This window comes from Macaca nemestrina, chromosome 11 (genome assembly GCF_043159975.1).
Source record: "Macaca nemestrina isolate mMacNem1 chromosome 11, mMacNem.hap1, whole genome shotgun sequence".
In the NCBI taxonomy this organism is placed as follows: Eukaryota; Metazoa; Chordata; class Mammalia; order Primates; family Cercopithecidae; genus Macaca; species Macaca nemestrina.
The window spans coordinates 131,140,469-131,359,012 of record NC_092135.1 but is presented as its reverse complement, the minus strand read 5'-3'; the positions used below and the strand labels follow the sequence as shown (position 1 = coordinate 131,359,012).

The 218,544-nt window shown below is 48.5% G+C and overlaps 2 protein-coding genes and 1 long non-coding RNA gene across 4 annotated transcripts in view; 1 reads left to right on the top strand and 2 right to left on the bottom strand.

Annotated features, from left to right (window-relative positions):
• Window positions 1-10,614: 10,614 nt before the first annotated feature.
• LOC105473897 (uncharacterized) lies at window positions 10,615-36,828 on the top strand. The gene is made up of 5 exons (XR_011610146.1): window positions 10,615-10,744; window positions 19,681-19,829; window positions 22,538-22,784; window positions 31,887-32,002; window positions 36,510-36,828. It is a non-coding gene; the product is annotated as an uncharacterized lncRNA (long non-coding RNA).
• A 2,295-nt stretch (window positions 36,829-39,123) lies between these two features.
• LOC105473898 (inositol polyphosphate-5-phosphatase D) lies at window positions 39,124-191,882 on the bottom strand. 2 transcript variants are annotated; one of them, XM_071073577.1, is made up of 27 exons: window positions 191,625-191,882; window positions 171,289-171,352; window positions 130,083-130,233; window positions 126,373-126,544; window positions 121,676-121,816; window positions 109,649-109,736; window positions 102,400-102,480; window positions 102,204-102,275; window positions 101,022-101,145; window positions 90,170-90,276; window positions 86,745-86,847; window positions 84,765-84,961; window positions 84,242-84,359; window positions 79,476-79,572; window positions 78,713-78,851; window positions 78,278-78,386; window positions 77,742-77,830; window positions 70,635-70,716; window positions 65,489-65,578; window positions 63,143-63,256; window positions 61,747-61,829; window positions 57,769-57,856; window positions 53,707-53,856; window positions 51,814-51,910; window positions 48,927-49,208; window positions 42,608-43,199; window positions 39,124-40,323 (listed from the first exon to the last, which is right to left on the bottom strand). In XM_071073577.1, the coding sequence occupies exons 1-27, from the start codon at window positions 191,765-191,767 to the stop codon at window positions 40,321-40,323; spliced, it is 3,576 nt and encodes a 1,191-aa protein (XP_070929678.1). In that variant the 5' UTR covers window positions 191,768-191,882; the 3' UTR covers window positions 39,124-40,320. The 2 variants fall into 2 exon arrangements, with proteins under 2 accessions (XP_070929678.1, XP_070929679.1); XM_071073578.1 differs by lacking the exons at window positions 130,083-130,233; window positions 171,289-171,352; window positions 191,625-191,882 and adding an exon at window positions 127,204-130,069.
• A 25,252-nt stretch (window positions 191,883-217,134) lies between these two features.
• Window positions 217,135-218,544, bottom strand: part of LOC105473899 (neuraminidase 2) — a 2,375-nt gene continuing 965 nt past the window's right edge. Inside the window, exon 2 of the mRNA XM_011728084.2 lies at window positions 217,135-218,076. Coding sequence (XP_011726386.1) covers window positions 217,135-218,076 — 942 coding nt within the window. The remainder of the gene's footprint in view (window positions 218,077-218,544) is intronic.

The window sequence follows — 218,544 nt, the reverse complement described above, 5'->3', positions numbered from 1 at the left end:
TCCCTCATATAGAAACATTACGAACCTGCAATAAGATCACCGCTTCGTAAACCCTTAAACACCCTTAGTGTGTAAGAGAAAATGCTCCTGACCAAAATCGACAAGGAGCCTCTCTCAGGTTTATTCTCCAAAATAAACCTGTCTTTGACTGTTAAGGTCCTTTTCGTGTTTATTTCTTGTTTCTTAACTCTTACATACCCGAAGTCAGGGTGTTTTGGCAAGAGTGTCCCACTGAACTTGGAAACAGTTTTTGTGGTTTGTTTGGATTTTTTTTTTGTTTGCAATGGAGAAGAGGACTGGAAATAGGAGCTAAGAAAGACGTGAATCATGTGTCAGAGTTTGTCTTCATTGTTAGAATCCTAGAAATTGTGGCCTGACAATAAATGGAGCCTTGGAAGGTGATCTAAGGCTGTAGAAGTTGAAAGGGGGAGATGAAGATCCTCCTGAGAAAGTTGTGTCTGTGAACAAGCTCAGTAGAATGGAAAATCCAGTTCTGTAATAGAGTTGCTGGAGCTCTATCTGCCTTTAACTATTAGTGAATTTACTGCATAAAAATGGAACCAGACAAAGTAGGTGGCCAAAAGAGGGGAAAGGAATATCAGAAACTACCTTCTCTTTCAGTGGTCTCAAGTCCAGAGGAAGGTCCTTAAGAGACAGATAAAAATAGGTGGCCAGGTGCGGTGGCTCACGCCTGTAATCGCAGCACTTTGGGAGGCTGAGGTGGGCGGATCATGAGGTCAGGAGATCGAGACCATCCTAGCTAACATGGTGAAACCCTGTCTCTACTAAAAATACAAAAAAAAAAAAAAAATTAGCCGGGCGTGGTGGTGGGCGCCTGTAGTCCCAGCCACTCAGGAGGCTGAGGCAGGAGAATGGCGTGAACTTGGGAAGTGGAGTTTGCAGTGAGCCAAGATCGCGCCATTGCACTCCAGCCTGGGCGACAGAGCAAAACTCCGTCTCAGAAAAAAAAAAAAAAGAAGAACTTAGGCCGAGGAGAGGAGGACAGTCAGGCTTCTAGCACTGTAGTTAAAGATGTTTCACTGGTAGTCAGTATTGAGTGGACCTGAAGTCTTTGGAAGGATCCATGGGGATCAGAAGTAGAAGTGACTTCCTCACGCACTGAACAAAATGAAAAAGTTCTGAAAGTGACCGAGAATGCCTTCAAATGCAGCAGTGGCACCACCCTTAAAAGACCATTACACTACATCTTGACAGTTAAGCACGTTAATTTTCCACATTTATGATTAAAATATGTTTCCAAGGCTGTGCATGGTGGCTCACACCTGTAATCCCAACACTTTGGGAGGCCAAGGTGAGAGGATCACTTGAGCTCAGGAATTTGAGACTGACCAGACTGGGCAATGTGATTCAACTCTGTCTCTACAAAAATACAAAAAATTAGTTGAGTGTGGTGGCATGTGCCTGTAATCCTAGCTACTGGAATGGTGCTGAGGTGGGAGGATCACTTGAGCCTAGGAGGTCAAGGCTGCAGTGAGCTGAGATCACACCACTGCGTTCCAGCAGCCTGGTCAACAGAGTGAAACCCTGACTCTCTCTTTCTGTGTATAAAAATATGTTTACAAATTTGCAGTTGCCTAACCAGCAATTCCACTTGCAGGAATTTATGCCAAGAAATATTTGGACACATGTCCACATACAAAAATCTTTGTCACAGCATTGTTTTTAGGTTGTTGTAAAAGTAATTGTGGTTTATAATAATGGTGAGAAGTTGGGGAAAAAAATCTAAATTTCCAACAATAAGAGATTGGTTAAATTACCGTATATTTATCGCTGGAAATTGTTGATAGTAACAGCAGTATATGTCATAAATCAATTTATATAAAATTAATGTGTCCCTAGCTCCTCATACACAAATATTTGTTGATCACATGAAGAATAATTTCTAAAGAAAGGATGTGAAGCTCTCCTAGGCCTGCCCTCCTCCTAACTCACCAGTTTTATCTAGCACACAACTGCAGCCATACTGAAGCCTCTTACTTCCTTCTTACCGTGCTCCCTCCCATTGCAGGGCCTTTGGATTTACTGTGTTGGGAACATCTTCCCTTCTGGTTTCTCCAGATTAATTTCTGTGTGTTCATTCTCATTTCAGTAGTCACTTCCTCACAACAGTCGGATAAAAGACCTTCATAACCAGATCTTATCTCCCTGTTACACATGTACCTCTCCTTTATAGCATTGATCCCAGTTACAGCTTCACATATATTTGTATCATTACTTAATTAAGGTCTGTCTCCCCCCAGTAGACTGTAAACTCCATGAGACAAGAGCTGTGTCTGTTTTTGCACATCATTATATCTCCAGCAAGAGCATGAAGCCCTTTATGTGTTAGGTGCTCAGTAAATGTTATTTAATTAATGAATGGAATATGTGAAAATACTAATAGTAGTATTATCTGTAGGCAGTGGTATTGCTGGTGTTTTTTTCTTATATGTGTATTTTATATGCTTTTTCTAATAGGTAGACATTATATATATATACTATGTATTCATGAAAAAGTTGGGCCGGGCGTGGTGGCTCACACCTGTAATCCCAGCACTTTAGGAGGCTGAGGCAGGTGGATCACCTGAGGTCAGGAGTTCAAGATTGGCTTGCTCAACATGGCAAAACCCCATCTCTACTAAAAATACAAAAAATTAGCTAGACGTGGTGTCAGGCACCTGTAATCTCAGGTGCTTGGGAAGCTGAGGCAGGAGAATGGCTTGAACCCGGGAGGTGGAGGTCGCAGTGAGCCGAGATTGTGCCATTGCACTCCAGCCTGGGCGACAGAGTGACACTCTGTCTCAAAAAAAAAGAAAGTTCTGGAAATGAACACATATTTATTGATAAAACCATTTATTTTGACAGCATGGGAGATCATGAATCAGCAGGAACACTTCTACAGTGCTATGGGCTGTGCATTCTTCTGAATAGTATTCCACATATTATAACTCATTTCCTCCTCAAAATAATCCTACTCAGTAGCATCTTCATCCTTATTTACAGACGAGGAATCTGAGGCACAGGGAGGTTAAGTAACTTGCCTGAGGACACCTGGCTAGTAAAGTGGCAAGACCTGGATTTAAATACAGGCAGTTTCATTCTAGCATCTGTGCCTTTAACCACTGCACCCCATCATCCAGTCTGTGTTCTGGCTGTCACTGCAGTCTGGCTAGACTAGAATACAGGAAACACAATAATTTTTAAGTCATATGTAACTCACTCCTAAATTAGCCAATGGGAGGGCAACCTGGTGAAGAGCAAAGTCAGTGATGGGGAGGCTTCAGGTGTGTTCACAGGCCCTGAGGGGAATGACTGGATGGAGGGTGAATAATACAGGGGATGAGTAATAGGAAGGAGGAGGAAATAGGTTGTTTGAATACTCTGGTGACAAATAACAGATCTTGAGAGTTTTTATTTGTTCTGGTAAATAGTGATTGTCTAAAGGATTCAGCATGCTTTGCCGGGAAGCAGCATCTGTGAAATGGAGTCTGACTGCCTATAACGGATGTAAGATAAATGTAAAATATCCCAAGATTCTTGTAGCAATATGTTAATCCTCACGAATTTGCTCACAGGAAGTAGAAAAGGCATCACTTATCAAAGGACTTTTTTTTTGTGGAAAGTCTAGTTTCACTGAAACAAAGTACCACCAGCTTTAACATAACAGCACTTCTGTGGCAGCATTTCCACTGCTAAAAACTTCCAAGAGATTCTCACCTCCATCATTGATGCCTACACACCTCATCTGTGAGATCCTCTAGTTATGCTCCAATTCAGAGGAATTCAAGGGCCAACCTTCAAACTATTGTCCTATTTACTCTTTTCTCTGCCCTTTGGGTCTTCCTGATTTCCTTTACCTTCCACTCAGCAGGTTAAAAAAACAGTGCAATTCCAGTGTGGGTTGGACACAGGGATGGGCGTCCTAACTTCAAAGAGCTCACTCTAGGAAGGGAGATTGGAACATGTATCATTTATGGATGCAAGGAATATAGAGTACAAAGAGCCGGCCTGACGGCAGTACCAAAGGGGTTCAGTTCTCTTCTGTTGGTTTTTCTCTGGCTTCTATTCTTAAAATCTCATTTGCTATTATTCTTTTAAAAAATTATCTTAGTCTTTATTTCCACTCCTTTTCAGCTCTTCCCAAAATTATATTACTCAAAGTGAAAATAAACGAAGTTAACTGTGTTACTGTGTTAACTGTCTGCTGTATAAACCCGATAGCTGCTAGAGTAAACCAAAGGATAGTCAAGAAACCAACTAACACAGGTTTCCGGACACACTGCTGATCCTTCCAAACCTTATTTATTTATTTTTATTTTTATTTTTTGAGACAGGGTCTCACTCTGTTGCCCAGGCTGGAGTGCAGTGGCATCATCTCGGCTCACTGCAACCTTTGTTTCCTGGGTTCAAGCAAGTCTTGTGCCTCAGCCTCCCGAGTAGCCGGGATTATAGGCACCTGCCACCACTCCCAGCTAATTTTTTGTATTTTCAGTAGAGATAGAGTTTCACGCCGGGCGCGGTGGCTCAAGCCTGTAATCCCAGCACTTTGGGAGGCCGAGATGGGTGGATCACGAGGTCAGGAGATCGAGACCATCCTGGCTAATATGGTGAAACCCCGTCTCTACTAAAAAGTACAAAAAACTAGCCGGGCGAGGTGGCGAGCGCCTGTAGTCCCAGCTACTTGGGAGGCTGAGGCAGGAGAATGGCGTAAACCCGGGAGGCAGAGCTTGCAGCGAGCTGAGATCCGGCCACTGCACTCCAGCCTGGGCGACAAAGCGAGACTCCGTCTCAAAAAAAAAAAAAAAAAAAAGAGAGATAGAGTTTCACTATGTTGGCCAAGCTGGTCTCAAACTCCTGACCTCAAGTGACCTGCCCATCTTGGCCTCCATCTGCTGGGATTACAGGTGTGAACCACTGTGCCGGGTCCAAACCTCGTTTCTTAATATGATAATAGCAATGCTTCCTTGGAGGTATATGTTACTTGGCTCTTTTGCCCCTTGTTTTTCTTTTTTTTTTTGGGGGGGGTGGTCATTGCTTTTGTGTATGTATATATATTATATATATATATATATGCACATGGCAGGAAATTTTCATTATAAAGAAACTCTGTGTACATAGATTAAACCACATGCAGATCATGTCCTTCACTCAATATATATGTTGACGCTCAGATTTCATATTATTTTATTTCATTTTTTGGGACAGGGTCTTGATCTATCACCCAGATTGGAGTGCAGTGGCACGATCACAGCTCACTGCAGCCTCAAACTCTCAGGCTCAAGCGACCCTCCCACCTCAGGCTCTCAAATAACTGGCACTAACTTTTGTTCGTTTGTTTTTTGTAGAGACTGGGTCTCACTAAGTTGCTCAGGCTGACCTCAAACTCCTGGGCTCAAGTAATCCCCCTGCCTCAGCTTGCCAAAGTGCTAGGATTATTGGCAGGAGTAACCTTGCCTGGCAGATTTCATATTATTTATTTTTTTATTTTTATTTTTATTTATTTTTTTTGAGATGGAATCTTAGTCTGTTGCCCAGACTGGAGTGCAGTGACTCGATCTCAGCTCACTGCAACCCTCTGCCTCCCAGGTTCAAGCGATTCTCCTACCTCAGCCTCCTGAGTAGCTGGGACTACAGATGCCCGCCACCAGGCCTGGCTAATTTTTGTATTTTTGGTAGCAACAGGATTTTATCATGTTGGCCAGGCTGGTCTAGAACTCCTGTCCTCAAGTGATCCACCCGCCTCAGCTTCCCAAAGTGCTGGGATTACAGGTGTGAGCCACCATGCCTGGCCAGATTTCATACTTTTAAAATGATGTCTGAGGAAGTGTTATTATCCTTATACTACAGTACAAGCATTTTAGTAACATTTCAACTTTCTTGGAGATCTTTATCTCCTCTGCATATTGGCAGCCAGTGTCTGGAATGCCGGCCAGAGGATTCAACATGATACCTCCAACAAGCTGGGAATGTGATCTATGGTGGAGGTAGGGAGGCTATCTTCCTTGGTTTGTTTCTTTGATCTTTAAAGAGATGATAAAATTTCTCGTAGACACTACTGCCTTCTCCCACTACAAATAACAGTTAATGTTATGGAGTGATTTTTACATGTCAGGCACCGTGTTACGTGTATCAACTTATTTAATTCTCACAACACAATAATGTAGGTACTATTAATATTTCCTTTTTGGAGATGAAGAAACAGACAGCAGGTGCCTGTATCTAAGAATCCTTGTGGCAAAGGGGCAGGTCAGTCCAGGAGTCCAGGACAGGAGATCACTTGAGGTCAGGAGTTCAAGACCAGCCTGGCCAACATGGCAAAACCCTGTCTCTACTAAAAATACAAAAATTAGCCCGGCATGGTGGCGGGCGCCTGTAATCCCAGCTACTTGGGAGGCTGAGGGAGGAGAATCGCTTGAACCTGGTGAGAGACAGGATTAGCTGGAATTTCCTAGGTCGACTAAGAATCCCTAAGCCTAGCTGGGAAGGTGACAACATCCACCTTTAAACATGGGGCTTGCAACTTAGCCCACACACGACCAATCAGAGAGCTCACTAAAATGCTAATTAGGCAAAAACAGGAGGTAAAGAAATAGCCAATCATCTATTGCCTGAGAGCACAGCAGGAGAGACAAGGATGAGGATATAAACCCAGGCATTCGAGTCCACAAAGGCAATCCCCTTTGATCCCCTTTGGGTCCCCTCCTCTTATATGGGACCTCTGTTTTCACTCTATTAAATCTTGCAACTGCACTCTTCTGATCTGTGTTTTGTTATCGCTCGAGCTGAGCTTTCACTCGCGTCCACCGCTGCTGTTTGCCACCTATGGCAGACCCGCTGCTGACTTCCATCCCTCGGGATCCAGCAGGGTATCTGCTGTGCTCCTGATCCAGCGAGGCACCCATTGCCACTCCCAATCGGGCTAAAGGCCCGTAATTTTGGTGTTTGTTCCTGCATGGCTAAGTGCCTGGGTTCATCCTAATCTAGCTGAACACCAGTCACTGGGTTCCACTGTTCTCTTCCATGACCCACGGCTTCTAATAGAGCTATAACACTCACTGCATGGCCCAAGATTCCATTCCTTGGAATCTGTGAGGCCAAGAACCCCAGGTCAGAGAACATGAGGCTTGCCACCATCTTGGAAGTGGCCCGCCGCCATCTTGGGAGCACTAGGAGCAAGGACCCCTGGTAACACCGGGAGGCGGAGGTTGCAGTGAGCCGATATTGCACCACTGCACTCCAGCCTGGGCGACAGAGCGAGATTCTGTCTCAAAAAAGAAAAAAAAAAAGAAATATTAGAATAAACCTAGAATATTAGAAAATACGGCTGTTGTCATAGAACTATTTCCTTTTTTCCCCCTAAACGGAAAGTGAAGGGACACCATTTGAAAACGCACTGTTCCAATGATTCACAAGATATGAATAGCTCTGCAGCATATCTAACTGCTACTACATTCTCCTACAGCAGAACCAGAGAGTATGCAGCAGTGGAATCTGATTTTGATTCAATAAATAAATAAATATTGTATGCCATGAGATATGGGTCTTTGCTTTAGTATCAAGTTAACATTTTGTCTTTATAAGGGCCAAAAATGGGAACAGCGATTTGTCTAACTTTCTAACTTGCTCTGCAAATCTGAATGCCCAGGCACTTTGCCTTTGAGAGGTTGGTCCCCAAATCAGGAGGAGCCGCCCAGGGACACAACTTCCTGCAGAGATGGGGCTCCAGGACTGGCCCCTGTGCATGGCATGTGACGTCCCATGCACTCCAACTTTTTGTCTCTGAGCCTCTTCTTTTCCATAAGGAAATATTTCTATCCCAAAGTGCACACTGGACCTCAGTTTCTTATGAAGCTTCCCCACAGCTAAAATTTCCTTAGAAATCCTTGCATATCTCCCTTCATTTTGTCAAAGAGTCTGCATGGATAAATGGCTTCTCTAAACACCAGGGAAACCCCTGCGCATGAGGTTCTCCTCGTTTTCCTGGAAGCGTGTGAGACAGTCCAGTCCAGGGCAGAATGGTCTAGCCTGTGAAGCACAGGAAGGGCCTTGGAAAATGTTCAGTTGTCCTTTGCTTCAGGCTTAGGAGACCTGGCCCAGCCCTTACAGAGTCCACATTGAGGTGGAGATTCGGGAGTGGTTTCCATGGTCTTTTCAACTTACCCCTGAGCTTTCCCTGGGGCCTCGGCCTGCCTAGACCAGGGAGGTGCATTCCTCAATCACACCTTGGTGGGCGGAGTAGGCCACACCCTCTCCCTTACACAGTCTCTCCCTCCCTACATGTTTTATTTTCTTTACTTCTTTTTTTTTTTTTTTTTTTTTTTTTTTTTTTTTGAGATAGTCTCCTTCTGTCACCCAGGCTGGAGTGCAGTGGCATGATCTTGGCTCACTGCAACAACTTCCACTTCCAGGTTCAAGCAATTCTTATGCCTCAGCCTCCTGAGTAGCTGGGATTATAGGCGTGCACCACCACGCCTGGATGATTTTTTTTTTTTTTTTTAATTTGTAGTAGAGACAGTGTTTCTCCATGTTGACCAGGGTGGTCTTGAACTCCTGGTCTCAAGTGATCTACTTGCCTTGGCCTCCCAAAGTGCTGGGATTTACAGGCATGAGCCACCATGCCCAGCCTTCTTTACTTCTTTTTATCTCTCTTCCCTCAAGGCCCCATCTCCTTGGTGTCCAACATGATCCCCACCCCGATTAAGGTTAAGGTTGTCAACCATTCTCTGTTTCATCCATTTTCTCAGTTAAGGGTGTGTGTATTGGAGGCAAGAGGAAGTGACCTTTATGGTTTGGTCAGGAAGTGGGGTACTGGGGAAGTATCTAAAAGACAATAAGCACTTTTGATTCTTGCTAGTGACTCTCCTTTGTCTTATTAAGCTGTGAGAAAATTTTTCTCCTTGCAAGTCTTGACTTCTCTTACAGAAGCCCAGCACCCACCTCACACCCATTACCTTAATCTTAAAAATTACCGTCTTTTAAGGTTAAGGTAAACTCATCCTCTCATTCAAGCAAGAATAAAAGTAAGTTACAATCTGCAGATTTGCGAACCTGAGCATCAGTGGGTAATTATAATGATAATTTACAGTGGGGATTAGAGGGATGAGCAGTCGTAAGTCAGCATTCTTGTGTCAGTAGTATTTACTCCTTGTCATTTTAAACCAGGGATCAGCAAAATATGGCCCACAGGCCAAATTCAGACAGCCATCTATTGTACAGCCCTCTGTGCAAAGGAGAGCTAAGGGGTGGCTGAGGTGGGATCATTTGAGCCCAGGAGCTTGAGGCTGCAGTGAGTTGTGATAACACCACTGCACTCCAACCTAAGCTATATATATATATATCACTCATATATATATATACACACACACACATATATATCACTCATACATATACACACACACATATCACTCATATATACACATATACATTCATATATATGTATGTACCTATGTGTATATATGTGTATATACATACACACACACATACACACACACACACATATATTTATGTAGAGAGATAGAGAGAGAGAGACGCAGTCTCGGTTTATTATTCCAGATAACAGAGAGTCCCAAAGTAGGGTGTACTTCAGTGTTGGCTGTGGATGGGCTACACTGTGCCCTCCAGGGCTCTGGGTCTTTCCACCTGTCTGCTCTGCCCTTCTTAGGGATTGTGTCATCCTCAGGCTGATGGAAAATGCCTGCGGCAGCCTCAGAAAACATATTCAAATCCAATTATGACCTGAGGAAGAAGACTCTCTCTTAGGAATGTGAAAACTTTCTCCAGAAGCCCAGCAGACATCCCCCTTATATCTCATTCACCAAAACAAGGTCACATGCTCCTTCTTGACAAGGAGGAGGCATCACCTTTAGACCCATCTGGTTCACCCTCAGGCTGGAAGGTGAGGCTGGCTGCCCCAGAGGCCTGTGGCTGAGTGGGAAAGGGGTATCCATGGTAGCTCCTCTCCAAAGCTCCCCTCACCCCCAGTCTGCCACACCATGTCTCCTGGTAATCCCTGGACTGAGTCTGGGGTGCTCCTACGTAACTAATAAAATGCGGAGGAAACGTCTTTGCACAAGGTTCAAGGCTGGATGATAAGAAGCCTTGCAGCTCCTTCTCAGTCTCTTGGAATGCTTGCTCTGTGGGAAACCAGCCAGTGTATACAGAGCCTGACTGCAGGGAGACCACCATGCCGTGAGGAAGCCCAAGCTAGTCATGTGGAGAGGCCATGTGGAGAGCCAGCAAGTGAGTGAGAGAAAGAGCAAGAAGAGAAAGACACACACACACAAACACACACACAGAGAGAGAGAGAGAGAGAGAGAGAGAGAGAGAGATACCAAGATACTGAGCTGGTTTCCACTGTTCTGGACTCGTAAATGAAGAGGCCACTTGGGATGTCCAGCTCAGTGGAGGCTTCCAACGACCCCAGCCCCAGCTGCCATCTGACTGCAACCACATGAGAAACCCCAAGCAAGAACCACCCTGCTGAGCCCAGTCAGCCACAGAATTGTGAGACAGGAAAATGAATTGTTGTTTTCAGTATTGGGGATGGTTTGTGATGCAACAATAGATAACCAGAAAAATATCTGAAGGAAACTGGGTCTCTCTGAGGCAGGAAGAAGCAAGAAATGGCTGCTGGGTAGGCTATCAATGGTGTGTCCCATTTACCCTGTTGGGAGAGTGCACAGAACACATTATCCTCAGAAGACATCTGATGAGTGGAGAGCCAAAGCAAGGTGAAGGCCTGCAGGTGGGATCACTTTACATTGTCACCGTGGGATCCACTTTTCCCACCATACAAAGGAAACTAGTTATTGTCAGAAGAGACCATTGGGATGAAAAGTGTGTATCTTCAAAACCACTAAAGAAAAACTCGGCCGGGCACGGTGGCTCAAGCCTGTAATCCCAGCACTTTGGGAAGCCGAGATGGGTGGATCACGAGGTCAGGAGATCGAGACCATCCTGGCTAACAGGGTGAAACCCCGTCTCTACTAAAAAATACAAAAAAAAAAATTAGCCGGGCGTGGTGGCGGGTGCCTGTAGTCCCAGCTACTCGGGAGGCTGAGGCAGGAGAATGGCCTGAACCCGGGAGGCGGAGCTTGCAGTGAGCTGAGATCCGGCCACTGCACTCCAGCCTGGGTGACAGAGCAAGACTCCATCTCAAAAAAAAAAAAAAAAGAAAAACTCAGTCTGTACCTTCTATAATAATAATTAGTAATGCCAGTAACAGAAAGTAATATTTATTGAATGTGTACAATGTGTGAGGCTAAATGCTTTATAATTGTTCTCTTCTCAGTTTTCACAACAGCATAGTCATGTTGGTGCTATTGCTGGCTCTACTTCACAAAGACAATGTAGCCTGGGTTCTGGGTTCAAATTCTGATGCTAGCACTTATCACCTCTGATATCTTAGGCAAGTTGCTTAAACTCTGTGCCCCAGGATTAAATGAATTAATACTGACAACAGTGTCTTGCACACGGTAAGTGCTTTATAGGTATGGCCATTATTATTATTTCAGAGGAAGAAAGTGAGGCTCAGGGAGACAGGTAACTCGCCCAGGGGCACATGATGGGTAAGAGGTAGGCAGATTCCAACCCAGCCTGTGGACTCCATAGCCTGCAAGCTCACCAATCTGTGCCTTCCTTCTCCTGCTTCATGAAAAACAGCCTGTGTTTTGACCTGAACTTGTATCTCTCAGATCTCCTGCTGGGGGAAATGCAATCACCTGACAGCCCTTGATGCTGTGCTCTGAATCCACCACCACATTCAAGCTGTGTCCACATTTCTTACCACTGCTCCCAACCAATGATGAAGCACAGCAGGGCTGCTAAGGCAGAATGACTCCTGTGACACGTGGGACTCCTCTGATGAACTTTCCCTCAAGAATGCTGCTATGGACTGAATGCTTGTGCCCCTGCCCCAAATTCATATCTTGAAGCCATAATCCCCAGTGTGATGGTATTTGGAAGTGGGACCACTGGGAAGTGCTTAGGTCACGAGGGAACAGCCCCCATGAATGCAATCAGCACCCATTCATGAGGTGAGGACCTTATAAAAGAGGTCCCAGAGAGCTGCCTTGCTCCTCCTACCATGTGAGGACACAGTGAGAAGTCTACTGTCTGCAAATCAGGAAGAGGGTTCTCACCAGATACTGGATCTGCCAGCACCTTGACCTTGGAATTCCCAGCCTCCAGAACAGTGAGAAATACATTTCTGTTGTTTATAAGCCACCCAGTATGTGCTATCTTATTATAGTAGACTGAACTGACTTAGACAGATGTCTATCAGGCCTGCCCAAACTTTGTTAGAATGTGCGGCATGCTGACAGTCTTTCTACCTCGCCTTCCTTCCCTCTCTCCTTCACCAGGGTCAGACCTGCATCATGGCCTGACAGCTCTCCCAGCCTCCTCCTGTAATCTCCCCATCTTCCTGCACAGGTACCTCCTTCAGTGAATCTCTCATGTCTAACCCTGCCCTAGAACGTACTTCTGTGAGAACCAGAGAGGTTTCGATGAAACCCAGGTAATAGAAGAAAGTGGGAATGAAAGGAGCTGCCACCAGCACTGCAGTTGACATTTTGGGGGTCCTGACCCTTCCCAACTCCACTTCTCTTTCCCTCTAATCATGTCAGGCTGTGAAAACATGAAAATATGAGTTTTAGAAACATGACTCAACTGTCAAAACACAACGAATCAGCAATTCCAATTATGAAACTAAATGCCAGTATTCTGTTTGTTGGGCCACAGAGTGTATGTGACAAGAGTTATCCTTGTGATAAAAAGTTAAACCGGCCGGGTGCCGTGGCTCACACTTGTAAACCCAGCACTTTGGGAGGCCGAAACGAGTGGATCACATGAGGTCAGGAGTTCGAGACCAGCCTGACCAACATGGTGAAACCCCATCTCTACCAAAAATACAAAAATTAGCTGGGTGTGCTGGTGCATGCCTGTAATCCCAGCTACTTGAGAGGCTGAGGCAGGAGAATCGCTTGAACCTGGGAGGTGGAGGTTGCAGTGAGCCTAGATCGCACCACTGCACTCCAGCCTGGGCAACGAGAGCAAAAAGAGCAAAATTCTGTCTCAAAAAAAAAACAAAAAAACAAAAAAACAAAAAACGTTAAACCAAAGAAAAACTTTGAGAGAATCTGTTGCTAGCTTACCTAAGTAACCTCTCCCTTTCCCTCTTCCTGCCATGTGAGTCCTGCATGAAATCTCTATGGCTGAGTTCAAAGGCTTTTTCCCCTGCATTTCAGATTTTTTGGTAGGATAAGGTCCTAGCAGGGACTGTAGAAGAAAGGTCAAAGATGATGAAGATACCAAAGCCTCTAAGGATCTAGCCGTGTAGCTTTCCGCAAGGGTTTACCACTTCACATTTCCACTCACATTGCAGAATGTGCACATTAACCACAGCTTTACCAGTTTTGTTATTACGACAACAAGAAATTCTTGCTAATTTGATAGATTGTGATAGTATCTGACTGTTGTTTTAATTTGCATTTTATGGGTAAAATTGTGGATTTTCCCACATATTTGTTATTCTTTTTTTTTTTTTTTTTTTTCTCTTGGGGTAATGTCTGTCTAAATGCTTTGCCCATTTTGTCTAGGCAAAGAATAGAAAATTACCTGTGAATTGTTTGGGGGGAAAGCAAGCAAGAGATAATATTTTTGGTAAGAGTTTTCAGGATTTGTCTAAGAGACATTCTTTGTAAGGCAGACAGGAGGTTGGTGTGGACAGGGTCACTCAACTTTTGAGTGTTAGGAAGCCTCTTTTAGGAAGTTTTAAACATTCCTCCCTTAGTGCTTATGAAACATTGTGGTATCTGAGTATTTCCATATGTTGGCATTTCCGTATCTTTGGATGAAAAGTTCTGCTAACTAAGGTATTATCATAGGGGTGGGTGGCCACCACTTGCCCAAGCTGAGACTTCTGTGGGAGAATGAGACAGACATATTTTAAAAGGTTAAGGACAAGCTTAGTAAGTCCTCAAGTAGAGCAACTGTGCAGGGCAGGACGGTTTCTGAACAGCCACACCGAGCACAGTGTAATGACACCCTTGCATTCACTGGTCCAAAAATTACATTATACCTGGAGGCAGTGGTGCCCCTCCTGCAGGCCCCAAGTCATGCCTAATGGCATGCCTAGTAACCTTTTATGTAATCTATTTCTCTGAGCTCTTGACTTACTCTGTTCTTTGAGTCAGGGCCCATTTGCGACTTAATTCAACAAGTATTCATGGTGTGCTTATGATATCCCAGGTACTATTCTGGGCGATAAGCCTATATCAGTATCTCTGCCCTCAGTGAGCTTTCATTCTAAGGCGGAAGAAACAGATGATATTAAAACAAACATACAAACAAACAAAAAAACAGGCTGGGTACAGTGGTTCACGCCCATAATCCCAGCACTTTGGGAGGCCGAGGCGGGCAGATAATGAGGTCAAGAGATTGAGACATTCTGGCCAACATGGTGAAACTCCGTCTCTACTAAAAATACAAAAATTAGCCGGGCATGTTGGCAGTGCCTGTAATCCCAGCTACTCAGGAGGCTGAGGGAAGAGAATCACTTGAACCTGGGAGGTGGAAGTTGCAGTGAGCCGAGATTGAGCCATTGCACCCCAGCCTGGCAATAGAACAAGACTCTGTCTCAAAAAAACAAAAAACAACAACCCTCCCCCCACCCCCCAAAAAAACATACGAAAGAAATAAATTGTCTATGTTAGAAGGTGACGAGTTCTATGGAAAAAAGAAGCAGAGCTGGGTGACGGTAATGGGGAGTGGGTGGGGGTGCAGTTTCTGCATCAACAAGGTGGCCAAGATGGACCCATTGAGAAAGTGCGATTTTAAGGCCAGGTGCAATGGCTCACACCTGTAATCCCAGAACTTTGGGAGGTCAAGGCAGGCAGATCACTTGAGGTCAGGAGTTTGAGACCAGCGTGGCCAACGTGGCGAAACCTCGTCTCTACTAAAAATACAAAACTTAGCCGAGGGTGGTGGCGCACACCTGTAGTCCCAGCTACTCAGGAGGCTGAGGCACCAGGATCACTTGAACCCGGGAGGTGGAGGTTGCAGTGAGTTGAAATCACGCCACTGCATTCCAACCAACCTGAGTTACAGAGTAAGACTCTGTCTAAAAAAAAAGGAAGATGGTGAAATTTTAGCAAAGCTCTGAGGAGGTGAGGGAGTTGGCCATGAGGTGATCTGGGGGAGAGCATCCCAGGCAGAGAGATCAGCTAGAGCAACAGCTCCTCCATAGCAGGTGCAACTGGGCCCGCCCAGCTCCTCTGTAGCAGCGCTGTCCCCTCTCCCTCTGTTGTTGGGGGAGGTGCTGTCTGCTAAAGCCTCACACCAGTCACCCTCTCCAGAGGATAGCCATTGGCTGACCCAGCCTGCTTCCTATCCTGGACATGCCTGGGAGGAGACCAATGCCTGACTGATGGGGGCAGGGACAAGTGTCCAATCCTCTTTCCCCTGAAAGGGACCGTCTATGGGAAGTAATGTATGTTCCAGAGCTCCCCCTGGGTCCAGGCCGAAGCTAGACTTCTCCCAAAAGAATCTTTGCACAAAAACCCCAGGCTCAGGCTCTGCTTCCAGGGAACCCGGTCTAAGTCAGTCCTAAGGCCAAAGCTTGCCTGATATGTCCCCAAAACAGCAGGGAAGCCATCGTGGCTACAGCATGTCTCCCCAGGCGGTGTGCACATACATACAACCTTGTGTACGACTCTGCCTGAGCACTGTGGAACCGGGTTCAGCAGCATGGCGTCTCCTGGGCCCCACCTATGGTTGGTAATCACACATGTTAACTTCCTGATAAAGCATCCGTTTCTCCACAGAACAGAAAAGGGTTGGAAGGGCATCTTCTCAGATAGAACTTTCTGTCTTTAGTTAAGAAAAGCTGGCTATTTGCCTGTGTCCAAAGCTGCTTTCCTGAAATTAAGTGGATCCATCTGCTATGAACTGAATTGTGTGTCCTCACCAAAATAATATTTTGTAGCCCCAGCTCCCATTATGATGGTATTTGGAAACTGGGCTTCTAGGAGGTAATTAAGGGTAAATGAAGCCATAAAGGTGGGTGGCTTTATAAGAAGAGGAAGAAAGATGACTGGGTACAGTGGCTCACGCCTATAATCCTAGCACTTTGGGAGGCCGAGGTGGGTGGATTACCTGAGGTCAGGAGTTCGAGACCAGCCTGGCCAACGTGGCAAAACCCAATCACTACTAGAAATACAAAAATTAGCGGGGTGTGGTGGTGCACACCTGTAATCCCAGCTACTCGGGAAGCTGAGGAAGGAGAATTGCTTGAACCCGGAGGCAGAGGTTATAGTGAGCCAAGATTGTGCCATTGCACTCCAGCCCGGGGGATAGGAACAAGACTCCATTTCAAAAAAAAAAAAAAAAAGAAGAAGAGGAAGAAAGGGAAAGAGAAAGCAGAAATTTCTTTCCTGCTGTCTCTGCCGTGTGAGGACACAGTGAGAAGACAGGCATCTATCAGCCTGGAAGGGAGGCCTTATCAGAAACCGAACTTGCCGGTACCTTGATCTTGGACTTTGGCCTCCAGAAATGTGAGAAATCAATTTATGTTGTGTCAGCCACCCACTCTGTGGCTTTTTGTTGTGGCTGAGGCTGGATAGACTCATACATTACCAAAAGCACAAAAAGCAGTTTCGAAAATTCTAGAGTGGGGTTTGCGAAGATCACTTTTCCAATCCTGTTGGTAAATAGTCCTTGCAACGCCACCAACCAGCTCCAGGGAGGCCAGTGACAGAAGGTGTGAGAACCAGGCCCCAAATTACCTTTCTACTTTCATACCTAACCATAGATAGAAGCATTGTCTGAAGACAGACTGAGGGAGACTTTTCTCAGAATTTTGATCATTGCCTGTGTAGCTGCTGTTCTGCGAACACTGAGATCATCTCCTCTTGTATAGAAAATTAATACCAAGAGGTAATTTCTTGTTTTTTTAAATGTAAAATGCTTAACCCATCTCTGCATATTCTGGCAATACAACCAAACTCTTGACAAGGAGTTGAAAAGAAAAAGCTTAGAGATTGGAGACACGACCTGGAGACTTGGTTCTCTACCTTTCTTTCTTTCTTCTTCTTCTTTTTTTTTTTTTTTGAGACAGAGTCTCTCTCTGTTTCCTAGCAGTTGCACAATCTTGGCTCACTTAGACCTCTGCCTCCTGGGTTCAAGCCATTCTCCTGCCTTAGCCTCCCGACTAGCTGAGACTACAGGTGCACACCACCATGCCTGGCTAATTTTTGTATTTTTAGTGGAGACAGGGTTTCATCATGTTGGCCAGGCTGGTTTTGAACTCCTGACCTCAGGTGATCCACCTGCTTCAGCCTCCCAAAGTGCTGGGATGACAGGTTTGAGCCATCAGGACTGGCCTTTACCTTTCTTATATGACCTTTGCCAGTGCCCTGACCTCCCTGAACCTCAGTTTTTTCCTCTATAAGATACACATAGGCCCCACCTACAGAGCAGTGAGGATCAAGTAGAGAACCCACAAGACAGTGCACTTCATCTTAGCCCAAAGGCATCCATCTCTTCAACCAGTACTAGCAATTCCTGAGATAGGTAACTTGCTGGATTGGAGTGGATTTAGCTTATTCCTGAGTAGATTGTCATGTGGCCTTAGCCCAAGAGAAGTCCAAGAGCTCACCAAAATTTCATAATCTTGGGTGCTCACCTGTGTCTGCTCACAGGTGAGAGAATGGACAGGTACGAGTAAGGAAGAAAGAGCCTCTGTAGGGAGAATGGGCTAGCCAGTCCTCAATTAGCTACATCAGCATGACCTGGGGGGTGTTTAAAATGCATGTTCCTAGGTTTTGCCAACTCCCCTGGCCCCTCCATCCCCCAGCTACTGAATCAGATTCTTTATGAATGGTCCCAAGACATGCACTTTTTAAAGTTTTATTTATAGAGACAGGGTCCCACTATGTTACCCAGGCTGGCCTTGAACTCCTGGGCTCAAGCAATCCTCCCATCTCAACCTCCCAAATGACAGGCATGAACCACTGCACCTGACCAAAGATCTGCATTTTGAAAACAGGCTCCTCACATAATTCTTATGTACACCTAAGTTTGAGATGCAAAGGTCTGGTAACTAGATTAGATTTTGCAGTCACTAACAGGTTAGTACAGATTTTATACCCCTAAGTTATAAGTACATGTTTTGAATAGCCTGCTTGGAACAACTTGCAGTTAAAATTTATTCTCTGTAACAGTCAGTATTTTTTTTTTTTTTTCTGGGATGGAGTCTCGCTCTGGCACCCAGGCTGGAGTGCAGTGGTGCCATCTCGTCTCATTGCAACCTCTGTCTCCTGGATTCAAGCAATTCTCCTTCCTTAGCCTCCTGAGTAGCTGGGACTACAGGCGTGCGCAACCACGCCCGGCTAATTTTTGTATTTTTTGTAGAGATGGGGTTTCACCATGTTGGCCAGGTTGGTCTCAAACTCCTGACCTCAAGTGATCCGTCCACTTCAGCCTCCCAAAGTGCTGGGATTATAGGTGTGAGCCACTGCCTCATTCAGTATTTTTATGCTATTTATTGACCAAAAAAAAAAAAAAAATTGCAAGCTAATTATATGCCACCTATGATTAGTACTTACATTATGTAAAATATTCCTCCAGTCATACATTATCACTCTTATGTTCAATTAGGGTGATTTAAGAGGAACGATTGGAGACAATTTTTACATTTTTTCACTGAAAATCAAGTGAGTAAAAAATTAGGAAAGACATGCAGTGGTCTTTAGCATCTGGGCATAATCAAAACTATTGAATTATGAGGTCTGAGTTTTGTTTTGCTGTGTGGGGCCTGATGCCAAGATGCACAGCAAATTACATGGAAACATGATGTATCTTGCAATGAACAAAGAGCAAAGGTTCCATTAAATTTAGCATTCTGACTTCATTAAAAATTTTTATTCCAGCACATAGAACATGCTGTGAAACAGAAATCACAGAATGACATAAAACAACCTCTCTGTCATTTGGGAGTCTATATTTAGAGTCATTTCTAAGTGTTTCCGCACCACTGGGACTGTGGGAAAGATTTTCCTTTTCATTATGCAACATTATGAACCAGAACCAAAAATTTAAGACAGCTAGTTTTAATAATTTTTGTTAACACTATATTGTTGAATGGTATCATGCCAACGGCAAGAGAGAATGGGTAAAAAACCTGTTGTCCATATGCTGCAGGATGAATAATAATTTCACAAGTGGAAACAAGGAAAGAGTGAGCCTGAAAAACATGAAATCTATGAAATACAGTGTCTCAGGATGGCACTCAGTGACTGCAAGGAAACAATGCTAAGATGGTACCAGACCAGTTGATCTTATAGGTGCCATCCTCATGGGTCTTCGAAGGCAGGACTCTCGGAGCCCAATTACCTTGAGAAATACTCACCCAAGAACTTTCTCGGTACAAATAGTGAAAGCCACTACGTTTTCACCCGAGTTTTATTTTTCATTTGCTACCTCCAATTTTCCCAATGACTCCGAAGTCTACGTATTACCCTTCTTGCAAATGATTATCAGAGAAGGAAGGTAAGCTGCCTCAACTAATTCATGGCAAAGTTGGGATTGGAACCCAGCTCTGGCTCTTAATCATCCCCCCACTTCATCTGTTACAGCACTTTGCCTCTTTTGAGTATGAATCCATGTGTTTAATGCTTTCAGTGATGTTTCTCCAAATGTGATGGCCTGAATACCAGCATGAGAAGGACCTGGAGTGCTTGCTGAAATTCAGATTCCGAGGCATCACCCAGACCAACAGAATCAATCATCCTGGCAGGGCCCAGAAATCTGCATTGTAACAAGTTCTCCAGGTGATTTTTATGCATAGCAAAGTTTGAGTATTATTATCTTTGAGGAATCGAGAGGAAGCGTGAGATACAGTAGCTGCCCTTAGTACTTTTACAAATGAGTTGGAGAGAGCAGCCCCCACACATTAAAAGCAAAAAGTTCCAGATACTTTTGCATCGTCTGCAGCAAATTGTGTAATCCCAGCCTGGCTTCCACCTGGTGCTCAGTGTGCTTCTGAGCCATCCTGCTTTGTGATCAGGTGGTATTTACTTGGGGAGTCAAACCCTCATATTAACATAAGCAAAACATAATTAGAAAAATCTGTTATAAAAACCATTCTGTTTTCCAAGCCAAAAATAAATTACTTTGGGGTAAGTCATGCCAGGAATTCCACTTCATTAGTTCATGCAATTAAGAATGACTGTCATGCCAATTGCTGTCACTATCTATTTTTCTTCATTGTTTGGGCATGTGGCCCCCCACCATCTTTTACTCCCAGTGTATGTACAGTTTGAAAGAGTTGGCTGAGCGCAGGGGTTCACGCCTGTAATCCCAGCACTTTGGGAGGCTGAGGCAGGTGGATCACCTGAGGTCAGGAGTTTGAGACCAGCCTGACCCACATGGTAAAACCTTGTCTCTACTAAAAATACAAAAATTAGCTGGGCGAGGTGGTGGGCACCTGTAATCCCAGCCACTCAGGAGGCTGAGACAGGAGAATCATTTGAACCTGGGAGGTGGAGTTTGCAGTGAGCTGAGATCACACCATTGCACTCCAGCCGGTCCAACGAGAGTGAAACTCCATCTCAAAAAAAAAAAAAAAAAAAAGAGGCCGGGCGCGGTGGCTCAAGCCTGTAATCCCAGCACTTTGGGAGGCCGAGACGGGCGGATCACGAGGTCAGGAGATCGAAACCATCCTGGCTAACACGGTGAAACCCCGTCTCTATTAAGAAATACAAAAAACTAGCTGGGCGAGGTGGCGGGCGCCTGTAGTCCCAGCTACTCGGGAGGCTGAGGCCGGAGAATGGCGTGAACCCAGGAGGCGGAGCTTGCAGTGAGCTGAGATCCGGCCACTGCACTCCAGCCTGGGCGACAGAGCGAGACTCCGTCTCAAAAAAAAAAAAAAAAAAAGAAAGAAAGAATTGCCATCAAAAGATGATCTTGTTCATTTTTAAACAAGTTGTGCTGGGTACTCTCCATTTGCCCCTCTTCCTCCCTGTCCATTGTCTGTTCTTCTCAATGTGCTCTGGGCTGGAGGCTGAGCCCTGGAGGACAATAACACCACCTGCCCTCCGGATTCTGGTTGGGTTTGACCAAAGGGAATAACCAGTAGGGGATAAAAAGGCAGGAGAAAAGAGAGGTCAAAGTAACTTTAATCTACAACTTTTTAACCTCTCAGTTGTTCTTGGTTTCTTTTCTGACTGCAGCTTCTAGCAGGGGTCAGTCTTCCTGGGGTCTGGCTACCACCACCTTGGGTAATGTCATACCCACCCCGCTTCAGATCTAAGAAAGGTGATGGCTTCCTGCTGTTGCTAGTCCCTGGCCGCCTCCACATCCCTGCTACTTCTCTTAACTCTGCCTGCACCTCTGTAAATGGACTTTTCATTAAGGTCTCTCAAGGGTGCCCTGTTTCCTGTACATTTATGCACATCTCTTTATATTCATGGGTTATGTGCATATAAAAACGTATAGTCTACTAAAATTATGGGGTTAATTTGCAAATATAATTACTAAGTTAAAATGACTGGGTTTATTTTCTTTTTTTATTTTTATTTTTATTTTTTTTATTTTTTTTGAGAGGGAGTCTCGCTCTGTCGCCCAGGCTGGAGTGCGGTGGCCTGATCTCAGCTCACTGCAAGCTCCGCCTCCCGGGTTCACGCCATTCTCCTGCCTCAGCCTCCTGAGTAGCTGGGACTACAGGCGCCCGCCACCGCGCCCGGCTAATTTTTTGTATTTTTTTTAGTAGAGACGGGGTTTCACTGTGGTCTCGATCTCCTGACCTTGTGATCCGCCTGCCTCGGCCTCCCAAAGTGCTGGGATTACAGGCGTGAGCCACCGCGCCCGGCCTATTTTCAAATACATAGATGTGTTTATGTGTACACACACACACACACACACACACACACACACACACACACGAAAAACGTTGGCATGGCAACCTACCTTCTCCCACCTTCCTAAGGAGGAAAAGCCTTGTTGGTTCATTTGAGGAAATCAATGGACATGGACCATGGAGAAAGGAAAAAAGGTGTGAGTCTCAATTTCACTTTATAAACCTGGGAGGACGTGAACTAGAACAGAGAGGAATGTGAGGGAGAATGGGTACAGAGAGGAGAGTGGGGTGGCTGGGCTGCCCTGAAGTCCTTTGGGAGAAAAGTGAGTAATGAGGATTTTAGAGAAGCTTTCTGTAGATTGTATAGTATGATTTTCCTCTCATTACTGCCCATCAGGAAAACTTTCCATTATGATCAACATTTCTCTTCAAGGCTGTGGGATTTTAAAACATACCTGCAAGGTCTTCGACATTTCACCCATCAAAAGGTGGAGTCTAATTCCCTCCTCCTTGAATGTGGGCTTGCTTCAAGTAGAAAGCAGCAGAAATGCTTCAGCACGACTTCAGAGGCTAGGTCATAAGAGGCGATATGGCTTCCAGCTGGTGAACTCTTTCATTCTCTCATCTCTCTCATCTCTCTCTCTCATTTCTCTCTCTCTGTCTCTCTCTCCTGGCTCTTAGAACCCAGCCAAAGCTGTTGTGAAGAAGCCAGAGAGTCATCCAGGAAAACCATACATCAGTGTCATTGTCACTGCAGGCACACAGCTCAGCTCAACTGAGGTACCCACTGATGTCAGCATTAACCACCGGACTAGGGAGTGAATGAAACTTCAGATGGTTCCAGCCCCCAACTTTCAAGCACACCCAGTGATGCTGAGTGCAGCTGATACAAGCTGTCCCCAACAAGCCCTGCCCAAGTTACAGATTTGTGAGCAAAATAAGTGTTGTCGTTGTTTTAAGTTTTGGAGCTGTTTGTTACACAGCAATAGATGACTGGCACAAAGCTTTTACAGTCAGCTTGGGTTTCTTTAAGTAACCTTAAAGGGGCCTGGGGTTAATCAGTGACAAGGAGATGATACAAAAATGATATTTTTTGTCCTCTTAGTGGCTTTTAGAAAAATCCATCTTAGTTTAATGTTAAAAAAAAGAAAAAGAAAAACAGCCAGTCGCAGTGGCTAATTCCTATAATCCCAGTACTTTGGGAGGCCAAGACGGGCAGATCACTTGAGGTCAGGAGTTCAAGACAAACCTGGGCAACATAGCAAGACCCTGTCTCTACAAAAACTACAAAAAACTCAGTGAAATGTGTTGGCGTGAGTCTGTAGTCCCAGCTACTTGGGAGGCTAAAGTGGGAGGATCACTTGGGCCCAGAAGATGAGACTGTAGTGAGCCGTGATTACACCACTGCCCTCCAGCCTGAGCAACAGAGTGAGACCCTGTCTCAAAAAAAAAAAAAATCCTTCTTATGGAGAGTTATATATATATAATATTATGATGTTATGACAAGCACTGTGTGCCTAACATGTAGGACGTGCTTAATAAATATATATTTTGGGGGAAGACATAAGCCACTTGAGGTGGGGTGTGGGACTCCAGGCAGCATACTTGCATAACAATAGCTATTGAGGGTGGGTTTGGATGCCTCCAAGGCTCTTGTTTGACTTGGATGAGTGGACAATGCAAGTTTGGATCCGAGCTCACTTGCTCTGTTTAATAGAGAAGGGAGGAGATAGCTTGGTGGTATATCTATGTAGGAAGAAAGAAAAATGGGTTTGAAAGCTGGTAGTGGAATGTTTCAGAGAGAAAACTGTCTTTTTGTAGCAGAACATCTTAAGGGCCATGGCTGTTGTGAAGCAATGGCACCTCCCCACCACTAAAGCATGGCCAGGATGGGCTTTGAGTGGACAGAAAGTCATGTTGCTCAAAAGGACAGGTAAGAAGATTGTGGAAAGTTCTTAAGAGAGGGAGGGCAAATGCACGGGGCAAGGTAGTAGGGGAGCTGAAATAAAGTAGATCAGAGAGAAATTTCTGACGGCCCGGTGACTGAAGACTTCTAAAAACATAGATTTCTTTAGCTGGGTATGGTGTCATGCCTGTATTCCTAGCTACTTGGGAAGCTGAGGGAGAAGAATCATTTGACCCCAGGAGTTTGAGGCTGCAGTGAGCTATGATCGCACCACTGCCCTCCAGCCTGGGTGACAGTGAGACCCTGTCTTTTTTTTTTTTTTGGCTTTGAGACAGGGTCTCACTATCATCTGACTGGGAGCAGTGGTGTGATCATAGCTCACTGCAACCTCGATCTCCCTGGGCTCAGGTGATCTTCCCAGCTCAGCCTCCTGAGTAGCTGGAACTACAAGCATGTGCCACCATGCCCAGCTAATTTTGTGTGTGTGTGTGTGTTTTTTATAGAGACGGGGTTTTGCCATGTTGCCCAGGCTTCTCTTGAACTCCTGGGCTCAATCGATATGTCTGCTTTGGCCTCCCAAAGTGCTGGGATTATAGGTGTGAGCCACGGCACCCAGCTGACTCTGTCTCTTAAAAAAAGAAAAGGAAAAAGAAAAGATTTCTAACAGTTGTTTGTAAGTTGCTGACTGTGTGGTTCGTGATGAATCATCCATCGCCCCCCACTTTCAGTGACGTCTGCCTTACGCATGGCCTTTCGTTGGTGGTATTTTAGGGAGTAAAGGAATCAGGGCAGGGTCCAGCATGGGACAGAAAAGAGTGGGAAGACTAGAAATATGGATGTGAAACTAGAAACTACTGAAAGATGCATAGCTCCCCTCAAAATCCCCTTTGAGTGGTTGCTCTAGAGATTTAAGTATATATATATACACACACATATATATATATATCTCACACAGTCTATTTAGAGTTAATATTGTACCATTTTATGTAAAATGTATAAACGTTGGCTGGGTGTGGTGGCTTACACTTATAATCCCAGCATTTTGGGAGGCTGAAGGGGGAGGATTACTTGAGGTCAGGAGTTTGAGACCAGCCTGGCCAACATGGTGAAACCCCATCTCTACTAAAAAAAACAAAAATTAGCCAGGCATGGTGATGCGCAGCTATAGTCCCAGCTACTCAGGAGGCTGAGGCAGGAGAATCACTTGAACCAGGGAGGTGGAGGTTGCCGTGAGCCAAAATCGTGCCACTGCACTCCAAGAGCCTGGGTGACAGAGCAAGACTCCATCTCAGAAACAAACAAACAAAAAAGTGTAAACCTTGCAATCATATAGCTCCATTTACCATTCTCCCTGCTTCAATTTTCATAGGTATTACATTGGTATCATTCTAAACTCTATAATGAAATGTTATAATCATTTCTTCACACAGTTATATTTTAAAGAAATTAAGAAATTAAGAGAAAAAGTCTTATATTTATCCACGCATTTATGATTTTCAATCCTTTCCATTCCTTCCTGAAGTTCTGAGTTTTCACCTATTATCATATCCTATCAGCCTGAAGAAATTCCTTTAGGATTGCTTGTAGTAGATCTGATAGCAACAAATTCTGTCAGTTTTCTTTAATCTGAAGATGTTTTCACTTCATTCTTAAGGATATCATCACTGGTACTAGAATTCTGGGTTGGCTATTTAAAATGTCTGTTTCTCTCTTGAGATTTATATCATTTTGCTTGTTTCAAGAGTATTTTCTTTTATGCCCCTGACTATAGTTATAATAGCTGCTTTGACATCTTTGCTAATTCCAGCATCTGGAATGGGGTTGATCATGGCTGTTTGTCTTTTCTCTTGAGACGGGTCATGTTTTGGGGATTCTTCTTATATGAAGCAATTTTGGATGGTGTTTGGACATTAGGAAAGATTATGGATTTTCAGAATTCTATTTTATTCTTCTGAACATTATTGACTTTTTAAGGGCAATGTGGGGAAAAGAAAGATCAGACTATTACTGTGTCTATATAGAAAGAAGTAGGCCGGGCGCGGTGGCTCACGCCTGTAATCCCAGCGCTTTGGGAGGCCGAGGCGGGCGGATCACAAGGTCAGATCGAGACCACGGTGAAACCCCGTCTCTACTAAAAATACAAAAAATTAGCCGGGCGCGGTCGTGGGCGCCTGTAGTCCCAGCTACTCGGGAGGCTGAGGCAGGAGAATGGCGTGAACCCGGGAGGCGGAGCTTGCAGTGAGCCGAGATCGCGCCACTGCACTCCAGCCTGGGCGACAGAGCGAGACTCCGTCTCAAAAAAAAAAAAAAAATAGAAAGAAGTAGACATAAGAGACTCCATTTTGTTCTGTATTTGAGATGCTGTTAATCTGTGACCCTACCCCCAACCTTGTCCTTGCAAGAGACATGTGCTGTGGTGACTCAAGGTTTAACGGATTTTGGGCTGTGCAGGGTGTGCTTTGTTAAACAAGTGCCTGCAGGCAGTATGCTGGTTAAAAGTCATCACCATTCTCTTAATCTCAAGTACCCAGGGACACGTACACTGCCAAAGGTCACAGGGACCTCTGCCTAGGAAAGCTAGGTATTGTCCAAGGTTTCTCCCCATGTGATAGTCTGAAATATGGCCTCATGGGAAGGGAAAGACCTGATCTTCCCCTAGCCTGACACGCGTGAAGGGTCTGTGCTGAGGAGGACTAGTGGAAGAGGAAAGAAGGCCTCTTGGCAGTTGAGATAGAAAAAAAATCTGTCTCCTGCCCGTCCCTGGGCAATGGAACATCTCGGTGTAAAACCCGATTGTATGTTCTGTTTACTGAGAAAGGAGAAAACCGCTTTAGGGCGAAACGTGGGACTTGCTAGTGCAATGCTGCTCTTCATGCACTAAAAAGTTTTATGGAGATGTTTACATATGCTTATCAAGGCACAGCACTTTTCCTTAAACTTATGTCACAGAGATCTTTATTCATTTGTCTTACTGCTGACCTTCTCCCTACAATGATCCTATTATCCTGCCACTTCCCTTTTTGTAAGATTGTAAAGATAATGATCAATAAATTCTGAGGGAACTCAGAGACCGGTGCCAGCATGGGTCCTCTGTATGCTGAGCACCCATCCGCTGGGCCCACTTTTTCTTTCTCTATACTTTGTCTCTGTGTCTCATTTCTTTTCTCAGGTCTCTCGGTCCACCTAAGGAGAAACATCCACAGGTGTGGAGGGACAGGCCACCCCTTCAGGGCAATTAATTTGGCTCAACACAAACCACAAAGTCTGTCTTCTCTAAGATGTTAAATAATTTGTCCAAAGTCACACAGCTAATAGATAACTAACTTCAGAAAACTTATAGGTGAGACTTTGGCAGGAATTATTTACTTCTCTAAGTTTTCATCTAGGTTTACAAATTTTATGCTAAAAATGGGCACTGTCTCAGCTTCCACTGGGTTCTCTTTGATGTGAAGTCAGTACTTGCAGCCCTGTCTGCAGGTCTGTGCTGTTTACTGTCACTGCTCCTTGCTTGCCTCAGGCTTGTGTCTTATAGATCCTGAGTGGTTCATTTCAGCTGTGAGTGTCAACTTGATTAGATTGAAGGATGCAAAGTATTGTTCCTGTGTGTGTCTGTGAGGGTGTTGCCAAAGGAGATTAGCATTTGAGTCAGTGGACCGAAGAGGCAGACCCACACTCAATGTGGGTGGGCACCAATTTAATCAACTGCCACTACAGCTAGAATGAAGCAGGCAGAAGGAGATGGGAGAAGGGAACTCGCTGAGTCTTCCAGTCTTCATCTTTCTCCCGTGCTGGATGCTTCCTGCCCTCCAACATCAGACTCCACATTCTTTAGCCTTTGGACTCCTGTCCATACACCAGTGGTTTGCCAGGGGTTTTTGGGCTTTCAGCCACAGACTAATGGCTTCCCTACTTTTGAAATTTTGAGACTTGGATTGGCTTCCTTGTTTCTCCACTTGCAGACGGCTTATCGTGGGACTTCACCTTGTGATCATGTGAGTCAACTCTCCCTAATAAACTCCCCTTCATATATACATCTGTCCTATTAGGTCTTTTCCGCTAGAGAACCCTGACTAATGCAGCAGCCCTCCAACAGGGAATGGAGACTTTTTCTAGATCCTTAGATAGATAGAGCAGGGCTAGGGTTGCCAGATAAAATACAGGAAGTCCAGTCAAATTTGAATTTCAGATACAAACCTTGAATTTTCTTAGTGTATTTTAGATATAATATTTGGGAATATACTTACACTAAAAATTATTGTTTCTCTGAAATTCAAACTTAACGAGGCATCTTATACTTTATTTTTTAAAATTTTGTTTGCTATTCATCTCATCAAGAAGCAAGGCATCTTATATTTCTATTTGCTGAATCGTTGACAGTTGGGCCCTAAAGTATTATTGCTTGTGCTCCTGCTTGTGTCTGGCAAAGTTCATCCCAGAAGCTGTAGCTGTAGCAGCCCCTCTTCCTGGGGCCCTGGGGAAGTGTTTGCCAGGCTCTTGTTCTGTGCCAAGCACCCGGGTACAGAGTGCCTTGCCATGGGCCTCGGTGGTCTCTCCTTTTCTTTTGTTATCCAACATAGCCTCTCACAAATACCCTCCCTCTTCCTTCAGCTATCAAACTGCTGTGCCGCACCCTATTACTTTCAATAGGGATGGCATCAGCTTCAAAGGGCTGAAGAAGAGATGCAGTGCCAGCAAATGGGACATAGGATTTACCGGGAACTTACATACAGGGATGGTCCATTTGCGCTCAAGACAGAGTGGCAGCAGGCAGACAGGAGAACTGCCACCACTTGCGAAAAGCATGCAGTTTACATAGCACCTTCACTTAGCAACTTCTACTTGGCAAACTTCCTTTAACCCAAAACGAAGGGCCTTCATGCTGTCTATAGCCCACATTCCGTAGGATGTGCTGGGGGCTCAGATGTTCCTCAGAGTTAAGGAATGAATCTCCAGACTGGCCATGTTGGAAACTCCGAACACACATTCCGGAGCGTCTACGATGCAGGGTTGTTCTCAGGGTGTGCCTCAGTTTTTGCTCTCAGGTGCAGCCACCATGCGCAAGGGTCGTCATCAAGCAGATCAACTCTGGCTCATGGACTCCTCTTGGGCCCACCTACCACTTCATGGATTGTGTGACTCTCCATCTGGGCTCAAGACAGAGTGTCTGTCCTACCGAGGAGCCTGTGAATGTGTCTGCCCCGTGCCCCCACCCCACCATCCCCAGTCCCCTACGGCTCTAACTTCACCCTACTCACTCTCATTCATGTAACGGTGTACATGTAACTCTATTTTCCTCCTAACCCCCAACCCCTCCTGCTATGCTATCTCTGCACATAGGCCAAGCTAACTATGGGAGAAATTTAGAGTTTAACTTTAAAGCAAGGATGATAACTGCCACTTCCCAAAACTAGCTCCCAAGGAGATAAGGAGGATGTGCACATAAGTAACAATATTATGTTAAAAATTCATAAGAGCATTGTGACCTGATCAGGGATGAAGAAGTTTACCTTTGCTGTCACCCAGTTGTCTGTGGTCATAGATCACCTTTTGATCTCAACACCTCTCTCTCCCCTTTTTCCCTAACATAAAAGGATTCCGAAATTCATTTTAGCTATAGATGTTTCTTTTTTTTTTTTTTTTTTTTTTTTTTGAGACAGAGTCTGGCTCTGCCGCCCAGGCTGGAGTGCAGTGGCCGGATCTCAGCTCACTGCAAGCTCCGCCTCCCGGGTTCACGCCATTCTCCTGCCTCAGCCTCCGGAGTAGCTGGGACTACAGGCGCCCGCCACCTCGCCCGGCTAGTTTTTTTTTTGTATTTTTTAGTAGAGACGGGGTTTCACCGTGTTAGCCAAGATGGTCTCGATCTCCTGACCTCGTGATCCACCCGTCTCGGCCTCCCAAAGTGCTGGGATTACAGGCTTGAGCCACCGCGCCCGGCCTTTCTTTTTTTTTTTTTCTTTGAGACAGAGTTTCCCTCTGTCGCCCAGGCTGGAGGGCAGTTGGCTCACTGCAACTTCCACCTCCCAGGTTCAAGTGATTCTTGTGCCTCAGCCTCCCGTGTAGCTGGGGTTACAGGTGTGTGCCACCATGCCCTGCTAATTTTTGTATTTTTAGAAGAGACAGAGTTTCACCATGTTGACCAGGCTGGTCTTGAATTCCCAACCTCCAGTAATCTGCCAACCTCAGCCTCCCAAATTGCTGGGATTACAGGCGTGAGCCACTATGCCTGGCCCAAGATGGTTCTTTTTTTTTTTTTTTTTTTTTTTTGAGACGGAGTCTCGCTCTGTCGCCCAGGCTGGAGTACAGTGGCCGGATCTCAGCTCACTGCAAGCTCCGCCTCCCGGGTTCACGCCATTCTCCTGGCTCAGCCTCCCGAGTAGCTGGGACTACAGGCGCCCGCCACCTCGCCCGGCTAATTTTTTTGTATTTTTTAGTAGAGACGGGGTTTCACTGTGCTAGCCAGGATGGTCTCGATCTCCTGACCTCGTGATCCGCCCGTCTCGGCCTCCCAAAGTGCTGGGATTACAGGCGTGAGCCACCGCGCCCAGCCAAGATGGTTCTTTAAGGCATTAGTCCGTTAGCTTCTCGGTTTGCTGGCTTTCTAAAATAAAGCCGTCTTCCTTGCCCCCATACCTTGTCTCTTGACTTACTGGCTGTTGTGTGGAGAACAGTACAAGCTTTGGCCTTGACTGCATCCACCACACTCCAGCACACCAGTTCTTTCCTGTTTCTTGAACACACTAAGCTCTTTCTCCAGGCCTGCACATCTCCTCTGTCTGGAATGTTTTCTCCTCATTCTTTGACGCTGGACCATCCCACGTTACAGAACTCTCCCCACGTGAGGTGTCCCTCTTCAGCGATGACTCTCTGAGCACCCAGGAATGTCAACCCAAAGGCACAGAGTAGACATCAGAGAGGCCAGGGGCCTGCAGGATGGCTGGGCAGTAGAACTCTGTCGGGTGTTGTGACCCATGTCACGCATAGCAGTCTGCTCCCACCTGCCTGAAGGCTCTCTGGCCTTGGGAGTTGGCTTTGCTGCACAGGCCAGAAGAACTAAGAAGTTAACACCCCTCCCAGAGGCAGCCCTTCACCATGACTCAGAGTTGGCAAGGCAGCAGCCAACTTGCTCCTCTTTGGGTTTTTTACAGACAGGTCTCCCTTGGTCACCCAGGCTGGAGTGCAGTGGCACAACTCACTGTAAGCTCGAACTCCTGGGCTCAAGAGATCCTCCTTCCTCAGCTTCCCAAGTGGCTGGGATTACAGGCACATGACACCACACCCAGCTGGTTTTTTTGGTTTGTTTTTTTGTAGAGACGGGGTTTCACTATGTTGCCCAGGCTGGTCTTGAACTCTTGGCCTCACAGGATCCTCCTACCTCACCCTCCCAAATTGTTGGGATTACAGGCGTAAGCTACCACGCCTGGTTCCTTCTTGCTCCTCTTTGCTTGGGGTGACACAGGTGTGTGTTCCCATCAGTGCCTGCAGGGTAAGCCCAGGTGGCTACAGCGGCTCCCTGTTCATAGAACATTCTGAAGCAGCTATGTTGTCTGAGGTAAATACCTGCGGTTCGTTGTCTTGCCAGGAAAATTTAGGACATGGACACACATAAGGAGTTTAGGAGCAGAGGTTTAATAGACAAAAAAGAGAAGGAGAAAGAAAAACAGCTCTCTCTCTATTGAGAGAGCGGGGACTTCCAAGAGGAAAAAGATGGGCTGGTAGGGGGATGCGCCAGACTTTATAGTCAGGCTTGAGGAGGCAGTGCCTGATTTACACAGGGCTCACAGATTGGTTCCATCAGGTATGACGTTTACATAGCAAGGGGAAGGCTGGTTGCCCCAACCTAATCTTATTATGCAAATGAACTTTCCCCTTGGCTAGCGGCCAGCTGGTCTGCTCCTCACTGTACATGTGGCTGACAGAGATAAGGGAAGATGGAGCCGCCATCTTGAACATGATTGGCACAGCTGTTGGTATCTATGTCTGCAGCTTGATTTTACAAGCTGCTCTTTGTTAGAAAGGAAAATAATTTGGGGTTGCTCTTCATTAAAAGGACACCCTTACCGGGGACTTCTGTACCCCCACTATCTGCCTAAGTAATCTTTTTTTTTTTTTTTTTTTTTTTTTAAGATGGAGCCTCTCTCTCCCAGGCTAGAGTGCCGTGTGCGAACCTGGCTCACCACAACCTCCGCCTCCCAGGTTCAGGCGATTCTCCTGCCTCAGCCTCTGGAGTAGCTGGGATAAAGGTAAGTGCCACCACACCCAGCTAATTTCTCTTAATTCACCATGTTGGTCAGGCTGGTCTTGAACTCCTGACGTCATGATCCACCCGCCTCGGCCTCCCTAAGTGCTGGGATTACAGGCGTGAGCCACCACGCCCGGCAGTAATCTCTTCTTAACTTCTGTATCAGTTATTTTATTATTATTTTTTTTGAGACGGAGTCTCGCTCTGTCGCCCAGGCTGGAGTGCAGGCGTGAGCCACCGCACCTGGGACTGTATCAATTATTTATGGCTTCTTTCCCTTTCCTGCCTCAAATCCTCACTCCCTTGCTCCTGAGTTATCCCCAGATATCTTCCTTACACTCAGATCTTTGACTCAGAGTCTGTTTCTGGGGAACCTAAACTAATGACAGGTGGAGATTTACAGACCCCCAAACCAGCCTTCCTGGCAGATTTCAATGTAGGACATGCCCAGAGAGGCCCAAATACGCGGAGGGTAAGGAGTGTGGACAAAGCAGTGGGGGAGGAACAGCAGAGCGGCCACTGTGGTGGAATCGATCAAGCGGCAGGAGGAACCTCTGGAGTTCGACAGGACACAGGATGCCAGGGCTCCGGGGCAGTCTCTGGGCTCATCAGGGGCTTCTATGTCCTGACAGTGCAGGCTTCCTGACTTCCATGCACCCTGGTGACAGACCCATCTCCTGAAGTGACCTGCTACATCTTTGCCCCTTGAAACAGAAGGAGCTAATGGGCCCTGTGATATTTCTTTCTTTTTTTTTTTCTGAGACAGTGTGGGGAAAAGAGAGATCAGACTGTTACTGTGTCTATATAGAAAGAAGTAGACATAAGAGACTCCATCTTGTTCTTTATTTGAGATGCTGTTAATCTGTGACCCTACCCCCAACCTTGTCCTTGCAAGAGACATGTGCTGTGGTGACTCAAGATGTAACGGATTTTGGGCTGTGCAGGGTGTGCTTTGTTAAACAAGTGCCTGAAGGCAGTATGCTTGTGAAAAGACATCACCATTCTCTTAATCTCAAGTACCCAGGGACACGTACACTGCCAAAGGTAACAGGGACCTCTGCCTAGGAAAGCTAGGTATTGTCCAAGGTTTCTCCCCATGTGATAGTCTGAAATATGGCCTCGTGGGAAGGGAAAGACCTGATCTTCCCCTAGCCTGACACGCGTGAAGGGTCTGTGCTGAGGAGGACTAGTGGAAGAGGAAAGAAGGCCTCTTGGCAGTTGAGATAGAGAAAAGCATCTGTCTCCTGCCCCTCCCTGGGCAATGGAACATCTCGGTGTAAAACCCGATTGTATGTTCTGTTTACTGAGAAAGGAGAAAACCGCCTTAGGGCGAAAGGTGGGACTTGCTAGCTCAATGCTGCTCTTTATGCACTAAAAAGATTTATGGAGATGTTTACATATGCATATCAAGGCACAGTACTTTTCCTTAAACTTATGTCACAGAGATCTTTATTCATATGTCTTACTGCTGACCTTCTCCCTGCGATGATCCTATTATCCTGCCACTTCCCTTTTTGTAAGATTGTAAAGATAATGATCAATAAATACTGAGGGAACTCAGAGACCTGTGCCGGCGCGGGTCCTCTGTATGCTGAACACTGGTCCCCTGGGCCCACTTTTTCTTTCTCTATACTTTGTCTCTGTGTCTCATTTCTTTCCTCAAGTCTCTCGTTCAACCTAACGAGAAACGCCCACAGGTGTGGAGGGGCAGGCCACCCCTTCAGACAGAGTCTCGCTCTGTCACCCAGGCTGGAGTGCAGTGGTGTGATCTCGGCTCACTGCAACCTCCACCTCCCGGATTCAAGTGATTCTCCTCCCTCAGCCTCCGGAGTAGCTGGGATTACAGGTGCCTGCCACCACGCCAGGCTTTTTTTTTTTTTTTTTTGAGAAGGAGTCTTGCTCTGTCCCCCAGGCTGGAGTGCAGTGGCGCGATCTCGGCTCACTGCAAGCTCCGCCTCCCGGATTCACGCCATTCTCCTGCCTCAGCCTTCCAAGTAGCTGGGACTACAGGCACCCGCCACCACGCCCGGCTAATTTTTTGTATTTTTTAGTGGAGACAGGGTTTCACCACATTGGCCGGGCTGGTCTCAAATTCCTGACCTGGTGGTCCGCCTACCTCAGCCTGCCAAAGTGCTGGAATTACAGGCGTGAGCCGCCACGCCCAGCCGAGCCCCGTGATATTTCTCCAGATTCGTGGGGGGGCACCTCCTTCCTGCATGTGCGCATGCATGCATATTTGTGTGTGTTTGGTGTCAAAATTAGTATATTTACCTTCTTCAGCAATGAGCAACCTTTTCTCAGAAGTGCTCTATGGCAGTTGTCCACTTCTGGGGGTGATTGTGCCATTCTCTCTGCCAGATGGTGACATCTGGGAATGTCTGGGGGTGGGTTCTAGCGTCTAGTGGGCAGAGACCAGGGATGCTGCTACGCAGTGCACCAGCCAGCGCCACACCGAAGAATGACCCAGCCCCACATGTCAGTAGTGTCGTGGTCCAGAACCCCTGCCCTGTGGGGAGCACTTCCGCATGGGTTAGTTCCTCCAGCAGTTAGCCTGCAAGATGGAGGCACACTTGTCCCAGGCCCCCTTTGCTTTGTGCAATGGTCGGACAGGATTCCAGGGCTGGATTGTAGAAGGCATCCGAGGATGGGGAATGAGTGGTGGACCTCACCAGCACATGGGTGCTGGGACTGTGGCTGTGCGTGGTGGCTGTGCTGCTGCAGGTGCCGTGCCCCTCCTGGCAGGCACAGGGCCTTACTTCTTGTGTCACAGGTGTCACAAATGGTGTGGCCTGCAGGAGTGACCTGGCCAAGGCCCTGCTGTTTGTCAGATCTGGGGCCAAGACCAGGCCTTGAGTCCAGAAATGAGTCACCTTGAGAAGGGCTTGTAAATGGCAAAAACTCTGTGGCCTTGTAGCTGCCAAGGCTGCAGTGGGAACATGGAGAATTACGTTGTCTTTGTGACAGCATCATGTTGATAACAGCGACATGTATTGAGTGCTTACCTGCAGCAGGGCTATTTACATTAGCATGCCTTTTAATCCTCACAAGTCCTCTGTGAGGTCGATGTCATTATCATCTCGTTTTTACAGATGGAGAAATCGAAGTTAAGTACTTAGCAATGGTCATATGGCCTGCCAGTCGGTGGCAGGCGGTAGGGCTGGGGGCTGAACCCAAGTGTTCTGACCCCAGAGTCCAAGATCCTCAGCACCAGTCTAGTTATCATTCTAAATACTAACTCTAAATCTGAAACATTTCCCAGCTAACCCTGAAAGGAAACTCATCGCCGGGGGCTTTTGTCTGCATACCCCTTACCACCTGGCACTGTAACTGCTGGACTCTGCGTCGGCCTCTTCTGGAAGCTGGGCATGTTGCCTTCTTCTGTACAATGCTCACAGCCTAGCACATTTTTGACGTGTTTAAGCAGTTTGGCTCCCGAGTCTGTGCTCTCAACTACTACCTAAACAGAGTGCTTTTTAAAAATAACAGAAGCAGGACAAGCCATTTGTGGGGATGTACTCTAAATAAGGCCTGGAAATTCAATTTATAGCCCATGCACTAAAACAGGATTCCACATGATGCAGAGGATGGCCTCTCCCGCCTGCACCTCCAGCCCTTCCTTCTCCTTCCAAGGCCCTGCCAGGGCTGCGGGTCAGAGCGTCGTCACCTTTCAGCCACAGGAATTCGCCTCCTTCTGGAATCAAACTTTCACTTTTCTGCCTGCTCTGCAGGGCTTGGATGAAGGGGAGGCAAGGCAGGGACGGGTGGGGGGATGTTTAAATCTGAGGTGGTACAAGTTCAGGGTAAGAAATGGAGAGTGAGTGTCGGTTACCTTTTGCATTCCCTGAGACTTGCTTGCCTCACCCTATTCTTGACCTTCCTAAGTGCTGAGCAAGCACGCCATTGTGTGCTCTGGGGTCCCCAAGGCTCCCCATTCCCTGCAGAAAGAAGCAGGACTGCAAGTCATTGACATGGTTAGGGAAGGAGGAAGAAAAAGCCAAAGGAGGGAGAGACAAGTGCAGGAGTCTCGCAGGCACAGGCCCATCCAGAACCGCCGTGGGGCGCAAAGCTGCTTTGTGATAACTGGATCTGCCTACATGTCCCTAGTGGCCAGAAACACTGCCCAGCACTGCCCCATGAAGTGTTCCTATGCGTCTGTTGGGTCTGTTCCCACTGGGTCAGGTCATCTGAGCAACTGTGCTCTGTGTAGCTACAGAATCCACCTGCACCTCTGGCTTCAACTAGTGTTCCTGGCCTCAACTAGCCTGGCCTCTCCTTGACCGCAACTAGCCCCTCATTAGCCTCAGATAGCCCACCTGGCCTCGTCTAGTTCCTCCTGGCCTCAGTTATCCACGCCTTAGCCTGCTCTAGCTCCCTGCTCTTTATGGCTTTTCACAGCCCTGACTTGCCCCCTGGATGGCCTGCCTTGTTTATTTATTCATTCTCTTGCCTTTACCTCCGCCTTGGACATTCCTTCATCCCCAAAGCTCTTCTCTTTGCTTCTTTTCCAGTGCACAGTGCCCTCCCTCACTGCCTTGTCTCGCAGGATGAGGGAACAGGATAACACTCAATGAACCCCTACAGCAGGGCCAGGCACCGAGCCAGGGACTTTGCAGAGATGAGCTCAGTGCATCTTCGACAACCACACCAGGCAGGAGGTAGCCTTCCTTCCATTGTACAGATGTGGAGATTGAGACCCAGAAAAGCTAAGAAACCTGTGCAAGATTATAGTTTTAGGAAATAAAAGACATTTCAGCTCCATTCTATCTGTTCCCACAGTCCAGGATCCCTCCCACCCCATGGCCTCCCTCAGTAGAAGCACTGACCCCAAGGCCCAGTGCACACCATCAACATGTGTGGTCAAGTGCATGGAGGAAGAGCCTGAGCTGGGTATGCCTGCTGTGAGATTAGTCACTGGTAAGCCTAGTGGTTGGTCTGCTGTGACCTGAGAGAACTCACCAGTGCAGGCCAGCCACCCCGTCAGAAAATAACAAGAAACTAGATTGCCTGCACCTAGACTCAACCTCCCAGTGCGTTCCCTGGGTGGTTCAGATTTCCCAAAATGGGACCTTTGTGGGAGGGAGTGTCTGTGGGGGTGAGGCCACACATTTGCATTATAAAGGATCTCTGTCGGAGTGAAGGCTGGGAGCTGAGTTTGCTGCCTTGCAGAAAGCTTCTGGGCCTTCCCATAGCTGGGTCTCCATGGAAATTTGTTTGCCAAGAGAAAGGAGCTATTTTAAGGACATGCAAAGATGAGAACCTGGTAGGCTGGAACCAGGGAAGGTAGCTGTGGGAGAGAGCTTTTCTGAATGACTCACTAATTTCTCTCTTATTAGAGCGGGGGAAATGGTGTGGAAAAAGAATGGGAATCCAGGAAGGAGGAGGAGCCCATGGCTGACTCTGTCCCTGCAGGTGGCATGGGCTGCCGGCACTGCCCTCCAGGCTGCAGGCAGGTTGGAAGTGCTGGTAAGAGCACTGCTAGAGACTGTCCATCATGAGGGTAACACCTTCCTGTCAGCACAAGCTCTGCTGCTCTCAACCAGCCTTCACGGCATCATGCAGAGAAGGAAAAAATTACCTCTTAAAAGGAACAGTGGCTGTAGCAGCATCTGCAATCTCAGAGGGTGGTGGAATTCATCCTAGGAATGGAGCACTTTGATGAGGAGAGCTGGTTAATTGACCTGCCTTCTTGGTTAAGGAGCCTGGTGTGGGTGAATTACTTGGAGGTGAATTATGTAGGTGATAAGGAGGTGGGGATGGCTGGGTTCCCCCTCACCCTGCCAGAAGGGGGAAATCGGGTGTTTGGAATGCCTAGAATTGTCAGGAAAGGAGAGACAGGAGAGAGACCTGATCAAGGTGGAACCCAGATGATCATGGCAGCCAAGAGCCTAAGGAGAAAGTGGTCAGGGACTTCTCGGGGTGGGTGCAGGGATGAGAGATGGAAAAGACAAGGATGAAAATCCTTGCATTCCACAGCATTTCCTGTTCTGAGCACCAGGTGGGCCTCAGCTGTCTGACCACGTGCAATCAAAGCCAGGTCCTCACAGCAGCCTTGGGTTTGACTGTGGTGGAGGCACTGCATTTGCTCGAGTGACTAGAACCCAGAGAAGGCGAGGGGGAGCATGAGGCATGCCCCATACAGCTGCTCTCCTACCTGTATCTCCTGGGAACCCACAGAAATGCCGGGGAGCGCCTAGACATCCATCCTAAGCGGGCATGGGGCCTTGGGCTTGACATTTTCCCTGTGGCGGAGCAGATGATGGCACTTGTGTAGCATGCCAGCCCACCCCAGCAGCCAGTGGGTTCCCTAGGGACCAGGGGCACCCATGCCTGGGTCCTCAGCTCTGGTGATGGGGGCTGGGAGGCTAAAGAATGTCGGGTGTCTCCAGCTCTCTCTCCACCATGGTCCTTGGTCTATTGAGTCAGAGGCTGGGGCCTGGGACTTAGGTCAGGTTCTACATGGACACCAGGCAGTGAGCCTGCAGGGTGGGGACACCTGAGCGGGGGTAGGGAGCCGTGGTCCCAGCAGGCACTCAGTCCTGCCCCTGCTGAGCTCCACAAGCCACTGAGGTGCGGGAGTGAACAGTTTGCTTGGAGGCTGCCAAGGCACTGCTCCAGGTCCTGCCTGGAGCCCAGGCCTGGTGTCTGTGAGCAGGAGCAGAGCCCAGGCAGCCCGAGGTGGGGCAGAGGTGCTATGGAAGTGGCCTGCACTGTGCCTCTGGGCCAGGGGCTGCTCCCTGACCTGGGAACCCATGACCTGGGGAGTGCTGACATGTAGTTTTTTTGTCTCTGCAGCTTAAGCACTGAAAACTTATAAGAGCTGGGAGGAGCTTGTGGGCCGCAGGACAGCAGGTATGGAGGGGATGCTTGTGGCCTCTGGGTCGCCGCAGGGCGCTTGGAGTGCCAGGAAGATGTGTGGATGGAAGGAAGGAAGGAGTGCCGTTTACCCCTGTCCCCGGTACAGGACCAGCTTCAGACTGGCTCTATGGTGTCCCATCTGGTCAGGGCAACACCATCCATTACCACCACGAACCCTTAACTGCCTGAGTTGTGCCCTGTGTAGGCCCTGCCGTCTAGAAGGGTATCTATGGCTCCGAATGTCAAGAAAAACGCCACATACACAGCTGAGTGAGAAAGGCACAATTTATTGGTCATGCAGACTTCCACCACGGGAATGTGGGGCACATACCCTTCTGCGTTCACACATACCGCTGCATTTAGCTCCCTACATTAATTCTGCTATGTTGAAAAAGCAACATAAGGAAAGACATCACCCATCTATTCTCCTAATAACCAACGAAGCAGAGCTGAAAGACACAGAGATAGGAAGAAAAGGCTGCACTATTTCAAGAGCCTGGAATCAAGAGGCCCACCCTCCCTGGCAGCCAGGCTGGAGAGCACGGCTTTCGGGAGCAACAGCAAAGACTCTTCTATCTGCATGATGGAATATGTGTTGGGGGGCTTGGCTTAACTGTGGCTGGTGATGGCTGCCCACCTCGAGGAGGGCACAGGGAACCTGGCACAGTCCTTGGCATCTCCAGCCCAGGCTGAGGCCAGATCTCTCCACTGGAGAGTAGGAGCTGATTTCCTGCTCCTTCCAACTAAAGAACTGAGAAGCCAGGTAGATCCCTGCTCTCAGCTCAGCGATGCCGGGACCCCCGGGCTTTAGCTAAAGCAGCTTGTGTCACTGAAGCTGGACAGAACAGGCTTCTTGTACCCTAAACAAGCTACCCAGACTCTTCAGCTCCTTAAGGCTAAGCCCTTGTCTCACTCCAGGAGGGCACTGGGCTTCTTAATGCTTTCACCCCTCTGAACACACACCATTTTGAACTGGTGGGTTTGGGCACGTGGTTTTAAGTGGCTAGAGCCTCAGCTCTCAAGGTCATCCTGATGTGATGAATGTTCGTAAAGCACTTAGCACAGCACTTGGCACATCGTGAGTGTTCGATTCACGTGGTCATTATTATTATTAACATTATTATTATTATTTATATCTCCACCCTCGAATCGGCGCTGCAGTTCCTTTCTTCAGAATGGCGCCCTCAACAAGGCACTGGGGTCCCAAGTACCAAGAGCGAGCTGGAGACCCAGACTATTTGTTGCCTGTCTGGTGTGCGTTTTTCTTCCAGCCTCAGCACTTGGTGCCAAGTCTCACAGGCAGTGAACTCCCTGGGCCACACAGAAGCTAGGCTCTTTCCTGAAAACACAAAGCCTTGCATAGGAAGCTGGGCAGGAGGAGCCAGCAGGAGGTCCTGGCAGAGGGTCCAGTGGCTTCGCGCTGTTCCTCTGGGCTCCCGACTCACTGGCAGCTCACTGAGGGCTTCACTGTGGGACAAGAACAGAAGGGCTGTCAGGGCTCATTCTCACCAGGCCATGTTGAACTAAGTGGCCCGGGTCCCTGCATGCTGTGGGCTAGGCCAGGCTTCCTTTAACATGTAGCTGAGAAGAGCCAGCGCTCACTGTTCTAAGTACTTTACCTAGTTATTTAAAAAAATTGCTTTTTAGAAATGGGGTCTTGGTCTTACTCTGTTGCCTAGGCGAGAGTGCAGTGGCGCAATCATAGCTCACTGCAGCCTTGAATTCTTGGGCTCTAGCTAGCCTCATGCCTCAGCCTTCCCAGTAGCTGGGACTACAGGTGCATAGCACCATGCCCAGGTAAGTACCATATATCTTTATCTATATATATGTAAAAAATATATACACATATGTAATACATATAGCATATATATGAAATGATATGTAATGGATATCAATGTAAATACATAAATATAAATATATAATTTCTTTTTTTTTTTTTTTTTTGAGACGGAGTCTCACTGTGTCTCCCAGGCTGGAGTGCAGTGGCGTGATCTCGGCTCACTGCAAGCTCCGCCTCCCGGGTTCACGCCATTCTCCCGCCTCAGCCTCCCAAGTAGCTGAGACTACAGGCGCCCGCCACCACACCCGGCTAGTTTTTTGTATTTTTAGTAGAGACGGGGTTTCACCATGTTAGCCAGGATAGTCTCGATCTCCTGACCTCGTGATCCACCCGCCTCGGCCTTCCAAAGTGCTGGGATTACAGGCTTGAGCCACCGCGCCCGGCCAATATATAATTTCTATATAGATGATAATACATGGTAATAATACAAAATAGCCTATAATGCAATTCTCCTTCTAAGGCTATGAGGTAGGTACCATTAACAGCCCCTTTTTACAGATGGGTAAACTGAGGTTCAAGGCACAGAGCTAGGAAGTGGGAGGGCTGGGATTCAAATCCAACATAGCCTGGCTCTGCAGTCTGTTCTTTTTTTCTTTTTTTTTTTGAGATGGAGTCTCACTCTGTTGCCCAGGCTGGAGTGCAGTGTCACGATCTCGGTTCACTGCAACCTCCACCTCCTGGGTTCAAGCAATTCTCCTGTCTCAGCCTCCTGAGTAGCTGGGATTACAGGTGCACACCACAATGCCCAGCTAATTTTTGTATTTTTAGTAGAGACGGAGTTTCACCATATTGGTCAGGCTGGTCTTCAACTCCTGACCTCAGGTGACCCACCCGTCTTGGCTTCCCAAAGTGCTGGGATTACAGGCGTGAGCCACTATGCCTGGCCCAGAGTCTGTTCTTAATCACTGTTAGTCTTGCTCAAAAATTTTTTTATTTTACATGAAGGAAAGGGAAAGTGTGCTGAATTCTCCAAAATACTGGGAAATTTTCAAATATGAGTGTGAATAATAAGAATGAGGCTGGGTGTGGTGGCTTACGCATGTAATCCCAGAACTTTGGGAGGCCCAGGTGGGCAGATCACCTGAGGTCAGGAGTTTGAGACCAGCCTGGTCAACATGGTGAAACCCCATTTCTACTAAAAATACAAAAATTAGCCAGGCGTGGTTGCAGGTGCCTGTAATCCCAGCTACTTGGGAGACTGAGACAGGAGAATTGCTTGAACCCAGGAGGCAGAGGTTACTGGACTCTAGCCTGGGCAACAAAGAGTGAAACTCCATTTGGTTTTTGTTTTTTTTTTTAAATTTTTTGAGATGGAGTCTTGCTCTGTCACCAGGCTGGAGTGCAGTGGCATGATCTCGCCTCACGGCAACCTCCGCCTTCCAGGTTCAAGTGGTTCCCCTGCCTCAGCCTCCCGAGTAGCTGGGACCACAGGTGCACACCACCATGCCCGGGTCAATTTTTGTATTTTAGTAGAGATGGGGTTTCATCATGTTGGCCAGGATAGTCTTGATCTCCTGACCTCATGATCCACTGTGCCTGGTGAAACTCCGTTTCAAAAAAAAAATTGTAATAATAACAATGAAATATAAATGATTTAGGCTCCTTTTCTTTATGGAATCTTCTTCCTCTGGGCCTGACACTGGACTAAGAGTTTATCCACAGCCCCACCTTTCTTCCTTTCAACAACTGCTGCAGAGGCAATGCAGGGTCAGGGATGTGTGGGACAGGCAGGCCTGGGTTCAAATCCTGACTCTCCCTTTTCATGGAGCAGTTCCCAAGACCATCACTCGCATGTGAGCACATGCATGCGTGCACACATGCATGCACACACACATGCATAGGCACACACATACGCACTCACGCATGCACACGCGCACACATGCACACGAGCCCATGTGTGGCGCCCCGCACCTGCATGGCAGTCCTGCTTAGAGGCCCCGGTGGCCCCTCCTCCGGCCGGTGCTTGCCATGGTGCGGGAGCTCGCTGTTGTCGCGGTAGTCGCGGCTCTTGGAGTGCTGGAGGTGCAGGACCGCCGGGCTCTTGGCTGGCAGCGGCGGCCGCGGCGTCGGGGTGGGCTGGGTCTGCTGGTTCATTTCCGACCTGGAAGGCTTGATGGGCCTCTTGACTGGCACTGGGGCCTGGGAGCTGATGGCCGTCTTCGGCTTCCCTTGGCTCTTGTCCCCGCCCGCCGCCCTGCCCTCGGCAGAGGACGAGCAGGTGAAGGAGCGCAGCCGGGGCGCGGGCGCCTGCTTGCCGGGCCCCTCGCCGCGATCAGCCTCCTGGGCTTTGGTGAGCACGATGCTGGGCGACAAGATGCCGGGTTCCGGGCAGGGCGGGGGCTCCTTCCGCAGCATTTTCGGGGATTCCTGGTCCTTCCTGGGAGCAGGTTTAGGGAAGGAACTCACGGACCCGTACAGGGGGTTCTCAAACATCTCGGGCTTTGTCAGAGGCAGGTCCTCCTGAGGCAGCGTGTCTCCTGCGTTCTTCCCCAGGTCACTGGGCCTAGAGACAGGGACAGAGCAGGGAAGACACATGTTCAGGGGAGAAGACAGGGGGGCGTGACTGCTTAATGACTCTGGGTCTTTCTTTGGGGTGATAAAAATGTTTCTGAACTAGTTAGAGACGTGTAACATTGTAAATGTACTGAATGCCACCAAATTGTTTTGTCTTGTTTTGTTCTAGAGACAGAGTCTTGCTCTGTCGCCCAGGTGGGAGTGCAGTGGTGTGATCATGGCTCACTGCTGCCTCAACCTCTTGGGCTCAAGCAATCCTTCCCCTCAGCCTCCCAAGTAGCTGGGACTACTTGGGAGTAGCTAGGAGTAGCTGGACGTTGCTGGGAGTAGCAATGCCACCAGCCTGGCTAATTTTTTTGTTTTGTTTTATTTTGAAGAGATGGGGGGGGGTCTCACTATATTGCCCAGGCTGGTCTTGAACTCTTGGCCTCAAGCAATCTTCTCACTTTGGCTTCCCAAAGTGCTGGGATTACAGGCACAAGCCACTGTGCCCAGCCTAGCAAACTGTTCATTTTGAAATGGTTAATTTTTTTTTTATTTTTATTTATTTATTTTTTTTTGAGACGGAGTCTCGCTCTGTTGCCCAGGCTGGAGTGCAGTGGCCGGATCTCAGCTCACTGCAAGCTCCGCCTCCCGGGTTCGGGCCATTCTCCTGCCTCAGCCTCCTGAGTAGCTGGGACTACAGGCGCCCGCCACCTCGCCCGGCTAGTTTTTTGTATTTTTTAGTAGAGACGGGGTTTCACCGTGTTAGCCAGGATGGTCTCGATCTTCTGACCTAGTGATCCACCCGTCTCGGCCTCCCAAAGTACTGGGATTACAGGCTTGAGCCACCACGCCCGGCCTGAAATGGTTAATTTTATGTTCAGTGAATTTCACCTCAAGTAAAAAAAAGGAGGAGGAAACAGTACTGTGTTTATCATACGTTGTCCTCAAAGAGAGCCTCAGTTCTGGTCTAGGACCTTTTCCACCATAAAACCTGTTCACATCAGAGCATCTTTGAGCAAGGGGCACAGGACTGGAGGATTTGTAGGAGAAATGAAGCAAGCACTTATATGGCACCTCAGTATCAACCCCTCATCCTCAGATGAGCCTGCTCTCCACAGCCCCTCCCCACCTCCCCAGTCAACAGGCCTCCTTTCCTGGCTCCTCCCATCCCCACCCCCAGCCTCTCCTCTGACTCTAGCAATTCTGCTCCGACCCAGCATTTGCATGACTGCCCAGGAAGGCAATCACACCTCCTCCTCAGAAACCACTTGTGCTACTTGAGGGTGAAAGCTCAAGAGGCTCCATCTACCAAATTTGTGTGTGAGACACTTCCCCATGCACAGCAACACAGCCACAAACAAGGACAGAATCTGAGCTCAGGGGGCCAACATCCCAGTTAACACAGCGTCCTTCCCAGCCACATGAAGTCCTCTCCTTGGAAGGCTCTACTAACTCATAGTGGAAGGAACACGTGGTGGTTGTGGTGCAAGTCAGAGGGAACTCGGACACTTGTGAGTACTGGGGAAACCAAGGCCAGTAGCTAGAAGAAAGGCCCGACCAACTCATGGGCAGGGGAAGCTTCTGTGTTGTGACCCAAAGTAGGTAAGCGCTGCCTTTGCTTGTTTGTGTTCTGATTTATCACTGCTCTGACTGGAGGTGATTTTCTGCTGAGCAAACTATGAGAATGAGGAATGGGAATGCATTTTACTTCCTGACCAGCAGCAGAATCTCCCAGGAGAGTGTTCTGGGATCTGCTTTCTACAAAAAAGGAAGCTACTGTGAAGAAACTGTGGATCACTGGGAACCCACTGAGGCTGTCACGCCTGTTGCTGATGGAATGTGCACTGAGAAGCTGCTCAGAGGCACTCAACAGTGACTCTTTGGGGAGCAGATGTGGGCTCAGGGGACAGAGGCAGGATGTCGTCCTCACACAGGTGCCAGTGAGATGCCACGGAGCTCCAAGGAGGCTAGCCTTAGGGACACACCAAAGGGAGCCTGACTATGCACTTGGGGGTGTTGCCCATTATTTTTTGGAAACACCTTAGAGCAGATGCATATAGAAATGCTGGGGCCTCAAACAAAGACTTTGGAAAGGTGCCCCTCCACGTGCAGCCCTCTTCTGACCCTGTGTGGACCCGCAAAGGCCGTTGCTGTGAGTTAGCCAAGGGAAGAGGGCACAGGAGGGAGTAACTGGCATGGTCACAAGTTTTCAGATGAAGGAGAAAGAAGTCCTGACCTCTGACCACCCTCTCTCAGTGGCTGAGATGGGAGGAGGGGGCTCACTTCAGAGAACTGGGGGCAGGACCAGGAAGAGAGCCCTGGGTGCAAGCCCTTTTGTGATTCCAAAGCTCACTCCTCTGGGAAAAGAGCAGCGAGATAGAGACCAGGGAAGCCTTCCCTCTAAGAGGAGGCTTCTGCTGCACGTAGAGAGGGAAGGCTTGGTGGGGGCGGACGGGGAAGACTGGGGAAAACCACAAAAAACTCAAAAGTAAGTCTTATTCTCCTGACCAAAGGTAACAAGAAATCGACTCCTATAGCAGGCCACAGTTGTTGAATAAAGGAACTGATATCCAGGGGACAGAGTTGATTCCTGCAGCAAATGACTGTACTTCTCAGATTCAGGAGACCAGAGTCTCATCTCTAAAGCAGCTAAGCACTTTCCAGGAGCTGAGAAGAGTCCCCTTCCTAACTGCACCGCTTCTGTCTGGGGTCACCAGCTGTCCTTGCTTGCGCAAGACTGAAGGGTTTCCTGAGATGTGGGGCTTTTAGTGCTAAAACTGGGACAGTACTTGGCAAACCAGAAGGTCAGTCCCTGCACTTGGGTCTGGGTGATGGTGGGGAAACACTGATGGTGCTTGTAACACCTGCTTCCACAGCCTTTGCTCTGGCTGAGCCCGGGACCTGGAGCAGCGGAAAGGGATGAGGCAGGTGTGTGAGCTGCAGGGCTCCAGGCTCCAAGCGCCTCCTTGGCGAGCAATAAGTTAGAAGCGCACCCTGGGGGCCCCTTGCCCGTGGATGGCAGCCTGTCTGCAGCTGTCGCCATGGGGCTGTGGGGAACATGCTCCCACCAAGCTGTGTGCTCATTGTTATGCACCAAGATCCATTCACTTTGGAAACTGAAAATCATTCACTTACACAAATAATCATGCTCCTTGTTCTTTCGGGTTGCTTAGAGCTCCCTTTCCTGGGGTCTCCAAAGAGGTGGCCACACAGGCACCTTGATACCCACTGAATAGTGCGTTTTGTCCTCATATTTCCAGGGCAGGAAACTGAGGTTGTTTCTCCTCCCCCCAAGTTTCTTAGGGAATGACCGGGGTCTGACATCCTATCAACACATTCTGTACAGAGGGAAAGAGAGAGACAGCTGAGCTGAACTCCAGGGCTCTCCTGTCCTGTCATTTTCTCTCTCTCTTCCTGACTTCCTCCCATCTATCTTTTTTTTGAGACGGAGTCTTGCTCTGTCACCCAGGCTAACGTGCAGTGGCGTGACCTCAGCTCACTGCAACCTCTGCCTCCCTAGTTCAAGCGATTCTCGTGTCTCAGCCTCCTGAGTAGCTGGGATTACGGGTGTGGGCCACCACGCCTGACTGATTTTTGTATTTTCAGTAGAGATGGGGTTTCACCATGTTGGCCAGGCTGGTCTGAAACTCCTGACCTCAAGTGATCTGCCCATCTTGGCTTCCCAAAGTGCTGGGATTACAGGCGTGAGCCACCGCGCCCAGCCTATCCGTTTTTTAGAGCATATCTCGCACATCTTGGGAAATGAGACTGTCAATAGCTCCTCCATCCAGAGGAAGGCCCCGCTGGGCCAGGCCTGGGAAGGGTGGAGCTGGAGGGAGCTGGAGGACAGTGTGATGGAGAACAGCCCCCCTGCTGGCTCTGCCCCATGTGGTGGACAGCACCCAAGTCCTCGTGGAGAAAAGATGAAGAAAAAAACCAGTGGTAGGGGAAGAGAGGCTGAGAGTGAACCCCTTAGGTTATGATAAACCAGCAAAGAGCCTCAAGGGAGACAGTGCTCACGCTATTTTGCCCATCTTAAATCGTTGGTACTTGGGGCTGCACTTTCATGCCTGTCTGTCATCCTGCGGCTACAAGAAACATGTAGAGCTCCCCACTTGTGTATCCATGAGGGGCCCATGGTTGGCTCTGCTCTGTTCCAGCAATACTGGAGAGCAGCTGTGCCTTTGGGAAGTGCTGACTCCGTTCTTTGGCTGCCTGGCCCGGTCTCCTATCTAGCTTCCATTCTTCTGCCTGGCCCAGTTCTAGACTCAGATCAGTTTTCTCCACCGTCCGGGGCTTCCCCAGAGTTTCAGGGCCAGGCCCCATCTCTCTGCGGGCCAGCTACTCTGCCTTTTACATCCCTAGTCCAGTTTCTAACTAAGTGTCCCCCACAGGAGAGACTAGGAAGCTGCTTATAGAACAGGGAACCTCGTGGTCGAGAAAAAAGAGGGGAACTGGAGGGTGGGAGCAGGCTCTACATGGAAACTCCCACCCTGTCCCATGGGGCCCTCTAGGGAGCGGGAGATGCCCGAAGTCTCACTAGCTCTAGAAACATTTTTTCTTTTCTTTTGAGACGGAGTCTTGCTCCGTTGCCCAGGCTGGAGTGCAGTGGCGTGATCTCAGCTCACTGCAACCTCTGCCTCCCAGGTACAAGCGATTCTCCTGCCTCAGCCTCCCGAGTAACTGAGACTACAGGTGCCCGCCACCACGCCCAGCTAATTTTTTGTATTTTTAGTAGAGACGGGGTTTCACCGTGTTAGCCAGGATGGTCTTGATCTCCTGACCTCATGATCTGTCTGCCTCGGCCTCCCAAAGTGTTGGGATTACAGGCGTGAGCCACCGCACCCAGCCTTTTTTTCTTTTTTTTTTTTTTTGAGATGAAGTCTCATTCTGTCACCTAGGCTGGAGTGCAGTAGTGCAATCTTGTCTCACTGCAACCTCTGCCTTCTGGGTTCAAGCAATTCTCCTGCCTCAGCTAGGATTACAGATGTGACCCACTGCATCTGGCTAATTTTTATATTTTTAGTAGAGACGGGGTTTCACCATGTTGGCCAGTCTGGACTCGAACTCTTAACCTCAAGTGATCCGTCCACCTCAGCCTCCCAAAGTGCTGGGATTATAGACGTGAGCCACCGTGACCGGCCAAAACTTGTTTTTTTTTTGAGACGGAGTTTCGCTCTTGTTGCCCAGGGTGGAGTACAATGGTGTGATCTCGGCTCACCACAACCTCCGCCTCCCGGGTTCAAGCGATTCTCCTGCCTCAGCCTCCGGAGTAGCTGGGATTACAGGCATGCACCACCACCCCAGGCTAGTTTTATATTTTTAGTAGAAACGTGGTTTCTCTATGTTGGTCAGGCTGGTCTTGAACTCCCGATCTCAGGTGATCCACCTGCCTTGGCCTCCCAAAGTGCTGGGATTATAGGCGTGAGCCACCACATCCGGCCCAAAACCTGTTTTTTGATATGTATATAGTTTTTATAGGAGGTTCCTTTACTTGGCAATATCTTTACAAATTTTTACCCTTTAAAAAGAAATCGAGTTGCACCAATAGGTTAGGACATGGAAGACTCCACATACATGTCTTAGGAGCCTGCTGTGTTCAGGCCCCAGGCATAAGTCATGAGCCAAGCGGACACAAATTGTGGCCCTTCTGAGGCTTCCATTCTAGGGTGAAAGCCCAGGGCGCTTTCATAAGTAGGGAGGGAGCCGTCTTAATGAAGAGGATACTCACCTTGACTCCTGCGTCCTTGGGGGGAGACCCCGGTTTGCTGTCGAGGGTAAAAACTTCTTGGGTGATATGGGTGGCTGGCAGGGAGGTGTCGTAGGACTTTCTCCCCTGCAGGGCCCCAGCGGGGAGTCCTTGGGTGGCTGGTCATAGCTCCAGACTGTGGGCTGCTGGTCAGGGGACAAGGTCTGCTTCACGTGCAGGGGCACTGGTGGCCCAAAGGGCCCCACTCCCATGTAGTTGGGGTTGAGGATTTCGGTGATGCTGGAGCCACTGCATGGAGGGGCCCTGCAGGGAAGACATGGAGTCACATCTCAGGGGTCCCTTCCCTTCTCAGGGTCAGCACCAGCCCAAGGAAAGTGTCCTCTGACAACCCTGGGGCTCCCTCGGGCTCTCCTCAACTCCTTCACCTCTTGGGCAGTGATTCATTCATTCATTCATCTATCCACACAACACTGTGGTTACTGAGGGCCTTGAACGCACCCGGCCCCAGGCCAGGAGGAGGGAATATGGCTGTGAGTGAGGCAGCCGTGGTCTCTATTCTTATGGAACTCACTTTTGATGGGAGAGAAAAACAAGCTCAGTGGCACAGAGACACAATATTGATGTAGTGCTGAAGTCTGAGAGTAACAAGGGGAAGAGATGGAGGCTAGTGAAGCATTGGGACCAAATGGGCATTGGGTGGCCCCAGGAGGCCCCATCTGAGGGGTGGTCTTTTAGCTGAGATAAGAAGATAAGCAGACAAGAGAGAAAGAAGGGGAGAGTGTTCTCGGCAGTGGTAAGAGTACTTGCAAAGGCCTCCAGGTGAGAGGGGTTTGGCCTGTTCCTGGACAGTCTGAAGGCTGGTGAGCAGGTGCAGAGGATGGAGTGAGAAGCTGCAAGGCTGGTGGGGCAAAGAGATGGTGGGGGGTGGCCTGGGTGGCAGGAAGGAGGGGATTTTCAGGGCAGACTGTGGCAGGGGTTCATCTGGAACACATCAGCCCACACGTTTGTGTGTGCAGCGTCAGCATGGAGGCAGCCACGTGCATATTTAGAAAAATGAGTGTGAGGTCACAGAGATCAAGGCTGGAGCCTGGAATGGGGGGCAATCAGCTTAAAGCTATGGAGGGCATGGCCCAGGCCTGGGTGAGGTGGCCCCAACAGATACATTGCATGCTGTCACTGTGTCAGGCACTCGCCTCCTGAGAACTGAGTTCTGAGTATATAGATTGTCAGGGACACTCCACATCTCCCATGTGCTCCGCCAGCCTGGTTCCGAGTTGTACCTTGCTGCCATCCACCAGTGTCTGCTTCAGAAATAAATGCTTGTTCTCAGGCTAGTCAAAATGGAAAAGAATTTGTTTCCCTACACTGATCCTGATTTTGGAACCCAGTAGACACTTCAGAGCCAGGATGCATTTGCTGATGGGATTATCATAGGAGGGAAAGAGGGAAAGGGGATGCTTGTGTGCCCACAGCTGTGAACGTCGGAAGCTGGAAGTGGATCAGGGAATGTGCTAGAGATGAGAATTCCTGTGTTCAACGGGGGTGGCTGGGGTGAGGGCAAGGGTTGGTGGGGACGAGTGTTGTGGGGAAGGGAGGGAGGAGAGGAACAAGCTATGTCTGCTGCTGGCATGGTTCTGCCTCCTCGGCTGGTGAGCTGGCAAAGAGACCAGAACTTGATTCTGGAACTCGAGACCACATCGGTGAGTTAGGGCAGCCCTGCTACCAAGAATGTCTGTATTCTGGTAATACAGACTTTAACATCTGTACTATTCTCAGTTCAGTCTCTGCCGAGAACAACCGGTGTGCATTTTCCCGCAGTGATTTTTCTTGCTAGTGATAGGGTGGGGTTTGGTGGCCACAGATCCCATGATTGCTGGTGTCGTTTGTCCCAAAGGAGACACAGCCACCATTTGTAGACTTGGAATCTCTCCATCCTCTCTGCAGTCACTTCTTCATGCACTAGGCCGCAAGTTCCTAAGTCAGGGACTGCACTGAATTTGCCTTGATTTCTCTAGAACTGGACACATCATAGGGACTCAAAAATGTTAGCTGAGTCAAACTGAACTTTCCGTCACGTTAGAGTTTCCCAGGCTTTGTCACAGTCACACCAACCTCCCCAGCAGTCAAACGACACCGAGCAGTCAGGAGAGCACCTCTCCTGGGCTGGAGCTTCTTTCTCCTGTGTCCTGGGTCTCTCTGTGCTTCAGTTCACCTTCTCACAGGCCCTGGGTCTGCAGAGCCATGCTAGTGTTTTGTTTTGTTTTGTTTTGAGACAAGGTCTTACTCTGTCGCCTAGGCTGGAGTGCAGTGGCACAATCACAGCTCACTGCAGCCTCAGCCTTTTGGGCTGAAGCAATCCTTCCATCTCAGCCTCCTAAGTAGTTAGGACTACTACACCCAGCTAATTATTATTGTTATTTGAGACAGAGTCTCGCTTTGTCACTGCTGGAGTGCAGTGGCAAAATCTTGGCTCACTGCAATCTCTGCCTCCTGGGTTCAAGCAATTCTTGTGCCTCAGCACCCCCGCCCCCGCCGAGTAGCTGGAATTACAGGCATGTGCCACCATGCCCAGCTAATTTTTGTATTTTTAGTAGAGATGGGTTTTCACCATGTTGGCCAGGCTGGTCTCAAACTCCTGACCTCAAGTGATCCACCCATCTTGGCCTCCCAAAGTACTGGGATTACAGGCATGAACCGCTGCACCTAGCCAAATTTTTTTTTTAGAGACAGGGTCTCGATATGTTGCCCAGGCTGGTCTCAAAACTCCTGCGCTCAAATGATCCTCCAGCCTTGGCCTCCCAAAGTGCCGGAATTACAGGCATGAAGCATCACACCCGGCCAAACCATGCTAATTTGTCATGAGTCCCTGATATCCACCCTCCTCACACCTACCCCACACCCACTTTACCTGCTGGTGGCTTCCCACTGCTTCATGGGGTCATGGCTGGTGAGGCTCTTCAGGGTCTTTGGCCCACTGGACTCATCACGCTCTGTCTTCACAAAGTCTGGAAGGAAAGGGCCGGGAAAGAGCATGTGAGGGCCCAGCTTCCAGAGCTTAGACAAGGGATGGCAAAGGGGTTTCCATTTGCAGGCTAAAGCTGCACAGTGAATAGTGAGTACCTGGGGAGGTGAGTTAAGCAAGATTCTGAGGCCTCATAAGAGTTCAGTGATTGATTAGTTAAGCCTGTTGTGGATCCACGGAGAGTAAGCAAGATTCTGAGGCTTTGTAAGAGTTCAGTGATTGATTAGTTATGCCTGCTGTGGATCCACAGAGAGGAGAGTTGGGATCCAGAGTTATCATTTCATGTGACATTTCCAACTTATTGGTCTCATCAAGGAACAAAGCAGGCAAATATGTTTTGTCAGACCAGGCGCGGTGGCTCATGCCTGTAACCCCAGTACTTTGGGAGGCCAAGGCAGGTGGATCACTTGAGGTCAGGAGTTCCAAACCAGCCTGGCCAAGATGGTGAAACCCTGTCTCTACTAAAAATACAAAAATTAGCTGGTGGCGGGCACCTGTAATCCCAGCTACTTGGGAAGGTGAGGCAGGAGAATTGCTTGAACCGGGGAGGTGGAGGTTGCAGTGATCCGAGATCGTGCCACTGCACGCTAGCCTGAGTGAGACCTTGTTTTAAAAAAAAAAAAAAAAAAAAAAATGGCTGGGTGCAGTGGTCACGCCTGTAATCCCAGCACTTCAGGAGGCGGAGGTGGGTGGATCACTTGAGGTCAGGAGTTCCAGACCAGCCTGATCAACATGGTGAAACCCTGTCTCTACTGAAAATACAAAAATTAGCTGGGTGTGGTGGTGGGTGCCTGTAGTCTCAGCTACTCTGGAGGCTGAGGCAGGAGAATCACTTGAACCCCAGAAGTGAAGATTGCAGTGAGCTGAGATTGTGCCACTGCACTCCAGCCTGGGGCACAGAGTGAGACTCTGTCTCAAGAAAAAAAAAAAAAAGCGGTTTGGAAGGTACAGAAACCTGGGTGGGCACCATGAGGGCGGGGTTTAGGCACGTACAAGGGTCTGTTTGTATATGTAAGTGGGCACCACGTGGCCACGTGGACAAGCAGAGGTCGCCCAAGAAATTGTAAATCTCAACTGCAGCTGTAGCTTTGGTCTTCCCCGGACAGCCTGGAAGGAGCCATTTAACAAGAGGTAGGTTCGCTTGGTACCCTGGGTCCTTCTTTTAGCGGAGATGCTAATGGGGGAATGACAAGGCCTAAGGGCTGATAGGTGAGGTTCGGTGCTGTGAACACTCCGCAGGGTCGGGGAGGGCGATCTGGGGGTGCTGGGTGTGGGTTCTGTTGGGAAATTTTTTTTTTTTTTTTTTTTTTTTTTTTGAGACGGAGTCTCGCTCTGTCGCCCAGGCTGGAGTGCAGTGGCCGGATCTCAGCTCACTGCAAGCTCCGCCTCCCGGGTTCACGCCATTCTCCTGCCTCAGTCTCCCGAGTAGCTGGGACTACAGGCGCCCGCCACCACGCCCGGCTAGTTTTTTGTATTTTTTAGTAGAGATGGGGTTTCACCGTGTTAGCCAGGATGGTCTCGATCTCCTGACCTCGTGATCCGCCCGTCTCGGCCTCCCAAAGTGCTGGGATTACAGGCTTGAGCCACCGCGCCCGGCCTGTTGGGAAATTTTTGAGTCGAGTGAGGGCTGGGTCAGATTGTCTGAGATCTTTTCCAGCGCTGGATTTCTGCTCTGAGGCCGCAGCAGAGAGAATATTCGATAGCTTTGCTGAGAGAAAGCACGTTCCTGTCCCTAAGTGGTGGGCTGAAGAGGGCGCTGGGGAGGGGCTTGCTGCTTACCATAGAGCTTCTCCCTTGTCTTGCCCTGAGAGGTCTGCAGCTTGATCTCCCCCTGGAAGTGGCCTGTCAACTCCCCATGGTGGGTGAGAGGCGTGTAGATGGGCAGCTGCGTTTCTGTGGCCTCTAACCGAAGGGCAATGCAGCCCTCGCCTGCGGGGAAAGCGGGAGACAGCTGGGTGAAGATTCTGCCTTTTCATGGCGGAAACACCAAACTCTTGGCCGGAGAGTTGGCTCTGTCATCCAAAGACGGTGCTTTGAAACTATGGCCCAGGGAAGGGTTATTTAATAAATACGTCAGAACAGCACCGCAGTACTTTGGGGGCAAATGTCTCAAGTCTTAGAACAAAAGGTGGATTAGTTGATGTAAAAAAATTATATTGTAGAAAACGTAGCAGAAAGACAGGATTAAACACTCATCTGATTGCTTTGGGAATGAAAACTTCCCAAGATCTGATGCAGTATAAGACATGACAGAACAACATTGGCGGCAAGAGAATATGCAAGTTTAAAACTTGCACAGAGGAAAAACCTAAAATAAAAAGAAAACAGATTGGGAAGAGTATCTGCAGCCAGCTCCCCAGGCAAGAGGGTACTCCATCTGAATTCCACGAGGAACTCCTCAAAATCAAATCCCCAGCACGTACATGGACAGATAATACAGACAGACATTTCACACGAAAAGAACTGCAGCCGGCTAATTTTAATAAATGGAAAATAGTTCCACTTTCCTAGCCATCAAAAATGCAAACTAAGGAATCACTAAGTTGCTCTTTCACAGACATGAAGTTGGCGTAGATAGGAAGGGAGAAAAATAACACCCAATGCACCGGGCACAGTGGCTCACGCCTGTAATCCCAGCACTTTGGGAGGCTGAGGCGGGCTGATCACTTGAGGTCAGGAGTTCAAGACCAATCTGGCCAACATGGTGAATCCCCGTCTCTATGAAAAATTACAAAAATTAGCCAGGGGTGGTGGTGCTTGCTTGTAGTCCCAGCTACTTGGGATGCTGAGGCAGGAGAATCTCTTGAATCTGGGAAGCAGAGGTTGCAGTGAGTCAAGATCGTGCCACTGCACTCCAGCCTCCAAAAACAAAAAACGAAACCACCCAATGCCAGCAAGGATGTGGGGAAGCCTGTCCATGGTGAGGTCGGCTGAGACAGCCTTTACAGCAATCAGTTTGGTGTCAAGTGCCAAGAAGCACAAACACTGACACCTCTGGCCCAGCAAACGTGGGAACCTGTCCTCAAGAGATTACTCAAAAGAATAAAAAATGTAGCTGAAGAATAATAAAAAATGTCCACAAAGAGATTCATCTCAGCATTACTGATAGCACCAACAAAAACAACTGACAGAAACTCAATAATAGTACTTTTAAAATGAGGAATACTTTTAAAATGAGGATGCAGTAAGTCCATGGAACATAACGCAGCCATCAAAAGGAACAGTCACAAAGATGGGGCAGGAGAAACATGGAAAATGTATTTAATCTAATACCAAGTGAGGGAAGCAGAGTATAAAATAATGTTTCTGTGATGGTAAGTATGAAAATCTAGGTGTGCCTATGCATGAGGCTGGAAATGTGAAACCAAAATAAAAATGATTACTGGAATGAGACTGTTGCTTTTTCTCCTTTTCCTTATGATGATATGCTGTTTGTGAGTATGAATGTGAAGCAGAAGAAACAAAGGAGGATTACAGGATTTTATTTTTAAAGACAGGGTCTTGCTGTGTCACAGAAATACAGGATTTGAATGAGAAAATGAAGCATGTGTTTTGTGTACTGCCTGTTTCCTGCCATCAAAGCTTCAAACATTTCAACAGCTACTCAGATGCTCTTGCATCTATGACGAGGGTACCCCATCAGGGCCATTACACTCCTCAGGCTCTGCCCACCCCTCCTCCAGCTCCGGGACCCTCTTGCCAGCGCTGCACTGGGAACAGGGAAGAGCTGCCTGGGCTCAGGCCCAAGATCCTGTTGTTACCTCCGACAAGCTACTCAGTAGCTGCATGAACTTCAGGTCTCCCAGCCTCCTTTCCTCACCTCCCCAAAGAGGGGAGCCACAGTGCCCACACCCAGGTGTTGGCAGAGCCTGCACAGTGGGCGACTATGCACAGGGCTTTCCTTTGTGTCTGCAGCCTCTTCCTCTTTAGTGACTTCCACCAAGCAGCATTCAAAGCTCTTCCATTTCAAACAAATAAGCACGTGGACAAATGTGCTCCCTTGACCCAGGCGCATTCTCCTCCGCCTCCTCATGCCCTGTTAACTAATAAGTGCCAAGGTCTGATGTCACCCTGGCCCTTCCATGGACACTGCGCTCACCAAGTCTGCTGATGGGCTGAGTCACTTCATCTAAGGGACGCTCGGTCTTTGTGTTGGGCCCCTTGGCCACATTTGCTATTGTAACCACACCCTCTTCTTGACCCAACTTTTCTGATGGTGTCCTCAACACCACAGCATTCTGGTCTTCCTCGTACGCTGTGGCTGTGCCTTGGTCTCCCTTACCCGCGGCACTACACCTAACCCAGTGCAGGAAGTGGAAGCATCATTCATGCAGCCCTGATATGGTTTGGCTGTGTCCCCACCTAAATCTCTTCTTGAATTGTAGTTCCCATAATCCCCATGTGTCGTGGGAGGGACCAGGTGGAGATAATTGAATCATGGGGTGGTTTCCCCATCCTTTGCTCAATAGTGATAGTGATTGATAGTGATCGTGATAGTGATGGTGAGTGAGTTCTCAAGAGATCTGATGGTTTTACAAGGAGCTTCGCCCACCAATGGGCACCCACTTCTCCTTCCTGCCATCATGTGAAGAAGGATGTGTTTGCTTCCCCTTCTGCCATGGTTGTAAGTTTCCTGAGGCCTTCCCAGCCCTGCAGAACTGTGAGTCAATTACACCTCTGTCCTTATAAGTTACCCGTCTTAGGTATGACGACAACATGAGAACAGACTAATACAGACCCTTTCCCCAATCCCAAGCCCAGTTTTCTACTCCATTCCTCTCAACGTTTTTCCTCTTCTCTCCCTTTTTACTGTCACTACTTCTATTCTGGCTCACTCATCTGTCATCTTGATCACTGCAGATGCAGATTTCCAAGATGTGAATCTGATCCTGTTACTTCCTTGCTTGAATCTTCAATGGCTCCCTACTGCCCTCAGGATAAGGTATTTGCTCTTAGCTTGGCTTGTAAAGAGAGGCTTGGTCTGGCTCCTGCCTCCAGCCTCTCTGTCCCCTCCAGGCTCTCTCTGCCTCTCTCACCCCATGCCTAGCCACACATGTGGTCTAGCAAGGGTGATCCTGACTTTGGGCTGGAGCCACAAACAGGCAGAGATGGTACAAAAGCCCCTGGTGTCTCTCTGGCCACAGGCCTCCACAGCCTGCCTGGTCTGGGCACTGGGCATTGCCGAGCAGAAGACCAGAGAGCCCTGGGCTGGTGTTTCCAGCACCCCAAGTGCCACTCAGGGGACCCTGAACCACACCTCAGCCCAAATTGCTCTGGCTGGGGGGAGGGGGTCTTCAGGCAGAGGGTGGCCACTCGGGGGCAGAAGCAGCAGCCCCTTTGTGCCTGAGCAGGTGTTTTAGAGACTGGGTCAGCAGAGGGGGGTCTGTGGCTCCAGATCTGTGAGCTGAGGAGGCTGACTCAGGACACATGAGAAGCAGAGAAGGGCAGGCAGACCTGGGTTCAAATGAGGGCACAGCCACCACTACCTGTGTGACTTGGGCAAATCACTTGATCTTTCTGAGCCTCTGTTTACTTGTCGGAGAACAGTAAGGTCTTGTCAAGATTGCATCACATAATACTGGAAAGTGCCTGGCACAGATCTCACACATAGGGAAGGCTCAATACGTGGAAGGGGTTGCCACTGCTGGCTGTCCTGCCCAGAAGCCTAGTCGGGAGGGAAGGATGACTTAGTGATGACAGTCCCACTAGTAGCCCTGGGATGGGGAAAGGAGAGGCAGGAGCCTATGACCGGAAGTGCCAGGTGGGCTCTCCCTGAAGGTGATGCTACGTCACAGGCCGCCAGCTCACTGGCAGGTGTGGCACCTGTCCACAGACCCTTACCATAGGATTCGTCGCTGTCAGAGGACTTGATGCTGATGAGGATGTGCTGGTCTAGCAGGTACTCAGGGTCAGAGATAATGGGCTTCAGCTGCAGAGAGAAGGGCACAGGACTGGAGTTGACGGGCAAGGGACAGGTGAGGGGACAGGTGGGTGTACAGGTGGATAAGGATGACGAAAGGTGTTCTTAGTCATCAGATCCAAATCTCTGCTGTCCATACCCAACAGAGCAGGTGGGGTATAGCTTTCACATACACCCTGTCCAGCAAGGTGGGGGTTAGCTTCCTTCCCTGTCCCCTTTACCTCCACACTGCACCCCAGGCCTCCTAAACTGAGCTGGCTCCCAGGTCCCAGCAAGAAGGCCTGACCCCAAATGGGCCCCATCCATTGCCCGCGTTCCTTCCCATCCCTAGGCCAGGGTCATGGAGGAGGACGCAGGCTGACGGACAAGTGGGGCCAGGCACCAGGTCTGGAATGACCCCTGCACTCCACCCTGCACCAGGCTCCCCGCACAGAGCACACACCTTCTCCTTGGCCTCTCCAGGACTGTGGCTACATCCCAGCCCTGCCCCTATCTGGCTTGCGCCTATCTGGGGAGGACACAGCCTCTGTGTCCATCATGGCAGAGCCCCCAGCTGGGCCTGGAATGTCCTACAGATTGTTAGGGGTGTGGCTCAGCGAATGACAGACACAGACTCCCACATTCCATCTGTGAGCACGTTTCCAGAACCGGGGACTGCCAGCTCCCCCAGAGGCCCTGCTGGCCTGGCCGGTGGCGGGGGGTGCTGCTAGCAGGCTTTGCACAATGCTGGGGGAGCCTCGGACCTCACCAGTGGGGGCTGTGTCCGGGCGAGCGCAGGGAGAAGCATCACACGCACACTAGCTCCTCATCTGCTACAAGTTATGACTTTTCAGATTTATGACTTTTTCAGATGTGGGGCTGTTCCTCACGATGACTCCCATACAGAAGGGCCAAATAAAAAGGTGATACTTTGTTCTAGGGATTCCCTCCCTTCCTTTCCAGACACCAAAAAGCTCTGGTACAGGGCTCTGGGCACCATGTTGGCCAACAGGGCAGACTCACTACATCTCCATTCAGAAAGTTCCAGGCCGAGCACAGTGGCTCATGCCTATAATCACGGCACTTTGGGAGGCCGAGGCGGGCAGATCACTTGAGGTCAGGAGTTCAAGACCAGCCTGGCCAACATGGTGAAACCCTGTCTCTACTAAAAGATACAAAAATTAGCGAGGCGTGGTGGTGTGTACCTGTAATCTCAGCTACTTGGGAGGCCGAGGCAGGAGAACCACTTGAACCTGGGAGGCGGAGGTTGCAGTGAGCCGATTTGGCACCACTGTACTCCAGCCTGGGCAACAGAGCGAGACTCAGTCTCAAAAAAAAAAAGTTCCAGAACAGATGATTGGAAATTGCAGTGGAGCTCTGGGCACTCCAGGGTTCCACGGCTGCACCAATCATCACTTGGCTCCTGGCACGAGGTGATGCCTGGCTCTAAGTTAGACCCAGGGCCAGAGCTGGGGGCCTCGGATGCAGGAGGAAGACCGGGTCCTCCCTGGGATGCAGTGGGAGTGGGGTGACAGACATCTGAACAACAAATGTCTCTGTGGGACACCACCACCCTGGCAGGGGGTTGCAGGGAGGAGGACTATCTAGGGGGCCATGGCAGAGATTTACAGGGTGAACAGAGGAGGCTGCCAGGCAACAGGGGTGGGACGGGGGTTCAGGGAGCAGGAGACAGTGAAGGCTCCTGCAGTCCTGTGGGAACAGCAGATGAGGCTGCTTAGCCCACTGGGCAACAGGAAGTCGACTGGATAAAGAGGGGGACGCCAGGATCAGATAGGCATTCCAGAAAGATCCATCAGCGTTCAGGATGCCTCAGCAAGAGGCAGGAGACAGGAAAGGTGGACCCCCTGGGAGGGGGCAGGGGGACAGAGGCAAGAGGAACAGCAGGACTTGGTGGCTGTGAGGATGTGGGGAGTGGAGGAAGACAGGGTGCCCTAGGGGGTCCCTGAGCTGGACAGGGGGGTGAACGTGTTGGGGAATGGGGTGCTGCTCTCTTTTCCAGCTTCACCAAAGGAGGAAACTACTGTTCAGGCCTTGCCTGGAAGCAGCCAGGGAGGAAGAGCAGGAGGAGGGGCTTGGGCCGGGTGAGGCAGAAATGTCTCCTTGGAGCCCAGAGCCCCCATGACTAAGGGGCCTGAAGACAGCCCCAGAACAGGGCCTTCTGACAGCTCTTCTGGGGCCTCAGTGGGAGACCCCAGTCAGAGCCACGTGAGCTGGCCGCGGCCTCTGAGTAATTTGGAATTGGGCCACAGTGGGGGGAATCTGGAGTTCAGGTCAGCCGCTGCTCCTCAGATGATGTGGCTTTTTTACATGGCCTGAGAGTTGGTTCCAATCAAAGGTTAATGCCAGTGTGGGTCCAGCCTCCTGAAACCTGCCTACATCCTACCCCAGTCTCAGGAGAGAATGGGTCCCTCCACCTGTCCTTTAAAATTCACCTCCAGTGTCACCTCCGAGGGAACCTCCGAGGGCAGCCCCCAAGATGCCCCACCTCCTGTGATGGATCTGCCTGGCCTGGGACTCCTCTCCATTCCACCCCTCCCTCGCGGCATGAAAAAGAAACTCACTTCCCACCCAGCATGAACAACCACTAAGCTCCTAATAAGCTTGTACTCGATGACACCCGACACCTCCACTGTCAATTTAGCACTACAAAAGCAGATTCAGTAGAAAAGCATTAAAAAAAAAAAAAAAAATAGAGACAGGGTCTCACTGCAGCACCCAGGCTGGAGTACACTGGCATGATCATAGCTTAGTGCAGCCTGGATCTCCTAGGCTCAGGTTATCCTCCCGCCTCAGCCTCCAGAGCAGCTAGGACTACAGGCATGCGCCATCATGTCTGGCTAGTTAAAAAAAAAAAAAATTTTAGGCTGGGTGCGGTGGCTCATACCTCTAATCCCTGCACTTTGGGAGGCCGAGACCAGTGGATCGCTTGAGGTCAGGAGTTTGAAACCAGTGTGGCCAACATGGGGAAACCCCATCTCTACTAAAAATACAAACATTAGCTGGGTGTGGTGGTGCACACCTGTAGTCCAAGCTACTCAGGAGGGTGAGGCAGGAAAATCGCTTGAACCTGGGTGGTCGAGGTTGCAGTGAGCCAAGATCATGCCACTGCACTCCAGCCTGGGCGACAGAGCAAGACTCTGTCTCAAAAAAAAAAAAAAAGAAAAACAAAAAAAAATGATTTTTTTTTTTTGTAGAGATGGGGTGTCACTGTGTTTCCCAGGCTGGTCTTGAACTTCTGGGCTCAAGCAATCCCCCCGCCTTGGCTTCCCAAGTGCTGGGATTACATGTGTGAGCCACACCAGGCCAGAAAACCATTTTTTCTATAGCAAAGACGACTGTGTTCCCACTAAAGTTTGGTTGAGTGTTTTCAATTCCACCCTCTGCTCTTGCAGGGTCACAGACATGTCAAGTACTTCGTGTGTTCACAAGTGTATGATTAGCAGCCAACAGACCCCTCTCTATGCCTCTCTGTACTCAATTCTATGAACCAGCACTGAATAGGAAAACAAGCATCAAAGCGGGTATTGGAGTTTTGGGGTTGCATCCTAGGTGTGTTACCGCAGCCATGAGGCCATGAACAAACAGCGCTTGGCCCTGCACCTGATTTTCCTTCTTTGCAAAATCATGTGGTTAGATGAGCTGACCCTCTAGATCCCTTCTGTGATCCTTTAGGGGAACTGAAACCATTTAGGAATAATGAGGCCACATACCGACTGCTGCAAAGCATGTCATGAACCACCGCGAGCGAGAGCTTGCTCCTAGAGGGGCTTCTTTCTGCATTTGGTCTATGAGATTTCTGCCCCCTCTGGTCAGGCCTGGCCATAGCTCTGCCGCTGGCTGGTGCTCCCGGCCTAGCAAATGCAAATCTTCTCTTGGGGAATGCCTTGCTCTAGAATTACCTTTGGAAGGGTCTCACCAAACTTCACCACCAGCTCCCCCTCACTTCCTTCTTCATTTTCTCCTTCCTGACTCTTGACGAAACCTGTTAGAGGACAAGAAGGCTGGTTTTCAGAAAACAGAGCAAGAACCAGACAGAAAAGACTCCCTGGTCACCCCACCCAGACCGAGGAAGATGTGCTCTCGCCCTTTTTTTTTTTTTTTAAATCTCGGGGCCTCAGCATCATTTAGGAGTCAGGCCTGCCGGGGATTCTGTTTTTGTTCAGGGACTGGTCATTTGCCAACATGGTCTAATTATTTTTAGGAAAATCAAAGAGATTCCCCTCCTTTTTAGTTCCTCTTTGCAACAAACCAGGCAACAAAGAAATCATCACATCACAGGCAAAAAGATTAGGAAACTTGACAGCTCGTCCCACGCCACTCAAGATAGCAGCCTTTTGAAATTCTAATTTAAGCTTCCTAATATGCTGTTTCCATAGAAATGTATGCAAGTGTCTTGATAGTTTATTAAAACCACCCGCACAAAAATCTTCATCATTTTTCGAACCGCTTTGACCCTGCTGGGTGAACTGGGGCTTGGGGACTCAGTGGCAAAGGCCGCTCTAGCACCAGGCCCGGGCCCGGCTGAGGTGGAGAAGGAGGTAGGGACCAGAGGGGCAGAACTGGCAGCACACGCTTCTTCCTGATTTCTGGAAGCATCCCAGCCAGGCCCTCACAAAATGCCCTTTTGTGGAGTTGATGTCCCCTATTTCTCCCCCGACCACTATGCAGACCATCTCAGTGAAGAGGGCTGGATACACGCAGCTCTTCCCTGGCCGTGAAACAGCTTTAGACAACATGCCTAGAAATGTCACCTGGAAAGGGTGTTTCCTAAACACAGTTTGTGCTAAATGCCGCTGGCTCAGGGGAGCCTGTCCATCTCCTGCTTGCTTTCGGACGCTGCAGACCCCCTGAGAAAGATGCCACGATCTCCAAAGAGCAAGAGGGGCCAGGGCGACAACAGGCAGCGACAGCTCCAGCCCTCACACTGGCTCTCTGAGGTCTGGACCTGGACCCAATGCTCTCTGGCTGAGTCAGAGCCCCAGCTTGCAGGGAACCTCGAGCGGGTCACAGTCCACCCTCAGGGGCAGGGATTGGACCCTGCCTGCCACCTACAAGGGACTGAGAGGTCAGTACATTCATGGCCATCCCTGCCCCTAGGGCTGCACAGGCCACAGGGGGACCCTTGGCAGTAACTGAGTGTCCCCTTGAGCCATCCACCTGCAGCCCCACTTCTCTGATCCGCTTTGTGAGTCTTTTCCAGGGAGAGGAGAAATGGGGCAAAGTGCCAAGTACAAAAGACGTTTATAAGAAGGCTCCGGCCAGCTCCGCCCAGAAGGTAGCTCAGCAGCCACTTACTCTCCAAGCAGCTCGAGTGGAACTCCAGGTAGAATTTGGTCTGGGACTTGGTCTTCAATGTGGCGTAGCACCTGAGAAACTCAATCTGTCCTTGGCTGTCGACAGTCCCAGGACCTGGAACAGGGGAGAACGGGGACTCAGTTCCACAATGTGCCTGGAGATGGAGCATTTCCAATTAGTTCTCATGCCACGTACTGAGCTCCTTCTCAGGGTCCCAGGAAGGAGGGAGTTTACTGGGAGGAGAACTAAAGCTACAGCGAAATCCAGCACCCACCCGAGCATCCTCAACCTCTCTGATGTATCATAAGCTGGCCAGGGCAGAGAGCGGGGCAGAAAGACGCAGAGTCCCAGGAGTCCGCACCTCATTTCAGCTCTGTCATTAAAGCTGTGTGACCTCAGGCAATACCCCCACTATTTCAGGCTCCCAGCTAGTTCCGGCAAAAAGACTTTGTAGAATGGCTGGGTTGCTCAATACCCAAATCAATGCTGTTGCTGAGTTCAGATGATGAGGGCTAGCAGCTCTTTCTCCCTCAGGCCCAGTGATCCCCGCTCCTTACTCTGGGCTCCGTAAGCTCATTTGTACAGAGTTAACTTGCCTGCAACTGTATTAATTTAGATGATGCTTTTGCAAGCATCCTTAAGCTGCTTTTAAACAAGTGTTCTGTCCTTTCATATACATTTTGAGCCACAGAACAGAGACTTGTTCTGAGACCATGAACAAATCTTTCCTTCCTCCATCCCTCACATCCTTCCTTCCTTCTTTCCTTTCTCTTTCCAAACCCCACAGTGCCCAGTCCAGGCTCTGCTTAGGTAGATGCCCTGTCAATGCTCAATTCCTGTGATCAGTGTTTTCGAGCATCTGCTGGGTACTGAGCCCCCGTGGAGGGAAGCCCAGCCCGACACTGAGGATGCCCTACCCCGGAATAGAGGAGGAGGTGGCAAGGGCAACCCCTTCAGGGCTGCAGGAGCTCAGAAAAAGGAGAGATGGGTGGAAGTCGGGGAAGAGGTCCAGCCTAAGGACTAGGAAGATTCTAGAAAAGCACAGTGGCCAGACTTAGGAAGGAAACACAATGGTGGGTCAAGGCTTGGGTGGAGAAGGGAGGTCACATTTCCGGGGCTGTGGATGTTAGATACAATAGGATGGAGAAAAGCATCCCAGGAAGACGGTGCTCCGGCCTCATGTGTGTCCCCCAGGGTATGAAGGACACAGAGCAAGATGGTCTTTCCTTGTATTTGGGTCCCCTATGTTCAGTTTTCCTAAAGGAGCCCAGTGACCACTGGACTGACCGTGGAGGCAGTGACTGGGCAGAGACAACATGGCTCCCTGGTCACTTAGGCCAAGGGCTGGATGGACACATTACAGAGAACACTTGGCCCAGCTGGGACGAGGGTAGCCTGGCAACCAGGGCTGGGCTGGATTATTTGAAAAATTACCTGCAAATCTAAATATTATTTACTGTGGTGTTTCCCAAAACTCAGTCATCTGCATGCCATCTTTTTTGTTTGTTTGTTTTTGTTTTTTTTTAATTTGAGATGGAGTCTGGCTCTGTCGCCCAGGCTGGAGTGCAGTGGCCGGATCTGAGCTCACTGCAAGCTCCGCCTCCCGGGTTCACGCCATTCTCCTGCCTCAGCCTCCCGAGTAGCTGGGACTACAGGCGCCCGCCACCTCGCCCAGCTAGTTTTTTGTATTTTTTAGTAAAGACGGGGTTTCACCAGGTTAGACAGGATGGTCTCGATCTCCTGACCTCGTGATCCGCCCGTCTCGGCCTCCCAAAGTGCTGGGATTACAGGCTTGAGCCACCGCGCTCGGCCCTGCATGCCATCTTAACGATTTTTACCATCTCTGCCTACCACGCACCTGTACTACTCTTTACTTAATATTTTCTCTAAATAGACTCACTTTTTAAAATTAAGTGTAGCTGAATAAGGTATATCACAACACTAAATGGAAAAACAATGGTGCTTGCCTTAAACAGAAGACATAAATTTAAAACATGTTAAAATAAAGGCATTACTAACAAATGCTTATTCATGTCCCCTGCCCCCTCCTCCCACCCCACTCCGATAATTGTCTTCAGGCCACACCTTGGTAAACACTGATTTACCCATGTTTTCAGACTAAAACTGAGGCTCAAAAGGCTGACATATTTGCCTAGCAGAGCGAGTAAAGTCTCCGGACTGAAATTGTGCTGTGGCTGGGACATGAAGAAACTGACTGATACTGTGGACTTGACTGGGAAAATGAGCCTTCCTCTAATGCAGACCGCTGACTGTTACCCGAAGACAAGCTCCCAACACTCCTTGTCATTGAGGAAAACAGAGAAACAGACACCGTCCTTTGCTTACCGTTCTTGGAGACAAACTGGGAAGTGACTCCTGCCTCAAACGTGGCAAAGACAGGGCTGTGGTCACTGGTCATGATGTCGCTGGTACTGCCTGCAGGGGAGGGAAGGCATTTTTCAGCAGGGAAGGAGAAGCCCTTCTGGTCAGGCCAAGGACGGCAACCCTAAAGCAGAAACTTTAGTTATGGAGCCCTCCAGAAGTGTGAAGGTTTTACACCTGCTGTCCTGTTGTCCTTCCACTGAAATGCTTAAAGGGTTCAGTGGAAGACAGTGTGGACACTGCCTCCTCCATGGATAAAAGAAGCCTGTGCTCATTTTTCCTAAATACCTATGGCTTTTTGAATTGATTAGGGAGTGTGAACCATGGAGATTTTTCTGGTCTAATCATATTATTTATTTATTTATTTTTGAGACAGAGTCTCGCTCTGTTGCCCAGGCTGGAGTGCAGTGGCGCGATCTCGGCTCACTGCAACCTCCACCTCCCAGGCTCAAGCAATTCTCATGCCTCAGCCACCCGAGTAGCTGGGATTACAGGTGCGTGCCACCACGCCCAGCCAATCTTTGTGTTTTTTATAGAGATGAGGTTTCGACATGTTGGCCAGGCTGGTCTTGAACTCCTGACCTCAGGTGATCCACGCGCCTCAGCCTCCCAAGTGCTGGGATTACAGACACGAGCCACCGCGCCTGGCTCACTTTATTTTATTGATGAGGAGCCCCAAACACGGGGTGGGAAGGGGACTGAAGGCCACTCAGCTCATCAGTGGGAGAGACAGGACACCTTCTCCATCCCACGATGCCTTGTAGAACCAGGAGAGAGCGGATGATGCCAAGTGTAGAAAACTCTGTTAAGGAACTTGGCACTGGGGTGAGAAGGGAGGCAACAGAGCACTTTGGGAGGGGGCAAGAGAAAGAGGACAGTTCTAGAAAGACAGTTCTTTCAAGATAGCCCGTTGGAGATGCCTGGCAGGAAGTGGTCACTCAAGGCTGGAGATATGTCTTTGGATGTGGAGTCTTGGGATTAAGTGGAAGCGGAAGACATTAGTGTGTTTGGGCTTTCACATGAAAGATGAGAAGAGATGAGGACAGAATTCCAAGGCACGCCAACCATGAATGGGCGGGCAAAGGAAAAACTGCCAGCAAAGGAGACCAAGAAGGTGATAAAACAGACTTGGTACCCTTTTCTAGAAAGCGTTTACAAATCAGCAAGAAAAAGATAAACACTCCACCGCTCAACCAACCAAAGGATATGGACAGAAAATTCACCAAAAAATATAAATGGCTAATAAACATGAAAAGAAAAAAGCTCACTTACTAAGGATCATCAGAGAAACACATGGAAACTACAAGACAGAACAGAGAAAGGGACAGGAGAGAAGGAGGGGAGTGGGGGCACTGGTTGGTAGTAGAGGAGGAAAAGATGGAGTCAAGGGTCTAGGGGCAAAGGCTAGGCAGGAAAGAAAGAGGAGGCTACCCCTTCTCTGAGAGAGGAGGGAGGAAGATGCGAGGACATCAGCCTAAAATCTGGACACGAGGCAGAGCGTGGTGGCTCACGCCTGTAATCCCAGCACTTTGGGAGGCCAAGGTGGGCGGATCACTTGAGGCCAGGTATTCAAGACCAGCCTGGCCAACATGGCAAAACACTGTCTCTACTAAAAATACAAAAATTAGCCTAGCGTGGTGGTGCGCACTTGTAATCCCAGCTGCTTGGGAGGCTGAGGTGGAGAATCACTTGAACCTGGGAGGCTGACATTGCAGTGAGCCAAGATGGTGCCACTGCTCTCCAGCCTGGATGACAGAACAAGAGTGTCTCAAAAAAACAAAACCAAACAAAAACAAAAAACTGGACATGAGTGGGAAGAAATCAGTGAGGTCCAGTGCTATGTGAGGCAGGAGGATGGAGGGATGGAGGTGGGGAGTCAGGCTGAGCACTGGGGTACAGGTTTGCAGTGGTAGTGGAGGAGGGGTGTTCCAGGGAGAATTTAATGGGTTGACAAGCAAGATTTTTTTTTAAGTATTCTCAGAATATTTCAGATATGTACTGAACGTAATAGCAATGGTACTACAGTGTGCACTTAAGCTCGGAGGCGGACTATAAGATGGGTGACCCTCAAAAACCCAGTCCTCCTCCCAGTAACCACACTCTCTGTGGTCCCCTCCCACCATGAGTCTGGGCCTAGCCATGTGACTTTCTTTGGCCAATGGGACCTTAGTAAACCTGAGGCCAACGAAGCCTTAAGAAGAATTTCCATTGGTGAGACTAGCAGCTGGGAACCCTGAGACCAGGAAGCAAAGCAGCCTGCACTGGCCTGCTGGATGATGAGTACCACCCATATGCCTGCTGACAGCCAGCCCACCCTAGATCTGATGGGCTCCTCCCTGAGTGTGCCCAGATGACACCAACTAGAGCAGAGGTGAGCAGTCCAAATTCAGCCTAGCCCAGAGACTCGCAAGCAAATAATTGTTTGCTTTAAGTCAGTGAGTTTTAGGACAGTTTGTGGTCTATATATGCATGGGTCTCTCTTGTTCTTATCTTTAATTTTTCCATCCCTGGTTAATGTTACACTGTTTTTAACTACTGTACCTTTGGAGTAAGTCCTGCCATCTTGGAAGGCAAGTGACCTGTTCTGCCTCTTCCTCCTCCTTTGTCAGAAGTTTGATAAGCAGTAGACAGCTGATTACATTGTAATTACATTGTAATGTAATGTAACCCCTGGCTACATTAATTGCCATGAGAAGACTAAGGCTCCCAGGTCACCCGCGTTTACTGAGCTCTGAACATCCACTCACTTTTCTTTTCCAACTTCTTGCCTTTCCTCAACCCCAACTCATTAAACATTTCCACTGAGCCCTCTGGCACTCCATGAAATATCATTAGCAAAATTCCCTGTATCTTTAATCTTCCCATCACCCCCCAAACCCGGCCCTCCCCCGGAAGACACTGCTGCCTCTCTGGTGAGGCTTGTTTTGCTCCCCAGCCCTCATATTCCGGGCCCAGAGGTGGGGACAAAGGGTGTCCTTCCCGCTCCTCATTGCCTCTTCCGGACTGATCTCCCTCTTTCTCTAAAGCCTCCACTGTCGAGCAGTTTTGAATGCCAAGTTTAGGTGCAAAACAGTAAGTGGTAATTCTACAAGTCTCCCCTATCTCCTGACTCGGCAGAGGCTGGCTGAAGCAGGCAGATGGTTGAGATAAGAATTGGCAGGACGCGCGGAGCTGCAGGATGTGGGAAGGACAGCATTGACAGGGGTGACCCTGCGTGTGGCTGGGAAGGAGTGACAGGCCTGGAGAGTCCGAGGGGTGCGGGGGAGGGAATGCACAAGTGAGGAGGCTGCAGGCAGAGGGTAGGACTCGGTCACTTTGAGCTTTGGAAGCTGGAACAATGCCCCGGCCGTCACTGTGAGGGCAGGTTGCCTTCCCACACATCTAAAGGTGTTGTGTGAAGTTCGTCTAGTGACGTCACTTCTGGGAGACAGAGCTCATTCCTTCAGCAAGGAATGCAGGGAGCGTGTCTTAAACTATTTCAGGGTAGCTGCTCTGGGCTCTTCTGGGCAGCCGGAGGAGACATGCACAGGAATGGAAGTCAGTTCAATGTATAGGACCAGAGTTAAATTTGTGAGACCAAATTTGCCAGTCCCCAGAGAAGGTGGGAGCCACGAAGGTGGCCACTGGGCAGCAGCAGGATTCCCCCGCCCCTCTCCTCGCTCCAAGGACCAGGGTGGCCCTCCTTTAGGGACATTGAGAATTTGCAGTGTTTTAAAAATAATACCACTGGGCCTGGTGCAGTGGCTCAGTCCTGTAATCCCAGCACCTGGGGAGGCTGAGGCGGGTGGATCACTTGAAGTCAGGAGTTTGAGACCAGCCTGACCAACATGATGTAACCCCATCTCTACTAAAAATACAAAAATTAGCCAGGCATGATGCTGCATGCCTGATATCCCGGCTACTTGGGAGTCTGAGGCAGGAGAATCACTTGAACCCAGGAGGCAAAGGTTGCAGGGAGCCGAGATTTAGCCACTGCACTCTGGCCTGGGCGACTGAGAGAGACTCCAACTCAATAAATAAATAAAAATAATACCACAATTCTCAGTCAGTGAAGTGTTCAAAGCAACTCTGTTCTGTGGATTTCTAAGGTCTCGCTTTGTAAGTAATGGGAACTAATCAGTAGCTTTTCAGAATAAGCATTCAGGCAATTAAGAACTCCTTCAGTGCACCTTTGAGGGTCAAGAGTTAACAGTCATTTTTTTCTTTCATTTTTTTCAGAGGTAGGGTCTATGTTGCCCAAGCTGGTTTTGAACTACTGGGCTCAAGCGATCCTCCCACCTCAGCCTCTTGAGTAGCTGAGACTATAGGTGCGTGGCACAGTGCCTGGCTAACAGTTATTTCTTAATTGTTTTTATAATTTATTCCATAATTATTTGTTTTAATATTACATATTATGCCTTTTAAAAATCAATTTAACTCAATTTATTGTTAAACTTCCCCAAATATATATATGTATATACTTGTGCCATATGAATTTCCAATAACTGACTATTTCTGACCTACAAAAACACTTTCATATGGTTCAAACTTAATACGTTCTTTTCTAAAGAAATAAAATTGAATTTTTAAAAAAGTGCTCCAGGTCGGCCGCAGTGGCTCACGCCTGTAATCTCTGCACTCTGGGAGGTTGAGGCGGGCTGATCACTTGAGGTCAGGAGTTCGCATCCAGCCTGGCCAACGTGGCAAAATCCGTATCTACTAAAAATACAAAAATTAGCCAGGCATGGTGGTGGGAGCCTGTAATCCCAGCTGCTTGGGGAGGCTGAGGCACGAGAATCGCTTGAACCCAGGAGGCGGAGGTTGTGGTCAGATGAGATCACGCCATTGTACTCCAGCCTGGGTGATAGAACGAGACTCTATCTAAAAAAGAAAAAAAGTGCTCCATAACTCAAACGTTTCCCAAAGCAGGGGACATTGATTAGGTGACAGCCCAAGACAGGCGGGGATGCATCAACATTTCCAGGTTGCCTGATTAGGGTTACAGTGAATTCCTCCCTTTGACACATCAACAGATTGAAGCCCTTAGATTTTAGGGCAGTTGCACCTCCCAGCAACTGCCCTAAACTGCCCTCTCTGATCCTGGTCTGCTTTCCCCAGTGTTTGGACTCACCATAAGACTGACACACCACGTGCACCAGGGGATAAGACTTCCAGAGGACTCGGTCACACCAGGAAGGCAAGTTGTACTTCATCTGCAAATCAAAGTCACAGGCTTTGTAAAATGCCTCTTATTATGTTTCAATCAGTAGAAGAAAAGACTAACTGGTGGCCTCTGTAATCCTCAAATTAATCGGCTGTTGGCTTTTTATTTTATTTATTTATTTTTTTAATTATTATTATTATTTTTTGAGATGGAGTCTCGCTCTGTAGCCCAGGCTGGAGTGCAGTGGCCGGATCTCAGCTCACTGCAAGCTCCGCCTCCCGGGTTCACGCCATTCTCCGGCCTCAGCCTCCCGAGTAGCTGGGACTACAGGCGCCCGCCACCTCGCCCGGCTAGTTTTTTTGTATTTCTTAGTAGAGACGGGGTTTCACCGTGTTAGCCAGGATGGTCTCGATCTCCTGACCTCGTGATCCGCCCATCTCGGCCTCCCAAAATGCTGGGATTACAGGCTTGGGCCACCGCGCCCGGCCGGCTGTTGGCTTTTTATAGAATTTCCCCGTAGGTGGCTTTAAACTATTTTCACATGGCTCAAGTCCAGATTCCACTGCCACGCTCCACACTTTCACATATCCTGGCCTTCTTCTTTAGAATAAGATAACTCACCTCCTGTGTTCCCTCACCTATCCTCCTGACTACTTCAGTACCCCTTGTATCTTCACCTTCTCTTACTTTCTTTCTGATTCAGAGGAACCCCGACCTGTATTTTCTTTTTTTCTTTTTCTTTTTTTTTTTTTTTGAGACGGAGTCTCGCTCTGTCGCCCAGGCTGGAGTGCAGTGGCGTGATCTCAGCTCACTGCAAGCTCCGCCTCCCGGGTTTACACCATTCTCCTGCCTCAGCCTCCCGAGTAGCTGGGGCTACAGGCGCCCGCCACCTCACCCGGCTAGTTTTTTGTATTTTTTAGTAGAGACGGGGTTTCGCCGTGTTGGCCAGGATGGTCTCGATCTCCTGACCTCGTGATCCACCCGTCTCGGCCTCCCAAAGTGCTGGGATTACAGGCTTGAGCCACCGCGCCCGGCCTGTATTTTCAATTCAGTCTCTACTCACTTTCTGCAGCCACTTACTTTAATAACACACTCCAGCTTCCACCCCACTTCCCTACTCATCCACCTATCCACCTCTTCATCTTATCTACCCATCTTTACTCATTTACCCATCCATCCATCCACCTACCCATCTATTAATTCATCCATCCACCCATCCATTCCAACAACCTGTCCATTTATCCATCCACCCCATCCACCTATTCATCCATTCATCTATCCACCCACCCATCCATCCATCCACCAACCTATCCATCCACCCACCCACCCATCTACCTTTCCATCCATTTATCCATCCATTTATCCATCCATCCATCCTTCCACCCACCCACCCACCTACCCATTTGCCTGTTCATCCATCCATCCCATCTATTCATCCATCCATCCATCCATCCATCCATTCATCCACCTATCCATCCATCCACCTATCCATCCATCCACCCACCCACACATCCATCCATCCATCCATCCATCCATCCATCCATCCATCCATCCATCCATCCATCCATTCATCCATCCATCCATTACACCCATCCACTCATCCACTGACCCGTTCACACACCCATCTACCTACTTGTCCAGTCACTCAAACAGTATCTATTAATACTATGTGACAAGCCCTCTCCAGGGCCTCAGGCTGCAATGATGAGCAAGATGTCCATTGGGTGGGATAGACAAGGTAAAATGGCAATAACAACCCTCTTTTATCAATATCCTTATCCCCTCACATTCTAGCTCTTTCTTCTCTGTCTACAAACATAAAGGAACTCATCCTGAAAGCACCTACCTCTGTCACCTCCTTCAATTACTTTTCTCTTTTCTTCCTTTTACCAATTTTCTTTCAAGAATGTTCTATTTTCAGGCCGGGCATGGTGGCTCACACCTGTAATCCCAGCACTTTGGGAGGCCAAGGCAGGTGGATCACCTGAGGTCAGGAGTTCGAGACCAGCCTGACCAACATGGTAAAACCCTGTCTCTACTAAAAATACAAAATTAGCTGGGCGTGGTGGCACATGCCTATAATCCCAGCTACTCAGGAGGCTGGGGCAGGAGAATCATTTGAACCCGGAAGGCAGAGGTTGCAGTGAGCCGAGATTGTGCTACTGCACTCCAACCTGGGCAATAAGAGCAAAACTCTGTCTCAAAAAAAAAAAAAAAAAGAAAAAAAGAAGGTTTTATTTTCACTATCTCTACTTCTGAACCATTTGCTTTTTGAAAAAACTTTAGGTACAACTTACATAAAGTGTACTAACCATAAGTGTACATGCAGTCCCATGAATTTTTATGTTTGCTTATACCCACTTACCAACTACCCAGAGCAAGATATAGAAAACCCTCATCATCCTAAAGGTTCCCTCATATGCCCTCCTTGTCAATACCACAGCCTCCTAAAGGTGAGCATTAGTGCGACTAACATCTCCATTGATTAATTTATATGAACGTACATAAATGGACTCGCTCGGTAAATACTCTTTCATGTTGGACTCCTTCAGCCACTTTGTTGCTTATAAAAGTTCCATTGTCTATAAGTATCACATTTATCTACTCTATTGTTAATGGACATAGGGTTGAAGATTATAAACAAAGCTGCTATAAACACTCTTTTATTTTTTTATTTTTATATTTATTTTTTTGACATGGAGTCTCTCTCTGTTGCTGAGGTTGGAGTGCAGTGGCATGGTCTTGGCTCACTACAATCTCCGCCTCCCGGGTTCCAGTGATTCTCGTGCCTCAGCCTCCTGAGTAGCTGGGATTACAGGCACACACCAGCACTCCCAGCTAATTTTTGTATTTTAGTATAGATGGTTTTCACCATGTTGGCCAGAATGGTCTCGAACTCCTGACCTCAGGTGATTCACCTGCCTTGGCCTCCCAAAGCTCTGGGATTATAAGCACGAGCTACTACGCCTGGCCAAACATTCTTACACCTAGTTTTAGTGAACAAATATACTAATTTCTCTTGAGCACACACCAAAGTGGAATTACTGAAATATAGAATAGGTGCATTTTTACTTTTTATCAATTATCTGCCAAACAGTTACTTTTTTTTTTTTTTTTTCTGACAGGATCTCACTCTGTTGCCCAGGCTGGAGTGCAGTGGGGCTATTTCAGCTCACTGCAACCTCTGTCTGCCGGATTCAAACAATTCTCCTGACTCCGCCTTCTGAGTAGCTGGGATCACAGGATTGTGCCACCACGCCCAGCTAATTTTTGTATTTTCAGTAGAGACGAGGTTTCCCCATATTGGCCAGGCTGGTCTTGAACTCCTGACCTCAAATGATTTACCTGCCTCAGTTCCCAAAGTGTTGGGATTATGGGCGTGAGCCACCATGCCCAGCCTAAACAGTTACTTCTTAACGTTGCAGTTCTCTGCATTGGCTGCCCCTGAGAATTACCCGTGGGGCTCCACAAATAGTCATGTACCACAATAATGGACTGCATATAGGACAGAGGTCCTACGAAAGTATAATGGAGCTGGAAAATCCCCATCACCTAGTGATGCTGTAGCTGTCATCATGTCACAGCGCAACACATTACTCACGAGCTTGTGGGGATGCTGGTGCAAACCAACCCACGGCACTGCCAGTTGTGTAAAAGCACAACAGTACAATTCTGTTCGGTACATAATATTTGATAATAATGATAACTAACTGTCACTCATTTCCGTGTTTACTATATTATTTATAATTAGAGTGTATTCCTACTTACAAGAAAATGTAGAGGCCGGGTGTGGTGGCTCACGCCTGTAATCCCTGCACTTTGGGAGGCTGAGGCAGGCGGATCACGAGGTCAGGAGATCGAGACCATCCTGGACAACATGGTGAAACCACATCTCTACTAAAATACAAAAAATTAGCCGGGCACCGTGGTGGGCGCCTGTAATCCCAGCTACTTGGGAGACTGAGGCAGTAGAATCGCTTGAACCTGGGAGGCAGAGGTTGTAGTGAGCCAAGATTGTGCCACTGCACTCCAGCCTGGCAACAGAGCAGGACCCCATCTCAAAAAAAAAAAAAAAAAGAAAGAAAAAAGAAAAGAAAATGTTACCTATAAAATAGCCTCAGGCAGGTCCTTCAGGAGGTAACCAGAAGAAGGCATTGTCATCATAGGAGATGACAGCTCCATGTTATTGCCCCTGAGGACCTTCCAGTGGGATGAGATGTGGAGGTGGGAGATAATGTCATTGACCATCCTGAGCCTGTGTCAGCCTAGGCTAATGTGTGCATTTACGTTTTTTTTTTTTTTTTGAGACGGAGTCTTGCTCCAGGCTGGAGTGCAGTGGCATGATCTTGGTTCGCTGCAACCTCTGCTTCCTGGGTTCAAGCAATTCTCCTGTCTCAGCCTCCCAAGTAGCTGGGATTACAGGTGCATGCCACCATGCCTGGCTAATTTTTGTATTTTTAGTAGAGACAGAGTTTTGCCATGTTGGCCAGGCTGGTCTCGAACTCTTGACCTCAGGTGACTTGCCTGCCTCGGCCTCTCAAAATGCTGGGATTACAGGCATAAGCCACAGTGCCTGACCTACATCGTAATTTTCAACAAAAAATTCAATGTAAATGAGAGTTTTGAAATTTTAAAACTAGAAAAAAGCTTATAGATTAAGAATATAAAGAAAGAACATATTTCTGTACAGCTGTACAATGTGTTCGCATTTTAAGCTGCATTTTGTTACAAAAGCGTCAAAATTAAATTGTTTATAAATAAAAAGCTTGTAAATAAAAAAGTTACAGTAAGCTAAGGTTAGCTTATTATTGAAAAAAGAAAATTTAAAAAATAAATGTAGGGTAGCCTAAGTGTACAGTGTTTGTAAAGTCGACAGTAGTGCCCAGTCATGTCCTAGGCCTTCACACTCATTCACCACTCACTCGCTGACTCACCCAGAGCAACTTCCAGTCCTGCAAGCTTCATTCATGGTAAGTGCCCTATACAATGTACCATCTGTTTTTTTTGAGACAGAGTCTTGCTCTGACACCCAGGTTGGAGTGCAAGGCGCGATCTTGGCTCACTGCAACTTCCATCTCCCGGGTTCAAGCGATTCTCTTGCCTCAGCCTCCTGAGTAGCTGGGGTTACAGGCGTGTACCACCATGCATGGCTAATTTCTGTATTTTTAGTAGAGACAAGGTTTCACCGTGTTGGCCAGGCTGGCCTTGAACTCCTAACCTCGAGTGATCCACCCACCTTGGCCTCCCAAAGTGCTGGGATTATAGGCATGAGCCACGGCACCCAGCCCATTTTTTTCTTTTTATACCATATTTTTACTGTACCTTTTAAAAGTTTAGATACACAAAAGCTTATCATTGTGTTACAACTCCCACAGTATTCAGTAAAGTAACATGCTATACAGCTTTGTCACCTAGGATCAATAGGCCACACCATCTAACTGAAGTGGGCTTTGTGTATATACACTCCATGAGGTTCCCACAATGACAAAGTCACCTGATGACACGCTTCTCGGAACATATCCCCGTTGTTAAGCAATGTGTCACTATCTCTGGCTGCCTTCTGGATATTTTCTCTGAGTTCTTCCACTAATGTCATACAAATCAATAAGTCTGAAAACAAGTTCTATTTTTTTCCCCTTCAAGCCAGCTCCGCCTTGTGATTTTCCAGTTTTTATCAATGGCAATCAGGTCTCCTAATATATCCTGCTTTCCCCCTTTCTTTCATTTTCACTGTGTCTTCCCTGATTTGGCCCTGGCTGTTGTTCAGCTAAATGTGCACGACGGCCTCCTCACCGGTGCCCCTGCCGCATCCTCATCCTTTACCACAATGCCCACTACAATCCTGCACATGCCAGTCTGATGCACCAGTGCCCGGCAGAGCTTGCAGTGGCCCCCTGTGGCCTGTCATCCTGGCATCTAGGACTGGCCGCTCTCCCATCTCAGGCCCCTATCTTCCTCAACTTAAACTCACGTAAGCCAAATCATCCTTCACCAGCCTGCACAGGGGTCCCCATGAACCTGCTCTGACAGTGCCTTTGGGCCAGGTGACCTTATCCACACAGCAGGCAGTGGACCCTGCGGAAGAGGGTGTCCCATCCTGGGGGTCCCAGTCTCGTGGGTGACAGCAGTCCCGGATCTTCTCCTGTCCTCTCTGTTTTATTCTCTTCCTCTCCTGCTCAGTTCTGAAATTCACCCAGCTCTTGGCCTTCCTCTGCCACGTCCAGTTCTTCACTTGCCCCTGAGCCCAGATGGGGCCCAGAACTCTTTCAGATGACACTTTGAGCTTGTGCTCCATTGCCCTAGGCTTCTAGCAGGCCTGGGTACTTCACTGCCCCAGCCGTTCAACCCTTGAACCCTGCCAGCGGCTGGCTTCCCTGATCCTTCCCTGCCCTGGCATTGTCATATTCTGGCTCTGGCTACAGCTAGTTGCATATTCGTCTTGTTTTTCCTACCGTGAAGTCCCTGGAGCAGACATCTTTGCTCTCCCACCACCTAGGAGAGTGCCTAACCCATAATAGTCCATCAGGAAATATCTTTGAACAAATGAATACATATTTTATGCATCTTTCCCCAAACACTGTTCCTTGGAAAACAAGTGGCCTAATAAGATATTAGTTGGTATTCCATGAATAACTGAGTTTGGCATACAGATTTCCTCATGGAGAACCACAATGCTCTTAGGCCCATAAAGGCTCTGATAAGTCCTGCAGCAAAGAAACCGGCTTAATGTTAATTTACTCAGCAGTTTAGCAAATATATATGATCATGGGACTTTTTAAAAAAAATGATCTTCAGAACCCAGTTAAGGAAATAATACTTTAAAATCCTCTCAGCATCTTAGAGTACCTGGACAGAAGATAAATCACAAGGGTTATTTTCCCAGCTCAAAGCAGTGCACAACTGTGGCTGCCCACTTACTCTGTGACACAAATCAACATGCGCTTTCTAATTTTTTTCTTTCCTTTTTTTTTTTTTTTGCCTAATGGATGAAGATGCTCTCTGTTCGCCTTTTGGGAACAGACACGAGTGGGGACGAGATGGAGGGCAGGGGAGGTGTCTGTGAAGAGGACTCACCCCTGTCGCTTTCTGCTTGGTGTAGGCGTATTTGTCCCGAGTCAGTCTTTCAAAACGGTAGGTCGGGGCAAACGTGATTTCTTCCTCCTCTGAAACAGAGAGACTTCGGGTTCAATTCTGATTCCCCAGGTTTTGCATCTGCCCAATTTTCCCTATTCTCCTGGTAGGAAATCGGGGGAAAGGGGACGAAAGGATGGCTGGAAAGGCTCCAAGAGGAGAGGCTGCTGCTTTTTTTTTTTTTTTTTTTTTGAGACGGAGTCTCGCTTTGTCACCCAGGCTGGTGTGCAGTGGCGCGATCTCAGCTCACTGCAACCTCCACCTCCCAGGTTCACGCCATTCTCCTGCCTCAGCTGGGACTACAGGCGCCCGCCACCTCGCCCGGCTAATTTTTTGTACTTTTTTTAGTAGAGGCGGGTTTTCACCATGTTAGCCAGGATGGTCTCGATCTTCTGACCTCGCGATCCACCCGCCTCGGCCTCCCAAAGTGCTGGGATGACAGGCGTGAGCCACCGCGCCCGAGAGGCCGCTGCTCTTACCGAAGTGCAGGAAGACCTTCTGCTCTCTCCTCTCCGTGAGCAGCTGGTCGTGGGACAGGAGGTCTGCGTACTGCTGCTGCTTGATTTTCTGGATGATGGTTTCTGCCTCCTGGAACAAGAACATGCCCAGGCCTCTGGTGAGAAGCCCTGCTGATCCAGGCCTGGCAAGCTTCGGGGCTGGGGGCGGGCAGCTGGATGACACAGGCTGCAGAGTGATGGTGGCAGGGTGGCCGTGACAGTTATGGGAACCGGGCATGAGCACAGGGGAACCATGAGGAGCAGCTGAGGCTCAGTAACAGAAACAGCGTTGAGCCCCCAAGGGGAGCAGCCGCCTCAGCCCACTTAGCTCACATATCTCCACGACCACCTGCCCCGAGCTGACTCAAGGGATCCTCCATCTCCTGCAGCCCCAGCCCCAGGCGGGCAGCCCCTTACCCAGGTAGGCAGATCCACACGGTAGTTAAGATCCCCAAACCAGAAGAGGTGCGTGAAGCGGTGAGTGATGTTAAAGGGACTCAGCTTCTTGTCGCCCAGGGCCAGGAACCGGAGAATGCTCATATAGTTTTGGTTTCGCCTAATGCAAGGAAAAAGTGGCCATCTAGCACGGGGTCACTGGTTCCCCCTCCACTGTGACAGGAAGTCACTCCTGCCATAGGTGGGGGGCGAGGAGCATAGCAGGTGGGGGGAAGGGAGACTTAGCCCTCCAGCCCTGCTGCAGCAGACCACCTTAGCGTGCAAATACGCTACAGCCAGGATGCAAAGGGCATTTGAGGCCACACTGGATGCACAGAGGGCAGGGGCCCAGGAGTAACAGCATCTGCACAGCAGAGAATCAGAACAGTGAGGATTCTAGATGGCTGTCTTCATTCCTGGGTCCCAGCTAGGCAAGATCAGCTTGGATTTGTAAGAAGGCCCCAGAGGAAACTTTCTGCTTTAGAAACAGTGCTAGTCGGGGGTCCATCAGGCTAATGACACAAGGAAATATCTTTTCTGACCTTCAGACAAAATTCCTCCACACATGAGGTCACTATTGTGCTGCAATTGGCTTTAATGAGACTGTGGTGGGCCCTGAAAGGCCACAGGACACCCACAAGGTCAAAGGCAAGAGCTGAGCAGGTCCTTCTGGTGCTTAGAGGAGTGAGGTGTGTCTGGGCAGATAACCCAAATGCACACTCTTGGGGGGAAGGAGTTCCATTACCTGAGTTTCTTTTCACTTCCTGAAGTCAAGTGGCTGTTGACGAACCCTAAGGAGGTTCCATTGAACATGAACGACACCCCCACGGCTCCCTTGTTCCCTACAATGAAGAGCAGAAAGAAGAATCAAAACATCAAACAGACACACTGCCAAGGGGCCAGAAATCACCCGGAGGCAGGGTGAGAGGGGCAGGTGAGTGAGGAGCTGGCAAGGGGAGGGCGAAACGGGGTCCTGTGGGGTGGGAGCTGCTGGGCAGAGAGCGGGAGATGAGAAAATGCAGGAGCAGCGCAGATGGCGGCAGCCTTGGGCTTCTCAGCGGGGCAGAGGAAGGCTGCTGCTGTGATCCTCCCCCGGCATCTCTCTCTGAAGTGACCAGGGTGCTAAGCGGCAGCCAGAAGCCCTGGGAAGATTCAGAAGGTTCTAGCCCGGGTGGGCTGATCTCCCTCCCAGCGAATTCAAGGTTCCTGGATAGACCAAAAGCCCACACTGAGATCACACCTTTTTCTGATCTGTTCTAGGTCAGTGGTTCCCAAAGGGAAACCTGGACCAGCAGCTGAACACCACCTGGGAACTTGTCAGAATGACAGATTCTCAGCCCCGCCCCAGACATACTGAATCGGAAATCCTGGGATGGGGCCCAGTAATCCGTGTTTGACAAGCCCTCCAGGGTCAGCGGTGGGCAAATGCTGGCTCACTGCCAGCTACAAATGGTTTTACGTTTGTAAATGGTTGGAAACAAATCAAAAGAAAAACAGTCTTTTTGTGATTCATGAAAATATGAAATTCTAATTTCAGTGTTCATAAAGAACATGTTGCTGGAACACAGCCATGCCTATTCACTTCTGGATTGTCTGTAGCTGCTTTCAGACTACGATGGCAGAGCTGAAGCGTTGAGACAGTTGCGTGGTCCACAGAGCCTAGAATATTCACCATCTGGCCTTCTACGGAAAACGTTTGTCAACCCCTGCTCTGGGTGATCCTGACACACGCAGCTGAGAACCTGCTCTGTCCAATACAGGCACAGGCCACGTGTGACTATCAAACACCTGAAATGTGGCTGGTACAAAATGAGACGGGTTGTGAGTGTAAAATACACATCAGAATTGTGGCCTTGGTAAGAAACACAGACTGTAAAATAGCAAATCACTTTTTACATTGAATATCTATTGAAATAATTGTATTTTGGATGTATGAAGTTCAAAAAAATCTATTATTGAAATTAATTCCACTTGTTTCCTTTTTAATGTGGCTACTTGAAAATTTGATCTATTGATTATAATAGATCAAATTGTAATCTATTTTGATCATAAATCTATTTATTTATGATCTATTTGGCTCCCATTTTCTTTTCTTTTTTGTTTTTTTGGAGACGGAGTCTCTGTCCCCAGGCTGGAGTGCAGCAGCACAATTTCTGCTCACTGCAACCTTCGTCTCCCGGGTTCAAGCAATTGTCCTGTCTCATCCTCCCGACAGCTGGGACTACAGGCACCCACCACCACACGCAGCTAATTTTTTGTATTTTAGTAGAGACGGGGTTCCACTGTGTTGCCCAGGTTGGTCTCAAACTCCTGAGCTCCAGCAATCTGCCTGCCTCCACCTCCCAAAGTGCTAAGACTACAGGCGTGAGCCACCGTGCCCAGCCCCATTTTCTTCTGGTTGGACAGCTCTGGATAGGCCATAGGCTGAAGGGACCCCTGGATATCACCTGGCTGAGCATCCTCAGGACCCAGTGGGGGAGCACACAGGCTTTCTGCCCTCCAGCCCTGCCCCTCTGCCCCCAAACTGGGAGGCCTCTTCTTTCCTTCCCAGAGGGTGACCTGGAACTGAGCAACTGGTTCCAGTCCCGACAGCCTGGTTTCAATCCCTGCCCACCACTTTCTTATCCCTGGGCCTTGGGCAAGTTATGGATCATCGCCATAGACTCTGTGTCTTCATCTGCAAATGGGAATAATAACGAGAGTCTCTGCCCGAGTATTTTGTTTGTTTGTTTGTTTTTGTTTTTTAAATTTGAGACAAAGTCTGTGTCACCCAGGCTGGAGTGCAGTGGCAAAATCGTTGCTTACTGTAGCCTTGACCTCCCAGACTTAGGTGATCCTCCCACCTCAGCCTCCTGAGTAGCTGGGCCCACAGGCATGCACTACCATGCCCAGTCTTTTTTTTTTTTTTGGAGAGATGGTATCTTCCTATATTGCTCAGGCTGGTCTCAAACTTCTGGTCTCAGGAGATCCTCCCACCTTGGCCTCCCAAAGTGCTGGGATTACAGGCATGAGCCGTCGTGACTAGCAGGGTATTTATATTAAATGAGATGATACAAAGCATTTAGCACACAGCCTTGCTTAGGGCACACTCTTAGAGAGGCCTTGGTTGTTCTAAGGATTTTTTTTTTTTTTTGGAGATGGTATCTCATTCTGTCACCCAGGCTGGAGTGCAGTTTCACAATCTCAGCTCACTGCAACCTCCGCCTCCCGGGTTCAAGCGATTCTCCTGCCTCAGCCTCCCAGGCAGCTGGGATTACAGGTGCATGCCACCACACCCAGCTAATTTTTGTATTTTTAGTAGAGATGAGATTTCACCATGTTGGCCAGGCTGGTCTCAAACTCCTGACCTCAAGTGATCCACCTGCCTCGGCCTCCCAAGGTGCTGGGATTACAGGCGTGAGCCACTGCACCAGCCAGGACTAATGTTTTATCAGCCAACCAGCATTTGCTCTTCCTGTCCTGTGCTAATTATGGCGGGGAGCCATTTCAGGGGAGTGGAGGAGGGAGGCTGGCCCCAGGGCAGAGAGGAGGGGAAGGAGGGGAAGGTGGGGAAGGTGTGTGTGAGCTCCACAGCCCAGAAGCTGCCCTGCAATGGTCATAAAGCTGGGACTCTGGCCAGGCCTTTCTCCCCACCCCTCAGATGCCAGTCGCACTGCCCTTCTCAGGGAGGTCCCTGACCTCTGCCCTCTGCCCATGCCACACACTCCTTGGCCAGCGCGCTCCCTCCCCGGAACTGGCTTCTTTCCCTCCTATCTGCTCACGCAGTGTGTGTCAGGTCCACATGAGCAGAGCTCCTGCCTGCTCAGAAGCTGACCCAGTGCCCAGCCCCGAGGCCAGCATGACCAGGAACTGGGGCGGGAGTTTCAGGCAAGGTCTGGCTGAGGGGGTGGTTTTATGTGGCCCCAGGAGGTCCCAGCATATTCTGCACAGCGGGGCAGGGGCCGGTGGGAGAGGCTGGAAGCCCAGGGAGCGATGGAATCCACACCCGGGTGGTTCCCGGGCAGCAGGAGGGCGTGGGCGCAGCCAGGACAGCCTCGCCAGCCCCACCCTTCCACTGTGGCAGGAAGGAAGGGGGACGAGCGGGGGTGGACACGGGCAGTTTGCGGTTTGTCAGCAGAAAAGCTGAGAGAGCTTTGCACGTTCGATTGCAGCAATTCTTCCATTTCCTGTTATCTCTAGGACTCTGTCCTATTCCTGACTCCACTGACTCCAACCACCAAAAACCACTGGCCTCACCCCTGATGCCAGCCTGGGGGCCCTGTGTGTGTCCCACCCCACGTGCACACACGCGCACACACACATACACACACACACACAGAGGCTCTAGCACTTATGCACATGCACTCGGACACCCACCCTCACATACCTAGACTCTCATAAACACACTCACAAACACACACGCATGGACTCACACACACATAGACACACACTCATAGATATGGGGTGGTACACTCACACATGGACTCACATACATAGACTCACATAAACACACTCACAAACACACATGCATGAACTCACACACACACTCAGATACGGGGTGGTACACTCACCCATGGACTCACATACATAGACTCACATAAACACACACTCACAAACACATGCATGGACTCACACACACACTCACAGATATGGGTGGTACACTCACACATGGACTCACATACATAGACTATCATAAACACACACTCAAACACATGCATAGACTCACACACATAGACACACACTCATAGATATGGGGTGGTACGCTTACACATGGACTCACATAAACACGCTCACAAACACACATCCATAAACTCTCACATACCTACACAGGCTCACACACTCACATGCACGCTCTCATTCACACAAACTCACAGACACAGACCTACTCACACACACAGGCTTGCACCCCTACACTCATAAAGAGTTCTTGCCCTTGTTACTGCTCTCTGAAGCCAGAGACTCTCCACTGACACCAGCGTTTCCGGATCCAACCTGGTGTACAGGGACCGAGGGCGGGAGCCAGCCACCTCCCACCTGTGCTGGTAAGGAAGGTCTCACCGGAACACAGCCACTCCCATTCGCTTTCTGGGTTGACTATGGCTGCTTTCCCGCCAGAAAGGCAGAGAGTAGTGTTGACTGGCCTGCAGAGTCTGAAATACTTACTATCAGGCCCTTCCCTTTCCTGCAAAAGTTGGCCAATCCCTGTTTTAGGTTCTCGCTACCTAAAATGGGTCCCACGGGCTGACCAGCAGTGCTGAAGTCACCTGGGAACCTGTCAGAAACTTGGAACCCTGGGTTCCACCCGAGATCTACTGAGTCAGAACCTGCATTTTAGCTAGATCCCTAGGAGCGCTGGTGTAGACCCTGAGTGAGTTTCAGCCAGGGAGACCAACCACCCCTATTTGCTGAGGACTGAGGGGGGAGCTGAGAACGTGAGACTCTGGAACTACTGGTGGGATCAGGATGGCATGGTCACGTGAGTTGAGGCAGAGGGTATGGGAGGAGCAGAGGGTCCCCGCCCTGCTCGCTCACCCAGTGTGTTTGCGATGCCTGTCTTCACGTTGTTAGTACAGATGTGGCTGATCCGGTTCTCGTGCTCAGGCTTGGCCAGCACCACGATGCGGATGTTCCAGAGCGTGTGGATGGCGACCTGGTGGGAGAACAACGTTGCAATACTCGGCCCTTAAGTGTAGGGTGTGAACCAGGGCACAGTGATTCACACCCAGCCCCAGTCCCAGCCCCTGGGTGTGGGGTACCCCGTCTGTAATCCCAACCCTTCGGGGGACTCCCAGCGATGTGTGATAGGTGAGACAAAGCATCCTAAAGATGAGAACCGGGGCTGACCAAGGGTGGGAAGATAGAGGACTCAGTGGTTTTCAGCAATACCCCACGGATCCCATTTATTTCTGAATATAGACGCACCTCTCAGTGGGGGCCCCCAGACATCCTTGAAAACTGAGAGCTGATAGGCTGAGCCTGCCCTTGCCTCTGAGACAGCCCAGCTGTGCAAAGCTTCCGTCCCGGAACCCCACCCGGGGCACCACCAGCTGCTCACTGTTTTAAACGTCATGCTGGTGATTTCTTGCAGGGAGTGTTTGAGGATCTCCAGCCACTCCTTCTCACTCAGGGGGTCTTCCTGGGTGCCGATCACGTAAATGTCATGGGGGATGTAGTCGGCAGAGTCGTCCCGTGTCTTTCCCTGCCCCTTGGAGAGAAACCAGGACGTGATCTTCTTGGGAGGGGGGGCGTTACCTTCAACAGCAAAACCCAACACCAAGTGAGTCAAAGGCACATCGAGTCAAAGCATTAGGAGAATTCAAAACAGAGGGTGGGAGTGTGAGGGAGGTCACATCGTCACACAAGACCATCCAGGCAGCCCAAAGAAATGCCTGCGATGGATGCCTGGGCGCCAACCTCACCCAGGGTGTCGGTGAGGGCTAGAGCTCAGTTAAGCCTCTTTTTAAACATAATGTTAAGTTTCAAGGTATAGAAACACCAGAAGATCCCCTGATGTCAGATGCTGTCCTGCATTTTGAGGCTACGATAATTGAGTTCTGTCTCTCAAGGAACTCACATCCTATTCTCAAGACAGCCAAGGGGACTGACAAGTTTTGGATGGTGACTTCTAACCCATTGTTGGGAGACAACAAAGGCTCCCTTGCAAGGCAGATCCCAGCCCAGAGTGGAGAGATGCATGGGTGTGAGCCAGAGAAACTGGAGAGCATAGAAACTCCTCTGCATTCCCATTTCAAAACTGAGTTGAAGCAGCTCAATCAAGAAATTTTGAACGGTTCTCCCTGCAGTGCCCTTGAAGGATGAGCAATGTTTGTTCCTCAAAGAGATGAGTTTCTTGCCTTACAAGTGCAGAGAAGCCACGCATTGGAGTAAATGGACTGTGGCTCAACGCGGGTGCTCAAACTCCCGGGCTGGTGGGTCTCGGCCCTCCTGCAGCATAGCCTCAGCTTGCTCCTTCCACACTCTTGTGTGGGAAGGGCACCCCCTGCCTTTGTGTCAAGGACATCCTGGAGCTCTACTCCAGGGCTGCTGTGGCTCTGGGACACAAGTGACATGCTGCCACTTCACTTCCAAGAGGCCCCTGCCGGCCGCTGATCACCCTCTTCCTCCCAGACTCCTCTTGGGACAAAGGGTAAGGGACACGGGATGCCCAGTGAAATTCCAATTTCGGATAAACCGGTAGTTTCTAGAATAAGTTTATCTAGATGTCTTCTATCTAATTTATTTCTACCTGAACACTTACACTAAAAAATTATTTAGTATTATTTATATTTAGTAGCGTGCATATGTTTAGTATATAAATATACAGTATATATGTTTAATATAAAATATATTTAGCATATATTTAGTATATTATTAACTGTATGCTTAAACTAAATAATATTACTTAGTATAATTTATATTTAATATAATAATTACATTTATTTAGCATATGTTTATATACTATATATTTAGCATATGTATATACACTATATATTCAGCATAATGTCTATTTAGCATATATGTTCAGTATTTGTTTGTAGCTAAACATATACTGAAAAAATTTGTTTCTATGAAATTAAAATATAACGGGGCATCCTTTGTCTACCTACCTACTTATCTCTCTTTCTGTCTCTCTCCTGAGAAATCTGGCAACCCTGCTCAACGGTGGACTTCTTTCTTTCAGGCCTGGGGCCCCTTAGTGAGCTGCCTAGGGCTGGCGGGGTACCCATGAACCTCTTCACCTAGATATTCAGACTCTTTCCCTACAACTTTCCAGTTTGGACACATAGAGTAACCTACCCCAGCTGCTGTTGGGGTACAATAGTCCCAAAGCTCATTTTTCTTACCCATCATCTCAGGAAAAGGGTGGAATTCCTTAGGAAGGAGGCTGTGCTGGTAGGCTGGGGGTTGGGGACAGGGCCCTGGGGCAGGAAGGAAGGGGACATGGATGTTGTCACTCCACCCCACCTTGAGGATGCCTGAGTCAGGGAAGCAGAAGCAGAGGGGGCAACTTCAGGGAGGGGGCACGCGGACCCACCCATGTTCCAGGTGCCGATGAAGATGGTGATCATGTCAGGCTCCGGCTGCTCTGAGTGCTTGTTCTTCATCTGCTGCAGTAGCTGGCAGAAGCCTTCTCTCTTCTAGGGATGGAAGGGCAGACAGACTTAGAAAGGCCTCTGCCTCCCTGCACATGACACTTTGCAAAGGACTTGGTCAGCTTCAAGAAAACTGAGAGGAGCGTAAATCAGTATGAAGTTCCAGGACAGCAACCTGGAAACATGCGTCCAAGTCTTAAGCGAGTGGCTTCTGGCCCAGACATTCCCCTGCAAGGCTGTGACTTTAATAAGGTAATCAGGAGCTGCACAGAGGTCCAACCCTGTCTCGGCTCTGCAGCACATGCCTCAGTACAGAAAAAAATCAGAAACAACCTTACTGTCCAGCCTTAGGAGATTCATTAATAACGTATTAGAGGGCCAGGCACGGTGGCTCACGCCTGCAATCCCAGCACTTTGGGAGGCCGAGGCGGGTCGATCACCTGAGGTCAGGAGTTCGAGACCAGTCTGACCAACATGGTGAAACCCCCATCTCTACTAAAAATACAAAATTAGCCAAGCGTGGTGGTGCACGCCTGTAATCCCAGCTACTCGGGAGGCTGAGGCAGAAGAATTGCTTGAACTCAGGAGGTGGAGGTTGCAGTGAGCCAAGATCGCATCATTGCACCCCAGCCTGGGTGACAGAGCTAGATTCTGTCTCAAAAAAAAAAAAAAAAAAAAAAAAAAGTATTATTGACCATCCATAAACTAGAATATCATAGTGTTTAACAAGTGTGATCCAGAACTATCTTGCCAACAAGGACAGATGGCCACAATATATATTGTTAAGTATGAAAATCTAGTTGACAAATGGTATGAATAGCATCACTGCATTTTTAAGAAAACATTTGGGCCTGGCACAGTGGCTCATGCCTATAATCCCAGCACTTTGGGAGGCTGAGGCAGAAGGAATCGTTTGAGCCCAGGAGTTTGAGACCAGTCTGGCAACATGGGGGAACCCTGCCTCTGCAAAAAATAAAAAAATTAGCCAGGTATGGTGGTGCATGCCTGTAGTCCCTCCCAATTTAGGAGGCTGAGGTGAGAGGATTACTTGAGGCCAGGAAGTTGAGGTTGCAGTGAGCCATGATCTTGCCACTGCACTCTAACCTGGGCAACTGGACAAGACCCTGTCTCAGAAAAGAAAAGAAAGAGAAAAAGAAAGAAAGAAGGGAATGAAGAAAGAAAGAAAGAGAAGATTAAAAAACATCTGGAAGGGGCATAGTCCCAGATTAACTCGTGGTATATGGGTGTTTTTATTTTAAACATTTGCTTGTTTGTGTTTGCCATGTCTTCACCAAGGAGAATAGATTACTTATGTAATGAAAGAAAATTTAAATTAAAGAAACTAATTAAAAAGAAGAGAAGACACGAAGGCTTTCATAGCCTCCTCAATATTTTTTGCCTATTTTTCTGGGGTACCCAGTGGGGTACCAAGCAGCCTCAGTTGGCCCTCTCTTAGCATGCAATCAACAGAGCAGGCTGACTTTAACAAAGCTACACAAAATTTCAGATTGTAACATATGACATGACCAGTGTTTGACTATTTCAACCTGCAAAGACAGAAATTTTACGTGATTCAACCTCATAATTGCAAATCTCAGTAAGTCCTCCCTGAAGACACCAGCTCACAAAGATGTCACAGTGACACCTTTACTGTAACCTGCCTCGAGTTGAGAGTGGCTCACGATTCATTGCCTCCATTTATTCCTGTGCCTCAGTCCTTGTGAGGTCACAGCAATGGGGCAGAGCTGGTGTTTGGACCTATGCCCAGGTGCTCAGAAAGCATTCCAGCCTGGCGGTCTTTCTCTCCATCTCCCACCACCTGTCTGGGCCTCATTCTCTTGTTTCTCCCAGACCCTTCCCTACTACTCCTGATGGCTCTGGACGCCTTAGACCTCCCACCAGCCCACCCCCGATGCTTTGGAGGTGAAAGTAGGAGCGGGGACTGGGCATTCAGTGGGGAGCTATCACTGTGGGCCTGCACCAGAAGCCCTTGTCCCTTGGCCTTGCTGGGGGTCCCTGATGTGAGATGTCAGCCAGCACCTGATGTGATGGACAACCTTATCGCTCTGCAATCTTTCTTTTTTGAGACAGGACTTTGCTCTGTCATTCAGGCTGGAGTGCAGTGGTGTGATCACAGCTCACTGCAGCCTCGAACAAGCAATCTTCCCACTTCAGCTTCCCAAGTAGCTGAAACTACAGGCTCATGCCACCACACCCAACTATTTTTTTTTTCTTCATAGAGATGGGGTCTCACCATGTTGCACTCTAGTCTTGAACTCTTGGTCTCAGGCAACCATCCCGCCTCAGCCTCCCAAAGTGCTGGGATTACGAGCATAAGGCACCCACCGCGCCTGGCCTAATTTTTTTGTTTTGTAGACATGGGGTCTCACTATGTTGTTCAGGCTGGTGCAATCCATTTTTACTGCTTCACATGAGCTGCACGGCAGAGAACAATGAATGAGGCCACGATGATGTGTTTTGGCCCCTGGTTCGAATTTCTGAGATGAGGGGTGAGGTCACAAAGAACCTACTCTGGGGGCACAGAGGCCCAGCCTGGGTTTCCCCAGTGGCCCACAGCACCTCTTGCCCCAGGAACCCGTCCTGGCAGGGGCATCTTTCTTCTGCAGAGTTGGGCAAAGTATTGAAATGAGTCTCTGGGTTGGAGCTCCAGTCGAGACTCAGATTTAAATCCAGGGGTGGCTCACATCTATAATCCCAGCACTTTGGGTGGTGGAGGCTGGAAGATTGCCTGAGCCCAGGAGTTCGAGACCAGCCTGGGAAACACAGCAAGACTCTGTCTCTACAAAATATAAAAAATTAGCTGTTGGTGTGTGTCTGTGGTCTCAGCTACTCAGGAGGCTGAGGTGGGTCAGGGGATCCCTTGAGCCCAGGAGGTGGAGGTTGCCGTTAGCTGTGATCATGCCACTGCAGTAGCCTAGATGATAAAGCAAGACTCTGTCTCAAGTCAGTCAATCAATCAATCAATCAATCAATCAATCCATCCATCCATCCATCCATCCAGGAGTGTCCCAAAAGTTTCCCAAGCCCAGCCCAGGGAAGCTAAAAGCCTTCCCTCCAGGTGTGGGGCTGAGTTAGATGTGGGTGATAAAGGATGTGGCCTCGAGGCTGGGAGGCAGCTGGGCGAAGTGGGAAGCCTCCCTGCTCCTGAGACGGTGACAGCTCAAATCCAGGCCGACCTGGAACATGGTCCTCAACTTCTCTAAGTTCACCTTTCCCAGTTACGAAATGGGTTGTTCTGGGAACTGAGTGAGCTAATGATGCACACTCCCTGGCACACAGCGAGCCTCAAAACGCATGTGTCCCCTCCCTACCTCACAGCCCATTTTAGAAGTTTGCTGTCACTTACTTTGGAGTCAGCAAAAACATATTCCTTCCGCAGGATCTTCTCCTTCTCTGTTTCCACCAAGATCACCAACTTATTCAGAAATTTCTGTGACTTAATGAGCTGCAGGACTTAAGAGAAAAGAAATTCATTAATTCATTCATCCACTCATTCAACCAATATGAACAGTCTCCATTATGTTCCAGGCACCTGACTATCAACTCCCATCCCTCAGCTGAGCCCAAGTTTGTGTCTGGTCTCCTAGCTCCCTCTGCTTCCAGCTGCTCTTCCCAAGAGAGGCTCATGCTTGGGGAGGGTGAGGTCTGGAACAAGCAAGAGTTGGCCTGGCCAGAGCAGAGACAGCATGATCGTCTTTTCATCTTTTTCCCTGCCTCGTTCCTTCCCCTCTCTCTTCTTCCTTCTCCTCTTCTTCTTCCTCTTCTCCCTCCCTCCTTTCTTTCTTACTCTTCCTCCTTTCTTTCTTTTGCTTTGCTTTTAATTTACATCTAAATTTGATTTTACATTTTACTGTCATCAACAATTAAAAGAGTCAAGTTGTTCTATAGGTTTTTGCAAACAATAGTCCCCCGCAACCCAACCTCCCTTCAATGTCCAGCTCCCTGTAGGCAACCAATTTCAACTCTCTTAATGGATTCTTTTGGAATTTTACTGTTTCTTGAAAAAAAAAATGCTTAAATTGCTACTTTCTAATGTTTCAGTTTTCATTATGTCCTAATACATTTTTGACTGTCCACTATGGAAGATGAAGGTTTAACTTTCTTTCACACACACAACCTGCTTCCCAGCCTTGACTCCCTGCCAATGCATAATTTCAGTCCCCACATCATCCTTCTAACAATTATATCATAATTTTGGCCAGATAAGTACTCAGTGTTTGTTATTCTGATTATAGAAATGCTATTGACAGACCAGCCCTGATTGTTTCTCTTTTTCTAGACAACTTTTTGTTATTCCTGGAGTTAGTAATTGCCATACTTTTTTTATGGTTTCTAATTCTTCCCCAGTTTGTAACTCTCTTTTCCATGTGACCAAATACTTTCATCAGTTTCTTTGTCCTGAGGGAGCCTCTCCCAGAGCCTCTGGGTCTTCTCTGGACTGGTGACCTCTAGGCCTGAGGCACAGCCTTTCCCTTGGGGCCTTCATAATCCAGGAATACATTTATTTTTCTCTCTCTCTCTCTCTCTTTCATATTAAATCCCATTTCTTGGACCCCATGTCTTCCTCTTCTTGATTTACACCCTCATTTTGGCAGAGCAACATCTCTAGTAGCTTTCCAAGAAAGGAAGAATGGGTGATACATTTTTAGAGGCCTTGTGTGTCTGAAAATTCGACCCTCACACTTAACTGACAGAACTCCAAATTTGAAATAATTATCCCCCAGACTCTGGAACCTTGTTTCGGGATTGCTGGAGAAACAATGCTGTTCTGATTCTCTTGTTCAGAAAAGAGTTAGGACAGCAGGTCTGAGACTGCTGTCCTTGGAAGGGCTTGCTTGAAAGGTTGGCTTTTTGCTGTCATCTGGGAACTTAAATTTCGGAAGGGCTCCCACCATTCCCACAGCTGATGAGTGGCTTGCTGTGCCTTACATTGTTTGTACAAACAAGATGGTTTATGCTGAGCACCTGTTTTCCTTTGGGGAGTCTGGAATCTGGGTACCTGCCAGGTAGAGGGTGTCTACGTGACCAGTCCCCAGTTAACAACCACATTTCACACATGTTGTCACACCTCACTGGGGGAGGAGGGAAGTGTGTCCTATGTGACTCCACAGAAGAGTTGAGCCACTCCTAATGGTGGCTCACTGTACTTGGAAGGAAGCGTGGGCCGGGCGCGGTGGCTCATGCCTGTAATCCTAGCACTTTGGGAGGCTGAGGCGGATGGATTGCCTGAGCTCAAGAGTTCAAGACCAGCCTGGGCAACATGGTGAAACCCTGTCTCTACTAAAATACAAAACAAAAAATCAGCCAGGCATGGTGGTGGGTGCCTGTAGTCCCAGCTACTCAGGAGGCTGAGGCAGGAGAATTGCTTGAACCTGGGAGGCAGAGGTTGCAGAGATCCAAGATCGTGCCACTGCATTCCAGCCTGGCGACAGAGTGAGACTCCATCTCAAATAAAAAAAGAAGAAGGAAGCGTGAACCTGGCACTCTGGCTCAGCACACCCACACACCTGGCCCCTGCCCAGTCTCGGCCTTGTCTGAGCCCCAGCCGCGTAGCCATCTCACCAGCCACACTGGCTCCTGTCTTGGAACTGTGCCCAATGGCCCCTTTCCCTGGTTTGGGCACAGTCAACATCTTCCTAACACTCAGACTCTTAGAAGCTTGTGCCTGGTTTCTTCCAGACTTCACCCCACGCTTGTGTCTTTTCCCGCGGCTGATTTTGCTCTGTATCCTTTCAATGTAATACGTCAGATCTGTGAAGATGATCGCTGGCTGGGTCCTGCGAATTCTCTGAGGGAATCACAGAACCTGGGGGTGGTCTTGTGGGGCCCCTGACACAGGGTGTAATCTGTCTTTCGCTCTGAACATTTTTAGGCTCTTTTCCTGGAGCCCAGCGCTGTGAGACTTTCCGGGGTTGTGTGGGCCTTCTGTGTTGTGTGAGCACTTGGCCATTTTCAACCTGGAGGCAAGTGTTACTCTGTTCTGAGACTCTTTCCTGAATTCTTTAATAAATTTTCTCACTCTGTTTTCTCTTACTGACACTTATTATTTTGAATTGGGCCTCCTGAACTGGTCTTCTTCTTTTTTTTTTTTTTTTGAGATGGAGTCTTGCTCTGTTGCCCAGGCTGGAGTGCAGTCGTGGATCTTGGCTCAATGCAACCTTTGCCTCCTGGGTTCAAGCAATTCTCCTGCCTCAGCCTCCTGAGTAGCTGGGATCACAGGTGTACGCCACTACACCCGTCTAATTTTGTATTTTTAGTAGAGATTTTACCATGGGGTTTTACCATGTTGGCCAGGCTGGTCTTGAACTCCCAACCTCAAGTGTTCCACCTGCTTCGGCCTCCCAAAGCACTGGGATTACAGGTGTGAGTCATTGCACCCAGCCCTGAACTGGTCTTTTAAACTGTAAAAATCTTGCCTCTCCTATTTGCCATCACTTTTTCCTTTTGTTTTGCCTTTTGGGAACTTTTGTGAACTGTATCTTTCTACCCTTCCATTGGGTTCTTATCTTATTTAATTACTGCTATAATTTTTTTTATTGCCCCAGAGTTGTCCTTCCTTTCACTTTCCCCTTCTTCCCCCTTCTCTCTTCCTCCTCCTCTTTTTTAACTTCCATTTTATTCTCTTACTATTCCTTTCTAGATATAATTCTGTTATTCCACAGGCCCATTTCTTTTTAACTATAGAATTTGATCCCTCTGAGGCTGGGTGCAGTGGCTCACGCCTGCAATCCCGGTGTGGCAGGCCAGGCCTCCCTCACGCAGGCCTCCATAACAACTGTTTCAGTACCGGCTGAGTGGTTAAGTTAAATATTAAAAGCCAGTGCCCTTATGCAAAGGCTGGAACGTACCAAAAGCCCATCAAAAGCTTTGCCTAGGCAAGGAATTCTTAACAGGACCCATTTAGGATTTAACAAGTTTATTGGAGGTCTGAAGGAACTCCACAAACCTCCGTGATGTAGCAGGAGATAAGATAAGGGTAATCACCCCAGCACCTGGACCCATTTAGATGAAGTAAATTTATTGATGCTCCAGAGGAAGGTCTTCAGGACTCAGACCTTAGTTATAAATTAAAAGAAGTTAGTCACTTCTTTTAATTTATATAATGTATAAATTATATGTATACATGTATAAATCTTTCGATGAATATACACTTACATATAGACATACAGCTGAGAAGGTATATAAGCTCTGTAAAACTTTGTAATTTGGAGTCGGTCTGGTGATAATTTCCAGGCCTTCTCCCTGTAACCAGTTACAGAAAATAAAAACTCTCTTCCTCAGTAACAAGATGTTCATCTGCATCTTGTTATTGGGCCACAAGGAATAGCAGCCCGACCCTATTTGGTCCAGGAATACCAGCACTTCGGGAGGCCGAGGCAGGCAGATCATCTGAGCTCAGGAGTTTGAGAGCAGCCTGGCCAACATGGTGAAACCTCATTTCTACTAAAAATACAAAAATTAGCCAGGTGTGGTTGTGCATGCCTATAGTCCCAGCTACCTGGGAGGCTGAGGCACGAGAATCACCTGAACCCGGGAGACGGAGGTTGCTATGAGCTGAGATCGCACCATCGCACTCCAGCCTGGGCCACAAGAGTGAAACTCAGTCTCAAAAAAAAAAAAAAAAAGATTTTGATCCCTCCAAATGTTTTGTCTTTGTGTCCCCTGTCTCCTGTCCCCAGCTTCCCTCCAGTGTCTGGTGATCCTTGGCTGTCTCTGTGTCCAACAGTGAGGTGGGGTGTGTCGAGCAGGGCTTCTCCACAGGGTGGTCTGATGGGCTGAATCCTGGGGAAACTGCGTGATGGCAACACCTTTCTGTATTTGCCCCTGGGCTGATCAAGGTTCCCCGAGAAGACTTCTAACTCCTGCCTGGGGAGGGTGGGGCTGAGCCAGCCGCATCCTGGGAGCTGGGCAGGGAAGAAGGCTGTGGTCTCAGCACTCAGCAAGTGACCGTCCCTTAGTCCTCTGTTTTTGGTAGGTTCTCCTGCCTGCAGCAGGCCTGGCATCTCCCAGCCCTTCACCTTCTCCAAAGAAGAATATCCAATCTTCTGCCAAAGGAATGAGGAGGAGCCACTGGCTACACAGAGTGGAGGGGGATTCTGTTGGGCTGAACTCTCTTTAAACAGACTTCCATCTGATCCTGCTCCGTATAACCCCACCTTCACCCCACTTCTCGGGGTCCCCGAGGCTCTTAGCTCCTGAGCCCTTTGTGGGTTTTGTGTGAGTCAGTGTCTCCGTTTTTCCTTCCACCTGCTTAGGGTTTCGTTTTTTGGTTCCTATAAGTGACTCTTGCTATCCATCTCGTTTCCGGCTTTCAGAACATTGTTGCTTTCCCGTTCTCTCTTTCCCTATGGGTTTTGCCTTCCAGAAGGAAGATGGTGACAGAGCAAGCAAGCATTCAACCATCACTTTGAGCTGGAAGCCTCCCCAAAGGGAAATCACATCAGCCTCGTCTGCACCTCAGTAAGTATCCCACGATCCGATTCCTACCACTGCTAACCAAATGCCCTGAGACTTTTCCAGTCTGCTGTGATCAGGCCATGTCTCCTTCCCCTGAATTTCCTTGCCATCTGTTTGCAAGGACTGTGTGGTTGCCTCCAGGATGTGACATCTTGTTTGATCAGGGTTATTATTCCATCGGGGTCAGTCAGCGCCGCACCTTCCCAGTGAAATAACACTAGAAGTTCCTTTTCCCTTGTCCTGCTACATGGTATCCATCAGTGGGTGCTGGCTGGTCTACCTCTGAAACATTCCCACTCCATTCGCCTTTTCCCATCTCCAGCTGCCACCGCCTCTTGCCTGGCTGCTATCATGGCCTCCTAATTGGTGTCCCTGCCTCCACTCTTCCTCTCTTCCCATAGTTTGTTCTCAGTACAGGAGCCAGAGTTATCTTTTTGAGGTGGGATCACGCCACCCCCCAGCTGGAAACCTCCTAATGGTGGCTTGCTGCATTTGGAAGGAACGTGAGCCCAGGACTCTGGCTCAGCAAACCCACATGCCTGGCCCGTGTCCAGCCTCAGCCTCGTCTGAGTCCTGGCTGTCCAGCCGTCTCACATGCCATACTTGCTCCTGCCTTGGAACTGAGCCCAGTGGCCTCTTTGCCTGGGTTGGGCATAGCCAGCATCTTCCTGACACTCAGGTCTCGGTTTAAATGGCACAGCATGTCCTCAGAAAGGCTTTTCCCTATTATTATCATATTTTTCTATTTAAATCCCCAGCTCTAGAGTTTATCATTCCCTGACACATTCCTGGTTCGTATATTTGTGTGTTTGCTTATTTTCTCCTTTGCCCTGACTTGAATGCAACTTTCCTGAAAGCTAGGACCCCGGCTGGCTGGTTCACCTCCGCATCCCAAAGCCTGGCATGTGCATAGCAGGTACTCAGAGCATGACTATTTTATGATTTCAACATACAGCAACTGGCTGTTCCCTATGTGTAGAAGGCCATGATGCCAAAGCTATTCATGAACATGGTGATCAAAATAGGGTAAGGAAGCTCCAACTCTTGCAACCACAGATTCCCTCCAGGTGAGCGCCACTCTATCATAATAACCATGGCTGGAAACTCACCATGAGCCAGACTCTGCACTAAGGACACACCTTACCCCATTAACTCTCACAGCAACCCCTGTAGGAACCCCTGTCTTGTGGAGGCATCACTGAGGCTTTGAGGAGTTAAGTAGCTTACTTGAGATCATACTATTAGCAAGTCAAGGAACCAACACGTGCATCCAGTTTACCTAGAGCCCCCACTCCTGAACCACACTGCCTTTCAGCACCAACTATAAAGAAGCCACTTAAACATGCATCCATGAGAACTGTATGATCTCACCTGGTTTAGGACACATTCGCTCATTCATACATAGATTCATTCATCCTTGCCTTCATTCTCTCATTCATGCGTGCGTTCATTGATTATTACGTTCATTCTCATTCCTGTGTGTGTTCCTTCATTCTTGCATTCATTCACTGATTCATGCGTGCATTCTCTCAACATCCATTTACTGATTACTTACTCTGTGCTAAGCACTGTTTTGGCTCTGGGATTTAGTGGTTAACAACAACCAAAAAATCCACATCCCAGCCTTTGTGAAGCCCACATTAAAGGGAGGAGACTGAACTGGGATTCACGATGGATGACAGTTGCAAGTGCCTCAGGCAACTGGCAACCCCTGAGCACGCACTTGCTGAGCCCCAGGGCCCAAGCTGGGGCCTGCAAATTCCAGGGTGTATAAAGGAAAGAGCTTTCCCTTTTCAGGGGGAGGGCGTTTGTGAGCAGTCAATTGTGCTCTGATGTGACAGGTGTCACCACAGAGAGGAAGTCAGGCTCCACCATCCTGGATTGGCAGGAGGACTAGAGCCAGGTGGGCACAGTCCCGGAGAGTGGGCTGGCAGTCCGTGGGCATCCACACTCTTCAGGGCTCACGAACCTTCTCTGAAATAGCGCATTATTATTATTATTATTTAATTTTTAGAGATGGGGTCTTGCTATGTTGCTCAGGGTGAACTCAAACTTCTGGCTCCAAGTGATCCTCCCACCTCAGCCTCCCAAGTAGCTGAGAATACAGGTGCTTGCCACTGCACCCACGCATAGCTATTCTTAATTAGAGCTGGGTTTTCTTAGGGCCAGTGATCTCTAGTTTAGCTCTTTCACCCATCCCTGATCTGTTTCCACAAAGGAGAATACCCACCTCTCAGCAGCAACAGCTCCAATCCTTACTCGGGCATTCAAGGCTCTGTTCACACCCAGGACGGCATGCCCAGCTGCTTCTCTCTCCAGAATCACAGAGAGAGATGAGCAACATGTAATGCGTGATTTCACTAATGCCCTGTCCCTTTCCCTGCACACCCCATTCTCTCAGTCCCAGTGCCCTCCCCTGCCTCATGCTTGGCAAAATCCTATTCATCCTTCAAATCCCAGTCAGAGCCACCTCGGTGGTGTGAAGCCTCCTGCCCTTACTCCTCAAAAGAGCTAATCAGTCCTCCCTGGGGACTAACCTCCCCCTGGAGCACATTCTAATACCTGCCCATGTACCAGCATTCCCTTCTCCACAGCAAACCCTTAGAGGAAGTGTTCACAATGAAGGGCTGGCCCATGGAAGATGCTACGCAAATGTCTGTTGCGTTAAACCAACAAAAGTTCACAGCACTTCTCAGACTCTGGGAGGTGTTTCTTTCAATCTTAAGTTTTTTAGTAATCAGGTGCTCTGACAATCTTCACTCTTCTTACGTTTCCATCTCCTCTTATCCAAGTTGGGGCCACCCCTCTCTCCTTAACAGATATATTAGTCTGTTCTCATGCTGCTAATAAAGACATACCCAAGACTGGGTAATTTATAAAGGAAAGAGTTTTAATGACTCACAGTTCCACATGGCTGGGAAGGCCTCACAATCATGGCAGAAGACAAAGGAGAAGCAAAGTCATGTCTTACATGGTGGCAGGCACGAGAGCTTGTGCAGGGGAACTCCCCTTTATAAAACCATCAGATATCGTGAGACTTACTCACTACCATGAGAGCAGCATGGGAAAGACTCGCCCCCGTGATTCAATTACCTCCCCACCCGGTCCTTCCCATCACACATGGGCATTATGGGAGCTACAATTCAAGATGAGATTTGGGTGGGGACACAGCCAAACCATATCAACAGATAAGAGGAAACCACCACTCTAAGCTCACCTTCCACACAGCCTTCCTGCTCAAACCATCAGCGACTCCCCATTTCTCCTGCCCAACTTGCCACTATACACAAGGGCCGCCATGATGCTATGAGCTCCCCTCTGCAGGACTATGACCACTATGATGTCACCCCCAGCAGTTCCCTGAGATCAGTCTCCTTCACCGCTACCCTGGAAGGGTAATAATAACGGTGGTGGTGGTGGTGACAGTCAGTCGTATTGAGCACTCCCTGGAGGCTGGGCACCAGGTGCTTGGATGTTCACCCACATAAGACTCATGAGAGCCCTGCAAGATGCTACTACTATCCCTGCTCTACAGAAGAGTAAACTGAGGACCAGAGAGAAGACACCAGACCCAAGTCACAAGTGGCTGACCTGGGACTCAAGGCTGGGCTACTAGCACCCCACTGTGCTATCAGTGGGATTCAGGATGCATTATTCCAAAATAGGGCATCCTAAGCATATTGAATATTTTAAGCTGAAGTAATTTGAGCAATGGCAGGTGCAGGAAGGACCCTCTGACATTCCTCTAAAGCAGGTTACAGACCCTCATGCGAGAGGAGCCCTCCCTATACCTGGGGGTCAGAACATCCTATCTCCAAGGACATAGAGACAGTGAGAACTCTGAATGCACAGGCCCTGCCAAGGTCCTCCCAGTTCCCCACACTTAGTGCATACTACTTTACTAAGAACAAAGATGGCCGAGCACGGTGGCTCACACCTGTAATCCCAGCACTTTAGGAAGCCGAGGCAGATGGATCACCTGAGGTCAGGAGTTTGAGACTAGGCTGGCCAACATGGTAAAACCCCGTTTTTACTAAAAATAAAAAAATTAGTTGGGCGTGGTGGTGGTCCTGTAGTCCCAGTTACTCGGGAAGCTGAGGCAGGAGAATCACTTGAACCTGGGAGGCGGAGGTTGCAGTGAGCCAAGATTGTGCCACTGCACTCCAGTCTGGGAGATAGCGTGAGGCTTTGTCTCAAAAAAAAAAAAAAAAAAGATGCTGATCATGCCTGAAGAAGCCAGATAAAATACCGGAGACCCAGTTAAATTTGAACTTCAGAAAAACTGTAAATCACTGTTGCATATAAGTATGTCCCAAATATTGCATGGGACATACATATACTATATTGGTTGTTTATCTGAAATTCACATTTAACTGGGCCTCCGGTATTTTTATCTGCTACGTGTGGCAACCTTAACCATGCCCCTCTAAATGAACTTTGAGACACTAAATAAAAAATGTTGTAGCCACAGGGACTTGGGGGGCTTCATAGTGGTCTTAAAACCTGACAAGGGATGCAAACTGTTGTGTGAAGGTTGGGATTTATCTGAGGGAAGGGTCTACGCATTGATCAGTTTTCTCAGGGGAACTCATTGGCCACCCAAATGAAGAAAGATGTCCATTCGCCATCAGCCAGAACCGGAGGCTGCTCAGGAAACTCTCACGCTTTCGTCAACCCCCAGTTCTGTCTGCTGCTGTTCTCCAGCTTCATGTGGCCCCGCACTGGGCACTGCCTACCCCCCTGCCTCCTGACACCCTGCCTGGCCTCCCGAACCTGGGCCCTGGCCTGCTAGCCCCAGTGCCCATCTCCCAGCATTTGCACATGCTGCTCTGCCAGCTGAGATGCTCTTCCCTCAGACCCCTGCCCGACTGGTTGCTTCTCAGCCTTGGGGTCTCCACCAATGTGCCTCTTACTCAGAGGAAACTTCCCTGTCTGCCCCTTCTACACTATCCCCTATTGCCAGTTAACCTCTACCCCATTGCCCTGTTTTGTTTTCTTTGTAGCACTTTTCGTAGCCAGATCATCCACTGTATTGACAGATCATCCATCTGTACTGACAGATGTATTTGAGTCTTTATCGGCTACTCAATGCACCAGAATATAAATCCCACGTGGGCAGGGGCCTCATCTGTCCTGCTGGCACTGGATCCCCTTGTCTTGCCCCACTGCAGCTTCTCTACATGCATTTGCCGTGTGAAGAATTTCCATTTTATGGATGAGTTGATTTGATGGTTCTCAGAACCTGCTAATAACAGGTGACTCTCAAAGTGGCGACTACATGCTGGGCTCTAGTCTAAAGAGCCTTATGCATATTATTCAAGTACTTTTTATCATCCCCATTTTACAGATAAGGAAACTGAGGGCTACATTGGTCATGACATGTCCCAGGTCACACAACTGCTAAGTGGCAGAGCTGGGACGTGAATTTAGGAAGTTTCGTTCCAGAGTCCATGTACTCACAGTTTAGTTTATCCTGTGCTACAGACACTATCCAATTGTCAACAAGACCTCATCTGTGCAAGGCTTTGTGCCTGGCACTGAGAGGTGATAGCATGGATCAGACTGAGTCCTGGTGGGGAAGAGAAGACACACACACACCCACACACACACAGAAGCGCGCGCACACGTGCATGCCTGCGGAAGACAGACCTGCAGGGCAGGCCTTCTGAGAGGTGAGCTGACAGGGCAGGAATTCCACAGGCAGGTGAGAGCCAGTGGTTGATGTGCGCAAGGGGTCTTACTTTTCTTGTGGCTGTAGAACTTGTCCTCAGAACCATCCTTGGACTTCTTAATGATCAGTTTCCCAGACTCAACGTCGACTTTGAGTTGCATTTTCTGAGGAATCCCCAGAGACTCTGCCTTCACCTTAGAAGGGGAAGAGATGTGTGACTCATTGATTTTCTGCCTGGGCTTTTGCAAGGCTCCCCCGGCCCGAGCCCCTTGTCTACATGGCTGGGCAACCTCTGGTGGGCGTTCTTCGTAGGGCCATTGGGCTTCTCTTGCCCCAGCAGTGCACATGCACATTTCCACAGGCATCTCCCAGGAATCACAGAGACTCTCGGGGCACCCCCCTTGTCCACTGTATATAGGGGAGCCGTTCTGCCAACAGGTTTGCTGGTGGAAACAGACAAATTGCTGGAAATGGTTCATTCACTGATGACTTTGAGAACACTCATTAATCTGATGTGTCACCTACTTCCGGAAAGGATTTTAGTAATAGATTTAAACTCCCAGGCCTTGTTACAACCACTGATTGAACATTTACTGATAATGATAGAAAAAAAAAAACCCACAACAGTTGTGTACGCATGCTCAGAAAATGGAAATTTACCTTAATAGAGGATTATCACAGGGTCTAGAAAGGACTTTGGGGTGGGGAAAGTGTGTGGGGGGGAGGGGGTGTGGGTCTCATACTGGATTCCTGAATGTGGGACCAGTGCTGGGCTGAATGTACTAGAATCTCTGGGGATTGTAAAGAAAAACACATTTTGGGTCAAGCCTGGAGGGTCTAATCCAGTCATTCTCAGGGAAATCATAGGAGTTGCACGTTTTTTTGTCTTGTTTTGTTTTGTTTTGTTTTTCTGAATTCCCCACCCACTTGAGGCAGTATTTTGCAGCCCTGTCTGATATCACTCATCTCTGCCATTTGAGAAGGACAAAGTTTACATGGTGCCTGGGCCAATGAGACACTCCTCCCTTGCAGTGCCTCTCTGAAGGCGGTTTCCCAGTCACCTCTGGGTGCCCGTTCTGACGCTGAACCACCGTCACAGTGACACAGGTCCACTGACTGCCATTCTTGGCTGTTGGGCTCCTTGCTCTTCCCCAGCTCAAGCCTCAGTCCCTCTTTCCACAGGAACCAGAACATGTCTCTCTACCCAGCTGTGGAGCCCAAGCCCAGGCTCTGCTGTCCCACGGCCACTTACCTCAAAGGTGACTGGAGGGATAAGGGAACGCCGGTGCGGGGACTCAGGACCCTCGTGCAGCAAGGCCTTGACCTGTGGGCAGCAGCGTTAGATTCAGAGGGTCAAGGGGACATCGAGCCTGTACATCTGGACATTCTCCATGCAAAGAGGGGACCAAAGATGGGACGAAGAGAAGCCACGGGAGCCCCACACGTACCTTGTCTTCAATAGAGGACAACAGGCTTGTCAGTTGGCTGAGCTTGGACACCATGTTGATGGGATTGGCCTCACCAGGAACCTGGGAAAGGAGGGAAAGAAGATCAGGGCAGCATCACTGAACCCGAACCACTGAGAGGCAACGCACTGGGTGCTCTCCGCACCTCACCCCATTTCACTCTCCCCGCAGCCCTACAAGTTCTATTATTATCCCCTCCAGCAGATGAGGACACAGGGATCTCTACAATCTTCTCAGAATTCACATGGCCAAAAAATAGATCTTCATTTCTTCTTCCTTCTAAATCTGTCTCTCCCCCGGTGCTTCTCACCTCACCCACTCCGTTGCTTAAACAAAACTCGAGGACTGTCCTTGCATATTACCTTTCCTCCCTCCTACACCTCCTGCATGGTGTTCCCATCCTACTCCCAAAATAGACCCAGCCTGCTGCTTGAAACCCCAGTACAGTTCTCCATGTAGAGGAGAAAATGATCCTGACCCCTTCCCTACCCTCTGAGGTCCTATATGATGCAGCACTCCACCCCTCCACTGCCCCACCAAGATCCGAGCCACTCTCATCTTCAAGTCAGTTCTGCCTTGAGCTTCCCTTCTGAGGAATCTCCAGAGACTCAATTTCCCCTGGGAGGGGCACCTCCTCATCATTCAGGTCTCAGCCTCACAAGGAGGTCTTCCCTGACCACCCTGTCTAAAATAGCTGCCAGGTCACCTCTATCAAGTTACCTTGTTTTGTTCCATATCAGTCACCACCAGCTAAAGTTATCTCCTTCCAATATGTGTTCACTGTATGTCTTCCCTGCTGAATGGAGGCTCCATGAGAATGGAGATCAAGAGGACTGTATTTAGTACTGCAGCCTTGGGGCTCAGAACAGTGTCTGGCCAACGAAGATGCTCAGTAAAGTTGTTCAGTATATACAGGGCCCAGAGAGATGAACTAACTTGTCTGAGGTTGCACAGCTAGTAAATGGCAGAGCAAAACATGTATCCTGTCTGCCTGATGCCAAGTGCATGGTCTTATGCACTTATTCACAGAAGAAACATTTACAAAGCATCTATTCTATGTTAGACATGCTGCCAGGTGTGGAAATGTAGAGTTAATAAGATACCTTATTAAGTTATTCATACCTTATTAAGTTAATAATAAGAGGTGGAATGAGAAAGTCAGATACATGTATGACTGATGTGAACACAAAGCAGAATGGAACCAGGGTTATCACCAGCCAGGTGATGTCCCTTTACCTCACCCCTTGCTGAATATAGCAGCCAGGCTGCACTTGCTTTTGACCTCAGTTTTTCTACCCGGCTACTTTAATAAACTACTTTTACTATCACCACCTCCATTACCACTGCTGCCTCTGTCACAATGATCAATGGCACTGCCATGATCAACGGGATCCCCTTCAATAGCACCACCAGAGTCATCAGCATGGCTACCACAATCACCACCAACACCACGATCACTACCACCATCTCCACCCCATCACTCCCACCATGATCATGACCACCTCCACCATCATCATCACTACCACCATCTCCACCCCATCATTCCCACCAGGATCATGACCACCTCCACCATCACCATCAGTACCACCATCTCCACCCCATCACTTCCACCATGATCATGACCACCTCCACCATCACCATCAGTACCACCATCTCCACCCCATCACTCCCACCATGATCATGACCACCTCCACCATCACTACTATCATTTCCACCCCTACCACTCTCACCATGATCATGATGACCTCCACCACCACCATCACTACCACCATCTCCACCCCATCACTCCCACCATGATCATGACCACCTGCACCATCACCATCACTACCACCATCTCCCCCCTACCACTCTTACCATAATCATGACACCTCCACCATCACCATCACTACCACCATCTTCAACCCTACCACTTTCACCATGATCATGACCACCTCTACCATCACCATCACCATCACTACCACCATCTCCACCCCATCACTCCCACCATGAACATGAACACCTCCACCATCACCATCACTACCACCATCTCCATCCCATCACTCCCACCATGATCATGACCACCTCCACCCCCACCACTCTCACCATAATCACGACGACTTCCACCATCATGATCACTACCATCATCTCCACCCCCACCACTCCCACCATAATTATGACTACCTCCACCATCATCTCCACCCTCACCACTCCCACCATAATTATGACTACCTCCACCCTCACCATCACCATCACTATCACTACCACCATCTCCACCCCACCAGTCTTATCATGATCATGACCACCTCCACCATCACCATCACCATCTCTACCCCTACCAGACCCACCGTGATCATGACCACCTCCACCATCACTATCACTACCACCATCTCCACACCTATTATTTTCACCATCATCATGGCCACCTTCACCATCACTATCACTACCACTATCTCCACCCCTACCACTCTCACCATAATCATGACCACCTTCACCACCATTATCACTACTATCATCTCCACCACTCCCACTGCCACCATAATCATGACTACCTCCACCATCACCATCACTATCACCATCTCCACCCTTACCACTCCTACCCTGACCAAGACCACCTCCACTATCACCATCACTACCACCATCTCCTCCCCTATCACTCCCATATGATCATGACCACCTCTACCATCACCATCACTACCACCATCTTCAACTGTACCACTCTCACCATGATCATGACCACCTCTACCATCACCATCACCATCATTACCACCACCTCCACTCCTACCAGCCCTCCCATGATCTCTGTCATCACCATCTATATCACCCTTAGACACCACACCATTCCCCGTCCCAATAACCATCACTACCACCATCACAGCAGTTAATAATTGTCAGTGCTTTCTCTAACCACTTTTTGGTCTTTCCCTTGCTTCTTAATAAAACTCACAATTCTTCTATAGTTATTGTCAATGAGGGAAGTGGCTTGAAGGGGTGGCGCTAAGACTCAGGCAAGGGACAACAGAAGGGCTGCCTGTTGGTTGAGAAGAAAAGCTGGTCAGGAGATGGGATAGTGTAGGATTCCCTTGTTTTAGGGTTATTTATCTCATAAATAATTGAAATGGTAACACAGATTCAAGCCTCCTTCTTTCCACAGTAGAGGACATTTGGAATGACCTGCCTTCACCCCCGGTGGTCACCATGCAATTGTAGGTCCCCCGCCCCCCACCAGCTCTCTCTTTGGATTTGTGACTTTTGGGAGGCGAGATCTGACAAGATCTTAGCATAAATGAAGTTACTGACAAACTGGGCGTTTGTGCTTCAAACAAAAAGTATTAGAAAAATGCTGAAGCTTTCCCCATACTTCTGCCTAATGATTATTTGATGAGTTCTTATGATGTGCCAAGCACATCTTCAATATATTAAGTCATCTAATCTTCACATGTCTTGATTTTTCTAATCCTTGTTTTGCTGATGGGGGAATAGAGTCAAAGTGGTGAGTTTACAGCTAGTATAGATCTGATATTTGAATTGGGGGCTAGCCAGTGGTCCTTAGCTGGTGGTGATTTTGCCCTCCAGGGGACATTTGGCAATGTCTGAGACATTTCCAGTTGTCACAGCTGGGGGATGCTAATGGCATCTCATGGGTAAAGGCCAGGATGTGGAGGACTCCTAGAGTGCACAGGAGTCCTCCATGACAGAGAACAATCCAGTCCCAAATGTCACCAGTGTCGAGGTTGAGGATAGAATTCACAGCTTAGCCTGTGAATGGCTAGACTGGCCTGAGGGTTTACATCAGCTGACCCAGTTTTTTCACTTTGCTTTTCAGTTGCACTTTTCAAAACAAAGGAAGTGGGGCTCCAAGGCAGGTTAACCATCCAAGGGAGGTTACTGGCTCTCCTTTCTCACACAGGGCAGACCCAGGTCTCCCCCATCCCCCAGGCCAGCCAGCATTTTGATAACATTGCATTTCCCACTTCCCAGCAGTCCTCAAGTAACCACACAGGGGTTTGGGTGTCCCCAGCTTGTCCTGCCTACTTAAGGGAAAGGGCCTCATGTTGGTGAGAGTCTAGCAGGGTCAGATGTCTCACGCACCCAGTTTCACTCACTCCTTAACCAAACCCTGCAGAGATATTACTGTCCCCATTTCACAGATGGGGAGACTAAAGATCCACAAGGGTGAATCAGATTTTGAACTCGGGTGTTTCTGATCCATGGGCCAATGTTCTTTCCTCTCCTCAAGGCAGCCTCAACTCCCTCCTTTTTTATTTATTTATTTATTTTTTTGTTGTTGTTGTTGAGACAGAGTCTCGCTTTGTCGCCCAGACTGGAGTGCAGTGGCCGGATCTCAGCTCACTGCAAGCTCCGCCTCCCGGGTTTACGCCCTTCTCCTGCCTCAGCCTCCCGAGTAGCTGGGACTACAGACGCCCGCCACCTCGCCCGGCTAGGTTTTTGTATTTTTTAGTAGAGACGGGGTTTCACCGTGTTAGCCAGGATGGTCTCGATCTCCTGACCTTGTGATCCGCCCATCTTGGCCTCCCAAAGTGCTGGGATTACAGGCTTGAGCCACCGCGCCCGGCCCTCCCTCCTTGATTTCTGAATTCCTGAAGACACATCAAGAACAACCTTTTCTGTTTTTCTTCAAGACTCAGTCTCATAAAGGGGAGGGGAGTGTGGCAGCAAGACCCACCCTCCACCCTGTGGCTGCTCTGTCCTGCCACCAAATGCAGAGACTGGCCTCCACCCGGCAGCACCGTAACTGGGACTGCAGCTGGCCTCTCTCGCGAGGCTTTGTCTCTCTTCTAATCTACTTCAAAGACTTGACTGTGTGTTCTTCCACTCAAGTGACTTAAGCTCAAAAGTCGGGCAGAGCCCCTGTTTTGTCCAGATTTGCTTTTACTTCCTTAGAAATTAACCCATCATTCACCTCGGAGAAAGCAAAACTTTTTTTTCTGAATTTCGAAAGTTGCACAAGTAGAACACAAATACATGTTCTCCGTAGAAAACTCAAACAAACAATGTGGGCAAACTCAAAATCCCCTTTGGCCCAGTCCCCTTCTCCCCAGTCTCATCCCTGCATGGTGGTGACCAGCACAGCCCTTTGGGTTTAAATCCTTCCCATCTGATTTCCTCGTGGAGACTTCGTCAGAGTTTCTGTATCATCCCGCCGTTTGCTTTTCCACCTAACAGTAGCCTTGGAGATCTTTCCAGAGCAGTGTTCACATCTTAGAGTAGAATTCTGCACCACTGCAGTTCACCAGCTCCCTATATTTATATGATTTTCTTTTTTTCTTTTTCCTTTTTTTTGTTTTAGATGGAGTCTCACTCTGTCACCCAGGCTAGAGTACAGTGGCACAGTCTCAGCTCACTGCAACCTCCGCCTCCAGGGTTCAAGCGATTCTCCTGTCTCAGCCTCCCTAGTAGCTGGGATTACAGGTGCCTGCCACCATGCCTGGCTAATTTTTGTATTTTTGGTAGAGACAGGGTTTCACCATGTTGGTCAGGTTGGTCTCGAACTCCTGACAGGTGATCCACCCACTTCGGCCTCCCTAAGTGCTGGGATTAGAGGTGTGAACCACCATGCCCGGCCTGTTTATGTGATTTTCAATGTTTTTTCTTTTACTCTTTGTGTACTTATAGTCCCTAAGAAGCTGCCGACATATGGAACTGTGGGCTTGAGGGATGCCTGCAGTTCACATTTTCATACAAACGGCCAAACTGCCTTTCAGAAAACCTATTTCCATTCCCAACAGCAGAGGAGTGAGTCCCTGTGAGCACCTCTTCCACCCCACACCCTAGCCAAGTCCTGACTCACCCATCAACTTTAGCATCAACTCTGCCCATCTAATAGGCAAGAAGAGGCCGCCTAGTGTCAAATGTCATTTCCCGGTTACTAACAAGGTGAGGCTGAACACCTTTTCATATCTATATTGGCTATTCCCTGTCCCTCTTCAGTAAGCCGCCTTGTTTATAGTCTTTCCCTCTTTTAAAAATTGAATTGTTTTTACTTAATTGTTTGTAGGAATTTTTTAAAAACATGGCCAGGCATGGTGGCTCCCACCTGTAATCCCAGCACTTCAGAAGGCTGGGGCAGGAAGATCGCCAGAAGTTTGAGATCAACACGGGCAACATAGTGAGACCTGTCTCTACAAAAAGTTTTAAAAGGAGACTGGCGTGGTGGTGCGCACCTGTAATCCCCAGCTATTAGCTGATGAGTAATTGCGGTTTTAAAACATGGGAGGCTCAGGTGGGGTGGATCTCTTGAGCCCCGATGTTTGACGATGCAGTGAGCTGTGATTGCGCCACTGTACCCCAGCCTGGGTGACAAAGCAAGACCATATCGCAAATAAAAATAATAATAATAAACATATGAATACTTTGTCTGTAATCCTTTTTCCCTAATCTTTGTTGCAGGTATTTTCTTCTGAGATACAGCTTTTACTTTTTTAAAAACTTGTTAAAATTTTTTGATGACACCTTTTGTTACACAGATATTTGCTTAATGGGCAACACGACCTTGGCCTCCTGCCAGGCCACGAGCAGGTGCGGGGGTGGGGGGCACCTTCATCCTGCTCCTCCTGGGATAAGAGGCAGGATCAAGAGTTTAGGTGCCTCCTCTTTTTCTTTCCTTTCAGTTTCTGATGAGAAATGATGGGAACAGGCCCTGCTTGCCCCCTTATTTGGTACAAATAAGTTTTGCTGATCGGTGCATAATTTTTTTTTTTTTTTTTTTTTTTTTTTTGAGACGGAGTCTCACTCCGTCGCCCAGGCTGGAGTGCAGTGCCCGGATCTCAGCTCACTGCAAGCTCCGCCTCCCGGGTTTACGCCATTCTCCTGCCTCAGCCTCCCGAATAGCTGGAACTACAGGCGCCGCCACCTCGCCCGGCTAGTTTTTTGTATTTTTAGTAGAGACAAGGTTTCACCGTGTTAGCCAGGATGGTCTCGATCTCCTGACCTCATGATCCGCCCGCCTCGGCCTCCCAAAGTGCTGGGATTACAGGCGTGAGCCACCGCGCCCGGCCGGGTGCATAATTTGAAATCTTTATTCCTCAAATCAAAATCGGGCAGTGGGAGATGGCTTCCTGGGAAGGGCAGGGGCTGAGGCTCCCACCACCCACCCCAGCGTACCTGCTTGCTGTTGCCCAGTGAACACACGGTGGGCAGTGCTCCCCTCTTCCTCCTGAGCCCTCAGGACTGGCTAACTCAATCCTCCTCCCTGGTGGATTAATCTCACCTTTTCAACCCCAAGACCCTTTACCTGAGGACGCGGACGGAGGCCCGGGGAGAGCTGCTGGTCAAATAACCTCTGCAGAGACTCCAGGGATGGGAGGGTCCGGACGACTTCTCTGGGGGCGGGGGACAAGGTGAACGTCAAGGATTAGTGGGCACTGAAAAGAGTCTTCCATGGCAGCGTGGGCTCCAGCCAGAGACAAGGTCACCCTCAGTCCAGCAGAAGCAAGTAATTCTCTCCAGAAGGACAAGCCCGGGCAAAGATCAAGGCTTGCCAGCACTGGCCCACCCACACTCGACCCGCATCCGTTCCCAACCCACAGCAAACTGGAATTGGTGTGTAATCCTGATTTTACCTGGGTTTTGCTTTAGCCAAACTACACTCCATAGCCTGAAAATTCAAATCTAGAGTCACAAAATGACTTCACTTAGTCATCCATGGTTCCCAACCTTCAGTGTTTATAAACACACACACACACACACACACACACACACACACACACACACACACACACACACACACGTGTTAACAATGCAAATTTCTGGGCTCCGGCCTGATTGAGTCTGGAATCTGCATTTTAAATATCAGGGCTGCCCAGTGCTGGTGATCTGTGGATTCTGATGCAAATCCCCTCCTAGCCGCCCAAATGCAGACTCAGAGGGATTTTCCCATTGTCATATCCATTGACAACTCCAATCCTCAGGCTTTATCCGCTCTTTGTTCCCAGCTCATCTTTCTCTATTGTTTTAACATGGTGGGGCAGACGATTTTGAGTTCTACTTTTCACTTATTGTTTCATCAAAAACTGTTCATGTTTTTACATATTTAACATTCTAATGATTTGAAAATAGTCTATCAAGTAAATGTGCTGAAATTGATTGCTAGATATTTGGGTTACTTTGAGATCTTTGTTACATAAATAAAGGCTGCTCTGGGCCACGCAGTGGCTCATGCCTGTAATCCCAGCACTTTAGGAGGCCAAGGTGGGCAGATCACGAGGTCAGGAAATCAAGACCATCCTGGCTAACATGGTGAAACCGAAACCCCGTCTCTACTAAAAATACAAAAAAAAAAAAAAAAAAAATTAGCCAGGTGTGGTGGCGGGCGCCTGTAGTTCCAGCTACTTGGGAGGCTGAGGCAGGAGAATGGTATGAACCTGGGAGACAGAGCTTGCAGTGAGCCGAGATTGCACCACTGCACTCCAGCCTGGGTGACAGAGCGAGACTCTGTCTCAGAAATAAAAATAAAAATAATACAGCAATAAATAAAGGCTGCTCTGAACAGCTCTGTTCATATAGCTTTTCTAATTTTTAATTACAGAATTAGGATAAACAGGGATTATGGCTCCTGACCATTATTGCCAAACCTGTGAGTACCAGTTATACAGAGTCACCAGCATTGTCCAGACCTGATCACCCAATAGCTCCAATGATTGTACTTCTGTTCTTTCTCTCTTTGAAGGGGCATAATACTGGATTTTAATATAGATGAATAAATTTGCATATCTTTAATTTCTAATGTCATTGTTTTTCTACTGCTGATTTCTAGTTAACGGCTGCTGCATTTCTCCCATTTCTCTTTGTATAAACTTTTTTGTTTTTTCTCCCTTGCCAATTTTCTGTTGGGAATTTTGTTCACATTTTTATATAGTGTCATACACTTTACATATTGCTTTGCTTTTTTTTTGAGAAAGAGTCTTACTCTGTTGCCCAGTCTGGAGTGCAGTGGCGTGATCCTGCCTCAGCCTCCCGAGTAGCTGGGATTACAGGCATACACCACCATGCCCAGCTAATTTTTGTATTTTTAGTAGAGATGGGGTTTCGCCATGTTGGCCAGGCTGGTCTTGAACTCCTGACCTCAGGTGATCTACCCACCTCGGCCTCCCAAAGTGCTGGGATTACAGGCGTGAGCCACCAGGCCTGGACTTGTTTTTATTTAATCTAGGTGCTGTATTTTTTTTTCTTATTACATTATTAATATAATAATATAATCTCATTATATCATAATAATAAATGCTAATATGTGTGTGTGTGTATGTGTGTGTGTGTGTGTGTGTATATATATATATATATTTTTTTTTTTTGAGATGGAATTTCGCTCTTGTTGCCCAGGCTGGAGTGGAGTGGCAGGATCTTGGCTCACTGCAACCTCTGCCTCCTGGGTTCAAGTGATTCTCCTGCCTCGGCCTCCTGAATAGCTGGGATTACAGGCATGCACCATCACACCCAGCTAATTTTGCATTTTCAGTAGAGATGGGGTTTCTCAGTGTTGGTCAGGCTGGTCTCGAACTCCTGACCTCAGGTGATCAGCCTGCCTCGGCCTCCCAAAGTGCTGGGATTACAGGAATGAGTCACCACGCCTGGTCTATAACATATATTATATAATATATAATAATATATTCTCATTATCTTATATTAATCCTAGGTGACCTGGATTCCATTATGAAATGATACACAATTTTTTATTGTTTGAGTTTTCATGTTTTCCTTGGCAATTTTTACTTACCATAGTTAATAATTTATCATTGGTATTTACTAGGGAGCAATTATTTGCTTATTTTAAATTGTTTTCTAACTCTTTTGAAGTAATCATGTTATAGATGAGGGTTTTCGTTGTTGTTCTTTTTTTTTTTTTTTTAGATGGAGTTTCGCTCTTGTTGCCCATGCTGGAATGCAATGGCGCAATCTCGGCTCACTGCAACCTCTGCCTCCCGGGTACAAGTGATTCTACTACCTCAGCCTCCCGAGTAGCTGGAGTTACAGGCATGCACCACCACACCCAGTTAATTTTGTAGTTTTAGTAGAGATGGAGTTTCTTCATGTTGGTCAAGCTGGTCTGGAATTCCTGACCTCAGGTGATCCGCCCGCCTTGGCTTCCCAAAGTGCTGGGATTACAGGCGTGAGCCATTGCGCCCAGCCTATTGTTGTTGTTCTATGTGTTTAATTCCTTACCCCATCTAGAACTTTTTTCTTTTTAACCCATTTATGCCTAAGGTCGCATTTTTTTTGAATTTTTGCAATCAGACCTTGGCGATGACCTTGAGCAGTAGGAAATAAATAACTCCCACATGCTTAGCGTTCCAATAATGGAACGCTAGGCATAATTGGCTAAATATGCCTCTTTCTCTGAATTACTATTCTGTTTCACTCAACATCAGTTTCTTTTTTTTCTGTAGTTCTCTTGGGTTGGAGCTTTGCGTGAATATGGTAGTATTTGTTTCCAGGCTTCATTTCTTTCATTCAACTAAAAATCCAAACCTCACCACATATACTAGGCAAGGAATTACAGCTTCCAGAATAGTGTGCTAGTTTTCTGGTTTGAAATTGTTATCCTTTGAGGATCAAGGATGAGGATGGGAGCTGTGACCAAGAAGCAGGTGCTGGAGGTGTCTGATGGGGAGGGAAAGGGAAGGGAAGCACCGTGCAGGCAGCGGTCCATTCCGGGTTTCACACTCCACTTCCCAAGAGTTGCTCTGTCCATCTGCCAACACGGTGGTATTCTGATTAAATTATCATTTCGGAAAAGCATTCGGGCTAAAACATCTCTCTAAAGCAGTAATTCAGAACGTGTTTTAACATCAAATAGGTCTCCCTCACTCATTGTTCTCCTTTTACAAAACGTTATCCTAAAAACACAAACACACAGGCATACACACAGAAGCTGAATCTTTAGGGTTTTCTAAGAATAACACTGTTTCACCCTGTATTTCTAAGCCTTTTAAAACTTTGAGAAATCTGACTGGCTCCCAGACATATATGGAGGTGTCGGTTAGGGTCAGAATGACCAACCAGGACACACCAGGCCTGTAGCTGGAAGACTTAAGAATCAGCCTTATCCTACAGAAAGGATTTGTCCAGGGATTCCTGGACAACAAGTCCAGCCTTTGGTCCCTAGCTTAAGGGACCGACCCTGAAGAAGGAGCTTCAGCCCTGGGGGAGCAAAGGTGAACAGGGCTGGGTCAGTAGGTCTGGCCCCGGGTATCGCTGGGAGGGTTTAGATCCCTTGCTTGGTCTTTCTGAACCTCCCAGAGAGACTGCCGCTTCCCTCTTTGTTTCCCTTGAGTTAATTGCCTCACGATTCCCATTCAGTTTCTGTCTAGCACATCTAGAGTCTCTGAACCCAGAACTACAGACTCAGAAGGAACATTCTCATGCTTCCTCATGTCCCTTTATTTTTGTTTCCCCAATTTTTTGCCTCTTTTTTGGTATTTTGTAAGTATTTAAAAATCAGATGATAAACAGTATCTCGGGCCGGGCATGGTGGCTCACACCTGTAATCCCAGCACTTTGGGAGGCTGAGGCGGGCAGATCACCTGAGGTCAGGAGTTTGCAACCAGCCTGGCCAACGTGGTGAGACCCCATCTCTTCTAAAAATACAAAAATTAGCTGGGTGCGGTGGTGAGCACCTGTAATCCCAGCTACTGGGGTGGCTGAGGCAGGAGAATCACTTGAACCCAGGAGGCAGAGGTTGCAGTGAGCCGAGATCACGCCATTGTACTCCAGCCTGGGCAACAAGAGCAAAACTCAGTCTAAAAAAAAAAAAAAAAAAAAGAGTATCTCTTTTTCTTTCGTTAAAATGTTTAATGGGGCCATGTGTGGTAGCTCACACCTGTAATTTCAGCACTCTGGGAGGGTAACGTAGGTGGATCACCTGAGGTCAGGAGTTCAAGAACAGCCTGGCCAACATGGTGAAACCTCATCTCTACTAAAAATACAAAAATTAGCCGGGCATGGTGGTGGGCACCTGTAATCCCGGCAACTCAGGAGGCTGAGGCAGGAGAATAGCTTGAACCCAGGAGGTGGAATTTGCAGTGAGCCAAGATCCTGCCACTGTACCCAGCCTGGGGGACGGAGTGAGACTCCACGGTCTCACAAAAAAAAAAAAAAAAAAGTTTAATGGAATGATTTTAATGTTTCCCTATCAATTGTAATTAGTTTTACTTTGATTCATATTGCATTACTAAGGAAGTATCCTTCTATTCCTTTTTTTAAAAAATGATTTTTACAAATTAGAGATGAATTTAAAATGTTATATACGTAAATGGTTTCCTTTTATCTTTTAAACTACTGCACAATTACAGTGTTTTATTTTTGTTGACTCATCTTTGGAGTGACCTCCTAGATAAAGCCTCCATTTTTCATGTCACTGTATTATATTTGCTGGATGTTACTGAAACAAAATACATTTATATTAATAAGTGAAATCGGAGATAGAGAGTTTTATTTCAGGCTATTATCTTGATTAGCTTTTTGGATTTGAATCATATTTTTATTGAAGCGTGAATTAGGTGGCTTTTTTGTCATTCAGGAATAATCTATACCTTATGTTCACTATTTTTTCCTTGAAAGTTTAAAGGACACTCACGGTACTTTTAATGTTTTATATTTTATGTAAACTATGTGTTCCATTTAATTATAACTTGAAGATCTGTAGCTACATAACTGTACACTATTCTTTAGTGATTTGCAAATCTTTAATGCAGATTATTAAATCTCCTTTGACATTTCTCGTGTTTAAAATTTTCTTAATTGACTGTTTTTCCTGATGTATCTCTGTTTTTATTTTTACCATCTTGTCCTCCTCATCTCCTTTCTGGTTGCTGACATTGCTTAGTTGCTCAGCAGAGATTTCTTAAAGGTTCTGTTTTATTCACTGCTGCATTTCCAGCTCCTGGAACAGTGCCTTGCATGTAGTGGGTACACATTGGATCTTTGTTCATGAATATCGAATAAACTAATATTTCAGGTACTTTGCTGGGTCCTGGAAACATCAAGGGGATCAGGACATGACCCATGATGTCTTCAAGAGATTTACAATCTGGACTCAGTTTGCACGTTTGACTCGTTATTCTATTGCCTTTTTTTTTTTTTTTTTTTTTTTTTGAGATGAAGTCTTGCTCTGTTACCTAGCCTGGAATGCAGTGGCAACATCTCGGCTCACTGCAACCTCCATCTCCAGGGTTCAAGCGATTCTCCTATCTCAGCCTCCTGAGCAGCTGGGATTACAGGTGTGTGACACCACATCTGGCTAATTTTTATTTTTAGTATAGATGAAATTTCGCCATGTTGGCCAGGCTAGTCTCAAACTCCTGACCTTGAGTGATCTACCTATCTTCGCCTCCCAAAGTGTTGGGATTACTGGCATAAGCCACCATGCCCGGCCTTCTATTTACTTTTTAATAATAGAACAGAACTTTTAAAGCTATGGTTTTTCCTCTAAGTAGTGCTTTGGCTGCGTGACACAGTGTTCTGATATGCGGTGGTTTGACTACGTCACTCTGCACCTACACACCTACCCCATGTATTATTGTGTCAGTTTCTTTCTTAATTAGCTGTAATTCAGAAGGTGTTTGATAAATGTACAGGTAATTGGGTGGTTGTGGCTAGTTTTGTGACTTATTTCTATTTTCATCACAGTGTGTTATGGGAGTATAGAATGAACACTTTCTGCTTTAAGTATATTCATATTTTGCTGCTCAGTAAGCTGCAGGCTTCTTGTTTTTAAGATCACCAGGACTATAAAATTTCTGGAAAACAATTTTTGGATTCCTTTTGAGTAAGGCATTTGATTGGTACATTTTTAGGAATTTTCTGGAAAAGACTCATTGTGCTCTTGAATGACAGCTAGGCTGAGCTTTTCCAGGTCAGTAGCCTTTTCCTTGGACATACGGCTTCAGAATCGTTATTATACTGTCAAGGAGTTTGAATAATACTAAATATCGACCATTTTAAAGCTATGGTACTGTTTGTAACGATCTATTTGTTGAATTTATCTTTCCTTGTCATTTAGAGACGTTGTAAGAGATTTAGGCTTGGCACAGTGGCTCACAACTGTAATTCCAGAGCTCTGGGAAGCCAAGGCTTAAGCCCAGAAGTTTGAGACCAGCTTGGGCAGTATAGTGAGACCCCATCTCTAAGGAAAAAAAAAAATTGTTTTTATTTAGCTGGGCATGGTGGTGCATGCCTGTAATCCCACATACTTGGGAGTCAAAGGCAGGAGGATTGCTTGAGCCTAGGAGTTCAAGGGTGGATAAGCTATGATCCCACTACTGCACTCCAGCCTGAGTGACAGAGTGAGATGCTGTCTGTTTAAAAGGGGGGGGAAAAAAAAAAAGAAGACGTTCAAGTGTTGCTGTTTGATTGTTGTGTTATTTGGATGATTATGGAGCTTCTCAAACCTAGATTTAGCTCTTCTGTAAGCCTGGAAATGTTTTTTTTTTTTGTATACATTAATTCGCAATCTTTTTCCTACTTCTTCGAGAACCTATCCTACTAGCTACAGGTAGCACCTCTGAGGTCTGTCTCCAAGGACTGTCAATTTTTACCACATATTCCTCATCTCGGCTTGTTTAGTCCTTTCATGCTTTTGATATACATGTTTCTGACACTCTACTCTGTTTTGTGATTTAATTTTTGAAATTTGATTGGAAAACTATGGGCTTATTTTATGGCCTCCAATGAAACAGTTATAATGGTAATGAAGTATTTTTGGTTTTGGTTTATTAAAAATTTTATCCTGCTCTCATGTAATAGATATTGTATTGATATTCAGACCGTTGATCTTTTATTTTAAAATTCCACTTGCAATCCTTTCCGTGTCTGCATTTCAGGAGTTACCAAATATTTCCAGTCTCTGGTTCCTTATTCTCTCTCTCTGGAAAAGTTTCTGTCCGGCTCTAGGAAACCTAACCTGGGGTTATAAATCTTGCCTGATGCTTTGTACTGCAAAGAGATCTTTACACCAGACCCTCGCAGGGACATTATCATGACATTTCTGCAGAGGAGGCTTCGGCACTTCTCCTCACTCCTCAGTGCTCAACGTCCTTCTCATTCATACTTAGGTCTGAGCAAATAGACCTGGACATCATTGATGCCATTCTCAACCCCCTCCCAGCTCCTCCTTCTCCGTCCCTCCTCTAAATCTTGAGCCTGGCCCTATTCTCCTTTGTCCACACTCTCACCTGCAGTGACCTTACCCCCAGCTTTCAGTGATTCCCCAAATGCATCTCCCATGATTCCCCAAAAGGATCCCCCATGATTCCCCAAATGCATCCCCCACATCCTAGCTTCTCAGCACTAGCTCCATGGTTGGTGACTCCACTCGGATGCCTCATGGCCCCTCAAGTCAAATGTAGCCCAGAACTCTCCTCCCACCAACCTCTCCTTCCTCCTCCTTCTTGACTTTCCCCATCCCAGGAACTGGCATCAGCATCCACTCAGCCACTCACACTGGGAACCCAGGGATCACCCTAGATTCATCTTCCCTTCACCCCACATCCAATCAGGCGGCAGGTCTGACACCTCTGCCATGCACACATGTCCCAGGTCATACCAGTTCTCAGCATCTGCACGCCCCTAACCATTGGGTCATTTACCTAATATCTGTTGAGCTACATGTGCTGGAGCCTGTGTATAATGTGAGACTCAGCAGGAAGCAAAACAGACACAGACCCCTGCCCCTGCTAGCCGCCTTCCTCATGGACTGCCATCCCGTCTCACTTGGACAACCACAGCCACTCCCAGTTGGTCCTGCTTTGGGCAGGGCCTCCTAGGATTCATCCTCCACCACTCGAAATCAGATCATGGCATAGCCCTGCACAAACTCTACAGGGCCTCATAAGGCCTTGCGTGATGTGGCTCCTGCCTACAGTGACCAGGTAAAACACAGGACATCCAGTGAAATTTGCATTTCAGATAAACAATGAATAATCTATTAGCATGAGTATATCCCAATATTACATGGTATATACTTATACTAAAGAAGTTGCTGTTCACCTAAAATTCCACCTCTCTGGGCAGCCTGTGCTTTTACTTGATGACTCTGGCCATGTTACACCAGCTTCTCCCCGACCTCTTGTGGTAGGTAAGTTCCTAACACTGACTTGCCACACGGACTTCCTATTCCTTGAGCAGGCTGTCTTCATTCCTGCCTCAGGACCTTTGTACTTTGTACTTAATGTCCCTCTGCCAAATCACTGGGTGGCTAGCTCCCTCCTGCCACCAAGATCCCAGTTCTGTCACCTCCCTCACCTCCAAAGGAAGCTGGCACTCTCCCACCCAATGTCTCTTCCTCACCTCATCCTGTTTTATCTTATCATGACGTTTACTAAAATTATTGTTTTAGTAAATTTGAACTGGGCATGGTGGCTCATGCCTGTAATCGCAGCACTTTGGGAGGCCAAGGAAGGCAGATTGCTTGAGCCTAGGAAATGGAGAGAAGCCTGGGCAACAAGGCAAAACCCCATCTCTACAAAAAACACAACAATTAGTTGGGTATGGTGGCACACACCTGTAGTCCCAGCTTCTCAGTTGGGGTCGGGGGAAGCAAGTGAGTGGGAGGACTCAGGATAGGGGCTGAGAGGTGGGAGGCTCACTTGAGCCCAGGAAGTTGAGGCTGCTGTGAGCTGAGATCTCACCACGGCACTCCAGCCTGGGTGACAGAGCAAGATTCTGTCTCAAAAAAAAAAAAAAAAAAAAAAAAAAAAAAAAAAAATCTTGTTCATATGGATCCTTAATCTACTGTTGTGCTCCTTACTGAGACGCTGAGACGTTAGATCCAAAAAGGCCTACAAGAGCGAGAGCCTTGTGCATTGTGTCTGTTGCTACATCCCAGCACCCAGAACAGGGCTCAGAGGAGGCCTCCAATACATGTTTGTTCAATGAATGGATGAATGAAGACCGATTCCAATCAAAGCGGTTTGAAAATTACAGGTTTACAATTTCAGGGATGAGAATCTGCAGGGATTCTGGGAGGAGAAATGGGAAGTATCATTTTGTTCCTTTCTACGATTTCCTAAAATTCCAAGGCTGATCAAGTCTCCAAGCCTGACAGTCACTTTACCGATGAAAGCAAAGACAAGTGCGCAAGGGAAATTTAGAGCATGACAGTGTCTTTAATTCTGAACAGAGTCATGGAGCGGCTAGAAGATGAAGGAAGTTCTCTCCATCGGCACCACGTACCTGAGAAGAAGGCAAGTTGGGGAAGCTGCCGCCGCCGTAGTGATGAGGTGACTTGGCTCCTGGGAAGTCCAGGGAGCAGTGAGGTGTTAGGGAAACCTAACAACGTGCAGAAGTGTCTGGGGAAGTCTGAGGGAAGCCTCGTGGAGAGACTTAAAATATATCTCTTTCTCCACAAGGAAGCAGGGAAGAACAAAATCTCCATCGAAGCAGAACTAAGAGCCTGTTATCAGCCATCGTGAAATGGTGTTTTACAAAGAGAAAGTGCCGTGTGTGTGTGTTTTCCCCTAGCGATAAAGTGATTCATAACAACAGCATCAAATGGAACAAAATGCCTCCATGGAAATCTATGAAAATGATAGCTGCAGGTCCAATTAGCTACAGCTGCATTAGCTGAAAGCCAATTCATTGAAATGAAGCCCAACTGGCCAATTTGGTGAGTGCTCAATTTGTCAAAGAAATTATTTGTTAAATTTACCAAATGTACTGATTGTGCTTTTAAAAGCCTTTAAAAGGAAAGTTGAATTGGATTACTGATGATAAAAGATTCTTTTCTGCATACTAACTAAGCTAAGATTGATATAGCCCCAGAGAAATCGACAAAGGAATCTTGAAACTTCTGTATGTGTAATGAAACACAAAACAGCACAGACTAAAAAACCGTTGCCAGTATGAAATCCCATTTTTCTAACCAAAATGTTGACCTTTCACTTTTTTGTTTGTTTCTTTGTTTACTTGAGACGGAGTCTTGCTCTGTTACCGAGGCTAGAGTGCAGTGGCTCTTGGCTCACCGCAACCTCAGCCTCCCAGGTTCAAGTGATTCTCCTGCCTCAGCCGCCAGAGTAGCTGGCATCACAGGTGTGCGCTACCACGCCCAGCGAATTTTTTTTTTTTTTTTTTTTTTAATTAGAGACAGGGTTTCACCATGTTGGCCAGGCTGGTCTCAAACTCCTGACCTCAGGTGATCCACCCGCCTCGGCCTCCCAAAGTGTTCGGATTACAGGCATGAGCCACCACACCCAACCTGACCTTTCATTTGTGATAGGATTGTTTTGGCTCCCTGTGACTTTGTTCAGATGCTCTGGAATGTTTTTTTTTTTTCTCTTTCAAGCTTTTGGCATTTAAAATACTCTTTGTCAATTCTTTGGACGGCATATTAGCCTTACTTTTGCACTTTTAACAATTAAAACGTAATTAACTTTCGTCAATTAATTTTTTTTTTTTTTTTCCTGAGAGGGAGTCTTGTTCTGTCGCCCATGCTGGAGTGCAGTGGCACAATCTCGGCTCACTGCAAGCTCTGGTTCCCGAGTTCACACCATTCTTCTGCCTCAGCCTCCCAAGAAGCTGGTACTACAGGCACCTGCCACCATGCCCGTCTAATTTTTTGTATTTTTTAGTAGAGACGGGATTTTACCATGTTAGCCAATCCTAGCCAGGATGGTCTTGATCTCCTGACCTCATGATCCGCCCGCCTCAGCCTCCCAAAGTGCTGGGATTACAGGCATGAGCCACCGCGCCTGGCTTATCAATTAAATTTTAAAATGTAAAACCAAAAGAATCTAAAAGAAATCAGAACCTTTACCAGTTGGTCATTCAATGGATTGGATATCAGAAAATTGAAGTTTTGGTGAATCATCTCGCTCTGAAAAATTGACATCACTGGAAATCTTGGGCTATAACAACCCACGCAGAAAATAGACTGACTTTAATTTATTTCCTTTCAGTGCCTTTCTGTGCTTGTCAGGTGTAACGGCTGCAGCAAATAGCAAGAGCAGCAGCAAAAATCTTAAGAGCCAGATCCTGTGCAAGTGAGAAAGGGCTGGCCATGTCCTCCCACCCCATCCGCTTCCCAGAGCAACTGGCCTCCAATTAACTTTAGTTTCAAAAAGCTGCAGCACACACAAGCTACTATTCAAATTCCGTGATAACAAGACCTCCAAACAACCACAGAGATTTCTAAGCTGTGCTCACCACTCAATTATTGTGAGTGCGGCAGAGGCATTTGTTCAGCCAGGCAGAGGCAGAGGTCGCTCTCATGAGCTGTTTCTCTTGCCTGCTGGCCGCTCCCACCTGCCCGCCCCCGTGGGCCAGCCATTACCCATAGAGCTCCTTGCAGAGCAGTGTGGTCAGTTTCTTCAGGTGAGGAAGACTACTGGACCCCGTCTTCACAAATTCAGAGTCCAGGGCGAGCTGAGTGCTTAAATAATCTTGGATGGCCTTAAGATGCTCTTCTGGAAGCCTAAAAAAAGAAAAAAGAAACAAACCATGCTTGCCTGTTTCTTTTAGCCCCCATCACCAGTGGGAACAGCAACAACAATAACAAATCCTCTTCCTCAGAGCCTCCAAGGGGACACGGTCCTTCAGGAGAACATTTGCAAACCTGGACGAAGGTTCCCATGGTCAGAACAAGAAAAAGTGGCCCAGCAGGAAAGGTGCCTCTCAATGAGCTCCTTTGGGTGCTGCTGGGAGGAAGTGGTTCTGGCTGGGGGTCTGGGAAATGGTTATACCTTAAAAAGGAGACCAAGGCTGGGCCCAGTGGCTCACGCCTGTAATCCTAGCATTTTGGGAGGCCAAGGCAGGCAGATCACCTGAGGTTAGGAGTTCAAGACCAGCCTGGCCAACACGGGGAAACCCTGCCTCTACTAAAATACAAAAATTAGCCGGGTGTGATGGTGGGCACCTGTAATCTCAGCTACTTGGGAGCCTGAGACAGGAGAATCATTTGAACCTGGAAGGCAGAGGTTGCAGTGAGGCAAGATCGCGCCACTGCGCTCCAGCCTGAGTGACAGAGTGAGACACTGTCTCCAAAAAAAAAAAAAAAAAAAACAAAAACAAAAGAGGCCAAAAGCTTTGGAAAGTGTATAGTGGAACTGTTTACCTATCTTACCTACTTCTAAAGATAGGATCTGAGGGCTGGAAGGATGATGGGATCTAGAGATAGCAAATGGCTTTAGCTCACATGCACTCTGCAATCTCACAGCCAAAGGCTACCTAAGGCACTGTGTTTGGAGGGTCTGGAGTCATCCCAGGCTCTGTGGGGGAGTCTGAGTGATTAGTGATGGGGCTGGGGATACGGAATGAGGTAGTGCAAGTGGCCGACTTTGCTGTGTCGAATCTGCTCCAACCCTTCAGTGTACAGAGTGAATGGGGTTGAAGGCAGGGTTTGTTTACTGTGCAGATCAACCCTGGTGGCAGAGGCACAGGCAGAGAGCCCAGGTCAGTCCCACGAGGGGCACCCACTAAAGTCGGATCAGCCCTCTGCATTCTATCTTCCAGCACCTTTTGTTCTGGGTAACGCTTGAGTGTTTGTTCCCATAATGATGGAAATTGTAATCATAGCAAGTATTTCCTGAACACAACATGTCAGACACTACGCTAAGCACTTTACGCTCATTTTCTCCATTAACCCACAAATCAATTTTATGACTCAGATATTATTACTAATTATTCCTGTTTCACAAATCAGAAAACTGAGGCTTAAGCATGTTAATTACCTGTGTGTAAAAAAAAATTATTACAAGCCTTAATTTTTTTTTTTTTTTTTTGAGACAGAGTCTCACCCTGTCACCCAGGCTGGAGTGCAATGGCAAGATCTCAGTTAACGGCAACCTCCACCTCCCGAGTTCAAGCGATTCTCCTGCCTCAGCCTCCTGGGTAGCTGGCAACACAGGCGTGCACCACCAGACCTAGCTAATGTTTGTATTTTTAGTAGATGAGGGGTTTTACCATGTTGGCTAGGCTGACCTCAGGTGATCCACCCACCTTGGCCTCCCAAAGTGCTAGGATTACAGGTGTGAGCCACCCCACCCCGCCGCCTTAAAGATTTTTGTTCCAGGCTTGATATGTAATCAAGTTGAAACTAAAGGACACAAGGATTTTCCTGTGGGATCTGTGAAAGAATGAAAAGCCGTTGCTCTTAAGATTGGACAGGAATTGCCAGGCATGGTGGTTCATGCCTATAATCCCAGCACTTTGGGAGGCAGAGGTGGGCAGACCACCTGAGGTCAGGAGCTCAAGGCCAGCCTGGCCAACATGGTGAAACCCTGTCTCTACTAAAATACAAAAATTAGCTGGGTGTGGTGGCATGCATTTGTAGTCCCAGCTACTCAGGAGGCTGAGGCGGAAGGATTGCTTGAACCCAGGAGGTAGAGGTTGCAGTGAGCCCAGTTCACTGCACTGTGCTCCGGCTTGAGTGACAGAGTGAGACTCTGTCTCAAAAAAAAAAAAAAAAAAAAAATACCGAACAGGACTGGCTTACCCATTTGACTTGTTAGATTGAGAAGAGAACATTTACATTTAAGTTCATCTGTATTTATTCTGGGTCTTGACATCATAGAAATCCAGTGTCTGCCTGAGTCTGTTTACTAAAAGGAACAAACATCTCTTCTATAGTATTAAAACAGTAGTCCCCAACCTTTTTGGCACAAGGGACCGGTTTTGTGGAAGACAATTATTCCACAGACGGATGGTGGGGGGATGGTTTTGGGAGGAAACTGCTCCATCTCAGATCATCAGGCATTAGTTAGATTCTCCTAAGGGTTGTGCAACCTAGATCCCTCACATGCACAGTTCACAGTCGGGTTCACACTCGTATGAGAATCTAATGGCACCGCTGATCTGACAGGAGGCGGAGCTCACCCGCCGCTCACCTCCAGCTGCCACCCAGTTCCTAACAGGCCAGGGTTGGTGACCCCTGTATTAAAATATGTATCTTAACAGCTCTAATGACTATTGCCTTGTAACTTTGATACCATGAGTCTGTATTACAGGCAGTTCTATTTGTTAAAATGTTTGTTGTAGGCCGGGCACAGTGGCTCACGCCTATAATCCCAGCACTTTGGGAGGTCGAGGAGGGCAGATCACCTCAGGCTGGGAGTTCGAGACTAGCCTGACCAGCATGGAGAAACCCCATCTCTACCAAAAATACAAAATTAGCCGGTTGTGGTGGCGCATGGCTGTAATCCCAGCTACTCGGGAGGCTGAAGCAGGAGAATCACTTGATTCCGGGAGCCAGAGTTTGCGGAGAGCTGAGATTGTGCCATTGCAATCCAGCCTGGTGGATAAGAGCAAAACTCCGTCTCAAATAACAAAAGTTTGTTGTAGAAAAGTGTTGACATAAAGATGTAAACTATGTTTATTTGAGAAGGCTAATTTTACTTCGAAACGTGATAATTAACCTATTAACTAAGACCTAACTGATGAGAGCTAATTAACTTGCAGGAAAGACTGTGCAAGTTGTCATTTAAAGAAAAATAATCAAAAGGCAATCCTCTATATGCAAAGCAACTTGACAAGCGAAATAGACTGATTTTAAAACACAGTGTGGAGTCCCAGTTTTCCTTGACCCTGAGAATGGAGGGCGGCTCTGGGTTGCCGCTTTCCTTGGTCTCTGCACATGGCCCCTTCACTCATTCCCATCTCTAGACAGAAGTTTTAGGAAGATTCCACTGCCATGAGAAGCTAAGACAGATAAAGCAGGCCCCTCTGCCCCTGAGCCTCAGCCCACGCCCCGACCCTAACTCCTCCTGGAAGGCTGCCTGGAAGCTCCGCTTCACGCCTCTGCTGGCCCCACTGAGGCAGAAGCTCATAACCAGGGTGGAGGGGCTGATTAGGAGATGGAGTTGGCAGGAGGTGTAGGAGCCTTAGGAGGAGAGGTCAGCAGGTGGAACCATGGGGTGTCCCCGACTCTTCCCCATGCAGTTTACTGCATTCAGCATCCAAACCTGGGAAGAAATGGAAACCCTGGGGAATTAAACAATGGGCTCTATGTGGATTTTTTTTTTTTTTTTTTTTTTTTGACGCAGTTTTTCTCTTGTTGCCCAGGCTGGAGTGCAGTGGTGCTATCTCGGTTCACTGCAACCTCCGCCTCCCAGGTTCAAGCTATTCTCCTGCCTCAGCCCCCCGAATAGCTGGGACTATAGGTGCCCGCCACCATGCCGAGCTAATTTTTGTATTTTTAGTGGAGAAGGGGTTTTGCCATGTTGGTCAGTCTGGTCTTGAGCTCCTGGACTCAGGTGATCCGTCCACCTTGGCCTCCCAAAGTGCTGGGATTATAGGAATGAGCCACCGTGCCCAGCCTATGTGGAATACTTTTAAACATCTGTTATTTAGACACATATATTGAGATAATCAACATAGTGGCAACACTGGATATTTGGCTATTTGATAAACAGCACAAATAATTCAAGGAGTGTGCACAGAACTCAGCCTGGAGACCTCAGGGAAGAACCAATGGGTATGTCCAGGTGGAAATAGGAACACGCCAAGTATCTTAGCAACCCGGTGGCATATGTGTCCCATCGGCATCTACTTCATATTTTGCCAAGTGAGAGAGTAGGAGGGCAGCCCTGGCAGCCTCAGATGGATCCTTCAAGTTGGAAATGCGGCTTCAGCCCTGTCATTAGGATTTCTTTGGAGGGCAGGGGAGCGCTTCTCACAAAGAAACAAAACAAAGTTACATTTAGTAAGGCATGGAGATTACCGGGTGCTAACTTATTAATTAATGTAGCACATATCCAGTGAGTACCTGTACTATGCCGGGCTGTGCCTGGAGATACAATGCTCCCCCACCCCCATGGAGCGCTTTTCCGGTTAAGGCCCACGCCCCTGGCCTTCTTGAAGCCGATGGTGCAAAGGCCTCTGAGGTGCAAGCTGACAAGCACCCCTCTCCGGAGACTTTCCCACCTCCCTCTGGTCACCAGGCCCATAACTAGGATCCAAACCCAAGCCATCCAGCCCGGCCCTGGCTGGGCTCACTGCAGATGAAGCCCCGGCTGGACTTGAGTGGGGACTCACCCACTGGTGTCCATGCTTTGCAGTCGCTGGAACAACGTTTCGGAGAGGCTCGGCCGGCTGGTCTCGGTCGCTCGGGGATTCTCGTTTGAAAGAGGAACCTCCTTGGCCTCACAGGAGCCAGCAGACGGAGGGATGTTTCTCGGGGGCAGCTCGGGGGGAGACACGATACTTTCTACCGGAGAGAACAGCAGGAAGGCCATTGGTGAGGACACTGTGCATGCAACCTGGCCTTCACCGCAGCCCCACGGGGTCCAGGCCGCGACACCCAGGTTATCGATCTCCTTCTGCGTCCCCACGTCCCTCACTGACTCCCTCCTGGAGGGAGAGCCTCTTGCCACAGGGCCCTGGCTAGCACAGTGTCTGCCCCACCTTGGCCATCAGCAAACACCTGCTGGGGCCAGAAGGCCCTGCTCCATTGGAGGGCCTGAAAGGCCTGCAGCGCTGCTGACCTTGGGCGGACTAAGCCAGCAGTGGCAGGCAGGTGAGCAGGATGGGTCTGGCTCTCAGGCTTTCAGGGGCTGAGACAGGTGCCTCATGATGGCTGAGTCCTGGACTGGGCAGAGGCCTAGTTCCCAGAATAGGCCAAAACCACAGGAGGGAACCAGGGGTAAGGAGGCAGGCAGGCCTAGCCACACTGCCCCTCTCCCTCTCTCCCTGGTCCCCTCTCTACAGCCTCTGCCCTTCCTTCTCTCCTCCCCCAGACCCTCAGAAACACACAAAAGAAAGCAAGGGGGTGCCCTTCACTCAGAGACATTCAACAAATGACTTGAACTTGGCCTGGTAGTGGGAGCCCACCCATCCCCTTTAGGAGAAGGTTCATCCTGTACATACCACGAATGGATAAAGGTCGCTGAGTCCCTCAGGTCCAGAGCTCTGTCTGAACCTCTTCCCACACATGGCAGCTGCCCCTGGCCCAACCACAGTGGCCCCGGGGGCCTCCTCTTTAGAGAACGGGCCCTTCACTTCCTCTCTCTGGGGTTCTGAAGAGAACTAGGAGTCTGCTTTGAGCTCCACGGTCTGACAGTGCCCTGGGCCCAAGCAGACCTCTTGGACTGCGGGTGCCTCATGTAGCATTGCTCTGGTTCAAGCCGACAACTGGGCGACCTCGTTTGGGGAAGTGAAGCCAGCAGTCATGAGACTGAGGTTCTTTTTTCGGCCCTCACAGAAACTTGTCGGGATCTTCCTCCAGACAGCCATGCCCAGAGGGGCCCAACTAGCTGGGGTGGGTGGCCCGAAGGGAGTGAGGGTGGTTGGCGTGGAGGACGTTTCTGCAGGACAGCTTCTCAGCATGGCCCTGGGCGCCTGGGGGCAGCTGGGGCAGGTGCGGCCAGGGCGCGGTGCTGGTGAGTGACCTTGGGCTCACAATGGGACAGGTCAGCCCTAGCTCTTCCACAGCCTGACCTTCCTGATTCCAGAGGGCAGCGCTCACTCAGACCAGGGAGGCCAGAAGGGACAGGGCCTGCCTAGGACCCCTTCAGCCTCCGTGGAGCTGCGGTCCTTTTGGAAATGAAGAGCTGCACAACCATGAAAAGGGCGTTTCCATGAGGGTGGGAGGAAGCAGGGGGCCCTGGTGGCCCACAAGCCAGCCCACAGGTGAGGGAGAGAAAGGATGCCTGCAGCAAGCCCCCAGAACAGGCAGGAGCCAGGCAAGGGTCTCAGTACATCTGGACAAATCTTTCCTCTCTTGGGGGAGAGCCTGGGGGACCTGGCAGTCTCCACCTGCTGGAATTCAGGAAGAGCCCTGGGCAACTGAGGGCCCCGGTTAGGTATCTCATGCTTTTCTTTTAGGAAATAAGCCTTTTTTTTTGGTTTTGTTTCTTTTTTTTTAACTTGTATTTTAAGTTCAGGGGTACCTGTGCAGGTTTATTACATAGGTAAACTTACATCATGGGGTTTGTTGTACAGATTATTTCATCATCCTGGTATTAAGCCTAGTACCCAATAGTTATTTCTGATCCTGTCCTTCCTCCCACCCCACCACCTTCAGGAAGGCTCCAGTGTGCGCTGTTCCCTTCTTTGTGTCCATGTGTTTTCATCATTTATCTCCTACTTAAGTGAGAACATGTGGTGTCTGGTTTTCTGTTCTTGTGTTTGTTTGCTAAGGATAACGACCTCCAGTTCCATCCATGTTCCTGCAAAGGACATGATCTCGTTCTTTTTGCTGGCTGCATAGTATTCCTTGGTGTACATGTACCCCATTTTCTTTATCCAGTCTACCACTGATGGGCATTTAGGCTGATTCCATGTCTTTGTTATTACAAATAGTGCTGCAGTGAACATACGCAGATGTGTCTTTGTAACAAAGTGATTTCTATTCCCTTAGGTATATTCTCAGTAAATCTTTGAGGGGAAAAGTGGGACATCCCCAGGTAAGCTCCTTCTCTGCAAGACTTTCTCCATCTGACTCTTGCTCTATTGGTCTTTGTCCCTATGGTGTAAAGGGCACCCTAAGTCTCACATACTTTTTAGGGACTGTATAATTTTTTTCTTTTTTTTTTTTGAGACGGAGTCCCCCTGTTGCCAGGCTGGAGTGCAGTGCTGCAATCTTGGCTCACTACAACCTCCACCTCCTGGGTTCAAGCGATTTTCCTGCCTCAACCTCCCAAGCTGCTGGAACTACAGGCATGTACCACCACACCTGGCTAATTTTTGTATTTTTAGTAGACACAGGGTTTCACCATGTTGACCAGGATAGTCTCGATCTACTGACCTCGTGATCCACCCGCCTCAGTCTCCCAAAGTGTTGGGATTACAAGCATGAGCAACCGCACCCAGCTGGGACTGTACATTTTTTTCAACATATTTTTAGGGGTTATATTTCCCCCACCCCCTTTTAATGATGACATGAAGACACACCTTCCTCATCCTCCCAGTTAGGTGCAAGGGTCTTCTCCTTCACTCTCCTCGCATTGAAATTCAGCGGATTGTAATGATACTAATGACCATAGCTGCATTTATTGAGTGCTTACTATTAATATGTGCCAGGCTCTGTGTGCTACATTTCTCAACTCATTTGATCCTTGGGATACCGTGAGAGGCAGGTACTATTGCTATTCTCTCTCTCTCTGTCTTTTTAAAGACCAGTCAAGTGAAGCAGAGGAAGTGGAGCCTTTTTACTCTCTCTCTTTCTCTCTCTCTCTCTCTCTCTTTTTTTTTTTTCTTAGACACGGTCTCTTTCTGTCACCCAGGCTAGAGTGCAGTGGTGCAATCACGGCTCACTGCAACCTTGAACTGCTAGACTCAAGGAATCCTCCTGCCTCCGCCTCCTGAGTAGCTAGGACTACAGACCTGAGCCACCATGCCTGAATAAATTTTTTAAAACGCTTTTTGCAGAGACAGGGTTGCCTTTGTTGCCCAGGAGGGTCTCAAACTCCTGGCCTCAAGCGATCTTCCCACCTTGGCCTCCCAAAGTTCTGGGGTTACAGGCATGAGCCAGCAAGCCCAGCCTTATTTTTACTGTCTCTTTAAAGAGAAGTCTGTGATTCAGAGAGGTCAGGTAATTTCCCCAAGGTCACACAGCTAATAAGCTGGGGAGGAGAAATTTTAACCCGTGTCTGCCTGACCCCAGAGCCTGTGTTCCTAACTTGTCCTTAACCCCATGCCAACAATCTCCCTCTGATAATAGGACTCACCTAATCTACAAGCACTCAAGGTGGGTGCAGGGCAAGTTCCCAAAAGTACCTCCTGCCGTCCTGTCCCTCCCTCCCTACCTGTGTCCTCCTCAGGGTCATCGCCTGTGTCCTCTTCCTCCAGCGGCACAGGGTATTGCAGATGGGTCACCAGCCCCATGTTTTCCTTCTTGTAAAACTCGATGAGCTGGTCCAGTTTGGTAAAGAACTTCATGGGGACGCCTTCGGATGCCTGAGGACAGAACACCCAAACAAACGCACATGTTAACCAACTAGAATGTCACCCAACCACAAAGGCCACCTGCAGCGGAGACCAGTGAGGCAGAGGGAGTGACTGTGATCCAGGAAAAGCCCTAGGCTCCTACACAGGGTGTGTGGCCCTCACGCCCACAACCTCACATCCTGCAACCAGCAGCTGCCAAGGGTCCTTCTGCAAAAGGCACACAGAGGATCGTTCCTAAGATCTGTTTTTCTTTCCATTTAAAAATAAAAACTGGCCGGGCGCGGTGGCTCAAGCCTGTAATCCCAGCACTTTGGGAGGCCGAGACGGGTGGATCACGAGGTCAGGAGATCGAGACCATCCTGGCTAACACAGTGAAACCCCGTCTCTACTAAAAAATACAAAAAAACTAGCCGGGCGAGGTGGCGGGCGCCTGTAGTCCCAGCTACTCGGGAGGCTGAGGCAGGAGAATGGCCTGAACCCGGGAGGCGGAGCTTGCAGTGAGCTGAGATCCGGCCACTGCACTCCAGCAAGGGGGACAGAGTGAGACTCCGTCTCAAAAAAAAAAAAAACTTTTATTTTTAAAAGTATTTTTGGGCCAGGCACGGTGGCTCACACCTGTAATCCTAGCACTTTGGGAGGCCAAGGCAGGTGGATCACCTGAGGTCAGGAGTTTGAGACCGGCCTGGCCAACATGATGAAACCCCATCTCTACTAAAAAAAAAAAAAAGAATACAAAAATTAGACGGGTGTGGTGGCGGGTGCCTGTAATCCCTGCTACTCGGGAGGCTGAGATAGGAAAATCACTTGAACCTGGGAGGTGGAGGTTGCAGTGAGCTGAGATCGCGCCACTGCACTCCAGCCTGGGCAACTCAGTCTCAAAATAAATAAAATCAAATAAAAGTATTTTTTTTTTTTTTTTTTTTTTTTGAGATGGAGTCTCGCTCTGTAGCCCAGGCTGGAGTGCAGTGGCCGGATCTTAGCTCACTGCAAGCTCCGCCTCCCGGGTTCACGCCATTCTCCAGCCTCAGCCTCCCGAGTAGCTGGGACTACAGGCGCTGCCACCTCGCCCGGCTATTTTTTGTATTTCTTAGTAGAGACGGGGTTTCACCGTGTTAGCCAGAATGGTCTCGATCTCCTGACCTCGTGATCCGCCCATCTCGGCCTCCCAAAGTGCTGGGATTACAGGCTTGAGCCACCACGCCCGGCCAAATAAAAGTATTTTTATACAAATAGTGTATTTATAGTATGGCAAAATTAGAAATATGATTTTTTTTAAATCAGAAATTTGTCTGGGTGCAATGGCTCATGCCAATAATCCCAGCACTTTGGGAGGGCTGAGGTGGGCAGATCACTTGAAGTCAGGAGTTTGAGACCAGTCTGGCCAACATGGTGAAGGCCCATCTCTACTAAAAATACAAAAATTAGCTGGGCTTGGTGGTGTGCACCTAAAATTTCAGCTACTAGGGAGGGGTGGGGCAGAAGAATCGCTTGAACCTGGGAGGCGGAGGTTGCAGTGAGCTAAGATCGCACCACTGCACTCCAGCCTGGGCGACAGAGTGGGACCCTATCTCAAAAAAAAAAAAAAAAAAGAAAAAGAAAGAAGAAAGAAAGAAAGAAAGAAAGAAAGAAAGAAAGAAAGAAAGAAAGAAATAAATCACCTGTAATCCCACAACCCCAAGATAGCTATTTTCCACAGTTTAGAATGTGTTTTTCTAGACTTTGTGTGTGTGTTTGGTGGGAAAGTTATTTTTATTTTTTCCTTCACGAATAACTTTTTTTGAAAAAACACAGGAAAAAATAAATTCCAGCAATTGCTTTGCTTTTATTTTTATTTTTTTCATTTGTTATAGTTTTTTTTTTTTTTTTTTTTTTTTTTATCAAAACTCAGTAAATGATCTACCTGGTTCGTATCTGTTGCTGATAGCAGAGGACCTTGGGGATAATTGTGCTCGGCTATTCAAATGTCCTGGGGCAGATCCCTTTTCTGTAAGCCCTGTGGCTCTAGCCCGTAGTTCCAGGTGGTCCCAGAGCAGCCAGCCTGACCCCTACCTCACCCTTTACCCTCTTGCCAGGCCCTGCCCTCAGGGGCAGCTAAACAGGAGCAAGGGATCAGGCTGTGGGTAGGCACAGGAATGAGCCCCAAAGAGGCACCCCCTCTGGGTGAGGCCTCCCTGGTCTGGAGGAACATAGTGCCCCTGGCAACTGCTAAGTGCCTGTGATTCACCATGTCCTCCTAACAGCCACCATGTCAGTGACTTTCAGATTATTTTATTTTATTTTATTTGAGATGGAGTCTCACTCTGTCACCCAGGCTGGAGTGCAGTGGCACGGTCATGGTTTACTGCAGCCTCCACCACCTGAGTTCAAGAGATTCTCTGGCCTCAGCCTCCCAAGTAGCTGGGATTACAGTTGTCTGCCACCACACCCAGCTAATTTTTGTAATTTTAGTAGAGACGGGATTTCACCATGTTGGCCAGGCTGGTCTCAAACTCCTGATCTCAAGTGATCTGCTCGCCTCAGCCTTCCAAAGTGCTGGGATTACAGGTGTGAAACACCCACACCCGGCAACTTTCAGGTCATTTAAAAATTAGTTGAAAAGTCGCCATCCGGCCGGGCGCGGTGGCTCAAGCCTGTAATCCCAGCACTTTGGGAGGCCGAGACGGGTGGATCGCGAGGTCAGGAGATCGAGACCATCCTGGCTAACACAGTGAAACCCCGTCTCTACTAAAAAATACAAAAAAACTAGCCGGGCGAGGTGGCGGGCGCCTGTAGTCCCAGCTACTCGGGAGGCTGAGGCAGGAGAATGGCGTGAACCCGGGAGGCAGAGCTTGCAGTGAGCCGAGATCGCGCCACTGCACTCCAGCCTGGGCGACAGAGCGAGACTCCGTCTCAAAAAAAAAAAAAAAGAAAAGAAAAGTCGCCATCCTTGGAGTTGGAAGTCAAGGACCTCACCGCTCCTCTGGGGGCTGCCAGCTGCCTTCTTTCTGGAGGGAATGGGACCCATCGCCTGTGGGAAATGAGACCCATAGGCAAGTAGGATGGAGGTTGAAAATCCCACCCTGGTTGGTGAGCGGGCAGCATCTGGCCTGAGCGTGGCTGGGCCAAGCGGTGGCCTTCCTGCCTCCAAGTCAGATAGCTACTGGGATTGGGAGTGATTTGGTCGGGTGGGAGGGTGCCTAAAGGTCTTCAGATTACAGGTAAGTGGAATCGGGAGAGCAGATGAGGCAGGATGTCCCAGACTGGGACAGATTCAGACATCAGGGAGCAGGGTTAGGATTCAGACCTGTTCCCGAGCGCTTGTGCCTAGGTGGCTAACTCCAAGTCCTAGTGAGGACGCATACACCTCTTTCACTGATCTGTGATTCAGGGCTGTCCATTTGGGCTCTCTCTCTCTCTCTCTCTCTTTCCAAGTGTGTTTTTTGTGTGTATATGCATTGTACACATGTATAAGCCTGTGCCTGGGGGTATATGTGTGTGTTTGTATGTGTATCTTAAGTTAGTTAGTAAATTTATAGAGAGTTTAGCAAAACGGTGTCCTAAATTCTTTTCGATAAATTTCCTTGTTTCTACAAAGCCCCATGTTAAGCAATCTCTTTCAAACATTGTTGAACCAGAACTATCTGAGCAGCAGCAGCCGGGCCTTCTATAAAGTAACATGAGTAGGTTCAAAAACCAAAGTGAACAGAATAGCAAAAATAATTTGACACGATACAAGATCTATGAACTCGATTCAGTTAAACCAGTCGTGAAAAGTGTCAGACTGTCAAAAAATGTACAGCTAATAGATGACAAGCCATTAAAAGTGTGGAAAAGGAATATGAAAATACCAAAGAAAGTCAAAGTCGAATGCCTCATGTGTGATTCCAGAAAAGGATTCTCGGCTGGAGGGTATCTGAAGAATGCGTGTTTGAGTGAGCATGTGAGATTTGGGAATTTAAGACGCATCAATGCTAAAACCAAGTAAGACATGTTATTTTATGCACCGCTAAGAAGCTGAACCACAGACTATGTTACATCATTGATTATAGACATATGTGGCTCCAGAGATGTGAAATCTGAAAGGTGAACATCTTAGACTTGATGACATACGCCGTGTACTAGGAACAGAGCAATTTAAAGCAGTCCCTGTGGACCCGGCGAGGCCACCGCGTGTGCCTGGCCTGCTCCCAGAGGCCAGGGAGCCAGGGTCTGGCAAACCAAGGCTGCTGGCTGCCTGGGTTCCCAGGAAGGGAGAGAATGCAGGGTAGAAGCCAAGCCTCATGGATGGTGGACTGGTAGCAAGCCGAAAATGGCCGCTGATAAGTGTGCTGGGGAGGGAGCCTTCCTCCACCTCTCCTCCTCCGAGGGGAAAGCACCCAGGGAGAGCACAGCAGCTCTACAGGAAGCAGATCCACAGGGGCAGACCCCACCTGAGGGAAAACCTGCTGTGTGCAGTGGGCCCACAGGAAGCACCCTGTGCCCACAGGCAGCGCATACAGGAGACGGCGAAGGTGGGGCACCAACCAGGCAAAGGCAGGTGTCCCTGGAGAAAATGTCCGGGAAGGTGTCCTCATAAGACTTTGCTCTTGGCCCTAAGCTTTGACAGGGATAACAGAGAACTTACGTTCAAAGCACATTCTAGAACAGGAAGAGAAAGGGTCAGAGCCCAAGACAGGGATGAGAGAAGCTACAGAGCCGGCCCAGACAGGGGAGGGGCGGGGAGCTTGGTCTAGACATGTGGGTGGTGAGGAGCATGGTCTAGCCTCAGTGTGTCCAGTGCAGAGAGGAGCAGCCCACCCATGGTTTTGCATTCTGAGCCTGGGCCCAGAAAGGTCCTGCATCAGGGTGCGATGGCCAAGGGGACAGGGCAGAGTGGCCGATGGGGGGATGGGTCCGTTTGAAGGGCGACCATGCCTGGGTGTGACCTAACAATCCCCACACAGTCAAAGCCAGGAGGGGCTTCCAGGTGGACAGTGTATTGACATCCACAGGCCAGCAGGAGCAGGGGGGTCCTGCAGGGACAGGCCTGGGGGTTCCCACCCACAGCAGGTCAAGTCCATACCCGCCCAGCGGTGCGCCCATAGTCAGGACAAGTCTGCTCACAGCTGTGCCATCCCCAGACTGTGCAGGGCCTGGCAATTGGAGCAGCAATTAGTGGTTCGATGGATTTGCTGCCTTGGGTCAGGATGACAGACAAGAATTGGAGCCAGGAGGAGGGATGGTCAGGGAGGGCCTTCCATGGGTCTGCGACTGGGGATGCAGAGAAACGGTGGCAAGCAGGGGAGCTGCCCTCACTCACACCCCCCAGCACATCGCCAAAAGTGGTGGTGCCTTTTCAGCAATTGTAAAAGGCAAAACGTGAACAAGGTGTCATGTGTGTTTTTCATGTGCATGGTCCAAAGTCCCGGCAGGAGGCAGATGTCTCATTAAATGGGGGAACTTAGGGAGAATGCAGGGACAGGGCATCGGGATACCAATAAGACGCAGTACAGCCCCCGGAACTCGCAGCAGTTACCACTCTAGGAAGATCACAGGCAAGAAGCAGGTGCTGGAACCCAGAGGGGGCTGCCCAGCAGGCGCTGTGGCCTCGCGTGGAGCTGACCATGGAGACCTTACAGGATGGGTGCAGGGCAATAATTCCCCACCCCCACCCCCCACAACCTTCCTGTCATCTGGCTGCGGCTCCCACTGGCCAAACCCAGTGAGAAAGCAGGGGGCAGGGAAGCGAATGAATTGGGGAGCAAATGGAAGATGCTCGGCACGTGAAGGCCACGGTGAAAAGGTGCCCAAGGAGACAGAGGGAAAGCAAGTGCCTGCGTCCCCCCATGAGGTGTGCAGCCTCGGATCGGGAGGTTAGCACCAGCCACACTTCTGACCAAGAAGGGGGCTGCCCTTGGTTCCTAACGGCCCAGGCTGCCAGACTTTGTTCCTCATTCCACAGCGGCTGCCTTCCTGAAAAGAGTTGTTAAGTCATTTTGAAACAGAGAAGGAAACCGTGAAGGCCCAAGTCAGCTGGGACACGATCCCCGCAAGGGTTACCGGCGGCCCCCCAGTGATGCCCTCAGACATGTGGATTTCTGCCGTGGCAACTCTCCCTTTTTCCTGGAGTGAATGTCTCCACCCTTTAGCAGGCAACTAGAGCACAACACAGGAAGCCTGATTTTGAACAAAACCAAGAGCAGCATTGCCTTATTTAAGAAGGCTTGTTAAATTATGACATCTCGGCCGGGCACGGTGGCTCATGCCTGTAATCCCAGCACTTTGGGAGGCCAAGGCGAGTGGATCACGAGGTCAGGAGTTCAAGACCAGCCTGGCCAACATGGTAAAACCCCGTCTCTACTAAAAATACAAAAATTAGCCAGGCGCAGTGGCAGGCGCCTGTAATCCCAGCTACTCGGGAGGCTGAGGCAGGAGAATTGCTTGAACCCGAGCAGCAGTGGTTTCAGTGAGCCAAGATTGAGCCACTGCATTCCAGCCTGGGCGACAGAGTGAGACTCTGTCTCAAAGAAAAAAAAAAAATTATGGGGTCTCGGTCAGACACAGTGGCTCACACCTGTAATCCCAGCATTTTCAGAGGCCAAGGTGAACGGATTGCTTGAGCCCAGGAGATGGAGACCAGCTTGGGCAATGTGATGAAACCCTGTCTCTACAAAAAATACAAATATTAGCCAGACGTAGTGGTGCACACCTGTAGTCCCAGCTACTCGGGAGGCTGAAGTGGGAGGATTGCTTGAACCCAGGAGGCAGAGGTTGCAGTGAGCCACAATTGCACCACTGCACTCCAGCCTGGGTGACAGAGCAAGACCCTGTCTCAAAAAAAAAAAAAAAAAAAAAAAATATATATATATATATATATATATATATATGACATCTCAGGCTCAGAGTAGCCTTCCCTTCAGGGCTTTTTGGATCAGCAGAATGGACATGAATTTGTGCTCATAGCCAAGAGTCAAACAGAAAAAACAAACAAAAAAAACATGGTAGGGGTTAGCTCAGATTGTGAAACAAAATACTCTTCTCCTGCCTCCCATTATAATTTCTAGGTCTGTGGAAAGTTCTGGGTGACTTCCAGCAGGATCATTTTTACAGAGTCTCTGCAGAGAGCTCCCCACCAAGCCCAGCTTAGAATCAGCAGCTCACTCTGCATCACATCATGGTTGCTGTGCCTGCCTTCCCCACAAGCTCATAAGTGGTTGAAGGAAAGGAACCCTGCTCGGCTCAGCCTCATAGTCCCCCAAGTCTCCTTGCAGAGGAGGTTGGTCGGAAACATAATGACATAATGAGAGCCCCCACCACTGTGTTGAGGGGTGTGTGCATTGCAGAAAATGGACCTCTCCATTGAAGAAAGGTGTTGAGGGAACCAGAGATGTGCATTGCCAAGCTGGGCCTTGCAGGGAGAGGAACCTTTGTCCGACTGCTTGGCACTTGAGCTCACACGGGCAGCAATACTCCTGGGGAAGGTACAGGGCAAGGGGAGAGGGGCTGCCTCTGACCCTCAGGTTCAGGATAAGAAGGGCACCGGGGTCTTTAAAACAAAGAACAGCTAGTGTCCAGACTGCTGGAGGCTCAGGGCTGCACATGCTGAGAAGTGCTGCATTTCCAGAAACAGTTCCTGGGCTGTGACTTTGCAACACCATCCAGGAAAGTCACACCTTCCAGGAAAGTCATTGCACAGGCTAAAATTTCCCAGGGGGTAATTTTAACTTTAGCACTGTTTGCTGTCTCTAAATGAGGCGTAAGAGAGGGCTAGGCACAGAGGAAGGCCATGCAGGCAGAGCAGGAGCCCTGGGGCGCTGGGAACCCCCCGCAAGGCTCTTCTAGGCTTCGTTTTAAATGGAAGAGCATATAGAAGGATTATGGAGATTTTTACCAATGGTGGGACAGTATTAAGAACTGGGAAACAGGCCAGGCGCGGTGGCTCACGCCTGTAACCCCAGCACTTTGAGAGGCTGAGGTGGGTGGATCACCTGAGGTCAGGAGTTCGAAACCAGCCAACATGGTGAAACCTCATCTCTACTAACAATACAAAATTAGACAGGCGTGGTGGCACATGCCTGTAATCCCAGATACTTGGGAGGCTGAGGCAGGAGAATCACTTGAACCTGGGAGGCGGAGTTGTGGTGAGCTGAGATTGCACCATTGCACTCCAGCCTGGGCAACCAGAATGAAACACCATCTAAAAAAAAGAAAAGTGGGAAACAAACTGAACCAAACACCCTGCTCAGTGGCTCCCTGCACCAAGGCATTTGTTTCAAGTTAGATGAGAAAGCCACTAGGGAGGACGGTGAAAACACACTCGACTGTAGGGGAGAGAATGGTGTGGGTTTGCAGGGTGGCTGCTGTTTTTGTTACTTCCATTTGCCAGTGGGGAGACTCCCTGCCTGTTGAGGCTGGGAAGTTTCTGAAGGCCACAGAGGCAGAGCTGGATTCAGTCCAGGTCTCAGAGCCCACTGACCCAGGCACCCACACGTCCCAAGGCTGAATGAGGGTCAGTGTGGAGTCTGACTGTTCAGGCCGAGCCTTTGGGTTCTGGAAGGCGACCTCCTGCTGCGTTTGCCCTGCTCTGAGTCAGCTCATCCGAGGGAAAGGCTGGACAAAGCCTCCTGTCCAGCTCTCACTAGGGGTGGGGGCCACCTCCTCCCAGCCTGGCCTCTCCCCTGTCTGCAACCCCTGAAATGCTTTCCTGTACTTCTCTCCTGCCCTCAGGATGGTCTCAAACTTTAACCACCTCCTCTCCCCCAAACCTAAGAATCATAGAGCCCCACGTGGGTGAAGAAGTGGGAGAGAAAGAAAGGCCAGAGCATGGGTCTCTTGGGCTCTTGGGGCCTGGCAGAGTTTGAGTTTTGTCTTAAGAGTGGTTTGGAGACACTAAAGGCAATTAAAAGTTGGTGTGTGTGTGATGTGATCAGATTTACATTTTAGAACTATCACCTTGACGGTGTGGATGCTGGCGGTCCAAGCAACCCCACTCCAGTACTTGAATTAGGGAGATGCAGCAGCAGGAGAGAGGCAAGGATGGAGCTGGAACCAGATTAGCCCATCAAACAGGGCACGGTCGGCGAGCGAGAGCCAGGGAGGGTGGCCCTAGATCTCTGGCTGCAGTAACTTGGTTGATGTTGGTGATATTTAATGAGATAGGAAAGGTGGGCAGTGTGGGGGAGGGGGAGGACAGATTTGGGAAGAGCTTTCGAGGCCTCCTTCAGACCCAGGAATCCCTCTTCAGCCACATGGCTTTGAAGGGACTCCAAAATGTGCATTCTTAAAAAACAATAATTGAATGTGGCTTTTGTTAAGAGAAAAAAAAATGCAAACAAAACCAAAACAAAACAATCAGCTCTTCCTCTTCCCTCCCTTCTCTTTTTTGAAAAAACATTTTATTGGTTCCTTTCCTTTCCCTTCCTTTGAAGTGTCCAGGGCCAGCAGGCCTCAGACTTGGGGTCAAGGAGGTGGTCAGGATGCAGGAGGCTGCAGAGCCAGTGGGGATGAGGTTGCAGCTGGGATAAAGACGTGACCAGGGCCTTAGAAGTCTGCACAGCCAGAACCAAGGAGGTGGTGGCGTCAGGGGAGCAGCAGAGCCAGAAGCGGGGTATACACAGGGGAATACGCAGGTAATCCAAGAAAGGGATTGCCCTTCTTGGGGGTAATACACGGGGAAGAAGCAGGGGCCAGGCTTCTCACTCTCAGAGAAAGGAACTACAAACACAGAAAGGAGATAGGTCCCATGGCTGTGGAGCATTGAATTGGAATGGGAAGTGTCTGCACGAACTCGGGCTTTTAAGATACACAGGTAAATACCGGTCGGGTGCAGTGGCTCACACCTGTAATCCCAGCACTTTGGGAAACCGAGGTGAGTGGATCACCTGAGGTCCCAAGTTCGAGACCAGCCTGGCCAACATGGCGAAACCCTGTCTCTACTAAAAATACAAAAATGAGCCAGGCATGGTGGCGGATGCCTGTAATTTCAGCTACTTGGGAGGCTGAAGCAGGAGAATTGCTGGAACCCAGGAGGCAGAGGTTGCAGTGAGCTGAGATCACACCACTGCACTCCAGCCTAGGCAACAGAGTGAGATTCTGTATTTACAAAAAAAAAAAAAAAGATATATAGATAAATACAGGTGTATGAATGAGTGTGTGCACACACGTATTTCCTCACTCTGTCTGCTGAGAGGGCCCACAAGACTCCAACAGCAATGAGCGCACCTGCTGCTCAGATCTTGGCTGCTAAATGTCATTCTCCATGAAAGACAGCCAGCGCTCCTTGAGAAACGGCTGATTCTATCAGCCTTTGAATCGAGGCCAAGAAGATCTAATGAGTACCTGCAACATCTGTTGCCCCAGAAAGCAAGAAGATGCTAAAATAATGATGGGGATTTGTCAAAAAGATACAGGAACCAGGAGCCAACTGAAGGAACAGTTGCAAGGTGCATCTAGCACAAGTCAAACATCAAAATGAATATTAAAAGTAATTATAATCTATCAAATAAAATAGGGATTCGTGAGTCTATACTGTAAGGCAGAAGGGAAGGCTCCTCCCCACAGTGGAATGCCAATCAATAACTGTCGAAGCAACAACAAAAACAGTCCCTGTTAGGCAATCATCATAGTAATGACTGATTCAGGCGAGAAGCATCAACACATGCTAAACAAGGTGGGTGAGAGTTTGAGGAAAAATGTTATTACATTGTTCCTTTTTTTTTTTTTTCAAGACAGGGTCTCATTCTGTTGTCCAGGCTGGAGTGCGGTGGAGTGATCACGGCTCACGACAGCCTCGACCTCACAGGCTCTAGCGATGCTCCCACCTCAGCCCCCCAGGTACCTGGGACTATAGGCACGCATCACCACGTTTCGCTAATATTTTTGTGTTTTTTGTAGAGACGGAATTTGGCCACGTTGCCCAGGCTGGTATGAAACTCCTGGACTCAGATGATTTGCCCGTCTCGGTCTCCCAAAGTGCTAGGATTACAGGCGTGAGCCACTGCGCCTGGCCTTAAATTGTCATTAAAAGCAAAAACTAGTAACTTTACAATCCTTATTGTAACCTGGCAGACACCAGCTTAACCAAGTGTCCAGTGTTAAGTTCTGCAGTAACAGCAGAGCGCCATTGTGCCCCCTGAGATGGGTACACAGAGGACACAGCACTGCTGCTATGCACTCCAGCAGAAGACACAGAACCTGGGCCACGTCATGTGGAGTGCCCAAGTAAAGGACATCAAGGGATATGACAATTACATGCAACACATCGTCCTGGACTAAGCCTCAGCCCAGAAGGGGGAGATTGTGTGTGTGTGTGTGTGTGTAAAAGTTATATATAACTTCCATAAATATGTAAATAATGATGTATACATTGTTATTGAGACTATTAAAAACATTTGAACAAGGGGTCTAAGAATTAGATGGTGGTATTTTATGGATGCTAATTTCCTGATTTTGAGCTGAATGTGGTTACAAAGGAGAGTCCTCATCACTTAGGAAAACCACATTGATATATTTAGGGACAATGGGGCATTGTCAGCAACTTGTCAATAATTCAGAAAAATGATAACGGTAATATGAATGAAATGATGATAAACGGTATGCTAAAACATTAATTGGGGAAAGCAGAGGGTATACAGGAATTCTTTGTACCATTCTTGAAAATGTTCTGTAAGTCAAATTTTTTTTTTTTTAAATAACCACTTTTTTCTTTTTCTTTTCTTTTCTTTCTTTCTTTTTTTTTTTTTGAGAGATGGAGTCCCGCTGTGTCACCCAGGCAGGAGTGCAGTGGTGCGATCTCGGCTCACTGCTCCGCCTCCCAAGTTCAAGCGATTCTCCTGCCTCAGCTTCCCAAGTAGCGGGGACTAAAGGCAAGTGCCACCACGCCCAGCTAAATTCTGTATTTTCTAGTAGAGATGTGGTTTCACTATATGTTGGCTGGGCTGGTCTTGAACTCCTGACTTCAGGTGATCCACCTGCCTCAGCTTCCCAAAGTGATGGGATTACAGGAGTCAGCCATTGTGCCCAGCCTAAATAACCACTTTTTGAGCTAAACACTGTAATAGTTTGTTGAAAATCAGCCTATGTAACCTAGCTCATGTAATTGGTACGAGCGTGTATACATGCACGCACACACACACAAAGCAGAGTGAGGCTGGAGAGCATCTTGTCGCTGGGCGCAGTGGCTCATGCCTACAATCCCAGCCCTTTGGGACACTGAGGTGGGAGGATCGCTCAAGCCCAGGAGTTGGAGACCAGCCTGGGCAACATAATAAGAACTTGTCTCTATTAAAAACTAATAATAATAATAATAATAATTAAACCAGGCATGGTGGCTCACACCTGCAATCCCAGCACTTTGGGAGGCCGAGGCCAGTGAATCATTTGAGGTCAGGAGCTCAAGACCAGCCCGGTCAACATGCTGAAACCCTGTCTCTACTACAAATACAAAAAAAATTAGTCAGGCATGGTGGTGTGTACCTGTAATACCGGCTACTCAGGAGGCTGAGGCATGACAATTGCTTGAACTTGGGAGGCGGAGGCTGCAGTGAGCAGAGACCATGCCACTGCACTCCAGTCTGGGTGACAGTGACACTCTGTCTCAAAAAAAAAAAAAAAAAAATAGCTGAGCATGGTGGCACACGCCTATAGTCTCAGTTACTTGGGAGGCTGAGATGGGAGAATCCCTTGAGCCAGAGAAATGCGGATTGCAGTAAACCAAGTAAACCAAGATTGTGCTACTACATTCCAGCTTGGGCAACAGAATGAGACCCTGTCTCAAAAAAAAAAAGACTGGTGGGCACGGTGGCTCATGCCTGTAGTCCCAGCACTTTGGGAGGCCGAGGCAGGTGGATCACGAGGTCAGGAGTTCAAGACCAGCCTGGCCAACATGGTGAAACCCCATCTCTACTAAAGATACAAAAAAAATTAGCTGGGTGTGGTGGCAGGCACCTGTAATTCCAGCTGCTCGGGAGACTGAAGCAGGAGAATTGCTTGAACCTGGGAGGTAGAGGTTGCAGTGAGCCGAGATTGCGCCATTGTACTCCAGCCTGGGCAACAGGGCGATATTCCATCTCAACAACAACAACAACAAAAAAGAAGAAATCATCTTGCCTAAAAGTGTCTGTTTTTATCATACAAAAACATTCCTGGTCTATATACTTCTAAAGCTACAAATACAATGTGCAATTTGTACAAAAGCTACAAATGTACAATTTGTACAAAAGCTACAAATACAATGGAAACACCTACCATGCCCAAATAGTTGCAACAATGCTCACACCGATAATAAAAAGGTCAATTACGAGAACCAGAGTCACACAGCAGCGTGCATAGATGAGGGTGAGGTGACCGCCACAGCCCATGACAGGCATTGTGGTGAGTGCAGGCAGTCCCCTTGCTCTTCTTAGCTCTCTCAGCTGATGCGTATGTTATGGGACTGGCCAGAGGGGAGGGGCTGCAGTCTCCAGCAGCACAAACGTGTCTTGGCTGGGGCTGTAGGATGGAGGTGGATGGGCCGTGTGCATTGGCATGGCAAAGCTAGGCTCCTGCAAGTTTCCATCCACAGATGAGCAAGGCAGGTCTCATTTTGTGACCAGGAGAGGGAGGTAGTCTGGCTGGGAGAGGGAGGGCAGAGGAATGGGAGTAGATAGGATATAGCTTCTGTTCTCTCCCACAACCCATGGCTTGATTTAGCTTCTGGAATGACTGACCAACAGACAGAGACTGATGGTGTGCCCTCCTGGGGCAAGGTTTTATGGGTCTCTAGGTACAAACCAAAGCCTAGCACTGGGCAGGGGGCTGTCCCTCTCTGCCATGCAGAAGCTGGAAGACTGTGGATGGGTAGCTTTAGCGCCTGGCACAGAGCCCTAGGCTGGGACAGTGTTCTCGTGGTACTGGGGGCAGTGCTTGTCAGAGACCTGCACATTAGGACCTGGCAAAGGAGGAAGGAACGGCGCCCCGTGCTGCCCTGGGAGAGAGCAGAGAGGGGCTCCTTGAGGGCATCTCAGAAATACTTGTGGAAACTTTCAAGGGGGCAAATTTCTGGTAGTCAGGCTGCAGGGCATTTGAGCTGGCTCATCTCACAAAGATGGCCCGATTTTGTGGGTTCTTGGTGCTTGGAAGGCTGTGAGCTGTGACTGGCACTTGGAGGGAGAGAAAGGAGGCAATATCGCAAGACCTCATCTCGATTAAAAAAAAAAAAGAATGGATGTTGATTGATCATCGGATGTGGAAGGAAGTGGGCCAGATGCACTCACATATGTGATCTAATTTATATTTTATCTAATAGTGCAGGTGGGTTTGATATCTCCAGCTTACAGATGGGGAAACTGAGCCTCAGAGAGGTTGAGCAGCTTGCCTGAGCGGTCAGAGATGTTGTCAGAAGAGCAGCATCCCAGGGGACATCTCAAGATGAGAGAAATGAGAGAGGGGGTGGAGGTGGTGGATGGGGGACCACCGGACTCTCTGGCTAGATGATAGTGAGATCCAGGAGGAGGACAGGCACAGAGCCAGGGGCTGCCATCCCAGGGCAGAGAAGGCAGTCAGGGATGCTGCGGCAGACGCAAGCCACTCAGGCTCAGCGGGTGGGTAGGGTGGTGTGAAACTTGGCATTTGGGGAGTCCACCTCCTGGAGGACAGCAGGTTGGCCTGCCGGGGCTATGATGGACTGAGAGGTGGGAGGGGGGAAGCTGGCACTTGCTATCTTTGGGCACAGTCCAGCCTCCACTGGCCTCTCCCAGGCATGGTCCCAAACCACATGTCTGGAGACTTGAAAAGGGTAAAAGCCAAGCCAGTCTCAGTCAGAATCTCAGTGTGCAGAAGGGAGTGACATGGCGGCACTGGGGAAGAGGCCTAAGCTTAAGGGAAGGAAAGTGAAGACAGAGCCCAAGCACTCACCCTGCCTCCACCCACTCACCAGCTGGGGCCAGCGGGGACATCATGACTCCCACCCCAGACATCCGGCTCTTCCCAGCTCCCAGCGAGCACCAGGTTGCAACTCCTCCCCCAGGCCCTTGCTGTCCAGGGCTGGGGGGCCCTGGCACTGATGGAGCTGGGTTCTGTCTTCACCCAACTACTTTATTCCAACTAGCCCCAGCTTCCTGAAGCTAAGTTCTTCGATATTCGTCTTGCCTTGTTTTGGGCAGACTTCCCAGAACAACCTGGCATGGGCTTTGCCCCACTCCCCAGCAGTCTCTGCACTCACTTCTAAATCACCCCTTTCCCTGAATTCAGAGCCAACACCCTCTTCGCTGAGAAAGACCTGAGCCTGTTGCCTCAGATAACTGCCCTTGGGCACTGGAGCCACCTTGCCCGTGGGGAGATCTAGGAGAAACCTGGGAGGTCTACATTCCCTGTGCCCACCCAAGATAGCCAACGGGGGCCTGGAGTACATATGCAAAAGCCCAGTTTCTTGCCTCCCTGCAGGACAAACTTGGAGGTGTAATTTACACTCCACAGCTCCTTGTGTGATCAGGCCGTTCTCCCCAGTCTGGGTCCCCGCCTACCCCATGCCTACCTACCAGCAGCCCTGCCTACCACACCCTCTGTGGGGGAAACCCTCATGCCAGGTCAACTCTCAGATGGGGGCATTCACTTAGGCCTTATCCCTCATGAGCCGGGATTCCCATTGGGATGTTGAGATCATCAGATCCCCAAATCTCTGCCATTCACTCCCCAGTATCTGTGCCATGGGAGTCAGGCCCATGCTTTCCTTGAAAACTAAAGCAGCTTAGAAAGTGCTTTGTACCCCTCACATCAAAGGAGCTCAGGATGGAGGTCTGGAAAATTGCCAGATTTGGCTGATACTGAAACGACAGCTCTGAAGTCTCTGTTAATGTCACCAGGATCAGAGCAAGGGGACGAGGATGACAATGCTGTCTATCAGCAGGTGCTCTGGGTATTTGGATGGTGGAACCCTCATCTGGGAACCTCAGGCCCACAGTTAAGACTCCAGGATAAGACGTGTCCTTGGTCACTGGAGTCACAGCTGACAGCTAGAAACTGTGCCTCATACCTGGCATCACAGTGAGCTTCTCAGTTCACTATGGGAAAGGTTTCTGCACTTTCTCCAAGAGCTCAGTGCAGTGGAGAAGCCCAGAGGAGGAGGAGTGGTGCTATGGCAGAGGGGCCCTTCCCTGCTGCAGGACTTTGCAGCCACGTCCTTCATCACGGGGCCTCGTAGCATCTTGCACTAGAGTGTGATGAATCTATGTCTCTGCCCCACTGATGTTGGGCTTGGTCACATGACTTTGACCAAAGCAACGTGGGCAAAAGCACCCGTCCTGAACTGAGGGCTTCAAGGGCGCATTGGGTTTCTACTCGCCCTCCTGGGCCCCTGCAATCTGCCATAAGAAAGGACGGCCAGGAAAACTCCAGCCCTTCAACCTGGCCCAGGAATGAGGATGTTAGGCACAGACCTGGACATGATTAGAAACCTGGAGTCCAGTCTGGTCCAGCTGAGTCCAAGAGAACCCAGCTAGATTAGCCAACCACAGCAGACCTGCAGACCCAGGAGTGGAAAATCAGTGTTTGCTGTCATTAAGTATTGAGATTGAGGCTGTTTGTTATGCAGCAAACACTGGCAGATACAAGTGTGGTGGGAAAAATAAACTTTCCCCCAGGGTTTTCCTCTTATTGAACCTTCATGCCATACTTATCTTCATTAACCCATGGGGAAACTGAGGCTGTGAGAGATAAGGCAACTTGTCCAATGTCACACAACTTGTTTTATCATCAGTATCTGCCAATAGGGACAAATCATCAAGTTTCACATGCTCATTCCCATAGCGACTGCTCTCTGACCTCCCAGAGGCCACCATCCCTTCATCTCATCCACTGTGCAGGCCTTCAGGCCCCTTTGGACCCCACCATCTCTCCAGCAAGCCAGAACCTCACTGTGGCCCCCAGAGCCACTCTCTCCATGGCACCCTCCACTCCCTGGCAGCCTGTCCTCCTGTGGCCCCTGTCCTCAAAGCTATGCGTCAAGATCAGCTCCACGATCACCTGCTGCGCTGGGCAGGGCTGGAGGAAAGCAGAGCTGGTGGTGCAGCAGCAGGCAGGCGGCCCGCACATGGTCACTACCCTCTTACCCTTCCCCTCCCCCCTGGCTCCAGAAGGGCCAAGTGACTTGCCCTGGAAGTGGCAGAGGCAGGACTTGAACCCAGATCTCAGGTTCCATCCTCTAAGTTCTATGCTCCTAGACTCTGAAAGATTGCTGTTCTCCTATCTCTCTGTCTGTGTGTTCTGGTGCCTTTGGCATGAGGCAAGCCTGTCTTGAACTCCATCCCAAGGGCCTAGTTACTGATGGATATTGTGTATTGCAAAGCCCTCCCTTCCTCCCTGAGCATCTGTGCTGGATAGAGAAACCCAGGAACATAGACCAGGACTGCCATTGTGGAGAATAATCAGGTACAATTTAGGCAAATTAAATACGAGCGTATCCTATGACCCAGCAACTTCACTCCTGGGCATATACCCCAGGGCTCACTTTGACAGCCCACCTATATGTGTTGTCATTCTTTGTGCAGCAGAGATTTGCAGGGAACCTGGATGCCCATCACCGGGAGAGTGGATAAGTAGTGTGGTCAAGGCATCCATGGGGTGTCTTGCAGCAGCCAGAAGCAGGAGCTTGCTGTGCACACAGCAGCATGGAAGAATCTTACAAAGATCCTTTGGTGAAAAAGGGGAACACAGAATGAAAGCTATGATATCTCATCAGTCAGTTTAAAATGCATGCGCCCAAAACAACGATACATGTTTTGTAAGAACATATTCAAATAAAAAGACACCCACTCAAATGGTTTCCTAGGAAGGGGAGAGTTATACAAGTACAACATGGGGACAGAAGGGATTAAAACAGTTTGTGAAGACACGGCTTTGTAGTGAGAAGGTGCTGTGGTTTTCATCACAGAGCCTGACTGTGAGGGACTGGTTCTTAGCTCTGCTGTGGCCTCTCTGATTTGAGCTGAATTAATTGCCAAAACATTCTGTGCCTCAGTTTCTTCCTCTCATTCCGGCCCATGGGGAAAATCACGAAATCTGAAGCTTGGTGTGAGTGAAGCAGGCAAAGTGTGAGACACTAGGGAGAGGCGGGGACTGGGGCACATGGGGGAAATACCCCTTCAAAGGCAGCAGCTTCCAGTTAGCTCCAGTTATAACCTCATGGGGTAACACAGGCCTTGGGTGCTAGAATTTTAAATTTTTCAGAAGGTGAAAGTCCAGATTCTTAGATGAAATCTGATTTTTTAATGTTTGTAACTAAGTTTTAAAACACCATGTCAGCTACAAATGTAAATCTTAGCTCCACCACCAACTAGTTGTGCGATCTAGAGTACAGTATTTAATTCTCTAAGACCAAACCAGTTTCCTTGCCCGTGAATGAGGATTCCAAGACCTACTTGCCGAAGTGGTTTAACGAACTAACAGAGCCCAGGGCATGGCTCCCAGTCAGTGAGAGCCACGGTCATCACGGTCATCATGCAGCACCTGCTCTGCTAACTGTGCTAATGCACTAGCAACTCCCATTTCTCAGATAAATAAAATGAAACTCAGAAGAATGGACAGTTTGACCCTGATTACACAGTCAAGAAACTAGACGAGGCAGGTAGAAAAAACATCCTTCCCAAATGTGATCACAAGGAAGAGGGAAAACTGAATTAACTTATAAATAGGTTAATATAATATGAATATAATATATAATATAATATAAAATTATAAATATAATATAAATAAATATAACATAATTTATAATAAATATATTTATATTATATAATAATATATTTTATATAATATGCAATTAATTATATATTATATATCTATTATATAATATAAATATATAATATAAATATATATAAATATCTATTATATAATATAAATATATCTATTATATAATATATAATTAATAATAATATGATATATAATTTTGTATTATAATTAATAATTAATTGATTTTAATGATGGTATATATGACATATAATATGTCATTATTAATTATAATATAATATAATATGATATATATCATATATATGATATATTATATATCACATATATGATATATGATATATAATATATATGATAAATGATATATTATCACATATCATTATTAATTATAAAATAACATAAATAAGAGTTTGGGGATTAAAATACCTGTAAGTAAAGAGAAGTGATTATTAATCTGTCTGACGCTAACAGGAGTGACAGGAGTCTCTAATAAAGACGTCTACAGTCCTAGAGGCAGGCAGACCTCGCCAGGGGGTGGCAGATGTCAGCTGATAACACACATGCCCGTGGGGTGCTGGCACTGGCTCCTACAGGCTCAAATCCCAGTTTTCCAAGAGCCCCAAGAGCTGGTTGTGAATGCAGCCACTCTGGCGGGAGCTGTGGTTAGAGTGTCTCCACGGTAGAAATTGGCAAACACTACAAATCATGGGTTTGTTTTCTTCCCTGGAGAACCGGTTGTCCAAGGTTTCATGGCACGTGGTCCAGGGACATCGACCATTTCGGCAAAATCACCCCTTCAGTCCCCAGAGACCAGACCTCCTGATACACCTGCCTTCCCTTCTGCATGGCCCCCATCTCCAGAAAGCAAGTTTGGATCAGGAAGAAATGCAGTTAGCACAAGACAGTGAATGATTCGTTGGCGGCACGCGGAGGGGATTACTGCTCAGTGAGGAAAAGCATGTTCCACTTAAAGATGGCGAAGGGTCAGACCACAACAGGGAGCTTCCGCCTGCTTTGAGGGGCAGGTGAGATTGTCTGAAACCAAGAAACGCCAGAAAGGGACAGTAGCAGTGTTCTGGGTGGCAAGTGCAGTGATAACGGGGAGCCCTCCGGCTCCCCAGTGGGGCCCACCCAGCCCTCTGGGGAAAGGAGGCTCTAACAGGAGCAGACAGGTCACACCTGCAGAGGAACTGAAAGTCACTGCTCTGAGGAACTGGGACCAAAGCCCAAGGCAGAAAACGGGCTGCGACGACCCCAGCTTCCATAGAACCAGCCTCATCCCAGAGAAGGGAGAGAGCTCTGGGTGAGCGAGCTCAACCAGGGGTGCCCACAAGTCCATGGGGCATGCTGAGAGGAGAGAGCCAGGACACCTGAGGGCAGGTCAGGGGGGATTCCGATTGTCACCGGGAGTAACAAGGGCTGTTCTGGAGTTTACAGTGTAGTGAGCTTGACGTCCATCGCAGGCAAGAGGCTAGACGAGATTACTAACAGCATGATCTGTGAGGAGAGGGAAGCAGGTGCTGGGCCTGGGAACGCACCAAATCAGCGAAACCTGTTTACCAGTGTATGGTTGCTGGCCTCACAAGTTAGGTAACTGGTTGCGTCTGATGAAAATCGTAGCTCAACGGCCTACAGCAGTCAGGCGGGTGATGTAAATGAGTGGAACAGGCTGGGAGTGAGGTGACAGGGCGAGGTGGGGATAGTGACACATCAAAGAGAAATGCCCCATTGAAAGGAGATGCTTCCACTCTGATAGGGTTTGACTGTGTCCCCACCCAAATCTCATCCTGAATTGTAACTCCCACAATTCCCACGTGTCGTGGGCGGAACCTGGTGGGAGGTGATTGAATTATGGGGGCGCTGTTCTCGTGATAGTGAATGAGTCTCACGAGATCTGATGGCTTTAAAAATGGGAGTTTGCCTGCACAAGCTCATTCTTCTCTTATCTGCCACCACGTGAGGCGTGCCTGTCACCTTCCGCCATGATTGTAAGGCCTCCCCAGCCACGTGGAACTGTTAAACCTCTTTCTTTTGTAAATTGCCCAGTCTTAGGTATGTCTTTATCAGCTGCATGAAAACAGACTAATACACACTCCATTCCAGCTACATCACCATGGAATAATCAAGGGTATCAGATGTTCAGATTTTTCAAGGAAAGCTGAAAATCCAGATTATTATGTAGAAATCTCTGATTTTTTAAAAATGCTTGCAACTGGTTCATAAGTTTTAAAAATATGGGTTGGGTGCACAGAACACTAAATCCAACATAAGGGCCACCAGATTGTGATCTTTCATCTGATATCTATAGGTTTCCATAAAGCATTTTATGGGGTTCATTTGTGATTTGGCTGTTGTTGAAGAGCACATGGAGAGAGGCGGGCCTGGCTGAGACCACACCAGTGTCAGTCCAGACATAGGCGTCTGTGCTGTTGGTTCCTCCTTTCGTTCACATCAGTAATGCAGATGAGGATCCAGGAGGCAGGCCTTCCAATGCGGGGCTGCCACCCTGCTAGGAGGATGGCACACATGCCAGGTGCCACAGCCAGGATGAAGCTGACCTCAATGGTCTGGAGTAAGGGGCTGGTGTAGCCATGGGAAGTTTAGGACAAAACAATCTAAAGTTCCAAGTCTAGGCTGGGCACAGTGGCTCACACCTGTAATCCCAGCACTTTGGGAGGCCAAGGTGGGTGGATCAACTGAGGTCAGGAGTTTGAGACCAGCCTGGCCAACACAGCAAAACCTTGTCTCTACTATAAATACAAAAATTAGCCAGACGTGGTGGTACACACTTGTAATCCCAGTTACTCCGGAGGCTGAGGCAGGAGAATTGCTTGAACCTGGAGGTGGAGGCTGCAGTGAGCCAAGATCGTGCCACTGCCCTCCGGTCTGGGCAACAGAGTGAGACTCTGTCTCAAAAAAATTAAAAAATAAATAAATAAAAATAAAGTTCCAAGTCTAGCTTTGCAGGAGCACATGTGAAAAAGACGATGGCATTTTAGTCGACGGCAAATACATTGTGAAGCTGGATTGCTATGTGGCCCCCCCCCGGTGCCACTGTCTGTGAGACCACACTCATGGAGGAGAGCCTGGTGGGAGGGTCAGTCCACGCTGCAGGGCTTGGGTTCTGAGATTCCCTTTAGGAAGGACAGACACCAGGTTGAGTGTGTCATGGGAGGGGAATCTGGGATGGCCTGAGGTTAGGAGGGGCGTGCGGAATGGCTGAAGTAACCCAGACGGTTTGGCCTGAAGAAACCTCAAGGGAGATCTGCTTGGGTTTTCAAACAGTTGAGGCTTCCATGTGACTCCCGAGGGGAGAACTGGGATCCAGGAGTGGATGTCATAGCAGGCCGATTTCTGCCCTATTTAAGGAACACACTAAAGATGACCAGAACTATCTAGAGATACACAGGTTATGGCCTGAGAGTTTCCTGGTGTCTGGCCCTGACCACACACCCAGCACCACGTCTCACCAAAGAGGAGCCTCGCAGTGGGTTGAGCTGGTTCAGAAGACCCTGTGGCTGACCACCGGCTAAGCTTGCCAGCTCCCATCCACGGTGCTGGTCCCATTTGGGCACCATTCGGTGGGTGCCCGTCTCCCAGCACTCCTGTCGCACTCCTTGTCTTTGACATGCATCCTCCTCCTGGAGCAGAATCATCCTTGGAAATCAGAAGTGAGACAACCAAGGCCGGGCGTGGTGGCTCATCCCTGAGATCCCAGCACTTTGGGAGGACGAGGCAGGTGAATCACTTGAGGTCAGGAGTTCAAAATCAGCCTGGCCAACATGATAAAACCCTGTATTTTAAATCTACTTAAAATACAAAATTTAGCCAGGCATGGTGGTACACACCTGCCATCCCAGCTACTCAGGAGTCTGAGGTGGGAGAATCACTTGAACCTGGGAGGTGCAGGTTGCAGTGACTGAGATCGCGCCATTGCACACCAGCCTGGGTGACAGAGTGAGACTCTGTCTCAAAAAAGAAGAAGAAGAAATGAGACAACCAAAAGCACCATGCCACTGATATGCAGCATTGCACGGCAGGTCGCAGCCAGTACAAAACAGATCAGAACAACTCCCCAGGTCCCAGCCAGTACAAAACAGATCAGAACGACTCCCCAGGTCCCAGCCAGTACAAAACAGATCAGAACAACTCCCCAGGTCCCAGCCAGTACAAAACAGATCAGAACAACTCCCCCGTCCCTAAATAAGTTGCATTGGAAGGAACAGACAGTCTGCCATTATTTGCACACAACAAGATCATGTACCTAGGGAAGCCAAAAGAATAAATTCAGAAACTATTAAAACGAATAAGAGAATTCAGACAGATAGTTAAGAGTATCCTACAGAAACTATCACTTTCCTACACACCCACAAAACCTAATCAGAAAATGTCATGATAGAAAAGGAAGATTCTGTTTGCAAAGGTAATTAAAGCTACATCACACTCAGTAACAGGGCAGGTTTAAGAACTATATGGAGAAAGCAGAAAAAAGATATAAAAGAAAAGCTGAATAAATGGAGAGAGAAACCATGATCTCAAATGGAAGGACTTGATGTTATAAGAACATAAGTTATCTACAAATTATCCTATTAATTACATGTAATTGCACAAAATTCCAGCTGGGATTTTTAGGGAACTTGACAAGCTGATTTTAAAATTCACCTGGAAAAGGAAATGCATGGCAAGCAAGGACTAATAAGAATAATAAATAGGAACTTAGTCTGCCAGATAAGGAAACACACAAGAAAGCCACAGTGATTAAACCTATGCAGCTGGGGCAAGAGTAGATTAATCTATCAATGGAACAGGAGGAGGTGTTTCAAATCAGATGAGGACTATGGAGGAAATTAGCACATGATATAATGGCATTGTGAATCAATGGGAAAAGGATGAGCTATTTAATACGGTGTTGGTTATCCATTTGGAGGGTGAAGTTATAGTCCCTATTTTATACCAAACATAAAAATAAATAAAGAGCTAAACATAAAAAAACATTAAAAATTGTTAGAAGAAAATAGTATTTTCCCTAAATAAGTAATATTGGGATGGGTGATTCATGAAACTCAGAATCCGTAAATGAAAACATTTGACTACCTAACGGTTTTAAACTTCCACATGACAAAGCGCACCATAAACCATGTTTAAAAACATTGTAGGCTGGAGAAAATACTTTCAGTATAGCTTACCCCCAAAATTAATATACAAAACATATCAAGGGTTTTTAAAATCATAAATATTTTTAAAAAGGAAAAAATGGAAAAAGAATATAAACAGGCAATTGACAGGAAAATAAACACAAATGGTGAATGCATATATGAAAACAGGCTCAGTGTCATTTCTTTTGAGACAGGATCTCACTCTGTCACCCAGGCTGATTGCAGTGGTGTGATCCTGGCTCACTGCAGCCTCAACCTCCTGGGTTCAAGTGATTCTCCTGTTTCAGTCTCCCAAGTAGCTAGGACTATAGGCATGCACCAACATCACTGGCTAATTTAAAAAAAAAAAAAAAAGTTTTAAAAAAATTTTTTGTAGAAATAGGGTCTTACTATGTTGCCCAGGCTGGTCCTGAACTCCTGAGGTCAAGTGATCCTCCTGCCTTGGCCTCCCAAAGTGCTGGGATTACAGGCATGTGGCACCATGTCCAGTCATTAGTGTCTTTTCTCTTTTTCTCTTCTTTTCTTTCTTTCTTTCTTTTTTTTTTTGAGACAGAGTCTTGCTCTGTGCCCAGGCTGGAGTGCAGTGGTGCAATCTCTGCTCACTGCAACCTCCGCCTCCTGGGTTCAAGTGATTCTCCTGCCTCATCCTCCTGAGTAGCTGGCATTACAGGCATGCGCCACCACACCTGGCTAATTTTTGTATTTTTAGTAGAGTTGGGGTTTCACCATGTTGGCCAGGCTGGTCTTGAACTCCTGACCTCTGGTGATCCGCCACCTCTGCCTCCCAAAGTGCTGGGATTATAGGCATGAACCACCACACCCAGGTCATTAGTGTCATTTCTAATGAGAGAAATGCAAAATAAAATGTTGTGATCACATATTTCACTCATTGTCTGATGAAAATTACACGCACTGGTAATGTCCAGAATTGAGATGCGTGGGCATCATGAGGGCCAAGAGACATTGAGTGAGAAGGTCACTCGGAAGAGCCCTGGGCAAAGCAATTTGGCAGTATTTACAATCATATATGCATTCCTTCAACCCAGTAATAGTTTTTCTTGGATAAAGCTTGTATGCACAGTCACACGCGAGCCTTGCTTATTGTAGCATCTGTCTTTTGTAGTAAGAACAACAAAAAAGAAAATCATCTATCTATGTATCCATCCATTATTGTTCAACCATTAAAAAGCAAAAAGATGTGTGAATGAACTTGGATTCATCTCAGGGACAGATTGCTAAGGGAAGAAAGCAAATCGCAGAACAGTGTATACGGTATTATCCCATTTACAAAAACAAATATAAATATACAAAACATATGAAAACAGTATCTGAGAAACTGTCAACGGTGGGACTAGGGTGGGGATTTGCAGGCCATTAGGGTTACCAATGAGAAAAGGGGGCCTCTAGTTCTGATGTATTTCCTTTGGTACTGTTTTAATTTCTTTTGACCAAGCTGAGGTATAACTTTTAAATGTAAAACAAAAAACAATATTTTAACAATTCTGTCTCCATTTTGGGAGGCCGAGGTGGGAGGATTGCTTGAGCCCAGGAGTTGATTCTTTTTTTTTCTTTCTTTTTTTTTTTTTTGAGATACAGTTTCAATCTTGTTGCCCAGGCTGGAGTCTAATGGTGCGATCTCAGCTCACTGCAACCTCTGCCTCCCAGGTTCAAGCGATGATCCTGCCTCAGCAGGATCAGCTACTCCCAAGTAGCTGGGATTACAGGTGCCCACCACCACCCCCAGCTAATTTTTGTATTTTTAGTAGAGATGGGGTTTCACCATGTTGGCCAGGCTGGTGTCAAACTCCTGACCTCAGGTGATCCACCTGCCTCAGTCTCCCAAAGTGCTGGGATTACAGGTGTGAGCCACCATGCCTGGCCAGGCCCAGAAGCTTAAGAACAGCCTGGGCATCACAGTGAGACCCCATCTCTAAAATACAAGTTCTATCTCAACACTCTTATGTATGTGCAGTCTTGTGTATATAATCTATCCCTTAACAAACAAAAACCAAAAACCCTCCTATAACAATATCACCTGCAACTTTTCTATGTTTAATGTTTGAGATCTTTCCAACTCACTACACACAGCTCTGCTTTAATTTTTTAAGCAGCCGCATAGTCTTCCACTGGCTGAACCACAGTGTATTTAAGTTCTCTCTTCATCACGGTTAGGTTGAATGCGAACCTAGGCAACATGAGGTTGTTTGTTAGGGCTCTTCTTTGACCCCTATTTGAAATAATGCTGCAGTGGGTGTCCTTGTATACATATCTTTGTCCACGTGACTTGTTGGACACATTAGGGGTGGGAGAACATTCCTCACTGGACACAGACATTACAGATGTTGATAGACATTGGCAATTTGCCCTCCAGAACATTTTCCGGGATTTGCATTCCCTCCCACGGTGAGTGAGACTGCCTGCCATTCCCCTCCCCCGCCCATGCATGGTCTTCAAACCCTAATGTGCACCAGGATCACCCGGGGATCTTGTTCAAACGCTGATTCTGAATTCCCAGGTCTGGGGTCTTGATCGTCCGCATTTCTAACAAGCTCCTAGGTGATGCTGATCTGCTGGCCTGTGGACCAGACTCTGAGCAGCAAGGCTCTAGAGCAATGATGCCCAGTGAAAATGTAATGTGAGCCTTACATACAGTTTTAAATTTTCTAGCAGCCAGATTTTGGAATTTTTTTTTTTTTTTTTTAAGATGGAGTCTCGCTCACTGCAACCTCCACCTGCCTGGTTCAAGCAATCTCAGCTCACTGCAACCTCCACCTGCCTGGTTCAAGCATTTCTCCAGCCTCAGCCTCCAGAGTAGCTGGGACTACAGGCACGCACCACCAGGCCCGGCTAATTTTTGTAATTTTAGTAGAGACAGGGTTTTACCATGTTGGCCGGGCTGGTCTCGAACTCCTGACCTCAAGTGATCTGCCTGCCTTGGCCTCCCAAAGTGCTGGGATTACCGGTGTGAGCCACCGTGCCCAGCCTTGGAGTTTTTAAAGATCGGGGTAAAATCAATTTGATTAATATATTTAACGCAATATGTCCAAAATATTAAGATTTCAGTGTGCAATAAAATTATCATGAGATATAGAACCTTCTTTTTGGGGGGAGGGGGCATATTCCAAGTGCTCTGTGGCCCCACGTGGCCTGTGGTTGCAGCACTGGCCAGTGCAGATGTAGAGAATCTCTCAGGCTCTACCAGGGAGGGGACACAGGCAACATTTGTTTCTCAGACTCTGGGGAGCAGCACAGGGAAAACGGGCCAGGAGGCAGAAGTAGGGTGCTCCAGAGGCATTCATAGCGTGTTCTTCTGCCAGGGGAGTGTGGCCTGAAGCCACCTCTGGGCAGGTGGCAGGAGAGAGCCAGTGGTGGGACCAGCTTTGGACATCATGACATTATTATTGACAAATTTTTGCAAATCTTTTCACCCCAAAATTGAGGACTGTCCATCTCTAACAAATGCCTCATTGAACACTTGATGTGCGTAACATAAAGTCTTTTTTTTTTTTTTTTTTGAGACAGAGTCTCACTCTGTCGCCCAGACTGGAGTGTGCAGTGGTACGATCTCAGCTCACAGCAACCTCAGCCTCCCGAGTTTAAGTTTAAGCGATTCTCATGCCTCAGCCTCCTGAGTAGCTGGGATTACAGGCACTCGCCACCATGCCAGGCTAATTTTTGAATTAGACAGAGACACAGTTTCACTGTGTTGGCCAGGCTGGTCTCGAACTCCTGACCTCAAATGAGCCGCCTGCCTCAGCCTCCCAAAGTGCTGAAATTACAGGCATGAGCCACCGCACCTGGCCTTACCATAAAGTCTTAAAGACCATTTTTAAGATGTCAAATATATTGCAGACTCTAAAGTTACATTTTAGAGAAACATATTTACATTGATAGTTTCCCAAGAAGGAAGGCTTATTTCCACGTCAGGGGATTTTACTTCTGTTTTGTATTTTCGATTTGAACTTCCTCACCCTCACTACTTTCCTAAGAGAAAAAGCAGAAATTATCAATATTTATCTGCAGTAATCCTTCTCCGTCCAAAAAAAGAAAAGAAAGATTAGACAAGAGAGGAATGCAGTGTCCCGTGAAGCCGTGTGAAGGAGAACCTGACTTCAGAAAGCCCTCAGATTGAAGTCTGCTTATTGTTCCATTTCTCTCAAGACACATTCTTTCATTTCTCTTTCTGTTTCTTCCTGGGTAACCATTTTTATCTTAGAGTCAAGATTATTTCACCCATGCCTTTTTCCATCCAGCAGGAATCTATGGAGCCCTGTCAGGGGCAACATGTCATGTGGGGCTGAGAATGAAGATGGGTGGGGGGGTTGCTGGGGGCTGGGCTGGGAGCGCCCCTAGCTACCTGGGAGCCACAGACAGTGGTGGACCTGGGGCTCCTTGGCCTATCTCAAGACGGAAGAAGGGACCGGAGATCGAGGGCTAAAGGGATGCTGTTGGGAGCATCCAAGGCCTCCTCCACCTCCCACGTTCAATGTTTGCCTTTGAAATAGCTGTTTCCTTCTGCCACATGTAATTGAGGAAGCTCGACCCCTCGCTGTTTCCATTTCCCCTTTCCTTCTCACCCGAAGCAAAGGTCCTGTATTTACATGCAGCTCCGTTTAAACGCCTCCCCTTCGAGAATTTAAACACACATCTTTTGGCACTGCACACCCATATAGATGGCTTTCATCATTACACACGCTTATCAATGCTAAAAACCTGTGCTAATCATTATGTTTCAAAAGCCCTCGTGGTTCTACTGGGCCCAGGAACGCAAGCAATCTCCAATTTCCCCATTGCCCAGAGCCTGTGAGGGATATTTTTATCCTTAATTACATATCCCTAAAATGCTCTTCTTTCCAGCTTGCTTCTTTTCTTTTTATAAAACTCTTGAGGTACTCTGGGGAAGACAGAAGTGACAGCTGGCAGGCAAGCCCAGAGTCCCCAGCCCTGGAAGCAGCCTGGAGAGAAGCTGCGTGGCGGGGCAGGGCCTGGGGCAGCTCCCCGATGAGCCTGGCATTCTTCTGGTGCTACAGAGACAGTGCAGAGCAAGATAGACAAGGTCTGGGCTCTCATGAGACTTACAGCCTCGTGGTAGAGACAGATAATACATGAGTGAGTCAATACATAATCAAGATAGTTGCTGTGGTAGAAAGAAGAACGGCCTCCGCCTCCCAACCCCTCCTTATCCCTGGAACCTATGGCTGTTATGTACCACAGCCTGGGGGAGATAAGGTGCTCATGTGCTGGCCTTGAGGTTGGGAGAGGATCCCGAATTATTCAGCTTTCCCAATCTATGTTCAAGAGTCCTCATAAGGGGAAGAGGGAGGCAGAGAGTCAGAGCCCTAAAAACATCATCATGAGAAAGACCTGACAGGCCATTACTAGTTCTGAAGACAGAGGAATGGGCCACGAGCCAAGGAATGAAAGTGACCCCTAGAAACCAGAAAAGGCGAGAACAGGGATTTCCCCCTGAAGCCTCTGGAAGGAGTGCAGCTCTGCCAACACCTTGATCCGAGCCCAGTGAGAGCTTCTGGACTTCTGGCCTGCACAACTGCAAGATAATACATTTGTGTTGTTTTAAACCCCTCTGTTTGCTGAAATTTGTTATAGTGGCAATGGAGATGAATCCCCTTGCAGACAGCGATAAGGGCTATGAAGAAAAAACAGGAGTGCAATAAGGAGCGGCCATGGGACAGGGCATGATATTAGATGGGAAGACCTGGGAAAAGGCCTTGGAGGAATCCTGTTGGCCAGTCAGCCATGTGGTGACCTGGGGGACAGAGTCCCAGGCACAAGGCAGGGCAGGTACCAAGACCCTGGGGGCAGGAAGGTGTTTAGTGTTGTAAGAGTAAGTATCTCCCCAGAGCCTTTGTCACGGGAGAAAGCAGTTCTATCATCTGGTTTCCCAAGCAGCCAGTGGTATCTTTCATGTAGACTTCCGAGTTACTTTTCTTTGAGACGGAGTTTTGCTCTTGTCACCCAGGCTGGAGTGCTGTGGCATGATCTCGGCTCACTGCAGCCTCCGCCTCCCAGGTTACAGTGATTCTCCTTGCCTCAGCCTCCTGGGTAACTGGGATTACAGGTGTGCACCACCACACCTGGCTATTTTTGTATTTTTAGTAGAGACAGGGTTTCACCATGTTGGCCAGGCTGGTCTCGAACTCCTGACCTCACGTGATCCACCTGCCTTGGCCTCCCAAAGTGCTGGAATTACAGGCATGAGCCACCAAGCCCAACCCCGAGTGACTTTTAATCTGCTTGTTGGAATGTCTGTTTTCTGTCTTTAAAGGCTGGGACTATGTTCTCATGTTCTGTCCTTGTGTCTGTGTGAGGCGCTGAGAACTCTTTTTAGAGTCTTGTAGCATATATTTGTGAGAGATGTTTGGATTTTGGAAAACACATTTCTCCATTTCAAGATTTCAGACCCTTTTTCCTGCCAGTCATGAAGGGCATAAATATGGTGGAGAGATGGGTTGAGCACCCTGATGGCCACCAGCCTGGCAGGGTCTCTTAACTCAGACAGCCAAGAAGAGCAGTAATGAAGGAACTACTCTTCCATGGCAAATCTCTTTATAAAAATCACTAACTGCTCATGTATGGATTAATTCAATATTTGGGAGAGAAATTTGGATTTCTCTCTCCTGGGGTTATTCAAAATGAAGTACAATCTGCTAAGAACAGGGCAGATTAAGTTTAACCTCAGAGGTTTTGTGGGCATTGAGTGGTCAACAGAAGCCTCTTCTCAAGCCGGTCCAGCTGGGCCTTTCATTCAGGGGATGGCGACGCATCCTCTGTCCTGTGCCCAAGGGAGACCCTCACCCTTGTTCTCAAGGCCCCCACAGCTCACTGGGGGAGACAGACATTGGGCCGCCTACCACCCCACAATGTGAGGATGTGGACACTGAGTGGGGGGATTGTTTGGAAGCACAGAAGAGGGGGTGGGCACCTCTCAGATGGTTCTTTGGAAGGCATGGCTGGGCCGTTCATTTCCTCCTACTTGAGGGGAGCTCCTTTCACTGTAGAAGTTTCCTGAGACCCTTCCACCTCAAGATGTAAAAATCTGGGCTTCGGAGTCTAATCGTGAAAATTGCTTGTCATTGGTCTCTAGATTGAACATCCTGTGAAGGACGGACTGTCTCTGAGGCTGGCTGTTGTATTACTATGTTCAGTTCCCAATTAATATTTACGGAGTAAATGAATGAGCTGTCGGGAATCTCTAAGCTGTCATTCTGACCCTTAAGGAATATAGTCAGAACACATGGCTGTAACACTCACTGGACTTGGCTTAAAAGTAGAGTCATCTTGGGTCTCATTCAGGAAGGATCATGGCTCAAATAACTGCAAAGCCCTTAGCTGGTTGCATAGCTGGGGAACCTCGGGTGGTTGGAGAAACAAAGACCAGTAGCGTTTGTGTGAAGCTCACCCTCCAGCCTGCAGGGCACAGAGCCACAGCATGGCTCCAATGACATCCCTCTTCTGTCACAAGTTTTATGAAACAAGCAAACAGTGTTATCGCATCTGAGCCTTTGTTTCCTTGAATTTAAAAATGGGAATAGTAATCATAGCAACAATAGTAGTAAACCGTCCCCCAGGATTAAAGAACACAGATGAAGTGCCTAGCTCCTGACAGGGGCTCAACAAAAGGGAACCAGGCCAGAAAGGTATGATAAGATAGGTCCCAGGTGGGAGTTGTGGGACCTCCCTCCGGTCCCTCCTGTGTCCTCAAGGCTCTCTCTTGTCACCTGGTGGGACTCCAGGCACCCACCCTCGCCCTCACCCCGACTCTGTCTTCCTCAGTTATCCAAAGCAGCAGTGACGTTCGCCCAGTGAGCAGGCACAGGACAACCCCAGTTCTCAGAGGGTCCCAAGGCAGACAGAGTCTCAGGGCCCTACTTGGTGCCTCCGTCCCCCATGACCTTTGCTCCTGGGCCCTGATCCAGGTACTCGTCCTCCTCTCCAAGGCCCCTTTGGATGGCCTTGCTGCCAATCCCAGGACTCCTGAGTTTTTTGTGTCCCGAAGTCTCAGCCCTTTCTCCCTCCCCTGTGCCTGGTATCCCTAGCTCTTGGCCAGTCATGGGCCGGGGCCTCTGCCCAGTGACCCCGCGTTGGTGCCGGTGAGCTGACTGGCCTCTGTGCATCCTCGCCATTTTGAAACAGTCATCCATGGAGTCACGTGTCAGACATAAGCTGAATGTTTACATAAACCATCTCTTTTAGTCCTCACAATCTCCACAGGAGAGAAGTACTGCTGGCCTCCCAGTGTTTCTGAGGAGGAAACAAGCTTGAGAGAAGAAACTGCTTCCCCGAGGGAACCAGGACATTACACCACCCTGAAGACCCGAGGAAGAGCCTTCTCTGGAAATGTAGCTGCTGGAACTTGTCTCGGGACATCTTGGGAAGCATCGGCAGCCTCACGTGGACATCAAAAGGCAAGGCCTTTAGGACCCAAGAGTGAAAATCTCAGGAAGAGGAGAAAGATGAACAGATGACAGGGCCAGTGAAGCCCGAAGACCAGCCAGGCAAGGCAGGCTTGCAACAAAATGAGAACCTCGGCCGGGCGCGGTGGCTCACGCCTGTAATCCCAGCACTTTGGGAGGCCAAGGTAGGCAGATCACAAGGTCAGAAGTTTGAGACCAGCCTGGCCAACATGGTGAAACCCTGTCTCTACTAAAAATACAAAAAATTAGTGGGGGATGGTGGTGCGCGGCTGTAATCCCAGCTTCTTGGGAGGCTGAGGCAGGAGAATCGCTTGAACCCAGGAGGCAGAGGTTGCAGCGAGCCGAGATCTCGCCACTGCGCTCCAGCCTGGGTGACAGAGCGAGACTCCATCTTGAGGGAAAAAAAAAAAAAAATGAGGAGCTCAATTCAATGCTGAAATGAGAATCCACTTTGGAGGGAGCTACAGCAGAACTGAGTCCAGAAAAGAGAACCCTTCCCGAAAGCAGAGGAAGTTGACCAAGGCATGAAAAGCAAGTCAACAGATAATGGCCGATCCTGTGAAGGACAAATTTAAGATTGATAACCGCAGCAAGGGTGAGATAAATCATAATTTAAACGAAACCTGTAGCACTTCCTATCTTTTTAAAAGTGGCAGAAGAGTTAATTCAATAAATATTTATCAAGCATTCACTATATGCTAGGAATAGTTCTAGTATAGACAATAAATAAGTCAATAAAAAATGTATATTTTAAAATATAAAATCAGGGCTGGACACGGTGGCTCACACCTGTAATCCCAGCAGTTTGGGAGGCCGAGGCTAGCAGATCACAAGTTCAATAGATCGAGACCATCCTGGCCAGCATGGTGAAACCCTGTCTTTACTAAAAATGCAAAAATTAGCTGGGTGTGGTGGCACGCACCTGTAGTTCCAGCTACTTGGGAGGCTGAAGCAGGAGAATCACTTCAACCCAGGAGGCAGGGGTTGCAGTGAGCCGAGATTGTGCCACTGCACTCCAGCCTGATGATAGAGAAAAATAAAAATAAATGAATAAATATAAAATCAGATAGTCACAAGTGCCACAAAGAAAAGAAAGGAGGGTAAGGGGTTAAAGAGCAACAAGTGAAGGGTGGGGTGACTGTTTTTCTGGGGTGATCAAGTGAGACCTCTCAGAAAGACTTTCATCTATTTGATAAACCCTACGTGGCCTCTTGCAAATCTGGCAGACACAATTAGACCCGGAACCTGATCTCGGGGCAAAGTCAAGATGAGAAACGAAACCATTCTGCAATAAGCAAGAAATCGAGATGCCTCCTCAGTGCACAGACATTGTTAAAACACTGACTGATTTTTGTGCTTTTTCTGGTTAGGGTTGGAGAAAGAGATGTTGAGCCTGAGGATGTCTGACAGGAACATAAGTCATTAGGAATGTCTGGGACAGGGCTGGAGCAGGTCCCAGAAACACAACACAGGCTAAGGAGAGGGAAGACCCAGGGACTGCGTTGTCAGAGCATGGCTCATGGGCATTTGGTGCAGTGAAACTCGATATTCAATTTGAAATTTTCACTTTTCTGCTCTGAAATTCCCCTAGGATAGTTTACACTTTTGTATATTAGGACACTTTTAGCTGTTAGAAGACCCTAACTCAACTAACTTGAGCAAAACGGAATTAATTACCTCACAAAACGGAAAATCTAGAGGCAGGGCAAATCCCAGGTTACTTCATTCTGTTCAGCGAATTCAAGGGCATCATCCAGGACCCAGGTTCACTTCTCCTTTCCGTGTGTTGGCCTCACTCACCGGCTACATCTCCTCATGGTTACAAGGTAGCAGCAGAGACCCAGCTGTCACATCCTATGGCAGCTTCCAAAGGTAGGAAAGAGGCTATCTTGGCTGGCGTGGTGGCTCATGCCTGTAGTCCCAACACTTTGGGAGGCCAAGCCAAGCAGATGACCTGAGGTCAGGAGTTCAAGACCAGCCTGGCCAACATAGTGAAGCCCCATCTGTTCTAAAAATACAAAAATTAGCCAGGCATGGTGCAGGTGCCTATAATCTCAGCTACTTGGGAGGCTGAGACAGGAGAATCACCTGAACCCAGGAGGTAGAGGTTGCGGTGAGCTGAGATCATGCCATTGCATTCCAGCCTGGGCAACTGGAGCAAAACTCTGTCCCAAAATGAAAGAAAGAAAGAGGCTATCTTATCCCTATGTCTGTTTTTAAGACAAATAGACCTTTATTAGAAGCCCACAGAGCCCTTCTCTTCACACCTCATTGGTTATACTTGCATCCTATTCCCCAATCTAAACTTGTCAGCTACATGGTGCACATTGATATCAGTTCTAGACCACTTTGGGTAACAAGGACAGGAAACAGGCCCATGATCTGGGACAAGGTGAACCAGAAGGCTCTGGAACATGGAGAAGCAAGGGCAAAATGGCCAGTGGGGATGGGGAGAAAATAAAGACAGTCATTTGGAGGTAGAGATGACAAATGGCATGGACACTCTTTCCAGAATTCTCTGACAAACTTGGGAAGGGATTAGGGATCTTGCAGCCACACAAGAGGGAAGGGCTTCTCGGTCACAAGGGCATGTGTACCTCAGGAGGCTAGAAAATGAGGGGGAGGCTTGGCTTTCTCAGGGGATTAGGAGAAAGATGCCAGAAGAGCTGGAATAAAAACTTACTCAAAGACCTAACAGAAGAAAGGTCTTTTGTGTCAAAGAACAGAGTTTGCAAAGTGAACAAGTTGAACACACTGCAGGCACTATCAATGAAAGGAAAATGACAAAGCTGGAAAAGAATTCCCACCAGCTTCAAAGTAGAAAAAAACAAAAACATGGGTCCCCTCTATAGGAACCAGCACAAGTTTGGCCTTGGATTTTGTACTCAGAACTATTCATAACGCTACACACTTTTTTTTCTTCTTTTCTTTGAGACAGTCTTGCTCTGTCACCCAGGCTGCAGTGCAGTGGTGAGATCTCGGCTCACTGCAGCCTCTGCCTGTCAGGTTCAAGCAATCCTCCTGCCTCAGCCTCCCGAGTAGCTGGGACTACAGGCATGCGCCATCACGCCCAGCTAATTTTTGCATTTTTAGTAGAGACGGGGTTTCACCATGTTGCCCAGGCTAGTCCCGAACTCCTGACCTCAGGTGATCCACCTGCCTCGGCCTCCCAAAGTGCTGGGATTACAGTGTTGAGCCACTGTGCCTGGTCCGTAACACTACCTTCTTGAAGGCAGTGCTGAACCTCGTATAGGATTTTGAGTGAACAGTTGGTTCCAAGAATTTTATATCTATCAAATTACTCTTGAATGTGTAGACTAAGATGTTTTGAGATGTTCAGAGGCTTGGAAAATAGATCTGTCCATATTCTGCAGTAGATAGAAAAACCAATTCAAAATGCAGGCTTCTAGAAGGTGAGTGTCATAGCATAAAGGAACCCCTCCACCAGCACGGACCCCCACAGGGCCCACTGTCCTTGGCATGGCTGCAGAGCCCACACACGCAGCCCTGGTAGGCTTCTGTGCCCTAAGCCTTTTCTGCGCCCCTTGTTGTGCAACTTCAGGAAGTGTGTTAGAGCCACATCCTTTGCCCGGCGGCTCAGACGGAATCTTTACTTCACTCGGTGACCACTCAGAACAATAACAGCTGCCACTTGCTTCCTGAGCTTAATAACAATGGCTCAACCGTTCACCTCCCGGATGCTTGTGACGGAACAGCTTTGAGAAAGTTGTTTTGTTTTCCCTCTCCAAAAGCCATGCCGCCCAGAGATACGTGACAGCCACCGTCAGGGACCAGGGACTTGAGTCACGAGTGTCTCTTCTTTAGAACTCACCAGAATGGCTCAGGTCACTGGAGTTTTTCTTCCAAATCCAGAAAGAATAATGAAAGGTTCTACGAGATAGATATTTTCTAACTCTTCATCTAAACTTGCATTAAAACCCGGGCTCTACAGAAAAAGACAAAATTTAGCTGGGCATAGTGGTGCACACCTGTCATCCCAGCTACTCAGGAGGCTGAGGTGGGAGAATTGCTTGAGCCCGGGGGCAGAGGTTGCAGTGGGCCAAGATCGTGCCACTGCATTCAAGCCTGGGCTACAGAGCGAGACCCTGTCTCAAAAACAAAACAAACAGAAACACCTGGGGGTGCTCCCATCTTGACTCAAACAATCAATATCCTAGATACAATCTCAACCTCAAGAAAAGACAGGAAGTTCACAGAGAACATTGATGTGATAGGGGATTATGGGTAGTTTTAATTTTCTGCTTTATTCCTCCTGGTGGGAAGGATGTCAGAAAGGACACAAGGGCCAAAAGGTTGTAGGATGGAGCCGAAGGGCCCCTTTTGCTTCGACTGTGGCCCTGGGTTTGAGACAACCATTTATGCGACACGTCTGAGGCTACTCCAGGCCTCCCTAGCCACCCTGCAGCTGGCCCATGAGGGCGGCTTGCAGGGCTTCAGACTCTTCCTCACTCTCCCAGAGAGGGGCCATTTCAAAGGCAGCAGCAGTCTCCCAGCTCAGCCTGCAGCGAGCAGCTCAAGATGGGCACCGCTTCTCTTACAGGAGAGTCACTTCCCTTTCCAAGTCAAGAAAGGAGTTTGGGCTTTACAAGAAACCTGCTCTCTTGGTGTGGGAGAGTCAGGCCTGTGGGGCTGAGCCATCCTGCCTTCCTCTGGCTTCGTGCAGGGCTCAGAGCACTGCCCCGACCCTCCCCCAACCAGGACAAGCAGTGCAAGCCAAGTCCAGAAGGTTCTCAGAGTTTGAGTGGCACAGCAGCTGTTGAACAACTGCTTAACGGTTCCAGAGCCTACTTAGGTCCCTGAAGACACGAAGCCCACAGCCCAGAGAGCAGAGCTGAGGGAGATGGAGTTCCAAAATTTACACCTCCTTCCCCACCACTCCCAGCACTGCCTAGAATCCTCTAAAGCACCTCCAGTTCCCCACTGTCTCCACCGTCCTCCTCGGCAGCTTCCTTGTGCTGGGAGGTATGTGTGTGATCTCTACTTTCCAGCAGTTTCTTGGTGGTCCTTGTCCAAGGCCACATGGCTGGCCAAATTGGACTTGAACCCAGATCCCAGCCGGGAGTGGAGTCTGCTTTCATTCTAGGGGCGCCTTGCTGATTTACCACAAGGGACAGATGCCACCTGGGATCAAATATTATCTACAACCGTGGGAAGGACAAGAAGCCAAGCTCTCTGAGAGGCCACATTGCCTTGTCTCCCTGCCCTCTGGGCAGAGTCCTGGGCTCATCCTTCCCCAGGAGACTCCAGCCAGGCCTGGAAACACCTTCTAGGCTGGAAGGAAGAAAGCTTAGCTGGGGAGGCCGGGAGGCCTGGCTGTGAGTTCCAACTTCCGCAGTTCTCAGCAACACTCATATTTAGAACGAGGGGGTTGGATGAAGTTACAGTTTGCATCCTGCCCTCCCATCTCAGATTTTTTTTTTTTTTAAGTCTGTGAAAGATGGAGTAAGGGAAAAGAGTCCCCCAGGTGAGGTGGCTCCTCTCCCTGATTGATACGGGGTTGTCATGGGCTATGACATGTGGGCCAACTCCATGAAGCTGGTCTGCAAAGAACAAAGATGAGATCTTTGGTGTTGACAAGAGAACCAGGAAAAGAGCTAAAGTTACTAAACTAAGAAACAATGAAAGCCTTTCAGAGCTTCACTTGGCAAAGTTTCAGTCCAGATTCTTATTTTGGGGAGCCTCGTGTTCTGGTGGCACTGAACAGGCTCAGGTGTCAGGAATGAGTTATTTAGAAACTGTGGCTAAGCTTAGAAAAGACTGTGAGGTTTTGCCTCAACATGAAAAGAGGAACTCGAGTTAAAATAGGCAGAGATCAATAACTGCTAAAGCTTCCCCGAAGGGCTCTGAGTCTGCTTAATTGGGCATGAGTGTGCACTTGGTCCTCAGTAGACATCTGCTGTCATTTACTCTTGGAGGTAGATTCTCATAGGTGAGTCCACCTAGGAGGATCCTATGAGAATTCTCCTTTAATTCACCTTGAAGGGAAACCTCTTCAGACCACCTGAGCCCACGGTTCCCTGTACCACGTTGGCTACTGAGGAGGTCACGGGCCTAGTGCCAGGGTCAGGAGCAGATATGTCCAGCAGGGCTGCCCTTCTTCTATGAAAGCTGCCCACCCACTGCCCTGGCTGAGCAGAGACCTTAAGGAGCCAACTCATGGCTGCCCCATGACTCTGTCCGCATCTCCGAGAGGTAGAGGGGTGCATCTGCTTGAAGACAGCCAATTCATACATAGACTGGCAGCCCCTGAGTGGCCCACACAGAGAAAGCCATGGAGGCTGAGCCATCAGACTCCTTCTTAGGACTGGGGTCTGAGAAGGAAGGCTGCTGGCGGGGAAGAGCGGCCCCACAGAGAAGAGCTGAGCCATGGGAGAAGCCGCGTGCAGACCCTATGCTCTTCTGGTCCCAAGGCCCTAGGGCGGCCTTCTGCTTCCTGGCTCTGCACATCTCCACAAAGGCGGCCCACCCCTTAACCCTTACACAGTCAGCCAAGGTGAGTTTCTGTTCCCTGCACCGCCCCCACCCCCCCATAGTCCAATGAGGCCCCGGATTTCATCAGCAGTTCCCAGGGTCACAAGACGTCACAGTAGCAAGAGCGTGATGGTGACAGAGAGGGGCAAACCGGAAACGCAGTCTACACATTTACAGGCCGCGGGTGCCAACTCTACTAGAAGCCACAGTCATGTCTTTTCCAGTCATACTTAAAGTTTTCTTCACTTTGAAGGAAGAGAAGAAACCACAAAGGGGAAAAAGATCAAAAGCATCGACCAACTTTTAAATTAAGAGAGTTTGCCGACTCCTCTCAGCAAACCACCTGTCACAGATGCCAACTCTGCCAGAATAGCTCATGCCCTCCTAGACTTGGAAAAAATGGTAGAGGTCATTGAAGCCAACAGCCTGCCCCAGACAGGGCTCCTCTCCGCCAGTCACATCCCACACATGGTGAAGAGTCCATGTCAGAGACAGACATTCTCATGGCAAATAGCTGCCAAGCGCTGGAAAGGGCGTTCTTGTACTGGGTGTGCCAACATCTGCTCCTGGCGACTACTAAGAACCGGGCCAAACCTGCGGGCGCCCTAGGCCAGTGGAAAGCCTTCCAGCAGATGTGCCTTAGAGGCTGCAGCGGATGCAGGGGCAGGAGGATAAGGCAGCTGGCAGCAAGGCCAGCCTGACTACACGGGGAGTGGTTCTGTTTGAGCCCAGACTCACATCTCCCAAGGAGGCCTTGCAGGAAACAGCCCCTGGACCAGGCCGCATCACACACGCCCCTTGGGTTTCTCGCAGCCACATTGCTCCTCGGACCAATTCCTTCCATCTTCATAAACCGTCTTCCTGAGGGGCGTTCTCCTCACCACGCTCTCCCTCTTGACAATTCCTGGGGGATGTTTGCCCCCAGGGACTTGCCTGTGGTTTGCTCCCACCTTGAGTCCAGCTCCCTGTCTACTACTGCATCCTAGTTCTGCAAAAAATGATTCATTCCTTTCAAGCTTTGAAACCGGAGTGTATCCCGCCTCTCCCCTCCCACTTCCACTTTCTTTTCAACCAAACTTCTCCAATGCCGTCATTGCTCTTCCGTGACATGATGTCCAAACCTCTGTCTACCCTGGCTACTCTGCTTGGGACGTGGATGCACTGCAGTGTCTCTTACTCTAGTCCCTGAGAACTGAGTATCTCTCTCTCTCTCTCTCTCTCTCTCTCTCTCACACACACACACACACACACACACACACACACACACACACACACATATCCCCCCGCCCCCCACTGGGGATGTGGAAACTTTGTCTCCTTCCTTCTTGCCACCCCCATGTGCTCTTCATGCAGCCGGATAAGAATAGCTCTCCTGGCTTCCACACACTCAGTTGTCACATTTTGTGGCAAAACAAAGCCTTTAGTAAACCGTGCTTAGGGTGGCCTTCCCCGGCTTGGATGGGTGCAGCTGATTTTTCTTTTTAAATTTAACTGCAACCAGGTGGGGTGGCTCACGCCTGTAATCCCAGAACTTTGGGAGGCCGAGGTGGGCAGATCATTTGAGGTCAGGAGTTTAAGACCAGCCTGGCCAACATGGAGAAACCCCATCTCTACCAAAAATACAAAAATCAGCTGGGCATGGTGGCAGACGCCTGTAATCCCGGCTACTCGGGAGGCTGAGGCAGGGGAATCACTTGAACCCAGGAAGTGGAGGTTGCAGTGAGCCGAGATCTCACCACTGCACTCCAGCCTGGGTGATAAGCGTGAAACTCCGTCTCAAAAATAAAATATTTTTAAAAAGTGAACTGCAAGTTTTGCACATTTTGACTTTGCATGGTGAAATGCCGTGAGTATCAGCCTCGGACAGAACAGAGTTCTACAAATGGAAAGGCTCTGTTTTGTGCTAGTCTCGCAGCCCCTCAGAAAACATGGTCTGTTCTCCTGTAAGTTCACCTCTCTTCTCTCCCTCCTGAGCCACTTCCTCTCTCTCCTTTGAGAGATGAAGACAACAGTTGGCCAAGCCACAGCCCTTCCTTTCCCTTCATCTCTGGGCAGTCTGCTTCACCTTTGTTTCCTCTTCATACCCATGGACCACAAATAGCCCGTGGCATGCAACTCCGTCCTGTCACAGAGCAGGGTCACTTAGAGGGCCACAGTTTACCAGCTAAGCCACCCCACAAACTCCAGGCTCAGCCAGGCCTTCATGTCCGGCTACCTGTGCACGCGCTTTCTTCCTCATCGTTTCCACCCCTTCTCTGCCAGTATCGACTGAAGTCAGGTTCAGATTTCTAGGTTTATAAAGGACTCACCTGAACAGTGAATTTATCATCTTCATTGGGCAGAATTCTGTAAGTGTAAACGCAATTCTGATACCTGAAATAGATCAAAGACTTTATTAGAACCATGCAGAAAAACCCGGTTTCCTCTTAACTGAAAAGACAAGACTTCCAGACACAGCTTGAGGAATCTGAACACAAGTCTCTGAATTTTGGAGCTGATCGTTCTCTAAGATGGAGGTGAGCCCTGACGTCCAGCAATCCTGGGCTGAGGCACTCTTGTTCCCCCACTGCTTCTGCACTCAGAGCACGAGGAAAAGGTGGGGTGGGGGGTCATTTAGGTGGGGACCCGGCAGCTACAGGGTCTGATCCAAAGGAGTCTGCCACATGGAGGGGATTTCTTAACCTCTCAGCTGCCAAGAATATAAAGTAAGAGGGGGTGTTTGCGAGTCAGCCACGGTGGCTCACGCCGGTAATCCCAGCATTTTGGGAGGCCAAGGAGGGAGGATCACAAGGTCAAGAGATTGAGACTATCCTGACCAACATGGGGTGAAACCCCATCTCTACCAAAAATACAAAAATTAGCTGGGCATGGTGCCGTGTGCCTGTAGTCCCAGCTACTCGGGAGGCTGAGGCAAGAGAATCGCTTGAACCCAGGAGGCGGAGGTTGTAGTGAGCTGAGAACGTGCTACTGCACTCCAGCCTGGCGACGGAGCGAGACTCCGTCTCAAAAAAAAAAAAGGAGGGGGTGTTTGAAGAAGAAACACGATTCCAGTGGGCCCGGGCATAGCGGCCTGTGGTGAATGGGAGCCAGGCACAGCCACAGAGGGTCCACCTGGCCGGGGCAGGGATCACTCGTTCCCGCTGAGCTCCCCGCCGCTCCCAAATGGCTTCCTCCCCTTGGACACTGTGCCCCGTGGATTATCCTCCAGGGACTGGCCACCAGCCCTACCGAGACCTGGATTTGCCCCAGCAGCTGGAGAGCAAGTCTTGGGATTGTTTCTAACAAGAAAGTCCTAGGAATCCCAGACTCTCTTCTCTTTCTAGAAGCTCTACCTTCCTTTGGCACAGTCATCCCTAACGTGAGGAGGAGACGGTAGTTTTTACTTTCCTAAAACCTCTGAGAGGAAAAGGGAGCTGTCAAGTGCTAGCACCTTGTGAGAGGGGCACACTGGGGTGGTCCTCAGCCTGCTGAAACCCTGGCAGCAGCTAACACCCATGGAATCCATCGGCTGCTGAGGCCAGCAGGCTGTCAGGAGATCGGGGGAAAGCTATTTGGATTTTAGGCCCTTACTTAAAGCTGCTGGTCTGTTCCCACCCACCATAATCTTGCCCTGTTTTGCTACTTCAGATTCTCATGAGCCTGGAAGGCTTGCCCGGCCCATAAAGCCCTGTAGACAGGACCAGCCTCTGTAATTAAGCCAGTGCTTCAGTGTAGAAGCTACACACACTCACCCCGTCCCAGGTACAGGCACTCCACTGAGCATCTACATATGTTACTGATATGTTATTGTTTAACTAGATTTTTTTTTTTTTTTTTTTGAGACGGAGTCACTCAGGCTGGAAGGCTGTGGCATGATCAAGGCTCACTGAAACCTCTGCCTCCCAGGTTCAAGCAATTCTCCTGCCTCAGCCTCCCAAGTAGCTGGGATTACAAGCTCCTGCCATCATACTTGGCTAATTTTTGTATTTTTAGTAGAGATGGGGTTCTTTCTCTTTTTTCTTTTCTTTTTTTTTTTTTTTTTTTGAGATGGAATTTTGCTCTTGTTGCCCAGGCTGGAGTGCAGTGGTGCGCAATCTTGGCTCACCTCAAGCTCTGCCTCCTGGGTTCAAGTGATTCTCCTGCCTCAGCCTCCCAAGTAGATGGGATTACAGGCATGTGCCACCACACCTGGCTAATTTTGTATTTTTAGTAGAGATGGGGTTTCTCCATGTTGGTCAGGCTGGTCTCGACTCCTGACCTCAGGTGATCCACCCACTTCAGCCTCCCAAAGTTCTGGGATTACAGGCATGAGCCACTGCACCTGATCCTGTTTAACTAGATCTTTAAAAATATATACTAACTTTAAAAAATGAAAACCATACAGAAAGATATAAAATGAAAAATAAACATCTCCTTCCCCACTCCCATGAGCCCCTCTTCTTAGATTTCCTATTCCTGTTTGTAACTAAGTTCAGAAATTTTAAACATATCCACAAGATTATATATGCATATCTTTTTAGATGCCAATAATATCATACTATATATACCGTTTTCTGAAATTTGTTTTTTTCACCGGAAAAGATCATAGAGATCTTCTCAAGCCAACTGAGAGATGGTTTATTACCATTTGCGTTATGTTTCACCATGTGCTGTACATGTGTTGACGTTTATTAGTGATTGTAGATAAATCACTAGAAGGTGACAGCCGGCTAAATGACCTGGAGATTTGCTGTTTTGATAGAGATTACCAACTGTCTTCCAATGAAATTGTGGCCTTTTTTTTCTCCTACTAACCGGATATGAATGTGTCTATTTCCTCACGCCCTGCCAACTGGCTGTTATCAGACTTTTTAATCTTTGCAAATCTGAGAAGTGAGAATGGTAACTTGCTTTAATTTGCCTTTCTTTATGAGGAAGGTCCTTCAGCATGTTCTCATGTTTAGTTATCTGTATTTCTTTTTCTGTGAATTCACTTTTGTGTCTTTGGCTTGCTTATTTTTGTATCATTTTTTGCTTAGTTATGAATAAGACTCTGATATATGCTACAGTATATTTTGGAGTTATTTTTAACAGGTTTTTTTTTAAAGCTGTGTAAATGTTTTACAATTTTATGTGGCTAATTTTACAATATTTTATTTTATGGCTTTTGCATCATGGGTACTTAAAAATAATTTTGAGTAATTTCACTTCCACATGTCTCTTCACTTCACATAGAAAAGGTGATTTTTCTCTCTTTCTCCCATGGTTTTAGTCCCCATCCTTCTGCTCCCTGTCCTGTCTCCAGAGCCTGAATTGATACAATCGTCTTGCATCAGAGACAGCAAGGATGAATCTCTAGTCCAGTGACACTACATCTCCCAGGGACACCTCTGGGACACAGAGAACCACTGGCCTCAATCCCCTTTGCAGAGCCTGCCAAACAAATGTGGACACAGCTCAACTCTGCTGTGCTCTTATTTTTCAATAAGAGCTCTTATTTGGCTGAGGGAGCTGACTTGTGGAAGAGCTCCAGCCGGCCCAAACATCAGCTTGTAGACAGAGAGGAAGAACATCAGCCTGTAGACAGAAAGGAAGAATATCAGCCTGTAGACAGAGAGAAAGAACATCAGCCTGTAGACAGAGAGGAAGAACATCAGCCTGTAGACAGAAAGGAAGAACATCAGCCTGTAGACAGAGAGGAAGAACATCAGCCTGTGGACAGAAAGAGAGAACATCAGCCTGTAGACAGAGAGGAAGAACATCAGCCTGTAGACAGAGAGAAAGAACATCAGCCTGTAGACAGAGAGGAAGAACATCAGCCTGTAGACAGAAAGAGAGAACATCAGCCTGTAGACAGAGAGGAAGAACATCAGCCTGTAGACAGAAAGGAAGAATATCAGCCTGTAGACAGAGAGAAAGAACATCAGCCTGTAGACAGAGAGGAAGAACATCAGCCTGTAGACAGAAAGGAAGAACATCAGCCTGTAGACAGAGAGGAAGAACATCAGCCTGTGGACAGAAAGAGAGAACATCAGCCTGTAGACAGAGAGGAAGAACATCAGCCTGTAGACAGAGAGAAAGAACATCAGCCTGTAGACAGAGAGGAAGAACATCAGCCTGTAGACAGAAAGGAGGAACATCAGCCTGTAGACAGAGAGAGAGAACATCAGCCTGTAGACAGAGAGAAAGAACATCAGCCTGTAGACAGAGAGGAAGAACATCAGCCTGTAGACAGAGAGAAAGAACATCAGCCTGTAGACAGAGAGGAAGAACATCAGCCTGTAGACAGAGAGAGAGAACATCAGCCTGTAGACAGAGAGGAAGAACATCAGCCTGTAGACAGAGGAAGAACATCAGCCTGTAGACAGAGAGAGAGAACATCAGCCTGTAGACAGAGAGGAAGAACATCAGCCTGTAGACAGAAAGAGAGAACATCAGCCTGTAGACAGAGAGGAAGAACATCAGCCTGTAGACAGAGAGGAAGAACATCAGCCTGTAGACAGAGAGAGAGAACATCAGCCTGTAGACAGAGAGGAAGAACATCAGCCTGTAGACAGAGAGAGAGAACATCAGCCTGTAGACAGAGAGGAAGAACATCAGCCTGTAGACAGAGAGAGAGAACATCAGCCTGTAGACAGAGAGGAAGAACATCAGCCTATAGACAGAGAGGAAGAACATCAGCCTGTAGACAGAGAGAAAGAACATCAGCCTGTAGACAGAGAGAGAGAACATCAGCCTGTAGACAGAGAGGAAAAACATCAGCCTGTAGACAGAGAGGAAAAACATCAGCCTGTAGACAGAGAGGAAGAACATCAGCCTGTAGACAGAGAGAGAGAACATCAGCCTGTAGACAGAGAGGAAGAACATCAGCCTGTAGACAGAGAGGAAGAACATCAGCCTGTAGACAGAAAGAGAGAACATCAGCCTGTAGACAGAGAGGAAGAACATCAGCCTGTAGACAGAGAGGAAGAACATCAGCCTGTAGACAGAGAGGGAGAACATCAGCCTGTAGACAGAGAGAGAGAACATCAGCCTGTAGACAGAGAGGAAGAACATCAGCCTGTAGACAGAAAGGAAGAACATCAGCCTGTAGACAGAGAGGAAGAACATAGTCACGAAGAGTCAGAGGCAGTCGCACAGAACAGGAAAGCCTTTCTGGTTCAATCAAGTGCGGCAGAAAAACCTTTATGGCTTTTTCAAAGATGTTCTAGAAACATTGAAACAAAGAAACAGCTCCATGTTACCAAAACAGAGTTCAAAAGCTAGTATAATAGGAAGAAGATACTTCCCCGCTAGACAATAACATCTCAGCAGATGTTAATGACCCTGCACAGCCAATGCACAGGGCTGGACATTCTGACTCCCGTGGCTGAATCAGTTTCAACCTTAAAGGGAAAACATACAGCACCACCCAACACACACCCCACCAACCCTGCCACACACAGTCATCGGGCGAGCAGTAGTACCAAACTGTATTGCATGGGTGTAGGGGCTCTGCCAGGTGGTGGAAGGGGGTGCTCACTTGGCCTACCCCCACTCACCAGCAGTTTGTACTTCACTCTGGTCCTATATACATACACACACACACACACGTACATGTGCACACACAACATATGCATACATGTGTATACATGAAACATGCATGCATGTATACGTGTATATACACATGCACATACACACACAATATCTTACATGCAAAATGTTTAAAGCAAAGATTCCATCACTAAATAGTGTTTGGCAATTGCTGCCCTGGAACATGACCTGGAAAACATGCTCACTGCTCTTTGGGGACAGTGGGTCCCGCCCAGCCCTTGCCCAGCTCTTTGTGGTGATTTGGTAACACCTTGTTATGCTAACACTGGCTCTGAGTTGAGACTCCTCCCAGTGACTGGGTGGCCTCTCAGAGTAATCGGATCAGGATTATTCCCATTGGAGATCTGGGTTAGGATAGCACTGGGCCCAACATTACTTCCTTCTGCTAACAAATGAGATCGTTCCATTCCCAAATGAAGGGGGGCTACCAGCAAGCTTACCATGTGACTCCCACAGGTGCTGGGTGATGACAAGTGCCCACCCTGTGCTGAGCGTGGAGGCAAAGAAGAGGCAGGAAGGTGCCTCTCAGCAGAAGGGCATTCCTAGACCAGGTCAACCCTGATGTGGTACGAGAAGTTCTACTCTAATACGGGAGGACAAGCCTGTTGAAGTAGGAAGAAACATCATCGTGTTTGATCCTTTCAGATAAATCTTAGCATCTCTGTATGGCCATTCCTAGCCAAATAAACACTGACAGCCAGGCCCAGGAACATCTTCACCATGGAGGGACCCACAGAGAGACAGAGAATCAAACTATAAAATTCAAGAACCTCTTTGTGTTCCTATCTCACTTTGCTGATCTGCTCCTGTAATTGCTTTTAAATCCTTTTGTGACTCTTGTTACATATCATTTCTAATTTCTAATGCTTTCGTCTGTGTTTTTGCATTTTCTTAAGACGTGTTTTTGCAGATTTCTGGACAAGATGGGGTGGGAGAACAGGGGCTGGAAAACCCTGCATTAAAAAAACACACAAACACACACACACAAAAAAAACCATTTGCACCAATGTAGAAGGACAAGAAAATGTGTGGCAACCTTGGGAAACAAGGTGTTCACCATTCGCAACTCCAAACCTTGAAGAATTGCAGCCAGAGAGAAAGCAAAAGTTGATGAATTAAAAGAGGCCATTTCTTGCTAACCTGGGCCCCTCCAGGAGGGAGAAAGCATTAGCAGGTGGCTCAGCTGGCCAGGAGGTGAGAGATGGAGGTGACGGTGGCCAAGGATTATTGGGAGCCGGCTGAGCACCCCCACAACAGCTTGGGGGTCCAGCGGGCTATTCCTTGTCCGACAGCTACTCAAAGCCAAGACCTAGGTATGAGGCACCTCCTCCTTGCCCCCGGAGGGAGCCCATCCTCTGTGTGTCTCACCACACCCTCATCTCTGACCCCACCACCGGCTGGATCTTGAATTGGCATCTCCCACCACCATCCGTGGCAGTCGTTTTAACCCACTCTGAACAAATCTGATCCAATTGTTCTTGACAGTTCTTTGTCAGAAAACAAAAATCACCTGACCTATGAATACATGTCACCACTCAGAAAAGGGCATTTTCCTAAGGACTCCAAGGAGTTACTTCCATCTTAAATATAATCACTGATAAAAATACATTCTGGACAAGTCTGATTCATGAACTCAGGAAGACTAGAGAGACCACTGCATATCAGAAATTGGAGGCATCGATCGTGAAAATCAAGCAAACTGAGATAAAGAAAACTGACTGTTAGGGAACAGCCGGGACATTTAGAGTCAGAATTTAACACACGACAGAGGCAGGAAGTAGCAGCTATGGATTGGAGAAAGTGAACGAGGAAAAAGACACACTCAAGAAAGTGGTACTAGAGGAAAAGACAGAGATTTTAAAAAGAGAGGGAAGAAGAGAAATACAGAAACGGATCTGAGTCCTGCAGATGCAACAGGGCTTCCTGAAAAGACAGAGGTTTTTTTTTTTTTCCTTTTTTTTTTTTTTTGAGATCGAGTTTCACTCTTGTTGCCCAGGTTGGAGTGCAATGGCGCGATCTCGGCTCACTGCAACCTCTGCCTCCCGGGTTCAAGCTATTCTCCTGCCTCAGCCTCTTGAGTAGCTGGGATTAAAGTACCCACCACCATGCTTGGCTAATTTTTGTACTTTTAGTCGAGACAGGGTTTCACCATGTTGGCCAGGCTGGTCTTGAACTCCTGACCTCAGGTGATCCGCTTCAGCTTCCCAAAGTGCTGGGATTACAGGCGTGAGCCACTGTGTCCGGTCCAGAGATCATTTTTTAGAATATGAAAACAAAAAGCAGAAGAGATACACCAACCTAAGAGCCTGTCACTTGAAAAGTAGGAGATTAAATGGACAAACCTGTGACAAACAGAATAGAGGAAAGAAACAAATGCAAGTGAGCTGGGCAGCCTCCCCCTGCCTCCCCTCCCCCAGTGAGACCCACTCCCTACCCTTTTCCACCTGCCCTGTGCAGCCAGCAAATCTCCGGGGGCTGCTTCACCCAGGTTTGGCTGAAGGGAGGCACTGGCAGGGTGAGTGGGGTTGGGGGGATGGGTGGATTTGTTCCACTGACCCCACCCTGCCTGCTGCAGGGGACAGAGCTCCACTTTTGGAGTCTCCTAGCTGCAGCCCTGCCAGGTTCTGGTGACACAGCTCTGGCCCCTGCCTCTTCAGCTCAGGGGTGGGAATGGATCCTGAGGGTGCCAGCCACTGGCTGCCTTGCCATTCCTGTCTTTATCACCCCTGTTGAACATGCCATCTATTTCTTGCCAGGACCCTGGGCACCACCAACAGTTAGAAATGAGAAAATGAAGATGGCCACAGTAAAAGAGAAACCTTACAGTTATACAAAACTATGCATGATTGTTTGCCAGAAATTTTGAAAATCTCAACGAATAGATTGTTCTCTGAAAATTACATGTAACTTAACAGAAGTGACATGGGAGGAAATAGAAAACAAGACCAATTCAATACTAAAGAATAAATTGAAGTAAATATTAAAGAATTATAAATGGCCTTGAGAAGAAGTGGTTTTACCAACATTTTTTTAAGTATTTCAAAAATCAGATAATAATTATGCTACATAAATGCCTCCAGAATATTTTGTAAAATATACATGACTCTTAAAACCATAACATAACCAAAATCAGATAAATCAACCTCAAGTATGAATACATATATAAAAATCCTAAATAAGTTTCAGAGTACCATAAAAAAGTATTGTATCAAGAATAGTTAGTTGTAATCATGCAAAATTGTTTAATATATATACCAAAATATAAATATATAAAATTAAGCTATTTTACCAGTAAATGAAATAAGGGATATAATATAATCATCACAATAGATATTAAAAAGGCATTTGATAAAAATTAAATACTCAGTCCTTCAGAACTCTTTGTAAAACTAGAAGAAGATTACTTCTTCTTGGACATGATGAGCAGCAACAATTACCTTTTATCAAGTGGTAACTAGGTGACAGAGGCTATCCCATGCCCTTCCCAGGTGGTCCATGGTAATTCTCACAGTATGTCTCCTTGAGGTGGATGTTTTCTTTTTCTAATATTCCCCACTGTAGTGTTTTAGAAATACTGGCCCATGCAATAAGTTATGAAATCTGAATAAGTGTCATAAGTATTTGGAAAGTACACCACAAAACGATGGTAATTTATAGATGAAATGAGAGTCAAACAAGAAAATCCCGGAGAAGCAACCAAAAAAACAATTTGAAATGATGAGGAGTGAGTAAAGTGACAGAATAAAAGATGAATTTATAAAATCCATAACTTCCCTGTATGTTATCAGTTATAATGAAATGTAGGGGAAAATGTATTCACAACAGTAATAAGAGTATAAAATAATCAGAAGAAATTATAACAATAAATATGCAGGATCTATATGAAGAAAATTACAAAATTTAAAATGATAAGGACAACTATATTTGTTAAGACTGAATATTACTAAAATGTCAATTTACACAAGCTATATTATGGATTTTGTGCAATTCCAATCAAAGTCCCAATAGTAGTTGTCTCCAAATTGGCAATATTATTAGCTGGTTCACCTGGAAGAATAGATATGAAAATCACCTATAATAAAGTATTTTATAAAATTAGGTGGTATACTTGTTATGATATTGGTGAAAGAAAAGCAGATATACACGGAACAGAGTATAAACACAAAGAAAGATATATGACTTAAAATATGATAAAAGAGGAACCCCAAAAGGCAAAGGAATGTTATTCAGTAAGAGGTTTTGGGAAAGATGATTAGTTGAGAAAAATACACATAAATCTTTTTTTTTTTTTTTTTTTTTTTCCTATTTTTGAGGCAGAGTCTCACTCTGTGGCCCAGGCTGGAGTGCAGTGGCACAATCTTGGCTCACTGCAACCTCTGCTTCCTGGGTTCAAGCAATTCTCCCACCTCAGCCTCCCAGGTAGCTGGAACTACAGGTGCACACCACCATGCCCAGCTATTTATTTTTTTTAATTTTTAGTAGAGACAGGATTTCGCTATCTTGGCCAGGATGGTCTCGATTTCCTGACCTCTGGTGATTCAGTGGCCTCGGCCTCCCAATGTGCTGCAATTACAGGTGTGAGCCACTGTGCCCAGCCTAAATCTGTATCTTACATCATTTATTAAATTAATTCCAGAGAGATTAAATGGTTCAGTGCAAAACATACAAACAAACAAAACCAAAAGTGAAAAACCCATAGGACTGCTTCATTTGTTTTTACCAAGTGCTGTGCTAAAAATGTGATACATATTTTCCATCCAATCCGCCCCACAACATTGCCACATAGGTATTCTTAGCCCTGGTTTTCAAATGAGGAACCAAGGCCCAGTGGAATTAAATAAACTGCTGGATCCTGGCCAGGCGTGGTGGCTCATGCCTGTAATTCCAGCACTTTGGGAGGCTGAGGCAGGCAGATCACAAGGTCAGGAGTTTGAGACCAGCCTGGCCAATATGGTGAAACCCCATCTCTACTAAAAAATACAAAAATTAGCTAGGCATGGTGGTGGGCGCCTGTAATCCCAGCTACTTGGGAGACTGAGGCAGAAGAATTGCTTGAACCTGGGAGGCAGAGGTTTGCAGTGAGCCAAGATCACGCCATTGCACTCCAGCCTGGGCAACAGACTGAGACTTCATCTGGAAAACAAAACAAAACAAAAAACAAAACCAAAAAAAACTGCTGAATCCTTAGCCCAAGTCTCTTAGCTCCAAAGGCTCTGTCCTAACCCACCTGCCTTGCACAAGTGAATTTCTGTGTGCAGAGGGATTCTCTGCATTGAAAAGCAAAGGGAGAAAAAAGGAAAAGACTGATAGACTTCACTATATAAAAATTTACAATCCCTGAATGTCAAAAAATCATAAAACTTAAAGGAAAATCACAATAAAAATATTTGCAACAAGTGTGATATAAACTTGTGCAAGTAGATAACAGAAAAATGATAGCTTCAATAGAAAAATGGCAAAGAGAATTGAACAGACCATTCACGAAAGAGGGATTGTGAACGTCAATCACTCTATCAAATAAGTTCAACATGACCACAATCAAATGCAAATCAAAACGAACATTCACCACCTTCACCTTGCAACGTAATATGTTTTGAAATGAAAATATTCAGAATAGGAAGGTTAGAATAAGGTAGACACTCTATTGTACACCTTACTGGTGCATACATGGAACAACATTTCTGGAAAGCAATGTATCATTCTGTATCAAGAGCCTTAGAAATATTCCTGTCCCTTGACCTAGTAATTCCACTCCTGGGAATCTATAACCAGACATGTTTATAATATTTCTTCACAAAGACCTTCATCAGTCATATTTATAACAACAAAATGCTGTTGATAACTTAAATAACTGACAATAGAAGAATCATTTCATAAAGTATGGCACATCACATAATAGAATCTTATACATCCATTAAATATGATCATTAGGAAGAAAATCTAACTAAATGGGAAAATGCTAATGCTGCCAGCAATCTCAGACTAAAATTATACGTATACATGTAATACATGTATACACAAAATGGAAATTACATACACACGGGGAGGCAGAGAGAAGAAGCAGCTACACCAGCGAACGAACAATGTTTATGCTAGTGTCTCAGTGATGGGCTGGTTACTTTTCTGCTTTTTGCTGTGTACTTTCTGTGCTTTGTATAAATACCATTTTTTAAAGTTACTCTAAAGAACAGGACGTCGTTGTTTATCAGATTTGTTTCTCCATTGCCACTGACAGCTGTGTGGCCCAGCAAGCCTCTCTGCTCTGGGGAGCTCCCAGCTGATCTCTCGGGGCCAGCCCTCCATGGGGTTGTTTACGATAAGTATTGACCCCAAACTGTTAGGGGCCTGCACTTGTTAATATGGTGTTTTTCTAATGAAAGGGGACACTGGGAGCGTGAAGTGAGCAGGGGAGAGAATCTGGTCCTCACGTGCTGCCACAGCTGTCAACCCTGAGTCCTCCCGTCATGGAACACGCTGTGCTCCTTCCATCGTCCTCAGCCCCAGGACTTCAGTTCCCTCTGCACTGACCCCCACAGTTGGAGCCTAGTGGTCTTCAGATGCCTGCCTTTCTTCCTGATGTCATGTTCATTGCCCCTGGTTTCACTCCGCGTTCCTCTGTGTCCCCATCTCTTCCTCCTGCCAGCTTCCAGGCTCCCAGCCTGGCCCCAGCAGCCGCAGTCACAGGGGCGTCACTCAGTCCTCTTCCTGCTTCCATCTCTCCGAGTGCTTCCTCTGAGGAGGCCTCAAGTGACAGCTTAGCATCCCCCGGAGGCCTCCAGGAAGTTTCCAAAGCGATCCTCTGCCCCCATTCTCCTCTCTCCTCTGTGTGGAATGTTCTTCACAGAATGGCCCTGTACTCCTCTGCTTCTGAGATGTCACTAGTCACTTTTAGCTCATAAAGACTAATTGCCAGCATGTTTTTTTTGTTTTTTGTTTTTTGTTTTTTTTAGACAGAGTCTATCTCTGTCGCCCAGGCTGGAGTGCAGGGGCACGATCTCGGCTCACCACAAGCTCCACCTCCTGGGTTCAGGCAATTCTCCTGCCACAGTCTCCCAAGTAGCTGGGATTACAGACACCCGCCACCATGCCCAGCTAATTTTTTTGTATTTTTAGTAGAGACAGGGTTTCACTGTGTTGGCCAGGCTGGTCTCAAACTCCTGACCTCGTCATCCACCTGCCTCGGCCTCCCAAAGTACTGGGATTACAGGTGTGAACCACCACGCCTGATCACCAGCATGATTTTTTTTTCTTTTTGAGACGGAGTTTCGCTCTTGTCGCCCAGGCTGGAGTGCAAGGGCACCATCTCAGTTCACCGCAACCTCCGTCTCCCAGGTTCAAGCAATTCTCCTGCCTCAGCCTCCTGAGTAGCTGGAATTACAGGCACGCGCCACCATCCCCAGCTAAGTTTTGTATTTGTAGTAGAGATAGGATTTCTCCATGTTGGTCAGGCTGGTCTCGAACTCCCGACCTCAGGTGATCCACCCACCTTGGCCTCCCAAAGTGCTGGGATTACAGGCATGAGCCACCTTGCCCAGCACCAGCATGATTTTTATGTGTTCGAAGCATTCGGTGGGTGCTTACCACATGCCTGGCCTTGGACTATAAATGTCATTCACATCTTTCCATTTTATCCTCTCAATAACCCAATGAAACAAGGAAAAGACAAACAACCCTGTTTTCTAAATGTGCAAAGGATCTGAATTGACGTTTCTCCAAATACGAATGGCCATTAAGCATGAGAAAACAGGTTTGGCATCATTAACCATTAGAGAAATGCAAATTAAAACCACAATAAGATGTCCCTTCACACCCACTAGGATGGCTATAATAAAAAAGACAATAACAAGTGCTGATAAGAAAGTGGAGACGTGGGAACCCTCAGACATTGCTGGTAGGAAGGCAAAATGGCAGATCCACCAAGGAAAGCAGTTTAGCAGTTCCTCAAAATGTTAGACTTAAATGACCCAGCAATTCTGCTCCTAGATATGTACCCAAGAATGTTGAAAATATATGTTTGCACAAAACCTTGTATGTGAATGTTCGTCACAGCATTATTCATTATAGCCCAAAAGTGGAAACAACCCAAATGCCTGTCAATTGATGAATGGATAAACAGAATGTGGTTCTTTCAATACAGTGGCTCATTAGTCAGCCCTGGAGAGGAATGATTCACGCTGCAACACAGATGAAGCCTGAGAGCATTGTGCTCAGTGAAAGAAGCTGACCCCAAAATCCACATGTCGTATGCTTCCAGTTATGAAACATCCGGAAAAGAAATAAATCCGTAGACAAAAAGTCATTTAGTTGTTGCCAGGGGTTGGGTGGAGACGGAATAGGGAGTGACTGCAACGGGTACAGGGTTTCTTTCTGAGGTATTGAGAATGTCCTTGAATGAGACAGTGGTGTTGGTTTCATAACATTGTGAATGCACTAAAAACACGATAAAGAATTGTACACCAGGGCTGAGCATGGTGGCTGATGCCTGTGATCCCAGCATTTTGGGAGGCCGACGTGGACAGATTACCTGAGGTCAGGAGTTCGAGACCAGTCTGGCCAACATGGTGAAACCTCATCTCTACTAAAAATACAAAAATTAGCTGGGTGTGGTGGTAGGCACCTGTAATCCCAGCTATTTCGGAAGCTGAGGCAGAGGACTGCTTGAACTCAGGAGGCAGAGGTTACAGTGAACCGAGACCACACCACTGCATTCCAGCCTAGGCAACAACGGTGAGATTCTGTCTCAAAAAGAAAAAAAAAAAAAAATTAGCCGGGCATGGTGGTGTGTGCCTGTGATACCAGCTACTTGGGAGGCTGAGGCAGGAGAATTGCTTGAACCCGGGAGGCAGAGGCTGCAGTGCACTGAGATCGCGCCACTCTGCACTCCAGCCTGGGCAACAGAGCAAGACTCTGTCTCGGAAAAAAAAAAAAAAATTAAGAATTGTACACCATAGAAAGGGTGATTGTATAGAATATGGATTATACTTCAATTTGTAAAAATAACCCAATGAGTGGGCTTTGGCCTTGTCATTGTCACTCCACCCGTGAAGAGGCGGGGTTGGCACATTAGCATTTGCAAATGCAGCACACCACAGCCAGCCGACCACAGAGCCGCGCTCCTCAGGAGTACACAACATGGTACGAATTATAGAGGGAAGAGCAGAGCTTCTCTCACTCTACGTCTGGGGTGGGGAGAAAGGCCTGTCTGCAAGGACCACATGTCGTCATGACGCAAGGGTTCATGTGCAGGGAGATGGCACCAATTGAGAAATGCTGATGTGAAGCTGCATGCAGTGGCTCACACTTGTAATGCCAGCACTTCGGGGGGCCAAGGTGGGAGACTGACTTGACTCCAGGAGTTAGGGACCAGCGTGGGCAACATAGCAAAACCCTGTCTCTACATAAAAAAGGTTAGCCAGGCTTGGTGACTTGCACCTGGAATCCCAGCTACTCAGGAAGCTGAGGCAGGAGGATCGCTTGATCAAGCGAGGCTGCAGTGAGCCGTGACTGTGCCACTGCACTCCAACCTGGGCAACAGCGTGAGATCCTGTCTCAAATAAATAAATAAATAAATAAATAAATAAATAAATAAATAAGGCCAGGTGCGGTGGCTCACACCTGTAATCCCAGCACTTTCGGAGGCCAAGGCAGGTGGATCACGAGGTCAGGAGTTCGAGACCAGCCTGGCCAGCATGGTAAAACTCTATCTCTACTAAAAAATACAAAAATTAGCCGGATGTGGTGGCGGGTTCCTGTAATCCCAGCTACTTGGGAAGCTGAGGCAGAAGAATTGCTTGAATCTTGGAGGTGGAGGTTGCAGTGAGCCAAGATCACGCCACTGCACTTCAGCCTGTGTGGACAGAGCAAGACTCTGTCTCAAAAAAGAAAGAAAGAAAGAGAGAGAGAGAAAGAAAGAAAAGAAGGGAAGGAAGGAAGGAAGGAAGGAAGGAAGGAAGGAAGGAAGGAAGGAAGGAAGGAAGGAAGGAAGGAAGGAAGAAAAAGGCTGGGTAAAGTGGCTCATGCCTGTAATCTCAGCACTTTGGGAGGCCGAAGAGGCCAGATCACCTGAGGTTAAGATAAAAAGAAAAAAATTAGCCCCGCGTGGTGGCAGGCACCTGTAATCCCAGCTGCTTGGGAGGCTGAGGTAGGAGAATCGCTTGAACCTGGGAGGCAGAGGTTGCAGTGAGCCAAGATTGCACCACTGCACTCCAGCCTGGGCGACAGAGCAAGACTCTGTCAAAAAAAAAAAAAAAAAAAGAAAAGAAAAGAAAAGAAAACCCACAATAAGTGCTGATTGTGTTCATGAATTTATGAATTTGACCTACCAGGTAGACAAACATGCAAAGCACCAAAGCTGGAGCCTATTTCTGGACCCGAAAGGACTTTTCTGGGGGCTGAGTATAGGCACAGAAACCCTGGAGAGACTCCGTTTTAACATGCTTGCTCTGCATCACTTCACATGGAAGGTACAGTTAGTGAGTGAAATACATAGGCCTTCCAGGGCACATCACCCCTTCCTGGTCTTGCATACAAAGAGAGAACTCGGCACAGTCAGCCTTGGACAAAGCCCCTTGGCCTGCTTTCTGGTGTGAACCAGATGTCAGTAGTTCTGGCTACTGCCTGAGCCAGCATTTTTTCCCACTGACTGTCAATATCAGGTATGAAAAATAGTGCCTTGTTGCATTTGCACAAAAATAATTAACAGTGTCTATTTTACTGAAGCTTCAAAAGGGGGACTTAGCCACCGCTCATACCACAGCTTTCCACCTCTGTTGGACTCTTTGAGGTTAGGAGTTCTGCCCTCCCAAGCCCCTTCTTTGTGACTCCATCACCAGGAGTTCCCTCTCCAGGTTTTTCCCCGCCCCACACAGGACACCTTATGGTCTCTGTTCTCGCTTCCAGGAAGAGCATACGTGCAAGTCCTGGCTCTGTTATTTGTTAGTCCTGTAAACTAGGCCTGTTCCATAAACCACTCTGTGCCTCAGTTTCCCCATCTGTAGACTGGGGATAATAGGACTTCCTTTGAAGGTCTTCGTGGACATCAAATGAGTCAATATAAGCCTCGAATGGTGCCTGGCACATAGCTTTTTGGAAGTTGCCTGCTGTTGTTAGGCAGAGCAGGTTGGTAACAACCTTCTGTTAGCGGAGCAAGGTTTAGGGTGTGCTCTGTTCGACAAAATTCCCCTCGGAGAAGGCACTCAACATGTGCAGAAGAAACAGTGTAACAAGCCCCTAGAGGCCAACAGACATCCCTCTCGGGCTTTCCCCTCTTTCTTGTGGTGTAGGTGAAGCCACTGGGTCCAGGACTGTCTGGTGCACTGTCTACACTGCCCCCGGAAAGGGGTGAGCCGGACCCTGCCATGGTGCCTGGGTGGCATGTGGACGGCCACGTGTGGAGGGAAACCAAAACCACAGTCAGCTGTGGCCAGACCAGGTATTGGTTTCTGAGCCAAAGGCAGCCACGTGCCTTCGCCTCCCCCATGAGAGAAGCCCCTCTCTCTGGAGTGGCTGGGTGGGAATGCCGCCCTCCTGGGCTGCTCCAGGCTGGATGGCAGCCAGCTGAGCTGGCCACCTAGGCCCAGTCCTGGGCCCCGGCTGCTCCTGCAGAGAGGGCAGCGTGTATCTTGATGTTGGGCCTTTGATCAGCTTTGCCTGTGCAGATTGCGTAAGGGGATGCTGGCTCAGCCGGCCCATGGACCTTACATTGACTGACCCCATTCCCAAGGCATCTCTTCTTTGCAGCATGAGGCCCTGCCAGGTGTGCTGGCCCTTGCATGGCAGGAGAGGGCATGAGCCTGACAGCTGTTAATGTCTCCCATCCACAATGCACCCAACGTCCCCCTCAAGGCACCCACAGACTCTCCCCAGAGCAGGGCCAACTCTGTGGGGGATTTGAGTGGGGACCAGGTGGGGATGACATAGGCCCTGCTTAGAAGAGCCCCTGGCTGCAAGACGGCGGAGTTGGACTCAAACCAAGCAGCCAACTGCATCTTCCCGCCGCAACTCTCTGTGCCCCGAGATGGAGCCCCAGACGCCCCGTCAAGCAGGGCTTTCCGAGCTGCTGAGGTGAGATCAAAGCTTTCCTGCCCAGTGGTAGGTGACGGGGCTGACCTCTCTCGAGGAAATGCAGGGTTTGCTGGGTGTGGGCAGAATGTGCACTCCTAAGTCACGTGGTGGCACTGAATTGCAGCCCTGTCTTTTGATGTCCAACCCCCGCTCAAGTCCATTTACATAGTCAAATCCTGTCCTCTTTCCTGAGGGCAAAGGCCCCTCCCTGGTGAGGTTGCTCTGCTTCCGACACCCAAGGCACACTTGCCCAGACCATCAGGTGGAGACTCCGGCCATCGTCCCCTTGCCCACCAGGGGAGGCCTGGGAGGGAACGCCACTGGGGCCCAGGCAGGATGAGGTCGGGGCACCTGGGGGATCTGAGGGGCCATGGGGCATGTATACTTTTCCCATGGACTTTGCTAGGGCAGGAGGGTGCGCGTGTGGCTTCCTTCTGCAGTCACTTCTAGAGCAGGGTGGCTCCAGGTTTCCAGGGCTGGGGAGCAAATGCTGCTACTTCTGCAGCTGCAGATAAACCCAGCTGCCCTGCACACCCCTCAGCCTGGGGCTGCCTGCCTTTGCCATGTCCAGCAGGCTGCGGCCACTCCGCAGGGAACAGAGAAAACTAGGGGGTGGTGGGGTTTGTTTTTCAAGAAGTTCAATCTCTTTGCTTTAAATGACTGGTCTTTTTTTTTTTTTTTTTTTTGTATGCCCTTCCTGCCTTTTTTGGTGTCAAAGGCTGCTTTCTTTCAAGAAATGAGATGTTGGAGGATGACAGTTTGTTATCATTCATTTAATTACTTTTTAGTTTTAAAAGCTCCGTAATTGGCAAAATCCAGGGTAGCAGCCACATGAAGCCTGCAGATGTGTGGAAAGTCTGCAGGTCCATCGCGTCCCACAGCCTACAGTGGAGCCTGACCCTGCAGGAACGGAAGCTTCCTACGCTGAGCAGAGGAGAAAGGGGAACCCTGAGCCCAGGGTTTGTCTGGCCAAGGGGTGGGGCTCCTGGTGTTTGCAACCCAGCAGCCTCAGGATAGGAGGCTGATGAGGCTTTGGCTAAGAGGATAGTGGACATCTGTGGGCACCACACGTCCCTTTCTAAGGAGCAGACACTGCACACCTGTCATGACTCTGAGAGTAACTCAGTGCAGACAAGGGTTCTGAGAGAAGAGGTGGAGGAAGGAATACGGGAACTGGCCTGGAAGCCAGCAGTTTTGCCCCCAGCCAGCATGGTGGACAAAGGCCTCAGGCTCTCTGCACTCTGTCTACCCCCTGAAAAGCCAGGGCTGTTGCACCAGAGCTTTTCCAAGACCTTTCCAGCTCTGACTCTGGCTCAGGCTGATCCTAGACATTAAGATGCTCACAGCTTGGAGTCAGAGAGACCCACATCCCATGTCTGTAACTTGAGCAACCACAAAGCCCTGGTCAAAGAGCTGCATTGAAGGTTAATGAGATGGGGCCCTGGAAGCCCTCGGCTCAGCCAACACCAAGCAGCCAGGACAAGATCCCACTGGGCCAGGAGAGAAATCCAAATAATCCACATGGGCCGGGTGGAGTCAGACTGGGCTTGTGAGATGCCTAAGAGAATCTTCCTGCCCCTTCTAAGGCCCCGGCAGCAGCAGGTCCCCACTGGGGAAGTCCAGGCAGCCTGGGCCTGCGTTCCTTCCCCTGAGGCATGAGAGAGGGGGCACAGGAAGCCAGTCTTGGAGGTGGGGCTGCAGACTGTCAGCACAGGCCAGCGACCAGCTGTGAGCCTGGGTTGGCTTCCAGTGCCCCAGCCGACCCTGTAAACACTCCGGCTGCCCTTGCTTCTGCCTCCAGCCCCACAAGGCTACATGCATGCCCCGCTAGACTGGGAGCAGGAGAGGTCGGGCCACAGGCTGCTGGTCTCAGCTGCAGCCTCTGGGGGCAGATGGCCATGGCTTTGACTGTTGTCACTCACTTAACTGCCAGGGCCTCAGATTTCTCATCTGCAAAGTGGGGCTTTTGACAGGACCTTCACTTCAGGTTGTGGTGAGGATGAAATGGGCTAACAAATGCTTAGCACAGCAGGCCCCAGCTGTGAGTCAGTATTCAAAACAGGTCTGGGTTCATCACCCACTTCCCCTCCTGCCTGAAGAAGGGCAAGGCCCTCTCCGCTTGGGGGAACATTTCTGCTAGCCCGGGGATGCTACTGGAGATGTTCGGGTGGACATACCCTTCCCTGACTACACCCTGGCACTGCCCGAGGCCTCGGCAAAATGATTAGACCAAGAGCTGCAGGGCAAGGGCCTCCTTCAGACACTGGACAGGAAGGGGGTTTTAGAAAGGAACCTTCAGCAAGTGGCTGGTTCCTCCATTGCTAGCACAGCTGGCACATTCAGTAACATCCCCAACCGGGCAGTGGGAGGAGTTGATGGTGACAGAGACCCAAATTGAGGGGTGGGGGTGGGCAGCGGTCACAGCCAAGTGCTCAGGAGACAGAGAAGAGGCTGCTCGCTCGTGGTAATGGTGACTTCCTCTGCTCTCAGGCCTCTGAAAGCAGCTTCTGAGCGAACGGAAAGTCCTTTCTTGATTAAACTCAGCCCATATTCTTGGCTCGCCAAACAACAGCTGCCTCCAGGGTCCCAAAGCCTGGGTGCTCCAGGAAGGGTCCCCCTTGCCACCTTTGCTCTTCTCAGGGTTTCTGAGCTGGGCATCTTTGAACTGATCTCTAACACACCCACCTCCAAGGAGCCCTGAGCTTCCTCCTGGTTCAAAAAGCCCAAACTCGTTTTCTCGTTCCCCAGACTTCAAGGAAGCCCCGGGCACCACACAGCTCATGGGAAGCTGGGGTGTAAGATCCGGCCTCGGAGTGGTTCTGACAGCTCCAAGGCTGCAAAATCTGCCATGAGACCAGCTCTCTGAACTCCAAGGCCAAGGTCCAAGGACAAGGTCCATGACAGGGTGGCGGGGAAGTGTGCATGGCAGATCACTTTGTCCTGTGACATAAGAACAACCCATCCCAGTGCTGGGCCCCCTCTAAGCCTCTCTGTCATCTCTGTGCCCGGGGACGGAGCAGGTTGTACTCACAGCACGCAGAGCGCGTATGCCCGGGAGATGGACTCGCTGGCACGCACGAGGAAGCTCCCATCCTTGCCCGTCCTGGAGAGCAGCTCCTCCGCCTTGGAGCGGGTGATATTGCCGTGGTTCCAGCAGGGGACCATGGTGGGCATGGGCCTCCTCGGCCGGGCCAGCGGGCACCCCCAGGACCCACACGCCACCGAGGGCAGCGGAGGCCCCTCTGCTGTAACCTGCCGCCTGTTGCCTCTTGGTGGCCTCGGCTGCTGCCACCAGCTTAACTGACTGACTTCCTGTTTCAGGCGCTCAGCGAGGGAAAGGAAACTGAGCGGCGGAGAACTTCCTCATTACAGAAACCAAGCGAGAGAGGGCGGGGGGAGCCCTGGCCATCCACCGTCCCCCACACCCCGCCACGGCTACTGCGGCTCCTTCACCGGCCCTCTCCTTCCTGGCAACAGGTCGCAGCCTACAAGTGAAGTGTCCAGGGACAGCTGAAGTCCCACTGGGCAGAATGACCGGCTCTGGAGATGTCAGGAGAGTCGTGGCCACTTCTGAAGAAGCATGGCCTAGCAGGCATGGGTGGGCCCGAAGAGTGGTTCTTCTGCGGCCATGCTGACGCCCACATGGGATGCCACACCCTAGACAGGTCCCTGAGCCTTCTGCTCTCCCCCAGGGCTTTTCAACGCCCATCCTGAACCCCTAAAACACCCAAGGGGGCACAGCTTCTCAACTGGGACTACAGCCTGCCCAGGACAGAGCAAACTTGAGGGGGAGAGGACAGTCAAGCCCCACCACTCCCCTTTAGAGACTCCCAGTGGCCTGGGTGCTGGGAGACCTTGGCCACCACCAGCCGAGGGCGCCGAGGTCCAAGTGACGGCTCTGTGACTGCATTCCCCTCATTCCCAGGGGCCGGTGGATGCTGCACGGGCAGCACAGCTCTGATCCCTGCAGTCCAGCTTGGAGACACACAAAGGGAGCTTGGAGGGGATGTGGACCATTTACAGTGGGAACACAGGCTGACTTTTTCTCTGGGCTTCTCCAGGATGCTGGGGAAACAAGCTCGGAGAGGAGAACCCCAAAGCCCCACAGGGCAGGCTGGCCGCCTGGCCAAGGATAACACGGGGTCCTGAGTCCTGCATCTCAGCAGTCGGGGTGGCCGGTCAGACTGTACCTCCTCCAAGGCTGGGCATGGCCACATTTGCCCACCTCTCCAAGGGGAGCTGCCTCTCCAGGGACTGCCATCCAGGACCAGTCATTTCTGAGGGCTCTGCAGTGGACACCCATCCCTCAGCCCCCAGACCTGGGTACCCAGCCCTCAGACCTGGGTACCCACCAAGGCTGAAGGGGCAGGTGTTGACCCGCTGCACAAGGAGTGTCCCCTCATCCCACATCCAGGCCTTGGGCTCCAGGACATGACAACAGACCCCCTGCAGGAAGGGGCACCAGCCAGGCAGTGGCACCAGCCAGGCAGCGCCACCACATTCAAGCTGTGGGAACCTGGTCAAGTTTCTTCTCTCTCTCGGCCTTGGTTTCTTCTTGTCTAATTTGAAGGACGTAGCTCGTAAAGGAGCTCACATGTGCCCAGGGGCTCAACGTGCGTCACGCTGATGGTTGTCCCAAGACAGGGCCCCCAGCACCTCCCTGCTGTAGCAACACGCACAGCAGGTGAGTCTGTAGGGCAGACAAAGCACTCGCAGTCCAGGACCTCTGGCCAGGCGTGGGGATACAGTGGTGATGGGAACTGGCCTCCACACTCCGGCCCTCCCGGAACACGCCACCTCTGCAGCAGCCCAGTGTGGAGGCCTCTCATTCCCCACCCACACCTCCACTCAGCGCCTGTCCACCCCCTCCTTATGGGGTCATCTCCTGTGCTGCCATTGTGCATCTTCGCACCCTTCTCGCTTCCCTGCTGGCCACCAACATCCATGAAGCCCCAGACCACGCCACCAGGAGGATCCATTTGCAATACTGGTGCCTTTACATCTCCACCCACTCATCTCTACCATGCCAAGACTGCTGTACTTAGAGAACTTCCCCCAGGCCCCCAGGCCCCCATCTCTCACACCTCTATTCCCATAGTCCTTGCCATTCCACAGAGTGAGATCCCCTGGCACACCCGCCACACAGGTACACGTCCCTCATTTTTAAGGCCCATCCCATCTTTGCTTCCTTTTCCACCCAATTGCCTGATCTATCCAGCATGGTCAGCTGGCTTGTCCCCCACCCTTGTGCCCTCCACATTCAGGAAATCCCAGTATCTAGATCAGGGCTGCCCTTTTGGTGGGTGGATTTTTTTTTTTTTTTTGTAGGTCTCCAGTCAATATAAATAATTTAAACATGTTACAAACTTCACGAACTCATGTGAGGGATAGTGATCTACCAATGAAGACTTCAAATAATGGCTAGAGAGTGGCCAGGCACAGTGGCTCACACCTGTAATCTCAGCACTTTGGGAGGCTGAGGGGGGTGGATCACCTGGTCAGGAGTTTGAGACCCACCTGGCCAACATGGTGAAACCCTGTCTCTACTAAAAACAAAACAAAACAAAAACAAACAAACAAACAAATCAGCTGGGTGTGGTACATGCCTGTAATTGCAGCTACTCTGGAGGCTGAGGCAGGAGAATTGCTTGAACCCAGGAGGCGGAGGTTGCAGTGAGCTCACGCCATTGCACTCCAGCCTGGGCGATAGAACGAGACTAGAACGAGACTCCATCTCAAAAAAAAAAAAAATTTACTGTTCCAAATTTTATAGCATAAAGGTAGAACCACACATCTTCCAGCCATATTCTCTTGAATGTGTTAGGCCATAATCACTGCATTCCTACTTTGACATCCCATTTGATGATGACTGCACCCCAGCCCTCCACATATAAGAGCAGTCCCACTCTTCAGGGATGCCCACCTGCATCTGGCTTGGCAGGATCAATATGGAGAGCTCAGCATCACCACGTGGGTGGGAGGTGGGAGACAATGCTGATGGGAAGAGCCCATGGGTGTATGGGTGCTGTAGAGCAATGTCCTTGAAACCATTGGAGGAAGTGGCTGCCTGATAGCTGGACAGGAGCCTCCAGAAGGGACAAGGGACTGCCAGCTGCTGCTGGCAGGGGTAAGGAGGGCCTAGACCACCTGCCACTATCCCTGCTGTCCTCAATGCTCAGGGTCAGTCAAAGGAGGAACCTGCTCCCCAGGCTGTGCCCAGGAGCCACACTCAGCCATAGGGCCCCAGAGTGATTGCATGGTGTGAGTCTACGCATTCTTTAGAGCATCTGGTCAACCTCACCCGTGGGGCAGAGGCTTGGAAAGCAGCTGAGGGGAAGAAGTGGGGTCAGATTCACACGTGTGATTCTAGGTCCAGACTGGGGCACCTGCCCAAGGGCACTGTCAGCCCTGGCAAGCCCCAGGCCCCATCAGGGGACTTGAACAATTTCTGGGAAAGCTGGGCAGTGAGAAGCATCAGGGTGGTCTGGCAGGCACCTGGTACTCAGCCAACTCTAGAAGCTCCAGGAAGAACAGACAGGCCTCAGTGTTGAAGAGGAGGGCTGAAGTGGCAAGGCCAAGGCATAGGAGCGATTCTGCTTTGGTAAACCTTGAGAGAGGGCAGATCACAGGAAGGTTTGAGTCTCAGGACAGGGTCAGGGCAGGTTGGGAGAGAGGCACGACGGAAATACCACCAAGCTTCTTGTCCAGGGGTCCTTCCACCGTGGACAAGAAACAGAAGGAATTTCAGGGTCTGAGAAGGGATTGAACCAAGAAAGGGGAGGCAGAGGTCAATATATGCTATATATACATATATATACACACACACACACGCATTGCATTATATATCTATTGTGTGTATATGTATATTCACACACATTATACATATACAATATATATATCTACAATGTAATGTTAGTAGATATACAATATATCTAAGCGTTTGTCACTGTACTTCCCTTCCCCTCCTGCGTTCGTCGAAGCCCTTTACTATGCCCCAGGGCTCCCAATGTCCCCCAGCCTGGGTGGATAGATAGATATCACTCATAGCTTGGGGTGCAGGGGGTGAAAGTGTTCGCTCACTGAGGGCTAAAAGCAAAGGGAGCAGTGATAGTTAATTTTATGTCAACTTGGCTGGGCCACAGGACCCAGATATTTGGTCAACATTATTCTAGATGTCTCTCTGAAGGTATTATTTAGATGACATGAACATTTAAATCAGTAGACTTTGAGTAAAGCAATTCCTGTTTGTAGGCCTCATCCAATAAGCTGAAGGTCTTAATAGAAAAGGACTGACTTCCTCCAAAGAGTGAATTTGCCAGTAGATTTCCTATGAACTCGAGCCGCAGCATCAACTCTTCCCTGGGTCTCCAGCCTGCCAACCCACTCCACAGACTTTGAACTTGCTAACCTTGACCATCCCATGAGCCAATTCCATATCTATCTATCTATCTATCTATCTATCTATCTATCTATCTATCCACCCATCCGTATATCTCTCTATCTAGCCATCCATCTCTAGCCATCTATGTATCTAGCCATCTATCTATCTAGTCATCCACCTATCTATCCACCTGTCTAGCCATCTATCTATCCATCTATTTATCTATCTAGCCATCTATTTATCTATCCATCTAGCCACTATCTATCTAGTCATCTATGTATCTAGCCATCCATCTATCTAGCCATTTATCTAGCTATGTAGCTAATCATCCATCTAGCCATCTATCTATCCATCTATCTAGCCACTCTCTATCTAGCCATCTGTCTATCCATCCCTCTATCTAGCCATCTATCTATCTAGCCATCTATCTATTATCTATCTATTGATCTATAAATCTATCAATCTGCCTATCTATTTAGTCATCTATCTATCCATCTATCTATCTAGCCATCTGTCTAGGTATCTAGCCATCTATCTATCTATATATCTAGCCATCTATCTATCTATTTGGCCATCTATCTATCTATCTAGCCATCTATGTAGCCATCCATCTATCTAACTAGCCATCTATTTATCTATCCATCCATCCATGTAGCCATCCATCTATCTATCTAGACATCTATCTATCTATCTGTCTGTCTGTCTGTCTATCTATCTATCTATCTAGTCTATCTACCTATCTATCTGCTTCTCTGAAGAACCCTGATTAACGGAAGGGCAAATACTTGACTGTGGAGTTAGAAAGTTGCTCACTGGCTGGAGTAATCAGTAGTGAACTTCCCTCATCTTCAGACCTGATAATAAGACATCCTTGGCTGGAGAAGGGAGCAGTCACCCACAAGGAGCCTCCTGGGATCAAACACCACTGTTCCCCTCCCAAGGAGCCCAGGGCAGGTGGGTCAGCCCCCAGGCTCCTGCTTCCTGGCACTGGGGAAGACCAGCTGGGAAAACCAGTCAAAAGCAGGAGCCAGCACCTTATTCACAGCTTGTTAAGAAGGATGGATGCTCTCCTCTGTCCTGAGAATTTACCCTGCCCACATCGACCCCTCTCAAATCAAAGGCCAAGGTCGCTTACTGAGATGGTGGAAGAGGAAGGCAAGTCCCAGCCCCTGACTAGGATGAAGGGAGACCGTCCCACTGGAGACGTCCGATAGAGCTGGAACACTCCCAAACCTAGCAGATCATGCTCCCTTATCATCTGCCAGGAAAAGATTTTTCCCTCCCAGCTCTCTCCTCCACCACCCCCGCTCCTCAGCCTTCTCTCTCTCTCTCTCTCTCTCTCTTTGTCCATCCCTCTCTCTCCACAGTTGTTTTTGGAGCTCTGTCAAGATACCAGGCTCCACCAGCCTGCCTTTCCATTTTCCATTTCCAGTTCCATTTCTGCTACCGATATCTTGACCTTTCCAGATCCACCCACACCCCTGCAGGCACAAATTTTATTCAAATTTGCAGAGCTAGTGACCACAGTCCTCTGAATTCCTGACGGACCTTGCCAGAGACCATCCATCTATGTGGCTGCACGGCTTCCTGGGGCTTGGTGCATCCCCAACAATGGGAAGGCGAGGTCTCAAATCACGGCACCCTCCACCCACTCCCTGTTCTGCGCCTCTGATAAGCTCCATTTTAGTGCTGTAAATGAGACTCTGAATTAGACACACAGGAGCAGGGCTGGGGTCCAAATCTCAGCTGTACCATGACGATTTAGCATCTCAGGATTGGTTTGCATCTCTGTAAAGGGATAGTGACACCTGCTCAAGAATGTCTGTGGAGTTATGTAATGTGTCTGGCACCACGTAGGTGCTCACGATGAGGCGGGTCTCCCAGGCGGCACCCTGACCAGCTCCTGAAGGGCAGAGCTCCGGTGGGCTCCTGGGGACTCCACTGGGCAGCTGGCATCAGTGACGTTCGCCACTGGTTTAACAACTCAATTCTGGAAGAAAACTCCACCTGCCACTACAAAGAACCAGAACGCGTCCTGGTCTGCGCCTTGTGACTCCCGGCCACCAGGTGGCGCTGCATTCTGGCCTCCCCCTGGGACCAGAGCCAGGAACATCGCTGACAGGCACAGGGGCGATTCCCAAGGAGTCCAGGGGCCCATTGAGTCCATAATTGTGCTCAAGGACATCCGTGAATACCGAAGGCCTGGCAGCGAGCATCTCCTGTTTCACTGAAGATGGCGGAAAATCAAATAGGCTTGAACGAAAACAAGGAGAATTAGTATTGACTTTGGGAAGAATTGGGTAAAAGGAAACCATGTCCAAAAAGCCAACATATGTCTCTTGTCAAGATTCTTAAGGGCAGAGGAAAATATTCGTAATGCAATGTTAAGTGAAAAACGAAATCAAGGCCGGGCGCAGTGGCTCACACCTGTAATCCCAGCACTTTGGGAGGCCGAGGTGAACAGATCAGGAGTTCGAGAACAGCCTGGCCAACGTAGCAAAACCCTACTAAAAATCAAATTAGCCAGGTATGGTGATGGGCATCCGAAGTCCCAGGTACTTGGGAGGCGGAGGTTGCAGTGAGCCGAGATCACACCACTGCACTCCAGCCTGTGCGACAGAACAAGACTTCATCTCAAAAAAAACAAACAAACAAATCAAGAAACCAAATGGGAATACATTACGATTCCAACTATGGAAAACCTCCATCCTGGAAAGACACTGGAAGTGAACACAGTTGAGTTAGGCGGTATATCCATGAGCAATTTTTTTTCTTCCATCTACTTTTCCAGCTTTCCTTTACTGCCCACATACTACTTTTGTCATAATAGAAAATAAAAAGAGAACTCCGGCTCAAGGTCATGTGTGTAAAATCCTACTTGAAGCATTTTGTTTTGTGGGGATGGCTGGTTGTATCCTGGGAGAGTCTTCCCCCATCATTCCTCTAGGATTCCTAAGAAAGAGAACAACTTTGCTCTCCTCAACCTTTTTTTTTTTTTAAATTGGAAAGTAACATGTGCACATAGTAACATGTTATTTAACATGCTCAAAGGGGTTTGCAATAAAAAGTAAGTTTTTCTGCCAGCCCAGACCCCAGATCCATTTCTTTTTTTTTTTTTTTTTTTTTTTTTTTGAGACGGAGTCTCGCTCTGTCGCCCAGGCTGGAGTGCAGTGGCCGGATCTCAGCTCACTGCAAGCTCCGCCTCCCAGGTTCACGCCATTCTCCTGCCTCAGCCTCCCGAGTAGCTGGGACTACAGGCGCCTGCCACCTCACCCGGCTAGTTTTTCGTATTTTTTAGTAGAGATGGGGTTTCACTGTGCTAGCCAAGATGGTCTCGATCTCCTGACCTCACGATCCGCCCGTCTCGGCCTCCCAAAGTGCTGGGATTACAGGCTTGAGCCACCGCACCCGGCCTCCCAGATCCATTTCTTCAGGGCCAGTGTCTTGTGTAGTCTTTCAATGTTTTCTACGCATATACAACCCGATTTTTGCAAAGCCCCATTTTTTAAATACTCTGTTATATGCCTTTCCGTTTTCACTTCGGATTTCAGGATGTTTCGTGGAGCTTGTGTCTACCGTATTCTTTTAAAGATACCTACTATTCTATATCACAACATGGTGCATTTTAACAGTCTCCTCTCCCTGGACATGTAGATTCCAGGGGTTTTTTGTTTTTGTTTTTGAGATGGGATCTGGCTCTGTTGCCCAGGCTGGAGTGCAATGGCGAGATCTCAGCTTGCTGTAACCTCCGCTTCCCAGGCTCAAGCGATTCTCGTACCTCAGCCTCCTGAGTAGCTGGGACTACAGGCATGTGCTACCATGCCCAGCTATTTTTTGCATTTTTAGTAGAGATGGGGTTTCATCATGTTGGTCAGGCTGGTCTCAAACTCCTGACCTCGTGATCTGCCCGCCTCAGCCTCCTGAAGATCCCAGTTTTTAGTTAGTCTGTCTGCAAGAAAAAATCCCTAGAGAGGAATGAATGTTCAACGGTTGTGTGCATTTTTAGTTTTGATTAGTTATGCCATATTGTCTTCCAAAGTGGTTGCACCAATTTACATACCTACTGTTGATGATAACTGAGGCTTAATATTTTCTGAAACTCAGAGGGGCAATTCTGGAGTGTCCTACTTTAAGAAAGTAACATGGATGAAGATCCTACTTATGAAACAGGCTTTTAAAAAACAAGCCCTGGGGACTTTTATTTCAAAGGAATTCTTGACCTTCATTACAGTATTGATTTAAGAATGAGCTCTCTCCTTGCATTTGAACTTTTAGGAAAATGTATACATACATTTCCTTTCTAGAAAGCTGTCTGGATCTGTTTCTTGCACTGAACATGAAGGGGTCAAGCCCATGGCCTCTTGGTAACTTCGTTGCCATTAAGCCCGCACCTGGGATGTGAAGCAAGGCAGGCCTGTGATCCCCACCCCGCCACTGCGATTGCCCCACCTTACCTCTGTGGAGTGCCCTTGTTGCCACAGCAACCACCCCTCTCCTGGTTCTCCACCCCCAGAGTCAGATTTTTCAAATTCTAGGAACAGCAACTCTCAGCAAGACTCCCCTGAGCCAGACTCTGAACCCAGCCATCGCCAGCACTGGCAGGTCTACCACGGCCACCACGCCTCAGGCCCCTGCGCCTCCTCCAACCTCCGTTCTGGCCTTGAGCACTTCCCAGGCATGAATCATGACCGCCTCCCTTGGCAGGGCCCACTACTGTGCTTCCTAAATGCAGTTCCTGCCAACAGCCACTCTTTCCGTGGCAATTACATGGCAGCTTCTTCCCAGCTCCACGTTCTGTTCCTCTTCCTCTCTGCTTCTTCAGCCAGCAGTTGTCTGAACTAATGTGCCAAAACAAACAAACAAACAAAAACCCCACCTGGTTGGTCCTAGCTTAATTCCTATCAGAAGGTGCTTCCCAGCATGGTCTTCCTCCCGCTCCCTCCTCCTACTTGGCCGGACTGAGTCTTAGGAAGCCCCAGGTTTTCTTGACTGCATCCTGGCCAGCTCCTAAGACTATGGGGAAACATCTCAGAAATGCCTCCCCCCTCTTGCCCTTCCAGCCACTATCCCTGCCACCACCCCCACCTGGAAGCATCACCTCTTCCTTGGAGCATTCCAGCCTTGCAGGCTACCCGAAGCATGCATCTTTCTCTGACACTCTGCGGCGTATCAGCACTCCTCTGTCCTCCCACCCAGCCCTGCCCTCTGCCCTAGCCTGCACAACTTGCTTGCTCTTCTCTTAGAGCCTTTTCCTACCACGACTTGCACTGTTTTGTGTGCACCTCTCTTCTCCCCTCATTAGATTCTCACCTCCGTGAGAATGCAGATCTGTCTTGTTCATTGCACACTGCAGCAGCATCCGGCTCATGCTGCCAGACAGTACGCACCTGTCTTTGTCAGCACAGGCTGCCATAGCTAAATACCATAGACTGGATGGCTTCAGCAACAGGCATTTATTTTTCACAAGTCTGGAGGCTAGAAGCCCAAGATCAAAGTACCAGCATGGTCACACTCTGAGGAGGGCTCTTGCCCTGCCTTGCAGTTGGCCACCTTCTCACCATGTCCTCCTGTGACCTTCCCTCCTCTCCTCCTCTTTTTATATGGCCACCAACCCTGTTAGGTTAGGACTCCATCCTTATGACCTCATTTAACTTTAATTACCTCCTAAAATCCCAGTCTCCAAATACAGTCACATTGGGGGTCAGGGTTTCAGTATGTGAATTTCAGGGGGCGGGACATAACTCCCCTGAAGTACCCAGTACCAGTCCCTAGCAGTACCCAATAAACATGTTGAATTAATAAAAATGGCCAATATCTATCTACCGTCTAACCATGTGGGAAGCACTGCTATGCTCTCTGCACGAGTTGCTTCGCTCAATCCTCCTGGACAACCCACAAAGGGAAATCCTATTATGTCTATTTCACTGGCAGGGAAATTGAGAACAGAGAGGTTAAATAATTTGCCTGCAAGTTAGTGGCAGACCTGAGAGTCTAGCTTACATCTGCTTGATCCCAAAACCACTGTATATGCTACACACCTTGAGTTAAATGAGCTGGAACTTCTGTGCTGGGCTCTGCAATGCACTGGGCCGAGAGCCTCTGGCCTGCTCACCTATACTCTCCCCTGCATCCTCTCCTGTCTGGAAGCCTCTTGGGCTCCCACTGTTACTTTTACACAGACCATTATTGGAATTAGCACAGATAAAAAAATTACTGGGTCTAGGCCCAAGGGGCTGGTCTGCAGCATACGGGAGTTTCAGATGACCATTTTCAGAGTCCTTGGAGATGCACGTGCCATGGAGATTTAGAGGAAGTTCCCTCTGGAACAGAAGCATGGGTCTCACCCTACCTTCTGGGTTTTTATTGTGAACTCAAAGATGGCTTGATGAGGCTGGGCACAGTGGCTCATGCCTGTAATCCCAACACTTTGGAAGGCTGAGGTGGGTGATCACTTGAGGTCAGGAGTTTCAGACCAGTTTGGCCAACATGGAGAAACCCCGTCTTTACTAAAAATACAAAAATTAGCCGGACATCGTAGCAGTTGCCTGCAATCCCAGCTACTCAGGAGGCTGAGGCAGAAGGATTGCTTGAACCCAGGAGGCAGAAGTTGCAGTGGGCCAAGATCATGTCACTGCACTCTAGCCTGTGCGACAGAGCGAGACTCCATCTCAACAAAACAAAAACAAAACAGAACAAAAAGATGGCTTGAAGCACACTTGCTGGAGGTATGGGAGAGGGAACCAGCTCCGGGGTTGTGGTTAAACCTGTCAAACTGCACATCCCACCCCACCCAGAGGTCATTGGCCTCATTGCAATTGTGAGCTGGTTAATCTCCCAGATCTTCAGTTCCAGATCTTCAGTTTGCAATCCAGACTGCAAAGAACTTTGCAGGTTCACCCTAAAGCCTCCCGTTCATCCCGTGACTCTCCCGTGAGTGACTCCAATAGCAGCTTACTGCCTGTAGGACAAAGTGAGAAATCTTGACAGTACTTACAAGACTGGAATCTGACCATTTCCTGACTCTCTTATTTCCATCCCACTCTTGAGAACTTGGCAGGAGTCCTCCTTACTCCATACCTGGATCCAGCACCTTCTGCCAACTCTGCCCATTATAGCTGCAGCCCAGGGAGCGCCAGCATCTCAAACCTTAGCCTCCCAATCACACTCCAGCCCTCGTGCTGTGATCGCTTCCCCTTTCATCTCTGGCCAGCCCCAAGCCCTGCCCTGACCACCTCCTGTTCCCTCCTCTCCATCACACACACCGTCCACAACCTTTGTCCTCCCCATGCCCCTCAACTCCCTCACAGTTCCTTCTTCTCCCGCCGCACCCAGCCAGAAGGGGCTGCTGATGTGGCCAGAGAAATGCCCCTGCCAGGCAGCACAGCCCAGGCAGGACAAAACCCACGGCTTCCCACTAGCATGGAGACCAGAGTCTTCCAGCCTCTCCCCTGCCTTCTTTGCTGGCTGAGGCACCAAAGCCTGCATTTTTCCAGTGGACCCCACTTCCCTACCTCACCTCCCCACGCTCCTCAGGCTAGCTCGCTTCCAGAAGCCATCAAACATTAACGCCCTCACTATTCTGCCCACAGATGCTAGCTGGGTCTCCCAGGCGGCTTTCCAATGCGTCCACACCTGCCTTCTATCGCGTCCACACCCGCCTCCATCCCATCATTCCCAGGGCTCCTCCATTTTCTCCCCTCCTGTGGCTGGGACCAGCTCCCACAGCCACCCCCACACCTCTGGATTTTCTCCCTCTCCTCCCCACCCACTCCTTCCCCTCATCCTATAAGCAAGCTTAAGATTTTTCCATGTTACAAAATAAAAATTTTAAAAATCCTCCCTGACAAAGGTTCTCAGTCTTGGCTGAAAGTGAAAGGCCCCACCCCAGACCAATTCAATAAAAATCTCTTAAGGTGGGGCCAGGACCTCCCCAGAAGATTGCCTTGGGTGGCCAAGACTGACAGCCACAGCTCCCTGCTCTTTCTTCTTGTCTGGGTGTCACCTGGGTGATTTTGGAATAAATTGGGGAGCTTTTGGAATAAATTGTCCTCACTCAGCCTCCTACAGCAGCCTTTTCCCCACTCCCAATCCTCCCACCAAAACCTTTTGCAATAGCTCCTTTCTCCCAGCACCTCATCATCATCATGACCCCTCTACAGTGAGCGACCCTGCAGGCCTCTCTCTCCCTCTCAAAATCCTTCTTGCTGCTCCCCCAAGTTCTGTGCCTTCCTCCCTGAGCCCCCTCCCTCCCAGGCTTTTGTCCTTGGTCATCCCTTTTGTCTCCTCCATACTCCCCCAGAGCGTCTTCCTCACTTGTGGCTTCCAAATCTGTATTTCCGGTCCTGACCTCCCTCAGATCCTCACTTCCTGCTGCCTGTGAGGACACCCTATGGGCACTTAAAAGCTATCTTATTTGAAATTTCTATCTTTACACCGAAAACCTGTTCTTCCACACACATAGCCTATCTAGATTGCTGTCACCAAACCGGCTTCTCCCAAGCCAGAAACCACCAACATCTTCATCCCCGCCCCCTCTCTCACCACCCACATCTGATGGATCATCGAGTTCTGGAGCTCTTTGGAATCCATTCCCTTGGCGGCAGCCCCATGGTCCCAGCCTTCTTTGTTGCCTGAACTATTTCGAGAGGGCCTTTGTTAGCCCGTCCTCCTCCCGCCTCCTCCTCCAGGACACCCCACTCGCATCTCTGACTCTGTCCCTGCAAGCCTACCAGGTCTCTCGCAAATCTGAGCCTGCCACTTCTCCAGGTCACATCGCCTGTGGTGTCCCCCTCCCCAGGATGAAATGCAAGCTCCGTGGCAGGTCACACCAAGTTCTTCGAGCCCCATACCTCATTTGCCTTTCCTCCTCTCCTCCTCCCTCTGCCACACTCACTCTGGGCTGCCGTATGACTGAATTGGCACCTTGCATATGTCTACTCTTTCACTGATTCAGCAGATATTGACTACAAATCTCCCATGAATCCAGACCCTGTCCTAGACCCCAGAGATGCAGCAGGGAACAAAACCCCCTGCCCTCCTGGAGCTTATACTCTATGTTGGGCCTTCTCACCCTGCACTGAGACTCTTGTCCATGGTCTAACTCCTCCCCAGCCAGAGCTCACTTCAGTTCTCTGTGGCCACATGGGGAAAAGGGCAGACTCTAGAGCCTAATCTCCTGGCCTGGTCAGTTACCAGCTTGTAAGATCATGGACAAGTGGCTTAATCTTTCTCTGCCTCAACCTCTTTCTTTGTGAAATAGGGGTGATAATAGTAACCTGACTTAACAGGTTGTTGTAAGGATTCAATAATAAGGATTCAACACTTGTAAATGGCTTAGACCAAAGCCTGGCACACAGGTAGCTCTCAGTAAACATTCTTTTTTTTTTTTTTTTTTTTTTGAGACAGGGTCTCACTCTGTCACCCAGTGGCATGATCACAGCTTAATGCAGCCTTGCTATGGGGATCAAGTGATCTTCCCAGTTCAGCCTCCCAAGTAGCTAGGACTACAGGCACATGCCACCATGCCTGGCTAATTTTTAAATTTTTTGTAGAGATGGTACCTCACTATGTTGCTTAAGCTGGCCTCAAACTCCGGGTTCAAGCGATCCTCCTGCCTTAGCCTCCCAAAGTGTTGCAATTACAGGCAAGAACCACTATGCCCACCCAACGTTCTCTTTTGGCTTGTTCCCTTAGCACAGTACGTAACACATAACCGATACTTAATACATGTTTTCTGATAGGAATAATGAAGAAAAAAAGCATAAGTAGTTAGTGCATTAGAAGTTAGGTCCTCATTGAAAACCAAATGGCCCTGATGTTATAAGACTGCACTTGCAATGTCATTGAAAGATCTAGAAAAAAAAAAAAAAATGCTCCACATGTGGAAGAAACCTGGCTCAGACAACAACCACTATCTGGGCATCTCCTGACCTAGAGCCTCCTTGGGCAGAACAGAGGGCCTGGCTGTTCAACCAGTGCCTTTTGGGTGTGAAGGAAAAGGAAAGGAAGTGACAGTCATCGGGATCTTTCACCAGGAGTTAGTGGGGAAGGCCCTGTAGAGGCTGATACCATCCTGGCCAGGACTGTAAGACTTTGAGCAAGTCACCCAGCCTCCCCAGTCCTCTGCTTCAGTGCTTGTCAAATGAACAAACTAGGCCAGGTAATACCCAGGACCCTCTGACCTCTGTGATTCTAGAACTTTGTGTGTGTGTGTGTCCACCTCTGGTCTTACATCTAGATTATAAACAACATCAGGGAGAAAGCAGGGACCATAACTTGTGAATTAAAGAACAAATGCATTATTTATTTGTATATATCTGGATTATAAACGACATCGGGGGAAAGCAGGGACCATAACTTGTGAATTAAAAAACAAATGCATTATTTAGTCAATTTTTCTCAATTGTTTAAAAGAAAGGAAGAGGAAAGCCATTTCAGGGCATTTCGAATCATAATCGAGCATTTTTCTTTACACTGGCAAGCAGCCCATTTCAAGAGATATAAATATTCATCTTTGACGTGATCATTCCTTTTAGAGGATTCAATTCACAGAAATAATCACAGACAAGGGCCAAGATTTACTCACAAAGATGTTCATCTCAGTGTTATTTATAACAAAGAACATGGAAGTAACTTCTGTTTCTAATACTAAAGGAATGCATAAGTAATTCACAGCATGTCTCTTTGATGTATTATCTTTTGCTAGAGAACAACCTGGAGGAAATGTTTGTGATATAAGGTCAAGTTGGGGGATCGAAAGCATGATCCTAGATCAGTTTTGCAGCATGTTCAACTGCAAAGTTCATCTGCAAAGAAAAATGTGCAGCATGATCTCAGTTTTGAAGAATAAAGAAAATTCACAGATAAGACCAGAAGAAAATGTGCCTCTGGTTGGTAAAATTATGGGTGATTTTTTCCCCCTAGTTCTTTGTACTTCCAAATGTTTGGCATCTATTACTTTGAAGCCCTCTTCCAGAAACGGTACAAAAATGGAACTTGAAAAAGCAATACCTTGCCAAAAGTACAGTCAGCTTTCTCACCTCTTCTCCAAGCAGCACATTTAAATACTGGATTCCTTCCTTTCTTCTTCACTTGCTGGGCATGAGATGTGGATGGCAGTGTGGCCCCGGCACTGAATTCTCATGATGCAGACACAGGGGCCTTTGAGGCTGAGCTCTCCAACAATTCCTGGCTTGGTGCAAATTGCTCCCTCCTAGGCTGTCAACAAGGGAGGATGAAGTCTGTGTTTCAGCTCTTGACATCATTTCGGTTCAGACATCTCAGGCTGGCAAGTCCACAGGCCAGAGCTGGCAGCCTGAGCTCCCTTCTCCCCCTCGAATCTGATGAGGAGATGAGGGAAGGGCAGGGAAGACGGCACAGTGCCCAGTGGTTCAGGCCACAGGCTCCAGAGACAGGTGGAGCAGGATTCCACATCCCAGGACCTGAAAGGAAGCCCTTTGTACTTCTTGGATGTTCAGACAGAGAACAAAGGAGGTGCCCAGAACAGATGTGGGAACGTTCCTCTGAGATCAGAAAAGCAGTTGCCTCCTGGGCCTGCCTCTAGTCAGCTGTGTGGTTTGGAGGACATCACTGTATCAGACCCCTTTCCGTTCCTGCCAAATGAGTAGGTCAGACCTAACAGACTTCAAGGTCACGTCCATCTCTGTAGGGCTAATATTCCATGTCTGTCTTGCTACTACCACCTGCGGCCTTAACTCTAAGAATCGAAAAGGTTGTTAGTCTTCGTGCAGCCATGTTGAAGCCAGTTAATCTCAGCCGTGCAGAGAGAGGGTCTCTCTTGAGAAGGGCAGATTCTTCCCATCAGCGCCGCTGGGTTTCATAGACCACCTTGCCTGCTCTCCCCACAGGGCAGTCTCGGAGGCTTCCATGGTAACCACCCTGGAGATGCTCCAAGGCCCCTCCTTCCTTTCCCAAGCCCCTCATCCTTTTAGCGGGGGACTTCTGGACTTCAGACTCCCTCCCACCATCACCTCCCACCCCAGGTATCCAATGCAGAGGAGGGTCTCTCCTGGTGGGAATTGCAGACCATTTCTGGGAGGTGACAGGTACCAGGGTCAGGCCAGGAGAATCTGTTCAGGAGAGGGGGCCTTTCACGGAATGATTTGACAAGAAGGGCTGGTCCCTCTGGGAGGAGAAGACAGGAGCAGAAACTCGGCATGTGTGTGCTGTATTTGTGATGTGTGTCTACATATGTGTGGGTGTGTATATGTGTGTGGCTTTGGCATGATTAAAAATTTTGAAGGAGGAGGCAGAATTTGACATGGTTGTGTGGGCCTCACCAACACACGACTCTTACAGCTTTTAAATTTACTGTCTTGACAAATTTCAGGCAGTTTTCACTGTCAGGAGACAGTTGGCCCAGTGGCTGACTTCATGTCCTTCGGTCTCCATGCACCTGGCACACATGCTTGTTATAGGAACGAACCAGGTAGTGGGCTGGCCAAGAGCAGAGCATGTGGCCCTGAGATGGGAGGCCCAGAAGGCTGCCGAAGTTCATCGTGTAGCTTCGTGACTTTAGAATCATGTCAAAATCCATTGTCAGTCTTTCTATTAGGTTATGCTCATTAGAAATGTCTTTTTACGCTGAGGCAAGAGAATTGCTTGAACCTAGGGGGTGGAGGTTGCAGTGAGCCGAGATCACACCACTGCACTCTAGCCTGGGTGACAGAGCAAGACTCCATTTCAAAAAAAAAGAAAGAAAAAAGAAATGTCTTTTTACATTACAGAATGACCAAAGGGGAACAAGACTTACCTTCTCAGAGCCCACTGATGGCATAGTTCATTGCAAGGATGTGTAACAGAGAGCGCTGGCCAAGCTGGGGCCTGGGATAGTCCACAGCTAATTAGTCCATGGGGACAGGGAGACAGGGCAGAGAAGAAGAGACCCACAGCAATGAGTGGGCTACAAACTCACTGGCACCAAGGGAAGGTTCATGGAGACCCATGGACCGGTTTTCCAGGCCCAAAGAACGTTTTCTTTGAATCGTTTAGTCCGAGTTAGAAGGGCATGCCTAGCCTCTCATTCTCTCTGCTCCATCAACGGGAGCTGTGGGCAGAGAGAAAAGCCTGTGTGAGAAGGAGCTCTGCCAACCTCACTCCCAGCCAAGATCATCCACCACCCTCATCCCGGGTCCCAGTTTCCAAGGCTGAAATCCCATCAGCAGCTACTGGTATATGCAAGATCACCAGAGTATTCAAGGTGGTCTTGCGGAACTGGGAGAAACTTCCTGCATCTTGAACGAAGTAGTGGGCAGGTTGAGCTCTACTCCAGGGTTTCTCCATGTCTTCAAACTTTTGCAGGCATCAGAATCATCTAGGGGCTTGTTAAAACACAGATTGCTGGGTCCCCAGCCTCAGGGCTTCAGATTCGGTAGGTCTGTAGAATTTGATAGGACTCAAAAATTTGCATTTTTTGAAAGGCACAATAGCATGAGCCTGTTGTCCCAACTACTTGGGAGGCTGAGGTGGGAGGATTGCTTGAGTCCAAGTGTTCAAGGCTAGCCTGGGCAACATAGCAAAATGATGTCTGTAAAAATAATAATAATAATAATAATAATAAAAAGAATTCGCATTTCTCACAACTTCCCAGTAGCTGAAGGCAGAAACCCATGAAGCGGGCTCCAAGTTCAACACCAGTGAAAAGCAGGAGGCTGAAGTCCCTGGGTTGGGCAGCTGGTTGGACCTGGTCAGGTCCCAGTGTCCCTGACTATGGCTCCTTGACGGGAACAATCAGGTTGTGTTATCTCTCTTTGCCAATGCCTCTGCTAAATGTCACCTCCTCGGGAGGTTGTCCTCGAGCACCCCGTACAGCAGCCCCACTCACTCCTGACCACGTCGCTCCCTGGACATCCTCTTTATCACTCATCGGTACAGACGTTGCATTTCCTACTTCGTTGTTTATTGTCCACCCTATCCCGTAACATGAATTTCTTGAGGGCCGTGGCTCTGTCCTGTCACCATTGAATCCCAGCTCCCAGAATGCCATCCGGCCCGTTGCTGATGCTCAGTCTGCATGTGTTGTATAACGGGAATTTCCCGTCCTGGGGAGGCAAACTGAACTCTTGGTGCTCCTAGCGGGTAATACGAGTGATACAGAAAAGGTGGCTATGTCACTGACCCCGGTCAGTTCCCCAGGGCCTCAGTGGACTCATTTTGCAAAGTCTCAGCAATAGGTGTGGCAACCGGCAAGAACACAGCCTGTCGCTCCCAGCACCTCACAGTCATTTCCCATGAGCCATCAGATGCCTGGAACCAACAAAAAGAGGAAATGAATGGAGACGTGGTGGAAATGATGACGCGTGTCCTGGGGGTCCCTAATGGTGACAAGAGCTCAGTTTCTCAGCACTGATAGTGCTCTGACCTCTGGTGTCTGGAGAGCAGGCATCTGGCTCCCAATGTCCCTCTCTTTGGGGATGTCCCCGGTCCTCAGGAAGCCCACTCCTACTGGGGACTCTGAGACTCTAGAGACGTCCACAGGGTGCAGGCAGGGCTCCACGGGTGCTTCTATAGGGCCAGTTATTGGAAGGCTGGCCACCACTTGACCATGAGTAGAAGGACCCAGATGGCACTGAGGAATTTTTTTTTTTTTTTTTTTTTTTTTTTTAAATTTTGAGATGGAGCTTCACTCTTGTTGCCCAGGCTGGAGTGTAATGGTGTGATCTCGGCTCACTGCAACCTCCACCTCCCGGGTTCAAGTGATTCTCCTGCCTCAGCCTCCCAGGTAGCTGGGATTACAGGTGCCCCCCACCACGCCTGGCTAATTTTTCGTATTTTTGGTAGAGATGGGGTTTCACCATGTTGGCCAGGCTGGTCTCGAACCCTTGACCTCAGGTGATCCACCCACCTTGGCCTCCCAAAGTCCTGGGATTATAGGAGTGAGCCACCGCTCCTGGCCAGCACTAAGGATTCTTAGGACACCAGGGAGCTCAGCCTTGTGTTCAGTAGACCATGAAGGGCCTGGGTGTTTACCCTCCTGTCTGCAGTAGTAATTCTTGGGAAATGGCCCATGTGCCTGTGGGGCAGCTAGTGGGACTGTAAGGTCGTCATGGTAACACAGCCTTTCCATCCTCTCTAGAGAGCAGGTCTGTCCTTCCCCTGGGGATTTGGACAGATGCAATCCTTTTGGACGTGGAACGTCTGGATTCCCTGGGTGGGATGCAGGATTCAGAAATCTGAGGAAAGGCCGTGACAACAGGGGTGGCCCAGCTTATGGACGCCAGTATTCCTCTGTCATTTTCCTTGAGCCATCAGATATTGGGATTGACCAAAGAGAGGACTTAAAGGAGGATATGACAAATGTGACCTCTTTTCCATCTTCCTTTTCCTTCAGGTATTCCCCTAGTCTGTCCAGAAGGATCTGTGGTACTTTGGGCCACTGTGACCCTCAGGAATCCTGGGATGTATTGGCAGTCCCAGAGCTGGCCACAGAAGCACTCCCTGCTTCACTCACCTCCTCAGCACGCACTTCTCAGGTGTGCATGCAAGAACAGCAAGAATAGCCAGGCTGTATTCGTTTTCTGCTGCCACTATAACAAATGGCCACAAATTTGGTGACTTAAAACTACATACATTTTTTCTCTACAGTCCTAAAGGGCAGTCCTGAGTCTGTTTCACCAGACTGAAGTCAAGGTGTCTGCAGGGCTGTGTCCTCGCAGAGGCACTAAGGGAAACTTCCTTGCCTTCTCCGGCTCTAGAGCTGCATTCCCTGGCTGTGGCCCCTCCTTCCATCTGCAAAGCCCGAAGCCAAGAATCTGGCTTCAGTGGTCACAAGGCCTTCTTCTGTATCAAATCCCTCTCTGCTTCCTTCTTACAAAGACCCTTTGATTACATTTATGTCCCACCTGGAGAATCCAGACTACTCTTACCATCTCAAGAGTGAGTGAATCGCATCTGCAAAATTCCTTTTGCTTTATGAAGTAACATTAAGCGTTTCCAGGGATTAGGATGTGAACATCTTTGTGGGTGGCAGGGGCCATTATTCAGCCAGCCTCACAGGCCTTGTCAGGGCCTTGGTGCTCTTCCCCATTGACAGGTGTGCCAACTGCCATACCCCTTCCCCAGACTCAAAATCCCTTCCGCAGTGGCTTCCCAGGGCTGGTCTCTCAGGCACCAGAAGTCCAGGTCCCTCCCACTGTCCCAGCTGGGCCACAAAACAAACCTGGAGAGGCACCTGTGACCCGCCCAGTCAGGAAGGCCATAGGGCCACAGAAGAGGAGAGTAAAGATGGAGTCGAAAGGGGATGGCTGCACCAGGGTAGCTGCTCAGAGGTGAGGTGGACAGTGGCAGCCCTGCCTCAGATATCTACAAGATCCAGGGCTATGCAGGCTCCCCACACCTGGGGCTCCAGTTCTCCCTGGTCTGTGTTGAGGGGAGTGTGTGGATGAGGCCCGGGCTCCACTAATAACCCCTGCTGTGTCTGTGCCCCGGTTGTGGGGTTGCCAGGTGGAACGTTGAATGAGGCTGGTCCACCAACCCCAAAGTTGGACTGGATGATGGACATCCAGTGTACACGCACGTGTCTACACACACACACACACACACACACACACATCCCTACAACCCAACTCCCAGATGTCCCAGGCAGTGGCGTTGGGCTCAAAGTTGGCCAAAGTAGCCCCCGACAAGGTGCCACAGCCTAGACAAGGAGCTCTGTGTAACAGATTTGAAGGGCACCTTCTGGGGCTCCAGAGACTGAACGACTTCTTCCGTCATGTACACATCGGCAGTCTGAGCCTGAAGCGCACATTCTTTGTGGTTGCTTATTTATTTGTTTAGAGGTGGTTTTTTTTTTTTTTTTTTTTTTTTTGAGACGGAGTCTCGCTCTGTCGCCCAGGCTGGAGTGCAGTGGCGCGATCTCGGCTCACTGCAAGCTCCGCCTCCCGGGTTCATGCCATTCTCCTGCCTCAGCCTCCTGAGTAGCTGGGACTACAGGCGCCCGCCACCGCGCCCGGCTAATTTTTTGTATTTTTAGTAGAGACGGGGTTTCACCGTGGTCTCGATCTCCTGACCTTGTGATCCGCCCGCCTCGGCCTCCCAAAGTGCTGGGATTACAGGCGTGAGCCACCGCGCCCGGCCTAGAGGTGGTTTTTAAGGGAAGGTCCCGGGAAGGGAAGACTTTGTGGAACTGTGTGTATCCATCTGTTTATGTGTGTGTCCCTAAGGATACAAATTTATGACAGTAAAAATTCTGTTTTACTAAATGTATCCTGGACTGGATCCTAGAACAGGGGGAAAAAAAGGACATTAGTGGAAAAACTGGTGAAATCAGAATAAAGTCTAGAGTTTAGTAAATAACCATGTACCAATGTTAATCTTTTTGTTTTGACAAATGTACCACAGTTATGTAAGATGTCAACATCAGGGGAAACTGGGTGTGGAGTATACGGAACGTTCTGTGCTATCTTTGCAACTTCTATGTAAATCTAAAATTATTCTGAAATAAAGGGTTTATGTAAAAATTCAGTTTCAGCTGGGCATGGTGCCTCCTACCTGTAATTACAGCACTTTGGGAGGCTGAGGGAGAAGGATGACTTGAGCTCAGGAGTTTGAGGCTAGCCTGGGCAACATAGTAAGACCCCATCTCTACAATTTTTTTTTTTTTTTAATTAGCAAGGAGTGGTGGTACGTGCTTGTAGTCCCAGCTGCTTGGGAGGCTGAGGCGAGATTGTTTGAGCCCAGCAGGGGGAGGCTTCAGTGAGCTGTGACTGTGCCACTGCACTCTAGTCTAGGCAACAGAGCAAGACCTGGTCTCCAAAAAAAATAAATAAGGTCAGGTGTGGTGGCTCATGCCTATAATCCCAGCACTTCGGGAGGTTGAGGCAGGTGGGTCACCTGAGGTCAGGAGTTTGAGACCAACCTGGCCAACATGGTGAAACCCCATCTCCACTAAAAATACAAAAATTAGCCGGGTGTGGTGGTGCACACCTGTAGTCCCAGCTACTCGGGTGACTGAGGTAGCAGAATTGTTTGAACTGCCTCCAGGAGGTGGAGGTTACAGTGAGACGAGATCATGTCAGAGTCAGACTCCATCTCAAAAAAAAAAAAAAAAATCAGTTTTAAACCCAATATTGAAATTCAGTTGAAACCCATTTCAGTTTTAAAACCCAATATACAATATTGCTTTGGGAGGTAAATTAGCAAATCTGCTCTTTTGTTCCATTTTTATTTTTTATTGAGGTGTAACATATATGCAGTAAGGCACACACACACCTTTTTCTTTTTTTAGATGGAGTCTCACTCTGTTGCCCAGGCTAGAGTGCAACGGCACAATCTTGGCTCACTGCAACCTCTGCCTGCTGGGTTCTAGCAATTCTCCTGCTTCAGCCTCCTGTCTAGCTGGGATTATAGGCACCTGCCACTAGGCCTGGCCAATTTTTGTATTTTTAGTTGAGACAGGGTTTCACCATGTTGGTCAGGCTGTTCTCAAACTCCTAACCTTGTGATCCACCTGTCTCGGCCTCCCAAAGTGCGGGGATTACAGGTGTGAGCCACCGAGCCCGGCAGCACACAAATCTTATGTGTACAGCACATCAAACGTTTACACACGAAATCATCCACATAACCAGCCCCAGATCGAGCAATAGAACGTCTCTAGCACCCAGCAGCCTCCCTGTCGCTGTGTCCCAGTCAACAGTTCCCCTCCACTAGGAGCAGTCACTGGCTGACTGGTAGACCATAGGTTAGTTTTGCCTGTCCTTGAACTTCATGTAAATAGAATAATAAGGTGTGTACTCATTCGAGTCTGGCATCCTTCACTCGACATGACGTCTGAAAACCAGCCATGCTAGTGTGGAGAGCAGTAGTTCACTCTTTCATTGTTGTGTATTGTAATATTCCGCTGAATGAATATACCCAAATTTACCTTTTTTTTTTTTTTGAGATGGAATTTCATTCTTGTTGCCCAGGCTAGAGTGCAATGGTGCAATCTCAGCTCACTGCAAACTCCACCTCCTGGGTTCAAGCAATTCTCCTGCCTCAGCCTCCCTAGTGGCCAGCATTACAGGTGCCTGCCACCACGCCCAGCCAATTTTTTGTATTTTTAGTAGAGGCAGGGTTTCACCATGTTGGCCAGGCTGGTCTCGAACTCCTGGCCTCAGGTGATCCATCCGCCTTGGTGAGATTACAGGCGTGAGCTACCGCACCCGGCCCCTAATTTATTTATCTATTTTACTTTCTATTGACATTTGGGTTGTTTCCAGTTTAGTACTGTTGTGAATGAAGCTGCTATAAACAATCTTGTATGTGTCTTCGGCAGCTACGAACATTCATGTCTCTTGGATATGTGCTCCAGAGTAGAACTGCTGGGCCATGGAGTGTTTACACGTTTTGTTTTGGTAGATTCCACCAAATACGCTTGCCAAAGTGGTCGTGTCAGTTACTTTCTGCCAGAAATGTACGAGAGTTCCAGTGGCTCCACATCCTTGCTGATACTTGCTGTTGTTAATCTTTTAAATGTAGGCATTCTAGTAGATAAGTCTCTCACGGTTTTATTTTGCATTCCCCTGATGACTAATGATGTTGAGCAATTTAGTAGCCTTTAGGATATTCTCCTTTGTGAAGTGCAAGAGGATATATCCACATCCCAGAATCTGTGAACGGGACTTTATTTGGAAAAAGGGTCTTTGCAAATGTAATTAAGTTCAGGATCTTGGGAAATAAGATCATCCTGGGCCGGGCACGGTGGCTGACGCTTGTAATCCCTGCACTTTGGGAGGCCAAGGCCAGTGGATCACCTAAAGCCAGAAGTTCGACACCAGCCTGGCCAACATGGTGAAACCCTGTCTCTACTAAAAACACAAAAATTAGCTAGGCATGGTGGTGCATGCCTGTAATCCCAGCTACATGGGAGGCTGAAGCAGGAAAATCACCTGAACCCGAGAGGCGGAGGTTGCATTAGCTGATATTGTGAGTGGGCCCTAAATCCAGTCAGTGACAAGTGTCCTTATAAACATAGAAGAGAAGACACAGGAGGCAGAGGAGGAGGAGGAGATGGCCACGTGAGGATTGAGGCAGGGATTGGAGTGATGCGACCACAAGCCAAGGACCAGCAGGCATAGCTAAGAGCCGGCAGAAGCTGGAAGAAGCAGGAAAGGCCCCCCTCACCAGCACCTCCAGAGGGCACGGAGCCTTTCAGACGTGCTGATTTCAGGCTTCTGGCCTCCAGAAAGAACTGTGAGAGAACAAATTTCTGTTGCTTTAAGCCACCAAGATTAAGGTAATTCGTTCCGGCAGCCCTAAGACACCAATACAATGACTTAAGCTAGCTTAATTCTCCCAGACCCTACCTTACTCCCTGCAAAGCTATTCCCCATGCTGTCTGCCCCAAAGCATTGGCAAGGATACATACACAAACACACACACATGAACAAACATGCACACAGACACACACAGACACATGAACACACAGACGAACATGGACACACACCAACACACATGCATATGCAGACACACATGGACACGCAGTCACACATGCACACACACAGACACAAACACATGCACACACAGACACACCCATATACACATGCATGAACACACATGCGTGGAGACACATGGACACACATGAACACACATGAACACACAGACACACGTGGACACACAAACACACATGAACACGTGCACATGCCGGCATATGTGGACACACACAAACACACATGAACAGACACATGAATACACAGGCACACATGGACACACACGAACACACATGCACACGCAGATACACATGGACACTCACACATCTCTGCTAATTTACAACGTGGTCTCAGTTCTTCCCCAGGAACGCAATGAGTGGTTCCCGAGAAGGAAGGGGTTGAACTAGGAAATTTGTCAAGACCTACACAAAGCTGGGATTGGGGGACAGGCAGGCAAGGTGACAGCTGCGCTGCAGGACCCTCCACGCCTTCCCTATGGAGGGGCGACGGGCAGCCAGGCACTTGTGGTTTCTGGGCTGAAATAGAACCTTTTGGGAAGACTGGAACCATGCAGGAGGAAAAGAGCAACAGCTGGACCTCTCTCCACACACCGGCACCGAAGGGAGCCCAGAGGGGCCCCCACGTCCAGGGGCCACGGGAAGGAGAGGCAACCGCAGAGCCTCCGAGCCGGGCGTGCAGGTGAAAGCGAGGCCCTTGTGCTGGGCACGGTGGGCTCACTGAGGCAGGTACTCAGCCGGAAAGGCTTGCTTCAGGGTGAACATGAGAAAGACAATCTCCTCGTAATCATTGGCTTCGTACAGACACCCAAACAAGGGGGACCCATCGGGGCCAGTGCCCATGCTCTGGAGATCTGAGTAGGCACAGCTGCCCTTGGCCAGCAGTACTGGCTCCGACCAGGCCTCGGGGGCTGGAGGTCGCGGGTTGAGGTAGGCGCCCAGATCGGCCCTCTGCCAGGAGTGTGTGGGGTGAGTGTAGAGCAGCCACTGGGCTGGGGAACCGGGCCCCGAGTGGGGGCTGGGGAAGCTGATGACACTCCCTTGGCAGCCCTGGGGCGGCGGCTCCACCAGCTTCTTCACCAGCTGAGACTCCTGGAAATCAAGCCCGTCATTGGTGCTCTGGGCCTGGATCCTGGCTCGGAGATGGCTTCTCGCGTTGAGGGTCACCACCCTCTGCTCCCCAGCCTCAACTTCGGCCACCTGGCACTCCAGGGTGTCCTGGGCCACAAAGTGCCCTCTCACCCACGTGCGCCCATGGTCATGGCTGAGTAAGCAGAAGGCGGAGGGGCTCGGCCTTTGGATGGGGTGAAGGTTCCGGTAGGCATAGGCGGGCACCACCAGGCTCTGGGCCCTGTCGTGCAGCTGCAAACAATGCCCCGGGCCCACCGCAAAGGTGGACCACTCTCGGTAGGCTGGGCCAATGGCCGCATCAGTGAGGTCTCTGGGGGAGCTCCAGGTCCTCCCGTGGTCAGTGCTGGTTACTTGGCACAGCCGGGTCACATTGGCCCTGGTCTGCAGCTGCTGTTGCTCCGTGACTTGCCCAGGGATGGCAATGAAGAAGAGGAAGAGGGTCCCCGTCTGCGCATCATACAAGGGGCATGGGTTCATGGACCGGTGTCCATCCAGCTGGGCCTGGGCCACCACCTCCTGAGCTTGCCACTGAGCGAGGAGAGAGAAAGAAGGCAGCCTTGAAACAGCTGGGGATGGTGCCAGGAGCTGCATGCGTGGGAGGGGTAGGCATGGGCGTGTCTCCCGGGTTAGAGTCAAAAGTCATCGAGGAGAACTCTTCACCCAACACTCATATCCTCCTCGCCACATTTCCCCAGAGCTGCGGGACCCGGGGATCCACCTCACCACTCCAAGGCAGCCACGCTTGGCTGAATGATTCTGTTCCTTCCATTGCCATCAATATGCATTTACAGAACACCCACCTGCCAGACCACAAGATACGAAGATGACTCGTGCATGAGCCATTCCCAACTTCATCCTCCACTTCCCACCCCAGTCCAGCTTGCCATCCTTGAATAGCAAAGCCCTGGCGGGAGGGGCAGTAGCCTGACCAGTACAAGACAGAATGTGACGGTCACCTCTCACCTTCTACACTCCATATCCTATCATGCAGCCAAG

Bases quoted from the DNA above. Each gene is read 5' to 3' on its own strand.
- LOC105473898 (XM_071073577.1), bottom strand. From the start codon at position 191,767: ATGCCCACCATGGTCCCCTGCTGGAACCACGGCAATATCACCCGCTCC. The intron at 171,353-191,624 runs GTGAGTACAACC...GATCTATTTCAG, and splicing joins GCATACGCGCTCTGCGTGCT to GTATCAGAATTGCGTTTACA. The intron at 121,817-126,372 runs GTGAGTCCCCAC...TTCTTTTTTTAG, and splicing joins CAAAGCATGGACACCAGTGG to GCTTCCAGAAGAGCATCTTA.